This window comes from Anastrepha ludens, chromosome 4, assembly GCF_028408465.1.
Source record: "Anastrepha ludens isolate Willacy chromosome 4, idAnaLude1.1, whole genome shotgun sequence".
In the NCBI taxonomy this organism is placed as follows: Eukaryota; Metazoa; Arthropoda; class Insecta; order Diptera; family Tephritidae; genus Anastrepha; species Anastrepha ludens.
Window position 1 is genome coordinate 87907689 of NC_071500.1, and position 288358 is coordinate 88196046.

Here is a 288358-nt window from a genome sequence, read left to right on the forward strand (position 1 = left end):
CAAACATTTTTGAAAAGTAATAGTAAATAATCATTCTCTCTAATCTACCTAAAATTCACAAGTGAAGCTATATATATATGTGGGAATGGTGTAATCCCTACTCCGCCTCTCGTGTTTCTGGCAACCCTGGTTGACAGCAACGGCGAACGAGTGAGTCGTGTTTCAACTGGCGTAGAAGGCGGTCAATTTCGGGCGAAAAACCAAACATACAATTTATCAATTCCTTAATAAAAACTCACATTGTTAATACTTACATTTAAATAAAAAGTACAATCCTATATTTTGGGGGCTCAACCAGGATAAAGAATGGCATGCCTCCGCGATTTAATTAAAAGTAGCCTGCGCAGTGGCAGTAAGGCCAAAATCACGACGCTGTATAGGTATATTTTTGAAAGCGAAGGCGACAGAAGTAACCGCCAACGACTTAGAGAGTTCTGTGGCTTCGCCTATAACGAAGGCAGCGCGGAATTCGAAGTTAAATCTCAATACGTGGATGCAAATTTGAACGAACGTGACCTGGTCACCATTTGCAACGTTTTAGGAATAGACTACAATGTACAATATTGTAGCTGACGTGAAATTACACATATTTCACAATTTGCAGAAGGGACACTTACTCGTAGCAAGCGATGCAGAAAATCACGACGATGACGACGACGGCGTTGGCAGCGAAGACGAGGCAGCCAACAGCTACGACGGCGCAGAACAACGTGCTTGTTCTACATTGCGGAATAGGAGAAACAACGATTGTTTTTTTTCTATCGACGGCAACGAAGGTAGGAAAGAAGCTCACAAAACTGCTGAACGACGGGAAAGAAGGCGTATTTGTGACGAACGAGAAGCAAGTATAAGCGCAAGTGAAGCTAACGAAAATGAAATGCCAATGCAAATGTCGCGGTTTGCAATAAATTTTCGTGATATTGAAGACTCAGTAAGGCCGTTTGATGGTACTGACAAATTGCCAATAGATGTGTGGGTAAATGAATTCGAAGAAACTGCTACCCTCATGCGTTGGGATGAATTTCAAAAATTTGTGTTCGCAAAGAAGTCGCTGAAAGGTTTAGCAAGAATGTTCATTTTAAGTGAAAGGGGAATCACATCGTGGTGTAAACTGAAAAAAGCATTAATAGATGAATTTCAGGCTGTGGTAAATAGCGCTCATTTGCACAAGCAGTTGACAGAAAGAAAGATGAAAAGAGAGGAGAACGTGCAGGAATATTTTTTTTGTATGAAAGAGTTAGCAGCAAGGGGAAACATTGAAGAAAATGCACAAACCTATATATATATATACTCGTATATATATAATTGGCGCGAATACCCTTTCTGGGTGCCGAGCTCCTCGACCCATTTGTGGCGTGCGTCTTGATGTTGTTCCACAAATGGAGGGACCTACAATTTCAAGCCGACTCCGAGCGGTCAAGCTTTTTCATAGCAGAAATACCCCTGCGATTTGCCATTACCAGCCGAGGTGCGACCACTATTAGAAAAAACTTGTTCTATCATTGTTCTGTTTCATGCACGGAGATTCGAACCAATGCACCAACCCATTCGGCTACAGCGGCCATATTCCTTAAATTTCTTAAATATTATTATAAAGGTATCCACAAGCAAATTTGGAAATTAAAACTTATATAATTTGCAAGGCTCATTGAATTAGCTAAGATCGGTAATTCAATCGGCGGTTTCAATCTGTCAGAATTGTTCGTTATATCTTATCAATTCCTAGTCTCTGGATCAAAACGTCACTATTCTATAAAGAGTTATGCTGATATCTACTAAAACCATATACAAGGTGGAGCAAAATTAATAATCCATTTTTGTTTTTGAAAAACTTTTTTACTAAATTAAAAAAAAAATGATTTTGAGTGATGGAAAAACGGACAACGGTAGGGAGATTAATTTTGCGCCACTCTGCACGATTATGTTCTTCTTGTGCTTCACAGCTTCGCTTATTGCAATGTGGGAACATCGTGGCGGAGTACTACACAAGTGCTTTGCCGCACTCTTTGGTACTTGACTTAGCAATCACCTTGACTTCGACATGTTCATGGGCATTTTTTTTAACTAGAATATTTATTGCGAATAAAATGTCACCACTACAGATGAATACTTATATTAAAAAGAGCAATATATTGTATTTGCTATACCTATATTTATGCCCTTGCTGCCCTTTTTTCATTTCACATTTATTTCCTCTGCTCTTTTACAGCTTCCACGCGCATAATTTTAATAATTTTATGTTTTATTTTGATGCCCTAATGTACATTTGAGTGTAGTACAGAACGCATAGCAGTTTCTATGATATTACTGTAATTATACTGTCGCACAAACCACAGCAACAAATTAAACAACAACAACAAGCTTCACGTCATCAGCAGTAAAACTAACAGCAGCAACTCAAACAAACCGAATGCCCTCGTATATTATCACAACGCATTTTTTCGACATACACGTATATCCAAATATATAAATATATATAAATATATAGATGCACATAATAAATAAATCTGCTTGCAAGCCATAACAAAAACTACAATAAACATCTTCTCGGATAGCCAGGCGGCCTCAAATCAATGGAGGCAATTCCGGGACATACAAATATAGAAAGAAATTGCAAGACCGATGAGCTAGTCAGTAACGGTACTAATCTTCCACTGGTTAAAAACAGAGGCAATGTTTTAATTCCCATGGCAACTTGCAAATTAGGGATAAAAAATAAACTTCTCCAGAAGGCCAATAGGTCATGGAGAGAAGAAAATATAACCAGGCTAATTTGGCCGCAACTATAGGTAATTTAGATACGAAAAAGTCAAGCGAATTGCATAACCTCTCTAGAGAGAATATCTAGAAGGTCGTGACTACCCGTCATTGGCTACTAGGTAGGCACTCTTCTAGGCTAGGAGTGTTTTCTCATGAATACTGCAGAAGTTGCAGAGGCGAGAAAGAGCAAGAAATAGTGGAGCACTTCCTCTGTAATTGTGTAGCCTTAGGTAGGAGTAGAGCAAGGTTATTAGGAAAACACTCGTTTGATTCTCTTACGGAACTACCTGGTGTTCGGTTAAAACCTTTTCTACGCTTCATAAGAGCATCTAAATGGTTCCAATGATGAATAAACACGGATGTTCCCTTGTTAGACGCTGGTACCACAACGGACCTACATGGTCTAAGTGAGTTGGCTATTCTAAATCGACTGCCGCAAAAACCTAATCTAACCTAAGCCTACGTTACTACTATTGAGTAGAAATATTACCAGGCCTATATTTGTCAAGGTGAATATAAGATATTCTAAAAGGACCATGAGCCTGAGTGTATCTCATAGTGGACAACCGCTGTAATCTGAGAGGTACACAGTGACTCAGACGATCTCTTGGGTCATGATATCTCACCGCTAACCAACGGTACTCAAAACAGCTTCATATTCGGTAATGAAGGTTAAGAGCAGCTGGGTGGCCGCATTTTTTTTTTGTTTTTTAATACTCTTCTAGCCTCAGCCACAATCGGACATTCACATAAAATGTGTTTTTTGTTTTGCTTATAGGAAGAACAGCTTCTCCAGTTTTGCGGCAAACTGGTTTCCGGTAATACCGTCGAAGTCAAGTGACTTATACAGCATTTCTGAGAATTTTTTTTATCCATAGCTCCAACCTCGGTCTAAAAATCTACCTAGAAAACTTCTGGCAAAGCAGATTTTTTAGTAATTGAATCACAAAATTGGCGCCTTTTAATCAGGAATACTCGTTTGCCATTTACCTTTGAGCAGATTTATCATCGAGTTTATGAAGGAGAAAAAACTAACCTCTCAAACCTCCTTTGCTCAGTCGAAATATGACAGTATTTTGATTATCAACTTTCAGTTGAGACCCCATTTCCTGCCTTCTGTAGATCCAAACGGTTCATGTGGCTTTACTTACCTGGAGATATATTTTATCTTATTGCAGTTGAGCTTGCAGCTGTTTACAAATCTCTGCCCAGTGCGGTGAAGCCACCAGCCGTCGATTATATCAACTATCGATAGACGCAGGAAATAGGCTATTCCTATAGATGATTGATTATAGATGAATAGGGGTAAGGGGTTATGTGAAGAGGGGGTTGATGTCATGCGGAGTACCTTCACATGCCGCGCTTATGCTAGGTATATCTAGATCATTTCTGATTAAGTAAGAGTTTTACTTACTTTAATATCCAAATCCACGGTAATGCAGCTTTCCCGAGATAGCTGAAGCTCTTGGCCAGCTCTGAGTGATGGTTGAATTCCGAGAACGGCTTGCAGGTGAGTGTCATTAATAGTCTACCTGAAGGCGTACTGTATGGTCCTATGGCTGTTATGTCTACGTCCGGAGCTCGTCAGTCAGTTAATGGATCGAGCTTCTGGCGTGAATATTTAGCCTCGTCAACTACTCAATTAATGTGTTTTGTGTCTTCTTCTGAACGGAACGGGGTCGAACTTTTGGTACGCATAGATTCAGCATCTAATGGCTACGCGAAAAGCCTAGCTCATATATCATTGACAATACTGCTACAACTCTTAATATTACTGAGGTATAATTAAAAAAAAAATATTATAAATATTTCTGGGTTTTCAGTCATGAGACTTTCACAGGTTTTGCTTAAGGTCAACAAATCTTAATTTATCATCTAAATGTTTGGTGTTTTGTTGCTTTTTTATTAAGCTGGTTACCCAAGCTACGCCTAGGACTGATTAACTGATTAAATGTTTCGACAAAATCAAACAATTTAGTTCTTTGCCGAAAAACAGTGTTAAGTCGACCCAAGTTGTTTCATTACAATTATACAGATAGGAGGACGAGGAGGAGCTCGAACCACGCAACAGAGGGTGTAAGTGCTAATTACATATATATACAGTGTAACCTCTCCTCACGGACACCTCTATCTGACGGTCACTAGTCTTAGGCATCGGAATAAATTACCCCATCTTGAGCAGACATCTCTCTTCGGTAGACAAAAATTCATTGCTGGTGAGTGTCCACCCAAGGGAGGTTTCATTGTATACATATATATTTACTGTGATTTAATATTCAAAGAAGTTACTGAAATTAGGTAGCAAAACATTTTTTCTTTTTTTTTTTGGAAAAATTTTAGCATAATTCACTTCTAATTTTAAAGCGTATGCAGTGGGAACACAGCTGCCACATATCACACGAATTCCGCGAAGCCCTCTCTGCGTTTAAATCTGACAGTATTTCTACTTACATGCATACATGCATATACATATATACATATATATGGATGTATATATATTACCATATTTATGTCACAGCACTTGAATTTGTAGGTTAAACGCTGCGTTGCACTTTCGCACTTTTATTCGCACTCGCTTTTACTTTCAACAGCCTTGTTACAGAAAGATATTTTTTGTAGGGTAAATATAGTAAATCTCTGGCGCGTGGCAGGACCTCTTTTTTAAGTGAAAAACTTTCACACCTACAAGCCTTTCAGCTGCTGAAATTACATGTGAATTATATATGTATATGTGTCTATATATATGTATATATGTGTATGTATGTATTTATATGATATATAAAATATATGCATTCCGTTGCTTACAGCCTTTGGACACATGTGGCTCGACTTTTAATCAAAGCGCGTCACTCGATGCTTGTGTTCTATTTTTGTAACACTTAGTAAAGGGATGTAGTGAAATTAAGCCAGCTCACGTAGTATTGTGTGAGTTGGCCTCATAGGATTATGCTAGAAGTATATGGATATTTTTATATATGTTAATGTATGTGTACATACACGGTAAAGTGGTTGGAGATTTATTCATAATTTATTCATACATACATACGTGTGCATGTATATGATTGCTATAGTCTCAAAAGCGTAGTGGCGACGAAAGGGTTGCTTTCTGCATAGAAATCATACGAGAGGTAAAAAAGAATATTAAGGAACAGCACACTAAAATAGGTAAAACAAATTTTCATAACTTAATTATTTTTTTTATATTTTTGGTGTGAGATAACACAGAGTAAAGTTAGGTTAAGAAGAAAATTTTTGTTAGAATATCACAACTATGGAAATGGCGTTCATTCCAGTTATAGTAGAACTGGCCAATCTCCCTCTATGCAGTGATCGTAATTTTAAGAAGTTACGTTGCTGGCTCAAGGCGGACTTGCTTGTCTTCGATAACGGCTAAAAATGAATTGAACAATACTGAAATATATGAAATGAGGCCAAATGGCAGCTTCAAAGCGAAGTTTCAAATAGCTCACTGTTCTATTTTGATTTGGTATAGCTTCACTTGCGGCGGCCACCGTAGCCGTACGGGTTGGTGCGTGACTACCATTCGGAGTTCAGAGAGAACATAAGTTCGAATCTCAGTGAAACAGCAAAATGAAGAACAAGTTTTTCCTAATAGCAGTCGCCCCTAGGCAGACAATGGCACTCCTCCGAGTGTATTTCTGCCATGAAAAAGCTCCTCATAAAAAACCATCAACCGCTTTGAGCCGGCTTAAAACTGTTATTTCCTCCATTTTTGGAACAACATTAAGACGCACACCACAAATAGGAGGAGCAGCTCGACCAAAAACAAAATAGAAGTGTACGCGCCAATTACTTTTCTTTTTTTTTGTTTTTTAGTAAAACAAATGGTGGTGGTACAAAGTATTAAAGAAAATATAAAAAATAGTGTAGTAGTAGTAGTTGAGATCAACTGGAATTAACAAATGAGAAATTATTCAAGTGCATTCACCAAAGTAACAAGGCATTTCATTTCTAATGTGCCAAATGTTGCTTGTTCAAAGGTTGGTTTCCTATATGGGAAGTGTCTGAATAAACTAAAACTACCAGTATTGCAAAAAACAATTTTTAAAATACGCCTTTTTTCCAAGGAATTAACAAATATTTTCATTGTTTTTATATACTCCATCCTTAAAAAAAAACATACAATTGCGTGCACTTCTGTTTGGTCAAACTCCCCCTCCTCCTCCTCTTGATGTTGTTCCACAATCCTTACTATACACAAATATCCATATCCATACATACCTTCACACACATTCATATAATGAAACTGCCTCTACATGCTGTCAAACTCCGCCAACATTATTTAGATATTATTCTCCCCCCATAATTCCCACTGGTTCGTTCAATGCCTGGCGACGCATGCATTCACTCAATCTGTCAGCCAATTCCCGACTCAGTAGTTAGCGCAATTTGTGTCGGAAACGGATGTAAATTGTACAAAACTCAACATGGCTTATGCGGAAGTACACATATGTCACTTTGCAACGCAGGTAACGCCTAAAAGCACACTAACTAGCTGAAACTTAATACCTACAACTGTGCATGCCTGAGAGCGCAATTGAGTACGTGAAGTACATAACAAGCGGAATTGCAATTGTTAATGAATACACATACTCGCGCATACAGGCGCAGCCATAATGAATGACACACCTGTGTGTGTGCACATACTATTCTATGGTAGTAAAGTTTCGCTGCGCTGCTAACGGAATGCAACAAATAGCAAGCAACAGAAGCGCGTGTATAGGCACAGCTCAGTGTGTGCATGCAAGACATTCAATTAAGTAAATGACAAGGAGTTGTTAAAAATATCAATATTTATCCGTTGGCATTATAATGTATCAATTTATGTGTATTAGTACAATAGTTAAAGTTGCGTATAAAGATCGATTCCAGTGGTTGTTTACTGTGCAGGCGCTTATTAATAAAATGAACTAAATTGTATACGATGATAAGTTGTGCTTCCAGCACTTGGATAATATTTTACTTGCCTACAAAATATTGGCTACATTGTATGTCCCTAATGTATGTGTACTAGTTGTGGGTTAGTGTTTGTTTTTCATTTGTCTGGTTACTATCAACAACGCACCGCCTGTTAGTCTCCTCCTAGCTCTGCCTATGTGACGAGGAGCTGATAATTACTATTGATATCTATTGCGAAGTTGCAATATGAGCTGCGTACATAAGCTTATTTATCACTATTACTCAGGGAGGAGTTGACCGCCGCTAACTAGGGAGGTTAAACGTGGCTTACAGGCAATTAACCCCCAGGTCAAGGGGGTATGAAGCTAAAAAATTGTGCACATGCAAGGGGAAGAGGGCATCTAAAAAGCAAGGAGTTGGGATGAAACTGTAGGGTCTCTTTTTCGATGAAAAACTGAATATGAGCGCCACAGGTGGAATGAAAAAAATCCACGGTTTTATACGCCATTTAATACGAAATAAATAATTATATATAAATAATTGGCGGCCAATACTTTGTCATGAGTCGAGAGAAAGCTTTACTCCGTACATATGTTTTAATGGCGTTGCCACATATTTAAAAATAAAAATAATACAAAATTTCAAATAATTAACAATTTATGTGAAATATGAGTGAACAATTAAAATTTATAAAATTTACATAAAAAATTAAATTAAAATTTTTTTAAACGTAGGGTTTCCACATATCCAAAAAATTAAAATAATAAACAGTTAAAGTAAGTTATGATATTATGAGGGAAAAATTAAAATATTTCAGAATAGTTTAAGGAATAAGGTTGCCAAATCTAATAAATTTAATCTAATAAATAATTTACCAAAAGTGATAGAATATGACGCTCATTAACGCCGAATAAATACCATTTGGTAGATCCCGGACTTGAAATTCATTTTGCGAATGAAACATCAAATGATAGAGAATCTGTTTTCCCTAATTTTGTTGGCCACTCGACAGGCAATGACAAACTTTCGATCGTATTTCTACCATGAAAAAACTTCTCACAAAAAAATATTTGGCCTTCAGAGTCGGCTTGAAACTGTAGGTTTCTTTATTTGTGGAACAACAACAACCACACTCACGCCACAAATAGGAGGTATTTAATTACATATTTATTAGAATGGCCCAAAATAATTTTTTTCTTGATGCCGCTGTCGTAAATTTGTTATATTGCCAAACAAAATGGAGCTATTATTTTGTTTAATACTTTTTTTTATATTGTATTTATTTTTAGTATTTCAAAATACGAAAAATGCACTTTTCTGTCAATTTTATACACAATGTTTACTGGTCGATGATATTTGATCTTCTGATTCGATTTCCCTTCACAAACGCGCAAAAAATACCTAAGGCGGTATACAGTATTAAAAAATATATTTCAAACCATTTTTAAAAACTCCACATAATTAAAAATTAGTTTAAAAAAAATAATTAAACTTAAACAAATAAATTTTAATTAAAAAACTAGAATATTTATCTCGTTTTTAACGTAAAATTTTAATTTGATGACTTTCAATGAAACAATTTATTGTCGATGTACAGCAACTTTTTGTTACAACTAAATGCTTTTCATTGAAAATTTTAAATTCTCGCTAACGATTACCTCAAACTTTATTAAGAAATTACGCCTGGATCATTCTTTTATTGCTTTCAAAAATCTCTCGCCGCTGATTCTACTGAAACCTAAGCATTTAACGATATCTTACTTTTTTTTAATTTTTCGTTCAACTTTTTTTGAATTTTGTATACAGTTTGGAACTTCGAGATATATACAATAATATTTGATATGAAATGCCGTATATTTATAGAAAAAGAGGTTGTCTGTAAAGTCGGTTTACTGACGGTAATTTAACGTGATAGGAAAATACTGATTGAATGGTTGCATTTTTCAAAAGAAAATTTTAATTTTATTTGTTTGATAGATATTTTGTATGGATATAGAGAATGAGGTAACATTAACATAACATACTATACTTTAACATAACATAACATAACATAACATAACATAACATAACATAACATAACATAACATAACATAACATAACATAACATAACATACCATAACATAACATAACATAACATAACATAACGTAACATAACATAACATAACATAACATAACATAACATAACATAACATAACATAACATAACATAACATAACATAACATAACATAACATAACATAACATAACATAATATAACATGCTGTTCAAGCAAGGTAACGACGCATGAGCAAGATAACGACGCATTTTTTGGTGCGTGCAGCCGGCTACATAGAATTATAAAACGTTATCACGTCAAAAAATAATAATAATATTAAAACAACAGGTATTATTATCAAACTTGGTTTTATTTTAAATTCTTCAAGTAAATCAAATTAATAATAATCAATAAGAAGGCATATGCAAATACAAATACGTGAATTTATATATGTACATATGCGCATATACATACATATATACGCTCACTTAAGTAGGAGAGAGCAAGATGTCGAAAGTTGCCGTTCGTTTGCTTTGTCGTTCGTTCCGCGCTTTCGCTGGCAGTTCATTCAAGGTAACGGCAATGAGCAAGGTAACGACACATTTTTTCGTGCGTGCAGCCTGTTAAATCGAATTATAAGACGTTATCACGTGAAAACATAAACAAACAAATTTACTAATTGATTAATTAAAGTAAAAAATAAATAAAAATTAGCTAAATCTTCGTAATTCATGCCGCTGCTTATATTATGAACACAAGTGTACATATTCAAATTTACCTACATTCTTACATTAATCTTAAACTAAATTTTATACTTAAACCGCTGCTTAACACGTTTCTTTAATTGAATGTCAATATTAAAGCATACATTTAGGAGGAAATATGGTACACATCAGAGAACTGCACCGGCTCAGTGTAAAACATTCATACGCTTCGTTTGAACAAAAAAACAGGCCTTTGCGTTCAAACGATCGAACTTGTTCAAATAAGTTATTGTCATTGTTTATTTCAGCTCAATCAAATCATGTGCTGCATTTTAGCTCTCCGATGTTATCACCAATCGTCTTCATAGCAGCCGTTTCGGGTATTTGCTCGTTCGGCTGTACATTCATTTTTTTGAGCAAGAATAAAAGGGCTATAGAGCCAAATGAGCCGGTTTGAACACGTATGATCCCGCATGAGTTTTTGCTTGTAACTAACGATAGCAAAGTAAAAGCAAAATTTTAAAGCAAAAACACTATATTTTCATATATGTTTTTTTTCTTAAAACTTATAATAAAACAGGAAAGAAAATAATGTAAATAAGGAAACATTGCTGAAACCCACTAATCCTTTCAAATATCAAACGCAATTTACAGCGTACATTGTACGCCAACGCTCGTTTGCTATTTACAATAATGACAATTACTTCTTTGAACAAGTTTGATCGTTTGACGCAAAGACCGATGCTAATTTCATTCAATGCTGCTTTTTGTTCAATGATTAGATTTGAGCCGAAGATATTAGATCATACGTGTTGACTGAGCTGAACTACGCGTTCGCCTGCATGAGCTGACTGCACTTGACCAAATATTTTGGTTCAATTGACTGAATGTGAGCAAGAAATTTAGCGTATGAACAACTCAAGAAAACAGTGAGCCATGCAGGTCTCTGGTACACATACAAGTATTTTGGCGTTTGCGTAAGTGAGCTTGATGAATTTATTTTTTCGTGTTAACCATAGTGCTAATGCCCATGTCATTTAAAATTGAGCGAAAACTAACAGTTCGTTAAAATTGATGACCTGTCTAGAATTTTAAAATTTCACAAATCATTGGAACAAGTAAGTTGAGTTAAAAATATCAACTTTCAAAACAGTAATCAACCGTTTCTTTATTTTGTGCATAGTGGAGAACAAGCCATCACAAAAAATGTGAAAATACAGTTGAATAATGATGAAGAAAGAAATTACTGGTGACTGTTAAAGAATTTCCATGTATTTGGGACAACCAGCAAAAGGAACACGGTAACAGAAACGCACTTTCCAGCGCTATCAGAGCTCATAAAAGTACTAACACGCTGATAAATGTAGTACAACCTGTTTAAAAGAATATAATTAGTTATTTTATTATGTTTAAAAATACTTTTCTTACCAAAATATGCCAATTGCATCTGAGGTGACGCTCATCAATTTGACGTTTCGGTTCATTTGACAATCAATGTTGCTAGCAACATTTAACGGCAAGCCAAACTCATGTTGCTGACGAAATTTCACGGCTGTCAAGTTAGTACTAGCCTTTTAATTTCCCCTTTAATAAATTGTTTCCCCTTGATATATACCTATTTATGCCTAAGCAATATAATTTGCCTGTTAAAGGAATGTAAAGAGAATTTGTGTGCCTATTTATGTATAATATTACATTTGTAGCAAAGTCGCGTGCCACCAGTTTCTCCTACTTATTATATCTATGTATTTGTACGTATATACATATACGCTCATCCACTACAATGCCACTGCTTTTTCATCGTCTTTAACCCAATCACCATTCTGCAGTTTATGCGCCATTATTCATTTCATTGGCACTTCTTGCACTAGTACCGCCGTAGCTGTCATTCCGCGCATTCCGCTCCACGTCTTTTTCTCTGTTGGTCGTTTTCACTTAGTGCTGATATATATTTCGAGTGAAAGCTTTATGCACTTGACACTAATCTTAATTATAGTTAATTAAATAATTATGTCAAGGACATCAGCAGAAGAGTTTTAAGCTGTTGATGAATACTTGCCATTATTATTCTGCTGAACTTATTTTTGAGTTTCTTGTGCGAATTTTAATAGAGAATTTATTTAGTAGTTTAGTTGCGGTTTGTGTGGTAATTCTCAGAATTCATCCGATGATAATTACGGTGCGCCTAAATTGGTATTTTGTTTTTGTTATAACTACGAAAATGAGCATCGACTTAAGATATGCATTATTTTCTCGGTAGATGGTTGTAGTGATCGATATCTCGTAAAGTATCGATCAAACAATTTAAAGTTTATGTGCGTTGTCCAGGTGACATTTCACACTAAAAAACTATGTTGCTGTTTTTTGTTTGTTACATACAGTTATGAACTACAGGGTGTTAACAATGGAGGACAACAAAGAGAAAATTCGGTACATTTTACAGTTTCTCTTTGATAAAGGGGAAAATGCAAACCAAGTTGCTGAAATTGTGAATGGTGTTAATGGTGCCGATACTGTAACAGATAATTACGCGCAATTTTGGTATCATCGGTTCCGCACACTCATTTTTTATGTTAAAGAAAATGCCGATAATGTTGATAAAATCACAGAAATAATCGAAGTGTACCTGCATGTTAGTAGTCGTAGCATCGCCCAGGAGCTAAAGATCGACCATAAATCCATTTTAATCCAAAAATTTTACACAAAAATAAAGGATTTCGTAATAAAAGTTGAATAGAATACACAATTTTTCTACGACAAATCAGAATTTATTGACCTTAACGCAAAACCTGTTAAAGTCACAGAAGTGGTTTTGCCAAAAGTCCACTAATAGAATGAATTCCGCTGGCCGCTAGCCCCAGCTGCTAGTTGCCTTACTACTGTAATGGAATTCTTTATATTTATATTTCATATAAATTAATATATAAAATTATTAATTCCCAGTTTGTACTGAAAAAAGAGACTCGAACTTGAAGTACCCTGTACAGTGTGTGAAAAACTATGAGTGTAAAAGCCAAAGGCAAAAGTGCAATAGTCAAAACTGAAAGACAGACACCATACAAGTTTGTCTCTTCAGCTGTGCTAAATACAAGTAAAAGTATTTTGATTGTATTTTTTTACAAATGCTTGTACAAATGTATGCGCGTACCCATGAATATTTCAGTAGCAAATAGTTTATATGTATTGGTTATATCTACTCTTATATATAATTCTAGCTTCCTGCACTTGTGGCTCTTTTCACAACGCTGCTTTTTCTTTTTTCTTTTGGATACTGCATTTAAAATTCATTGAATTTTAATTGAAATTTAACGACCGACAAAAAGTGCCATGCCGCTCTTTGAACTTCCTTTACAATTTATTGTGTGGCTGTTTTTTATGGTATTATCATCACTTTAGTGCCCTATTTCTTCATCCTTATTTATATTTTACACAATATAGAGGTCATTAAGGCGTGAATTGCACTTAAATTTCGTGCCATATATTTAAATAAGCGACAGCACAGTGGAGGAATATTGGAGGAGAATTACTTGAGCTTCAAAGAGATTTCAAATAATGTAGCAGAAAAAACTTCCCCCATAAATGTTTTGGGAATGCTGCTGGAGTGACGGTAACTTAGTTTAGAGAGAGTGGGGAAACCGAGGCTTGAGTGAGTGTTACCTGGGTGGATTTGTTTACCTTCGTTTTATTTATTGGAACTTGGTAGCTCATATGATTTGTTAGCGCACTCAGTGTGGTGCGGCTAAACACTTTTGAATGAATTTATTGAGCCCTGCGGCTGGGTAATTCGTAAAGTCAGTCTTATTGGAAAATGCTTCTTGAAGCAATGCTCTCTTGCGCGCAATAATATTGGGGTATGAATGCAGTGTACACTTTAAAATTTAATGGGTCTTGATGTTGTTCCTCAAATAGAGGGGCCCACAGTTTTATGCCGCCTCCGAGCGGTATATGGTTTTTTATGAAAAGTTTTTTCAAGCAGAAATACATTCGGAGGTTTTCCATTGCCTGCCTAGGGGTTATGGCTATTAGAAAATAAACTTGTTCCATCATTTTGCTATCATTTGAAGGTTTTAGAACTTTTTTGGGTACGCAGTTTTATAGTCCATTGAAGTTTAATATAACAAAGTGCAAATTCCAAGTGAGTATAAAATATTGTTAATTTTTGATAATTTTTTTTACGGGGCTAGGCTTTTTCCTCCACAAAAAAAAATTCAGGCGTGTATCATACTTGACTTCGTATGGAAGCAAATGCGTGACAACTCAGCGCAACAAAAATTTAAAAAATCAACAGGATTTATAGTCATTGAATCTTGCAGTTTTTTAATTTCGTTAAAATTTAATGGGCTATAAAATTGGCTCAATAGGCTCAGAAAAATTCGAGTTGAGGAATTGTTAAAATTCTTAAAATTCGGGAAAAAACATATCTAAGAAAATGTTCTAAAATGCACCTCCCTTTATATGTTTTTCAACATTATTTTAATATTAATAGTATAGCACTTTAAAATTTTGTCTGAGTAATATAAAATTTTTCTCAAATTTTCTGCTTCCTCTGAATGGTAAATTCCAATTTTATGATAAATCCACTAAAAGTTCGACAATGCCAATCAAGGGTCACCACTGTTGTTGGAAAAAACTTTTCGATATATATAGGTATGCAACAATCAACCTACGTCCTTATGCACAAGCACACTCGACTAAATTTCTTTGCAATAATTTATCACCTCAGGGCCTTCCTTTACATCCCATGCAAACTTATTTACTATACGCACATTGATAAATATGTATGTATTACAACATGGTCGCATGGTCGCCAACTTTATTATGTGCACATGTGAGAATTTCCTGTTAAATACTAATTTGTATTGTATAATAAGATAATAAGCTTTCTCTCTCATTTCCATACCACACATACACCACCCCTCTTTTTTCCTTTCTGACATCGCTTTATTAGGAAATGTTCCACCTATAAAATCCAATTGAATTATCTAACTGCGCCTGCCCTTCAGGCACCTTTCATGTCTTACTTCTTTTACATTTTCCCACGCCTGGCCATACACACACCCCATCTCTCACACACACTTCACATTTTACCACACATTTATGGCTTAAACGTGGTCGTCGTTAAGATTCATTAAAATAATGAGCTAATGGGTTACACACGACATCCAATCATCATTCGGCTACATACATACATACATATATACATACCCACGAGTACATTACCTATCTCTCATCACCCAAGCATTAAACTCATCAATGACTTTCTTTCATTAGGTTGTCTAATTATGAGTATTGAAAATCATAGAGCGAATGGAGTGAGCGCAGCAAAAAGACAGTTTTCATTGAATGACCTTATATTTACTTCGAAATTGAAGCGACGTTGAATGTAAAACGTTGAAAAGGTGTGTGGTGCTATAGGAGTATGCGTTAAGGGAATTTCTTGCATAAAGCTTAGTATATTAATAGCTACTAAAAGCATTTGTGGTTTATGAAGTAAAAGGGAAGTTTTCATAATGGCGGCAAATGTGTTGCTAATTTGTGTTAATTTCCATTGAGAGCATTTGAGCCATTATTGTGTACAGTTCGTTAGAGAATTGAGAGGTAGTAATTAGCAGAAGTACTTTTTTAATCGCATGCAATAAAAAACGACTCTAAGTGGGAGTAAAGACCAAAGAATTAAAGTAAAGGAGTTATTTTTAATTTCAACTAATGCAAAGGCTGATTATTTTTCTACAACCTATGATTTTTGAAAGTGAGTGCATCCCAGCTGGGCGACACTCACGGCGTATTTCATGGCACACTAGAAAATTATTCCTTGAAAATCTTTGTTGCAAACAAAGATTCATAACATTTGGAGAATGCATAGAAGCGACGTTAATGCATCGGTAAAAAAATTTCAGCGCACAAAAGACTGCTATATATTAACCGGCCAGTCCCCAGTACCAACCAAAGGAGACAATACTGTGAAAATAATTATTTTTTTAATTCAAAATGTGACTCTAGAGTATCACAAATTGTCTGTGATATCACAATGGATCGGCAACGGTCTAAGTGAGTTGGTTCAAAGACCAACTGCCACTTTCACCTGCCTGCCTACTCTAGCGTAACAAAAGCATTAGCTATACCTTCGAGATTCCTTCACCCAACGCCTTATTTTTAATAATAACATATCCATTAATCTTACCTGTCGAGTGTTGCCCAGTTTCTTCGAAAGAGTATAATAATTGAACAAAAAATTTAGATTTTTCCCTTGGCCGGTTCGACTTTGCCTAGGAGCAACGCCTTCTTACTGCTAGGAGTGTCATCTGTATTTCACATTTTTCTGGCAGAAGGACCATACAGATGGTTGTAGACTTCACTAATTTTCGTGTGTCTGCGATATTACCGCGGCCAGCTCTTCATCTTGCTGGCGCCACTGATGCAATGTATAAATATGTGTTTTTCTTCATTTTTTTCTTGTTTTAGCAGCATCAATGCAAGTAATACGCTGACTATTGTGTGGGAGTAAGGATGGAAAGGATAAGTTTTTTGGGGTTGAGGAATGATTTTTTTTTTTTCAATTTGGAAAAGTGCGAGGACCGTGCCTAACGTGGGATTCGAACCCACAATCGCTGGGATGGCAGGCTAGTGCACTTACGCTAGACTACAGAGGCCGCCAAAAATAGTATTTACGAGTTATTAAAACTTTTGACAATAAAAACTATTTGATAACAAAAATTTCTTCAACAAATGTAATGTGAAAAAATTTAGTTTCAGCAGTTTCTAATATATTTATTTAATTTTTGTTTTATTTAAATTGTTTTTTTGTTAAAATTTTGTTTGTAATATTTTTCTATTTACATTTTTTTTATTTACATTTTTATTTTATTTATTTTGTACACTTACAAGGAAGTCAATTTAAAAAATAGGAAATCCTCTCCAATCAGTTCGACTTGGTACTTGTAGAGATAAATTTTCCTTTATTGATACTTGAAAAATGTTTATCTAAAAATTGTAACATTAAAAACCAATCGAGATTATGGTGAGGATTGTATATCCCAAGACAGAGTTCACTAATAGTAAACGTGTTTAAAACGCGTCTTGAAAGCATGCAATAAATAGATATACAGGTAGACTGGTATATACGAGGTGTTTTCAAAAAGCCAGGAAACTTTTTATTTTTCTCGAAAATTATTTCTTTATTCATCATTATCTTTTTTTCTCTACAAAGTAATCCCGCTCAGCTATAATACACGCCCACACTTTTTCAACCCTCAAACCACCACAAAGCGCTTCAGTACGGCCTGAGCTCTTCCACCGATGTGAACTTTTTTGCCAAAATTGTGTATCTGAACAACGCCCACTTAACGCATTCCATCGGTCATTTTGGCTGCCCCCAAGAAGGAGACGTGATATTTTAATACGCTTAGAAACAATTGCCCCACCCGCTAACGCCTACTTTCAACTAAATAAAGAAGTAGGTATGTTTTACTTTATTTTACTACCTGAAATTGAATTTGGAATAGGTCCAGCCAAGGAGCACCAAGAGATTTGGTGGCTCCTAAAATACTCACGCTAAAAAGCCCATTGTACTTAGAGCTCTGGAAAGAGGGTAGATAGTCAAGGAGGGAAAGAGAAAAGTATCAGAGACAGAGATAGGAAAGAATAGAGACAGAGAAAAAGGTAGTTAGTCCAGTGAGAATTTTCCAGATTCTTTGGCAAATCTGTAAATATCCTCCAGTTTTAGAGAACGAATATTCTGCGCTATCTATTTTGTTCTTCTCTTCTATTTTTCTGCAAATAAAAACCACTCAAATGCCTGTAGCTGCCAACAGCTGATTACTACCATTTCAAAAACAAAGTTTTTTCTAACATTTTCATATTTCAGTCCAATAGTAAGTCCTACACCCTTCTATGCCGACTGTATTAGAACCTTCCTACATTAAAAACAATTCCCTTTCTTTCTTGCGCAATTATTATCAAGTTTACGACATTCATCTCAAACACTTTAATATCATAAATGTTTCCATGATCCGTTCTTCTCTCTATTTATTGCGTTGACTTATTAAAACACATCACGTACTCAGATATTATTAATATCATTTACGCTAAATGTTACTTCTTTCCTAAGCAACGATATTTGAATACTCTTGCAAATGAAATTCAGTTATCTCACGTCATTTCAATAAATTATAAACGAAATCATTTATTTCCTCTCATTTGCTGGAAAACAAACTCATGCTCAAGCGCGCACTGAAAATACATAGAATTTCATTTGCATGCAATGCATATGTATATGTAGGGACAGGCAGTAATGGCAGTAAAAAATTGCATATGCACATATGCATATACTGTAAATGTAGCGCAGCATGTAGAATATGTACGAATTGCTGATGCTAAGTAAATTTAACAGTGAGCACTGAAGGAGAGAGTAAGGTAGCATACCGTAGCAGCCAAGCAGCTGTTGGAAGAAGCTGATGAAGCTGATGAGAGAAAAGTTCACATGGAAACTTTTCGTAGTGCGCTGGAGTGAACACGAAAGCGAAAAAAGAAGAAAACACGGCATAGCAACGGATTTTCGATGCATATATAGGGTGATCCAGGTACTCATATTTTCGGATGTTATACGACTATTATTGGGACGCTGGCTGCATACTTTTATTCGTTCAAATCCTTGTTAACAGTGAAGGGAGGCAATTACATAGCTTTTCGATCGAGCTTTATTTTGGATTACATAATCGTTCTCAGAGAAATCAAAGATATTTAGTAGGGAAGCTTCATAGCTCTAAAAGTGTTTTTTTTTTCGTTTATCATTGAGAATCCTTATTTAAATGCTGTAAAAATACACATTATGTTTTTCTATCACTTATACCAGGTGGCGCAAAATTAAGCACTCAATTTTGTTTTTGAATAACTTTTTTACTAAATAAAACAATTATTTTGAGTGATAGAAATCTGTATTGTGACCTTTATGCGTCCCATTGCGTGGCTGTTTGAATACTACAGCAGCCTAGTTCACAAGTGTCAGATATGATGAACGGACAACGTCATTTGAAAAAACTATAAATCTACCTTTTTTCCTAGTTCACTCCTCTCGGGAGCATAGGGCCTCGACAAGACTCAGTCCTGCGTTGGTTTCGTTAATCTATTTCGATTCCTGACAGGGTAGGTGATTAGCGCCACCTTTCCTATGATATTTTTGATTTTTATTCAGTTGCACATTATTTGAAAACATTTAAGTTCATTTTGACCTCATTTTTGGCAATTTTTTCTACATTTTGATAATTTCTAGTACTTTTTGGCCCATCACTTCCTTTTTGATTTTGCCTTCCTTTTTCGGCTTGCCCTAAAACGGCTGACGATTATCTCACCGAAAATAAAATTTACATTTCCGGCCGATTTGGGAAAATATTTTGAAACTTTAAAAGTTACCTGGAATGATCTCAGTCATTATGGCACCTCTTCAGAATGAGTTACCTTACTTGAATTATTCGGAAAATATTACAAAGTTTAGATGTATTGTGTAGACTGCACATTTACTGAGAAGAAGTTTTTGCCACCAAAATGAGGAATAAGGCGCAGGAGTTTGTGCAGGAAAAAAGTTTTTTACAGGAAGTTCGTGTAACTGGCTTCATAGTGAAGAATAGTTATGGTTCTATGCATCCTTCCGCTGAAGTCGCGAGTAGTCCAGAAGCATGGAGCTGTAATAGATCTTAACACATCAAGTCATCCAGTTCACGTACAAGTCTGCTGAAGGTTTTAAGTATACGTAATATTTGCTTGCAAGTTCAAATTAACCCAGCTATTGGAGGCGAAGAAAAGTTGGTCTTCACTCCCTAATTCATGTCTTACAACAATTCCGATTGCACATCGTTTTATACGAAAAATAATCCTTCCTGGCAAGCGGCATATTCATCCAACCGGCGGCTATGTATACAACAGAATTTGTGCATCTGGAAATCGGAAACTCACACAAAATTTTTCGCAAGCCGGTGCTCTCACAAATTGTGGCAGTTTGGTAAGGATTTTACAGCAGTAACACCAGGGATTGGCTACAGAGCCATAATTACCAGTTTTTGCGCTGAAGTTGAAGATAAGAATTTGAACGATTTTTGATTTCAACAGCACAGTTCATCAAGCAGTCGATCTTTTGCACCTTAAGTTCGATAATTACGCTATCAGCTACAAATGGCGCTGCCATTCAGTTCTTCGGAGCTATGATTTAACACCGCTAAATCTATTTTTGTTGAGCACCCGTTAAATATCGATATTTTGGTGATAAATTAGAAAATATTTCATTTAAGGAAAATATCGGATCGCACTTTATTTACGTAGCCCCAGAAGCAGTCAAATGCGCAACTGCGAAGCCAACTGCGGGTGTCATTGTAATGAAATTGTCTAATAAAATCTACTAAAGTCGTACAATTTCTGTTAATTCCATATATGCATGTAAAAAGATATCTCCTTTTGGACCACCCATTATGCTCGCATGCGACAGCTGTTTAGAGTCGATTATGTTTGCTAACAACCGAAAAACAATACTAAAGCAACATATTGAAGGACTTCTTCTTGAAGTTAGGAACAAAGTACGGTAAGAGTGCATATGCATTTAAGTTGCATATTTAGAGAATTTCGTAGCTATTATTTTATAAGTTTTGCATCTTTTGTTGCGAAAAGTGCACATGATAGACAGTTAAGCTATTATAAAAAACACAGTTGGATAGAATAAAAAGCATAATGGCTGAAAAAAAGCGCACACTATGAATCGAGAAACAGGAAATGCGCTACAAACTTACAGTAAATCAGTTGGTTCTTTGTTGTATAGTTCAAAATAGGGTTGCCATGTCTGAAATATTAAAAAAACATGCATTTATCGGCGCTAAACATTGTTTCCCCATTCGAACAGAGAGCAACGCTCAAAGTTCAGGCGCTTATTGGTTAGTTAAAAGTCTCCAATACTTAAAGATTTGATTAGTGCGCACAGTACACCATTTTCATACAAATTGTTGGAAAAAATAAGAGAGTCATCAGAATTTGAATCTTAGTCCCTAAATGATGATAATTAATACTGACTAGCGAATAAATAGATTGCATAAAATTGGGCCAAACGAAAATGAGGTTAGAGTTGATATATTGGAAAGAATAAAGATTTTATTTATGAAGATCACAAAACTGTAGGTCCCGCCATTTGTGGAAAAACTTCTAGACGCACACCTTAAATAGGAGGGAGAGCTCAGTCGAAAAAAACCCACGCACCCCGTTATGGTTATTGATTTTGGCAATTATTTTTTCTAATTCATTTTTAAATAATTTTCAATAAAAACATAGTTTACTCTTTAACATACGCCTTAAGAACCAAAGCATGTAAAATTCGTACCTACAATTGTCAGAAAAATGTTCAACTTTTTCATCAGAAGACTAAGCACTAATGTGGGCTAATGGGGTTGGTGGCCAGAATATAGAATTAGAACCTATCAGCGTGAAAAAGGACTAGCATTGAATGAGCTCTAAAACTGCATACTCAAAAGTTTTCTGAAAACTCTGATTAAAAAGTTGGAAATTTCGATGAAAATTTGATGCATTTTTCCAATTTTGTATGAAGTTTGGAGTTTTGATTCATATGTCAAAATTCATATGTTCTCTTGTCAAAAATTTACCCGCATTTTTATTGAAAATAAATTCAAATTGCATTAAAAAAACTAAATGATAAAATTTGTAATCATAAGAACTATAGGTATTTTATAGGCGGGTGGGTTGTGGGTTGTGACAAGTGCCGGAACTGATGAAAGCAAAGATGGGACAACTTTATAAAATATATATATATACATATATATATATAATTGGCGCGAGTACCCGTTTTTCGGTTGTTTGGCCGAGCTCCTCCTCCTATTTGTGGCGTGCGTCTTGATGTTGTTCCACAAATGGAGGGGCCTATAGTTTCAACCCCTATTAGAAAAAAACTTTTTCTTCATTTGGTGTTGCGCCGAGACTCGAACCTACGTTCTCTCTGAATTCCGAATGGTAGTCGGCTACGGCGGCCACCTTTATAATATGACTCTAGGTATAATTGTTATGGTGCTCAAAATACTCATTCGTTACACCAAATTTGAGCAAATTACCTTTATTTATCATCACCAGTTCCTGGACTTCCAAGTTGGATCAGAGGTCCACAACATATCTTTCTTAGTTTCTAGAATTCAGCGGAAAATAAGTGTTTATGCGCCAACATAAAATTCAAAAAAAAATATACAATTTAAGTCATTTGAAATAATTCTTTACCTACTCTTTGAAAAATTGTGAAAATTCGAATTTTTTACTACGCTTACCTAAAACGCGATGCCACTTGAGTCTTGCAATCCCCAACCCACGAATTTTCATAGTGCAGTTTCCGCTCATTTTCGCATGACCTGAACCTTTAACTATCAAATTTGTCGAAAGCCCTTCATAGATTCATACGAGAAAGAAAATTGTATTCAATGTCAAAGGTAAAATTAAGTTAAGCTTAGACTAACTAGGAATCTTGCAATAATTAAATAAAGAGAAATCTACTTTTTCCACTTTATCACTAAATTTTTTATTTATTATGCATCAATTTTTTGGCAAATCCCTCTAATAAGCGTGCAGCTGCAATAATAAGAAAAATATTAGCAAACATGAGTGCTTCCGCGAATGTGGCAACCCTAAATTCACATCTTACTTTGCAGCAGCTGCATTAACTGTTTATGTTGCCTAGCCTCTTCCAAAGTTATGAGCGGTTTTACGCGCTGCACATCCTAGAGTTGACTACAAATCTTACATACATACATACATATTCTATATATATATATATATTATATATAAGTATTGTACATTGCACTATTTGAGCAGCTGAAAGCTTAAGTGTGCGGATGTGTTTATCTTTGTAAATATTTGTACATCTGCCTGTCAAAATTATTATTTTGCTTAACTCGTATTGCAGTTAAAAAATTGTTACTACGAAAGTGCGCATAAAAATAGAGTGAGCAAGGGAATTCATATAAAACTAAAAATATCTCATAAATTTTCTGGGCTTTACTGAATAAGCTTCTTGGTATATGAAAATAAAGTAAAGTATATGAAAATAAAATAGGAGTAAAGGAGTTCCCTTTAAAAAACATGCGGCATTTACTCATGTGGCAGCTATTTCGAAAAGTAAGTCCTTAGCATTGCGGCCTGAAAAATGTATTGCGTCTCAGGGCAGGGAATATCAGGGTATTTCTCTAAGCCCAACTTCCTCAATGAAATTTAATATTTGTCCTATTTTATTGTCAGATTTACAGTCATACATAAATATAAAAAAGCGAGAAAAAAATGCAAGTGAAATTTTGTACCGTACATAAAGCTCTATCTCTATTATGAGAATATTATTATTTTCAGTCTGATTTTATTTATTCTACTCCACGTCAGGGTCGGCATATTTTCGTGTTTTCTCCTCCAATTTTTATACTCTGACCACGGAAATATGTGGCAATTTTTACTCTCGTCCAGCTTTTATTTTATTTTATCTGTAAACATTGCATTAGATTAGATTTGATGTGAGGTTTTCACTTCTAACTCATTGCCGTTTGCCCTCTACTCATCACAGTACCGCATCCAAACCCAGTTCCCTTAATAAACTTAAGATAGAGCTAGGCTGGGCTGAGCTGGCTGCAATCGGCCGAGATGACTCAACCTTATCTATGCTATAGCGAAGAGAATATGCATTGGAGTCAACGAAGATTGCGTATATTTGTCGAAATATGCAGCTGTCCGAACTTTTTTTAAATTTTAATTGTTACACAAAAATGGAAGTGAATTGTCTATATCACCCAAAAATTTATTTATAATATTGAATATAATTGAATAGCTAATTTGAACCAGGTGGCGCAAAATTAATCACCCGATCGGAAGATTTATAATTTTTGCAAATGGTGTCGTACGCAGTGGTGGAGCGAATAAAGATCAAAATAAAGACATCTATCAATAAAAATCATTGTTTTTTTTTTTGTTTAATAAAAAAGATAATCAAAAGCAAAATTGGATGATTAATTAGTAGTGCTGATTTTTTCTGGTTCTATTCTCATATTCTCGTGAACTAGCCTGCCATACCAGACGTTGTCGGTTCCAAGCCCACGTACAGCACGGTCCTCGTACTTTACCAAACTTACCTACTTTCCCTGTTTCTAAAAAAATCAAAAAATAAAACTCATTCCTCAAACCCACAAACTAATCCTTACTATCCTTACTCTCGCACAATAGTCAGCGCATTATTTGCATTGAGGCTACTAAAACAAGCAAAATCAGTGGCGCCAGCAAGAGGGAGCGGGCGATCGCGGTAATAGCGTAGACACACGAAATTTAGCGAAGTCCTCAACCATCTGTGTGATCCTTCTGCCAGAAAAATGTGAAACACAGATGGTGCTCCTAGCAGTAAAAAGGCGTTGTTTCTAAGCGTGGGCATTCCCACTACTTAGGACTGGTAGCGGCAGGTTAATCACCGGCCCTGACAGAAATCAAAAAAATAGATTAACGAAGCCAACGCAGGACTGAATCTTGTCGAGGCTCTATGCTTCCCGTGTAACGCAGCATATGCTCCCATTACTTATTTGGTCGTTTTGAAAACCGATCGAAGCGTCACTACGAACATACATTAATCAACAGTTACACGGTATTTTTCACTATCATACTAGAGACGTTCGCTGTCAATAATCTGTCAAATCTGTATATTTTTTATATCTGTAATGGTGATCGAACCTAAAATCTACTATTGGTATACGAGTATCCACAAGGATGCTCGAATACGAGGCCGCCATGCTGTGAATATATAATATTGCAATACATGCACATAAATATATACAAAATCTCCAACCACCTCGCTACTATTGCATGAAATGTTATGAAATGCATTTTAATTAACCTTCAAACCAGCCGAGCTGTCACTCATTTTAATGCGTAATTAATTTGGCTTTCCTGTAAGCTTATCACTAAGGCATTCGGTCTCATAATTTTAATTTATCTTAATGCATATTTCGCCTTGAGCGCACAACTGCATGCAACCCGCGATGCTGAGGTGAAGCTTTATTCGGCGCGACCACTTTGACTTTCAGCGCGTCAAGCAGCTCGGCGGGATTGTTATATTTAATAACTTGTGGCAGTAACAGGCCAACGATAATGGCAACAACCACAAGCAGAGCTATATAAAAGTATATATTAATGCAATAGCAGCAGCAGCGAGTGCAGTAGGCAGGAAATTACACAAAAGCACTGCACTAAAGTTACTTATGCAAGAAAAGGTGTGAGAAAGTATGAGTGAACGCTGCACAGTAGTAAGAAACTTTTCTTCATGCCGACTGAAGCCTATTTTTTTTTTAATTTTATCATGCGCACCTTTTGCATAGTTGGCCAACAAATGCTATAGTTCTGAACTCGTTGGCTTGTAAGGAATTTAGAATTATGACTCTTCTCCTTACTTCTGTTCTAGCAAAAGTACCTCCCGCACACAGCATCTCCTTTATGAATAATTTATTGCTCTTGCAAGGCGAAAGAGCTCGCACACCTAAATGGTATGACACTACATCCATGAGATGACAAAAGACCAAAAGAATTGAGTAAATTATTTATTGTAGAAGCCTCCAATTATAGGCTCGAGATCAAACACAACATACCGCATTAGATATGGCAGTGCACTATGGCCCAGTAATAATAATAATAGTACGAGTAATGCACTTCCTAGGACGTTCTGTTTTTGCCATCATCTGAGGAAAGATGGCCTTTTGGCTCACTTATCAAAACCCCACCTTATCGGCGCGATTTTACGCGATTTTCCACGAATGTATCGTTTTTGTGACCCTGTGTTGGCCCTTTCAGGCTTTTCATTTTTCCTGTTTGAATTTGTTTTTTTCGTGGGGCTTTTTTAGATAATAAGGTGGGATGCACAGCCGTTTTCTAGTTTTTTTTTAGATAAAGCGGCATCCTTCTTTTCCATTTTACCCATGCTAAGTTCACCCTATGCTGCATGTCTTCACTGACTTCTCCAGTATTTGTTACAACGGAGCCGAAGTAGTTAAACACGGAGACCTCATTTAATGGGCTGTCATAAAATAAGATCCATTATGCTAAAATATGAACCAGTCGGTGGTGTTCTGGTGTTTTCGTAATATAAAAATATTCGGTGCTACTGGTGCAAGTTTTTGAAGTCAGTCTACAATGTCTAAGCATTCAGCATAGAGCGAAAATCATTCTAAGCATTATAAAAAACACTAATTTTTCGTAGTTAAAAACTTCACATTTCCCATTTCTCGGAATACGTCTATCTTCGTTTTCCTTGTTTGCCTTTTAAAGTGCACACGCAACATGCGCACATTTAGAACATACAAAGTATGCACTTATATGTATGTGTGTTTGTGTGTGGTATTAACTACTAAATGCTATGATTACATATTTACCGTTTAAATGTAGTGGCACTACTTGGAGTATTGTGTAAGGTATAATTTTCACAGAATGCATTTGTTTAAATTTTGTTTTAGTGTGAAGATTATAGTCCATTTAAATTTACAACATGAATACTTGTAATTCCTGGAAATGTGTTGTTCAGTATACGAATACACATACACTTGCATAAATGCATTTCTATTTACATTTTTGTGTTATTATTATTATTATTGTTGTCTTTCTTATACGACAATGGAAAGCATTCAGTTCTTTCATTCAGTTTCTATGTTTCTAAGACTTGCATTGTTATTGGCAGCACTATTTAATGCTTAGTGAATTTATTCTCTGAAATATGAAATCAATAAATACTGAGCAAATTTTATAATGAGGCGAAGGTTCATATAACTATTTTTAGAATTTACAAGACCATCGCTGTAAAATGATTCAACCAATGCAGGTTTAATTCATTAATAATTCATTTCAAAAGTTTGATTGTTTTACTGCAAATACAAAAGTCACTTTTCAAATGGACTACAAATTTTCAATTGAAAAATCTTGAGTGCTTTACTGAATGGTATAAAAGTACTCGGAAGAGAATGTGAATTCAACAGAGGATATCAGATCTTACACTCATACCATTAAGGGGTCACATACGTCCAGAATTTTCAAAAAGTCGATTTTTTGTTTTTTCGATATTTTGAAAGTATAGTATCTTAAGAATATACTGTGAAATTTTCATGCGGAAGCTATCAATATCATAGCTTCTATAGCCCATTAACTAGGTAGAGAGCGGTCCGCGCGCTCCTGTACCTCAAACTTTAAACTCATTTATCTCGAAACTATTCATACAGTTTTTAATATTTTTTGATGCGGTTTTTTTGTTTAATATTCGGAAGTGTTTTCTCGGTAGATTTGATTTTTGATATTTTTATTAAAAAATTTATAAACATAATTAAAGTGTGGCAACTTTTTTTCACTGTACATACTTTAGGTCATGTAATTTTTTATATAATAATTTTTGTAAAGAAAAATTAAAATAAATTTTTTATAAAGTTTAAGTACTAATAAATAATGCATAATTTTTTTTTTATATTTATTTCTATTGTTATCCCTTTTAAAAACACTTTTTTCTATAGCGCATTTTTGGCACTGCTGGACGTATGTAACCCCTTAAATAAAGGGTTTTTCAATAACAGGTGTTACAGGTGAATGGATTGCACTATTAACAATTTTTTATGGCCGAAATCGGATGGTATTGATCTGGACAACGGTTATTTTCAACAAGACGGCGCTTCGTGCCACACAAGCAACAAAACCATTGATCTTTTACAGGAAAAGTTTCCGGACCGTGTTATCTCTCGGAGAGGTGATCACAATTGGCCACCGAGATCTTCTGATTCAACACCTCGTGAATTCTTTCTTTGGGGCCACGTGAAAAAGAAGGTCTACGCCAACAGCCCACTTGCAATTCGGTTATGAAAGGATATTGTCCTGTAAGCGTGGTCGTGGTGGTCATTTGCCTGATGTTATTTTCCACTATTAACGGCATACCTTCCTCTATAATGAAATAATCATCCGATGATTTATATTAAAAAATAGCATTTTTCTTTGAATATCAAAATAACACCTCTTATTGGAAAACCCTTTATTATTAAAAGTCGGAATAGAAGATTTTCATTTATAAAAAAAAATACAGCCAAAGAACAAATCAAGCCGAATAATAAAGCTGGAGTTTCCTGTCGTAACCACCTTTTAGTTGTTTTAACTTCATGAACCGATGCGGAGTCTTATTGAAAGATCCATTGCATATCACGATAGTCCAAGTTTTAGTCTATTGCTGAGACAATCCAGAACTTCAAAAAATTATCTTTAGATTTTCTCTATATATCTTAGAACAACGAAATAAGTGGTAGAGCAGGTTTTAAAGGCCACGGTGTCTGAGGCATTTACTCAGTATGGAAGGCAACAGAAAAAAAATTAAATGTTAAATTCCTGACTTCCTGGAACATAAGATAGAAAAACACCCAGGGAGCATTAACGTTTGAAAGAGAGAAGAAGCTGATATGATGATGTTGTGATTTAAGTGCTACTCATACCTTAAATCACCGCACATTTATTGATTTATTGCTTTACTTTTTTTCAAATTATCAGAATCATTCCTTTTTTTCATCGTATTTTCAGCAAACAAAAAATTTACATTACATTACATGATTGCCTTTGGCATTTCAATTTTATGTCCTGCTCTGAAAGAAACCCACATTAATAATAACTGACACATTTTCGCAATCTGTCAGACTTCACTGAGAAAATTGCCATTCAGCAATACCAAAACATAGGCATGTCAATGGGCACATTTCGATTATTGAACACATTTAGAGTTCAATTTGCTTGTGATAAGTAAAATTACATTAGCACAAAGGAAATCAATAAAATATTCACATAATTTCGATGACGATAACATCGAATATCTAAATGATAATAAAATAGTACAACATCCAACACAAATTTACACAATAAATATACAACGCAATAAAGAACAGCTGATGTTTGCAATTTCCAAGAAGTTGTCACTTTGTGAGCTGACAGCAGCAACAATGAATGGCGAAATGTATAGCCAAGAAGAACAAAGAGAGTCAAGAGGAATCAAACAAATTGACGGGAGATGAAATATGAGAGAAGGAGGTTACGGCGTAGTGTTGTTATAATATTGTTGGGGGATATGAGTATTTGGCATAGAAATGTCCACAAAACATACAAAGGCAAAAGAGAGCATCCATATTGGATTTTGGCGTAAACGGGAGGCTAAGCTAAACGAAAGTGGGCTTACGCCGGATAAGCCCAGCAGGTCGAAGAAACGCTGTGATGCAATTTTATTAAAATCTCCAAGTAGAAAATATGCATCTAACTATACAAATATACCGACTTGCTAACCTATTACAGAAGTTATAAAGAGACTAAAACCATTAGATGCCAATGAGACTCTTTATTATAAATTATTTCTTGATAGTTGATATCGGAGTCAATTGACTGCAATGAGGTAACATCTCATGATTTACTTTTTTCTTCCAATGCCTATCGATACGCTGCATTTTTAAAAAGGGCATAAATTTAGTTTGTAAAATTACTTTTCTTTACAATTCAAAGTAAAAAATGTGTGAAAATAACACAAAATTAAGAATCAATTTACTTTTGGTCGATATGACCACCTTTTGCCTTGACTATGGTCTGAGGCGGTGCAGAAACGAATCGTAAGCTGACCGAATGTGACTTGCAGGTTTTTGGCCCACTCGCGGGCAATGGATTTTTTCAGCGCCTTTTAGTTTGGACTTTGCTCTCTAAAATGGCCCAAAGTGAATAATCCATCGTATTCGCGTCTGGTGAATTTGAGAACCATCGTCTGGATGTTATGAATTTCGGAACGTTGTTTTTTAGCTATTCTTGGTTCACTCGAGCTTTTGTGAGACGATGCCGAGTCGTGTTGAAACGTCCATGGTCTGCCACCGAAATGTTTGTCTACCCACGGCTTCAAAGCAACCTCCAGAATACTTTCCTAGTAATATTTCGGATTTACCTTGACGCCAGGCTCGAGTAAAACGATTGGATTAATTGGCACTTCGTCAGGGACTTATTCGCTTAGTCGTTTTTTCACTTTTTGAACCATTTCACGTGACGTTGTAGTCTTTTGATGACCACCTCCATGACGTTTCGCGATGCTACCAGTATCATTATAACGAGTAATGTTGCGATAAAAAAAAAAACAGCAATTTTTTGTATGGTTCAAAATTCAAAAGTCCAAAAGTATAATAATTCATTTCCCAGAAATGTGTATAATTTAGTGCCAAGCCACTGGGACTATCTAGGTAATAGTTTTCCATGCGTCCTCCATAACTGATTAGTTCTGTGTTACTCCATACCATTACAGTCACTCCCTATGGACATACAACATGTAAAATAATACAAAATATTATTTTTCTAATACCCCCCACTATTCGGCACAATTAAAATTGCAGTGCAAAGCTCAGCACAAAACGCCCACATTGAAAACTAAATTTGTGGTTCAATCGAAATTCAAACAAGTAATTATCGCTAGAATACTATTTGCTTCCCTACAGGGCGCAAAACGCAAACTAGCAGACATGAATGCAAATAACAAATACCAAAGGACCTCATCGATGATTAGGCAAACAAAAACGAAATTGTGGTACAAATTCTAATATGTACTTGTCCAACTCAAGTAGCAAGCACTGACTTGCATGACGTTCGCCTTGCGTTAAAACCACCAAGGCGAATCCCTCATCGATGAGGGGAATTCATGAATGAATGAAGTATGCCAATGTCGAGCGCAAGTAAAAGCACACAAAATTTCCATTCAACTGTCAATGTCAACGTCAATGCTAACGTGTTAAGCTGCAGCTGCTGATGCCATCATCATCAAAGGAGGCGGCGGCGATGCTATTGGCGAGGCCTCTACTGTACACTCCTGACGCCAATAGCTTACAAAGTAGATAAGTAAAATGTAAATAAATAAAATAGGCAAGGCATATAAGAATATCCTTAAATGCATATAAATAAATGAATAAGAGAATGAGCATAGTGATATGCGAAATGCGCACATCCACACACACACACTTAGATACATATAAAAATGGAAATAAAGTTAAATAACGCGCATAATGTGTATGGCTGCTGATGAAGAGGTCCTATTGAGCATTTTCAGAATAGATTGAGACGTTAGAAATGGAAAATGGTGTGCACATACATACATTTTTGTATGACTCGCAGCTTTGCTATTCGATTTGTGGCGAAAGCATTTATAGAGATAAACTGTAGGCTTTCGAATTTATCTATGCAAGCATGCCTACTATTCTTTGGGCCATGATAGACATTCGGTTTTATAGTAACGTAATAAATATGTGGCTGTTTTTCGAGAAACCACATATGGAAGTATGTATGTGTGCATAGTGATGTGTTGCTGATGGGCTTATGATAAGCGAAAATAATCCGAAATTCGCAATGTATCTGAATAGAAAATGCAGGCTTTAACGTTCCTGTGGAGCTATTTCATATACAAGGTGGCGCAAAATTTGTGATCCAAATTTATTTTTATATAACTTTCTACTAATATAAATAAAAAAACTATTTTGAGTTGTGGAAATATTGTGTGGTCCTTTGTTCCCTCGCGGAACCATAGGAAATTATATACACTTAGTCTTGCTATAACTTCTGTGACAAATTGTACAATGCATACGACGAGAAAAAAATTCGCAGAAAAAAGTTCCGTTATTTTTGGTTTTGTTCGTATGCATTGTCTACTCACAAGTTATACTCAGTTTTGTGGCAAATTTAGCTTGTTAACAATGAAGTGGCAAGCTAAGGAACATCACATTCCAGTGACTGCATTGCAAAAGTGTGGTAAAAGTGCAAGTGAGATTTGCGAATTGCTGAGAATCGATCAATCGCAAATCTTACCGCACGATCAATCGTTTTTCCCCCACCATCTATAGTGACAGACCGAAAAAGATGTGGTCGGCCTCAGGGGGTTCCAACCAGTGCAGTAATAAAAGTCGTTCGAGAAAGAATTCGCAGAAATCCAAGACTAATTAGAGATGATCTCCACATGAAAACCTTCTGGCACTCAACTGATCAACTTTTTTTCACCGATAAAAAAATGTCACTGTTGAAGAATTTTTTAATAAATCAACAACAACCACTATGCTAAAACTTCTAAAGATGCAAAAAATATTGTTCCAAGGATTCAGTCTGGTCCAGCCTTCGTAATGGATTGGTGGGAAGTGTCTTGTAAAGGCATTACATCTCTTCATTTCTGGGAAAAAGGGGTTAAAACCGAGACATAGGCGTGGTGAAGCAGTTGAGCAGTGCTCTCTTCAGTGGAGAACGTTGGATCTTCCTGCAAGGTTCCGCTGCAGCCCATAAGACAAAAATCACTCAGCAGTGGCTAAAAAACAATTCCTGGGTTCATAGCCGCAGAAGATTGGCCATCTGGAAGTCCAGATCTGAATCTATTGGACTACAACTTGTGGTTATGGGCTATCGAAGACCTCACGGAAATTCGGTGAGCGTCAAACAATCTTTGGCTCTAGCAGCGACGTCAATATCCATATTGTGACTATTTCCAATGGAAAATTAAAATTGTGTTTTTTTTTTAATATTTTTTACTAAAACTTTGGCTCTAGCAGCGACGTCAATATCCATATCGTGACTATTTCCAATGGAAAATTAAAATTGTGTCTTTTTTTTAATATTTTTTACTAATAATTTTAAACAAAACTAACTTAATTAAAAGAGTATTATAATTTCATATCTATAACGGACTTAACGTGTCATAGAACCTATGGCGGATTTAATTATATTTATAACCAATAAAAAAGTTGCTCAAAGTAAGTATAAAAAATTTGAAAAAAATGCGGCTGTTTTTTTTTATTTAAACTTAGCTTCAAGTCATCTTTCTCCTTGTTGGATACGAACAAATTTTATTTCCCTAATTGGAGAGAATAGCAACGCTCTATGAAGAATCACAAAAATACGCATTACTGCATTGTTCAACTTTATAGCTTTCGCATTTGCAAAAGAAACAAATCAACCACTTTGTACTTTTCGACACAAATTCCACGTTTCATAGTAGAATTGTTTATTTCTTTGTTTGTGGTTTCAAGTACAAAGCAAGTAAGAAAATATAGTAACCCACATTTAAAGAATTTGAATACATCCCAGCAGACTTCCGTCATCGACAAACTTTTCCTATCACTTTGACAAGAGATGCTTACCCGGATTGGTTAATTGTATGTATGCAAATCGGCATTAAGGTAATCAATCTCGAATCATTTAAAAAATACCGAAATTTCGGGGTTTTAAATTGGTAATTCCGGGATTTTTCGGAACAACTTTTTTATAAATTTGTAGCCTACTTTTTGTAATTTTTTATTGATGAATAGAAATAAATAAATGAAACTAAATTTATATAATAATTTATATGTTTAGAGCCTTAAAGATTTTGAATAAATAAAAAGTATTGATTTAAAAAGGCCATTAATACTTTGTAAGCAACAGCATTTAGGGGTTTCTAAAGGGCAATCGTTGAATTAAGCGTTTTTCGGAATAACATTTTTACCTAAATTTTGGTAAGTTTTCATCGATGTATAGAAATACTTAAATCTAAATATAATATACAAATAATACTTTATAGTATTCAACAGCAGCCGCCTTTGCCAAATAGATTGGTGCGTGACTACCATTCGGAACGTAGGTTTGAATCTCGGTGAAACACCAAAATTAAGAAAAACATTTTTCTAATTGCAGTCGCCCCTCGGCAGGCAATGGCAAACCTCCTAGTGTATTTCTGCCATGAAAAACCTCCTCCCAAAAATATTTGTCGTTCGGAGTCGGTTTGAAACTGTAGGCCCCTCCATTTGTGGAACAACATCACGCCACAAATAGGAAGTTGAGCTCGGCCAAACACCCAAAAAGGGTGTACGAGCCAATTATATATGTATACGTATATATATCCAGCGTTTGAATACTTAACGATTCAGAATAAGAGAAGTCTTACGCGCTATACCGGCTGGTACTTTTTTTTTGTCGGGACTAGACACAATTAAGTCCATTGTACTGCACTCGGATTCCCTTTTTAGTTTTCTTTAAATCTACTCGACCTCCGAAGAAATCTGAATAGATATTACGGTGCCGAGGAGCCAAGGTAGTCACTTCTTAACACATCAGTGCCAAAGACCTCAAGATTGATTCGAACGAAAGCGAGGCAGACGCACAGAAAGTGGTCCGCTGTCTCATCCTCCTCTTCACAAGCTGGGCAGAGTACACTGTCTGAGATGCCCATTTTTTACATGTGCTTTGCCGATAGAAAGTGGCCCGCCATCAGTCCAACCAGCCTCCTACAGTCCCCTCTGCTTAGTGACAGGAGGAACTGCGACAGTCGGTCGGGCATGACAGTTAACATGAGATCCGGAGCGCCCGAGCGCCGTTCGCTAATTGTTGAATAACTCGAAAAGTATTTGTCGGTGTCACTTCAAATTTTCAGATAATATTTTTAAGATATTATACTTTAAGAAAATGCAAAAACAAAATTCAATTTTTTTGAAAATTCTGACTACCCCTAACATTTTAAAACTTTAATAAATAAAACTCAATTTATACAAAAATTTATATGTAGGCACTTGAAAACTTAAATATTCTGAAGGGTTGCCCGCCATGCAGGCTAATACTTTATAAGTACCAGGATTTCCAGGTTATCAAAAGATTATAGCAGCTATTTTTAAGCTGACTGAAAAGTAACTTTGCTATGTAAAAATAAATAAATAAAAGAAAATTATATAATAACTAAAATGTCACCATATAGGGACTAAAATTCTCGGGCTTAACAAAGAAATTTTTTTTTGTTCAAAATTAGCTTTATTTATCAAGGTAATTTCCATCAAGAACGTCACAATCATTCCAACGCTGCTCTAACATTTCAATACCACTTTTGTAAAACGATTTATCATTTGCCTCGAAATAGGCCTCTTCATTCAAGCAAAATTTCTTACCGGCGAGCATTTTTATTAGGTATTCGTAGACCAGTAGCCAGTAGTCGCTGGGAGCCAAATCTGGCAAATACGGTGGGTGTGTTTTCCCATAATTTTTTTTTTTTTATTTGTGACATTCTTGTTTTTGGTCAACAGTGAGCAAATGAGGATGCCTCATGAACAATACTTTCTGATAGTCAAATGCTCACGCAATATAAAGCCACCACGTTCTTTTGGTATCTTTACGATGCCAGCTAACTCTCGTGACTTCACTTTTCGATCATTCAAAATGATTTTATGAATTTTGCACAATAACTCACGAACTTATGAATAGAACATCATGAAATTTTAACAGATGTCTTTTTAAGGTTAGTACTAACCGAAAAAGAGGTGAATGCAATAAACTAGTGTTCGGTCCGAATTGTTCTCAGCCCATGTTTTATTCCTTATCCCCAGAATCATCAGCTGTTTGAACTTTTTTAATAATTTCATTAAACCCATTTAATATTTGGATTAGATAAACACAGACACGGACACTTCTTATAATAAAAAAAGGATAATAACGAAAAATTAACTTTCGCCTTAAAATAAACAAGTAAATAACAAAACCCCAAAATTTCAAACCCGAGAGTTCGGGACAAGGCAAATATGCAAGGCGGCACCGGTTAACAAAATTCTGAATCCCGTTCTGGAATATTTACACAAATTAAGTACAATCGTCAGCATTGTTTGAATCACATTCGAATTAGAATTGAATTAGAATACGCATACATATAAAATGAATTGACAACAAACGCAAGCAAAACAAAAACAAACACTGGGAATTCAATTAAATTTAACACTTCAAGGCGCAGCAAACGCGCAATGCTAAGCAGTTTCACGCTTACACACTACTATGTAAATACTCGTACGTATAGCTGAGCTGCTTCCGCTGCTTAGAGACTTTAATGCTTTTCCAGTTTAGCGATTTTACTAATCAAATTTACACTTATTTTGCGTTGATGTAAATTTTCTGCGTAGATGAAATACGTCGCTTGTTTACGTTTTTGCGCCGGATTAGCGTATTTCCAGCGATTTTCCTATAGTCATTTGAGGAACTGTTCTTGATATTGTTATTTATTGTTATGCTTATTGCTTTGCATATTGGAATTGTTGCTACTGCTGTTGCTGCTGTTGTTGATGTCATCACAATTCCATGATTTGTGATCGCAAAAACGAGTAAATTGTAAATAAGAAAAGTTTAACAAAAGAGGATAATTCGCTATACACAAATTTTTAGTTTCCATTTATTTGGAAAACCTCCTCTTCGTACAACTTTTACCCGTTAGTGTCGGTCACAAAATGAAACTGTAACAGAATGTTATGTGGCATAGCAGGATAATAGTGCAACACTTCATCACGGCAAGTAATAATATGCCAATTACACTTTGGCAAAATTCAAATATTTCAATGAAATTCTATTTCACACAAAAAATGCTTTAATATTTAAGAGCATTTAAAAATCACTTGCAGACAATATATTGTATTATATTTTTTCACACTACATTCTGACGCTAATTCCAACGGACTAAACATTTCTTAGAAACTTGTTGTCACTTCAACGTTTAAGCAGCGTTTGGGATCCAGCCTTTGCCGCGACTGATAACAAAATGATTGCGATGCCAATTAGCCAACAGATTAATAAGCGCAAATAAGTTGGTTTTTTATTTTTCTTTTTTTTTTTTATTTTATTTATTTATATATATATTTTTTTTTGTTTTTGTCGAATGTCGCTAATCTGATCTCAATCGATTGAGTGTCATATTTTGCTCACCGTTGTTGTTGCAGTTGTTGTTATAGTTGCTTGCTTGTGGTTGCTCCCATTACTCCCACCGATGAAGGCTGTGGTTGCTATGAGTTATGAATCACAAGCATGCCGCTGAGTGCATAGTATCTACATACAGGGTGACCCGTACAGTGTGTATGTATTTTTTTAATTAAGAAAAATTAGTAAAAATCAGTTTTCTTCCGTATATTATTAGTATATTTGAAAGAGTAAACATTCTCTGATTTCATTTATGTGGCTGCCTTGGCTCACTTCGCAGTAGCGCATCCAGCTAACGCAGTTTTCCAAAATCTTACAGACGGCTTTCGGCTCTATCTTACGAATGGCTGGCTCAATATTTGCCTTAAGTCAAATTATTCGTTGATTGATTCTTCGGATAACTTCGGTTCTTCACGACATCCCAATAAAAAGTCTTATTGCATCAAATCGCAGCTCCAAGCCAGTAGTTAATTCACATCACCGAGACGGCTATTAAAATGATTACGGAATTTTGCGCGCAAAAGATCGATTATGGTATGGGCTATGTGGCATGGCGCTTCATCCTGTTGAAACCAAAGATTGTCTAAATTCATGTCTTCAATTTCTTCAAAAAACCGTGTATCATACCTGTGTAGCGCTCACCGAAATGGCGTTTCCAGCAGCATTTTCAAAGAAAAATGAGCCAATGATGCCACTGCTCCCAAATTCGCACCACACTGTCCCTTTCTGAGAACGCATTGGCTTTTCGACAATCACAAGCGAATTTTTCCGATCTCCATACGCCGTGGTTTTGCTTAATAACATAGCTGCTGGGATGAAAATGGGATTCGTCGCTAAAGATTATTCTGACTTCCATTAAATTTGAGAATAAGTTTGCATTATTTCACAACTTTCTTTCAGCGTAAAGTAATTCATTTCCACAGGGATATGATACTGACCTTCTGTTAAGATTTCCAGCGGGAAAGAGTTAAATAGCATATGACTTAAAACAAAACTCTGTGTAGACCACTCTGTCTGTAGTCAGTGAATTGCATGCAATTGCAGCTAAAAGAATCTGTACGAAAATTTTATCATATAAATTCGCAATAATTACATGAAAATAAATGCAGACGAAACGATGGAAAAATAAATAAAATTGTAGGTATATAGTTTTCTTCATCTACTTAACTTTCACAAAAACGCTGATGCTAACTATAAATATCCAAATACACCAAATCTTACATCACTTTTTTGCTCCCAATCGGGTCAGGGATTAGGGTTAGCCCGAGGTAAGGTATGCCTCTCGTAAAAGACAACAATCTAGGTTTTCCTGTCCCTGAGCAGTGTGGAAGAGGAACTGGTAGTGTCTTTCGAAGGTCTGACCGAAGACTTAATCTCGGTACCACGGACAACAGGAGCCCTCACAGTTCGTTTAACCTGTACTTGGGAGCGAGTCTTCGGGAAGGCTTTCGGGGTGGATGTGGTTAATACCTAAAATGCGGGTAATCTTTCGGCTGCTGTGAAATTGCCTTGCAGTGCCGGAACCCTAGAACGGTAAAGGTTTAGATGGGTCTTGAGCCCTACTAAGGGCAATAGTATGTCCATGCCACACCGGTAATTGGTACCAGGATCTATGAACAATACTAAGAACAATAAAATAATACTTAGCGCAATAAATTAATATAAAAATAAGTCAGATAAATATATCGGCTTCTGATCAATAATATAATTGATCTGTGTGCTTTTGAGCACCGTGGGTCTAGGCCGTTATTTGAAGTCTCCCTACAGTTGAAGTGTTCCCAGAAGCCGAATCAATTTGCTTATATATTCGTAGAACAAATGTTTTACCAGTTGCTATCTTTTTGCAGCACGATTTGACGACCAATTGACAAGGGGTGGAATTTTGATAGGTTTTTCCTAACTGCTATTAAATGCCTTCATATGCCCTACTCCACATGTTCTTATCTGTAACTACAAAGTCTCTAACGGACAGTTGATCTCTGTTAATGAATTTGTTCAATTTGTGTTTATGTGTAGTATTTGATTCGCAGTTTGCGTTTGTTGTTCATATCTTTTATGTGATTCCAAAAGTCTATGGTAATCTGGCAAAAGTCTACGTAAATATGCAAGAGGTCTTGAGGATATTTGCACTAGAAAAGCATTGCATATCTCTCTCTCAAACCTTGCGATGCTTCTATCATATGGAACCCTATTTATTGTTATCATGCTACCAAACAAGGAAGGGAAGCGTAAGAGAGAAAATTCGTTAATTTTACTTTAAGTTCCCTTCATTGGTCTCATCCTAAGCTATCTTACTGTTTTCGTTGAAAGCTTATCAACTTGCAAATTCTCGAAACTAACTTGTCTAACTTTTTTTTGGATTTCCCAGAACTTCTTGAGCAGATACCCTTTAATGTGGCACACAGGATTCTGTGTTCATATTTCCTATTTTACTTTAGTGCTTCTAAAGCTAACTACAAGTTGGCGCAAAATTAATCATTTTATCGGAAGATTTTTAATTTTTACAAATGGCGGACGTCATTCATAATAAGATTTGTAAACTATATATGTAGACAGCAGTAGTATACACGTAGGCAAGGCAAGCAGCAAATAAAGATCAAAATAAAGATTTCCATAACTCAAAATATTTTTTTTCTTTGTTGGAGTTATTGAAAAACAAAACCGGATGATAAATTTTTAATTCGTATTATAATTTTGGCGGCCGCGGTAGCCGAATGGGTTGGTGCGTGACTATCATTCGGAATTCCAAGAGAGAACGTAGGTTCGAAATTCGGTGGAACACCAAAATTAAGAAGAACATTTTTCTAATAGCGGTCACCCCTCGGCAGGCAATGGCAAACCTCCGAGTGTATTTCTGCCATGAAAAAGCTCCTCATAAAAATATCTGCCGTTCGGAGTCGGCTTAAAACTGTAGGTCCTTCCATTTGTGGAACAACATCAAGACGCACACCACAAATAGGAGAAGGAGCTCGGCCAAACACTCAAAAAGGGTGTACGCGCCAATTATATATATATATATTTTAACAACATCTCAAAGTCTTTAAATACTGATTTTTCATTGTCAAGATTTATTTTTAAGTCGTCTATTAATGCTGCCTTTTTATAACTAAAACCTCTCTATTAAATGCTTATTTATAATGATCATTGATCTTTTGCATGCCAGTCTGTATAGCTGAATAACTTTCAATTTTAATTTGAAATAACGGAAATGAAATGTATTAATTGTTTATTATTATTTAATTCTTCAATATTTACTGCATGCTCTTCAGAGATCTTGCAAGTAGCCGTTCGTCAGGCTTCTGCGTATCGATTCGCGGATCACAAGGCAATACTCGTAAGCGTCGGCATCACTGCTTCATAGAGTACGTCAATGTATGAGTAAAAGCAGCGCAGTGCTTGTCGTGTACGTGTGAAAGCAGAAGAGAAAAATGTCGCACACTTGCCTATGAATGGCCGGCCAGCTCTGCCTTCTGATGAAACGAATGCCCACACTTACTAAGGAGTCCTCGATTACTTTGCTCTTGTACCCGATTTTGTTTAATATTGACTTAAATTTGTTCATATTATTCTTGCTTTGATGTTATTCTTTTTGTATAATGTAAGCATTCATAAGTTACTTGCTGTGGTTAGTATGCAGTTAGTCGAATTCATTGATGAACGCAAGCATTGTCTCATCAGCGTTTTGCAAATGTGAAACGTAAAGCTCATTCAAATATTTTGCGTTACTTTAAGAGCAGTGCTATACTTACGAGGTCACAAAAAAACCGTGATCACATTTTCACATCTGGGATGTTGATCACAACTGGCATTTATTAATATGAGTATTCTTACAGGAATACAAAGGCTCATTAGGAAAAAATTTCACAAATTACAAGTAAAAGCAACTGTTGAAAATATATATCGGGTATCGGGTATTTTTTAAGATACAAAAAAAAAGATTTTTCCTTTTGTTTGAACCAATTCTTGAAGTGCTTTGTCCTGCCCAATTGAGACAACTCTGAAACATGCATTTTGAAAGAAACTAGTTTGGCGTCGAAAATTGTTGAAATCCTAACTTTTTTTTGATGTGAGGGAACAAAAAGAAATCACGAATTGCTAAATCAGGTTTGTACAACAGATGACCTTACAATTCGATGTTTTGATCGCCAAAAATCCTTTTCTCAGAGCGCCGATCTGTGAGAGCTTGCATTGTCCTGTTTCATGTTGAATAATGCTTCGTCTCTCTTTGCTCTCTTTACTAATTTCACCAAAACTTTTATGTTGTTCTAATGACATTGCAGCCACATCGTCGATTGTAGTCGATTAATACCGGTAAATCTGGCGACGATTTGCTTCGCGAACGAATAGCTTTTGTTGGACTTGGCTCATATTGGAATACCCAAACAGTCCACTTTTGTGCAGTTTCATAATTTCATAAAACTTGTTGCATAATTTCATCATGCATTGTCTATATATCGAATTTTTTTAAGAGCTTCATAACTTAAAAGAATAATACAAAATAGAAATATTGTTAAAACTATTTTTTTTTTATAATCTGGTAGTGAAACTCATGGCAATTATTTTTTTGAAAATATGTCCAGCATATGTTCGCCGCGGCTATGAGTTGGGCCATGTAACTCATTCAATCAGTTGAATTTTGACTAATTTTTCCAATAAATTTGAGTAATAAATCTAAATACGCCCAACAAGCATAAATGCAACGCAAGCGATGGTCATTCGGCTACAATTCTTGCACAAATTGTATTTTATAGGTGCGTAAACCAAGAACCTTCGAAAAATTTTCCTCGTAGTCGAAGGACTAAGGCCAACAAATTGAAAACAACGACGAATCGATATTACAGTGTTATTGTTGTTGTAGCAACATAAATATTCCCCACACATGTACAAGGAATGCTGCTGGAGTTTCAGTCTTTGGTCGGATATAAATCCGGGGCGACTGCCGGGGTCACGTATCGGCATGTCTTTCAATACTTCACTCTATGAACTTCGCAAACAGGTTTTTTGTTTTTCAAAGTAAATTTCCACAATTCAGAAGTACTGTTCTAGCTTAAACGATTCATGATAACTTACCAAATCTTACTGAAGAGAAATGTCAGCACAGTTTGCCATTCTCAGCTGTTAAACCATATATATCGATATCAATAGAATTCATGCAGCTGAAAAAACACCCGGCATGCTGCTAAAAAAAGATAAAAGTGGCGTTTACATCCTTGGCTGAGTGCTTAGCTGAGCTACTCCTTCTATTTGTGATGTGCGTTTAGGGGCCTACAGTTTTATGCCGCCTCCAAACGGTCGAAGGTTCATTTTATAAGGTTATTTTTTTTGTCAAAAAAACCTAGACAAAAAGGAAATGACGTAAAGTTTTTTATCTCCAATTAAATTAAATAATATTTATTAAATATTATTAAACACGTTTGAGCTAAATAGGTGGAGGATGTGGAGCCAAGAAAGATTTTGTGAGCTTTGTGTAAAATGTTTGTACTTCGCCAGGTGCTTATTTGACAACTGAAACAGCTCGGCAAAAATCTTCTATTTAATTTCTATTTAATTTTCTACAAAGAAATAAAATTAATTAAAAAAAAAAATTATTAAGACAAGAGGCTGAAATCCCGTCCCATAAAGGTTTCAAATGCGCAATATCTGAAGAATATTGTGTACAAATTTCACGTTGGTAAGCAAACCGAGATAGGGTTTCTATATCTGCTCGACTTTAAAGCGTTTTTCTCTAAATTTGCTGAATCAATAATTTTGAAATTTTTCACAGTGAAAACGATTCTCCACACAATTTTCTTATGAGTTTTTTTCTTTCACGATGTGCATGTATGTGTTATATAAATGTATGTGCAAATTGAAGTCCAAAATAAACAGGCGTCATAAAAATGTTTTCGATAGCGCCATCTTTTTAATGAGTTAGTGTGTTGCCAGTTACATCTCTAGCTGACTTCCAGTGAAAGCTTGGTGGTATTCGGTTCAGTGGAGGCGATGTTATTGCATCTAAATAGTCAGTATGTTTGTGTCATCGGTACAAAAATGAGTTTCGAACAAAGAGCTAATATCAAATTTTGTTTTAAAATCGGCGAAACGTTTACCGGAACATTTAAATTAATGATGATGAATGAAGATTGTCTATAATGGACATAAATGACAATGAACATACGGCCACCCAAAATCAGTAATCATCGGAAATTCCATCGAAATTGTTCGTAAATTTATCAAAAATTTACCGAAATCATTGTTGAAATTCATGGAATCGGAGTTGAATATCTCCAAAACATCGATTTATCGCATTTTAACTGATCATTTGGGCTTACGAAAGGTCTGTACACGTTTCATTCCGCACAAGTTAAATAAGAACCAAAAATGGCTTAGAATTCAGCGAGAAGTTCCTTTACAGCATTGTAACTGGCGATGGAACGTGGTGTTTCCGACATGAACCTGAAGCTAAGCATCAAAGTGCCGAATGGAAGACCGCAGACGAGCCACCACCCAAATAATCGTGTTTGAAGAAGTCAAAAATCAGATCGATGCTCATTTGTTTTTACGATTCCAAGGGAAATGTCCACAAGGATTTTATGTCAATGGGCCAAGCAGTCAATGCAATTTTCTATCTTGTCGTTTTGAAACGTTTGTTGGAGCAGCGAAGAAGGAAGCTGGCGCATATTGCATGATAAGGCACCATCTCATCGATCCACTTTTGTGACTGATTTTTTGACTAGAAATCACATTTAACCATAAATCACTCACTGTATTCGCCTGATGTGGCTCCCTGTGACTTCTACCTATTCGGAAAATCGCATTTGGCCACCGTTTTGCATTCGTAGAGGCAATCCAAAAGGCTTGCACCGAAACACTCTTTCGAAAAGCTTTTAGATCTCGCAAAACGGTATATTGAGGCCAGAGGGGACTATTTCAAATAAATAAACTCAAAGTTATCAGAAGAAAGCTCCTGTCGTTTCTATTTTAGGTCAGTCTTGTTATTTTGGACTTCACCTTGTATGTATTATAAAATACTAAAAAAATAAAAAACTTAAAGAAACAGCCTCGTTTTAAAAATACATAAATAAATAAATTTAATTCTATATATTATGATGTTTGTACAGCACAAAACCAGTGTTTTCGAAGCGCCTCCGGCAGTTTACTGTCACTTGCTCTACTTACAGTAGTTTGCTACGAAAAGCTAGGCAGATATTGTTCATCATTTGCGATTTAACTAAATGAACTAAAACTCTCTAAATCGTCAAACAAAAATTGTTAAAACCTGAACCTTCTTTAATAAAGGTAATTAGAATTAATTTGAGATCATTCAATCTTTTCATCTTTCTAGCGTTACAGTTTTTTAAGTGCATACATACATACACACATAAGTATTAAAATGTATATTTGAATTTTGTAAAGCCACCACATTACCTACTTTGCTTTTACTTTACGCTTTTTGTAATTTAAGGCGTTTGTGCAACTTGTGGCTTATGGAAGCCTCACAAGCTACTTGCGCCCCAATGCAGCTAAATTGCAATAATGCACACATCTGCATGTACGCACATACCTACACATGTATTTACAATAACTGATTACCTATAAGTATGCACAGCTCTAACTCAATCGCCAATGTTTAGTTGTAGCAGTTAAATCCTATACGCACAGCAGCACTCGTACAATTGGAACTGCATTAGTCTAGAATAAAATTACTGCGGTATTTGCCATAAGATACTTTTGTAACTTTTACTAATTTTTTTCTCTCTTACATGTTTGTTTTTGTTTGGTTAGTTGTATGAGTTTTCTTGTAAAATTAAAGTAGGGCAATGCAGCGCAATACAACCACAGAACCGCACAACTGCTGACAAGCATACAGACGTACACACGAGCGGGTATATGTGCATTAAAATGTACTTGTATGTATGTACTACTGCGAAAACACTGCAACTGCAATAGACTAATGTACTATAGAAAAACTATCGCGTATCTACAACTATGAAAATGTGAATATGTGTGTACATAATAAGATAAGAAAATTCTGCTCTGCACGAATTTAAAAAGCTCAATATAATTTTTATTGGGTATCGCATAAACGATTTCACATATGCGGTAAGTGATTTAAGAATGCAAGGATACTCTGTTCCTAATGTGAGCTCATAATGGAAGCAAATCTTAAAGCTGTGTTAGCCCAGACTTAGACATAATTTCACTCAACTCAGGCCAATCTATCATACCAGCAACACGAAATTTTATGATTGCCTAATGGCAACTTAACTTAGAAAACATAGAAAGATCTAGGTGGTATGTTTCTTAGTGCAAAGAGAGCCGTGAGAGAATAATGCTGTTATATCTTTTTCCACAACATTTTCAGTAATAGGTATTCCTCCATATATACCACACAAGATAGACTTCCCGTTCAAATGTAAAACATATGGAAAAACAACAAAAATATCAAAGCGAAAATAAAGACAAAGTAAACAAATAAAGGGTGATTTTTTAGCTATTCTCTTTTTAAGCAGTTGGTTTAAATAGCTCACGCACGTTTCGTGTTTTGTTTCACTGTCAAACATCTTCAGTTTGGTCTATAATTTAACCATGAATCGTCTTACAAACGAACAACGCTTGCAAATCATTAAATTTTATTAGAAAAATGCGTGTTCAGTAAAGAAAGTTTAAAGTCGAAAAATTGTGTTCAGCGTCGAAACTCATTTTTTGATCAATGGGTACGTAAGTAAGCAGAATTGTCAATTTTGGAGTAAAGATCAGCCAGAAGAATTGCAAGAGCTACCAATGTATCCAGAAAAGGTCACAGTTTGGTGCGGTTTATGGGCTGGAGGTATCATTGGACCGTTCTTCTTCAAAGATGCTGCGAATCGTAACGTAACTGTGAATGGTGAGCCCTACCGTAAAATGATATCCAACTTTTTTTTGCCCAAAATGCAAGAGCTTGACTTGCATGACATATGGTTTCAGCAAGACGGTGCCACATGCCAAACAGCACGCGTAACAATGGACATTTTATTTCACGATCGGGACCAGTCAATGGGCCACCCAGATCGTGCGATATAACGCCTTTAGATTATTTTTTGTGTGGCTATGTTAAAGCTCGTGTCTATTCAGACAAGCCTGCTTCAATTAACGCATTGGAAGACAACATTAAAGCATTTATATGTGAGATACCGGCCAAAACATTGGAAAGAGTTTGCCAAAATTGGACTACGCGGATGGACCATTTGAAGCGCAGTTGTGGTCAACATTTGCATGAAATAATCTTCAAACATTAAATTATATGGACTGTACTATCGATTTCGAAAATTTCATGCATTTTTCTGAATTTTACGTGTGTTTTTTTGAAAAACTTTCCTATAGCTCTTAAAAAATCACCCTTTATTTATACTAAGATTTTTTTATTTATAAGAAGTGTCGATATCTGTACCTATTTAATCCAAAGCATATGCAAGTACAAGGTGGCGCGAAATTAATCACCCCATTGGGTAATTTATAATTTTTAATTGTATTAGGATATATTTTTTTTTTAATTAAGAAGTGGCTGAATCTATGCTTATTTAATTCGACAGATATGCAAGTACAAAGAGGCGCACAAAAATGTATAATTTTTGCAAATACAACGTCATTTACATACACCGTAGATAAGCAATGGAACGCGTAAAGGTCAAAATGAAGATTTCCATTTCTATTTATTAAAGAAGTTATTCAAAAACAAAATTGTATGATTAATTTTGTGACACCTATTTCAAAGGGGTTTTAAACAGAGGTCATTTATCTTCTTCTTCTTCATTATTGGCGCCATAACCGTTTATGGAATTTTAGCCGAGTTTAACAAAGCCAGTTGGACACACCAAGTGAAGCCAAGTCCTTCTCCGCTCGATCTTTGGAACGTAGAGGAGCCCTTCCGCATCGAATACTTTTAGAGCCAGAGCGTTTGCATCCATTCTGACGACAGACCCAGCCAACGAAGTCACTGGATCTTTATTCGTTGCGCTATGTGTATGTAGTTTTAAATTGCATTGAATAATGTGGCAACTATCTTAACTTTGTAGTGACATTTACGCAGTTTATGGTCTTTAAGGGGACCCGGTGGTCTAGAAATTTCAAAAAATCGATTTTTTGTTTTTTCGATATTTCGAAAGTATAGTATCTTAAGAATATACTGTGAAATTTTCATGCGGAAGCTATCATTATCATAGCTTCTACAGCCCATTAACTAAGTAGAGAGCGGTCCGCGCACTCCAGTACCTCAAATTTTAAACTCCTTTATCTCGGAACGACGTTTTTCGGCCTGGTATTGTCAAAAAAAAAAAAACGGTTCAACCGAATCGTCTGAAATTTTAATATAATATGTTGTTCGCAACATCAATGGCTATCGCCGGTACGCCCGTTATAGAATCATATAATTTCAATTATTTCTTTTTTTTTTTATTAAAAAAAGAGTGTCAAATTCAAAACCGCGCCATTTTGTAATTTTTTTTGTTTTGGTTATTTTAATACGGGGCATAGCTACAGTCATACTGATAAATTTTTTTTATTTAAATTTATTAAAATAAAATTAATTTTTAAAATTATTAAAATAAAAATAAAAATAAAAAATTTCATTTACTTATGTAAAAGAAGTTAATAAAAGGCCTAAAACATTTAAATATAATTTTTTCATTTTTCTTTCTGTAAAAAAAAATTCCTGAAAGTACTCTACATTTTCGAGCTTTAGACCATCGGAACCCCATAAATTGTCAAATTTTGCTGACATTACTCTAAACTGGCGATTTTTTTTATACATTTTAACATTCTCGGTGCCCAAAGTGAAACTTTTTTTTTATTACTGCGCTACTGCTATTTCCTTTGTATCTACTTTACATTCTTTCGAAGTCTACAAGTACAAAATACCTTTTTGTGCCTGGAAAGTCTCATTCGTGGAAAGCTTTGCTCTTATGTTTTCAACTGAAAAACGTGCAGCGGCAAGTCATCACATCGGAGTATTATTAATAAAAAATATATATTTTGGATTATTGGCCTTATTTTCCTTTTAAATTTCTATACGCTTATACATTTTTATTTTCAGACAGAGAAACATTTTATATACACATCAAAACTTTCGCTTCTCAATAAGGCTTAGGAGAGCAGTTTTCAATTTTACCCTTTTTACGTTCCTCGAATAAAAATTTTTTCCCTATTTTCCTTTTTATTTAATTTTATGAACGATATTAAAATCAATGAATTCCCGTTTATGACTAACTTTCCCCTCTAATCTCTACTTTTTTATTAAGGTTCTCTTAAAATTTTTTATCATAACATTAGCGGCCAAGAACGCCACTAACTCTTTTCTTGACATCTCATACTTTTTTATGGCTTTATTTATGTAATTTAAGCCGCATTATCTACATGAACACAGCCCAGTGTTTATTACCACAATAGAAATGGCTGAATAAACTGCTGGCTAACAGAAAAACATAATACCAGTGGCTGCTTCTATGCTCAGACATATGAGCGCTCATACACATCCATACATATTTCAAACAAGCCATTTAAGCCTCTCGAGCACAACACAAATACGCCGTGTATAGGCAAACGAACACTACCAAAGTATGTGCCGCGCCTGTACCTAGGCAATAGTCAATTGTATTAAATAGGTAAAAGTGAGTTTTTCTCTTACTTTCTTCCTTACATTTTCCTCTGCGCAAGTCAAAAGCTATCACCGTCAAAAACCATCACCACGCTTCAGTAAGCGGCTTATTGTATGCGCCATGACGTATACCATATGTAATTGAATCTATTTTTAGGCGCTCTCGCAACTTAACTGCCTGGCACGTACTTAGGTAAAGGAGTATCATTAAATAAAATATTTCACTACCGCCCACAATGGTGACTTAAATCTCTGGAATTTCAAACTATTAATTTCCACAAAGTATGTTGGCAGAAAGTAGGTATGAATGTGCAAAACAACGCCTGCTAAGAAGCTTATAAAAGTGGAAATTCAAAGAGCGAAAGAGTAACAGCCCAGCAGGTGAATAAACATCAATAAATAAAACAAAGAGTTCAATTTTAATTTTTAAATTCAGCCGTAAAAACGATATATAGCATAGTGGAATCGAAATAGAGGATAGGTAAAGGAAAACGGCCGCCGTATCCTAATTGGTAGGCACGCCCAGAGAATGGGTATGCAAACACATGACTTTTGCAGAAGTTGTCTAGCCGAGCAGAAGGAAGAGACGATCCCGCATATTCTGTGTCACTGTCCTGCTCAACCAGACGTATACTCGTCATTTTGGGTGGATAATCCTTTAATAAATTGGAAGATCTCGGCTCTGTCGAAATTAAGGATCTTACAAAACTTTTGAAAAGTACACATTGGTTATTGGAGGGATAAGGATTAGTTCTGCACGCGGCATCACGTTAGGCCATGAGCCACTATTGGTCGTCATCCTCAATCCCAAACACCTTCTTCCTTTTTCCACATGTCTGATTTTTTTCCTTCTGGTTCCCCTCTACCCTTCGTTTTGATGTTGTTCCATAAATGGATGAGCCAACTCCGAACGGCAAATGGTTTTTTGTGAGGGGACTTTTCATGGCAGAAATACACTTGGAGGTTTGCCATTGCCTGCCAAGGGGCGGCCGTTATTAAAGGAAACTGTTTCTATTATTTGATGTTCGGCACGGGAACTCGAACCTGCGCACTCCCGAATGGTAGTAACGTACCAAGCCATTCTTCTACGGCGGCCGAAATATAAAAGCGTTTCCAAATTCCGAGGCTTACTCGCCCATAAGAACCTTTTGAGCATCACTACCCTACACCACATCAAACTTTTTTCGAAACCAATCAGCGCTGGACTGCGTCTAAATGTTTAATATCGACAAAAAAGTAATTCCACAGAAATCTGAAGATCATTATTCAAAATACGGAGCACTTACAAATACTAAGTTAACTAGACCTTTCTAATTTATATAGCTTAGGAGCCTCATTAGTATTCTTGCGACAAGCCGTATATTCATTTTTGAGAGCCTCAGCGTGAAAAATAGTAACCTAGCGAAATTTGCATGCTTGGATTTGAGGAATTAAGTCTTATCGTAGACCACTCGTCTGCTTGCTCATTTTCCGAAACACCACCGAGCCCCAGAACCTTGTACAAATTAATCCTATGCTGTCCACCAGGCTTTTCGTGTTGTTCAGCTTTTTCCGGCATTCCGATTGTCATAAATTACTTATTATAGTATTTGCAGAAAAAGTTGAATTTTACGCATATCAATCTGATTAAACAAATTTTCATTAAATTATCAACATTTGGAAGATTTCTCTCAGCAATATCCTTATTACAATTAGCTATTTCGGCTTAAATTCATGTACTCGTGGCTGCATTGAGAGCCAAAGTTCCTATATTTGCAATGCAATTTTGCCTATTGTATTTCGTGTAAAATCGCGCATAAGTATGTACGAGTATTGTATTATTAGATTAGTTACAAAATGGTAAACAACCAACACCACGATTGCAGCGATGTTAGTGGCATAATAAACAACTGCCATTTTTAGTCATGTGGAATCGAGTAGGGAATCAGAGTCGTCTGCTTGTCAATCTGCTTGTAGTTGCGCAATCGATTTATCGCATGCAAATAAGCAATTATATATTTATGTATGTATGTGTATTCGAGCCAATGTTTCAACTTGCAAACCCAATTATTGGCTTAGAACGAAACATGCACACAGGCATACATAACCGCTCTTATACACACATGTAAATACCTATACATGTATGCATGTATGTGTAGAAATAAAAACTCCTGTAGAGTTGCATTGGAGAAAAGGTACGCTCTCTACTTTTTTGCGCTTGTTGACGTTACAAGTGGGCGAAAATAGTAAAATAATTTTAATGATGTTGAGCCAAAACTAATGCAGTTATACTTCTGCAAACCGCAAACATGAAAACCAGCGTTGAAAGCAAAAATCAATAAAACCAGTCTGTGAAACAAAGTGAACACGCAGTCGTTTCCATTTCTAAAAGTGACTGGAATTATCATTAATCATGACGCTGTTTTATGAAATGGAAATATGAATAAATAAATATAAAAATATGTTCCCCACTTTAGGAAACTAAAAAAGTGACGCTGCTTTTTAAAATCTCATTTCCAATTAAAACGTCTCTGAAAGATACATACAAGTATAGGGTTTTTCAGTAAGAGCGCTTCAACTTTTGAACTTTTTTGAATAAAACACAAACGGTTTGACTTTTTTAACTAATTTTTTTTTTATTATCGAGTTTGAACATATACATTTAAGTATGAAATTCGATTTCTTTTGCATGACCACCGCGTGCACGTTTTACGAAGTCCAATCGTTGGACCCAATTTTCGACCACTCTTTTGCCGAAATTCCAGTAATTTCGCGTTCAATATTGGCTCTGAGCTCACAAATCGTCGCCGGCTTGTTACTGCAGACCAATGACTTCACATAACCCCAAAACGGGACGGTTTGTTAAATGGACCGTAAAATGGCCGCAATGCTCTGAAAGTAGCAGCAACAGAACGATTATTTTCATAAAAAATTTGCACGATTTGCAATCATTGCTCAAGTGTGTAGCGTTCCATGATGAAATGTATACTAATGAAGTTTACAAATGGCAAGCAAAAAATAAAAAATATTGCGTCGTTCGCCCTCCCTATCGGAAAAAAGTTGAAGCGCACCTATTGAACAACCCATTATATCCCCACTTCATGGCACGTAAAATACGAAAATGTTACAAATGGCAGTATGAAAGTTCAAACCGGAGTTCAAGGATGTATATTATCTCCAACGGGTATATTATACCAACGGGTATATTACTAAAGGCGTTTCTGTTACACTCTGACACTTCATATAGTCACATGTGACAAGTCATATATCGGACTAGTAGAATTCGAAACCACGTGCGTCGGAAAAACGGTCGATTTGCATGACATACATTCTGCCAAATAAAGTATCGAGAAATGCTCGTTCGAAAAGCGCGTGTTACACTTACATATGTCTAATTTTTTTTGCTAGAATGTTGTTACAACTGTCGTCTGTAGTGTCGCAGAGTTTGAGGGGATCTGTCAATGTCTTGTTTTTGGCATTTGATTATATCAGTCTACCGCAGGAGTGCTCTGCGTATTTCACTATGGATAAATATATCGAACAAAAAATTTGTCTCAACTTTTGTGTTTTGAACAGGATTTCATGTGCTGAATCGTTGAAAATGTTGCGGAAAGTCTATGGTCTGTTTTGACCAAAATCTCGGCAAATATCATCGAGCAACCACCGTATTCACCGGATTTTCCCAAAACTGAAATTCCCACTCCGAAGACGCCGCTTTGAGTCGATAGAGAGGCCAATAAGGACAATTCGCTGAAGGAGCTGAAGAAGATCTCTTCAAACGCGTTTAAAAGGTGCTTTGATGACTGGACTAATCGTTGGTGTATTTGTATGGCTTCCTCCATTCGAAGGCGACGATATAAGTTTTGACGATTAAACAATTATTTTTTGTTTTATTGAACAATTCCCGGTACTCTTCTGACAGAATATAAAACTCTACTCGCTCACAATGGCCTCGACTTCTAATATACCGTGAGCTACTATGGTACTGTTACTACAGGTTACTACTGTAACATCCTTTTTTGCGCAAAATATCTACACATATATCTATACATCATTTGTCTACATATTTCACGTTGACCACACGCTATTTGAATTGCAATATAATTACGCTGTTGCGGTTACATGCATAATATGACAGAGGCACTACCCTGTAAGAAAATCGAATTGCCTCGAACTGGTGTCTTATGAACTATAAAATCGATTAGTTAAGTTAATAAGACGATCTCATAAAAAGCTGTAATATCTGCTGCTGGCTCTCGTATCCCACTTTCGATTGTTCGAAGCTTTTTCTTCTTCTTCTTGACTGACGCAATAACCGCATAGGCGATTGTGGCCGAGTTTAACCTAGCGCGCCAGCCCTTTCTTTCAATGCAAGCTGGCGTCAGTTGAGCACACCAAGTAAAACTAAGTCCTTCTCCAACTGATCTTTCCAACGCAGTAGAGGCCTTCCTCTTCCACTGCTACCTTCAGCTGGTACCGCATCGAATACTGTCAGAGCCGTATCGTTTGCATCCATTTCGGCGACCTGACCTACCGAACGGGGTCACTGCATCTTTATTCGCTGCCCTATGTCTATGTCGCCATAGACTCATTGTACCATAGTTCTCTATACTCGTCGTCGCCAAAGTTCAAATCTTTACCTTAAACACTCTGAGGGACGCCTCATCGAATATTGTCATCGTACAAACTTCTGCGCCTTACGATAGGACGTGGGTAAAGTATGATATTAGTTTCGTTCGTTGAGATAGAATTTTACTATTCAATTGCCAAAGTAGTGCTTGTTGGCATGAGAGATTCTCCGTATGGATTCCAAGGCTGATGTTGTTATCGATGTTAATTTTAGTTCCTAGATAAACGAAATTTCTTACTACTTCAAAATCGTAAATTTCAACAGCGACATGGGTGCCGATAGACGGCTGCGCTGAATGTTTGATTAATGACAGGAAGTACTTCGCCTTGTACTCTTTCGCCACCAGACCCTTTCGCTTTGCTGGTAAATTTGGCAGATAAGTTCTAATGCACTCAGCCTCATACACTGGTAGGCTTTTACCTGCTGTATAGACAGCACAGTATGGCTAATGAGGTCAGATATGTGGCTCAAATCACGTTTACTGGTAATGCGATGTTTTAGTCTTTTTTTTACATTTTTTTTTCAGTCATTGAGGAAAAAATGTCATCACTTTCTATTTTAAAAACATTCTGTACTTAATAATAGTAATATTAACCACTTTGTTAAAAACGGAGTATAATAAAAATCTTTTGAACTGTATTTATTTAATTCGCTCCCCTTTTTCCTGCAATGAACTGTTATCGCCGGTTATTGGTACACATTTGCATTCACAAATACATACATATAGAGTTGTACATGTTTTATAATTACAACTTGCGGCGTTGGTCGTTGGTATCTGTTGTTGAAACCTGCTCAAAAACACATTTTAATACACATTGAATGCATGTAGCATCCCTGCAGGCAATTCCACTTGTGCCATATTGGTGCTTGAATTCTTATGTAAGCGACCTTTCACTTTTCCATATAAGTAGTTGATGAATTCTTCACAGCTTTTTTATGACAGATAGAATTCAATAGTATAAGTGTAATTCTTTATTTATTTATAAATCTTACATTTCAATAATTTATACAATAATTCGTTTAAATATAAAAGTACATAAAGAAAGAAATAATAAATTTTGAGGCAATATTAATTCAATTATAGGAGGTAAGTAATGATAAGGGCGCTTTGACACGCCTTTATTTTAGGGCTGCATTTACGAAGGATGGAGAAAGAGGGAAAAATGTTTTCCCCTTCTTACCTAAAGGTAGTAAAAAAGTACGTAAAGTAGCTAATTAGTTCTGTAATTAGGGAAAAACTAAGTATATTGGTTATTTAAACTACATTAGAACAAAACAACAAAAAAATTATTGCTTTCTTTTAAAGCAAATATAATATTTATTTAGAATATTTTCGATGTTTACCTAACAACACAAGAGCACGCAGAACTATGTTTTGTTACTGTAAGTAAGTTAGTTCGTAGTTGTGAAACAAATATTAGTTAGATGTGAAACGAGAAAAAGTAAAAACATGGAGTCTCTAACGGAGTATTTTCATTACATTAAAACGGAAATGCTGCTAGTAAAGAAAATAAGCTTTTATGTAGATTTGCGAGTATATTTTTTATTACAAGTTTAGTTGTTTATAGTCGAAAGATTTTTTACCTTAATATACTTGGTCCTAATTAGTAAGTGTTGGGAACATGTATTCATATGGTCTTAAACAAATATTTCATATATTGCTAATATAATTCATAAATTTACGTTAATCAAATGCAATGAGAAAAATTGCGGAAAGTGGCTGGTATGGGTGTTGGAACGCTGCACTGATGCGAGCAGATGTAGTGACGTTGAACTTGCCCAGAAACCAAAAACCTGTAAGCCAGAAGTCTTAAAAATTGCTAACTTCAAATATATAACTACGTCTTATGCCCTTGTAGACGGAAAATGAGATTACTTAATCGTTGATCTACGTACAGGGTACTGTTCTAAACCCGGTAAGGTATCGGCGGAGACAGCCAGTTCAGAAGCCAAGTCGATTTCAGTGGCACTAGCATAGACACATAACGACCGTCACATGCCAAACACTTGAAGTTATTTACACCGTCACCACAGCACGCTCAATGTCATCCATGAAATTGTCCGAAGAGCCCCATATGACAATGGTAGAAACACACGCATTCTTGCCTTCGTTTCTAAAGAGCACAACGGTTGTACCACTTAGCTCTTCAACACACCTCCCGCTGCACTTACGCGCCTATGAACTCTGCCTGTAGCAGAAAGACAGGTTCAAATGACCGATTATAACCAGAATCAGGAAATCATCGATATAAATAATGAAAAACATTATTAATTTGCAAAATAATTTGTTTTTATTACAATACTTACTCGAATGTTTCCAATTAAATAAAGGGTTTTCAACAAATATGAATAAAGCAACGTGTCAAAATGGAAACAGTGTTGCCGACCATATAATTTGCACCAAAAATTTAGTTTTTACTACAATTCAAAAGTTTTTTTGTGAAACATGTACTTTCTTTTATAAAGAAGCAACACGTTTTCAAATAAGGGATCCGAGTTGTCAAAAGGGAGCGAGAAAGCTGCTTACTTACCTAACCTTCTATAATTGTATCATGTGTGGCAATAACAAAGTTATCTGTCACAGCTCAAAAATTAATCAAAAATTAAACTCTGCTATAAGAAATTCTCTATAGCATATAGTAAGGCTGAATACACATATAAAGCAAGTTTGTCTTTTCTAATTTTTACTTCTGCTTCATTTAGCTTCGCTGCGTTTAGGTAGCTTGTTCTGATCTCCTTCACTGCCGGACATCTTCCTAAGAAGTGCTGAATATCTTCTTCCTCGTTTAAATTGCACAGAGTGCATATTTTCTGGGTATCTCCATACGTGGTTGCATTTAGCTTTAGTAAACTTTAGTAAATCTTGTACTTCGTGTGTAGTTCTAAAGAATAAATATGTCTATCTTCTAAATTAGTTTCTAGTGTTATTGCATAATTCGAAATGAACTCGGGTAGTTTGAGGGTTCTTTTAATGAAGTAGCGTTGAAGTTTATTTACTTCATCGAGTAAGGCATACCACCAAACTTGCGCTGCGTAAATTTGTATCGCTCTAGATACCGTTTGGAACAGCTTCCATTTTGATTTTAATTAAATGAATGGCTTCGCTAAAAAATCGTTCCATGTGCAGTTAATAAAAGCTTTTGCTAAAGTATTTCTGACTTCAACTTGCTTGCCGAATGCCATTTTAAGTGTGAGAATGACACCAAGATATTTATATTCTGCCTTAGAATTCAATATGACTCCCGCTAGTTCAGAATTAGTACTAAATTCAGCAGATGGGAACTGATATGCTTTGTATCTCTTTTTTAATAGATTCGTACTAGTTTGGCAAGCAACGAGCGAAAAAATATTAATACGAAATCAAATCATGAAGCAATGCGTTTCAAAATGACATTTTTTTTACAGGGAAAAGCAAATTTTACTCGTTTAAAAATTATTGGAATTAAACATTTCACTTTTATTTGTGTAGTTCGATTTTTATACAAACTTAATTTATCAAATCGTTGAATTCCTCTTCATATTTAAAGTTTCTGCTGAAAAACCAATGAAACTACCCGAATGGCACAACAGATGTTTAAAAATGAGTTCTCAAAGGAAATGCGAATAATAGGCCCGTCAGAATGCGTCCATTATGTCTGTTGCAGCAACGAATTTAACTGACAACTTTAAGTGGTTTTGAGTCGAAAGTGACCATACAGGAATGCCCAAAACCAGGCAACTTTCAACTTTTGCCGTCGAAGTCCAAGTCCAGCGTAAATAACAACTGTTTAAAGAAGAACAATTTTGTATCGATGGTGTTTTTTTATATCAACTTAAATACAAAAAATTAATGTAATTTAAATTAATATAAAACGATAAAACTTTGAAATAGTTGAGAAAAGTCTGGGTTTAACCAAGTGGTCCTGAACAATTAATTCGCATCGCACTCACTGTCTACGGCTCCCATAAATTCAAATACGCATTAACTTTATAATATATTTCACAACTAAATATATAATATATTATACAACGAAAAATAACATAAAATTCGCTTTCATGTCAAGAACATTTTTTTATGTTATACCATATGATCAAAAAGTACCGTGAAGGTGATGTTGACTGTTGTCTGTTGTCGATTGCCAAAGCGTAGTGTCCCATGAGTACCTTCCATCGGGCCAGACAGTCAATAAATAATATTATTTATCCATTTTAAAGCGTTTGAGAGATGCTGTACGTCGCAAACGACCGGAAATGTGGGCAAACAATTCTTGGATTTTGCATGATAATAACGCGCCATCGCACCGAACCCAAATTGTGCTGGATTATTTGACCAAACACCAAGTAAATACCATCGTGCAAGCACCGTATTCACTTAATATGGCCTCATGTGACTCCTTTTTGTTTCTCAAGTTAAAATTACCACTTCGTGGAAGGAGATTGAGGATGCGACGAAGAAGCTGAAGGACTTCCTCGGCCTACCAGGAGTGCATGGAGGACTGGGACGTGGACGTTGACTCATATGTGTTGCTTCAGATGGGTCATATTTTGAAGGAGATAAAATAAATTTGCCTGAAATTGAACTCTGTTTTGTTTTATTTAAACATTCCCGGTACTTTCTGATCATATTGTATATGGCAAAACTCATTTCCATTCAATAAGGAATAAAACATACGAATTAAAACTGTGTAGCTGTGATGCTTTTTGGAGGAAGAGAAAAAATTAGTTATTATTTTTAAAAATATTTTATTTTAATTAATAATTTTTTAAATTTACATTTAATTCCAATACAAATGCAGGTTGATAATCTACTTTTATTAACACTAAACCTACCATGACGGGTCAAATGACCCATTTTAAACTTTTTTTCAGAAGATTTTGGAAATAACATTATTAAGTCGCCGTTTTCTTTCACGACTTTTATTAAAAAATACATCGAATGTATTTTTCAAAATTTACTCCTCTCTTGCTAATTGTTTTACCGAGAAATATATGTATGTGATCTGCTCTAACTACCGTAACGGGTCATTTGACCCATGCACAGATTGTGTCTCTTGATTGAGCCGTTTTTCCTATTACGTGATATATTTCGCTCCACTGAGTTATATTTATTGCAGACTGACGGATGAATAGCCAATTTCGTTCTACTACAAGCGAGCGTTACAGTAAAAATTTCAAGTTATAGTGCTATTTTGTGAATCAAAAATTCTTATTTGATAATTTTACATATAATTCTTATCCCAAAAATGTAAAAACATTCAAGATATTTGAAATCATTGCAAGTTATAAATAACATAGATGAAGAGTGTTCGGAATTCAGTGAGGAGCAACTGTCTGAAAGTAAAGTAGATAACATAGTACAATATAATAATTCATTTCACAGTACAGATGAATGTGAGTCCTTAGGTAAAGAAAGCGAAGGTAAAGAAAGCGAAGACGAGAAAAATACCGTTATCGAGTTCAGAAAGTGAAAAATATGTGGAAGACCGATGTACTGAAATTGGGCCTGATGTTACAATTTGGCAAGAAATAGAACAAAGCTCAACACCTGGACGTTCTCCAATTTATAATATTTTTAGGGAGGTTGTAGGCCCGACAGCGTATGCCAAAGGAAATATAATGATATGATATATAAATATAAAGAAGCCTCTCGAGTATTGGGAGCTCAATGGAATTTTACTCCTGCAAAAGTAAATGTATTTATTGGTCTTCTATGTATATGCACGTGGCTTATATCAGGCAAAAAATTTGAACATTTCATATCTATCACTAAGTGAGGTCTAGCCAGCAACGAAGCCAGCGGTTGCAAATGATAAATTCGCTCTAATCTCAGAAGTATAGTACAAATTCATCAAGCATAGCCAAAATTGTTAGAAGCCTGTGTAACATGTAACTATCGATGAACAGCTCTTCAAAAACAAAGTAGATTTACACAATATATGCCGAACAAACCGAATAAGTTTGGTATCAAATTTTGGCTAGTATCTGATGTCAGCTCTAAATACATCATAAATAGATTTTCATATTTGGAAAAGGAAGAAAAAAGAGGTGCTTCAACTCCGCTTGCGAAACTCGTTGTTCTCAAACTAATGGAACCGTTCACAGGATGCGAAAGAAGCGTCACTACAGATAATTTCTTTACAAGCGCTTCACTCGCTACGAAACTATTAGAAAAGAGAACCACTCTTTTGGAAACGATTCGCGGAAGCATAAGAGAACTGCCCAAATTAGCCAAGTAGAAGAAAGATGGTGCGCCACGCTTCTCAACAAAACTATATAAATCGAGTCATTATTTACTTACCATTTATAAAAGTAAGACAAACAAAAAAGTGCTTTTACTAAGCGCAAAACATAAATCTGTAAGCATTGAAACATATGGCAAGCGTATACCAGAAACGATAAGATTTTACAATAATACTAAGTACGGTGTAGAGATGACGAATCAGATAACCAGAAAATACTCAGGGAAATCAAAATCGCAAAGATGGCCTGTGCAGATTTTCTTCAGTATTCTTGACCTGGCTGGAATCAACTCAAGAGTTTTATATAGAGAAACAATCGGCAAAAACACCTCTAGATAACAATTTTTATTTTAATTAGCTGAAGAACTTGCCGAAAGAAAATTTTCAACAGGAGCAAAAACAAAGCAAAGAATAAACTATTTTTATGTTTTTTAAATTTAATATATAAACTATTTTGAATCATTAATTGAAAACAATTGTTTCATTCATGTACCAAATTGGCCTAATTGATATATTTTTCGCTAGACTTAGTAATATATATAACATTTTAAAGGCGGGTCATTTGACCCACTTTGGTAGGAATAGGAATACATAAAGTATCGGTAGGTTTAGTGTTAAATTCGATAGAACCAAGATATCTGCCAGCTCGACTCAAAGCAGCAATTTACTGCATCAAAAGCCAACAAGTCCACCTATATCAGTGATACGCAAAAACGGAGTTTTTTATTTTATTTTTTTTTATTCTAAGAACAACTGTCGCTGCTTGCCACAAAAGTAGCGAATTGGTCCGCAATTGGAAAAATCGTAGTACTTAGTTGTGTGTCAGAAAGAGACTCTTGAGCACTTTCTCTGCAAATGTCCGGTTCTGGCGGCTAGGCGCTTGAAATTCCTTAGCGTTCCCTTTGGGGATGCCTTGATGAAATTATCCAGCCTAAATCCATTTGCTCTCCTCCATTACATCAACAGCACTGGATGGCTGTAGATGGTTTTCTCTTCCCTAAATTTTTTCGCAGGTCTTGGTCCACATTATGGTATCAAAACAGCACGTAAGTCCTACTTGAACTGTACCTGGGTTACTCTTGCCATCTAACCTACCTACCTACATAGTAGAAGTTTTTCCTGCAGGGGTATATATTTATACACACACACAGCAACACTAAGTATGGTATTGGTATATGTGCAAAACACAGCCACTTTGAGTGCTGTCGGTCAAAATCGGATTAAAGCTCAGCTGCTAAAACCTCAAGCCAAAAGTGAGTTAAAAGAAACTTTAATGGCAATTTATAACAGGAATTTGTTGTTGTAGCAGCATAAACATTCCCCATACTTACATACGTGGAATGCTGCTAGAGTGGTAATCCTTGGCCGGATATAAAAAATCCGGGTCGTTTCGGTAACGTAGAACCGACTGCCGTGGAAACGCTTTGGAAACGGAATTTGTTCGTATTTCTTGGTTTAAGCTCATAAGTAAGTGAACTTAAAAAATTTTAATATTTAGAGTTTCTGAACCAGAGCTCTCGATTTTGTTCGCACATTTCCGAACAGCTCAGGCAAATGGGCAATCAGTACTCGTACACCTGTGCGATGTTCATTACTCCAAAATTTTCGAATACATCGAGTTTTATCGAATAATTTGAGCGATGATTTTTTCGATTATTTTGACTTTTTGTTAAGTTTCAAAAATTATTTATAACTAAAAAAATGCTAACAAATAAAAGACGCATTTTTTGTTTAGCTGCTAAAATTAATCAAAAGGTCGAAAATTTCAATTTTCAATATCAGTTAACGTGCTTCGAGCGAGAATCGAGCGAGTATTAAGCTACTAGCACTATTCGATGGTATATTATTTCAGGTGGCACAATATTAATCATCTCATTTTGCTTTTGATTAACTTTTTTACTAATATAAATAAAAAAATTATTTTGATTGATGGAAATCTCTATTTTGACCTTAACGCGCCCCATTGCTTTCAAATACGATTGATATACGACGTCATTTGCAAAAAATATAAATCTTTCCATATATATACATGTATGTATATATAATGGGCGCGTACACCCATTTTAGGTGTTTGGCCGAGCTCCTCTTCCTATTTGTGGCGTGTGTGTTTTGGGTAGCCGCCGTAGCCGAATGGGTTGGTGCGTGACTACCATTTGGAATTCACAGAGAGAACGTAGGTTTGAATCTCGGAGAAACACCAAAAACTAAGAAAAACATTTTTCTAATAGCGGTCGCTATTATGTGAATTTTGATGATTGTACCAAAGTTCTAAGCTAATAAAAAATAAAAGTACAGAAACACATTTTTGAGGCTATAATTTGCTACATTTTTACAAATTTTCAAATTTTTTCTCTAATGCATGAGATATGTATGGATATGCGTATGGATATTTATCCATTCTCTTATATGCGGATATCGCTGTGGAAGGACCTACAGTTCCGCCAAAACAAAAAAAAATGAAAGAAATTAATTTTAAAAAATATTATTTCCAAAAATTAACATCAGATAATAAAAGAGTTTAAGCTTAAAAAATCTGCGTAAAAATATTTAAAAATTTTACCGAGGCGTGAAAATCATGAGACTTTTGAGGCTACATATTTTTGACTATTTTTGAAAGACTGTGTTTGTCAAAAACTGAAATAACTCAACGAAGTCTGGAGCTATTTAAACTTTGAAGGTATCATTGGAAAGGTATTTGCTCAGCCTTGTTTGAAAAATATTCTAACAATTTTTTTTTTTTTTTTTGGTTTTTGCCAGCGAAATGAAGAATTATATGCGGGTGCTCACTCTGGTTTCAGCAGAATGGAGCTAACTACTACATAAACCGGGCTACAGTCTATTGCGCATCAAGTTATTTTAATCAGTCGTCAGCCACTGAGATTCGGTTTGACAGCGTTAGATGTTTTTAGTAGATGCCATTAAAGATCGGCCGGCGCTGTGATGGTGCAGCAGAATTATAGAAAAAGTTTTTTTCTAATAGCGGTCGTCCCTCGGCAGACAATGGTAAGCCTCCGAGCGTATTTCTGCCATGAAAAACCTCCTCATAAAAACCATTTGCAGTTCGCAGTAAACTGAAAACTGTAGATCCCTCCAATTGTGCAACATCATCAAACGCACGCGCCAATTATTTAGGTTAGGTTAGGTTAGCCTGGTTGTCATTAAGCCACGCATAGACCTTTTAGTCCCTAGCGATACCAGTTGAAGACCGACCCCTATGAATACTGAAAGTAGACATTATGTAGGATGTCAACGCTTTAAGCAGAGCTGGGAGATTCGCTTTTGACCTCCGGACCCTCAAATAGTGGGGCTCCCAGGCATTTTAAACGCCAACTATTTATTTTTGCGGTTGAGAATTGAACGCCTTCACGTTTCATAAGGTTTTGCATATAATATATTATTATTTTGATTTTGTTGATAAAAATTTTACGTCGACTTTTAAGCTTGAACTTTTCTGAACAAATTTTTTGAAAATAATATTTTTTTAAACTAATATTTTTTATAAATACTCGGTGCTTGGAGATACTTTAAATATACTTTTATAATTGTGATTTAAAAACAGTGCGAATATTCTTTGCATAGCTATAAATACATTGTATGTACATTTGTATATAACTGGCGTAACGTCAGTATGATCGCATAGAATTCGTTCTTTGCGGTCTCATTTGACCGGCTTATTTCTTGGAGTGGTCATATGTCTGCCCCGCTGACGTTTTGTCACTCCAACTCATTGCACCATTTCAGTTATTTTCTTTTGGTCTTTGCTCGTAAGTGTAACTGTTTACTACACTTCTGGGCTCTGTTGCTACTGCTGCCTCGCCCATTGGTTGTTTTGTCAGTAACCACAACTAAGTATGTCATCTGCATTTACTTTACATTATTTACCATCCATGTACGTATTCATTCATACTTTTATTTTGCTACATACTTACATACATAACTATTTATACATATCTGCCAAGAGTGTTGTTGGCCATGCGCCGCGTTGACGTGACTGCAGCTTCAACATTAATTTGGTGTGGCTCAGCTGTCGCAAGATGAACTGCTGCTGTATGAAATAAAATATGAGTACATTCCATAATATATTTACTTGCCAATTCATGTGCACTAATACATATACATATATACATACGTATTTGTTAGTTTATGCATTTCCCATGCCTTTTGCCCTTCATGCAAATAACGTGCCGCGCAACAAACCAGCGACGTTCCAAAATTCGAAAAAATGCAAAAGTCCTTATTTTTTGTACTGCGTTGCGCAACACATTTTTCATTCATTCGCACCAGAAGTCACATGCACACATGCATATGTATATACATATATTCCTTCATAGTTTATAAAACGCCTGACAGTCATTGTAATTCTTCTGCTGTGCTCTTTTTCTTCTCTCATTGCAGTGCACTCTTTGCCCCACTTAACTGTGCTTAGCCTATCCGGTTGCAGTAAACTTACCGACGACGGCGTTGAATTGATTGCTGAGAATCTACAAAAGTTACGTGCCCTCGATTTGTCTTGGTGTCCGCGCATCACTGACGCATCGCTGGAGTACATCGCCTGTGATCTGAATCAGCTGGAGGAGCTGACGTTGGATAGGTAAGTTTCAAAAGTTGTATAGAGGAGAGAGAATGAAGGAAAAATTAAAGAAAAATTATTGCTCGACAAAAATGTGACAGTGCAAATTTTAGATATAGCTTTTAATGCTTCATAAACTACATAACAAATTCATAGTAAACTCAGTGGGAATAATTAATTATCAATGGGTGGGACATCAGCTAGTTATTTTTTTTCACATGCCTTAAAAACAACGTTAATTTTCAATAAGTAGAAGAAGTTCGCCTCCAATTAAATAGCTAAGAAAACAACGAGCTTTAATGTACACACATACACATATAATTCGCGATAACACCCGTTTATTGTGTTGGGCCTAGTTCCTCATCCTATTTGTGTTATGCGCCTTGAAGTTTTTCCAGAAATGAAGGAACCTATAGTTTTACGCCCAACGACATATGCTATAGACTGATAGATACTATAGACTGTGGTCCGGCTTATATGCTGTTACTGCTGAAACCAGAACTCACCCGCGAATAATTCTTCATTTCGCTGGCAAAAAATAAAAAAAATGTTAGCGCTTTGTCCTTATAGCGCTTTGGGTCAGCTGTAATTTGGTTGCCATTGTTCTTCTTTGACGAAAAAAACACACACGCTTGGTTAGAATGAATTGGCTCCTCTTCAATCACGTGCGAATTCTCCCAAGACTAAATGCCACAATTTTGCTTATTAATGCATTCATCGAGATGTAAATTTATCTAATTCGAATTTTTTCTCTTTTGGATTTTGCAAATTCGCGTGACCTCTCAGTATGCAATCAGAAAAGCAATGGGGCACGCAAAGGTTAAAATAAATGGCATGTTCATGTAAAAATTATACAGTAACATGCCAGAAACTTAATTTCCGAGTGTTCGTTCTCAAAGAGAAAAATACCAAAAATATACATGAACGCAAAATCAGTAACAATTTACAAGTTTTACGAGCACTGATTAAACTGTTGGCGAGAAAAATAACAAAAATTTAAAATATTTTCAATTGAGCTACCTTGTATTGAATTAAAAAAAATATAAATAACGAGCTTAGCATCACATGACTTTATTTTGCCATTATCGCTGCCCGTTGAAGAACATTCCGTTAGCAATTGTGTTGTTTGTGGTGATCACAGCTCTCTTCATATTTTCCTTGCTTCCGTCTATGCGCGTATGTAATGCCAAATTAGTTAATAACCAAGAAGTACAAGCATAAAACACAAAAAGTACCTTCAATGCTTTCGATTTGTATTTCGGAAACTGCGGCAACGGTGACTGAAGGCTGAGGTTCAGAACTATATATACCTCTATGTCATTGGCCGATTCCTATTTAATATATGTCTTCAAATAAACTTATCGATAATATATTTACTTATATTTCCATTTTAATAAAAAAACATTTTTAAATTTAGAATTTTGACTCAATTTCAAAATTTAAATTTGCTTTTTTTCTCACTTGCAAATTCTTACTAGTAAAATTGTATCCAGTAAAAACTTGTGACATCCCCTCAAAATGAAATTTCATTTTACTCTCTTATTTTCCCCTACTTTGCAAGTTTTTTCATACATGAACACCAAAACTTGATAGTAGGTAACAACTGTGAACCGACCTAAAGATTTGCATCGCTCAAAAAACCTTGGTTTTATTTAGTGAAAAAGTTAGTCACCTATAAATATGTATTAAAAAATATATAAAATTTTCCTTAAACAAAATAAACTCCAACAACCTCCATCTACTTTCTAAATAATTTACCCTATAACGTTTCATAAATCTTATCCTTCCAGGTGCGTACACATCACCGACATCGGTGTCGGCTACATCTCTACAATGCTCTCACTAACCGCACTTTTTCTGCGTTGGTGTTCACAAGTACGTGATTTCGGACTGCAACATTTATGCTCAATGCGTAACCTACAAGTACTCTCACTTGCCGGGTGTCCACTACTCACCTCCTCGGGTTTGTCAAGCCTAATACAACTACGTCATTTGCAGGAGCTCGAACTGACCAATTGTCCGGGAGCATCGCATGAATTGTTCGATTATTTGAAAGAACATTTGCCACGTTGCTTAATTATTGAATAATACGTTTGCAAAGCTACATCAAAGCCGGCGGCGATGCGGTATTTGTTGAGGAGAAAAGCAGAAAATAGACAAACAACTCTGCCACAAATTGAGTGGATGTTAATGAAGAAGACGATAATAATTCTAATGACGCTGTTGCTATTGCCAATGGAAACTAGCAAACCAAAGCTGACGCTAAAATTGAAACTTATGAAGCTATTTATTAAAAACTTTAAAGGCTGCACTGAATACTCTAAATGCAAATACAACATATACAGTTAGAAAATAAAGACAGAAAAAACCAAAATCTTTACACTGAAAAGCTAATTTATTTTGGATGAAAAATTTGTTTGCATTTTTACAAGCGTCTATGAATCATTGAAAACCAGTAGATAAATACTAGAACTTCATCAAAACATAATTTTTTTCTAAAGGAAAAATGCAAAGAATTTTTTTATGCAATAAAAACGCATATGTAGATTTTGTTGTTAATTTTCCTATAACTTCATTTACCACTTTCACACAAATTATAAAAACAAAATAAAAATTGTGGTGAAGTAAGTAACGAACTACATTTAAAGATAAAATATTTATATTATTGCTAAACGATGTCGATGTTCCTCAACTTGAAACAAAAATGTGTAAAAAAATATTCTTAAAACTTGATTCAAAATATTTGCCATTCAGATTTTGAAATTCATAATTTTAACAATTTTAGCAAACGTAATATAATTAGCAAATTAGTTCTAGGTAGTGCTTTTAAAATAATTTAATACAACAAATTACGGATACGAGTAGAAGACAGTTTTAAAACGTAGCTATTTCGTGATTATGGGTAAATTTTAAAGAAAAAGATTTTGCATGTACACATATTTATAGGTTTATTCTGCACGTTACCGGATATTTTTATATTCTTCTTTTCGAGTAATAATAAGTCTGTAACTAAATTTCTGAGAATTTGTCAGATTGTGTTCTTATAGAGAAAGCTATCCAAATAAGTATGAAAATACAGAGCTTGCAAGTTTTCAAAAAAATGAAAAAAATAAAAATTGCGAAGTGTGTCTTCATCTGCACATTTCTTGTATGGAAATTTATTTTTATTTAAAATTTTTCACTAGAGATTTTTTTAAATTAAACTTCATATTTATTTAGTGCATAGGCACATGATGATAGCTGCTATGACTTGCAACATATCTCCTTAAAATGAAATCGCACTTTGCGCTCTCAATTCCCCTTCCTTGCGAAGATTTTGGATACGATACACTGAAACGTGATAGGTTCTCTGATGATATTATGTAACAATTACAAAAAGTAAACAGATACGTAAACACAAATATTGTTACAATATACAGTAACTGGCAAGCTGTCACACGAGCAATGCCGAATGGTCTGTTTTAGATATTATCGACGAACATTGTTCTTAGTTTCATGACACACTATTAGGTGGACATTTTTCGCTATGTACCAATAGGGGGGTCAAGTCGAAATGCTGATATCGCATGCCTTGGAGAGCATTATTGAAATATGCTTTGCAGTTAAACTAAATTTAATTGCCCTATGTTCCAACTAGGAACCACAGGAAAGCAAGTAAGTAAGTTTAAATGCCCAATTTCGCATGCATAATCTCGGATAAAAAAAATTCAATAATTTCATTTGAGTGTATTGAAAACAATTTTTTTTTTGGTAAACAAACTTTCCATTTTGACTTATTTCTGTGTAAGGGTTAATTTCATTTGACTGTATTGAAATTTTTTATTTTTTGTAACCAAATTTTCCATTTTGCCTTATTTCTGACGTTTATGTTGAATTTAGAGCTTTGGTGTATCTAAAGATAAATAGTAACATTTTATGGTAAATATATATTTTAACTCGTTATATCCCTGTGATATGAGTTTTTTCACACAAGAGGCCCATCTATTGAGAAGTTATATATATAACTAGCTTTAACCCACGGCTCCGCTCACGTAGGAGTAGTTTCGAGGGACTTAGGATATGTATATGAAAGAATTACAAACAATAATAAATCATTTTTTATTAATAACCATAATCTTACAATACCCGGCATCCGTTGCTATGCTTCGTTGAATAAAATCAAAACAACCAATCAGAAAAATATCAAGCAAAATTATTTTTATTAATTTTCTATCTCAAGCCGTTTTTTAAAACTTTGCATTTGGGTCATAGTTGAACAGCTTATGCGGATTATGAAGTCTAGAGTGTGCTATAAATAGTGGGAAATAGGAAAAACTAAGATTTTTTAGATTAAATTTAAGCAAATATTCGATTATTAGTGACGAATGAGAAAGGTGGGACGGCCTGGGGTCTGTGGGAAGGGAATTCCATCATAAAAACTTGCCTATAAGCTTCATTGGGTGACAATATGAATGTATAAAAATTTTTACGTCATTTGGTGTTGTCGTTTCGTAGTGATGCGCGGACAACGTACAGACATTCACCTTTATAGTATAGATTGGCACTTACACCCTTTTTGGGTGGTTTGTCAAGCTCCACCTCCTATTTGTGGCGTGCGTCTTGGTGTTGTTCCACAGGAGTTATGGGACTAAAATGTTCTCCGTTATTGTCTAAACAGAACTACTGAACACATCATATATCTAAAACTAGGATCTAAGGATCACATAGTTTCCTATGCCGATTTACCATAAGAACTCGCAAATGGGTAAAAAATTGGACCTAAAATAAAATTCAGACCTACACTTTCAAATCGTCGATATATTCAAGTATGTTTTCTTCCCCCTTTTACATAATTCGTTGTCCGATCACGTCATTTCCTATGACTATTTGCCATAAAACTGTGTAAAATGTCTTTGACTCACCCGAAAAAAATTCAGAAGTTCACTTTCAAGTCGATACGCATATAGATTTTTTTGCCCTTAACCAAAAACCATTGTCGGGTCTCTTTTATTTTATTTTTCTGTTGTACAGAATAATTGAACCAGCAATGCTTTAAACATGCATCATCCCTTCAAAATGGCCACCGCTATTGTCAAATAACGTAAAAGATCAGATTGGTAGCATTACATTACTTAGGGGACCTCTTTTTATGTAATTTGCGTTGGCGTTTTTAGCCAAATAAATATAAACTTTTGCTTAATAAAATACGTATATTTTAATTTGTCTTTTATTTATTTATTCTTTTTTATTGATTTATTAATTTATTCATTCAACTGAACAATAAATTAAAAAATTACTTTAAACTCATTAAGATAATTGTTTAGTAGACTACGTAATATAGCACGTTGAGTATAGTATTTCATATAATGGGTGAGAAATCGCCAGCGCTTTTATTTGCCATTACCAAAAGTTATGTTACCGGTGCAGAATAGACTTACTTACTCTTAGAACTTTGTGCAGCAGAAAACACAAAATTCATCATACACCTACATAATGCAAAAAGTAAATGTTAATTACACAAAAGGTATACTATAAAAAATAAATGTTTGTGTTAAGTAAAGCAGCGCAAGCGTTTTTTATATACTGCTACAGTGTAGCATATCCATGGGCGCGATGTGTATTACCCCATTGCTATACTTTTAAAACAAAATATTAAAGACCGCTTGAAAGTCAATGGATATTGGTGTAAATATTTAATTTATGCTGTAAAGTACTTTTTAGCACATATATAATTTTTAATATTATACCAAACTAGTTTTCTTTTAAATAAATAAAATTATATTATATTTAATATTTAATTTATTTGCTGTGATTTTCATTTTATGTTAAGATATACCGAAAAAATGTGTTAAATAAAATAATGCGCCATACCATTTAGCGCAAAAATGTAGGCAATGAAAAATGTTTGCATGTATGTATTGCCAAAGCGAACCGAAAGATGTATGTATGTGTAACTATTAACACTAACAGATTTATTTTTCTCTGCAAACAAGCCATAATGCAACTTACTTACATGCATATACAAATATTGATTAATTGCTGGTCAAATAACCTAACGAAAATACTACTTGTTGTATGTATGTAATTGCAGTAATTGCAAAAAATATGTCGAAAAATGCAAGATATTGAAATGGCATCTCTAATGCTTTCAGCCATATGAAATTTTCATTTAAATAATCTATTTACCTATATACTCGCATATACATACATACATACATAGGGACATTTTTCAATGATTATGCTAATTAAGTTTAGTTTTAGGTAAACTGTGAACACTTATGTTCCCCAACAAGTCATGAATCCGCCCAATTAGTTTGTATGCATACAATAACATATTTACTTTACACATACATAAATATTTACAAACACACAGTTCAGCATTACTGGACAATGAAATATACTTATACATACATACATATGTGCAGCGAGATCAATTTGAGTGTGAAATCATTTAAGCATTCTTACGTACTTGCGCACTCGTATATGACATTAAATATATACACATACATTCATACATACATACCGAAGTATATTTGCCGAAACTCCTAGTAGTAGTAATGGCACCCTAACCTCACAAAAAGTTTACTTGAAATCTTATATGGCATGGCACAAACATTAAAAACAGCGTTCGGAAAATTTTTAACATTTATTTGAATTAAAGGAATATATAACCTTTGGCTTACACTCAGAATATTTTTGATTCAAAGGCTCGTATACCTTTTGTTTTTAGCTTTCATTTTGACAGATGTGGTTCTCGTATGTATGAGTATATCTCACAAAAACATCTATGCTCTCAGAAGTTCGCAAAATAAGTATGATGGTCACTACTAATTTTTATGCCAACCAGGCACTGCCGTAAGAGCCTGTAGATGACTTCACACTGAAGTCCAAATATCAACCAAATAAAGGAAGCATTTTATCTAAATTCCATCCTTGAGCTCAACTTAATTTTAAAAATATGTAAAATTGGAAAATTTCCATAATTATCTAAGATTCATATTATCATTGGAATAATGTTTGAAACAACAAAAACAAGTAGCAAATGCAAGCTTTGGAAAAGAGGCAAAACCACCGATCTGAGCATAATTTCTTCGGTCACAGCTATAGATAGGAATTTTAAAGCTTCTACATTAACATTTAAATCGTGCAGAAACAGTAATTTGTTGAAGAGGGGATAGAGATCTCCAAATTATCAATAACAATGTTGGTTTTTCTAACTTCATGGAAATAATTGGTCTTGCAACTACAAATGAACAAATGAACCCTATAGAATTTTCATTAGAGCCAAAATAAGTGCTTGGGAGGACTGAGTACAGCAGTTAACAAAACGAAACCAATATTATTTATAGGTTTTTGTAAAAGAATTTCACATTTAACTAAAATTCAAAAGAATTAATGTCGATGCATTCACCTCTGTTGCTGTCCTTAAGATTGTTGAAATCGAGGCACATTGAACAAGTAGAACCGTGGAGTAAACAATAAGAGCAAGTCTTTTTTTGTTGCTTGTATCAAAATCTATAAATAAAAACTTACAGTTTAGAGTAATTTAAATTTAGTAAATCAAATCAATTGCGCTACTGTTACTTCAATGTGACTTGCTAAACATTTAAAGATGGGCACAAAAATATTTCACGGAATTGTGTGCGTTATGCATGCAAATTCATACATTTGATAAGCTTTGAATAAATGCAAGCATCCATCAAATGTGAAATCTCAGAACTTAGTGTGACCTTTCGCGCTTTGATGCTTGCGGCTTTCAGACCAATTTGTCTAAATATGAATAATTTATTCAATATTGAAAACTTTAGCAATACTTTTGGTGTATTATAACCTCTCGTCTTGGAAGATTACTGGTTAGGCGAAAATTACTCAACTAGGCACAAAGCGCTTCAAACTTTTCCTAATTATTTAGAAACTCCTATCAAAACAGCGCTTTGGTGGTACTTGAGGAGTGCCAGACTGGCACTTCAACCATTTCACCTAGAAACTCCTAGTTTACGTGCTCACTTTTTTGTGCTATATTAAATGGCAGTATTCATAACCTTATATGCCAAATTTATTCAAATTCTTAAGGTAATGAGTCCGTACAACTACCAAGCATTTATTGAAACTTGAAATAATGAGATTTCTTCGAAGATTGACAGAAGCTGTTTTAATGCGAATGAGTATTCGAGAGTGGCAAATTTAGAAAATAATAACTAGAATTTTTACTTTATTACTTATTGCAAGTTATTCTGAATATTATCTTAAACAAATGTAAGCGACAACTTCTTAAATAAAAGCAGAATAATTGATCACGTTTTGAGTAACGAATTAGTAGTTCGCTGCACTCAAAGTTGCTTCCGATAAGCTTGTTAATTAGCTTAAACTCTTTAACGCTGTTCTTTCAAAACTTTATGTACGACAATGAAATAAATTGTGTAGTAATCTATTAGAGACGAATTAAAATTTGAAGATTTAAAAAACCCATTTAAGGAGATAAATAAACCAAATTCTGATGGAATAAATTATTTATACAAAATAAAAGAAATTAATTTTATTGTAAAGAACCAATTAAAATGCATTGTTTAGAAAAGAGTTTTCTCATATAAAATTAAAATTTCATTGTAACAAAACATACCCAAATATGCATACCTATTTCAAATACGCAGATAAATATGATTAGGATTTCTTGTAAATTACTTTTGAGTAAACAAATTATGAAGTAGCCGTAGGTGTGATTGGGGGAAAAGTGATAACGGTAATCGAAATTTGCGTTTGAAAAGAGAAAACAGAGAGGAAGGCATAACCTGCCAAAAAGATTACAGTGCAATGAAGAAGTGTAAGAAAAAAAAACTTAAAACTTTTGCATGAAATAGCTTTACAATTTTACCGTAGATCATCGATAAAACAAACCAAAAGTAGTGAAGAAATAAATATACTTATAGAAGAGCGTATGCCGTTGTGAAATGGACAGTCATATACACTTCAAATCTGTAGTTAGAATAAATGAACGCAATTACAGAGATAGATATATTAAAAGTGAAAGCTATAGAGAAAATGTAAGTAGCAGTTTGAGAAAAGGCATTGTGAGAGCAAAGAAGTATCTCTTCTCCGTAAGAGAAAAAATATAAAGCAAACAAAGAAAGAAAATTGGAACGAGTAAGATGTACAAAAAAGAACTGATAAATGAAAAACCAAATAAAGTAGAGAGGCAATGCAAATGAAAGAGGAAGTTAAAGAAAAAGGAAAATTAAGCGGAAAAGAAAAAATAAAAAGCAAAAAGGAAAGAAAAGAGGTAAAGACGGGAAAGCAAGGAAAAAAGGAAAACTAGAAGGAAAAGGAAAAGAAAGAGAAGAGGAAGGGGAAAAGGAAAAGATATAGAAAAAGGAAATGAAAGTGAGAAAGGAAAAGGAGGGAAAAAGAAAAATATAAGGAAAGGAAAGGAAAGGAAAGGAAAGGAAAGGAAAGGAAAGGAAAGGAAAGGAAAGGAAAGGAAAGGAAAGGAAAGGAAAGGAAAGGAAAGGAAAGGAAAGGAAAGGAAAGGTAAGGAAAGGAAAGGAAAGGAAAGGAATAGAAAGAATGGCAAACGGAAAGGGTTACGGAAAATGAGAGGAAAAGGGAAAGAAAAAGGAAAAAAGTAGAAATAAAAATAAAAGGAGAAGGAGAAGGAAAGGGAAAGGAAAGGGAAAAGGAAAAGGAGAAGGAAAAAGATAAATAAAAGGAAAAGAAAATGGAAAAGGAAAGAGAGTAGGAAAGATAAAAGGAAAAGGAAACTGTAAATAAAAATAATAAGAAAACGAAAAAGAAAAAGAAAAGGAAAACGAAAACGAAAACGAAAAAGAAAAAGGATATGAAGAGGAAAAAGAAAAAGTAAAAGAAAAAAGAAAATGAGAAGGAAAAAGTAAAGGAAAAAGAAGAGGAAAAGGAAAAGGAAAAGAAAAATAAAAGGAAAACGAAAGATAAAAATTAAAAAAAAGGAAAACAAACCTATTTAAAAAAAATGAAGGTGTGGAAAGTAAAAAAACATACAAAAGGGGAGGGAGAATGAACAAAAAAGGTTAACCAAAATGAAAAAGAAAAGGCGGAGAACAAAACGCATTACGAAAGGAATAATGAAGAAAGAAAAATAAAGGGAGAATTTAAAACAAAGCTGACTGGAGAAAATGAATGCCAACAGAGACAATTAGAGGAACCATTGGAAATTCCATTGACAGTCAGTTCCACGCTACCGGAACAACCCACATTTATATCCAGCCAAGGACTGTCACTTCAACAGTATTCCACAAAACTGTATGAGGAAAGAAGATAAAGCAAAATTAAAAGAAAACGAAAGTAGAATGGGAAAGAAGGTCTTACAAATTAAGTAAGACAGAATTGTTTCAAAGCAAAAAGAAAGACAGGGAAAACATAAAAAAGAAGTAATGAATATATACGAAGGGAAACAAAAAATGCTCGAGAAAACGCAGATTCAAAAACGTCAACGCAGAAAGCTAGGGAAAGGAAATTGGGCAAAGGAATGTGAAGAATAGCATTGATAGGAAGAGATTAAGTTGTGCAAAGAGCAAAATGCGGGAATAATTTGAAAGATTGAAGAGGAAGGAACACAATGTAAAAAGGAGAAATCAAAATTAGAAGAAATTAAAATATGATATGGAAAAATATAAGTAAGAAACTTAAAAATAAAATATGTTAAAGAAATTATTTAATGTCAAATGTCACAAGCATGAGCATAACAGATGAAATCTGCAGTTAAAAAGAGAACACTGAGTACATGCACACACACGTACATGCATACAACAACATACGCAACATTTTCTCTAAATTCAAACCAAAGTATACCTACAACTCAAGAATTAATTAATATTGATTAAAATTTGAAAATAAACGATTTTTAGATTAACCAAGAATGATTTGTAAAAAAACCAAAAATTATATAAAACCTTTATAGGCCATAAATGGCACACTTTATATAGAACAACTAAATTTCATACTGAATATAATTTTTTTTTTTTGATTATTCAAATTTTGACGTACATACGAAAGGCTAAGGCAAGTGCAAAAATTTTTTAAGCAACATATAATTTTAACTACTAAATACTATTATTTTTAATTATTTTATACTAATTTGTAATTGTGTTTTAAGTTGAAATATTTTAAACTAATTGTAAATTTAGCATTAAAATATTACGTAATTTAACTAAGCAAAAATAGAAAATGAAGTAAATGTTATTAAAAGAGAATAGAGAAAAGTTTCAACAAATTTTAAATTAAAAACAAAAACATAAATACAGTGTACAAGTTAATAAAAACGAAAAGTAGCAACGCCCTTCTGCAAAAAAAAACAAACAAAACAAAAATAATTATATTTCTTTCCATGGCATGCAAGTTCTATTTAGAAAAATCAAAAGCAAAAGGATATTAAGTACTTACACGAATAATTGAATGGATATTCGTTTTTTTAATTTAAGTGATAAATAAAACCAAAAAAAAAAACACTTTAATAAAATATGAAGCTAAAATAAAAAAATATCTGAAGAGAAGTGAAAGCAAAAGCATGCAATGAACACAAATGATATGCAAATTGAAAATAAAATTCAAAATGGAAAATAACTGTAACGGAAAATTAGTTTTATTTCATGACTCGTTTGCGGATAGATTTTCTGAGTGCGGTGATTAAATAAACCCTCTGGTGAAAATGCACCTACAAACCTCTACTGAATTAATCTTTACGCTTTTAAGAGAGTGTTGCAGACCTAAAATGAGAAATACAGAAATGAGTCTATAGCCTCACTAGTACCGATTTACCCTGTCAAAGTTTTAGAACTCCCTCAGTTTTCCTCTGATTTGTTTGAAATTTGGCTTACTCCCTACTCCTGCAACAAACAAATAATAAGCAACAGTTTTAAGATTAACAAAAATTTGAGATTTCTAAGACTGATTGCTCGAAGCTCATAGCAATCATACTGATCCAAGTTCAAAATCATACTTCAAGTAGAAGAAAAGCTTAACGCGTGAGTGTAAATAAATAGACAAGTTTTTTTATTATCGTGCCGCCATATAAGCGTACGTCGAATAGTTATTCCGCTTTGTTTAATACACTTTAAAATATTCAACTTCCATGTCTTCGTGTTCAACTTTAATGTATTATATTTCTGTCCAAGTGGAAGAAGTAAAACTTAACATTTTTTGTGTAATCAAATTTATTTCATACTTCATAAGCTCCTTCGCCATGTTCATCATTTTCATATTCTACATTGTCTTCATCTTCTTTCTCGTCCAGATTCATTAATGGCAGCCTAAAAGAGAAACCATTAGCATATTTAACATGAGTCAGCTGCTGTGAATAGTTTACATCACGTGGAAACATACAACAATTCTGTAAGGCGTTTCTACTTCAGTCTGCTGCGTAGATGCTGCTGCCGCCGCCGACGCCACAGCTGACGTGCTTGCTTGTTGTGTATCCGTTTTGGGAGGTGCAGTCGGTGAACTCTCTTCGAATATTTCACGTGAAACACGAAATTTTAATGGTTTACCTATATCCATGAATAGGTCATGTTTAGCACCATCTTCCAAAGGATATTCCCAGACCCACGCTTGTTCAGCTTCTTCGAAACGCGACGGGTGCTGTAAGGCCGAAGGCGGTATGAGTATATCATCGAAGAAACCAAGTGTTACGTGTACACCCTCTCGACTGCAGCTACGTACTTTTCTCCTGTGAGCACACTGCTAATTTAGCGAAATAAGACTTCGGTGTGTGAGAGGCGCCATCGCCTGGCAATATAATATAATAGAATCCTTCAGTGATACTATGTCTTTGAGTGCAATGCAGAGACCAAGATTTAAGAGTACTTGTAGAAAAATTACTTTATTGGCTAACTTCCGGTTGATTTCGTCTCGTATCGCTTCTACCAATATCAAATGAAATTGATCCGGCGCTATCCTTATGGCGTCTTTTAATTCAGCGAGCACAAACATTTGTTTTTATTTTTTTGTTTATTTTATTGTACAGTAAAATTTTTATATTTTTAATTAATAAATTTAAAGGATCTAGTGTGATTTTTTCTTTTACCTTTCTGTTTTGTTGACGGCGTGTTTTATCAGCTGTTTGGCTGTTATTAATGGTTTTGTTTTGACTATTCCAGGTAAATAAATGCGAGCCGCAAGGAGAAAAAGTTAGTTCACATTCACGGTATACAGAGTGGTTCACAAAAAAATAATTAATGATACTACCATTTATAATCGCAAGATACGCTTATAATACAAGTTTTTAACACTTTACCAAATTTATTATATATTTAGAAGGTAATTAATGATGATTCAAATCCCATTATGCTATGCTAATGAGAACCCCATGTAAATGAATAATTACTTCCTGTCGTATCGTAGTATCGTAGATTTTATTTCACGATTTTTGTAAATTACCGTAGAACCCTGTCAGCTGATTGCTCTCTCACCACACAGTGTTGCCAAACAGTACATTTCGAAATCATTTACAAAATAAACTTAGAAAAATTATAAATTTTATTAAAATAACTTAAAAGGACTGTTGTATACTACTAATTATAGATAAATGAACTATTTGCATTTGTTGGCTTTTTGGCTTTGGTTTATTAAACAATGAAAAATTGTAACTGATAACGCGGATGTGTGAAATATGTATTGTGTAAATATGTAACTAGAAGAACCAGTTGTTCTCTACGGGATGAGTTTTGCTCAGTTTTGTGCTCGTTAGTGTCTGCGGAACTATTGGACTATTTTTGAAGCGGAATTTTATAACGGAAGGTTAAAGCCTGTCAACTACAGTATTTCTGAAATTTTTACTTTAGACCACTGCATTAATGTTGAATGCACCATTAATGATTTCAAGTTTCATCTCACTAATTTTTTGTTTTTTTATCCATGGTGAAAAGATTTTTAGAGGACCGTTATTCGGGTCTGAGCGAATTTGATAGATATGCAAACGTCATTCGTTTTGAATTTCGCAAAATTTAGCTTTAGCTTAGTGAAACACAAAACGAATGACGTAAAATCCAAAGTACCCCTCAAATTTTTTTTTTCACCACACATAAAGAACAAACCTGGTATACATCATCCTCGTTTTTATGTATTTATCTAATAAAAATATATACAATGAGCGCAGAGCAAAATGGCAAATATTCTTTGTTGTCAACTGGGCTACACAAATTTATATGTGTCGGCAAAGCGAATCTATGAAATCACTTTGGGTAGATATATGTATAACTTTGGAAGGTACAGAAGTCTATTTGGGGAAATGAATTTATCCACCACAGTAAATACAAGATATAACGCTGTAGAATATGTCACTTCGCTGGTTTAATTTTTTCCTTTTATCAACAGGTTTTAAACTTTTGAACTTCTCTTCCTTATGTTTGTTTCTTTGCAGCACTGATATTATCGGTTGCAAAAATCGCACGAAATAAAGTAACGACTTTCAGAAGGCGCCCTTCGGTACTCTGTGTACCGTGGCTGTAATGAAGGTTTATAGAATTTTTATAATTAATTTTTTAGTTTAATATATTATTTTAATCTATCATATTGTAAAATTTGTATCTGTTGGGATTTTTACAAAATATATAAGCTATAAAATGAAATTTAAAATTTCACGAATTCAATTATTATGAATTTTTCCACCGAATATTACAATTTCATATATTTTTTTATAATCTACAGTAGGGCGATTTCATCATTTGCAACTATTTTATTAAACAACCATATGAAATACTAATTTCACAATGACACTATTGTGAGTGATATATTTAATGGGTATTTAAGAAGCAGCACCTACACTAACTGGAAACAACTACCTCCAAACAACGGCACGTGTAAAGTTCTTGAACTGTTTCCCAACATTAATTTAATAAAAAGTAAGAGTTTGCTGAAGAAATCTTTAAAATTACAGTTGGCAATGGATGAATTTGAATCGCATCAGTTCAGTGATGCTGATGAGGATGAGGAAATACCATACAAGGTATGTGTAGCCGAGGCAATCTTGTAGCGAATTGGAATACACGAGCGTTTTAATAGGACATCTTTTCTTGCAGAATAACTTAGTAAATACCTTCAAAAATTTAACAGTGAAGCATGACATGTTTAAGGATATTAAAAGAGATAGCGTGCAAAACGACAATTTGGAGAAAATTATAGACGATCCAAGCCCAGATGAGACAATAGATGATGAAGACGACTACGAAGAAGCGAGTGGCGATTCATATGACTACGAAGAGTCTTATACAGGCTATCAAAAGCATAATGCGCAAACCACACAAATATCACTCAACCAGTCCGCTTGTAAAGGTGGCACTACGCAAGCTAAACGTGTAAGCAGCTATCAGCCAAAAGAAAATTTATTCCGCCGCTATTCAGCACGCATAAATGTAGAAAAATACGATCCTACCGTTAATATGAGCTCACAGGCCGCCAATCGACTAGTGACATTCGATAGACGCCAAGATGACCGTGTTCGTATACGTGATAAACAGGATCGTGCTACTGCCGAGCAAGTAATGGATCCACGTACGCGCATGATACTTTTCAAAATGTTAAATAGTGGCTTTATACAAGAAATCAATGGTTGCATATCCACCGGCAAAGAAGCTAATGTATATCATGCTGTCTCAGAGCGCGATGAAGAGTTTGCTATTAAAATCTATAAAACGTCCATATTGACATTTAAAGATCGTGATAAGTATGTATCGGGTGAATTTCGCTTCCGACACGGCTACTGCCGTCATAATCCACGCAAAATGGTGCGTACGTGGGCAGAGAAAGAGATGCGCAACTATCTGCGCATGCATAACGCAGGTGTGCCTGTGCCCGAACCTTTACTGCTACGCTCACATGTGCTTGTGATGCGTTTCTGTGGCAAAAAAGGGTGGCCTTCGCCAAAGTTGAAAGAAGTAGAATTGACCACATCTAAAGCTTGCCAACTGTATCGCGAATGTGTTGTGATTATGTGGCGAATTTATAATAAATGCAAATTGGTGCACGCAGATTTATCAGAATTCAATATTTTATTGCATGATGGGCAGCTTATAATTATTGACGTTAGTCAATCGGTCGAACACGATCATCCGCATGCATTCGATTTCTTGCGTAAAGATTGCGTTAACATATCAGATTTCTTCCGCAAGCGTGCAGTTGCCACAATGACCGTGAAAGAGCTATTCGACTTTATTACAGATCAGTCAATTACTGATGAAAATATGGATGAATGTCTAGAACGCATATCAGAGCGGATCAAAGATCGTGACTTTGATGCGATCACGGCTCAGGAAAAAATCGATGAAGCAGTATGGCAGAACACTTTCATACCGAAACGATTAGATGAGGTGAGTGAAATGACTAAAATTTTCAATAATTTGAGCACTGTAAAGGTACTTAAAAATATATCTTAGGTCCGACATTTTGAGAAAGATGTAGATAAGGCGAAAAAAGGACTAAATAAGGATCTCATATATGGCAAAATAACAGGTCTAAAATCCGATTTAAATGTGCAAGAACAACCGGATGTACTTATTGAGTCTGAAGCAGTTGAAAGCAAAAATGTGAAAAATGCTCAAAACAAAGAAATCGCCGAAGACTGTACTGATTCAAGTGATTGCGAGGACGAAGCTTCCGAAGATGACGGCAGCACAGGCTTCGTCAATTCAGCGCGTCCGCGAGATGAATCTCCTAATAGTAAAAAGTCCCGTAAGAAGGCTGTTAAAGAGGCAAAGGCAGAAAAGCGTAAAGTGAAGGTTAAAAAGCATGTCAAGAAACGTAAAGAAAAGATGGCAACCACACGCAAATGAAAACTAAATTGTAATTGTAAATAGACTTTATTCTTGATTAAGTTTCGTTTTAATATTATACTTAAAACAAATTTCTAAAAGAAATTGGAAAAAGAAACGAATAAATTCGTGGCATTGTTGCAAGTTTAGAGTAAAATGAAGAACAAGAAATGTATATATGCTTAATGTTTTCAAAGAAAGAAGCCCTGCTTTTTATTAAATGGCTACTCCCTACCCCTGCAGCAAACAAATAATGCACAACAATTTTAATATTGACAAAAATTCGACATTTTTAAAATTGATTAGGCCTCTAGACAAACTTGTGTGCTCAAAGCTCCTAGCTATCATACTGATCGAATTTCAAAATAATACTTCAAGTGGAAGAGAAGCTGAACGCGTTAGTATAAACAAATAGACAAGTTGTTTATTATCATGGCTCCATATAAGCGTATGTCAAATAGTTATTCCACTTTGTTTAATATACTTTGAAATATTCAATATTCATGGAAGAAGTAAAACTTAACCTTTGTTTTGTGTAAACAAATTTATTTCATTCTTCATAAGCTCCTTCGCCATCTTCATCATTTTCATATTCTACATTGTCTTCATCTTCGTTCTCGTCACCCTCCTCTGCACATTGATTTTGTTGATCCCACCAAGATAGCACACCAAGTCCAGATTCATTAATGGCAGCCTAAAAGAGAAACCATAAACATATTTAACATGAGTCAGCTGCTGTGAAGAGTTTACATCACGTGGAAACATACAACAATTCTGTAAGGCGTTTTTACTTCAGTCTGCTGCGTAGATGCTGCTGCCGCCGCCGACGCCACAGCTGACGTGCTTGCTTGTTGTGTATCCGTTTTGGGTGGTCCAATCGGTGAACTCTCTTCGAATATTTCACGTGACACACGAAATTTTATTGGTTCACCTATATCCATGAATAAGTCATGTTTAGCACCATCTTCCAAAGGATATTCCCAGACCCACGCTTGTTCAGCTTCTTCGAAACGCGACGGGTGCTGTAAGGCCGAAGGCGGTATGAGTATATCATCGAAGAAACCAAGTGTTACGTGTACACCCTCTCGACTGCAGCTACGTATTTTACCTGTGAGCACACTGCCAATGGCGGGGCGAAAAACAATGTAGCGAAATAAGACTTCGGTGTGTGAGGCGCCATCGCCTGGTAATATAATGGAGTCTTTCAGTGATACTATGTCTTTGAGCGCAATGCAGAGACCAAGATTTAAGAGTACCTGTGAAAAATTAAGTAGGTTTATGTTCGGCACATACAATTTTTTTAAATGATATTCTGCTTACTTTATTGGCTAACTTCCGGTTGATTTCGTCTCGTATCGCTTCTACCAATTTCAAATGAAATTGATCCGGCGCTATCCTTATGGTGTCTTTTAATTCAGCGAGCACAAACATTTGTTTTTATTTATTTTATTTGTACAATATAATTTTTATATTAATTAATAAATTTAAAGGATCTAGTGCGATTTTTTCTTTTACTTTTCTGTTTTGTTGACGGCGTGTTTTATCAGCTGTTTGGCTGTTATTAATGGTTTTGTTTTGACAATTCCAGGTAAATAAATGCGAGGCGATTCGAAAGGAGAAAAAGTTAGTTCACAATGACGGTGTACAGAGTGGCTCACAAAAAAACAATTAAGGGTGCCACCATTTATAATCGCAAGACGAGTTTATAATAACAGTTTTAAACACTTTACCAATTTTTTTTATTTATTTTAAAGGGAATTAATGATGATCTAAGTCCCATTAGGTTTTATTGTTAACTTTGTCATTTCTAAAACGAAAAAATACTTATAATTAGCAATGTAATGGCCAACATTAGTAGTATTTCTATTGATTATTCGAACTAGAAAACTCGTAGACTTTTCTTTCTTACAATTAAGGTGTAAATGAGGTGTGATTGACTGCCCCTCGCTGTTCTATTCTATAGATCTATAATTAGGTTAGGTTAAGGCCGGTGGGCCAATTAGATGTCCTAAATTCAGTAGTTTTCGCGAAGCGTTGTAGGATGAGAAAAAAAACAATTAGCCAAATGAAGTTTTGGGGATAGTTTAATATATATTTGAACTAAAAAAAAAAAATTTGTACAATCTCCAACAATATATTGTAAGCCGAGTTATCAATAGATTCCCAGAGCGCCTTGCCACTGAAGTATCCAACTTCTGTACAAGATACAACTTGCAATTTTCATCTGAAAACAAAAAAAATAAAGATTATTAATTTTGATGTAATTATCTTCGATGTGAACTAAGAAAATTGGGAGAAACACGTAAAATTTGAATTTTTGGGGAAGGTAGAAAAAAAAGTGGTTTTTCAAGGAAAAAAAAACTCTTCAACTGGGTAAAAAAGTCGCTTAAAAAAAGTTTTTGGATGTTTTTTTTAGTTCACATAGAAGAGAAAGCAATACTGAAGATAACGCATTTTGAATGAAATGCATAGCTCGTTTAGTTTTTTTGCAATCGTGTACATAAATTAGGTAAAATCGTGAAAATGAAAAGCCGAGAAACAAACACTTACAGAGACGTACACAGAAACAATACACTACAACAATAAGCGCACGGTTGCTCGACGCCGCACTACGCTCGGCTTTGTAGCTCTGCAAATACTTGGAATTTAACTCTGAAAATTTGTGTCTCATGTTCTAGAATATCTAAGCTATTGATTTCAGGAAAAAAAAAATCGATTTTTTTGACCTTTTAATTGGCCCGCCGGCCTTAACCTGGCTGGCTGAAAGCCTTCACATAGACCTAATGGTCCTTAGTGTTGCCAGATGAAGCTAGCTCTAGCATGCCCCCATCTTCCAGTTCATTGCAAAATCTGCAGCTATCGTTGTTTGTAATTCCTATCTTGTATGCGTGCTCCGCTAGCAAATTGTGGCCTGTCAGCATACCTACGATAGTTCTGCTCTCCTTTCTAGACAGAGCTAGTACGAATCTGGCGTATTTATCTGCATAATTTTAGCGGTTTTGCAAGTGGCTTGATTATTCCACCTCCTGTCTATCCGTATTTTCATGTCCGCAGAAATATCCTTGTATATTGTATTTAAAGGTTTCAGTATGTCGTTTTCTTCTTCAAATTGTAAACAGCGCTTTTGGCAATCTCATCTACAATTTCGCTTCCTGCAATGCCCTTATGTCCGAGTTCCTAATAGATGTGCAACCGTCAGTCTGCGGCTAGTCTCTCTATGGCGTCCCTGCTTTTTAGAACATTTTAGATGAAATTTCATATGAGTTCATTGCTTTTATCGCCGCTTGGCTGTCAACGTATATATTTATTTTGGCGTTGCTTGATGTCTTTGCGAATGCTCTTTTCGCAGTCTTATCTACAGCACAAACTTCTGCTTGAAAGATACTGCAGTGGTCGGGGAGCTTAAGTAGCTGCCAGATGCCTAGCTCTGCGCAATAGATTCCTGTCCCTACTTCGTCTAACAATTTCGAGTAAATTTCAGTAAATATACATATTAAGAGTATTTGGGTTAGGTTTAATTCCTCTTTTCCATCCCTCTTCTATTGTTGTTCAGAATTTCTTCACCTAATTGCATTTCGGAGTCACATAGTCCGTCTGGACTTTGTAACTCATGTCAATAATTAAAAACTAACGAATTAAAATAGGTATAAAATGTGTTCTATTTGACATTGTGGGATATTTCTTATAAGAGCTTGTTATCTGATCGATCCTTAACAACAACAATTCGATTAGGTAGGTTTCCTTGGGTTATAGAGTTCAGTATCATAATGAGTCCACACTGGAACGATCCAAATCAATTATATGGGTGTTGACACAACTGATATAAAATTTCTGTTTAAATAGGAAGAGTAAAAGAAGAGGTAACAAAAAAATGTGTCTCATTGGTCCATAAGAATTGATGTCACATATGCATACGCTGTACTTAGGACCGGTGTACTTACAAGATTAGGACCATGTTAGTATAGGTAGGTAGGTGAAATGGTTGAAGTGCCAGTCTGGCACTGTAAAATGCAAAATGCGTGCAAAATTTTTATCCGAATCCCGATCATTGACTACTAGAAAACATATAATGTTAATAATATTTATATCTTACGTCCATTACATTACTAATCATTTTCGTTAAATCAACTTTTCACTCACATATAACGGTAATTTGTAATTTAATTGATTTAAACTATTGCATTGCTTAACCATTTGTACTAATTTTCTTCACTTCCGTATGCTGTTATTTTACAATATCACTACTGTGAATGGTATTTAAGATGTATGCAAGAATGTACTCCGTTATGAATAGATGCAGAAAAAAGAATAATCAAATTAAACGCTAGTTGATTGTGAGTAGATTTTTTAAATCTGTGAAAATATACATAAATTGTTATTATAAAAGTTATACCAAAACAAATATAATATTTGTTTCATTAAATTACTTTCTACAATCTGTGTCATTTATTAGACTTCAATGAAAGCAATTATAAACAATCTTGCTATTGTTTGTTTTTGTTCTCATGTTTGCTTCCGTCATCATTTTTTGTATCGTGGCACGCATTTCTAGCGTAGTGATAAGCGATTATTTACCTTAAATCAGCCGGCAATACTTTGATGTATTTATCAATAACACATAGTGCCTAACTTAAGTTCTTGATTTATAACCATTATCACATTGTTAAAAAGTGCTTGCGTGGCTTACATACTCATTTTTATTACAAACTAATATTTGTAGACAACAGACGTTCCCACGCACAATGATGCCAAAAACTTACGTTGTTAGTTTACTATGCGCAGTATTAGCATCCGTTTCAAGTTATGAGAAGAGCGGTTCGTGCTACTCCTTTGCGGATGGCTCAGTGTATCCTTCTGAAGGGCCCCGAGGTGATCACAAGCTACAAACTACTAAGGCAGTCAGTAAGTTTTCGTACATCATATTAATAATTTGCTAGTTACCTTTGTATGTTTGTTTTTGCAGTATCTAAACCAGCTCCACCGTTTGAGGGTACTGCCGTAGTCAAAGGCGATTTCATCAAATTATCACTTTCTCAATATAAGGGGAAATACGTAGTTCTTCTTTTTTACCCACTTGACTTGTAGGTGATCAATTTTTTTTTTTCTACCATAGGCTTGTTAAATCCAATTATTGATTTGCAGCACTTTTGTATGTCCAACTGAAATTATTGCTTTTTCGGATCGTATTGAAGAGTTCCGTAAAATCAATGCTGAGGTTGTGGCTGTCAGTGTTGATTCACACTTTACACACTTGGCTTGGATCAATACACCACGAAAGGAGGGAGGCCTTGGATATGTGAAAATTCCATTGCTTTCTGATTTAACGCATAAAATCAGCAGAGACTATGGTGTTTATTTAGAAGATTTGGGTCATACGCTCCGTGGTCTCTTTATCATCGACCATCGTGGCATTTTACGGCAAATAACAATGAATGATTTGCCAGTAGGGCGCTCAGTCGACGAAACAATTCGCTTGGTGCAGGCATTCCAATATACGGATACCCATGGAGAAGTGTGCCCCGCGGGCTGGAAGCCTGGTGCAGACACGGTAATTGTGCTTAAACACTAAGCTTACAAAATAATTATAGAAACAATTATTTTTTCAGATCGTTCCCGATCCAAAAGAAAAGACGAAATATTTCCAAAAAAACAACTAAAATTCATAAGGTCGTGTTTACTCTAACTTCCTCATATATTTGGTATATGTATTCCAAAATTTCTTATTTTTTTACAAATACTGATTGGATATCAAATTAGAAACCATTAAAATTGGATCTAATAAATAAAGCAAAATTGTTTTATAAGAATTTAATATGCGTTATATTCTTTTTGTGCATTTATTACGATAGCCTGTATCTTTAGCCAATTCCGATGCCGCTTCCCCAAAGCTCGATACCTTCATATCGAGGTCTTTATGCAAAATTCTCCTCAAAGAAGTGCGTGAAATGTTCAATTCTTGAGAACGATGGCGAGTTGTGGTTGTTGGATGTTCACGCACATTTTCGGCTACAGCAGCAATGCTTTCGGGTGTACGCACTGTAGGAGCACGTTCACGTGTTGTTTTATCCATTAACGATCCACTTTCACGAAGACGATTAACAAATTGATCCACAAACTGTCTTGTTGGCAAATCTTTTTTTGGAATTTTTGTTGTTGTTTTAACAGCATAGGTAGCCCTGTCTGTGTAGGCATATCATCGGTCGTCTTCGTCTAGCTCATCTAGGAGTAGGCCCAGGAAACATGCTGTTTCGACAGGTTGGGTCCAGAGGGAGAGGGGGGTTAGATGAGTCGGTTTGAGGGGGCATGTGAAGAGGTGGTTAGTGTCGTGCGGGGTACCTTCACATGCCGGACATGTGTTTGGTATGTCGGGGTCGATTCTGGATATGTAGGAGTTTAACCTGCTACAGTATCCAGAACGTAATTGTGCCAGTCTTACACGAGTCTCACGGGGAAGCTGGAGCTCTTCATCTGCAATAGGTGGTGATTGGACTCCGATTCCGGCATTCACAGGACGGGAGTTCATGAAGGTGGTAACGGTCTCCCGGTGAATGTCGTTTATTGACTGTTTAAATACTGTCCGGTCCAGTAGGTTTTTTTTTCAAATTTCTCACTGTTTGAGTAGAAGACTCACCACTTTGGAAATAGGTTTTCAATATTTCCCAATTTTGTTCAAGCGTATAACGTCTCATTTCGTAAATGTCAAACCTTTTAGTAAATTATGATCACATTTGACATGTCATTTGTGTTACCATTCTCCAAAAAATAGGTGGTTCAAAAAGCAAATGCTATATGGCCCACCCTGTACTAATCATTGTCGTTGTAACAACGTAAACACTCCTCATAAATGTTTAGAGACCGCTGCTAGATTGATAGCCCTTTGTCGGCTATACATCGGTTCGTTTCGGTAACGTTTGCTTGAATGTTTTTGCCTAAAACACCAATATCTTGGATATTACCCTTATTTTATTTGGACTATTTTTAAAGCGGAATTTCAAAAGAAAGCTTAAAGTTAAATCCTCTTAACTATAAACATTCTGAAATTTTTACTTTAGACGACTACCCTAATTTTGAAAGCACCATTAATTATTTCAAGTTCCATCTCACTATTTTTTTGTTTTTTTTTATCTATTTTGCCGCTAGACAAAATAAAAATATATACAATGACCGCAGAGCGAAATGGTAAATAATCTTTGTTGTGAAATGGGCTAGAAATTTATATGTGCCAGCAAGGCGAATTCGCCTTGGGTACTCAGACAGATAATATCAAGGCTCTTTATTAAAGGTGATGGCACGAGACCAAGAACACTGTTTTGTTCATTTGCTTGTCACAACAAGTTATTGGCGAAGTAGAAAACATAAAATGGATTTGCCTTGTTTTACTCTGTGCTGGCAGCCACATGGACGTGGTGAAAGAAAAAACAAATCAGCTGATTTACCAACACCCCTTTAATAAATTCGCCTTGGACAATATGTAACGGTGGAAGCTACAGAAGAAGTCTATTTGGGTTAGTGAATTTAGCCACCACAGTAAATACAAGATTTAATGCTGTAAAACATATCACTTCGCTGTTTTAATTTCTTCTTTTTTTTAACTTTTGATCTTCTCTTCCTTTTGTTTGTTTCTTTGCAGCACTGATATTATCGGTTGTAAAAATGACAAGAGCTAAAGTAGCGGCTTTCGGAAGGCGCCACCTTCTGTATTCTGAGTACCGTGGTTATAATGAAGGTTTATAGAATTTTTATAATTAATTTTAGTAAATGTTCGAAATAATAACACAAGAGTTCAAAATTTGTAATGACTTTTTTTTAGTTTAATATATTATTTTAATCTATCAAATTGTAAAATTTGTATCTATTGGAATTTTTACCATATATGAACTTAAAAATGGTTTAAACTCCATTTCACAAATTGAATTATTATGAATTTTTCCACCGAATATTGAAATGTCTAATATTTCTAATATTATAATCTACAGTAGGGCGATTTCATCACTTGCACATATTTTGTTAAACAACCATATGAAATGCTATTTTCACAATGACGCTATTGACATTTTATGAGTATTTAAGAAGTAGCACACGGTTTAAGTGAAAACCATAGATACCTGGAAACAACTACCGCTAAACAACGGCACGAGTAAAGTTCTTGAACTGTTTTCCAACATTAATTTAATAAAAAGTAAGAGTTTGCTGAAGAAAACTTCAAAATTAGAGTTGACAATGGACGAATTTGATTCGCATCAGTTCAGTGATGCTGATGAGGATGAGGAAATACCATATAAGGTATATGTGGTAGAGATAGCTAGTAGCGAATTGGAATGCACGAGCGTTTTAAAAGGATTTCTTTTCTTGCAGAATAACTTAGTAAATATCTTCTAAAATTTAACTGTGTATCACAACATATTTAAGGATATTAAAGGAGATAGCGTACAAAACGACAATTTAGAGAAAATTATAGACGATCCAAGCCCAGATGAAGACGAAAAATTTATTCCGTCGCTATTCAGCACGCATAAATGTAGAAAAATACGATCCTACCGTTAATATGAGCTCACGCCAAGATGACCGTGTTAGTATACGTGATAAACAGGATCGTGCTACTGCCGAGCAAGTAGTGGATCCACGTACGCGCATGATACTTCTCAAAATGTTAAATAATGGCTTTATACAAGAAATCAATGGTTGTATATCCACCGGCAAAGAAGCTAATGTATATCATGCTGTCTCGGAGCACGATGAAGAGTTTGCGATTAAAATCTATAAAACGTCCATATTGACATTTAAAAATCGTGATAAGTATGTATGTATCGGGTGAATTTCGCTTCCGACACGGCTATTGCCGTCATAATCCCCGCAAAATGGTGCGTACTTGGGCAGAGAAATAGATGTGGAACTATCTGCGCATGCATAACGCAGGTGTGCCTGTGCCCGAACATTTACTGCTACGCTCACATGTGCTTGTGATGCGTTTCTGTGGCAAAAAAGGGTGGCTTTCGCCAAAGTTAAAAGAAGTAGAATTGACCACATCGAAAGCTTGCCAACTGTATCGCGAATGTGTTGTGATTATGTGGCGAATTTATAATAAATGCAAATTGGTGCACGCAGATTTACCAAAATGTAGATAAGGTGAAAAAAGGACTAAATAAGGATCTCATCTATGGCAGAATAACAGGTCTAAAATCCGATTTAAATGTGCAAGAAAAACTGGATGTACTTATTGAGTCTGAAGCAGTTGAAAGCAAAAATGTGAAAAATGCGCAAAACAAAGAAACCGCCGAAGACTGTACTGATTCAAGTGATTGCGAGGACGAAGATTCCGAAGATGACGGCAGCACAGGCTTCGTCAATTCAGCGCGTCCGCGAGATGAATCTCCTAATAGTAAAACGGCCCGTAAGAAGGCTGTTAAAGCGGCAAAGGCAGAAAAGCGTAAAGTGAAGGTTAAAAAGCATGTCAAGAAACGTAAATAAAAGATGGCAACCACACGCAAATGAAACTAAGTTGTAATTGTAAATAATCTTTATTCTTGATTAAGTTTCATTTTAATATTATACTTAAAAGAAATTGGAAAAAGAAACGATAAATTCGTGGCATTGTTGCAAGTTATAGAGTAAAATGAAGAACAAGAAATGTATATATGCTTAATGTTTTCAAAGAAAGAAGCCCTGCTTTTTATTAAATGTTTATTATGTTTGTAAAGACAATGGAATATTTTTAAGTATCTTATAAAAATAAACTCGCTTTCGATCTTAAAAATATGTACATTTAAAAGTTTTGTTAAATTTAACTGTAGACCCTCGAACTCCTGATTATAAAAAGTTTGGTTTCTGTGCTCTAAAAATGATTTGTTTTCAATTTAAGTTACTAAAGACAGTATAAATATCTTAAAGCTATTAAAATATATTTTATCACAGCATTAAATTGCCCACTAACGATTTCATATACACCTACAAACATGCTTAAACAGCAACTAATATTAACCATCAAACCATTTTTTCTTTTTTATTAAACCTAACTTCACCACTTAATACTAGAAATCACATTTACATTTAGTAACTAACATTAACACTCAGGTGCCACAACGTCTGCACAAACTCAAATACATTAGGACTCGGTAGAAGAGCATTAGTATTGTAAGTAGCGAGAAAAGGTAGCACATTGATAAGTGTTCAATATCCAGGAACTTAAGCAGCACTCGTGGATCAGCGAAATGACAGTAGATATCACTGCACTCCAAGTTTGGACGATCAAAACCGAAAACTGAAAGTATTAACGCCAGTACTGCGACTCGTATATAACTGAATTTCATGAGAAGATTCATTGCGTATGGTATTTGTGGGGCAAAGTCGAAACCATACACAGCTAAGCCCAGGAGAGGAGCCAGTGTCAGTGGACCAACAGCGCTGCCATTCTGCGGAGAAAGAAAGGTAATATTAGTAGTTGATATAAACGCTTCTTTGATCGAATGTTTTCGTATATTTCCCGCCTCATAATTAATGTAATAGTTGTATGATATATTTATTTATTTAACCAAGCAACTTGAGCTTCCAGGTAGCTTCGTAAAATGTATATTTCTACCGATTTATGGATATAATCTTTTAAAAAGGATCCTCGAACAGAACGAAAAAAGGCCAGGACCAGGTGCCCACTGAAGGCTTTAAAAAAAGGTGTCCAACATAGGGTTAAGATTAAAGATGGATGCGTCGAGCTTTTAATGACCAGGAGGTTGGATTATAATAACAAAAGAAGTTTCGCTTTCATTTGAATACTTCCTAAGCCGGTTGAAAGTGCACACTTATGTGCTTGGTGTGTTTAAAGTGTGTTAAAAAGTGTTTAATAAATTTGTTTTAAAATTACGTGGCGGCAAAATTAACATTTGTTTTTTATTTATCGCAATTTAAATTCATCTTTTTATTTTAATTTATTGTATTTATTTTATATTATTTCATTTTACTTCGAAAAAGTTTGTATTTGACTATCGGGCTAAAACCCCACTGTGGGCATGAAACGCAAATGAGAGAAAAAAGTTTTTTCTAATAACGGTCGCCCACGCGTAACGCAGTGACTGATCTCCAAGTGAATTTCTGCCATGAAAAAAGTGATCAAAAAAGCTTAAAACAAAGAGTTTAATTTTTAAAGGTGGCATAAAACAAGACACAGAGCAAAAATCAGAGGTGAAGCTCGACCAAACCCCGAACTGAACTCAACCTGTCGAAACAATACGATTTTTGGGCCTACCGTTAAATGAGTTAGACGAAGGCGATCAGTGACTACACCGCACTCGCATTGTTTAGTAAACTGCTACAACAACAACAAAACACCCAACAAAGGATATACTAATCTAAAGGATATACTTGACTATTTTTTATTTTCTTTAATTTTTTTTCTATAAAAATATCGTTTATACTACAACAAAAGCCATGTTTATACCAAGTTTTGAACTTTTTTCTCAGGGTGTTTTTTTGCCTGCAGTTTTGTGCATTTCCTCCATATAAAATTTCCAGCATTAATTTTATGCAAGAATGATTGGATGTATTTTTATAATTCGTGCTTTCACATTTTAACACGAAGCACTTCAATTTCATGAGTTTGCTTCATTTAAAAATCACAAATCTTAAAATCGCAATATTAGCAAGTCATTCACTGAATATTTACAAACAAGTGGTTTGTTTTGTTTATTTGCTTTTGTTTATTTATTTGGAATTATACAACCGACAACGTCAGCTGGTTGTCAAAATTGCTAAAAATAAAGTTGCGCTTTTCGGAAGGCGCCACCTTTAGTTTCTGTACACAGTGCGTTTTATGGAAGAAAATACACAAACACCGTCAACAAAAGCAATTATCAGAAATCAACGCTGAAATTGTGACTAGCACTAATAATTATAAGGTTTATCCTTGTTGCGTTTGGATCGAATAATTATAAAATAAAAAAATAAAAATATTTTGAGCCACTTTAAACTGGCACTTAATTACATCAAATTTCAATGGACTGCAAATCTGCATACCTCTCTTATTAAAAGGATTGAAATGTTGATGATAATTTGTTGATTTTTTTTTTAATTTTGTACAAAGTTTCAAAATTCAAGTTAATATGGATTTTTGAATTTTATTGTAGTGTAAAATATATTTTTATAATTTATAATTTATTTATATATATAAGTTCCTAAGTTCCATTAAGAAGCAAAGGGTCATATTTTAAAAAAATAAAATAATAAAACAAAAATAAAAAATATAATAAAAAATAAAAAAATAATACAATAGAAATAAATTAAAAAACTTAAAATTAATTGTCAAAACTTTGCAATCAGCAACGCTGCTTTTATTGTGAACACGTGTGTACGTACTATGTATATATGTATTTTATTTTATTTTACTAACCGTTATACTGAATGTCATTCCAATAGCCAATCCCATGCCTTCTCCAATCAGCGATGTCATTAAACCAACACAGGAAAACAAGCCGAAACGCCACCATTGTGCCGGCAGTCCAGTCATCCAATAAATGATCGTGAGCATTATCATATTCAAAAAGATCTAAAGTTGTTATAATTCATTTAATTTTATTTATATTCCATCTGTCAATATTTCCATTAATTACCTGTAAGGGCAAACGTGAAATACTCAAAGCCATATAATAGGGTGTTAGCTTATACCAGCGGTTGAATGTCTCTTTCCGTACGATTTTTATTTCCATGGGATCTGTACGAACAAAAAATAATACAATAAATAAACAAAAAAAAATAATGTAGTTATTCCATAACCGGAGTAAATGAATTGAAATTTCATTAGAAATATTTATTTTCTTTTACATAAATTAAATTAGAAGGTCTGTGCATGAAGCAAATAATCTGTAACAATCGTTTGTACCATAACAATATTATAATACAATAACAATTGTTACAAATTATCAAGTGTTGGTGTTTATGTAACAAAAAATCTGCAGAGTAGGGGAAAGTGAGAGGACAAAATGACATTTCATTTTGAGGGGAAGCTACAAGTTTTTACTGGATACATTTTTAATTGTAAGAATTTGCAAGTGAGAAAAACGTAAAGTATTTTATTTTTAATTTTTCTTTTTATTTTTTTAAAGCTTAAATAACAGTAGAATTGTTAAGTAAACAAAAAGATATCGCAGCGCTAGCAACGGAGACTTTCAGCTGGATCGCAAAGTGGAAAATAAACACGAATTCAAATTTGCGAATTGGGTCAAAGTTCTAAATTAACAAATTTTTTATTAAAATGGAGAATATAAGTAAATCAGTTTTAGATAAAATTTATAAATTTTATTTTAAGTTACATATATATTAAATAGGAATCGGCCAATGATATAGAGGTACGTACTTCTAAACCACAGCCTTCAGTCATCGCTGCTGCAGATTCCGAAATACAAATCGAAAACATTGAAGGTATCTTTTGTGTTTTAGGCTTGTACTTCTTAGTTATTAAATAATTTGGCATTACATACACACCTAGACGGTAGCAGGAAAATATGAAGAAAGCTGTGATTGCCAATGGAATGTTCTTCATCTGATAGCGATGATGATACGGCAGAAATTCTTATGGATAAAATGAAATCATGTGAATCCGAAGGTCGTTCTTTTGCATTTTATTTGCTTATTTTTTTTTTATTTTAATGCGAGATAGCTCAGCGGAAAAAATTTTTGTGATACTTTTTGTGATTTTTCCCGCCAACAATTTATTCAACTAATCGGAAAACTTTCCTCATGCGACATCACAATGGGAAATCAAGATACTGGAAAACTTTTATATATAATATTATATATGTATATATATATATATATATATATATATATCATCAGTATATACTTTCTGTGATCATTAAAAACTTTCTATTGTCTGCTGCTATTTTTTTCATATTAATTCCACTTCTAAATTATTAAATACACACAATTTTCTCTGTCTTGAAGTGTGATAAGATTTTTAATATTCTAAGAATCAAGCTAGCGAGGTTTCACTGTGCTCGTAATGCTCGAATTTTACTTACAGCTCAATATGGGCACCATGACTTGCGTATATGCGATGATTATAACAACACCAATGCAGAATTTCAAGTGGTCAAACATTCGCGAGCCCTGATTTCCCAGATTTAAGAAAATCAAGCCTAAAAATATTGAAATACAATTTAGTAATTGTTGTTTTAACATTTGCATATAAACATAAAAATGCACAAACTACTGCACTTACCGAAAAACAACGCCGTCAACACATGATGCAAAAACTGTATGAGCAAAATAACTCGGGAGCGCATTGTGCGCACCAACATCATTTTCAAAAGCACACAGAACTGATGGAAACCCGAAGTATTCTCACGTTCGGGATCGAGCAGCTTAGTAAAGTTTTTCAAGTGCTCATAAAATGCTGTCACACCGCCAATAAGCGTACCGTCGGTGGAGAAATTCGTGCCGGCCCAGAGCAAATATTGCAAACGACTACGCTTTGGCTCCTCTACGAAGAAAGTTTTCACCGCTTGATGAAAATCTTTGGAACGCTGCCGCGGAAACGACACCACAGACGTGCCATTTGTTTCATTTAGCTGTTGCTGCATTTGCAGTGGCTGTTGTTGTTGGTGTTGCTGTTGTGGTGCATATATCCATTTGCCATTGTCTGTTAGCTCGCTCAGCAAAGGTATGATTTTCCCTTCATCCGCATCACAAAGCTCAATGACTACAAGCAAGGCAGAACAAGCAATGTGTGAACTCAAGTTTGTATATGCATATGTATGTATGTATGTGTGCTAAGTGAACTCACTGTAATCTGATGGACTATAATACTTGGGACACTCCACGTTTATATGCCGTAAAAATGGTATGACCGCAACTGGTGGACCCTGGTAGACGCATTTTCCGCTCGCTAACACAAAAACACTATCGAAATAATTGAAAATCGTCGCTGACGGCTGATGTATTGTACAAACAATAGTGCGTCCCTGTTTGGCCAATTGACTAAGTAAACGAATGCATTGCGCCGCTGTCACATCATCCAGACCACTGGTGGGTTCGTCAAGAAAAAATATTTTAGGATTCGCTACCAATTCGAGTGCAATTGAGAGACGTTTACGCTCGCCGCCACTCAACTTTTCCGCGTAGATGTTACGTCGATGGTTTAAATGGAGATTCTCAAGTATCTCAGTAATTAGCTCAGTTTTACGGGTAGAATGAGGTAATTTGAGATTACAGCTAAGCGCCATTAGTTCCTCGACAGTGAGTAGTGTTTGATGATTATCGTCTTGGGTGATATAGCAAGAACCTTTGCGCTCGATTCTTATGTGTCCACTGACATCTGAGGTACTAAGGGAAGGAGATGGAGAGACAAATGCTATATTAATTCTGTTATTAGGTTAATTCTGAGAGTAGTCGGGGTGTTTCAAATGTGTTTCTCAATAATATTTCGAGGCAAGTTGCCCATGCGGCATTACACTGGGCCATAAGTTACAGCCTAACCTAACATTTACTAATCTTGAAATTTAAAGTATTTTTATTTTTAATTGAGAGATTTGAGTTATGTTTAAGCATGATAAAGACTGCATTTATTGAAATTAAAGGTTAAAAAAATGTTTTTGTTAAAAATAAAATAACGTACACATATTTTTAGGAAGATCATTACCATTATTTTGGGAATAAATATACCCTATGATCAGAAAGTACCGGGAATGTTTAATTTAAACGAACCGCGCACGTGGGAACGGGTCCATATTTATTTCCTATGTTGGTAGGACTGTAAGGCACACATCTGTCACTTTTTAGCGCCATCGGATCATTAGTGTCTGCCTGGCCGGCTGGAAATGTGGGCAAACAATTCTTGGGCTTTGCATGATATAACGCGCCATCGCATCGAGCCCAAATTGTGCTGGATTATTTGACCGTATTCACCTGATATGGCCCGTGCGACTTCCTTTTGTTCCCTAAGTTGAAGTTATCACTTCGTGGAAGGAGATTTCCGTCGATAGAGGAGATAAAAGCGACGAAGGAGCTGAAGGCCATCTCTTCGTCGGCCTACCAGGGGTACATGGAGGACTGGGTTAAACGTTGGCATATGTGTGGTTCTTCAGACGGGTCATATTTAGAAGGAGATAAAATAAATTTGCCTGAAATTGAACTCTGTTTTGTTTTATTTAAACATTCATGGTACTTTCAGATCATAGGGTATAGTACATACATTTGTATATATGTAAGTAAGTTTGTGCCAAAGCATGCTATCAAAAATAATAATTGTTTTTTAACAGTAGACTAAAGCACCAATAAAAATTAAAAAGCCATCAATCAAAATATATTTTAAAAGAGCCCAAAGCGGAAAGGTAAAATTCATAAAAAACCAAACTAGGAACTTTGTTTTTTTAATTGCTACAGACTCACGACAAAAAAATTTGTGTTTAGGAAATGCTTTTGATCTAAATATATGTATGTTTGTGTGCATTATTTGCGCATATGTACAAACTTTGAACACGCGGTCATTTTTTTATTATATCTTCTTTCATTTTCTGTGATTGATTTCATGATTTGTAGACATAAAGTTTTGTACTTACCGAAAACCCGATAAAGCATTCAGTAAACTACTCTTCCCCGCACCGGAAGGACCCATAATTGCCGACAATTGCCCATTGCGAAAACTGCCGCTCACGCCGCGTAAAATTTGACGGGTGCCAGTGACTTTAACTAAAAAAGAAAAAAGACTCAATATTAGTGGGTACATTAAATACATTTTATTACAGCCTGCAAATACTTAAACGTAGAATGTGCACAAATTGATAGTGGGACCGTTTTTTAATTTGTGTAATAAATAGTTGCCTCATCAAATAGTATTATCTCATTGTTTCTGTATATGTAGAATATTAGCAAATTAATAAACAACAAAGTTTAGAAAAATAAAACGACTTTATCGACAAATTTTTTTAAATTATTATACCCACACTAACGTAGAGGTGTATTGTAACGAATATTTGTGACGGTTTCATAGTGGAATTCCTATAACTTCAATATTGGAAATTGAAAAAATAAAAGTTTCATAGAGGAATCCTATAACTTCAATATTGGAAATTTTTTTATATAGAGTTTTTTAAAGTGAAAAATCTTCGGTTGTTTTTAAAATTTTTAATTTTTTTTTTCAAGTTTTTAGAGTAAAATGTACTTAAATTTTTTTTTTTTTGTTTTTAGTTTCAAATGTTATAGTCTTGTCCAAATTTTTTGGGAGTTTTTTTGTGATGCTTGAAAAACAGCTCCCTCTATATTTTTATTCAAGAGCTGAGACGATGCGTTTGCGGGTTATATTCAAATACGTGCAGCGAACCAGTGAAAGGCGTACATATACATATAGGTACATATGTGTGCACATTAATAAGCAGACCTTTGGTCTGGAGTGGTGTCACCAATTTATATAAAGCTGTCAAAATTATTCAGTTACGTTTTCTAATACTTATACACATCTGTACTTGATTCGGCTAAATGCAATATTATATTAATTTTTTGTTTGTTTATGCACACGGTTTGACATTGACATTGACTTCGTACTCATTCACATACCCAAAAGCATTCACATAGGTATAATAACTACGTTCATAAATATATGTATGTATGTACATATGTTATGTTGAAATAAAACTTTATGAGTGATTCTGTAGAAGAGCTTTTTAAATTTTTAGCCTCATTAGCACGTTTGCGGAAATGCATCTACAGAGTATATGCTGCATATATACTGAGTGCATGAGTATGTATGTTTAATCAAGGTTAGCCATCGTGCCATCCACTATCATGTCAAGCGCGAATATTCGCCTTTGCTGATATGAATTGTAACAGTACTGCATGCAAATAAAATGATTATCATTTATTTCAGTTCAGGAAATGAAATTTCACGACATCCAAAGTCCTCCTAGTTCTAGTTCTACAACCTAGGACCACATATTTTAGTCAAAATATTAATTTCTATAAGAGCAATATAAACCCGTAGACATGGTCCAACGGAAATTCTAGCTTAAAATCAGTTTCTGAAATTTTGTCAATCGAAGCCATGCATGTTAAACCTAGCTTCTGCTCAAATGAGAGCGAACAGAGTTATCCATATGAAACGGAATAATTTAGTAGACAGAAATATACAGGAATATTGGTACTTTAATTAGTTCACCCTGGGTCACTAATTTACATTCTCTGGTTATATGCAAGTACAAGTATTTGCTGAAATATGCATGGGTATTTGAATGTATGTATGTACGTATATAGATATGGATTCATATGGTGGGCACTGCATTATCAAAAATCGCAAAATCTCGTAATATTCTCTAATTAGAGTTATATTGCTTCACTTGTATTTTAATTTATTAAAATCTTGTTACTTACTTTATACAATTTTGGGAGCAAAACATCAATTTAGATCCATATTTTAACATTTTAAAATCACGATCTCCTAATTTTAGACGTAAAACTCTGTTTTAGTGATAAAATGCTTTTCAAGTTGACTATAACAGAGTCAAAATGGAATTTTTAATAAAACACAATTTTAATCATTAAAAAAATTGTAAGTAATCTATGACGATTGTCATACTGTAATAGGAGGAGGAGCTCAGCCAAACTCGGAAAAAGGGTGTACGCGCCAATTATATATATGTATATATGACTATTGTCCATTAAATATAAATAATTTACATACTACAAGAATAGCCCAACTGTTTTAAAATTTAGCTTATATTAATTTAATCAGATCAAGTCGAAAAGCAGCATCTTACATCAGAGGCCTTTGTCTTAAAATAAAATTTATTTTGTGGGCTTTGACGTTTAACTCATATCACTGCAAATTCAAAATTTGTGGTAAGGAGCCTTCTAAATTCTATGCCATATCCGTTTTTTTTTTTACATTGGCTCCAGGCTTCGGGATAGTGCGCTTGAAAATTTCACTTGATGTCGATGAGCGCTCATATAGAAACAACCTTCATTCATATATTTTGAAATGAAAAAACGTTTAATATATATAATTGGCGCGTATACCCTTTTTTAGTGTTTGGGCGAGCTCCTCCTCCTATTTGTAGAGTGCGTCTTGACAATATATACGTAATATATACGATGCAAAAAATAATTTGTAAAAGTTGCACTTTCACTTTCCCAATTAATTATGATCCACTATCAAAACGTTTGCCCATAAAAAGTTGAAAATCCGAGCTTAGTGTTCTTGCTTTGGCTGTAGTATTCTTACTTTTTCCCAAAATCGCTTTGGCATGAAACTGTAGAATCTTGTACTTGTGAAAAATCATTAAGACGCACTTTTTAACCAGGTCTTTCTTCCATATACAAAAAATCGAGCATGTATTTTGATGAAGAGTGGGTATAACAACGGAAAGATGTGTGCAAAAAAAAAACCAAAAAAAAAAGTAACGGTATTTTGTAACCACTTTAAACTTGCACTTTGTGCAATTGGCTATAAAACTGCTTACCCAGAAAAGTTCTAAATTCTGGTGGAAAAGTTGAAAGTTTTTGGGTGTTTGGCCGAGCTCCTCCTCCTATCTGAGGTGTGCGTCTTGATGTTGTTCCACAAATGGAGGGACCTACAGTTTCAAGCCAACTCTGAACGGCAGATATTTTTAAGAGGAGATTTTTCAATGCAGAAATACACTCAGAGGTTTGCCATTGCCTGCCGAGGGGCGACCGCTATCAGAAAAATGATTTTCTTAATTTTGGTGTTTCACCGAGATTCGAACCAACGTTCTCTTTGTGAATTCCGAATGGTAGTCACGCACCAACCCATTCGGCTACGGCGGCCGAAAGTTTCGATAACTTTGCGATATCTGGTTTTTGTTGTATTATTAATTCTAATTTTGCAAAAAAATAGTGGTGCATTTATAAATTTGCAACAGGTTGTATATGAAAAGAAAGGGTTAGAAATAAATAATTCGTATGTACAAAAATATACATAGCATTTTTTAGCATAAATTCAATGACATGGCAAATCGACTATATGGTTACTTGCTTAAAATGCAACTTCTCAAATGACAACAGCAATGAAGTAAATACCAAACTGACATGCCCATATAAACAAAAATTTAAGTAAATTATATTATATTTTGAAAGCTATGTAGCCATCAGGCAATCCGAAAGTAAACAAATTAATTGACTTCTGGTTGGCATCCACTAATGTTATGTGGTAAATGATGGTGTATAAAAGCAATGCCAAAAACAAACAGAACAAAAGAGAGTCTATGAGTTATGAACAATGATTCGTACAATGGACTGGTTAAATTGGTAGGCACAATTGTTTACAAGTCACATAAATATAACTCACAAAAAGTGCGACACGACCGCAATAAGAATGGCCAATATCATTTTTTGTTGTTTGTGTGTTTGTACCAACAATTCTTGTACTACACGTCAGCGAGGAATAACAACGTTGTTGAAGCCGTGAATGAATTTAATAGCCAATGTTGGCGTATACAGAATATAAATATTGCACCTGCAATCCGCAGATAACCACAGCAAATAGATTAAAGGAAAAAAGAGCTGTGTGTTGTGAGAGCCAGTAAAACTCACATGCCATGCGTGCAATGAACTTGACAACGCCCTTTTTTGTTTTTATTTGCAAACGTATTTGCATTGATTGCCGCAAATTTAACAAATAAATACATGCGTACAAATACAAGAGTGGCACCTACATCGCAACAACCAAAAAGACGGCAATTGTTGAGTCACTCACTGATGCTTGTTATGACTGCTGCGCTGGTACGAATATAGTCTGTCAATTGTGTTGCTGTTATCTGCACTCGCTGCTGTCTTTTCTGCTTGTTGAGGTGCATATGACATTTGCACGCACACAAATCGTGTATGTTTACACGACAACGTGACTTTTTACTTAATGGTCGCTAAAAAGCAACAAAAAAGAAGGAATTAATACAAAAAATTCACTGTGAACAAATTTTACCGACACTCATTCGCTCACTCGTTCAGTAGTCCAGTTCAATTTATTTATTATGCAAAGCACACATTGAAAATTATAAGTGAACTGCATTTATACCTATAGAGCCCTACTAAATATAAAAATAAAAAATACAAAAATTTAAACATGAGAATGTACCGCTGGAAGTGTAAAATGACGATGGCAGTGATGATAAATTATGCGCTTTTAACTCAAAGCTGATTAAGCAGCACAAATACAACAGGAAATACCCTAAGACCAGTAGAAGGGTGGTATCCCACTATGATCGCGCATTTTGAAATTTGCGAAACAAGCGTAAAGTGTTGATGCTCTTATTATAAAGGGGGTGGAAGAAATCTGTATGTAAGCATTTGTTTTTGTTTGAAATGGGACAAGAAATAAAGGAAAATTTTGGAAAACTTCTTTGTTTGGCATGCCATAAACTGCCGAAATTATTTTTTCAAAGTAATATTAAGGGGGGAAACCAGTTTAGATTTATAAAAAAATCGACTTTTTTTATTGCATAAATTGTTAGTACAACTACTCAAGAATATGTGTTAAAAATTTTAAAGCGAAATTCGAATTATTCCTGATGCTATGAGCACTTAAGTGACCGCCCGTCGGTTCGGCACCGTAGCACGCGGTAGTTAGAACGGCGTTTTTCTCGAAACGACTTTTTTCAACTGGTGGGCACTCTAGCTCAACAAGTTATCGACCAATCGTTATGAAATTTTTTTGGAGTATTCCTTATTCAATTCTAATTCATATGAACCGAATTCGGGGTTTATATGTATTATCATTAAAAAAAAATGTTTTTAAGCAAAATAGATGAAAAAATATGGTATAAAAAATGACACTGTGTTCAAACGTCTCAAAAATATGCAATTTTCAATATTATTTTATCAAAGTTAGGTTCATATTCTTAGGAAACATGTTGTTAACGAAAAACAAAATTCTTGTTGATTACAGAGAAAAATTGCAAATTCAAGAATGCCCACCAGAAAGATACTCGGATGGCGATCATCCATGGACAAGACGCTCTAACGGAATTATTTCCGACGAAAATGGCTTGAAATAATTTTAAAGTATACTTAAAAATATGAGTAAAATACCCTCCAAGTTTAAACAATTTCTGATTATTCCTTACTTGTTCAAAAAATTCACGAAGAACACCAAAATTTCGGCCTCCTGAACCAGTTTCCTCCCTTAAAGAAAATGAAATTAACCATTCGTTACTTGTTCATTAAGAAAACATACGTGTATATACGTTTGTTTGTATGTATGTAATAAAAAATGCATCCATTTAGAATTTACTTAGCGAATATACAGTTCAAATTTCAATTTAATCTCTCAAGACTTCCTCGAGCAATGAGCCCGGCCGACCTAAAAAATGTAGTCGTGCTTAAAGATTTCAGTACGGTAAATATGTCAAATATAAGCAATTATAAATTTTTTTCACCTTTATTTAGGAATCCGTGAAACAAAAAAAAAATTTTGCTTTTATTTCTTTACAATGACCTTATCTCTTAAATAAAACTTCAAATAACTGACATATTTATGAAGGATTGAATTTACTGGAATTTAATATCACCCATATGATCACAGCGAGCCTGTGTTTTTTCCCCACCCTTCCCTACAAATCGCCCGAGCTTAGGGTAATTTCCTTTGTAAATTATTCCTGAGAGCCTTTATTACTATTTACTTGATAGGCTTAACGTGACGTGACCATTCGACTGGACCATTTCTTGAGATTACACGATGCCAAGATGTCTGTTTTATTCATAAATTGCTTAACCAACTGTGCCACCATCAACTCTGCTCAAAAATAATTTTCCAATAGTGAGTTCCTTTGACCGTAGCATGACGGCTAGAACACACCCCACGGTCACTCTTTGTGGATTAAATCCAGACCTTTAATGAATGCGCTTGAATGAAATTAAGATTTTTTTTTTCAAAATTTTACAGCTTATAATCTAAGAAGCTTTTGCACTTCAAATGATACTTAATTTCTTGAGTTAATTTGACTTTGTTGGATGCAGATCAAGATTTCTATGCTAAATTAATTGTACATTGGGCTAAGAAATCCCATATTCATTTCGAATTGGTGCGCGAACTTCGCTAGAATAAAATATAAACCTTGAATGAAGGTTTTCCGTAAAAATTTCAAATCTAAATTAAATAAAATTATTACTGCAAAATACAAATTGAGAAACTCTTTCGTGCAGTCTTGGAAGATATTTATAAAGCAGAATAAAATAGCCGTTAACATGACTCAGGTCCTTTTCCTACAATTTTCAATCTAAACCCGTTGTGATCTTGTCGAACTTTTTAGTTTCTTTTCTCATGTAAAGGCCAAAATGGTGATATTTTGAAATTATTGTATGGGGAAACCCCCAGGGGAGCTCCAGGGGGTGTGCCACTGGCATGGGTGGACGGCCGTCCAAAGTTAGTGGGGGTCGGTCATACATTTGGACCCGATTGGAGCACTCTAAATGGGTCAAAGTGGGATTTTTCGTTCGACCCAAATTGGGGGACATCAGAATTCGTTTTAGAGGTATGGTTCCTTCGGCAAAGTTTCTTATTTTGACCCCTAGAATACGATTTTCACAGAGCAATGAGCGATTTTTAAATCGACCCGACCTAATATACATAGTATATGTGTGCACGTATGTACACAGGAGTAATTGTTCTACTTCAATAGGAAAATTGAAATGTTCCGAAATATATGCTTGTACATATAACTCTGTAAGTGAATTATGTGTAATCAAGTTAATTTGAAGCCATCAAACGATAGCGATGAACTGTGTGGAAAGATTCTGAAGTGCGATTGCATTAAGTGTTGGGGATGTTCACATTAACCATTGGACCGTACTTTATCATCATCATCAATCATCAACTAGCAATGTGCAGTGACATTTATGCGGTTATTATAAAAATAGACGCTACGTGCTAAGAACAATAATTTTAAATACTTAAGCATAACGAGAAGTCGGATTCCAGCATTCGCTATCACTAAAAGTTCACCGCCTTCACCGCCATAAGTCTTGAAATGAATTTTAGCGCTACTTTCGATTCTAGCTCAAAAAATCTCTAAAAATCTCCAGCCTTCGGCAATTATTTTTTTTTTTTAAGATTTTAGGTATGAACGAAATGAACGGATAATGCAAGGCGGAATCCAAAATAAATAAGACTGACGTCATGAAAATATTTTTGGTGGCGCCATCTTTTTAATTAGTTAGTGCGTTGGAAGTTACATCCGCAGCTGACTTCCAGTGAAAGCTTGGTGACATTCAGTTCATTGGAAGTGAAGTTATTGCGTCTAAAATGTCAGTATGTTTGTGTCATCGGTACAAAAATGAGTTTCGAATAAAGAGCTAATATGAAATTTTGTTTAAAATCGGTAAAACGTTTACCAAAACATTTGAAGTGATGAAAAAAGTGTATGGCGATGATTGTCTATCTCGTGCCAAAGTTAATGAGTGGTTTATACGTTTCAGAGATGGTTGTGAGGACATAAATGACAACAGACATACGGGCCGCCCAAAATTAGTAGCCAACGAAAAATCCATCAAAATTGTTCATAAGTTTATCAAAAATTCACCGAAATGATCGTCGAAATTCATAGAATCGGAGTTAAATGTCTCCAAAACATCGATTTATCGCATTTTAAATGATCATTTGGGATCACGAAAGGTCTGTGCACGTTTCATTCCGCACAAGTTAGCTGCTTAGAATTCAGCATTCGGAAGACCTCATTAAAGAGGCGAGAAAAGACGAGAACTTTTTTTACAACATTGTAACTGGTGATGAAACGTGGCGTTTCCAACATGAACCTGAAACTAAGCGTCAAAGTGCCGAATGGAAGGCCCCAGACGAGCTACCACCCAAAAAATCGCGCTTGGAGAAGTCAAAAACCAAATCGATGCTCATTTGTTTTTACAATTCCACGGGAATTGTCCACAAGGAGTTCGTGCCAACGGACAAAACCGGCCATGCAATATTCTATCTTGGCGGTTTGAAGCCTTTGTTGCATCTCATCCGTCGAATTCGCCCTGAATACCGCTTATTGTATGATAATGAACCATCTCATCGATCCACTCTTTTTACTGATTTTTTGACTACAAATCGCATTTTAACCATCAATCACTTAACGTATTCACCTGATATGGCTCCCAATGAATTCTACCTATTCCGTAAATTTGCATTTGGCAATGAAAGTAAAGGTCAATGACCTGAAACACTCTTTCGAGAAGCTTTTAGATCGGGCGAAACAGTGTGTCGAGGCTAGGAGCCAGGCGAGGGGACTATTTTGAATAAATAAACAAAGCTCCTGTCGCTTCTATTTTAGTTGAGTCTTGTTAATTTTGGACTTCACCTTGTATGTATGCAGTTGCCTTTGACAAGTCACATAGCCAAAATTCCGATTTTAGCATATTTGCCATCGCTAAAAATCCCCACATTTCGCTTAAAACGCAGTAAATGACGAGAAAAAGTTGCCGCAAAAAAGAGGAAATTCAATAAAAATAGATAGTATTTTTATTATTGTTTGTTTAAAATACTCCATTATAGGCAAAACAACTTTTTAATTAAAGGGAAAAAAGTAAAAGAGTGACAAAAGAGCAAAAATATCTATGTATAGGTAGGTATACGAGTATGATCGTTCCATATTTAGAAGAACACAAGGAGTTTGCCCACGATAGGTTTGCAAAATGTATTCCAGCAAATTATATTGTTTAATCTTTTTTTTAAGATTCGTCAATGACACTGGAGAGCAATTCCATGTCAAGTAACCCACGTAGTTTGGCCATTGCGGTAATTTTTTCTGAAAATTGGTTTATTTGTGGGTTTGAGTATAATAAGCAAATTGAAATTTTTTTAGCAGAGCAGAGTTTTGCACCGATTCTTCACAGATTCGTTATGCGTATTTGAGGTATTATTTATTTATTTACGCAATAATGTCTAACAAATTTAGAACAGATATTTAAGATATTAATTCAAAACCGAAATAAAAATTTTGGAATATCTAAGATTAAAAAGTGTAGTAAATTAGATTATCAACATAAAAAACCATTAAATTGCTAAAATAATATACCAGTTAAAATTGAATTTTAATGAAACTAATGATTATGAAACTAAAATAACAGATATTTATGAAGTATTACTTTGACTTGTTACATAGAAAGTAATTTTATACTTGTATTTAAAATACCTGTTTGGCCCCAGAAAGGTCCAAATCTAAAACGGTTGAGAGTTGATTAAAGTCAGATAACGTTTTAAAGAGCATTACAGAGCATAGTCTCAGCTGTTAATGGGAAAAATAAAGAAATAGAAATTATTTTCCAAAAATACAAAAATTTTTTTGTTCACAAAATTTTTAACAAAAACATGAGATTATTTTCCAAAAAACTGTTTTAAAAGGTGCAATTTATTACAAAAAAGTGAAAAAAATCTTAAAAATTTCAAAAATAACCGGAGATATTTCACTTTAAAACACTCTATACCAAAATTTTCAACATCCCACTATGAAAAATAAATTTTTTCCAAAATGAGAAAAAAAATTATTCCCAAAAATGTTTAACAAAATCTTAAAATTATTTCTCAAAAAAGTTTTTGAAATCGTATATTCAAGGCACATTCATTAAAGGTGGTAGCTCTGTACCAACAATGTATGTTTTATTGTCAAAGCAAATTATTGGAAAAGTAGAAAACAAAAAATGAATTCGCCTTCATTAATTCTGGGCTGACAGCCACATGATCACGGCGAAAGGAAAAAAACAAATCAGCTGATTTGCCGATACCACCTTTAACAGTTCCCCTTGGGTATATTTTATATTCAAAAATTTAAAAAAAGTAAAAACAAGATTTGAGGGGAATATTTTATAAAATTTGATTCCCAAAGATTTAAAAACAAAAAACATTAAATTTTTTCCCAAAAAAATGTGTTCCAAAAAGTATATTAATTGGCAAAGGTCGTCAACGGAGATCGAATTCCATTATACGAGTACTCATTTAATTTTCTGGATTCAGTAAATTTGTGATTTCCAAGACGCAACCGCTTGCTACGAAGCAGACGTTGTTTAAGCCGCTTCTCACATGAAGACAGACGCTGTGTAATCAAGGTGGAATGCATATTTGAAGGCTTTTGTTCACCTCGTCAGTAGGAATTATCGGGCGTTTTGGGTTCTTTGAAGGGTTCTTTGACCCATTATTTCTACATGCAGTTTGTTCGGGACTGCTTGTTTGCAAATAAATACTTATTCACTACCCTTTATGTATATCCGAAGGCCGTATCACTAAAAAATTTATTCACAACATTTTGTCTCGTAAAAACTGAATTATTTTAGTAAAATAAAAGGCTTAATAGAAACAAATATCTTCGTAACGCCCTCATCTTAACAATAAAACTATCTAAGTTTTCTTTGGAGATTTTTGGCTGCAAAAAATCCAGAATCACATTTAAAAAAAATCAAGCGAATGGGTTACTACAACCCACAAGTGAGCTTGGCAGGCTGAGAAAGGCTGCAAATAGACTAAACTGATGTTACCAGTCATGTCCGACCGATTGTCGCAGATCCCCAGTCATTAAGCAGAAGGAACTGCAGACAGCTGGTTGGACAGATAACGGGCCACTTTCTGTGGACGAAGCACATGGAAAAGGTAGGCATCTCAGACGGCGGAACACTTCCAGGCTTGAGGTCTTTGGCACTGATGTATTAAGAAGCGAACACCTTGGCTCCTTGACACTTTAAGATCTACTCAGATTTCTTCGGAGATCGGGTAGATTTAAAGAAAATTAAAAGGGAGTCCGAGTGCAGTACAATGGACTTATTTGTATCTGAGTGCTATACTTGCTAGTTGTTCCGACAAAAAAAAACACATCAGGACATTTTGTACCGTTCGAATTTTGGAAATTTCGGAGTTTCAGCGATAAATAACGACTTCGAAAATTAGGAAAACGAATGTTGTTATGCAAATTTAATGTTTTTGCACATTAAAGTACACTCATATTATATCTTCGTTAGAATCAGCAAAATTCCCATTATTATTATTTAAAAAATGTACTTTATCTTTTTAAAAATACATAATTCAATGCAATGTAGTAATTTACATATTTATATACTTATATATATCCGACATTGTGTATTCACAATATTTTTTTAGAGAGAAATAAAATATCTGCCGTTCGGAGTCGGTTTGAAGCTGTAGGGCCCTCCATTTGTGGAACAACATCAAGACGCACACCACAAATAGGAGCAGGAGCTCGGCAAAACACCCAAAAAGGGTGTACGCGCCAATTATATATGTATATATAAATATGACTGCACTACCTTCCAATAAGAAACTAATTTATTCATATAAACATCGTCGCTATGTGCTTATACCAGTATTTTAATTGATTTTTAGCATTGTCAGTAGGTGATTTATAATTGGTGATGCCCACTTATAAAGTTAACACCTACTTGCAATTAAAGAGTAACTACTTCCTAACTAGTACATTTAGTTGACTATACTGCTTGGCATTTATCCCATTCGTTCATAAATAATTATAAGTAGTTACCAAGATTTTTTTTTTATAATAGGAACGCGAATACGAGTAGAATAATATAAACTTCTTTCTGGGTTCAGAAAAACTGAACTTTACATGTAAGTAAATACCTGTACCCTGCGTACGTTTTAAGTAATCGATTTTCTTTCACAATAAACATCCAAAATAGCAAAGGCGATTTTATATAGTCAGAGCCCCAAAAAAATGATGGTTTTCAATCTTTTTTTTTTTTTGCTAGTCAATTGCTTTATTTTACAAAAATAAAATCATAGCATTAATACATCATGTTTTGACTTGACTTTAGCAAAATCAAAAAAAAAAAATAAAAATAATAATTGTATAAGTTTATCGCAGTTTGTGTGGAGCCCGTTTCTCCAGAAGTCCCTTGCGGTGATCATCACAAGCTCTTGGAGATTCATCTAAAATCAGTCGGACAAGAGAAATTAGTTTTATTAATAGATAATCCAGTGCCTGATCGAAAGCTTTTTTCAAAATTAACAATATGGCGGCCTCAGGAAATATTTTTCAGATTTTCGAGAAAAAAACCGGCAATTAATTGTTTAAAAAAAATGGATCATAAACCCGCATGGAGAGAGCTAAACCCCCCTAAAATACATGTGAACTTTGAGAGAGCCCTGTTTTCCACAGAGCGGAGATCTTTCAGCTCTTTGCTGAATTGTCTACATAAAATGGTTTATCTTCGTCTGGATAGAGCAGCACAGCGGCACAAAAGATGCAAATTCCTCTTCATCATCTTAGTCTGGGTGTAACTGCCAGACAGTGCCCAGTTTCCACAGAAATTACTGTGGTAAGTCATATTCTGACTCAACAGAGATTCTGCGCGTTTATCATTGATTATCGGTCACAATTATCGGGTGATACCGCATGCAGGCTAGTCATGCCGTTTTTCGTTCGCTATTCCTTCAAAATTCTCTATAAAGTACCTTAAATGTCTGTAAGAGTATACCTTTATAATGTTCTGTATACCCGTTAGGCAGTTGAGTGCCTCGCTAGGTCATCTGCCCTACAACTCCCCTATTTGTCTCTCTTTAACCTGGAATCCACATAATATTTTGACATACTGATTTAGTTCTCTCGTTAAGTGATGTGCTTCATTTTATGGTTAACATCTTTGATATTTCGATTGCTTTATGAGGGATTTTACGGGCGCTTGGTGGCCAGTAAAAACGTTGATATCTTCTCCAGGTATCGCATTTCACTATACCAGTATCATGACCTTATTTATTGCCCTTCAGTGCTTTGAATGTAATGCTTTGAAATAGCGGTTGGGATATTATCGTAACCATAACTATTGAAAACTCGTTTAAAGTACTCGATCTTATTGCCTTATTGGAAAGAGGTTTATTGTCGCAATTATTGCTTTCAAAGACATGGCTGCCCTCACGAAAACAGATACCAGTCTTTAGACCTTGCTATTTTTTTTTAATTTCATACCTTTCTTAAAGACGTTTCACCACACAAGAGAGACATAGTAGAGAATTGGTCTAACTACCGCAGTATAGAGACAGTGCATTATTCTGGCTTCCAATTGCCAATTTTTTCCAATTAGCCAACTACAAGTGTACAACGCCATAGTTCCCGGATGTTAGTGTTGAACCCAACCAGTGCAGCTAATACTTGTAAAATTTAGCATGTTTTGGAGGCAGAATATGCTCCGAAGCCTTGTGTTAGCCTTCTATCAGCTAACGGCAAACGGTTAGAGGTAAATTCTAAATACAAAAGCTAATTTTCAACAGGAAAATTCAGCAATAGCGACGCATAACTGAAATATATTAGCGAATTACTTTTCGAGATTTAATTAATATTTGTTTGGGTTAAAATTTTGATCTTAAAAAAACTAAAAGTATTAAAAGGGTTACCCTCCAAGCGTGATCCAAATTTATAGCAAGCAAAACCAACAGATGAGCAACACCACTCTGCTTCGACACTTCTTAACTGGATTGTTGATAGAAATTGAAATGTTTTTGTAGGTCCCTGCCACCACCATTAGAAAAATATCAATTTTCTTAATGAAAACTAATGGCAGTTTGCAACCAACCCTGAAGTTTGCGAACTGCTAGTCAAAGCATTGTGCAATTTTTTCTTCAAGCTAACCGCTATGAGCATTGTTAATATTTGGTTGCTATTTTTTCACACTCTAAAAAACTCTATTCTCTCTAATGTTCCAAATAAAGCGTTTATTTCCTTAAAAAGGGCCATGTTTCTGATGAAAATTTGACTAGTAACATTTAATGAAAAAAATTATGCTCAACAATTTCGGGTTTTGAAACGGCTAGTCCCGGAATTTCTGGAACCCCGGTCGGGTTCCCGGTATCACGGGGCACACATCTCTATTACTTATTAATATATTTATTGTGCGGCTTTCTGAGCACAACGACATGTTAGTTGGCTTAGTTCGCAAAATGATGAGCGGTAAAAATTACGTTCATACATACTTACGTGTCTTGTACAGTTGATCTCATGTAATTATAATTATAATTCAGATGCCTGTCAACTGCGAAGCAGGAAAAAAACTTGTATGACAATAAAATGCAATAAAGCATTGTATAAAAAGTTGCTAATACTAAAATTGCAACAACGACAATTAGTATTGGAATTATTAACGTTAGTCAGAAAAATTCTAATCGAAATTGACAATTTAACTTGAAGATAATTTAAAATTTATAATTTTCAGCACACGATTGTAACACTATGTACAATGCACGTGCTTTTCAAACCAGCATTTGCTTTTCCCTTGTCGGGAATAAATTATAAAAAGCATAAAATATAAAATATAATTGCCCACCAATTAATAGTAGATTTATTAATTTAATTATTTCTTATCTAACTATGGTAAGATTATGGTCACATTTACAAATATTTTGATTTTCAAAGTTGTTACTTATTTCAACAGAGTTCCACGTTAATAATAAATAATGAATATCAAATCTTGACAATAGGCGGTTTTATAAATTTTTTTAATACCCGGAAAATCTGACATATCTGACAGTTACTTTGGTATAATGGCAGCCATTACAAATTATAGAAAAATTATTTCCAAAATTAATATTCCCTAAGCGTTTTGTCTACTTTGTTTAATATTACTTTGGGTAAAAAGAAATAAAATAATGGAATCGGTTGGTGTTGTTGTAGCAATTAACTTTGCCCTGTCAGTGTAGTGTAAATCACCGCTCGTCTGCGTCTAGCTCATCTAACATTTGTGAAAAGGTGGATAGTGCCGTGCGGGGTGCCTTCACATGACGGACATATGTTTAGTATGTCGGGGTCAATTCTGGATAAGTAGGAGTTTAACCTACTACAATATCCAATGGAGCTCTTCATCTGCTGTAGGTGATGGTTGGACTCCGATGACGGCATTCGGGGGTCGGGAGCTTAAGAAGGTGTCTCCCGATGAATGTCGTTAATAGTCTGTCTATACACCGAGGCTGAGGCTCAAGCAGGTGTCTGCATGAATGGGACCTGCGGTAAAACCCTAACAGAAACTGCTTGCTGAGCAGTTTATTATGTTCTTTTTCAGGGAGCTTTTAGGCCTCTTCGTGTGGATGTTCAAGTGGGGACATCAAAAGACATTTTATCGGTAGATGGCTGTAGTGATCCATATCTCGTAAAGTTTATGCTAGTTGTCAAGGTGACATTTCACACTAAAAAAAATATTTTACTGTTTTCCCGATTAACGTCATCGCATATCCAGGTTATTAGATTGGAAGGGAACTTTAATTCAACAATCCCCAAATCTGATACATTTGAAGTTAGGCTGTACAGTAAAACCTTGATATTAAGAGCCTTGTTAAACAAAATTTCTGCAGAGTCCCCTGAAAAATCCTCGCTGTTGCAAAATTTTCCATACAAAAATGCTCCATAATTATAACGAAGAAATTTTGAGTACGAGGAATTTCGGAAAATTGTTCGTTCTTTCACTGTTAGCAAAATCGTATACAGAGAACGTAAATTCATTTATTCATTTATGCATTTACGTTCTCTGGCGCCTATATAACAGAGTGTCTACTCAAAAGCCTTTACATGGCGAATTCTGAATATAATTACGTTTAGAAAGCCTTTATATAATGAAGTGTAATGCGTTGAATGCACATTGTCAGCTTTTGTTTTAAATGTTAATAAAATGAAATATCCTGTGAAGAGCAACTCGATTTGCCTACGCGACGAAATTTTCATTATTATTAATAAAAAATTAAAACAGTGTCAATTTTTCTTTATTAGTTCACCTATTTTTTCTATTATCTAATATATTTTTTGAAAAATTCTGCATGTGTCGTTGAGGTTTTGATTTTCTAAAAATATAACGAAACCATAGATGTAATGAAGTATTTGCTTTATCCCTTCAACTTCTTCATTTCGAGATTTCACTGTAAAAATATTAATTATTTCAAATTACAAATTGGTTTTGGCACAATGAAATACGCTAGGCGAGCCTAGGTAGCGGAACGGATCGTCATGCTATGACTTAGGAGGGATTGCCACTGGCTTTAATTAACCAGGCAATATGAGTCTGCCCCCAAACAACACCGAGACCACGCGAGCTATCAATTTCCAATAAATATATACAATCGTAACAAAAGTGTAGTAAAGCAAACACTCCTCCAGTATTATCTCATTTCACGATTTCTTTTCACACGATTTGGCGAGACTATACATTATGAACAATCAGTTCTAAAACAAAGTTAATTTTAGAAATAATTAATATTGTAACTGTATTATAATGCATACACACGAGCACACATAAATATTACACTGTATAATTTTATCGCATTTTTCCACCAACGACTAGCAAACAGCAAAAGTGGCAGAAATCATGCAACAATAAAAAAACCCACTTCCTTAAATAAATAATAAATTTTCTTTGCGTTTTTTTCGTGGGGTACATTACCTAATTGCACGCTAAACTATAAAACGAAAGCAAATATCAACAAACTTCCAAAACAAGAAAATTCACGAGTCGGCCAATCAACCAACCCAGCTGTTCAAGCAAGTCACAGTGGGAAGTATTTATCGCGCATTAGATATAAAAAAAAATTAGTTCTATGATGGAACGGCAGACGGTTTTTCGATATTTCGAAAGTATAGTTCTTAAGAATATACTGTGAAATTTTCATGCGGAAATTCCCAATATTATAGCTTCTACAGCCCATTAACTAGGTAGAGAGCGGTACGCGCGCTCATTTTTGTATAAAAAAGAAGTTAAATAAAAAGCAATGAGGGCACCGTAAAATTCGGTTATCTATCTTCATCTCGGTCATCAATCTCCGTAAGTATTTCTCCGATTTCCTTGAAATTTTGGCACGGTATTTAGGAAGTATTTTGCGTTAAAAGGAAGTAAAAAACCAAAACTCCATATTTTGAAAATAAATCCATAAAATTCGTTTTAAAATTTCTATGCCTCAAGTTTCCCCAACTAACCATCTTTGGTTAAAGTCATCTATTTTCGGAAGCATTTCTCCGATTTCTTTGAAATGTTGGCACAGTATTTAGGAAGCATTGTGCTTTAGAAGAAAGTAAAAAAACAAAATTCCATGTTTTGAAAAAAACACATAAAATTCGTTTAAAGTTTGCCATGCTTCAAGTTTCCCCAACTCACCTTCATGATTTCGACCCATATGCTGTGGAAGACCTTCACAATCGAGAGAGGAATATTTTGTAGTTCAATACTAAAATACAGTCTAAATAAACATAATACTAATAACCAAGGCGTGTAATTATACTACTAATTAATATACTATATAGTTATTAACAATTTTACCACAGTGCAGACGATGGCCATAAGCAATTCTCAATTTCGTTCGCCCCTTCATTTTTACTAGTTTTCTATTAACTACTGCAATATGCAATTTGATGAAAAATAAATACTCACTGAAATGTTTGCGCTCCTTAACGGTGTAGTAAACATCTTGAAATTCGACATCTCTCGATGGCTTCAGACAGGCGGTGTCTTCCATTGCCGCTTCGATGTTTTCTTGTTTGTCTGCAGCTTGTGTGTGGGCAATTATTGGTTGTTGTTGTTGATTTTACTTATTAATTGGAATGCTACTTTTCTAACGCCGCATTTAACTTTTTCGTTTTAATTTTTTATCGCTCAATTTACCTTTTCGGTGGAACGTGTTGCGCGTTCAAAATGTTGCATTAGACAAGCAGTGTAGTGAAGTGTGAAGAAGCATGAACTGTAAAAGTGGAAAAATACGAAAACAAAGTAATTTAAGCTGCAATGCGATTGAATATAACGATTTACTGTCAATGTTAATATGAAGTGTTTTATCGTTGGGAGAATTTTAATATTAATGTTAAATTTATTTATGTACATTTACGCTGATTAGAGGTGATGCACAATTTTTAGTTATGCGCTATATTACGCAAAATCCATGAGTTGAAAGAAGGCAAAGATGAATTTTAATAACGCTTAATGACGCTTCATTTAGCTGGACTACAAAGCGTTTAATTGAATTATATGGACTATTGCGACTTCTTGCTCGAACGATAGTATTTTGTATGAAACATTAGCAATTAAAAGATAATAACAGTTTATAACGTTCAACATGTCAAAACGATTTGAGTTGTAAAACATTATTGCAAAAATCCATATATGTACGTAATCTATGTTCAAAAAGTAACCAGAATTTGTCAATTACGGTGTAATACCACTCAGAAATGAAACAAAATTCGCCACTTCTTTGCTCGCTAAGTTTAGGATCTGCTCGCTGGAGGAAAAATTTGCATGTGAAAGCACAAACAAAGTTACCAAGTTACCGCTAGCGCATTTGGTTATACCTCATTAAACTGGTATAACTCACTATTTTAATGGGTTAGGAATAAATTCATGGCGTTTTTATATTTTCTTTTATTTTACAACGATTTCTATGCTGTTTGACAGAGATGAATACTTACATTCGATAGAACTCTTTCTGCCCTACAAAACTATGTTAATTCTATTTTTGAGTTATTTATTTTTTATATTAGTTTTGAGACTTTGAAATTGAATTCCCAGGAGGCAAAAGTCAACATTTTCGACACCTGCCGGGACATTTGCGTCGTGTATGGAGAAGGTGTCATAGACGAGTCTACAGCACAGAAATAGTTTGTAAAGTTCAAAAATGGCGACTTTGACGTCGATGACACGTCCTGCGGCGGAACGCCTTCTGAATTCGACAAAGAGCGTCTTAAATCATTTTTGAAAGAGAACGGTCGCCAAACCAGTAGTAAATTGGTGAGAATATTAACTGGCATGAAACAATTCTCAATTACCTTTATTCAATGGGATTAACCCAAAATTTGGATGTCTTGGTGCCTCACGGGCTCAACGAGAAAACAAAGAATTGCTTCTCAGCATCTTGTTCGCCATCGAGTAATAAGACCCCGTGTTATACGGTACAGCGCTTTTTGTACCGAATCGTCACGAGAGATGAGAAATGGTGCCTATACATCAATATGAAGCAAAAAAAGGAGTGGGGGCTCCCGAAGATACACCAAGGCCGAGAGTCAAACCGGATCTTCATCCAAAGAAGATCATTATTTCTGTTTGGTGGGATTGAGAGGGCATTGTGCACTGAGAAAAGCTGGAAAAGAATGCCGTGGCCAACAAAGAGCCCTACATTGCCCAGCTATATCGCGAGATTAAGGTTAAGACCTGCTCGAAGACTTGCTCGACTGAGGCGTGAAGACCTCTTCGACTTGGTCAAACCATACTCCTTCATGTCAAAGCCAAGCCCTATAAGCAAATATATACGAAATATACGAGGAGCATACCCAAGTGGAAAAGAAATCTATATGTGACTGCAGCGAGAGCCAAGCTGTCGAGGCCTGTAAATCCAGGCTGAACTATGTCGGTAAACATACTTCTTTGGCCAGGAGCCCGTTCTGCCACTCTCTTCTGCAGCCATCAAAGCCAGTTTAGCAAACGGGTTACTCTAACCCACAAGCGAGCTTGGCAGGCTGCGAGAGGCTGCAGATGGACAAAACTGATGTTACCTGTCGTGTCCGACCGACTGTCGCAGTTCCTTTTGTCACTAAGCTGAGGGGACTGTAGGAGGCTGGTTGGACTGATGACGGACCACTTTCTATGGGCAAAGCACATGGAAAAGGTGGGCATCTCAGACAGTGCACTCTGCCCAGCATGTGGAGAGGAGGTTGAGACGGCGGACCACTTTCTATGCATCTGCCCCGCCTTCACTCGAATCAGGCTTGAGGTATTTGGCACTGATGTATTGAGAAGCGGTCACCTTGGCTCCTTGGCACCACAAGATCTACTCAGATTTCTTCGGAGGTCGGGTAGATTTAAAGAAAATTAAAAAGAAAACCCGAGTGTAGTACAATGGACTTAATTATGTCTGAGTCTGTCCCGACAAAAAAAAACTACCCAAATTATTTTTAATACCAAAATTCAGAATTTGGAAATTTTGATAAAGTTTTTTTTTTAATTTTTACGAGTTTTTTGAATTTCTGAAGTTTTGAGTTATGTGATTTTTGCACTTTATTTATATATAATATAATATATATAAAATACAAAAGTAATAGTTAAAAATGGATAGTTCTTCGCTCTATTATTATTTTGAACACAGATGTAGGCGTATTCTTTCGATTTTTTATTGTAATAAATCATCTTTTATATGTCCAAGCAACTCAGTAGCGCACAAGAAGCGTGTGATTCATGTATGGCTGTCATGTGTGGCACCTCATTAAATATGTGCAAATTTGAATAGACGTGTTTACATATAGTATTCGTAGCCGGTTGCCTTTACGGCTGTATATTTTTCTAGTTGAGGCATCGATAGCGTTGTAGCGGAAAAGTCTGAGGTCAGTATTGGGAAAAATTTAGTTGAGGTAATTTTTTTTTTTCTTACTTTTTTCTGCTTTGTCATTGCCTGTGTAAAAATTTTATACATTTTTGCGTAAGTTTCTTGTTTTCTGTATTTTGAATTTCGCTCAAAACGAGTTTGTTTCTTGTGTTTCCTTAGGAGTAATAATCGAACGATCTTATGAAACTCGCATGTATGCGTTGGCCATTTGATTAGTACCATAAATAGGCATTTAGCAGTTACGTAAGAGCACAATTTTACTTTCTGCATATGTTTAAACTGCCGGTAATTATGCAAAAAGTGGGCTCGCTTATTTTATGGGCTTGTGTTATTTTTGCAAAAGTGGAAAAATTCAATAGTCTTCATGATTTGAGGAAAGCATATTTTCAATTTAAATCAGTGACGTATGCAGGTATTTTGTATTATTTTTTTACATTTCATGTTTTTATTAATTTATGTCTCAATGCTTATGAAAATTACAATATTATTTTTCTTATTTTGTTATCTTACTCAGGTACGAGTTCTCAACTGCCTGCGGGTTCAAAATAACTTATGTATGTTTTTCTGTCTTATTGCGTTTTAGTTGACACTTTGTTTTTTTTTGTAGTAATGCGATGCTTACTAAAACAGCTGCGCTTATTCATAGTATATTACAAAGAACATATGCGCGCGTAAGTCGATACACTACGAGCATGAAATGCTTTTGATTTCTCTTTCAGTTCTTTCTTGCAGTTGGTTTGGTGTAGCAAATAAACAAAATCAAGCTTTAAGCATTTTTATCCAGAAATATTTACGCCTGCGTTTTATTTCGAAATATTGCACACACTACACCTGGCATTACAATATACAAGCCCTGCCGGAAAATTTAGCACGTGGTTAGTAACGAGCTATGAGCTTTCCGAGTTTTGGCAAAAATATGTTGTTGGCGATTCTACAGCCGGAGTCTGGCTTCCTTTATAACAAAGAGCTTAATTAATTATGCAGAATATGTAACGCTCTAAGACTGCCTAAAGATAGTTGTTGTAAAAAATTAAACGTTCTGTATAGATTTTTGGGGAATGATGCTGAAGCGACAGTTCTTGGTCGGATATAAATCTGGATCGTTCCAGTAGCGTATGACCGACTGTCTTGGAATATCTCTGTCTTTTTAGAATCTCTGAATTTATTGAGAGTAAAATCAGTAAGCGGTACAAAAGAAATTTTTTAAATTGTATCTCGAAAATTGTTTTTGAAATATATGTATAACATATATTTATAAGTTTCTTATAAGTTTTAAGCCATTTTTAAGTGTCTTTCAAGAACAAGATCACTAGGTTGCTATTACAAAAATTGTGTACACCACTGATGTCTCCTAAACCGAAAAAGTGAAATCATTGAAAAATGCATTTAATGCACAAATAAATAAAATTCTCATAGAAATCCTCAGAAATTACAATTTTTTAAATATTTAAGAATACGGGCAAATAATGAAAATAGATTTGACGCATGGGCTTTTAAAATATGGTATTTGAACTTAGTTCTTGTTTTTTTTGTATGCCTCACCACCCATATAAAACAAATCGGAACTTGTTGAAAAAATAAAAATTATTATATTTTATAATCTACGCCAAAATATTTCGGTAAAATATTAAGACTCACATGAGTTGGACCGATTTGAAAGTGCCTCAAAAAATCTCATTATTTTAATTTCGTTGATAAAAGTTTTAAACATTTTAATGCAGATCATTCTTAGTTTAAGGAAAAAATATTTTTAAAAACCATTTTCAATAAAAAAAGAATCGATTGTGAGAGGTGTTTTCAAAACGATCCAGCTCCCGTAAGTTCTAATATTTTGCTGGTTTTTGTTAGTTCCATTCAACAAAGAGCAAATTCTGTACATTTTTCTTTCATAAAGGAGAAGACGTAATTCAAATGCAAGAAATTGTGATGGTGTGCCGATACTGTAACAGTTTATTACGTGCAATTTTGGTTTATTTTATGTTAAAGAAAATGTCGATAAAATCAATGAAAAAATGAAATTGACCGGCATATTAGCAGTCGTAGCATCGCTCAAGAGCTAAACATCATAACCATAAATAGTTTTAATCCATTTGTGGAAAAATTTTACGCAAAAATAATGGATTTCTTTTCGCCCAAACAATTAGTTTAGTACATTTTATAATTCCGTTTGAAAGCTCGCACCACCCTAATGTACAAGTTGGCACCAAATTAATCATCAATATTTTGTGGACTAACTTTTTGACTAAATAAAACCAAATCAGCTTGAATGATGGATACCTTTGGAGCTTTACGTATATATATAATTGGCGCGTACACCCTTTTTGGGTGCTTGGAGGGACCTACAGTTTCAAGCCGACTCCGAACGGCAGATATTTTTATGAGAAGGTTTTTCATGGCAGAAATACACTCGGAGGTTTGCCATTGCCTGCCGAGGGGCGATCGCTATTAGAAATATGGTTTTCTTAATGTTGGTGTTTTACCAAGATTCGAACCGACGTTCTCTCTGTGAATTGCGAATGGTAGTCACGCCCCAACCCATTCGGCTACGGCTGCCGCCAAGTTCATAGGGTTAAATATTATGACGTACGACGCCATTAGCAAAAAAATTTAAATCTTCCGATAAGGTGATTAATTTTGCTCCACCCCGTATGTATGTATCTTTGCTATGAATATATAATATTGAATAACACAAATTAATAGTTTTATTATTCAGTAAAATAAGATAAATAAATTAGGTTAAATACTGTATATTGGGGAGTGATGGCATTAAAAATTGAGCCTATTTCGAGATAGGGCGCATTAAATTTCCAAATAGCCATTACTTGTATATTTAAATTCTCAGCTTATTTTGAAAAACTACAAACCAGATTATATTCGTGGTTAATTCCGCTCATAATTTTTGGCCTGAGTAAAGCCTCAATTGCCACGTAGGGTAAATGGTGAAATAGCCACCTATACACCGGCATATCGAAATAATTAAATATGAATATGAAATATCATTTTAAATTGAAAATGACGCACCTTGATTGCGTTGTTTTTTTTATATAATATTATAAAAAAGTGTTCAAGATTGATCTCTAGAAACTGTTTTTTTTGTGATCTCTCTCTATCGATTAGAGTTTACAAAACATGTTGGCAGCGTCACGGAAAATAACACTAAACGTAAATTATTGCCTCTTATGCGCATACATACTCGTACATATGTACGTAAGTGTTAAATACTAATATAAATATTATTACCACGCACGTGCTGAAGCATAAAAAGGTTAATATGTATAAAGAAATCATATGAAATCACGTCAAAAGAAACAAAACTTATTATGAAAAATCAAATAAAAGCAAATGATGGAATAATTAATGTTAGCAAGTAAAGTAAATGACTGTGCGCTATTCTGAAGACCGGCTTGGACAAGAAAATAAATATGTACATACATACATATGTACAATTTGATTTTAGAAAAAAATATTGGCGCTTGATTGATGTTAGCTTTTATTTGTATTTCCTACTGCTGGAAAGATTTCTAGAAGTTTCTCTAATTATTGGAGCACATGTGAAAAGATAAAATGCATATCATGCAAACAACAATATTTACATTTTTACATACATATATATATTCCCACATACATATATACTCGCACATACATACATATGTTAAACAGTTTAGGTTTATTAGAAAAATTCCAAGCCACAATCATGAGACGATTATGAATAAGGAAACTGAGCAGCAAGTACGGAATATTTTGTAAGAAAACGTACTCTTCAATACAGCTACAGCGAATTATTTTTTGCTAAATAATATCCGGCATACTTTTGTTGCAAACAAAAAGATTAGACGGGCAAACTCAGGCATAGGCATCGAGATCAGAAAAAAAATTACTTATAAATTGGTGCGCCAATTTGACTGCGATGTAGAAAAATTGGCTAAAATGGAGCAAATTTTCAATTTTTGACCTACAACTTATGCAGGTTTTTTTACAATCCGGTAGAATTCGACAATACTCTTTTTTATAAGCTCTATTAAACAAAATGATGTCTCACTTGGATTTCGCTGGACACAATTGCATCAAGATTTGATTGAAAGAAGTTTTCATCAAAATTCAAAATTTCAAAATTTTTTTGAAAATCGTTTTATTATATATTTCTTACAATATGCATAAATTAATAATTTTAAATGCCAGACCGAATCCTCAACTGCTAGTTGACTTGCTTCTCTAATGCAATTATTTATAATTATATTTCAAATAAATAAGAAAATAAACAAATTAAAAAAAATATATATTTTTCAAAAAAAAAAAAGAATTTTTTAAATGTCTTAAAAGCGTTTAATTGAAAGCGAAAGATAGAAGGTTTAATTAAGGCATTAATTTGATGGACAAAACTGATGTTACCTGTCATGTCCGACCGACTGTCCCAGTTTTTCCTGTCACTAAGCAGAGCGGACTGTAGGAGGCGGGTTGAACAGATGACGGGTAACTTTCTATGGCAAAGCACATGGAAAAGGTGGGCATCTCAGATAGTGCACTCCGTCCAGCATGTGGAGAGGAGGATGAGACGGCGACCACTTTCTAAGCGTCTGCCCAGTCTTCGTTCGAATCAGGCTTGAAGTCTTTGGCACTGATGTCTTAAAAAGCGACAACTTTGGCTCCTTAACCACAAGATCTAATCAGATTCTCTCGGAGGTCGGGTAGATTTAAAGAAAATTAAGAAGGAACCCGAGTGTAGTTCAATGGACTTAATTGAGTCTGAGTGCTGTACTTGCATGTCTGTCCCGACGAAAAAAAAACAAAAAAAAGTTTGATATCACATGTTTTGATCGGTTAATGGATTCTCCAAATATTGTAAATTTTATGATCTAATAAAAATAATAACTTCATGGCAGAAAAAGTTATTTGAATTTTCGGACTCGGCGAAAGATTTTTTTTACTTTGAAGAAATTGCTTAACACCTTTGCGAAAAAAATTGTCAAAAATCAACGACAATTTTGAGCAACTTGAAAGTAGTATTTAGTTCCACTAATATTGAATGGGCATCAAGATTTGACTTGAAGGGGAAATAATTAATGATGTCTTACAGTTCAGTCGTGTTAAAAGTCATTTTATAAAGTTTTCACGCTCTAATATAGGCGCTACCACGCACCACGATATACCGTTAATTCAATATAGAGCTCATGTGACAAAATATAAGATTAGAGATAAATGAATCCATTATTTTTGTGTAAAATTTTTGCGCAAATGGTTTAAAACTATAATATTTTAAAGCCGATCTTTAGCTCCTAGGCGATGCTACGACTACTAACATGCACCTGCTTCATAGCTGCCCCGCTCTCGCGGGACTAAGATTTAAGCATCTTGGTTTTCACTTCTTTTCTGCGCCTGCTAACATAGCAGGTCTTGATGAACTTCATCAGCAGCATAAAGCGGCTAACACAGCCGCAAATTAGTCACCGTTCATAGTCCACGCCCCACCCCTCTTCTTTTCGTCCTATCGTTTTCCTTCACCTCTTTACCCCCTTGCAATGGTATCACAAGGGATGAACCAAACTTCTTTCGTCCAAGTGAGCCCACTTTCTGGGCAACTATTACAATCTAACCTAACCTAACATGCCGGTCAACTTAGATTGTTTCTGTGCCTGAATGGAGTCGATGTAACCAAAATTGCACGTAATTAGCTGTACAGTATCGGTACCATAAACATCCAAGGCGAAATCTATCATTCTTGATAAACACCATTCACAATTTCAGCGGCCTGGCTTGTATTTTCGCCTTTGTCAAAGAAAAACTGTAAAATGTAACGAATTTTCTCTGTGTTCACCGCCATTGTTAGCTCCTGTAACTAACAACTGAATGGAACAAACAAAAAACAGCAAAAGAATTTTTTTAGTGTGAAATGTCACCTTGACAACAAGCATCAACTTTAAATTGTTTGGTCGATACTTCACGATAATAATGTATTCCTTTTTCCCGAAACTAGTAATCCAACAACCTCTAGCGACTCATTTTTTCTAGCTTCTATATGCAATATTCAACTTCATATATGCAACTATCAATTACTTTGTATTTAAACGAAAATGCATCATAAATCCAGTTTCCGAAATGTCTCGAATACAGCGCCATATTTTCAAACTTTCGCCCAACCAATATAAATGCAATATTAAATAAATCGGAAGTACGACTTTTAAAATTTCATTATGCCAGCGCAGCTAGGCGCTACAAAATAGCCAGTAATATGCCGTTGAAAATGCGTCAACTTGTGAGTGAAAATCCCATTTCAAATATTAGCCGAACAAAATGAACTCTTCTACTTACTTATATAACATAGGTATAAAAGCTTCTTACTGATGAGATATCTGATTTTTAAATAAAAAATTCAAATTTTTGAAAAAAAAAATACTATTTTATCAAAACAATAAAATTTATAATTTTGCAGAGCTATTGTAGGTGTCATTGCACAACTATTGTTCGCTTAAGAGCATTTATTTAGATAGAAGATTATTTAGTTTTAGAATCATAGGCACATTTTTCACATTTATTTATGCATACAGGTATGTATAAATATCATACGAGTACATACATAGATTAGTGACTTGCACGCTTGCATTTGTCCAACTTCCTTCCATTAACCTCCACATGTTTTTGCATAATCATGTATGATATCTGCACATGTATGTATGTATGCATCTTTATTTAATTTTAATTGCTACACAGCAAATTGAGCATTTTAGAGTTAACTGCCAGCTCTCCCCATATGTTAAGTAGATCTTAAGTACATACATACAGATATATTTAACATATGAGGAGAGCTGGCAGTTGACTCTGAAATGCTCAAATACTAATATTTGTATACACATGCATACATGTATGTAGATGTCAGATGCCGCAGTCATTAATTGAACCGTTAAAATATCTAACATTATCTTTTACATCTGTGTAAAGAAGTTAAACTAATTATTGGAAATTACAGCACCCGCAATTACGTACAGGCTGTGTAATCGATATTAAAAAATCTTCAAGGTTATATGCACAATTGCAAAAAACAAAAAATTAAGAAGTACCTATGCATGATTTGCGAATTTTACCATAAATCGTGATGCATGGTAATTAACGTGTGTATGATAAAATTAAATTTGTGATACGTGAACCTTCTAATTGTTTTCCGTGTAAACAAAAAACATGAACAACAACTCACGATCGTGCAAGAATAAAGTTAAAGGCAACAACAGCTTACTTTGCACATTTTTAGGGTTAAGGTTTGAGCTAAATATGCTGACAGTAGCAATTGGAGCACTGTAGAAATCTGGAAAGTGAGTAAGTGAGTTAAATCACTTTTATGTGGTTAGTAATGTCAGTTGAATAGACAAAGTTTAGCGTAGCTTAAATCCAATTAACCTTACCTAACCTAGCCTTCCTCATTTAGGAGTACAAATTTAGAAGTAAGCAGTGGGAAAAGAGAGGATGACTAATGAACTTTTTAAAAGACCGAGTTTTTCAATGAATTCGTGTTTGCCGAAAAAATAGCGCTTATTTGAAGCAACATAACCGACGAAAGCATCGCCAGTCGGTTCGTCCCCCGACAGTCGGTTGTACGTTTCTGGAACGACCCGGATTTACTATATATTCGGCCAAGGACTGTCACTTCAGCAGCACTCCCCCGTTGCTGCTACAACAACAACGAAAGTATCTACTTTTACATTACTGTTTTCCAAGAAAACTTTTTACTGCATCAATGGCAAAATAGCAAATAGTAAATAATCCAATACGCCGTAGTAGCCGAATAGGTTGGTACGTGACTATCATGCGGAAGTACGTAGGTTCGAATCTCCGTGCATAAAACACCAAAATGAAAAAGTTTTTTTCTCATAGCGGTCGTCCCTCGGCAGGCAATGGGAAACCTCCGAGTGTATTTCTGCCATGAAAAGGCTCATCATTAAAAATATCTTGCGTTCGAAGTTGGCTTAAAACTGTAGGTCCCTCCATTTGTGGAACCACTTCAAAACGCACGCCACAAGTAGGAGGAGGAACTCTGTCAAATACCAAAAACGTGTGTAAGCGTCATTTATACTTATATAAAAATATATATGTAAATAATCCAATCACTGTAGTAGTAATCACTTGGTTGTTGCAAGAAATTTCAAGAAAAATTGGGAATCAAATACTAAGTGGCGCAAAATTAATCCCCCTATTGGAAGATTTATAATTTTTGCGATTAATTTTGTGAATGAGTGGATGATTAATTTTGTGCCACCTTGTACATTGTTTATAACAAGTAGAAAATGAGTCGGAGTACGTTAACTATTTACATGAAAACCGTCTCATTTTAAATTACAAAAATCGTTAATTAACAAAATAAATACGAAAATAAATACGCGAGCAATAGCCTTTTTATTTCTTTCTTTTTTTTGTAATTTTTTCTAAGTCGATATATCCATTACGTTGAAATTGGAAAGACACATTGATCACAGTATAAATTCACCAGCACTGCCATAAAAAATCGCATTACGTTTAACAAATATATATACTCGTATATTATTAGGGTTTATAAAAATATATTTATATTTTAATCAATAAATTTTCATATGTTATATTGGCACTTACTTTCTCACAAGCGAAGCTTCAAGTAGTATTCTCGTATCACTTTATATTTTATACTGGATCTCACATAAAATCGTAGCCGGTTTAAATTTCAGCAGTGGAAGTTTGGCGCTTGTTTACTGACGATTTATATGTACTTATTTTAATTTTTATTACTTGTATTTTAAATATTTCTCACTTTTTTATCGGAGCATTGCCAGATGACGCAGCCAATTTTAGTTGTTTTTTCTCCAGCGAAAAAAGCGCAAATTTAAAGAATGAAAAAGCAGACCCACACACTGAGCAGATACCATTTGTTCATCAAATACTTTGAACTTTGCTAAATTTATTTTTGGTCAACTGGTTCTTTGCAAAATTCCTAATATGCGCTCATTTAAACTATTTGCAATTTAATTTGAATTAAGAAATTGAAGTCAATATTTTAGCGCATTTAATTTGCTATTAACTTACTTTCAAGCTTTAAATGGGATTTGTGTGGCCATTAACGACTTTGCTTTGGTCTAAAAATATTTGGTCCTATTTATAATTAGCACCACTTTATGGTTTTTTAATTTAGAATGACATTTAGTACTACTCTGCATACGGCAATTATAATATTTTTTTTATTCTCAAATAACCAGAATTCTAATGATTTGTAATTTCCTTAATTAATCTATCTATATTATTCAATAGCACTTATCGATGAATACATACATAGATATTTTGTTTTCATCTAAAGAATTTTCTTTCACAATTTACTAATGTTTCTTTATTTTATCGCCAGCTTGATACACTGCAATAAAAAATTCATTAAAACCTTGTGTGCACTCTACTTCGTTAAATTGTAAATGCAGCAGTTCATTTGAATTTGAATACTTTGAACAAATTTGCAAATCAAAAATAACACCAAACACTTTACACGTCTCGAATTGTTGTTTCTTTCTATTGTTTTTTTTTTTTTTATTTTGTTCTCCTCGATGGCAGCAAAAAAAGAATTGTAAGAAAAACGAAAGGGTTCGACTATGTCGTATACTCGTATGTTTGATTGAGTGTTCTGTGGCTTGTTTAGAAGCTTGCGCGTCGTGTAATCGCTTCACTGTGAAGCACAAATGCGAATGAATCGAAACGAAGTTGGAGCTCACCACCAAAAGTCGGTGCAGCGCCCCACAATAGTCAACAATAACAAGCAGCATCGTTGAATTTAGCATTGCTGTTGTGGCTGCTACTGTAACTGTTCCGAACAGGAAACCGCCGTGCTTAGTTGCTGCGCGTTGGGAGCAGCAACTCGTACAAACAGCAGCTACAGCAACAATTGCTCTGTTTTCATTTTTATTTTTTTTATTTGTTGTGTTGTTGTTACCTGCTTAAGCGAATGTGCAAAGCAAAATAAACATGAATAATAAAGTAGAAATATATATGTTTATGATGTAGATGTATTTGTATGTGCGTAAGTAAGGGAATATTAATAATGTACATGGGGCGCGCACAAAATCAAAAAATTAAATTTCAAAAACACGACAGCTATGACAAGTAAGGAAATAATTTAAATATTAAAAAAATGTGTGTATAGGGCAAAATTCATCAATTGACGGCGGTTATTTTATGTCGCATATTATTAGCTTTTAATATATTTAACGTTTTTATTTTACTTTAGGGCAACTTTAATATAAATTGTATTACTACTTAAATCTACCGACCTGGATTTATATCCGACCAAAGACTGTCACTCCAGCAAAATTGAGAGTGTTTATGCTGCTGCACAACAACAGGCATTGACAGACCTGCTGATGTATTTTCGCATTAAAAAAACTTCTAGCAAAAAGCGTCTACTGTTCCGAGACAATATAAAAATGTAGGACCCTCAATTAAGACGCACTCAACAATTCGAAGCTTAATATCGGTAAAATACTTAAAGTATAAAGTGCGTGACTACCACTCGGAATTCGGAGAGAATCTCCGTGAAACACCAAAATGAAAAAAAAGTTTTTTCTAATAGCAGTCGCCTCGTGGCAAGCAATCTCAAACCTCCGACTGTATATCTATCATGAAAAAGCTCCTCATAAAACAAATCAATTTCCGTTCGGAGCCGGCTTAAAACTGTAGGTCCCTCCATTTGTAAAACAACATTAATAAATTAATCAAAGTAAATTTAAACTTATAATTAACTAGTTTTAATTGTAATGAGTGAAAGAAAAAGATAAGATTTCTTATAATTTACAGAGGAAGATTATTAGATAATACTAAGAATTTAGTTCAAGAATTCATTTAGAACCAATTTGAAGTGGTTCTTTGTGGGAGAAAAATCCAGGCCAGTATGATTTGAAAGCGAATTAAATTCTCCCAGAGTTCTAGAGATCGAAGCATGGGAAGCATAATTAGCTCTTACCATCGCTAACCAGAAAAAAATCATGATCCCTAAACTTCGCTGAGGAAGATTGAAATAGATTTTCTCGAGTAGCAATGGGGAGTCAATGACCCCATTTATCAAATCGAAAAGGAAAGGAAATGGAACGAATACTCCTTCTAATATCTAGCGATTTTAGTTTAATGAGCAAGCACACACTTTCATGGGATGGAATTGGATCAGTGAAACTAAAGGAACGCAAAGCATAACGCACAAAAGCTTTCTGGATACGTTCAAGCCTACTAATATGACAAGCATATATATATATTATATATATATATAATTGGCGCGTACACCCTTTTTGTGTGTTTGGCCGAAGCTCCTCCTCCTATTTGTGGTGGGCGTCTTGATGTTGCTCCACAAGTTTCAAGCCGATTCCGAACGGCAGATATTTTTATGAGGAGCTTTTTCATGGCAGAAATACACTCGGAGGTTTGCCATTGCCTGCCGAGGGGCGACCGCTATTAGAAAAAACCTTTCCTGCATTTTGGTCTTTCAAGAGAGATTCGAACCAACGTTCTCTCTCTGAAATCCGAATGGTAGTCACGCACCTACCATTCGGCTACAGCGGCCGCCATAATATGTATACATACATATACATTTAGTATATAAAGAATGTCTGCATTCTATGCGTCTATAATTCTCCATATAAAAAAAAAATGTGAATTTATTTTATGTAAAAAATATACGGAAAAAATCAACGGAATTTTTCGTCAATTCAAACTTGCACTTTATTGAACTAAAATTTGATGAGCTATGGAACTACATACTAAAAATCTTTTTAGAAATTCTAATTTAAAACCGTGGAATTGAAATGAAAAGTTTATAGTAGAATTTTTCTGATTTTGCATATAATTTGAAAATCGGGTCTTAAAAACCCAATGCCAAATATAATAGTAGGCCATGAAACTTTTTCATAAATTTTGCACACATTTGTTAAATCCCTAACTCGCTTTTTTGAGTCATAGTAGACGCCCTGCTTTTAGCTGCAATATTTACAAAGTTTTACAACTTTGTTATTCACGCACGTGTAGGAAAGAATTTTGACGTTATTTGAATATTATACGTTGTGCTTATTTCCAGTTATTTCAGATCTAAATTGTTGTAAATGAATTATATATTGTGATAAAGGGTGTAAAACATGACCTCTAACAAACTGGAATATGATTCGGCGTTGGGTGGATCCGTGAGTTTGCCTACACATGTGCAAACATATCGTTATGCCGCCAATGTTGTGCAGGAGATACGCCAGCTTATTGATGAAGTACGTAATCCTGTCAGTCGCAAGTTGGTCTTCCAAACTTTGCCCAAACATATGCGTCGTCGTGCCATGTCGCACCACCCTAAGCGGTTGCCACGCAAATATCGTGCCGCTCATCGCTCTCAAATGTCTAAAGCTGGCAAGCCACAGCAGACGAAACGTCCTTCCCGTAAACATCGTCGCCGTCCAAGCAATCTATTGCGTGATTATTTAAGACGACAACGTCGACAAGTTTGGTTGGAAACACACATTTGGCATGCAAAACGTTTTCACATGGTCGAACGCTGGGGCTACCGCCTGCCGCAAGCAAGCTGTGACAAAACATACAGAGCGTGCTATCGGGCCTCAGCGGAACACTGTTTACTGCAAGATATATCATTTTTTGCATGCATTGAATTGAAAGGAAAAGTGACGGATTTAAGTGCAGGATTTAGTAGGTTAACAAGTCCCAAATGCGGGTTTAGTATCGCTGCAAAAACATATACCACCGGTCGAAGAGAAGGTAGTATCGACTTATTTAGAGACGGCAAATATCCAGAGTATGCACTAGGGCGTGCTTGTTTTATGTGGCGACCACTCGACAGTGATGATACGGCGAATTCCGAAGAAATATCACGTACCCTGTGGGTGTGGATTCATCCAAGCGCATATCCTGCTTTGCTGGAAGAATTAATAAAAGTTTTCCAACTAATTTCGGTAAATAGTATCCAAGTGCATATTAAACCAGACGAACCTTCGGACGATGAGTGCATTGATGTGCAAAAGAAAGATAAATGTAATGCAAATTAAATTGATTTCCTTTTTATTTGTGTATACCTATTTATAATATATATATTTTTTTTCAGCTTCGAAACCTTTAAAACCGAAAGAACAGCGGCGTTTGCAATTCATGACAAAAAGTTTGGCTTTTGAGCGCATCAAGCGATATAGAAATGAAAAATCATGCATAGAACTCAACGATTTGAAAGATGCAATAAACCGTTTCCGTCTCACCGGCCACCTAGCCCAAAGCGTGCTCGTACAGGCTTTCAAACCAAAGCAAATCAACGAAAACACAACAACTACTTGGCTACATAAGTTGTTCGAAGAAAATACTCATTCCAAAAGCACACATGAAAGTCAATCGGAATTTTGGGAGAATTGTAGTGAGTTAAGTTCACCTGGTGAACTACTTTCGAATATGATTCTAGCACTAAATATAGAGGACCCACGGTTGAATCGACCTAAAAAACGAACAAAAGCGTTGCCAGCTCAACCTTTAAATCCTACCGGTCTAGATTTCCTGTTAAATGTAAAAAATAATTTAGGACAAAGTGTTCTATGGAATAGTGAAGTGCGGGACGAACTATGCAAGAGCATGATAGTACCCAGTGAGTACAGTAAGCTGCGGGCCAAGCATGCGGCAGTACCAGGCGCACGTTGTCAATTCGAAGAAGAAATGCAAGCAGTGCCAGTGATACTAATCCAACGGCCTGGTTCACAGCTCGCGCAGTATAAACGTCTGTGTTACGGCTGTGGCTGGGATGTGATTGCGCCGGCTGGTTATGGAATGTCCATTTGGCTATCACTCATCATGTGGGGCGCTAAACCAGGTGGACTAAGAGAGTTCGAAACTGTCGCGCGTGAGATGGGTACAGAAGAATATTTGCCAGACACTGTGGCTGGTGGGTAATCATATAAGTTTATACAAAGTGATATATTTACTAAAACTAGTTTTTACGCTTATTAAAAACGAAAATAGGGCGTGTACTTGCTACCACACGTCATCAAGAGCTGCGCGCCAAATATTTCCGAAAGCCGCCCAATAAACGTCACAACTATCAAAAATTGGCTATAGTGAGTCCATTTCGTGCACCATTTCCCGAATTAGTACGTGATTGGACCACTGATGCCCTACAAAAGTGCAGCGCACCAAGTGCCTTTCATATACTACGTGACCGTGCGTTACTACAGCAGTTGTTGTTACACATACAAGGAAAGTTAAAAGTATATCCCGAAGGAATTCCAGAAAATTGCCTGATACAATTGCAACTACGAATGAAAGCACGGGGTAATTTGGAGGACTTCTCGTTGATTTGCCTGCCAACACGCGGTGATTTTAAACGAAATCTTCGTCAGATTAAAAATGAAAATCACGATCCTGTCTTTACCGAGCCACTAGCAACAGATAAGTCCGAGTGCGTTCGCAAAAATTTAAGACAAATGCATAAAAAGCTATTGAAACGTTTACGAGCACGACGTGTACGCGAAAAACGTAAACGGCAGGTGAGTTTGTTATAAAAAAATGTTATTATTGAAATCAATTTCAATGTATGTTATTTCGCCACAGGAGACAAGCAATACGCGCGTGTATATTAGTCCAGCCAACACAGCCACACGCGTTGCCGAGCAATTTCAGCGCATGTGCAAACTTTGGTTGCCCGAGGGACATAAAGAACTGTACAGCGTGCGCAACCAATGCCAACGTGAAGTATTCGGCTATGCGCCAACGGCTCATTTCAGTTATACCGAGGCAACGGTATGCGCGATAGGCTACGTCACACCGGCGGGCTTAAAGAAATTACTCCAGTTATGTTGTCAGACAAATGTGCGCCAACCGATGTGTCTCATGCGTAGTCCAAAAAGCCGTCATTATAGATTTGCGTGTTTTAAATTAAATTTGAATGTTTAAATGATAGATTTGAAGCTAAGTTTTGTATTTAAGTATTGCATTAATGTCTTTTATTAATTGCATTTTATCAGTTTTCATTTTTTAACTTCATTCACTTCATAATTTGCTACTTGTGTAATAGTAATAATAATATAGTTCAGTCACGCTACACTACACGCTAAGGGTATATGTTTTCTGTTTAACATCTTTAACAGCCGATAAATTCAGCTACATACTTCTGACCATTTCTAATGATATTCAAATAAAATACGTTGCGCCTGATGTAATATAGTGCAAAACTTATTAATATTGTTAAGGATTTTTAGTATGCGTGCTAGTAAAAACACGCGGAACTACTTTTTAAGAATTTGAAGTACCATAGAAGCTAATTTTTATTCTTCGTTATTGATTAAACTACTCGAAAAAAATGAATTTTCGAGTTGCTTGAGTTGCTGCTTGTTGTTTACTTTTTAGTATTAGTTTAATGTTCATGAGTTAGTGGCGTTTTTGTTGCATTAATAAAAATGTGTTTGTGCCTCATACATCATCATTATCATCACAATCATCATGAAAAATCAAAGATTTGCTACTATGATATTAGACAGCATTGCGCTGTGGCATTTCCGCTGACATCCACCCCTGAAGTTTTGCTGTTTCTACTGTCACCAGTCTGCAAATATACATGAAGATACAAGTGATGTACTCAAAATGGACAACAAAAGAAATTAACGAGACATTATTAAACAGTATTTATGAGCAAGAAAAATTCAATGAAAAAAAAAAATGTATATTATAAAACACAAATAAGATGAGTCATTTAATGAACAAAAAACCAAAGCCGTTCACATGAATTAAAGTTACTGTTGTTTCACAATTTCAATTTATGTAAATATGTAAGATTAACAAACCCAATTTAAATGAACCATAAATATACTCATTGAATAAAAAATGCTTCGAATTTCAGTAAATTTATGTATTTTCTTTATTTTAACAAATTATTGTGTAGCTTTAGAAATGTGTTTTGAATGAGAAAAATATTGAAAATGTTAAATCAAATATATTATTACATTGATGTGCAATTTATAAAGTAGTCCTGCATGCCTAAATTAATTCAAAGCCAACAATTTTGGGGAATATTTTAGGTTGCTATAACAACAAAGTTTTTGTTCCGCCAACAAGCGATTCTATCGTACTTGCCCGATATGGACCATTCCTTAAAATATTGTGGGGACCATTTATATGTATGCTTTTACCGTAACTGTACATTTCTACTCTCTTAACTTTCTTCGTCTACATTACCGGAACGACACGACGAATATAACTTCAACAGCAAGCCATCATAAAAATGTTTAGTTGTCAGTTATTTACCTGTCAGTTATTTACCTACTTTTGAAGTGATATTCTAAAATGCAAGCTGAATGCAGCATTACAAATTTTGAGGGCAAAATACTTTTTATGGGGATTGTTTTTCGAAAAGCAATACTCCTGGAATGTCCGTCATTAGCCAGACGTAAAGTCATAACGTGCGAGTAGCAAGCACGAGTTTGCGGGTATGGAGTTGTTGTAACAGTTTACTACGGTAGTATTTCTCATTAAAATAGAACTATGAAGGTTATCCAAAAATGCCAATATATCAGTTAATAAAGCGGTCATGAGACCGCTAGTTGACTTGAAAAGTTGATTTTCCAAATAACTGTACTAGTAGTCGGCCAATTAAGTCGACTTTGACACTCATTTTGTTTATATATTATAATCGGGCAGGTACTGTAATTCATTTGCGTGTGAATTTCATTGCAAAGGCGACAAAACTCCACTGAATTTCGTTGTAAAGGCGCCAATTTTCAATAAAATTCACTGATTTTCAACGCAAATGCGAAAATGCGACAATTTTAATGAAATTCACTCGGTAGTGAATTACAGAGTCTGCCCGCATAATGTAGAAACTTTTCGACAACAAAAACGAAAAAGCTATCATATACATACATACATACATTTCACGAAACCAACTCTTTTTCTCATCCCGAAAGTATGTTAGTCAATTTATTTACAGCTGAAAGCTACACCTTTTTTCATGTATATTTCACATGGGTGCTTAACTTAATCGTTTTTTGTGTTAAATATTTTTATATGTACTCATGGACGACTTTTAATTTTCAAATAATTTCTATTTTGCTCCAGTTTTTTTTTATTAAATACTTTATTGCCAAGCAAAAAATAAAAATAATGCATTTGCGTTCAATTCTTGATTTCATTTATAATCAAAGCGAAAGTTAATGCAATCAACTTGTCAACCAATCTAAAAATAGTTAATGTATGTAGTTGCCTTCATTAAAGAGTGTATTTTCGTTGCAAGTAAAGAACTTAAAAATTGTAAGCAAGTAAAACTGTTTATAGGTGTTTAAACAGATTAAAAAAATTACGTATATTACTTGTAGTAACAGTTAAGTAACATGTTTTTTTCTGTAAATTTTGGCATATGTATTATAGAATGCATCTAATTATTATTTTTTTGTATTTGTTGAATCGACTTCTATATAAACAATGTAACCTTAATTTCTGAATAACTCAGTTTTAATTCAGTTTTGCCAGATTAGCTTTTAGCGCCAAAAATATTTATATGCAAGTGCGCATACGTACGCACTAAACTATGCACACTAAATTTAAGTTCATTTTTTCTTTACTGGTGTATTTTAATGTTATTTTATTTTTGCAATTTAATTTACCCAGGAAGCCAGTACATCCTATTAGCAGAAAAAGAAAAAAAAAATTTAGTAAATCAAATTTATATTGCATGCAAATTGAAATTCCCTTACCCGCACATCGTCCATTTCATCATCGGATGAGGAATGCGATAGCCCATTGTATGTCTTAAATGTAACATTCTTCATGAATGTCTTAAGTAAACTAGCACTTAATTGACCAAATTTGTATGGTACAACAGGATCAAAGTCTCCATGCGCTTGGAAAATCTATAAATGAATACAAGTAATTTTAGTTCAACACAAACCAATGCATATGAATATGCATTCATTCTTCTCTTCTTCTTCGTCACTTACTGGTATATCATCGGCGTTTGTTTTTATGCCCGGGAATTGCTTGTGTAATGGCAACCAGCAGGAAAGCGCCACGATGCCAGCTAGAGGTTGATTATATGTTAACGCTGTGTACAGTGCTAGCGCACCTCCTTGTGAGAAGCCACCAAGCACAATGCGATTCGATGCTATACCCTTATTTACCTCATCATCAATCATTGCTTTTATATTTTGAGCAGCATTTTTAATACCGTCCTCATCCTCGGGACCCGATATATCGAGCGTACGTAAATCAAACCAAGAAGGCATGCGAAAACCAGCATTTAATGACACCGGAATTGTGGGAGCTGTTGGGCAGATGACTTTCATGCTGGGCGGGCGTATCATTGCCAACGCTGAACTCCATCCATGGCTGCATGGAGATGGGGGAAAATTGAATGAATATTTATAGTTCACATTATGCACTTAAATGAAAGCAAAACAAATGATATTACAGAACTTAAGTTATATTAGTAGTACAATGGCTTGGGCTTGTCCAACCCCCCACAAATGTAATCTCAGTTATATTATATAGAATAGCTATTGGCCGTCTATGCATTACTGTAAGAATGGAAATAATTTCAGGAAAAAACAGCTGCGGAAGAAAATAGCTGCGCCTCGGATTTTGAATTACACCGTTGGTCAACTTACGATTTAACTTAATATGCATATGAGCGATAACGTGGGGTACGGTACATTCCGGTAAAGTAGAGCCGGCTGCCAGGGAATATGTGGCTAACTGGGGTCGTTCTCGAACTAGTAGTTGAAAGCGTTTTTGGTTATTAAACGTAGACTGGCACCATTCCGCAACGGGCTAGTCTTGCTCTAGTTCTCATAAAGCATACTTTACTGTAGGCAATATAAGTTTGCTATCCTTTTGTTTTCACACATTCGCAATTGCATCACAAACGTAAATAATTTGATTTCATTACGAACCAGTATTTGGTTTCTGATAAAGGAGGCCAAGCGCAACATACAAAAGGGTACTTAAATACGCTTATGTCGATGGCATATACAGGGTGGATGGAATACCTGCTATAAAGGGTTATTAATTTGCGGATATTAAATGAAAATGTTATTTTAACATTGGCTTTGCTAAATGCAGCTTAAACACAGCTCACCTCTTAAAAAAAGTTATTTTAACGATTCACTAGACAGGGCTAGTTTGCTGGAGCGGCAGCAGGAAAACCCCCTGTCATTTCGGTAACGTAGAACCGGCTGCCATGGGAATAAATAAACTCTTTTAGAACTGTTAACACCTTTTGAAATCAGTAATAAAAGGTATTGAACGCAACCATTATCATCTTCCACATATGCGTTAAAATAGCAAAAACTAACCTCTTCAAACTATTCGCCAAATAATTGATACCCTATTTTAAAAATGATTAAAGTTCTATCAAACTGTGATTACTAAATGATCGGAGTTTGGAATGGTATTGCATAAAGCAGCGAGCCTTTTAAATATATAATTATTAAGGGAAAAAATTGAGTCACAAATTGACCTTTGATTTGGGTATGAATAGAGCTGATAAGAAACCTAATAGTTGTGCTACTTGCCTATATAAAAGCTTTTGTGTTGATTGTTAATATAAAAGTGGAATATGTTCCGTTACTTCCGGTACAAAATACGATGCAAATGAAGATTTGCATCTACCGTATTTGCATTTACAACTACAGGGTGGGCCATATAGCGTTTGCTTTTTGAACCACCTATTTTTTTGAGAATGGTAACACAAATGATATGTCAAATGTGTTCATAATTTACTTAAAGGTTTGACATTTACGAAATGGGACGCTATACGCTTGAACAAAATTGGGAAATATTAAAAACCTATTTCCAAAGTGGTGAGTCTTCTTCTTCTTCCGCGGTTACAGTAAATGGCGAGCGTTACCGTGACATGCTCAACGAGTTTTTGTTTCCAAAAATTGAAGAGGATGACATGGACGACATTTGGTTTCAACAGGACGGTGCAACTTGTCACACTGCCAAAGTTACACTCGAACTTTTGGCTACCGTTTTTGAATTCCGATACAAATTGGCCGCCTCGGAGCTGTGATTTAAGCCCGTTGGACTATTTTTTGTGGGGAGCCGTTAAAGACAAATGCTATGCGAACCATCCAGAGACGATTGATGCTTTAAAACACGAAATCGAAGTTGCCATTCATGAAAAAATTGGGTTGATCGAATGGCCTAATGTAAAGACAGTCGTGGCAGTCATTTGAACGATATTATTTTTCATTCATAAATGACAATGTTCAATCTTCAAAATAAAAAAGAAAATTTCAAAAAATATTGAATATTTTTTTTTTATAGCCGATTCAAAAAGCAAATTTTACATGGCCCACCCTATGCATAATGCAATCCATTACATTACGTTGACCTTTACACAACACATAATAAGGTTGAAAGCATCATTAAGAACACTGAATAAATACAGAACATTTACAAAGAACGTAATCTGTGTATGAACATAACGTCCATATAACTATTAACAAAAATCAAAGGTATGAATTTACACAATTGTTATTAACATACCCGGTATCCCCCAAGCCGTGCATGAAGATGAGCTGCAAAGTCCGAAACAATTAAATATAAACAAACAAAATGTTGGTAATCTTTCACACATGAATGTAGTCTTATAAATATAATTATAAAATTCACTCACCGTTGAAGTTTGTTTGGCTGTTGCCTCAATTATCACTGGTGCAATAGACATGCTGTTGCTCTCCGTTAACCACAATAATAGCCAACTAACTGATAATACAAGTAAAAGTGCTGTTAACAAATATTCTGTTACTAATAAGAATATTTGTTTCCCTGCTCCCTGTCGCTGATTGTACACTTTAGAACTAATTTGCTTACACTGATATTGACACTTTACTCCCACTATGTGTGACGACGGTAAGATTAAGTGTACGAATTGTATAAGATTGTATGCATATGCATTCAGGTACAATTCAATTCAATTAATTTTAATGCAAACATCAATTCATTCCACACAAAACTGTAGCAACAATAGTAGCTTTCGCGTATGTGGATGTGAGCTGCAAAGATCCTTGGGAGCGACGCGTCTACAGCTTGAATATATGGAATTTACAAAATCTTTTGTGTGAGTGCACCTGGCTCTGCCGTTGGACAACTAAACATTTATATGAAGATGGTTTTCCAAAGTTTGCCAGTAGCACTGAAAATCTGCAATAATAAAAGTAGTTTACACATCAGAACATATACATACATATGTCAATTAACTAATAATATTTTTGAAGTGTTATGGAATATTAAAGTGAGACGTATGTAAGTAAAAGCACAGGTTATTGATTTTATTTTGGGGGGCGGTACAAGGCGCTAAGCATGACCGCGGCCAAACGCACGTAATATAACACTGCTACGCGAAACAAAACTTTAATACATTTCCTAATTTTATATTATAATTTGTAATTGAAAACTGGTTGTGCCACAAATTTAAACTTTCGTTTACCAAGTCTCATTAGTTTTCCTTCTACAAATGCCGAAAATTCCTCTTACGACAACAGCAAACCATAGATGACTAGATGTGAAACTCTTTTTCTCGTGAGAGCGCTGAAAAATGTGAATTTTTTATAACATTTTCCAATATTGCCACACCGGTAGAAACATGAATTGGGTATTTTTGAACCAAAGGTCTGGAATTTTTAGTTTCCATACCACCATTGAGGTTAGTATTTAGTGTGCGGTTGCCCAATAGCCTTATATCACTCGTAACCCCCAACATATACTAAAAATAAGCACAATCCGTATGAAATATGTACATAAATAAGCAAAAAATTTAAAAATTTATATGTAAATGAAATTATTTAAAACTGATATACATAAGTAATTTAATAATAATAAAGTTATGAACCCGAAAAACATAAGTAATGATTAAAAACATGACTTATTGCGATTTTTTGATATAACACAGAAAGTGGGTAACAAAACACAGAATTAGTTAAAGCAGATTACCTTTAATTTTTGTAAAATATCTCAAACACAAATTCGGTTCCTTTAGTTACGCTTTTCAACTATAGAATATTTACGTATATACAAATTTACATAACCCAACACACAGTTTTCAATAAAATTACATTATGTACATAAGACTAATTAAAAGTAGAAGTCGAAAGGGATATAACGAGCTTTGGATTCTACAAACTCCCTTCAATTATTACATTTCAATTGAATTAATTTTAAGACAAATAATTATAAACATTTCAACGCGTCATTTCTCCACTAAGAAAAAAGGAACTGTTTTCGTCAACTATTTTTGGCGCGTTTCTTCTGGTAGCCACCCATTTCGCCTATCAGCTGTTCAAAATCCCATAATGTGTGAGTGCTACCAAGTTTTGAAACGTCCTCATGGGCGCGCTCTCTCTCAAAATGAATAAGTTTCACATCTAGTTATCTATGCAGCAAACAGCAATCAGCAGTTAGCAGTAAGCAGTAGTTCGACAACTTCCCAACCATTTCCCAACTACAAAAAGCCACATCTGCGATGTTGCCAGCTGTATGTTACGACTTCTGCAAATATATTTTGACAATGTGCTGACGGCGCGCTCTACAAATATTTATGTAATCTCAAATTTATTACCGAATTAGAGCTGCCAATCAAGCGATTTAAACGGACTAAAAATTTAAATCTTTTGTACTAAATCGTTTACGAATTTCTTTTGAGTTACATTGCGTTGATTATTTTATGAAAATGGGACGTGAAAAGAAAAAGTTGTATTTTGCGCGTGCAGTGGTTGAGAAATTTGAATAAAGCGAAAAAAACACAAAATATTTTATTTTATATATTTTTTTACGATGCTTTGTCGATTCTTTAAGAACTCATTTCTAAAACACCCTTATAAAATAAAACATGGGAAAATATAATAAAAATAAAAATAAAAAATAAATAACCCATAAAAATTATCAAAGCATCGGAAACTACGGAATAAAATAAAATAAAAAGTAAATGAAACGCAAAAATGATGAAAGCAGCAGAAGCTAAGGAATAAAATAAAATAAAATAAAAAAAAAGAAGCACACAAATTATCAAAGTATCAGAAACTACGGAATAGAAGACAATAAAAACTAACTGAAACACAAAAATTATCAAAGTATCAGAAAAAAAAAATATGCAGATTGGGTTAGGCTAGACATGGTTGATCTTGTATATCGTACATAGACCAGAAATTGATCCATAGTGAAAAAAAGCGATGTAAGTGAAAAACAAATTTAAAATTCAAATAAGCATATTAACATCGCACGTTAACAGAATTCAAATTTGAAGTAGTCACAGAGAATGTTAATGAACTGGTCATACGTTTCCCACATATACTTGTAACTGAAAATTGTATAAATATTAAAAAAAAACCGATCAACACAAACCAAAACGAGCTTCACTCTCATAATAAAAGAGAAAAAAAAAAACAGAAAGTGGAAGAAAAAAAAGCTGGCTAAGGCACCTGAGTTATGTTCGTCATGATTAAAAAGCTCCAGAAAACATATTTTGGCATACCTTTCAGTCATTTTTTAACTTTTTGCAATGAAATAGACAAAAAAAGAGCGCCATCGAAACGTTTCATAACAAACCAAGCGGATTTGCTATTTTCAAGTGGGAAAATCGACAGAGAACTTTTAAAAATGATAATACCAACAACAAAATTAAATAATGGCGTTGAAATGCCTATTGTTGGATTTGGTACTTGGCGTGTAAGTTTAAAATACGTAATTAATACAATTTAATATGGATGTTTAAGCCAAATAATAGGTCAAGCGAAATATTATTGCAAATATTGAAAATCCTCGCAGTAGCACTAAACAAATATTAAGAAAATGGCTCTGATGTGCTACGACATGCATACAAACACACATAAATGAAACAGTGCCACGGAGCTTTTGCGTGTGGCATTGAGACTGCAGCTGAAGCTTATAGCCGGTTGCATGAGCAACAGAAAAGCTGCCGCTGTTTTTCAATGTCATTACTATGTTTTTTTTTTGTATTTTCCTTTATTTTTTGTGTTTCTAGATGCCAGCCGACCGTGTGGTGTGTTTGGTGCAGGATGCCATCGATGTGGGTTACCGGCACATAGACTGCGCCGACAGTTATGGCAATCAGAAAGATGTGGGTTGTGCGATTCAAGAGAAAATCAAAGAGGGTGTAGTGGAGAGGTATCCATTCGATTTATTAATTAGATATTTTTTATGATAATTTTTTTTTTTAAATATTTTTTTTTTTTTTTTAATTTTGAATTTGCTTCTATATTTAGAAAAGATCTATTCATCACTGGAAAGTTGTGGAATACAAAACACGATCCTAATTTGGTGCGCAGCGCCTGTGAAAAAGCTTTAAATATGTTAAAGATCACTTATTTTGATAATTATCTCATACATTGGCCCACTGGCTTCGCAGACAGCGAAGAAAATTACCCCAAAGATAAAGATGGCAAAACTATATTTTCCGACATTGATTATGTAGATACATGGTGTGCCACGGAGGCTTTGGTGGAATGTGGCCACTGTCGATCTATTGGTTTGTCAAATTTCAATATTGAACAAATAAAACGTGTACTCGAAGTAGCGCGCATCAAGCCCGCCAACTTGCAGATAGAGTGTCATCCGTATCTAAATCAAAGCAAATTAATCGCTTTCTGTGCCGAAAATAATATTTTGGTATCAGCTTATAGTCCTTTAGGATCGCCGCATTCGCCATATGCGAAGCCGGGTGCACACAAGCTTTTACAACATCCGTTAATTGTTAAATTAGCGGAGAAGTATCAGAAAGGACCTGCACTGGTGCTGCTACGATATCAAATACAACGAGGCAATGCAGTGATAACCATGTCCACGCGCCGTGAGCATATGGCGGATAATCTGAAAGTATGTGATTTTGAACTGAGTGAAACGGAAATTACCGAAATTAACTGTCTGGATTTCAACGGGCGTTATAATCTAATGGAAAAGTAAGTAAGCGATCAATGGGAGAGGATTGTGATAATTATGTATGTACATATTTTACAGCGCAAAAGGACATCCACACCACCCCTTTAAGGATGAGCAAAATTAATATACTTACACTTATTGAGTGAAATTTTATTGAGTTATTGACACATCAAGAGCATGCTCAAATGGAATAGCTAGAAAATTCCATATTTAACAACGGAATTTCTACATATGTATATGTACATATAGCGCGCAATGAGGCAATACCAACTTAAAAAACATATTGCTTTTGTTTGTATAATTCATTTAATTTTTGAGGTATCGAAAATAAAAATAATATTTTTACTCATGAAGCAATAATTAAAGGTGATGTACGTAGCCTAATTTTCACCCTGTGTTAGCCATCTTGAAGCTACTTAATAAATCCGTGTTGTCCTCTTGGAAAAGCTACTTTTTATTTCAGAGCAAATTCTAAAGAAAAAGTACTCAAAAGCATAGAAATTAAAATTTTTGCTGAATATTAGCAGGCAATACTGTTTTGCCTATTCAATTTTGCTTAGACTTTCGCATCTTTCAATTCTATTGAAAGTTCTATGAAAATTACACTGATAAATAGCTACTACATAGCCACATTTAGGTAAGTCTTTTGTTGCAGATTATCAATCTGATTTTTTGTTAATAACTGCTTAAAATTTATATACACAGGTGTGATTAGAGCCCGTTGCTGCGATCCCACAATTGTGATTTTCATTATGTGCCTAGTTCTGCTACCACTGAAATCAATTTGGATTCCGAACTGGCTCTTCACGCTACCCGGTCTAGAACAATATGCTGTACGTATGTAGATGCATGCGCAACACCTACACGAGCAAGTCCTCGCGCTTTACGTCTACATTTACACGTAAGTTGTAGTGATATATTAATGAATTAACAATTTTTAAGATTTTTGGTTTAAAGGTTTTTGATTTCTGCCCGAATCATCGCAATTACTGAAAGTGGATTATATTATCAATATAGAAATTTTTCGATGTATTAGTTTTAGACTATATGAATATATTTTCCTAACTATATTAATATTAGGGACGCCAAGTATATTAAGGTAGACGAATTATAAACAATAAACTAATAAATTTGTAATTTTTTCAATTTTAACTCTTCTAACTCCAATGTTTTTCTTACGTGGAGGAATGATCGACTGAACTTCTGCTTTTGCAATGTCTTTACGGTAACAAATGGACATACATATATTGTCATATATTGTTATGCTCGAAATACGAAATTAAATTTTCTGTTTTATCTCATTCCTGTCGTTAACATATCATGGCAGCCAAATCTATATCAAATTCAATGGTTTAACAAGTTACTCTCTTAATGCATATGAAGGATGCTAAAAGTCAGCATTTATTTCAGGAATAAAAGTTTGTAAAAATAGTTATGAAACGTACATTTACGTTCGTACGGTACTGAAATGAGGAAATTTGCAACACATCGTAATGCAAAGGTTACTAAACATGGCTTTATATGCATAAGAGTGAAATAATTTTCCAAAATATTTTTCTTTACTAGCTACATTTCCATTTTAATGTAATGAAAATACTCCTTTAGAGACTCCATTTTTTTACTTTTGTCTCGTTTCCCATCTAACTAATATTTGTTTTACAACTGCGAACTAACTTAAAACACATACATAAGTAACATCACATATTTCTGCGTGCAATCCGAAGGTGTTATGCGTTGGGGCTCGATATGTATCAGCCCATGGAAACAGCAGAGTTCATTGATACGGTGAATGATTGGTTCGATATTTTCAATACAAAGTTTTCGAATTTTCAAACTGCTGCTGCAAAAAAGCCCTATGGGATGGACTTGGGTCAGCAGGATGAAATTATAAGTAAGATGGACGCCTTGAACGATGAAACACGCGCTTATGGACGAATTTCAATGTTGCCTTTTCAAAGAGGCATACAACTAAGCAACAAGTCCCTCAGGGACTTATATCGTTATGTTCAGGAAAAGTATCGCTTTCAGTACATTCTGACTTATCGATTAAATCAGGATGTACTGGAGCATTTTTTCGGGGCGATGCGTGCCAAAGGCGGTTGTATGACAATCCTAGTCCTATGGAATTTAAATATAGATTACGAAGATATTTATCAGGTGAATGAATGCATATATTACTCATTTCTGAATAACTTAACGCTTTCTATTAACAGCACGAAATACTTCACTATTAGTTGATCGTGGCAATGTTGAGGCCGACGAAACTAACTGGCTCCGTCTCAATGATACTTCTTTAGAAACTTTACAGAGTTTGCTAACAGAAGATGAGATAGTTTCAGACAACTCTCTCTTCGCCAACGATTCATTAAATGAGGACGCTGACTTTGATAGCTTACACGAAGATGCTCTTGAATATATTGCCTGTTACATAATACGCAAATTAAAAAACATTACGTAATACGCATTTAAAAAAAAATCGTTTAACGTCATCGCGTAAACTCACGTTTTCACTTAATCTGAACATTTTTTGTAAAAATGATATCCCACCGTAAAGCTCCCTGCCGTTGAACTGGTTAAACGCTGATTCCAACATTTTAATTTTGTCCAAGAACTCGGTGCTTGGTTTAACTAATCCGCCCTTAGATAAAGTGTCAACCCAAGTAAATGTGGGCTCAATGCATGACCGATTGTTCAAAATTAAAATGTTGGAATCAGCGTTTACCAGTTCAACGGCAGGGAGCTTTACGGTGCGATATCATTTTTACAAAAATTGTTCAGATTAAGTGAAAACGTGAGTTTACGCGATGACGTTAAACGATTTTTTTTAAATGCCGGATGCACTTTCGAATAAAGCATCTTAACCGGTGCAATAAACAAAAGAAGAGAACAATGAGCATTCGATAAGATAATTGTAAGTAAAGTATGCAATGCTTTGGGCGTCTACTTGTGTTTCTGCGTATATATAAATTTATCTTTTTTTTAACACAGATTTTATACTTGTAACTTTGCAGGTAATCTCGTTAAAAAATCAAATGTATGATTAGCGGACGTGACGAAATAAAAGTGGTTTTTCCTCGTTAAGAGTTTCCACTATTCTCAAGTTGTTTTATTTATTACTTCAGTGTAGGTTTACAAATGGCACATATAGATTCCAATCCGATGCATGGTCGAAATACATATATACATATATGACACAAATCCATGGGAATAGTTAAGTTAAAAATATAAATAATTAAGTACCACTTATAAAATAACATAAAATTATTCTATGGCTTACAACGACCTTTTTCAATTTTTTACTACATTTTCAGAAAGGGGATAAACTTATGCCCTTTTTCCCTTGCTTCCAAATTGCATCAATGGATTAAGTAGCATCCGAAATCAGTTGTCAAGCTTTACTTAACCTTGTATAATTGAATCATGATTTTTACTTGCTGCTGTTGACATGAAATAAAAAATATAATTACGTGCTTTTAATGAAACTCTATGGCTCATGTCTTAGATTGTATTTGTATCTAACGCAAAATTGTCGGAACTGGGGCTCAGAAAATCCACACGTTACTGTAGAGAAGCAAATGCATCCACAACGAGTCACTGTTTGGCGCGGTTTTTGGTCTGGCGGCATTATCGGTCCATTTTTTTTTTCGAAAATGAGCGAGGAGCCGCGGTTACAGTAAATGGTGAGCGTTACCTTGACATGCTCAACGAGTTGTTTCCAAAAATTGAAGAGGATGACATGGACGACATTTGGTTCCAACAGGACGGTGCAACTTGTCACACTGCCAAAGTTACACTCGAACTGTTGGCTACCGCTTTTGAAAACCGAATAATCAGCCGAAATTCCGATATCAATTGGCCGCCCGGAGCTGTGATTTAAGCCCGTTGGACTATTTTTTGTGGGGAGCCGTTAAGGACAAATGCTATGCGAACCATCCAGAGACGATTGATGCTTTAAAACACGAAATCGAAGTTTCCATTCATGAAATTGGAGCCCAAACAATGGAAAATGTGCTTAAAAATTTGGTTGATCGAATGGCCTACTGTAAAGCCAGTCGTGGCAGTCATTTGAACGATATTATTTTTCATTTATAAATGACAATGTTCAATCTTCAAAATAAAAAAAAAGTTTGAAAAAATATTGATTAGTTTTTTTTTTATAGTCGATTCAAAAAGCAAATTTTACATGGCCCACCCTATACTATTATATTAATAGGACTATGAATAAGTTCGTGCGGTTTTACAACAGATGGCGTAACTTGATTATTATTCCATCGATCCACATTTCCAAACATTCATTGGAGAGCTACTGTCGTAAGGCACAAACGTCAGTATAAGTTTTTTATTTGAAGCGTAAACAACAATATTTTTACCACACTTGAAAATGTCGAATTTCGTGCCAAATAATGTGTTTTTGCGGGGAATTCTTCTTCATTATTTTAATATGAAGAAAAAAGCAGCCGAAAGTCATCGTATCTTGGTGGAAGTTTATGGTGAGCATGCTCTATCTGAGCGAACGTGCCAGAAGTGGTTTGCACGCTTTAAAAGTGGTGATTTTGGCTTGGAAGACGAAGAACGCGAGGGTGCGCCGCCAAAGTTCATGGATACCGAATTGGAGGAATTGCTCGATCAAGATCCGGCTCAAACGCAAGAAGAGGTTGCAAAAACTTTGGGAGTTGATCAATCAACCATTTCCAAACGTTTAAAAGCCATGGGAATGATCCGAAAGGTAGGCCATTGGGTGCCGTATGAATTGAAGCCAAGAGACGTTGAACGCCGTTTTATGGCATGCGAACAACTGCTTCAACGGCACAAAAGAAAGGGTTTTTTGCATCGAATTGTGACTGGCGATGAAAAGTGGGTCCATTACGACAATCCAAAACGTCGGGCAACGTATGGATACCCTGGCCATGCTTCAACATCGACGTCGGCGCAGAATATTCATGGCCTGAAGGTTATGCTGTGTATCTGGTGGGACCAGCTGGGTGTTGTGTATTATGAGCTACTGAAACCGAATGAAACGATTACGGGGGATGTCTACCGACGACAATTGATGCGTTTGAGCCGAGCACTGCGAGAAAAACGGCCGCAATACGCCGATAGACACGACAAAGTTATTTTGCAACATGACAATGCTCGGCCACATGTTGCACAAGTGGTCAAAACATACTTAGAAACGCTCAAATGGGATGTCCTACCCCACCCGCCGTATAGTCCAGACCTTGCGCCATCCGATTACTATCTCTTCCGATCGATGCAACATGGCCTGGCTGACCAGCACTTCCGTAATTACGATGAAGTCAAAAAATGGATCGATTCGTGGATTGCGGCAAAACCGACCGAATTTTTCACAAAGGGAATCCGTGAATTGCCAGAAAGATGGGAAAAAGTAGTAGTAAGCGATGGACAATATTTTGAATATTAAATTTGTAACCATTTTACGTCAATAAAGTTTAAAATTTCGAAAAAAAACCGCACGAACTTATTCATAGTCCATTATTATATATATATATATATATATTCCCGTGGTTCCTAGGTGGAACAAAGGGCCTCAATAAACAAGTTAAAGTTAAATCTATTAGAAGCTAGGAATTTTATTTGCCGCCAGGAGCGGCCTGCTTGTTGCACTTCTGTTTCTACTAGTCGCCTCCACGTGTTAGATGGTCTGCCATTGACGAGTTGATGGTCTATTATTGACGAGTTGAAATGTTCGAAAAGGATTGAAATGTTTGAAAAGGATTGCTTCAAAATATCGCCCATTTTTTGCAAGACTGACATGATCTAAAAACAAAAAATGTTAGTCAAATATGCAGAGTAGTGTATTGGTTATTTAGAATTATTGTACTTATAAGGTGCGTTTCATAATCATAAGACACCTTTGGTATACAATTTTTGAGCTACCATAAGCTCGTTTTTACGTTCCGGAGTAGCTTTTATTGGGCTTTATTTTAACAGTTATAGACTTAAGACTTCCATCAATTGTTTTGGGTGCGAAAGTTCATTCTATTTTGTAGAACCGTTATCTTTTTCCAAGAAGCTGCACTTTTGCTTGTCTTTTCAGCGTTTCATAATGATAAAACTAGTCGAAAATAAGCTTCTAAAGAGATGGAAGATGCTGATTGTTGTTTTGGATGGTTTTAATTATATTTTTTTTCAATTTAACCTAAAATGCCGAGTGGTTCAATATTAAAATGGAAAAATTATGGCCTACAAGGATTCAGGCTTGTCAATCAAATTAATTGCAAACAAAGCAAGCAGAAGTCATTGTGTTATCCGAATTTTTTTAAAGAGTCCTGAGAATTACAACATTTTGAAGCCCTTTGGAAGAAAATTATCACTATCAAGTCGATAACAGCCATAAGAAAAGCTTCTAACTCCACTAAGTCTTGCGCCAACTTGGCCGCTGTTGTTCACAATAAGGTTTAAAAAGCAACTGTTTGGCCCACATTACAGAGCTGTAATCATTTAAAATTATCAAAAATAAGAAAAGGACCCCTTTTGCCCTTGCAGAAAAACACCTAGACACAACTGGGACACAGTAAGATATTTGGAATATTTTTAATGATGCCCAATTTCATATTATTTTTTAAAAATGTTAAATTTTCGGATGAAAAAAATGGAACCTTGATGGACCCGATGGTTTTTTAAATTATTGGAGAGATTTGCGCCAGAGCCCCTCTTATTTTCAAAGCGCAACTGCGGTGGAGGTTCTGTTATAGTTTGGGGTGCATTTACATCGAAAGCAACTCTTGATATACTGTTTACATCATCGCGAACAAATAGTGGGGACTACAAAAACGTTTTGAAAAACATTATGCTTCCTTTTATTCACGATAATCGGGAAGTGCCTTCGCTTTTCAACAAGACAACGCCCAAATCCACGTAAGCAGGGAATCAAGGCAGTATTTGTCCGATTGTTCCATAGAAACTACAACAACAACGAGCTTAAAGCGGCAATTAAGGCAGAATCTGATGTAAATTTACTTAAAAAGTTGGCAGAATCGATGAAAAAAGGTTATTTTGTGTCGCTAAAGCGAATGGTGTTTCCATAGAATACTAAAATATTCTAGACGACAGGAAAAAAAATTCGAAAAAAGTATACTTTTGTTATACGATCACTTTAGTTAAACAGTGTCTTATCATTTTGAAACGCCTGGAAATACATTTTTGCTAAACATTTTCTTTATGCATTAAGAAAAGTTCTAAATTCTGTAATGAAACAGATAACTTTTGTTACTTTAATCAGTGTGTAAAATTTTTATTTTTCTTTGAAATCTATAAATAATTAAAATACTTTGAAAAATTAGGGGTGTCTTATGATTATGAAACGCACCTTAACTATTACCCTTACAAATATTTATTTATTTATTATTTATTTTTACAAGAGTAACAATTATAAATAACTGGCACACGTAAGTACTAAGCGCTGGCTGCCAGGGCCTTCGGCTTATGATAATATACCCTTACAAATATGATAAATAAATAAAAACTGCAGAAATCAGCACGAGCTCTTCCTTTATACGTAGTGTGTAAAAATACATGGCGATATTTATTTACAGAGTCTCATTAGGTTGGTTTGGTTAGAATGAAGCGGTTGTCCACTATGAGATACACCAGTGCGCGCTCTGATTTCCCTGATTTCCACAGCACTGAAATCTTCCAAATCATTACAGAATTGCTTCTTAAAATGGTAAATGTACGTCTGGATAGAGCAGGACAATGGCACAGTGAGTGCGAGATCGTCTCTTAGTCTTCCTTATCTACACAGCCTGGCTATATGACACCTCTAATTCAACCTTTAATTGGCGCTTACACTCTTTTTGGGTATTTGTCCGAGATCCTCCTCCTATTTGTAGGATGCATCTTGAAGTTGTTCGATTAAAAAAGCTGTTCCATTAAAACAGATGCCTTAAACTAGTTAAAGTTGGAACTTTACGAACTTATTTTTAAATCATGAGCTAACGTTTAACATAAAATAACTTTTTGTATTGGGAGGTTGAATTAGTTTTAAAGGTGACACACAGATGGCGCTATTTATCACTTTATCGCGTTGGCAATACTGAATATATATTCATGACAAAGCCTCATCCCTAGGCTTTGTTTATCAGTATCTGTCATTTCGCTGAAGTATAAACAACGCAGTGTTTTCGTGCTCCGAGTATGTCAACTTTCGTGCCGTCGAAACGCAATTTGCGGGAAGCTTTGCTTTTCTGCTTCAATTTGAAAAAAAATACAGCCCAAGCCCGTGAATTGCTGCAGGAGGCCTACCCAGACCATACTCCGTCGATTTCAACATGTGAGTACTGGTTTCGACGATTCAAAAGTGGTGATTTTCACACCGAAGACAAGGAGCGTCTTGGCCAGCCCAAAAAGTTCGAGGACGCGGAATTGGGGGAATCGGTAAACGAGGACTCGTGCCAAACCCAAGAAGAGCTTGCTGAATCATTGGGCGTTGATAAATCAACCGTTTGCAAGCGTCTAAAAGCGATGGGAATGATCCAAAAGCAAGGACATTGGGTCCCGTACGAGTTGAAGCTGCGCGACGTCGAACGGCGATTTTTTACGTGCGAATTGCTGATCGAGCGACAAAATCGGAAGGGTTTTTTGCATCGGGTGGTGACTGGCGACGAAAAATGGATCCACTACGATAACCCAAAACGCAAAAAATCATGGGGTTTGCCCGGCCACGCATCAACGTCGACGGCCAAGCAAAATATTCACGGCAAGAAAATCATGCTCTGCATTTGGTGGGATCAGGTCGGCGTCGTATATTTTGAGCTGCTCCAACCGGGCGAAACAATCACGGGGGATCGTTACCGACTGCAATTGATGCGTTTAAGCCGGGCATTGAAAGAAAAACGGCCGGAAACGGTAAAAAGGCACGACAAGGTTATTTTGCAACATGACAACGCTCGGCCGCATGTTGCTCAACCTGTCAAAAAATACCTTGGAACGCTTGGCTGGGAAGTGTTACCCCACCCGCCGTATAGTCCAGACATAGCTCCCTCCGATTATCATTTGTTCCGGCATATGAGTCTCGATTTGGCGGACCAGCGGTTCTCCTCGTACGAGGCTACCAAAATATGGGTTGAGTCATGGATAGCCAAGCAGCGGCCAGAATTTTGGAGAAACGGCATCCGGAAATTGCCCGAAAGATGGGCGAAAGTTGTAGCTAGCGATGGCCAATACTTCAAATAAAATATTTTGTACCGTTTTTTCACAATAAAGCCCCAAATCTTCGAAAAAAGCCTTTAAAACTAATTCAACCTCCCAATATATTGTAACTGCAAGGTGGCGCAGAATTGATCTTCTAAATTTGTTTTTGAATAACTTTTTTACAAATAAAAAAATAGTTTTTATCAATGGAAATCTGACGTACGACGATTAATTTCGCGCCACCTTGTATTTACGTTAACTAACACTACACCTGCCATTCCAAATTTTATTTAGAAACGCTTTTAAGAATAATCGAATTAGAAATGTAATGAACATCAAAAATATTATTCATAAAAATTACCGTTTTCAAAATTCGTGTAGAAACATAAGAATGCAGTTTTAAGTTTTTTTACCCTATGCAGTTTTAAGCAAGGCCAATCGCATAATGTACGCGCCCTGTACAAGAACCTGCCTCCGGGATGATCGCATTGGCGAAAGCCAGCTTGCTAGAACTGTGAAATTCAACAATGGCGTTAAAGTGCCCATCATAGGATTATCCACTTCTGGGGCAAGTAAAAATTAGAGAATTATATACACAAACACACGATAAAAATGCAACAAAAATGTATCAAAAAGCTTCGGAAGTCTGCCTTGCAATTTTAACTAACCTTTGATTTTTGTTTTGTTTTTGCTTTGCACAATACTTTATATTGCATATGTATAAGTATGTATAAGTAATTTTCCCCTTATTGTACTGTTAGATGGAGGCCCATATTACAACACGTTGTATAAGCGAAGCTATTGAAAGTGGCATGCGACACATAGACTGTGCGCCGATTTTCTGCAATCAAGAAGAAATAGGAATAGCTATAAAGGAGAAAATCGACAAGGGGCTCATAAAAAGGTACCACATACATATATTGTAAATATACATACGTATTTTTATTTTTTTTAAGCGCTTTTTATTGCCACCCATTTTTTTTTTGCTCATCTTGTATTTAGAGAGCAACTTTTTATATCCAGCAAGCTTTGGAATTCGCGCCATCATCCGAAATTCGTGCGTCAAGCATTAGAAGAAACCTTAAAGCAGTTAAAACTCGACTACCTCGACAATTACGTTATTCAAACTCCAATGGGTTTCAGAGATGGTTTATTAAACTATCCACGCAACTCAAGAGGCGAACTAGTATATTCCGATGTTGATTATATAGATACCTGGGCTGCCATGGAGGCGCTAGTTGATGGTGGTCTCGTACGATCAATTGGTTTAGCCAATTTCAATGCAGAGCAAATCGAACGCATACTAGAAGTGGCACGAATACCGCCAGCCAATTTACAAGTGGAATGCCACCCATATTTGACACAAAACAAGTTAATGGATTTATGTTGCAAGCATAATATAGTTTTTATGGCTTACGGGACAATAGGTCCGTCACAAGAAATGGATAATGTCGTTCGACTGACTAAACATCCGAAAATTCTATGCATGGCCGGAAGGTATGCGAAAAGCCCTCAAGAATTATTGTTACGTTATCAAGTGCAACGTGGCAATATTGTGTTAATAAGAACAACACGTAAAAAGCATATGATACAAAATGTAAATATTGAAAAATTCCGGTTAAGACGGGAAGATGCGGAAAAACTCGATCTAATGAATTGCAATCTTCGCAAAGAAACCCTGTCTTAGTAAGTTGCTATAAAAGATTCGTTATTTAATTATGTATGTAGATATAAAAGTATGCATACACATCTGTGCTTGCAAGCAAAAACCGCATAAGTCGATTGAAGAAAGAATTCAGTTGCTAAAGTATTCACTAACAATGGTCCTAGAAAGTTATAAATAAAAACATATTAATGGAGCATATAGCATTGGCGTCTGTACATGTGTATGTACATACTCGTACTCGCATACATACGTTTGGTTTAAAAAGTGCTTCTTCTCGAAAGCATAATTTTCATCTCAGCGATTATTGCTTGCGACTACAGAATTTCTATTTTTTTGTACAAATATTTGTATGCAACGTCATAACAATCAAACAATCAAAATTTCGATAAAATCAGCTGAAAACTTTCGATTTACTATGCCCATGTAGAGACTCAGTCCAGCTAAAAGATACTGCAGATAGGTATAGTGCGGAGCTTTTTACACAGCATAACAGAAGAGCTGCTGGTGCTTTCTGTATACAGGGTTCTGCACTCGAAGTATAACCAGCTACAGACCGCTCGCACAGCGCATACACTGGCATCACCTGTCTGTTAGTTGGCTAAATGACAGTCCAGAGTATTATTTACAAGCGCGCGGAAGTATTTTGCCGAGAGTAAACGCGAAAAAAGAAAATCACTAATGGATTTCAAACGTAATCGTGTCCGTGAGCTCGAGCACATTAAAGTAAATAAGGTTTTTTTATCGCACCATTACTCGTTACAATGATACTGGTAGCATCGCGAGCCGAGGTGGTCATCAAAAGACCGCAACGTCACGTGAAATGGTTCAAAAAGTGAAGAAACGACTTGAGCGATATCCCCGACGAAGTGCCAATCAAATGGCGAATAAACTGAAAATATTTGACCGTAGTATCCGCCGCAAGCTGAAAAATTATTTCAAAGTAAACCCTTACAAGATCCAAAAGGCGCATGATCTCACACCAAAGCAGCAACAAGTCAGACTTGAGAGAACGAACGAGTAGCTTCGCTTGACCGAAAGCGGTCTATTTCCGAACATTATGTTTTCTGACGAGAAAAGTTTTCAAATAGAGCTATTCGTAAACTTCCAAAACGATAGGGTTTATTTGACCAACCGTTCATACGACAATTTGAGTCATCGATCGGCCACCAGGAGGCAGCAGCCGTCACTGGTAATGGTTTGGGCCACCGTAACCGCAGATGGGCGGTCTCTAATAGTTTTCGTCGAGTCCAGCAAGGTCCGACCTTCACGTGTCTCGAGGCGCTGAAAAAAGTCATTGTCCGCGGTTGGGCCGAAATACCTGCAACTCACATTCGGGCAACTTGCGATTCGTTTCTGGACCGTTTCAAGGATATAGTCAAGGCAAAATGTGGTCATATCGAGCAAAAGTAAATTGATTCTTAATTTTGAGTTATTTTCACACATTTTTTACTTTGAATTGAAAAAAAGTAATTTTCCAAACTAAATTTATGTCCTTTTTAATTGGTTACCCTTCAAGTGCCGGACCCTGTATTGGTTTTGGCGTATATACGAGTCAAATACAATATACACTTGCACATATTTCTAAAAAATGAGGAATACTTTCGTTAGACCTGATTATATTTTTCATACGAATATCATTTAGAAGTTTTAAGGCCAAAAAAAAAATTGCTGGAATTCGCCGAAAAATTCTGAAATTACATACTATATTGTATACTGTTGTATTATATTTAAAAATTGATTTTGATTGAAAATGATCGATTGAATTTTTCAGCAGAACTAAACTTTTTTTAATATTTTTCAGTGGCTCCATGCATCCTTATCACCCGTTCGAGAATGATTGCGTTTAAACCGTTGCAATATCGCATATTGAGTTACGACAGGTACAAAAATAAAAATCAATATATGAGCCAAATGTGATTGAGTGCAATTGAGTGTATACATAAAGCGAAGATATGGCTAAAAAAGAAAAATTACGAAAAAGTCAATCAAAATTATACAGAATAGATCAATTTTTCCTCCTTTCGAAACAGAAAACAAAATTAGCCTGCACAAAAAATTAAACACAATATGCCAATAACCACACCAAATTAATAGTTACATACCTACATTTTAAGAACAATAAGAAATAAATATAAATAAAGAATGCAGAAATTTAATATTTGTACTAAGTTTGTTCGTAAATATTCAGGAGAATATAGCATATTCAATTTTCCGGGATTCGGGTAAGTTGGAGATGATAGAAATATTTTAAATAAACATTCGTTTATTTCTTACCGATTTCGTTAAGCAACAAAGCAATTGAAAATAATTGCACAAAGAATAAATTAGAAGATCCTGTAAGTGGTAAATGCCTTCAACCAACGTCCGGACGCAAAGCTACAGAGCCTGTTGAGAAGCGTTCGAAACTTTTGGAAAAAGTTAAAGATACTGCTGAGAAGTTACTCTGTTCGAAAGATAAAAAACCCGAAACTACTTCGACACCGAAACCGCAATGTGGCAAAATAGAGCCTACAAACAAGCCAGAAAAAGTGAAATGTTTAAGGCCAGTGCCGCGACCAATGCCAGTCACAGAAGTGCCCGAGGACTGCAATGTGCAAAAACAAGAGATTCCCAAAATTAAACTGAGTGATGGTTATGTGATGCCAATGTTTGGTCTAGGCACTTGGGGTGTAAGTATCTGTGGAATGCCTATCCGTAGGGTTATTGGAAAAAGCAAAATGTACATATAAATCCGTTGTTTTGTTTTAATTTTATTTGTCATTTTAGTCGAAACCGCATAAGGTCACCATGGCAGTAATGCACGCCATAAAAGTCGGTTATCGCATGATCGATTGTGCTCATGTCTACGAAAATGAGCAGGCAGTTGGTAAAGCTATAAACGACTGCATTAAGAAATGCATCGTTAAGCGGTGAGATTTACATACATACAATTAAGTTTTTGTGATAAAATCAAATGCAATTTTTATCCCTATGAAAATACTTTTAGTGACGAAATATTTATAACAAGCAAATTGTGGAATACTTATCATCGTCCCGAAATGGTGGTGGAAGGCTGTTGTCGTTCCTTAAAAGATTTAAATCTATCGTATCTTAACCTTTACCTCATACACTGGCCCATGGGCTACAAAGAGGGCAAGGAGTTGATACCATATGACGCCTGTGGGCGAATATTATCCTCACGCGTTGATTATGTTGACACCTGGCAAGCAATGGAGGATTTAGTTCAACGTGGTTTCACACGTTCCATAGGCATATCTAATTTCAATATGAAGCAAATTGAACGAATATTGAAAATTGCCAAAATAAAACCAGTTGTCAATCAAGTCGAATGCCATCCATATTTGAATCAGATGCGTCTTATGGCATATCTGAAGAAGAAAAAAATTGCACTTGTCGCATACAGTCCGTTGGGATCGCCAGCTAGACCATGGGCGAAACCTGATGAGCCATATGTATTAGACGATAATATGGTATGTTTCGAATATCACAATTATAAGCTTATTATTTAAACTATTTTTAATAATATACCTTAATCTTTTTTTTTTTTTTGGTTAGATAAAAAGTATAGCTTTTCAGCAAGGGCGTACAGCGGCGCAAGTTTGTATCCGCTATCAAATACAACGTGGAAATGCCGTAATACCGAAATCAGTGACTCCAAGTCGGATTGAAAGCAATTTCGAAGTTGCGGATTTCGAATTAGGTGACGAAGAGATGAAAATTATTGACAAGTTGGATAAAGGATTTCGCGTAGTACCTTTGTCAAAGTATAATTTATAATTTACCACTATTTAAACATGAATTACTTTATGCTACGTCATGTGATTTTTTCAGACTATCCAGTCATCCATATTATCCATTCCATGATGCTTATTGACAACTACATTTAACGTTCTAGCGCAAAAATCGAAAGTGAAGGAAAGTTCATTTTAACAAATATTATTTGAAACATATGCAAATACGTAAAAAATGTACAAATACAATCAATGGTAGGAATATGTATAATTAGCTACATATATTCTTCTTCTTAATTGGCGCGATAACCGCTTAAGCGATTTTGGCCGAGTTTAACAAAGCGCGCCAGTCGTTTCTTTCTCCTGCTAACCACCCAAGTGAATCCAAGTCCTCCTCCTGATTTTTCCAACGCAAAGGGGGACCTCCTCTTCCTCTTCTGCTACCAGTTGGTACTGCATCGAATACTTTCAGAGGCGTAGAGTTTGCATGCATGCGGACTACGTGACCTAGCCAACGAAGCCGTTAGAACTTTATTCGCTGCACTATGTCTATGTCGTCGTAAAACTCATACACCTCATTGTTCCATCGCCTACGATATTCGCTGTTGTCAACGTGCAAAGGTCCAAAAATCTTTCTCTCAAACTCTCCAAGGGACATCTCATCGGATATTGTCATCATCCAAGCTTCTACGCCACACGATAGGACGGGCATGATGAGAGCCTTAAAAGTATTAGTTTTGTTCGTCGGCAGAGCACTTGTCTACTTAGTCCAAAGTAGCTTTTTCGGCAAGAGAGATTCTCCGTTGGAGCCGACTATTTGTTTAACAACTGGAGGTACTTCGTTTTGCCCTCTTTCAACACCAGACCCATTCGCATTGCTTCTTTATCCAGTTTGGAAAATGCACAACTAACAGCCCGGTTGTTAAGGCCGATGATGCCAATATCGTTGGCATACGTCAGCAGTTGTACGCTCTTATAGAAAATTGTGCCGAAGCGATGAAGTTTTGCAGCTCGCATGATCTTTTCCAGTAGCAAGTTAAAGAAGTCACACGACAGCGAGTCACGCTGTCGGAAACCCCATTTGATATGAAACGGCTCGGAGAGGTCCTTTCCAATTTTGACGGCGCTACTGGTATTGAACATCGTCGTCTTGCATAGCCGTATTTGTTGTGTGGGGGGTACCGAATTTAGATATCGCGGCATACAGGCAACTTTTCGTGCTGTCGAACGCAGCTTTGAAATCGACAAAAAAATGGTGTGTGTCGATTTTCCTTTCATGTGTGTTTTCCAAGACTTTGCGTATTGTAAATATCTGGTCGATTGTAGAATTTCTAAGTCTAAAGCCACACTGTTAAGGTCCAATCCGTTGCTTGATGGTGGGCTTCAGCCTTCCACACAATACGCTCGCTAGAACCTTTTACGCGTTATTTAGAAGACTATCCCCGCGATAATTGGCGCAATTTGCAGGATCACCCTTCTTATGGATTGGTAAGATCACACTTAAATTCCAATCGGCAGACATGCTTTCGTCTGACCATATTTTGCACTGGCAGGTGCATGCCAGTTACCATCCCCTCGCAGCGATATTTGAATAGAAATAGCATTTTGTGGTTCTGTAGCCGCGTTATCGCTATACTCACCTCGTTGTGGGCGGGTAGCGGAACGACAGTCCTGTCGGCAACGATTGGGGTTTCGGGATCTTTACTTTCTCACTGACATGCACATTTGTCGCAGTTTAGTAAGTACGAGAAGTGTTCCCTCCGTGATTAAAGTCGGCTCTGGATGCCAGTCACCAAATTACCATACTTGTTCTTACCCAGGTCTGGACACCCTCTGTATTGAGGTATATATTCACATATATTAGTGTTTCGGAGTTTTGATCGCACTTTCTCGAGTATCTCGATACCAGAGAAATCGAGCTGTCGAGCTGCTACAACAACAACAACACAGCTCCCGAATTCTCGATAAAATCCCGAGTATCGCAAATACCGCGAGCAATTTCGAGTAGTTATCGGCAAATGTGAGCAGTTATTATAGGAGCAAAATTAAGCATTAAGAAATTAACTTAAATTTACTTATTTTCATTTCACATATAACAAGTGTATGATGTAAAACACAACATTAAATAATACAATATAATTAAAAAAGCAAAAATAAAACAAAGCAAAATTATTTGGGATTTAAAATAAATTGCACTAAAATTTGTCAATTTTTGGTTTTGATGTAATATGCTAACATATTGACCAGAGAACGTTAATAACTCCATCCAGTTTTGAACTTGTTGCAATATCGAAAAAATTATCTAATTTAAAGCAGAATATAATTAAAAACTTTAAAGAAAAATGTTTATATTGTTTTTGGCATGTTTAAGGCAATATAAGCTTTATACGCTGAATTTGCTTTTGGTGTGGTTTGACTATTCAAGATGACAATCCACAATGTTCAACAAGGTTAGTTATCTGTACTATCAAAAATGAAAATATTAAAAGTTAATTAATTGTTAATTGTTTTATCTTGGACTGGAATCAATTAAGTTTGAATACAATATAATTGTACCACATCTACTTAACGATTTTTGCATCTATACAAATTGGTATGGCTACCGAAATCAAATAGCCATATAAAATTTTCATTCGTACTGTTACGAATTTACTTACCATAAAATTCAAATAAATCTCTTACAATAACTCTCTCAGTTCGATCACTGGATTGTTGAATAAAACACAAAAATTAATGACAACACGCTTGCTTTACTTTATTTCCAACACTTCAATTCTAAATATACACGTTCTACTTAAGACTGAATCAATCTATCACACTCAACTTTCTTTATACGCTCACAAGTTTGAATTCCACATGCGCATGCACCTCGGCTTATGTACATGTGATTAATAACTATCGTAATTTCTAGATCTGGCAGCTTGTATCTTTTGGCGAATTTTGTTGTAGCAGCAGCTTACTAGCCACTTGTCGTCTTTGTCTAACTCATATAGCGGTAGACCCAAAAAGCGTGCAATGTCCCTCTATCTGCTGTCGCCTTCAAGGCTAATTCATGTTTTTTTTGTTTTAGCCTCTCGTTCGCTACTGTTGCCAGTCCAAGGTGGATTTATTATTGGTGACAGCAACCACATATAAGTAAAACCGTACATGTATTTGTTGTTGCGTTTGGTCCAAGCATCACGTCAAAATCAGTAATCAAATGTAAACATACGAATGTAAACATACCAATACATACAAACAAAGCATATCATTTTGACGTAAGCCATACCTACGGCGAAAAATTCAGCTGGGTGAATGCTGTCACCTATAATAAATCCACCTTGTGCCAGTCGGTTCGCGAAACTTCGCGATTGTAAAAATACATTGACATACGCAGTGATTAGCATAAATCCACGAAATTAATCTACCCGTTCACATATGACAGATTACCTCCAAAATTGACAATCAGATGTTTTGAAAGGTTGTTCTTCATAGAAATTGGTTTGGTGGAATATTTTGGACTTTTCTGTTTGTTTAAATATTATTAACGATATGAAGAAAGGACTAGGAGAAGGAATAGTCAATTAAATTGAGCAGTTGGCTACTAGTAAAAAACAGTTGGGGGAAATCCGTAAACGACGTTTACTGAGGTTTCAATAAATTAAGACCCCAATACCCACTCCAAATTCCATATTACATTTCATAATAAGTAATGAGAGTAATGGACACACGTTTTTTTCTGTTATGTGAATGCATAGTTAATAACACCTAAAAAAAATTATTTTATGCCTACAAATTATGTCACGAAAAAGTGGATAATCTACTTATATGTGAACGTATTATAATAACACTTTCCAAAGAACGTAAATTTAATTAATTTATTTACGTTCTTTGTCATTACCATTCATTGCTCGCTACTTCTTTTGTTATGACAACGAGTAGCTGTTTAAATTTTGAAAAGTGACATTTCCAAAGAAGTTGAATTTGATTTTGACTTCTTTCCTAATTAATTTAATTTCTGTGAAGAATTGAGAGAAAAATATAAAAAATATTTATATATATATATATATATCACATATGTATAAGGTGTCAATATGTTAAATGAAGAACTATTCGCAGAACCTTGTTTGGAGCGTCATTTTACAGGGCATTGTTCTGGTATTACACAGGTGCGATTCAGTCCATGTGGCCAACGTTTGGCCACTAGTTCTTTGGATATTTCGGTGATATTATGGGACTTAAAACAAGCTGCACGTTGCATACGTTTTAGCGCACATTCAGGGGCAGTCCACAGCGTATGCTGGTCACCAAAATCAAATTTAGTGGCGTCTGCAAGCAAAGATCGCACAGTTAAAATATGGGAGCCAAAGATACGTGGTGTTTCTGGCGAATTTTTAGCACATAGCAAAGCAGTGCGCAGTGTGGATTTTGACCCCAGCGGAACTACGGTAATGCATTTATTAGTAATCAATTTAATGCAACTTCAGTTAATGAAATACATATTCGCTACAAATATGTGTAGCTAATTACAGGGTCCGATGACAAAACGGTGAAGCTATGGAAAGTTGCACAACGTAGATTTTTAACTTCTTTTACTGGACACACTAACTGGGTGCGAGCAGCAAAATTTAGCCCAAATGGCCAATTAATTGCATCGTGTGGTGACGATAAAACGCTAAGAATTTTCGACGTCTCTTCGGGCCAATGTATTCGTGTTTTCACAGAAAAAAAGGGCATGATTCGACAGTTGGCATGGCATCCAGACAGCGATTTGGTTGCTGTTGCATTAAGTTGTAATCGTGTGAAAATTTTTAGTATTGGCCAAAGTGAATTGATCCAACTATATCAAGTGCATTCGGCACCAGTAAATGATTTAGCATTTCACCCAAGTGGAAATTTCTTATTGACTGGTGGCGATGATGATACTATACGACTGCTTGATTTACTAGAAGGACGACCAATTTATTCACTTACCGGGCATGCTGACAAAGTTTGTGCCGTTGCATTCTCTCCAGATGGCAGACATTTCGCTTCTGCGGGTGCAGATAAACAGGTACTCAACTAACAAATTCTCGACAATATAATTTATATTAATACATCTTTTCTTTATTATCGCCAGTTGCTAGTTTGGAAATCGAATTTGCATACCTTTGATGCAACTAGCTTCCGCAACCAGCTATCTACTCGTAGCTCTCAAAGTACCCACAGTAATCACAATAATTTTACTGCTCCGCATAATTCAGATGCAGACACACCAGTGGCTGTTGGAAACATCAACAATGACAGTATTTTAATTGATCCGCGCCAATCGGTGGCATATGAAATGCGCAATGAAGATTTCCAGGTGCTTGATAGCCAACACTACAAGAACACAGTCACCGACAACAAATGAAGGAACATCAACAGCAGCACCTCACTCACTTCTACATATTTCAAACAAAAAACAAACCAATGGAAACGGCAATGATAGTAGCGAAGAACATAGAACACCAAGCCAATATTTTTGATTTCCGCTTTTCCCCAACACTAATTATCTTAAGTTTTGCTCTTTGTTATCGATCTGACTGCTTGTAGCAAAGCAAAGAAATAATTAAAACAGTTGGTTAGAATACTCGTAACTTCATTTATTATTTATTTATTCATTTCTTGATTTTTGTTTTGGTCGTTATCTCCATCAATTTATACATTTAACACACACAAGATTTTAAACGTTTGCATTGTATGTTTACAAATAAAATCTGATTCGTAAAATCAAATTTAAATGTGTTTTATTTATAACCTTAGGTATTAAACACAGAACTGTTTCAGTGTGTTTCCAAGCAAACTTCATGTAATGATGAGGTAAAGCTAGAATCGGACGCGATGCAGACGCAGTTGGCGAAGATCGTGTCTACATTGCAAATACTGGAGCAGCGAATTACTTATATAGAAAACGCAATTTTAGACAATGTAATGTAAGGTGTGCATTTTGATATATTTTAAAGATCTTACGTTAACACTTTGTAATATATTGAACGCATATTTTATGCAAAAGTTTATATATATTTGTTTGGCATACATATTTCGATAATTTTCTAATTAAGCAACACTTTAAAATTAGAAATATCTAGCCCATATGGCAATTAATCTCTTATGGGTTTCTCGAATCATCTAAGTCCTTACTAATTTTAATTAGAGAAATTTAAATAGACTTTTGTTATAAACAATTTGTTAACATTATTTTTCAAAATTGACAGTAAATATATTTATTTCATATAGATTTTCCTGTAAATCGACTTTATCCTTTGTAATTATCTTAATTTCATTTTAAATACATTCTCATGTGCAATTTTAATTTTTTTTTTTTGTTTTTGTATATTGAAAATTTGTAATTTATATTAAATGTAACTAGAAATCGTTAATTAAATACGAGCTTCTTTAACGAGAGCGGCTTTTAAAATGTCCTACATGTATTTGGTTTTACTTTGTTCTTTCTATAATTTCAAAAGTTGTATTTTATTTTTAATTACAATTTAATTTACATATTTAGCTATTCTTCCTGAAATTTTATTCCGTAATAACATTGTGGATCGTTTAAAATTTTTCATAAAATAATTGGCCATTGACCGCTGACATTTATTGCGTCTGCCACAATCATTGTATATTTGCCATTAAACTTCCAGTTTTAATTTGGCAATTTTGCGAAACTTACAAAAAAGTTCATTTCATTCTTTTACTCCGACATATTGTGTCGATTTGCCAGTCTTCTTGATGGTTTCCAGTAACTCATCGGATGTCAGATTCGATGTCACCAGCACCGTTTTTGAGTCGAGATCAATGCTAATTTTCTCCACTTTTTCCGCTATGTAAAAAAGAGAACATAAACGGAATACACTTGTGTGGCATGATTTATCACCTTATTATATATTATTTATATATTATATTTTTTTTTTTGCTGTCGAAATTCCTGACTAGACAATAGCACAACGCTGATAAGAAAGTGTTTGTTACTAGCCCGATAATACTATGTAGACGCAGGTATATACAAACATAGGTGGATATGCAAGCGTGTTTGTATTGTTTGCAAATCAATTGACACGCGCATACGCATTATATATGAACATATATACTTAGAATCCCAATTAATGAATTTATACTGTCATAAAGTGGAAGCCCTGCTTTGCAAGCAAAATAACACTTTGGCTAACGAACATAGTGATAGAGAATCTTAAATCAGATACCGGCTCTGCACTTTAAAAAGAAAAAAAAACAGAATAATGAGACTTATTAAATATAGAGGTTGGTGCCATCATCGCATTCCACCCCCAAATCCCACTTACCGCCCAACTTGTTTAAAACGCGCTCAACGGTGTTCGCACATCCTGAACACGTCATTTCCACTCTAAATTCGTGTACCTAAAACGAAATCATTTACATATTTATAAATTAAATTAATATCAATATTTTAGTAATAAAAGTTCCGCTTACTGGCATGTTGCTACTCCGTGCACTATGAGATGATGACGATGAGGTTTGCAAGTATAACTGCGGCAAATTCAACAGTTTGGATACTTTTTCACTGCGTTGCAGGCACAACACAAATAAAAAATAATTGATTATTCTCTACTAGACGTGAATGTAGATTGTAGCACTGAACTAGCGCAAGTTACTAACTCAGAGTCGAAATGTTCTTTTAACAATTCAACTACCAGCAACAACTGAACACTATAAATTTGTGTATGGAGCCGATAAAGCAGCAAAGTTTGCAAATATGGACAAAAAGTCAGCTATTTAACGTTGGCGTTGGCAATCGACTTTTCAATGTTGGCACACGATTGAGAGAATGTTGCTTGTGAATGGGCGTTTGTTGTTTGTCGTTTCTAAGCCCCTCAAACTACCCTTGTGCAGGCCACACACAGGCTATAAATCGTCTGAATAGATCGACGATACAACAGATAGAAAACTGACAAATTGTAATAGGTTGCGTGTGTGTGGCGAAGTTGACGACTTTTGTCATTTCTTTTGAGATGATAGCAGACAAATGGAAACATTAAGCAATGCAGAGCAAAATGTATTCAAGAAGCAAATGAACATCAAACATGACGTCTTCTTACCGCGTTCCGTGTTTGCTCTGCAGTCACCGTCTGTCCAACGAATGTTATGAATTCTTGGCAGTTTGTAACCTGCGTTATTGGCGTGCACAGGGTGACTCATATGATAAAAAAATGCAGTGTTAAAACACTTTTGAGGTCATTATTAATAATTGTATTTGGGGATTATATGTATACGTAAATACGATTAATTTTAAAAATATTCAATGCCTAAAATCTGTTGAATAACATCAAATTCCCGAAAAACTATATTTTCCTATAATGAAAAATAAAATAACATATGCACGAAAGATTTATTCGACAACTGCTCTTAACTCTTATACCTTTACCGCTGTTTCGCTCTAAAAATTTTTATTTTTACCTATATTTGCATGTAAATTATACAATTTGTGCTATTAGCAGATTTTTAATATATGTACATATATATATTTTTATATCAACTTCATGTATGTATATATTTTTATAGTACCAATCCATTTCTCGCAGTTCACTTGCCGTCGTAAGATTTGTGCAGTTCGTAGAATGTATATTTTTAAAACAAATGCATATAAGATATCTTTTAATTACTAATTTTAAATCAATCTACCAATCATATTCAATCAGTCTATAAATTTCATACAAATAATATTACTCATTATCTCGAACTCAGAAATCTAACCTGTTATTGACATATTAGTATTTGTTTATGTTGAAGAGACGTACACCGTGGAACTGCGGTAATTTTGGCAAGGTAACCAGCACAAGCGAAATAAAGTTGGCAATAAAATGATCGGGATCATTCCTTGTATAGATGCAGGTGAGCAGGAATCTACCAAAAATGTAATAGGCAAAGTTGAATAAAATGTTAATATAATTTACATACTCAAGGCACTTACAATAAAATTGGAACAGCCGTGAGGAACTTTCGCGTTGTTGTAAATTGTTCACCATTGTCGATTTGCTCCCAATGCGTTAAACGACGTGCGCAGTCATTTTCAATACTTAACCAGGGTGCACCCTTGATTATGTGCAAAAAATACAAATGAGCCTGAAATGCAAACAAATTAAAAAAAGAAAAACAAATTTTTATTATTGCTAAAATATTTGGTCAAACACTTACGGCGTTATGTAGCAAGTTTGTGAGAGTCCACGCAATTGGAATGCTTATAAATGGAACTGATAACAGAATCAAATGCACTGCCAACACACCCAAGCCATACGCTAACCACATCCCACGCGCACTCAACCAAGTAGCGTTAGGATTTGGCTCACCATGGCCTCCAGCAATTGCCGTCATGTTTACTGATTGATTAACTTTTAAGAATAAAAACAAATAAATATATTCTTCAATTGTATTCTATAAGAGAAAAATTTGTTTTCGATTGCGTTGTTTTACAATTTGACGAATATGTAATCAAGATAACAGCTGATCGTAGGGTTTGCACAAAGCAGCAAAGTGAGTTGTGGTTTCAAAAATAATTATTACTTCAGTCAAAATAATAAAAAGAGAGAAATCTCAGTTGAATTAAATGTTAAAAGAGCCTTGGCGAGTCATCATGAGTCATTGTTTCCATGTTACTCATAGCTGCCGGGGACATAAACCGGATACCATATTCAAGAAATAAATGTCATACAACTATCTGTCAGCGTATAATAAAAAAATGCATTTCAACTATATCTGTGTTTTTATTTTTTATTAACATATTAACTTCGCAAGCTCTTAAAAACTACCCCATATTAGAAAAAAAATATTTTTCATCCAGCCAAAAAAATACATACCTGTGCTACAGCTGCTGCATTTTCTTGTATTAATTTTCTGCATTTTCTTTATCTTTCACTGACTCACAATCTAGATAAGTGCATTTTTGGTCCTTTACATCAGTATGTTATTTTAGATACATTTAAATAAGTAAAATATGGTATAAATTTCATTATCATCGATTTAACAAAATCGAGTTTAGAGAAATCTCTGTTCGGAATTGCTTACGCAGCGGGGCATCAACCCACTTGTATATTGCAAGTGGCATCCAATTATAGGTATATAAAGTGCAACTATAGTTATACACAACGGCGTCAGAGGGTGAAGGAATCTTCAGTGAACACACGCCACTAATGGACGGACACGTTGGCGCAAGTAGCAGTACGCGATTAAGTGCCAGTGGCGGTGTGGAGCATCGGAAGCGCCAACAACATAACAACTATGGCTCAAATGAACAAGTGGATGGGGTAAGAAATCGTAGAGAAAGTAATAAAGACAATTCCTAATGAAGTCTGTGTAATTTTTCTATATTTGAAGGCTATATTAGATGTACCTAATGTAATAGTACGTTCCACAAGGTCGAGATCCGGACCAGCAGATTTACAAACTGGTGGAGGTGGATCCGGAGGTAGCGCAAACAATGCGCCCCATCATCCCACTGCCGAAGAGGCAGAAGAAGAGGGCTTGAAATACGGCGCTCAGCATGTCATTAAATTATTTGTGCCCGTCTCGCTTTGCATGCTAGTTGTGGTGGCCACTATAAATGCCGTGAGCTTCTACTCGACCACAGATGTCTATCTGTAATAATCAAACCACAAAAAATTTATTTTCTTGTATGTGTGTGTAAGAATGTGTATTTTTTTTGTAGTTTGTATACGCCGTTCCACGAGCTATCTCCTGATCCGGGGGTAAAATTTTGGAATGCTTTGGCCAACTCTATGATTCTTATGGTTGTTGTTGTAGTAATGACTATTTTGTTGATTGTTCTATACAAAAAACGATGCTACAAAATAATACATGGCTGGTTGATACTCTCGTCGTTCATGCTACTCTTCATTTTTAGTTATCTATATCTAGAGTAAGTTCATTCAAAGTAATATTTATGTTTATTAAATATTTTTCCGTTATAGAGAGTTACTACGAGCGTATAATATTCCCATGGATTATCCCACAACGATATTGATACTTTGGAATTTCGGAGTCGCTGGAATGATGGCCATACATTGGCAAGGTCCATTGCGTTTACAGCAAGGCTACTTAATTTTTGTTGCTGCCTTGATGGCGCTGGTATTTATTAAATATTTGCCTGAATGGACTGCATGGGCCGTTTTAGCTGCCATATCTGTGTGGGGTGAGTATAAGAACATAAACACTAGAAGTAAGATAATACGAAATACAAAATATCTTGATTTTTTCAGACTTAATTGCTGTTCTCTCCCCGAGAGGGCCTTTGCGTATTCTGGTAGAGACAGCTCAGGAACGCAATGAACAAATATTTCCCGCTTTGATTTACTCATGTAAGTTGTTGCCGCGGTAGTGCAAATATAAGCAAATAAAAATAAAATTGTAATATTTTTATTAGCCACTGTTTTGTACACCGTCATGGGTGTTTCGCATCCTAATGCTGCAAGCGGTGACAAAAGTGTGGAGAGCGTCGAGAACGGCATTCAACATGCAGCCAGTGAGGAGCATGCTTCTTCCTCCGCCGGCCCGGCACGTCGCACAGGTAATACCAATAACATGGTGAATGACGATGCCGCCCAGGCCGCCGAAGGTATGCCACTTGTCACATTTAAAATCCGCGGAAATGGTATTTATTCCAATAATTTTTTCCCCATTTTATTCATTACGCTTTTTGGAAAGTACTTTGCTTGTTTATGGTGGCTTGTGGGCTTTCGAATATCTCATGAATATTTATTCCTACATACCTACATATTATTTTACGAAATTATTATTACATTACGAAAATTCGATTTTATATCTTAGTTTATAATTTTGAACCTTCTACCATATATTATTATAATTTTTTTTATATCATAATTTTTATTTTCGACCTTTATTTACTTAAATTCTATATTCTTTTTAATGAATGAATTTCCTAGTTGTCTATAACTGTAGCGCGAATTTTTTTTTAATTTCATTCTATGCTAAAAAAATTCACCTAAAAAGTGTTTTTAACTTTATTTTAGAAGCCGGCTTCACTCAAGAATGGACAGATGGTCGTAGTGAACGTATTTCACATCGCCAAATTGAAGTACAGGCTAGCAATGGTCAAAATGCCAATCGGTCAACTGAGTATCGCACAACCACTACTTCCGTGAACACCTCCATATCCCCACTCGAGGCACAAGAACGTACGTACGCTAATTTTTTAATGCAAGATTTACGCATTTTAAACAAAACTATTTCTAGGCGGCATCAAACTCGGTCTTGGTGATTTTATTTTTTACTCTGTGTTGGTTGGTAAAGCATCCAGCTATGGCGATTGGATCACTACTATTGCATGCTTTGTGGCCATATTAATTGGACTTTGTTTAACACTTTTGTTGTTGGCCATCTGGCGCAAAGCTTTACCAGCCTTACCTATCTCAATTACATTTGGTTTGATATTTTGTTTTGCCACCAGTGCTGTGGTGAAGCCGTTCATGGAGAGTTTGTCCGCGAAACAGGTGTTCATATGAAGACAATTTCCATAACTTTACCTTAAAATATTCCAATTATTATACTGTATTATAGAGTAGATAAAGCATAGCTGAAAAAAATTATGAATATCTCTTTGAGTTATTACTTTAGCAATTTGCGGCATTTGGTGTGAATAGCAGAGGTTTACATGCACATTTTTTTACCATTACTCAAAATTTATATACGGTTGTAGGTCGGTTGTAAAGCTGGTTTTTAGGTTTCCAGGTTATGTTTAAAATGTTTGGATATACATCAATTATTAAAGATAAAGTAAAGAAGGCTTTAGAACTTTTTTTCTGTTCGAAAATACTTTACATCTATTATAGGTGGGTTTTTATACCATGGCGAAGGAGTATATGTCATTCGAGTTTTTAAACTTCATTGTATATAATCAATTTATTTTAGGCAACGAATTTGATTTTTTATTGTGAGGAAAACTATTTGTACACATCAACAATTGTTTCAACATATTTGGGTACTACTTTTTTGATTCAGCATTTTTGGTTTGCTCATCGGGAAAGCCTTTTGACTTTACAATAATTTTATCTTTTAGACCTATCACCCAACCAGGCTCTAGTCCATAGAATATTTGTTGTGGATCTTTTTGGCTTATCAACATTTCATAATCGGCGTCATCTTCAATGCGGGGCAGTTCATAACCATACTTTTGTGCCAATACTAATCGGTCTTTACTTATCTCTTCCGGATCAGCGAGATAACCCCGATTTTTAGCTGATATATAGTATTCAATTGCATCCTTTGGCGGCAACTGACGCTTTGGGATGGGCACTCCCTTCTCAAACCATTTTTGTGGATTCGCCATGGCCTTTTATCAAGAGAGAGATACACACATCCAATTACAATGAAATTTTCTTGTACGCTTTTAAACAGTGTCTCACCTGCAAGCTTCTGGGGTCATAATAAGCTGTGCGGATGACTCCACCATTCCGCTCAATTGCTGCTATCACCGACTCTTTGGCATGTTGCACTTCAATACAGATTTTTGCTTTAAAACGATCTATGCCTTCATCGGTCAATTGAAAACCATATTCCATGCTGGCGGGCTGCAGTTGCAAAAGCCCTGTGTTGCACAATGTTGTCAGGTCGATGGGCTGACTGCCATCGATACGATTTGTGTCCAACAACACTTGCAGTTGTAATAGGGATATTGGCGGGTATTGACGGCGCATGTGGTGGCCTTTGTAGTATGGCTCGTAGGGAAAGCGCAAATAGAAGGGATTGTTGCCTGTTTCGTAACCTAGACGCATGTAATTTTGACGTTGCCCCGAACCTTTGTTGCCGGCGCCGTGTTTGTCACCCCCGTGTTGAGCGCGTCCACGTTTGGGCTATAGTAATTTTTGTTCAAAAAAAAAAATTACAATATTTATATCCATTTATTCAAAAAATTAAATACATACGCTTTTTTTAGAGTTTGGATTGGGACGAATATTGCTAAGTTGTACACGCGGCAAAGTACGCAACATTTTCAATGCAATGTCGGCTGTTTCGCGTAGATGTGCCATTTTTCCTATTGGATTGCTTAAAATATTGTTTCAAAACTGTGTTTTTGTGGATTTAAATGTTTTTAAAGGAGCTCAAAATATTCCTAATTTGCAAGCCGTACATTACTTGCGGCGAATATCGAAACCAGCTGAGTGACAGATTCGTTTGACACTATTGGCAGCACACTAAAGTGTGGCCAAGTTTTTAATGTTTTGATAATTCTTCTACGTGACATTTCAAATGAAAATAAATAAACATTTCACTCCTTGGTGTTCGGCAAAATAAATAATTTACAGCAATTGCATTTAATATAGTAAATATATCATAATTTTAGTTTCATCTTATTCTGCATTCCTCAGAAATCATACACAATGCCTCCAGCTAAATCAGATCTTGATTTAACTGATAAGGTCTGGGTTGATTCATATGTGAAAAAATGTGATTTCCTCATGAAAGAATTCACAAGTTACGTTTATGGTAAGGAAATTTACGATTTTTCGGATATAGAATTATTAAATTCCACTACCTTTAAAGCTTTACAAAATCACTGTGCGAAAGAACGCAGTAGATGTGAACAATTGGACAAAGACTGCAAGCGCCTACAAAAGGAATTAAAAAACAAATCGAAGGAGAAAAACGAACCACAAGAGATCTGTGACACCGGCAAAGAGTCGATCAGGGATTCGGAATTAAAAACTTCTACAGAGTCTGAGGCAGATCGCACATGTTTTAGTGATTGTTCACCAGCATTTTTGAATATGGCAATGGATAGCGAGCAATTACAAATGGACGCAACTTGCGTTTTGAGCCCAGCACAACATCGTCAAGAATTAGTCTCGGCAACAGAGCAACTAAGTAGTCCGAGTCGTTTATCTTTAGCAGACAATATTTTTCAGCATAACACCTCGCCGACTTGCAAGCAAAAAGCCCGTAACGAAAACATAAGTGCGCTGGGTTTTTTAAAAGCTCGTGGACGTATAGGCAAAGTTTTAGATAGTCATAAACTGCGGGAGCGTAACTGCGCAGCTGGGGAAGAGGATCATGAGAGCGGCATGCGGAAGAATAGAGGGAAGTTGCATGCACGAAGCTCGGATTGGTTAGGAAAGTACACTAAAAACGAAGACAGAGGAGCTGCCTTAAAACGAGCCACTACTGGGATAGACGATATACAGCGCAAACGTTGTCTTTTAACCCTGAACAAAGGGAACGAACGAAAATTGAAACAAGCACGGCTAACGCAAATTGTGGATATGAAATCCAAAAAAGTTCAAAACGTAAGCTATTGAAATAATAATCAGTAATACACAGTAATACAAATAGATGCAAATGTGTATAATGTCATTAATCTTTAAATTTTTTCTCACTAGGTGGAAAGCCTTTCCACTACTCCTGAATATACGGTAGATGCGCAGATGTTGCCACTTTCACCTACAACACCCGTTGTTTTGAATGTCAAAAAAAAGTTAGATTTTCCATCGTTTACTAGCGATACCGGTGATATATTCCACTTCAGCAGTGACGATGATGACGAACCGTGTTCTAAGTCAGTAAACGCTAATACCGTTGTAAAACAAAGTGAGCGAAAATGCGTTGATGGAAAGTTCTTGCAACCACTGCGGGCTGTAACAGAAAGTTCTGCAAGTGTTTTGGCTATAACACCAACGCCACCACCCATCATTTGTTTATACGAATCGGATGATAACGCACAGGGGTCAGAAAATAATACAAGGAATTTAACAACTAACAATGTAAAAAGAGCAAATATAAAAGTCAAACAGGAAAAGTCGACGTCGGAAAAGTTACCAACTGCATTGGCTGCAGCTATGTTAGCTGAATGGACAGAAGAACTAGAAGACAATGAGCGGGATGTAAAATTGGAAGCGGCGTCAATGAAAAAAGCACGTAAAACACTAACATCAGGCTTAAAGCCACGTCGGGCACAACTACCTGTGGAGAAAATTTCAATCAAAGAATGCTTTAATATAGATTGTGATGAGTGCCAAAAAGTAAATAATGTTTTTTTTTTAATTTTCTATTCCATAACGCACCTTTTTCTTGCTGTATTTCTTTAGTATATCGACTTTATGGGCAGCAATATGAGCTTGGCCGAAATCGAGTCACATCTGCGTCGGTGTACGCGCCATCGCACTTCGAATGACTGCATACCGGTGACGCCACCAGATTATTGGAATCCACTAATGCCATCGTTTTCGGAAAACGATCCACGCAACAAAACACTACTAGTGGATCCTTGTCTACAGCAAAAACGTAGTGTCAATAATAAATTGTGAAATAAAATAATTCCATTCGGTGATTTCCTCTTATTCTTTATTATTATTTTCCATTAACAATGACTTAAAAGTGATTTATATACTAAATTTTAATGCATAAGGTGTTTTGAATTGAAGAAGTATTAAATATTGCTATTGAATTCTATAAGTTGCCACGTTTTGCCTGTTCCATTTCAATTGCCGTAAAGAGAGACTTGAAATTGCCGGCGCCGAACCCCTTAAAGGAAAAACAGTATAAAAATAAATATAAATATTTATAAATTAAGGATTTGTTGCCTGAAAAGAGGTAAGGAGATTTCAATATGCATACACTTTTCAAACGTTTAAGTGCACGATCTTTATTTCTCAATAAAACTGTTTGGTATAGGAATTAACAAGAATGATAGATACATGAAACAAGTTTGAACTTTTGGAAATGAAATTTCGTACGAAAAATGTATGTCCAAGTAACTTATATTACTTTGACCAAATGTAAATGCTTTTATTTCTCACTTCCACCTTTATACTTACATTGTGATTATGGCGCTGAATGACTTCGATGAACAGCGTTGGTCTGTCCTGGAGATTCTTTGTGAAGATTTGCAAAAGATAACCATTTTCATCGTAGTCTATTAAAATATTCAATTCCTTCAAAAGCTTCATATCTTCTTTGATCTTTGTACGACTGTTCTTCAAATTCTCTTCCAAAATGTCATAGTATGAATTTGGTATTGTGAGAAATTCTAAGCCACGAGCGCGCAGATTGCGCACCGCTGTTATAATATCGCTGGTATTGAGCGCAATATGCTGTACGCCTGCGCCACCGTAATACTCCACATACTCTTGGATTTGTGACTTTTTCTTGCCCTTTGCGGGCTCATTGATGGGCATCTTTACATTCTCCTCATAGTTAGCCATAACAATCGAACGCAGTGCCGAGTAATCGGTATGTATTTGCGAATCATCGACGGACCAGAAACGATGGAATTGCAAAACGCGCTCGTACCAAGCAGCTACGCTCTCCATTTCCAAGTCGGGTTGATTGCCAACAACATGATCGATGAAGTCGAGTTTTGTGGGTGGTAAGCCCTGAAGCAGATTGTCGGCTGCGGGTGTTATGAAGCCGGGTAGAAATTTTCCATTGTATTTAGTACGATCGACAAAGGTGTGTGTGGTATCGCCGTACTGAAAAAGAAACGAGACGGAGCACAATTTAGATTTTCAAAAGAAACGTTAAAAAACGTTAAATCTTTGCCTGGATCAATGGATTTTTGTGAAAATTTTCATAATTTTTTATAAAAAATATTGGATGGTCCTAAAATAACTTTAGCAAGTTTGAGCCAAATTCAAACACAATTTTTGAATTAAAATATATCCATTTCAATCATTTATCCGATTGAGCAAGAAACCAATCAGTGTTGAACTTCTGATGCCTCAGAGCAAAAAACCATGAAGGAGAGAAAAATAAGGTTATTGTGACCAACTATACTCTGCTAAAGAAATCAAACAAATGAAGGTTGAGGGTGCTCGATGCCAGAATCATCTTGTTGAAGGGAAAAGTTTCGACTGCATTATTCCGAGTAGAACTCATATCGTATCGCGAATGCTCAGCCTCCACGGTATGGATTGGAGGTGTTCGGTTAGCGTAAACGATGTTTAATCTGCTGTGATTTAGGTATCTCATTATATGTTAAGGAAGCAACAAGCTTTGGTGGTGGCTCCATAAGAATACCCACTTCCATGTCATAATGATATGCTCTTTCACCGCTATCTTCTGGCTTTTATTGTGAAGGTATTAAAGTCTGTAAATTACCCCATTGAGTACTGCTGATGCTTACAGCTCACGCAGGGTTTTATCTACGGATTGTCTTGAAAATTGTGCGCAAGGCTTCCCCTAGATACGATTCTTCTTCGCTTGCTTTCTGGCTTAAGAAGAGGAACGAACATACCCATTTGCTTGGTGCTTGCTCCGTCGTGTATGCTGCCCCTATTTCGGGCTAAAGATCCAAAGCAGCGTACTCACAATCGAACGAATCCACCGTCCGGCAACCACTGGGCTACGCAGAATATTGTCAGACTTTTCTCGACATCCTTGTCGAGAAAGATATTGTCAATACTCTCACCAACTCTCACACCATGAATACTGTAATCGTGCCACCTCACATCAATAGCAGCGAAGAGCTTCAGATGCATCGAGAGTCCTCTCGACTCGTCTATGTTATGTATTGATATTGTCAAGACCTACCTATTCAGAGCTTCTCTTCTTAATTGGGGCGATAAGAGGTCTCATCCGAGACTTTGTTTTTGTTTTCATTGCCTAGCCTTCTCACATGAACCCGCTCTCGAATGGATGTTCGGAAGCTACACCGAGGATACTTGGGCGAATCCCGGAAGTTTTGAGCCGCTTGGACCATATGCAGAAAAATCGTCCTCAACTTGGGATGGACATCTCACCAACTCCTCACTCATCAACATTTTTTCTCAGTGAGGGTTTCCTTTTTGGTTCGATTCCCGAATCTAATTGTGGCATCGTTACGGCTATCTCAAGTCGCAACATAAGTTCTTCGTCTGTGATAGGCAGTGGTTGATTACCATAGAGTCCAGTGCATTGCTGAACCTCGCTCTTTAACTGAAGGAGGTTTCTACTCATACCACTGAGATTTTAGCAGAGGATTGCTGGAGTACAATCTACGGCAATAATCCTACAAAAAGAATTGAATATCCATATATTATGCACCTAAACCAGGTTAGGTTAGGTAGTGCTGGCTGATCTCACTTAGACCTCTGGGGTCCATTGTGTTGGCAGTGCTATGTATCTGGAGTCGAGTTTTAACAAGCCTTTCACGAGTTTCAACAAGCTTTTCAACTTTTTTGTCAACAATATCCTTCAGGAATGAAAAATATGTTGATCCTGGTCACGTTGGTCGTAAAAAAGTACCCCTAGCATCGGCCAAAGTGGGATTTTTGGCTGCGTGATGTGGCGGATGGCAGTGTCTCGCCAGTACTTCAACCAATTTGCCGCCTTTCCTAGACAGTTCGTTTTGCAAGTCCTTCGCATAATTTTAGCATTTCGCATATCGGAAGTAAATGAACTTTATTTTGGAGGTGGTATTCGGTCGACACCAAAATAGGCCAAGCGACTATCCCAACTATCGGATGTCATAAATATCCCTGAGAGCTGCTGAAATGTCCCTATTTAGAGAAAAGTAAATACATATTCTGGAACAATAACTAGTAGCTGTTACCTAAGGTATTTCTGCATTTAAATTTTTTCGTTAAATCTCTCCCTTACTCACCGTTTTAATGGTGGCAAAGCGTACGCTACCATATTCATCATTTTCTTCCCAAATTTCATGCACCACCTCAGCGCCACGTTCCTTTGCATATTTGAAAATGGCATCCAAGTCTTTCACTTCGAAGGCAATATCTTTGACACCATCACCGTGCTTCACCAAATGGGCACCATGTTCAGCGTCGTCAGTATTGTAGGCGGACACAAAAACGAAAATTATCCGATTTTGTTTGACGGCGTGTTTGGCTAGGCGACGATGTCCCGTCTCTAGACCCCGATAGCCTACATGAGTGAAACCGAATCGTGTTGCATAGTAACTGGCTGCCTGTTTGGCATTGCCCACATAGAAGGTTAAATGGTCGAAACTAAGGAACTTGCCGAATAACGGCTAAAAAGTTAGGGAAAAAATAAATTAATAAAAATATGGGTATAAAAATAGTTGCATTTATTTGCAAAACATATCGTAAATACTTACTTTTGGTCCTTTGTCGGTATATGAGGTCTAAAAGAAAGAAGAAAAAAACAAAGTAATAAAGCTTCGGCTTTAAAAATAATTTAAATATAATAATAATTTGCTAGTAAAAACCTATAAAATGTAATCAATTTCGATATATATATATAATTGGCGCGTACACCCTTTTTGTGTGTTTGGCTGAAGCTTCTCCTCCTATTTGTGGTGGGCGTCTTGATGTTGTTCCACAAGTTTCAAGCCGATTCCAAGCGGCAGATATTTTTATGAGGAGCTTTTTCATGACAGAAATACACTCGGAGGTTTGCCATTGCCTGCCGAGGGGCGACCGCTATTAAAAAAACGTTTCCTGTATTTTGGTCTTTCACCGAGATTCGAACCAACGTTCTCTCTCTGAAATCCGAATGGTAGTTAGGCACCAACCCATTTGGCTACGGCGGCCAATACCAGAAAAAAACAAACAAAAAAAAGAGGTTGTCTGTAAAGTCGGTTTACTGTCGGTAGTTTAACGTGATAACGTCATAAGAAAATACTGATTGAATGGTTGCATTTTTCAAAAGAAAATTTTAATTGTATTTGTTTGATAGATATTTTGTATGGATATAGAGAATGAGTTAACATTAACATAACATAATATACTTTAACATAACATAACATAACAAAACATAACATAACATAACATAACATAACATAACATAACATAACATAACATAACATAACATAACATAACATAACATAACATAACATAACATAACATAACATAACATAACATAACATAACATAACATAACATAACATAACATAACATAACATAACATAACATAACATAACATAACATAACATAACATAACATAACATAACATAACATAACATAACATAACATAACATAACATAACATAACATAACATAACATAACATAATATAACATAACAAATTACCCCGTATTAAAGCACTTATCAACAGCTTTCATTTGATACCCATATTGTACATACACAACCAAAGGTTACCCGGGTCCACGTTTTGACCTATATCTCGAGACCCTATCTACCAATAGGTATTCAAACTATACGGAAATCATCTTCAATACCTACTTAACAATGTGTGTAAGTTTGGTTTAATTCGGTTCAAAGACACGGCGGGTCCACGTTTTGGCATATATTTCGAGACCCTAGTCATCAATAGGTATGAAAATTACCCCGTATTAAAGCACTTATCAACAGCTTTCATTTGATATCCATATTGTACAAACACATTCTAGGGTCCACGTTTTGGTCTCTATCTCGAGACCCTAGTCACGGAACGGATGGAAATACTCTGAACTAAAGCATTCACCAACAGCTTCCATTTGATACCCATATCGTACATACACATCCGAAGGTTACCCGGGTCCACGTTTTGACCTATATCTCGAGACCATATCTACCAATAGGTACCCAAACTATACGGAAACCATCTTCAATACCTCCTTAACAATGTGTGGAAGTTTGGTTTAATTCGGTGCAAAGACACGGCGGGTCCACGTTTTGGCATATATTTCCAGACCCTAGTCATATATAGGTATGAAAATTACCCCGTATTAAAGCACTTATCAACAGCTTTCATTTGATACCCATATTGTACATACACATCCGAAGGTTACCCGGGTCCACGTTTTGACCTATATCTCGAGACCCTATCTACCAATAGGTATTCAAACTATACGGAAATCATCTTCAATACCTACTTAACAATGTGTGTAAGTTTGGTTTAATTCGGTGCAAAGACACGGCGGGTCCACGTTTTGGCATATATTTCGAGACCCTAGTCATCAATAGGTATGAAAATTACCCCGTATTAAAACACTTATCAACAGCTTTCATTCGATATCCATATTGTACAAACACATTCTAGGGTCCACGTTTTGGTCTCTATCTCGAGACCCTAGTCACGGAACGGATGGAAATACTCTGAACTAAAGCATTCACCAACAGCTTCCATTTGATACCCATATTGTACATACACATCCGAAGGTTACCCGGGTCCACGTTTTGACCTATATCTCGAGACCATATCTACCAATAGGTACCCAAACTATACGGAAACCATCTTCAATACCTCCTTAACAATGTGTGGAAGTTTGGTTTAATTCGGTGCAAAGACACGGCGGGTCCACGTTTTGGCATATATTTCCAGACCCTAGTCATCAATAGGTATGAAAATTACCCCGTATTAAAGCACTTATCAACAGCTTTCATTTGATACCCATATTGTACATACACATCCGAAGGTTACCCGGGTCCACGTTTTGACCTATATCTCGAGCCCTATTTCCAAAATAAAATATAATCCATGTTACTCGTGATTAGCTTTCGAATGGTGAAAGAATTTTTAAAATCGGTCCAGTAGTTTTTGAGCCTATTCATTACAACCAAACAAACAAAGTTTTCCTCTTTATAATATTAGTATAGATATGGTAAATATTACCATACATTTTTTCCTTCATATATAATAAAAAAATAATAATAATAACATTAAAACAACAGGTATTATTAACAAACTTGGTTTTATTTTAAATTCCTCAAGTAAATCAAATTAATAATAATCAATAAGAAGGCATATGCCAATACAAATACGTGAATTTATATATGTACATATGCGCATATACATACATATATACGCTCACTTAAGTAGGAGAGAGCAAGATGTCGAACGTTGCCGTTCGTTTGCTTTGTTTGCTTTGTCGTTCCTTCCGCGCTTTCGCTTGCAGTTCATTCAATGCAATGAGCAAGGTAACTACATATGAGCAAGGTAACACTAATATGAGCAAGGTAACACTAATGAGCAAGGTAACACTAAAGAGCAAGGTAACACTAATGAGCAAGGTAACTACATATGAGCAAGGTAACGACACATTTTTTCGTGCGTGCAGCCTGTTAAATCGAATTATAAGACGTTATCACGTCAAAAATTATTATTGGTATAAACTAGTGCTATAACACCATTGCTCCTTGACTAGACTTAAGGGGACATGTGAATAGATGTTTAGTGTTTTTAGGCCTTTCTGCACATGCAAGAGTTTATTCTGAAGTTCCATGCATTCCACGAACGTTTCTAAGAGAGTTTGTAGATTTCGCGGCAACTCTAGCTCTTAAAGGGTCCCCTTCATACATGTCTGGGAGGCGATTCCACTTTGAGGAGGTGTCTTTTGGGATTATTTCAGCGATAGAAGGGTCTTCGTCGACTAGTTTTGATGCCTATTTCGTAATTAGCCTGTAGATCGGCTGTTATGTGTACTCATGAGTGACTTGAAGAATACCATATATTTAAGAATTAATCACGAATGAATTTGTCTCCAAGCATAATACTTTTCTGCCATGAAAAATCTCCTCATAAAAAATATCTGCAGTTAGGAATCGGCTTAAAACTGTAGGCCCCTTCATTTGTGGAACAAACACAATAAGACGCTCGTCACAAATAGGAGGAGGAGCTCGGCCAAATACCTAACAGAAGTGTACGCGTATAAGAAATATTTTTCTAAAAAAATTATTAGATTCTTACAAAATCTAGGTATTTTTTTCACTAAATAATTAATGAATTAAATTAAATTTTTAAATAAAATCAATTTTGTTAATTGAAATACTCCTCGCACTTTAGTTCGAAGCTGTTAACAGAGAGTTCATTAACATTCTCTCATGTTGTACATGAGTAGAGTTATACCAGAGAATGTTCACATTTTCTTTTATAACTATGTTAAGGCAGATGCAGCTATGGTAATGAATTTGAATGTTAAGGGTTTTAGGGAAAACTTGTCCAAAGAGCGGGACTTTAAAGACAATTTCCCGATTATAATTCTGTCAAAAATACTAAATTATGTACTTAATGTAAATGCCGATGCGGAAAGATTATTTCTCTGTTATAACGAATGTAACATATAAAAAAAAAATAACGAAATAAATTTAGTCAAAAAAGCATAAATTCCATTTGTCTAATAATACCGTATTTAAACGTCCAACATTTGAATTATTGTACTTTAAAATGTTCTCCAAAGTATTTATTACACTGTGCGACAGTGAAAATATACTTTTATAGAGACCTAGTACAACTTGTAGGTATAGTAAAATAAGAAACATGGTATAGGAGAAATTTCCAATACACCCCCAAAATCTCATTTTATGGCCATAAAACCGTTTTTCAGTAGGTTGATGTGAAGAATCACTCCTAACTTCGCCAATTTCCATCCGATTTCGAATTTGTTTTTTTAGTTCGAAAGAACAAAAACAAGCCTTTTTGACAGTGTGTTGACATTTTTTCTGAAATGACAACTGACGAGACTGTAGACGGAAGTATTTGGAATTTTTTTATTTTTTCTCTTTTTTTTCAACTTTGACATAATTTTTACGATATTATCCGATATTGAGGATTTTTTTTAGTACACTGCTGTTATATATTAGTAAATTTAATTTTGCGTCGAATGAGCTATATTTGACTGTAATTGAATTAAAATTAATAGAGTTATGTGGGTTTTAAGATTTTTTCTTTTTTTTTTACTACGAGATTTGGTATGCGTTTCGAAGCATGAAAATGATAACAAGTGTCATTATAAACACATAATACTTATTGGAGTATTGTGCAGTGCACCACTGTACGGTATGGTACGGTGCGGTACAGTGCAGTACACAACGGAACTGGTTACAAACTTAAAAATGCATTGGAAACGGCCCTTTGGAGTTTAGTATGGTACGGTACATTTGTCATTCTCTTCATCAGTTTTGAATACTTCTCTGTAAGAAATTCGATCATCATCATTCATCTTAAGTCGTCATCAACTAAATTCCATTGTTTAAATCGAGAAGCGAGCGTTTCAGATTGTCTTCCCGATAGAAGTAAATCACGAGAAAGATCCTGAAAATCTGAATTTTATACAATGTGTCGTTCTGAAGACTTAGAACCAGACAGAAAGTACTCTTCATTATCAGATTTATTGTTATCAGTTTGATCATCATCAGCAATGAGTTGAACTTCCTTCAGTCCATGACTTGCAGTTGAGTCAATCATATCGTCCAAGACTACGGGGTTCTTAACAGTTGCAACATCAGCATACTTTATGTGCTTTCGAGTTTTATAATGATGACCGTTGACGTCCGTTTTACAAAAATAACAATCATCTGGTTTATGATAAGGCTGATGATGCCACATCATCGGAGAATATTGAGAAATTCGACTTTTCTGGCAACGTTTTGATTTATATCTCTTGAATTTCAATGAAACAAACAATAAAACTTTGACGTTTTAATAAGGTTAAATTATAATAACAAACTTCTTTTGTTAATCAATGTACAGTGTGAACTTTGGTACACTTGGGAGCTTTTTCATATTTCTATTGAAAAAAAGATGTGCTATAATATGTCACATATTTTCGTAAGTTCTAACCAGTTCTGTTGTATGCAGTACAGTGTACTCTTATGTATACATATACACTCCAATAAATATTACGTATCTATAATAACGCATCAAAACACGTCCTTATTCCTATTTAGCGTAAGTTATACCTACATACCAAATTATTAAAAAAAAAAAAAAAAATCTTATAACTCACACAACTCTTTTAATTTTAATTCAATTACAGTTAAATATAGCTCATTCGACGCAAAATTAAATTTACTATAACAGCAGTGTACTAAATCCTCAATATCGGATAATATCGTAAAAATTATGTCAAAGTTGAAAAAAAAGAGAAAAAATAAAAAAATTCCAAATACTTCCGTCTACAGTCTCGTCAGTTGTCATTTCAGAAAAAATGTCAACACACTGTCAAAAAGGCTTGTTTTTGTTCTTTCGAACTAAAAAAACAAATTCGAAATCGGATGGAAATTGGCGAAGTTACGAGTGATTGTTCACATCAACCTACTGAAAAACGGTTTTATGGCCATAAAATGAGATTTTGGGGGTGTATTGGAAATTTCTCCTATACCATATTTCTTAGTTTTACTATACCTACAAGTTGTGCTAGGTCTCCATAAAAGTATATTTAATTTTTTTTTTTTTGTCACACCGTGTTATGAATCATGCGTTTCATCCGAGTTTGATTTCATAAATGCGACATATTCAAAGTTTCTTTTTTATAAATGATTATTTATAGATAAATGTACAAATATTCAACTAAATTAAATGTTAGATTTAAATATTTTATATCCTTTATATATATATTGCTTCATAAATAAATTTTTAGGTACACAATTTTAGCAAGGATGCTAGATACCAGGATTGCTCGTTTTGAGGGGAACTTTGGATTCTACGTCATGCGTTTGGTGTTTTACAATATTTAGCTTTAGCTTAGTGAAACACAAAACGAATGGCGTCGACATATCTGTCAAATTCACTCAGAGCCGAATAACTGTCTGCTAGGTAGACACCTCTAAAAATCTTTGCACTATGCAATTTTAGAGGATGGGTATAAGTAGGGGTTTTTCGGCCGCTGTAGGGGTTAAAAAATAATAATAATGTTCTCATTATGTTAAATAATAAATAATTACTGTGAAGTGGTATAAAATTACTTTTATGCGGTATGGTAGTTTTGAATGTTGCTGAGAGCTTAAATAACACCGCGTTACACACATTCTGTCCTATGAACCAAATATACTTTTTCGGAAAGGGGATAATAAATAAAAATACACGTGTATCGGCGATTTTCATGTACACGTCACAATTTTTTTTTGTATTTTATAACATTAAACGAGCAATTCTTGTATGCATACCTGTATCTCAGGATTAGCTTAACGGATTTGAATGAAATTGGGCACACAGATAGTGTATCACATTTCTAGACTTTTCACCTAGGTGTTGCCACTGACAATGTTTCACAGGGTTGCCACCTGTTCGAAATTAAAAAAAAAAAATTGCATGAGATATGTCGATGTGGGTATAGAGATATAAAACCCCGAATTTTTTTTATTAATTTTATTATATTAAAATTAAAAATTGTTACATTAAAAATTTTAATGCTTTTAAAGAAACTTAGGCCTTTTATTTTTCCGTTTGTAAGCATTTGTGTATCGCGACAAATAGACGAACAGTATTCGCCAAGCATATGCGTAATGTCTTGTCCTTTAAAGCGCTTTTTAATAGCCGCAATGTCCTGATGGAGCCTTTCGCCATGTTCATCGCTACAAGCTCCTAAATCACCAGGGAAACAATCTAAATGATTGTGAAGGAAATGGATCTTTGGCGACATTAATATGCCCATTTCGAAATCATTTCTGCAACAATATTTTTATAATTGTCAGCTCGTTTGTTGCCAAGAAACTGCTCAATAACGGCAAATATTGCGCAAACTTGCAATCGCCTCGCCCTCACGATCCATTTTTTTAACAAAATTTGATACGACACCGAGCTTAATGTGTAGTGATGGCAAAATGATTTGAGATGGATGCACTAATGGTAGATTTTCTATACTTTCTACGCCTACTTTGTAGCATGTTCGCGGCTTCCACTTAAATTCAGTGTAATGCTGATCTCTTCTGCGACCTTCCCATGTACACAAAAAGCACTGGTGGGTTGGAAATCCACGCTTAACACCCATGAGTAATCCGACCACTTTTAGATCGCAGCATATTTTCCAATTATGCTCTTGGTAGTTTATCAGATGTAATATCAATTCCATGCCTTCGTATGTTTCTTTGAGGTTGGTGGCATATGCGATCGGGACAGTTGGATGTTTGTTACCGATATGAAGCAGCACTATTTTAAGGCTGTTGACCGATGCATCGATGAAAAGTCGCCACTCCTCTGAAATATGAGGGTAACCAATTTTTTCAAACATCGAATCAATATCACAACAATAAGCCAGGTTTTTTTCCCGATCTTCGTGCAATTTAAAAAAAATCGTCATATGGAATACTGCTACGTCGATCACGAGCGGCTGTTATTTTAAAATCAGCCGCCACTATATTCCACTGCTTAAAGCGTGATGCAAAGAGTTCGGCTGTTCTCTTTGACAAATTTCCTTCTCGTACAAGGTCATTGAAGTCGGCTTGCGTTACTAAATGCGGCACTGCAGTCCAAGTTCACTGGGTGTTGGTACAAATTCCGATACTTCTGGTTCCCCGCATCTCGCATTCGATGCAAGAAATGTTGATAGCATTGTTGGTGCTACTGTTGGTTCTCCATCCCTTAATTCGGGAACATCATCAAAAATCTTTCCACGAGTCTGCCTGCAGAAATTCAGCGCAATTGGACCACGGAAAAATGGTTAAAAATTGATCCAAAGTTTTTCACACAGGCGGACTACGAGCTCTATATTTTATACATAAAAAAAAATTGTGACGTGTACAGGAAAATCGTCGATACACGTGTATTTTTATTTTTTCTCCCCTTTCCGAAAAAGTATATTTGGTTCATAGGACAGAAAAAAAGTTCGTTTTTGTAACGCAGTGTAATGAAGTGCTTAGCAGCAGATATCTCTTTCCCGAAGAAAAGAAGACACTTCAGTTCGGCGTTTTGTCCTCCTTTAGGGGATATAGAATTAGAATATAGAATTGATAAATAAACAAAAAGATAACGCAGCGCTAGCAATGAAGGCTTTCAGCTATTGGATACATTATAAGTAGACGATGTATTCGGTAATAAGTGTATAAAGTTTGTTTTAAATTAAACTTAAATAAAAAATTATAGCACAAAATAAACATAAAATAATGTTTAAAAACTTAAAAAAATTAAAAAAAAATTACAATAAAAATAAATGATAAAACTCCACTGCTACAGCGACATGACCTTGCAAAAAAAAAAAAATGTAGCAAAATAAAATAAACCATTTCCTCCATTCTTTCACTGGGAATTGTATACTTCGATATTACTTAAAATAACTATTCTTAAGGTTTGCGAAATTCTTATTCAAGGACGAAAGCATTAGCGATATTCCCGGTTGATCGAATCACGAACAATCGAGGAACCTACCATTGTCACTACTCCTTATGCAAAAGTATGTTTTCACAAAATATCACAGTTTTTCAAAGGAAATCACTTTCACATAAACGCAAGAACAATCGGTAAGCACTTTGTCACTGTTTAACTCAGATCTCCTGTAACCGTCATCAACTCTGCAGCAACTACAGCGATCTTCGAAAACGTAGTCGGTTTTTATAGCCGCCGTGAATATTATGGGCTGAGTATTGTAATCCTGAGCCTGCTACCACATTTATATCTGCACTAATACACCAATAGTGGTGAATAGTATTAGTTAGCCAGCAGAGATTTGCTAAAATTTGCATTAGCGAATGGTTGAATGTGTGTATGTGTGTGGCTGATCCACGTGTAAATGCACAAATATGTAGTTGTGTATGTTAGTGAGTCTGTAGAGTACGAAATCTTAATTTAAATATTTCAAACGGGTATTTTGTTTATCTGGTCTTGACGACTGATGGTGGTCAATGTTTCACATTCTCAGTAGTAACTTTGTTTTTGTTTTGAAAAATATCGAAAACAAATGTCTTTTGGAGAGCTAGTATTTGTTTTTGTTTTTCTCGATTACTACTAATATTTTAATTAGCTTAAACTAAAGTTGGTTTGTAAGCCGTTAAAAAATTGTCTCCACCTATTTGTGGTTGCATAATTTTCAAAGCAAAACCCTTATAAATTAAATTTACAAATATTAACTCTATGATGATTGCAGTTTGATAAATAAACAATACATTTATTTATTTCAACATGTTTTTTTGTATTTAAATCTGAAAATTGGGAATTCTCCTTTTCCGTAATATTTATATTACTTAGCAGTTGATGTTCTGCTTTATCGAATTGTTAACCAAATTTATTTTGCATCCGACGTAAAGTCCACAATTCTATAGTGCAGCTACAGTACCATGCCATAGAAATAGAAACACTGAATATATTTAAATTTAGATTTCAATTCAATTTTTAATTAAATTTTTTTTTAGATTTTCTTAAGGTGTCTAAGAATTTCTAAGTTGATCTGATGTAAATTTAATGATATACGAGTAAATATAAAAGGCTCGTGCCCCTTCACATATTCATTTCATGTTTGCATTTCAGACGAACCAGATTTGCATACATTTTGGTCACCGCAAAAGATGTTTTTCTCTTTGATCGCCCGTAATTTTAACTTTTTTATGATTTTTTTTTAATTGAAGCTCTAATTATATAGTTTTAGGTAATAAATAGTTTTTATAAAAATATTTAATGCTTCATGAAAAAAAAAATCTGCAAGTAAATTCTTTTACATCTACATCTACATTTCACTGATACCCAGCCTGCGATAAAATTCCTCACAAAGCAGTCGACAACCTCCAAGGAAATGCCGAACATCTCTTAACGAGATGGCTGAGTCATTGCACCTAAAGGTAATATAGGTTTCTGGCCATTGAGATATTGAGGATAACTGCAGAGCCGATGATCTAGCGATACTCGGCACCAAATTGACCGATGAGTACATATGTAGATAATGATAATCGTAAGCGCAGCGATTGAAGGAAGGCGTAATGATAACACCTGTAGAATTGCCCGACAATTGTGACCGACTCTCAAGGCTAGAATCTCTCCTAAGCCAAAATAAACACAGTCTTAGCATACTGATCTTAGCTATAACGGGGCACTGCCTAATAGGCAGGCACGCTCAGCAAACACATGTCGTCTGTAGAAACTGTCTAGATGAGGAAGAAGAAGATACAATCTGACACCTTCTGTGCCATTGTCCTGCTCTATCCAGACGCATATTGCGACGTAGGTTTACAACTTTAGGTAGACAATTTTTAATAAATTGGAAGATTTCAGTTCTGCCGAAACCATGGATAGTCTAAAATTTTTGAAAAGCATACAGTGGTTTTAGGAAAGATAGGGACAAGTTCCCCACGCAGTATCACAATGGGCTATAAACCTGAGTATTTGCCACAATATAACTGCTTCAACCTAACCTAACCCAAATACTTTTTTGGATGCAATTAAGTGTTCAAAGTTTACTCAACTCACTGTTCATACTGTTAATGAAAAAAAAACTTATTCTTTCTGATTTAAGTGATTTTAGTCGAGTTCCAACGTTTATTCGACTCACTGTTCATAATAATTCACGTTTTCTAAAGTCCAATTGACATTTTCTAAAATGTAATTTACCCTTTCTAAAATCCACTAAACGTTTTCAAAAGCCCAACTGACATTTTCTAAAATCCAATTAACATTTTCTAAAATCCAATTCACGGTTTCTAAAGACCAATTGAAATTTTTTAAAACCCAATTTACGCTTTCTAAAATCCACTAAGCGTTTTCCAAAGCCCAATTAACATTTTTTAAAATACATTTTATGCTTTCTAAAATCCACTAGACGTTTTGTAAAATTCAATTTACGCTTTCCAAAATTCAGTCGATTATTCTAAAATCCAATTTTTTTCCTGTACACTCCTCCATCGTACACAGTTCTGTGCTATTGTTTTTGTAGCGTCCCATGAGACGTCAGCATCGGCAAGTTCGCGCAGCATCGTGTAGCCTCTGTGTGATGGTATTATGTTTCGCTTCCTACAACAATACGGACTTCATGCATGAGCCGAATATTCGTAGTTTAGTGCGCCTGGAGATTTGCGAGCTACCCCATACTGTATGTATGTATTCGGCCGAATGCCGCCCTTGCTTTGTTTAGCCTGAAGTTGACATCTTCATCTGCTCCACCATCTGCCGTGATGATGCAGCCGAGGTAGCAGAAGCTTTCGACGAATTCCACCGGGCATCCGTCAACCAATGTCTGCCTTGCGTTATTGTGGTTAACTGTCATGGCCTTGGTCTTGGCGATGTTGACCTTCAGTCTGACAGTGTGCGCCAGCGCGACTAGTTTGTCCGCCTTCGCTTGCAGGTCAGAGAGCTTGTGAGATTATTCTAAAACTCAATGAACTGTTCTAAAATCCAATTGACGCTCCCTAAAATTCAATTTACTCTTTTTAAGATCCAAATATGAGCCTTTATAAGACCCAATTGGAAATGGTGTAGTAAAACGTGTCCGCTTAATTTTGTCGTCCTGTGTAACATATCCGATCTATTACACCGTATTTATTTTTATGACCGTATACTGCATGTAAGTGGGAATAATATTTTTATTAGGCCAAACTGAAATGTTAAATGCATACCATAATTCAATTACTTGATTAAGCATGAATTGCAGTTTAATAAATATTGTCTTGCATATATTTACTAGAATTATTAATATATTCATTCAAACCTCTTAAAGACAAACACCTTCATTTTATATCACACCTGTTAGGTAGTTATGCGCTACACTTTCTATTTGAGTTAGTTTAGTTTTGAGGTATGGACGTAAATTTGTATGTATGCAATACGTAATTATTTGAAATGGGCGTTGTGTTTATTTCCAAAGTTCCCCTCAAACATTTGTTGACCATACCTAATGAGCAAATTTGGTATCTATCATTCTTGTGAACGCATATGAAATGTTTGTGCAGGATTCGGCTGCCGAATCTCCCAAGTGACGTGACAGCCGAAGTTCTCCTGACAATTTTCTTTTTCACCATATTTAACATTCTCTCCAAAAATAGGAGTTCTCACCTCATCCGCCATACTCTCCATAGAAATAGAGAGAGAGAGATAGAGAGAGAGAGAGAGAGAGAGAGAGAGAGGGGATAGAGTGACAAGAAGTCAGTAAATTAATTCATGGATCGCTTCAAAAGACAAGGTAGTTCTTCCGGTACGGAATTCTTGTTCTACCCGAAAAATGGGAAAAAGTAGTGGCAACCGACAGACTGAACGAGCACCTCGAAACATTCTTTTTTAAAATAACGCCTTGAATTTTCAACGAAAACCGGTGGAAGCAACGCTGTGCAAATGTTAAAAAATAAAAACAATTAAATAATATAAATTCATAATCTCATAAAACATATAGTAGGTTACAATGCATTTCCAGAGTTCAACAGTGGATATTTCGGCGCTTCAAGTGATTAAGCTGCATCACTTCTGAAGTTGATTTACTTTTGTAAGAATGCGGACCAAGGTTTTTACGTACAAATTCTTCACAATGTCGACTGAGTGATTCCCAATTCCTTAGCACTAAGTATATAATCAACTCAAGGATACCAAGTTTGCTCGTTAGGTATGGTGAAAAATAATTTTTGAGGGGAACTTTGGATTCTACGACATTCGTTTTGTGTTTCCCAAAATTTAGCTTTAGCTTAGTGAAAGACAAAACGAATGGCGTCGGCATATCTGTCAAATTCGCTCAGAGTCGAATACCGGTCTGCTAGGCAGTACACCTCTAAAAATATTTTACCAATGGAATTGACTAATTTGGCTCATTTTTACGAACTTAAAATATTGTAGACTTTAATGTAGGCTGTGCACGACTCATTTTAAAAGTTTACGGTAATACACTAATAACAAATATGATTAAAAAAGCATATTTTAAATTATAATCCAATAGAGGTACGTAAGCCCAAATGCTCCTATGCAAATTAAATCAGCTAGTTTTCTGTACACGCAGTTGCCAACAAAGATCGCATGATCAACTCCAACGCGATATCTTAGTCCAACCAATACTGAAAAAAATAAACTCGTTTTAAGCCATTTCTTTATATTTAACACCTGTTTGCGACGCAACTGCCGGCTTGTTGTATGGAAAGCGCAGGCGGGTGGGCTGGAGTGCGAGGTGTCGAGCCCCCAAAAGCAAATTTTTCATTGGCTGCTAACCAGCCGGCAATCCAACGGCTTTTAATATATGAATTTGTTCGAGTGTCCGTGGCCGCTGCGAAGACAACACACATTTGCGCACGCACACTTGCGTAGATCTTATGGAGGTGTTTGAGAATGAAATGCAAAAAGTCGGTTATCACTTATTCTTGTTATTTGAAAAAAAAAAACAACAAATATTATTGTATACAGGTATGAATGTTTATTTTTATATTCTTGTTTTAATTTACATACTTACAATAGGTATGTATTATTAATCGGTGCTTTATGAATAGGAATGCAGGCTTTATTGACAAGTAGTTTTGTTTTTCAGTCATTTAATTTCACCCTCACGAGAAGTAAATACGCGATAAAGTAATTAATTAAATACGCGAAATAACGCGGGAAATGACTTTGACATGAAACTAAAGTTTTAATATGTATTTTCTTGAAGATGATGATTTTCATCATAAACAAATATCCTTTTGACATCTTTGAGGTATTTAGAATTGATTGTTAATTAACTTTCGAACAATCGTTTTCTGTATGCTTAGGATAATTATTGTGTTATAAAATCATACTAGGAAGATAATAATATATTTTCTCAAATGCAGTGCAAGCACTGCGCTTAAATGTAAGAGATGTTTTTTAAAGATGTATACAAGGGGAAGTTCAGAATAAACAAGAGTGGCGTCATAAAAATGTTTTGATGGGGCCATTTTTTTATGAGGTAGTGCGTTGGAAGTTATATCCCTAACTGACCTCCAGTAAAAGCTTGGTAACATTCGGTTCAGTGGAAGCGAAGTTGTTGCATCTAAAGTGTTAGTATGTTTGTGTCATCGGTACAAAAATGTGTTTCGAGCAAAGAGCTAATATCAAATTTCAGAGATAGTTATGAGGACATAAGTGACAATGGACATACGAGCCGCCCAAAATCAGTAATCAATGAAAACTCCATCGAAATTGCTCGTAAATTTATTAAAAATGAACCGAAATTATCTTTGAAATCGGAATCGGAACATGGAATCGGAGTTCAATATCTCCAAAACATCGATTTTTCGCATTTTAACTGATCATTAGGGCTTACGAAAGGTCTGTGCACGTTTCATTCCGCACAAGTTAACTGCGGACCAAAAACTGCTCAGAATTCAACATTCGAAATACCTCAATAAAGAGGCGAGAAAAGGCAAGAACTTCATTTACAACATTGTAACTGGTGATGAATCCTGGTGTTGCCAACGTGAATCTGAAACTAAGTGTAAAAGTGCCGAATGGAAGGCCCCTTGCGAGTCACCACCCAAAAAGTCGTGTTTGGAGAAGTCAAAAATCAAGTCGATGCTCATTTGTTTTTACAATTCCAAGAGAATTGTCCACAAGGAGATCCTGCCGACGGGCCAAGCCGCCAATGGAATTTTCTAGCTTGGCGATTTAAAGCGGTTGTTGCATCGCATTCATCGAATTCGCCCTGAATACCGGGAAGGAGGAAGCTGGCGCTTATTGCATGATAATGCACCATCTCATCGATCTACTCTTGTGACCGATTTTTTGACTAGAGATCGCACTTTAACCATCAATCACTCACCTTATTCACCTGATATGGCTCCCTTTGATATATATCTATTCAGAGAGTTGCATTTGGTCATGAAAGGAAAACGTTTTGCGACCGTAGAGACCATCTAAAAGATTTGTACCAACATCCTGAAGGAAATTCCGGTCAGTGACATAAAACACTCTTTCGAAAAGTTTTAAGATCGCGCAAAACAGTGCATCGAGGCCAGAAGGGACTATTTTGAATAAATAAACTCGAAGTTGTCAGAAAAAAGCTCCTGTCGTTTCTATTTTAGCTCAGTCTTGTTTATTTTGGACTTCACCTTGTAGAATCGTCCAAATAGCCGACAATCCAAATAGAGTTAAGAGCAGTCACGAAAGAGGCTTCATTATATCTATAAAACCTCACGACGAGCGCTGCAAAGCCATGATTGCCGATTACTTCGTTCCCAAATTGAATGGTGGCGGCGATTGGTTCGTCCGTGACTACCATTCGGGAGTGCGTAGACTCGAATCTCAGTGCATGAGACAGCAAAATTATAGAAAACAAGTTTTTTTATTAGCGGTCGCACCTCCGCAATCAATGGCAACCATCTGAGTGTATTTCTGTCACGAAAAAGCTCCTCATAAAAAATATCTGCCGTACGGGGTCGGCTTAAAACAATTTGTGGAACAACATCAAGACGCACGCCACAAATAGGAAGAGGAACTCGGCCAAACACCAAACAGAAGTATACGCACCAATTATTATTATTTTTTAATTGAACGGAATATTACCTGAAGATATGTTTTTCCAGCAAGCTGGCGCCACTCGCCATATAGTGCGTCAAAAAATCGCCTTATAGAAGGAAACATTGGGAGGACCTGTTATTTCTCGAAATGGGCCAGTCAAGGTATTGCCTCGTTTTAACACCTCTTGGTTATTTCCTCTGAGTTTACGTGAAGTCATTGGTTTATGTGAAAAAAAAACGGAAAATTTGATGTTTTGGAAGGTAAAATTGTGCGAACCAATGGCGAGAAAGTGCGCTTTGCTTGAAAAAGTGGTTGAAAATTGGACCTTCCGATTACGACATATACGCGCCAGCCTCGGCGGTTACACGCCGGAAATTATATTCAAGCACTATTTACATACAATTAACTTTATAATTGTTTTTTCCTTGTTCACTCCACTCAGGAGCATAGGGCCTCGACAGGACTCAGCCTTGCGTTGGTTTCGTTAATCTATTTTGCTTTATGGCAGAGTAGGTGATTAGCCTGCCACAACCAGTCCTAAATAGTGGGAATGCCCACCTGTCGTTGTTTAGGAACAACGTCTTCTAACTGTTTAGAGCGCCATCTGTGTTTCACATTTTTCTGCAAGAGGGATCACACAGATGGTTGAGGATTTCCCTAAATTTGGAGTGTCTGTGCTATTATCGCGATTGCCCGCTGCCTCTTGCTGGCGCCACTGTTGCAATGTGTAACTGTGCCTTTTTCTTTTTTTTTTGTACATACTTTAAATAAAGTCAATTTATTTAATTTAAGTTTAAAGTCACGTTTTTCCCCATATAAAGTACATGGCGGATTTCTTTTTTCATCTGGAAGAAAAATCATAACATCGTCAACAAATTTTTTTTTCAAAAATCAGCTGTATTTTGTAGTCACTTGAAACCTGCTCCTTGTTATATTATAATATTATATTAATGTTTCTTGAAAAAAAATCTTGGAGGAAGTCTGTTTTTGTGACGCAACTGCGCATTTCCAATTAGGAAAAGGCCAAAGTTTATTCAAGTCACTGTTTATGCCACTATTGAAAACCCTTCTTTATTTTCTTCTTGCTTAAAGCAGTTCCAGCTGAGTTCCTTGAAGAAAAATAATACCAAGTGAAGACAAGTCCTTTCCCCGAAGTCAAGTCCTTTCCCTTTCTACGCAAGACAAATCTTCCCCTTCTTCCGTCAACACCAGCAGATAAGAACTACGTTGCGCATATGAATTCACTGTAAACTGTATACCCAAGAAAATCCATCAAATTATGGTTAAAAAGTTGAAAGTTTTGATAAGATTTTTAAAAAGTTTGTACAAAGCTTGAAGCTTGGCGTTACATGGTTTTTTTGTACAAGGTGGCGCAAAATAAATCAATCTATTGGAAGATTCATAAATTTTGCAAATAACGTCTTACAGCTGCATTATACCATCAGACAAGTAATGGAGCCCACAAAGGTCAAAATAAAGATTTCTGTCACTCAAAATCAGTTATCTTTTATTTAGTATAAAAAATAAAAAAAAGAAATTATGATTAATTGTACGCCACTTTGCAGTATGAATTAATATATATATTTATAAAAAAGTAGTGGTGTGTTTATAATTTTGCAACGGTGTGCACATCACAAGAAATCGCCAAAGAAAATTAGAGTTTCATCTTCATTAGATCGTAATCAACTTCGTTTCCACATGAACCGGTTTATTCCGTCTATTGGCACAGAATGCCGGTTAAGTATGGAAGATGATGATACGTGACTTGGCAGTCCTAAATTGGTCGTAATTTAGGGTGTCCCAAATTTACTTGGCCAGGATAAAAATGATTTTCTAGGTCGCCTTGTACTTACCTCCTACGATACTCAATATTTCCCCTGCTCTAATATCGGTTCTCTCATGCTGTTACAGTAGTACGAACAACCGTTATATGAACATACATAGTTGCATGAATCAAAATACTGAAAGGCTAAATATTATCCAGCCTATGCATTGAAGATGCGTGTATGTATGTATGTAAGTATGCCTGTTTGTCGAATTGGCTGCGGGCCAAAAGCTAAAACGAGAGATAAGCAATAATAAGAACGGCATTGAAATAGTTATTGAAGTGGGTGAAGTATGCCTTAATATCCACCTTACATATTTGTTAAGTCCACTTACTATACGAGTATAAGTATAGATTCTCCACAACCCAATTATAGGGGCCGTCAAGTTCAGGTTTAATTTTTAGCAGTGTTTCGTTTTGACAGATGTCACAGTTCGATGGCTGCTCTTTTGACAGAAGTTAAGTAGAAATCTATGATTTACTAAAACGAGTTCGATTTCGCTCAATAATTGGATAAAAATAATAAAAATCGCCTACGAAAATAGTAAATCTTTGAAAATAACATTGCTTGATTTGTGAATAATTAATTTTTTTATTTTTTCAGAATGCGGAATAAAAAAACTAAGCGAAAAATGTTTGTCGACTAGCTCTTTCTTGCTCCTTCTATGTCAATGAACCTTTAATAAAGTCTGATTCAAAACATGCACTTTATTTAAATTTAAAAAAGATACTCGATCGCTAAAGAACCTGTACTATTTGACCAACAATGATTGACACCATCCAACTGAGCCAATTTGTCATACTTGGCATGCTTTCATTTTGAACATTATTTTTTTTTATTTCTGTCTTGAGTAGCAGAAGGGCTGCTGACAGCTGTGAAGTTTATTTGTGTGAAATTATTTTTCTTTTACGAGCGGCTTAATTTGTCGACTACTCATTACACGGCTGAAATGTATTTATATTTAATGTTGCATTTGACATTTTCACGGCGTAAAATTTCACGAATGAATGCTATTCATTGCTAATGTCATAAATTTTGACAGAAATTCAAAATTTAAGTTTACGTACAGAAAACTTGTAGAGATTTGCAGCTGCTTAATTAATAATGATCAGCCGAGAAGAGAGAAACTCCAATATAAAAAATCCACTTTAACATAAATAAATATGAATGTATGTCCTCATATCTCTTAAAGGTCGCCTGGCCGGTATCACAATTGGCGCTATTGCTGTGCTACCTTTAGTGCATTAGGTACTCTGTAATAATTGATGTGAGGGTATTGACAGGTAGCTGACCGTCTGAATGATCCCTCTCCATGTTAATTGCATTAAAATACACGCTTCGTACTTTTGAAGCAGGTGGAGTAATACTCAAAATATACTCCACTACATACATACATGAAATAGTTAGGATGCACGCAAACAAACAGTCTTCGCTCTTCTTACTGTGAGTAAGCGCATGAGCGAGAAATTTAACATTCTTAACATACATAAGCTGAATTTTGTTGATGTTTTTATCGACTCTCAAATAGAGGAGCTGAGCTGTACATGAACAGACATACATGCATACACATTATACACATTGCGAAATATTTAACAGGCAGGAACAAATTTTGCGGTCTTTAAAAATTTTTGATTTTAATTGTTTTATTACAATTTCATTCACAAAAATACAAGTAAATATTAAGTTAAGTATTAATTATTCTACATTGGTTTTATTTACACAAACAAAATGAACATGAAAATGAAGTGCGGAATTTGTATAAAAGTATTCCCTTTTCGCTTATCAATATCTTATCTTAATGCAGAGTTTATTAATGAACAAATGTAAGTAGACTGATTTTTTGTAGAATGTGCATAAAAGTAATAAAAAAAATGTCTGTTACAATTTTATTCTGTTACTATTTTCTTTGACGTAAATAGGTTGATTCTAAACTTCTTATCCGAAAATATTATTTTTCCTTGACGAATGCGTTGTGCCCTTCCCCTATATTAGTTTCTTGCATAGAGTCTAGTGATTTCTTCAGCAATAAGATTTATCTACCGTTTGGTTTTATCTCTATACATTGATTTCTTCTTTTACTTCTTCTCTCAATTGCGTTCCATTCTGCCCTATTAAAAATATATTTTTGTAGTTTTTTCTATCCAAATTTATTACATTAAAAATTATAACCAAAGAAATATAATACTGACTTCAAATTTATTAATTTAAATTAATGTTATAAGTTGAATGTTGCCTGATTGCTTTTATAATTATTCTGAACCAATAGCAGTCGAATAACATGTTGAAAAGTTAGTGGAATCAATTGTGGAACTCAAAAAAACAAGTACCAACCGCAGTTGAATACATAAATGTAAAAATTAAAATTCGCATTGTGCCGGAATTTAATTTTTAAGAGAAAATTTGTCGCCTTCATAAATATTTCGCTTCCATGAATATTCTTGTACAGAGACTAACTTGCTCGGCATTAGGGACAACAGTTCTGTACTTTTACAGTTCATGAATTTTGCAGCGATTGCTCTTAAACTAACATAACTACCCTAGTTGACAGCCAAAAAAAGAACCAGATAATGCAGTTTCTATGTAGATATAGTTGCTAAGTCTGAAGGGCACATAATTTTTCCTTTAGTCGTTTGGTCTTTGAGATATTGTCAAATAACAGTTGCGAATTAAAGAAAAGGGGTAGATCATAACAATTCCAAATATCTGGAGAATTTCAATCTGTTAACCCACCAAAGCAAGTGATAACATTAAAGTAACAAATTAGGGATAATTAAAATTGCCTATGCCTATTTTTTGTTTTTTATTAATTTTGCTATATTTATAAAGTTAAAAAAAAATGTTTTTTTTTTTAATTTAATTAAAAATGTTTTTTAATAACAACATTTCTGCTTTATTTAGAAATGTATAAGCAAACGATTCTCCAAATTTTTTACGCATTTCTTACACCGAAATATCTGGTAAAGAATTTACTAAATTAAGTCGAAAAAATCATTTAATATTTTTATACCTTAATAACAACTAGCATCAAACCATTATCTTTTGCCTACCTGCCCATCTGTCTACGTAAATGAATTATTTGCAGCCAGAGTCGAACTTCGGAAAATTATCAAGTCCATTATTGCTCTGTTATGCTACTCATTTTTGTACATATTTCACGCAATGTTCATTGTTGAAAAGCTTCGCTTAAATTTGTTTAGCCCTTAGCTTCTGTTGCAATTCATCCCTTTCAACGAGACACTTCTCCATAGGTGGCGCCGTTTCAAAATAATTCTATACGACAGATCAAGACTCCATCTTTCGCTGCAGACAATTGTAAGTAATGTAGTCAATTTTTTTTAATGTTTTTTCTTACCTAGGTTACGTTACCGGCCGAAATATTCAAACATTTCTGCAATAAGAAGTTTCATAGGCGAATTTGATCGATATCGAAACAAAGCGTCACACATTGAAAGGCAAAACTTATGTATTAAAACCAGAAGCTTACGCAAACTTTGAACAAGGAAAGCGAATATCCTAACGATAAGGTATTAATTTAAGACAACTATCGTGATTATATTACGCAGAATTATTCTAATTGTATTACTGTATGTATATATGTATGTATAATCTAAATCTTATAGCCTAAGCTACCTATCATAAAACATTTTTAAAATAAAAAATTATAACTTTTTTCTATATTATTTATTACAGGTTGTAGGTATGCTTATAAACATATATTTTTTAGATAATATTAAAAACAATATATTCTAAGTAGATTATTCATTTCTATTTGAAGTAGATTAATGCACCATAATTTTTTATTATAAATATTCATCCTTCCATTGTATCTACATATACACATACATATATTATAATATATGCTCAAGCTATCCTAGGCATATGCAATGTTTTTTTATTTCACGACACTCGACACAAACAAAAGTTCGTCTTGGGGTGACCACAACAACAAATATTCATCAAGTGTTCATTCGTGTCCTATAGCCGCTCTTTTCAATAAGCATTCAATGCAAATTATTCTCCCATACTTTAATGTCGTAGTTGGTTAAACTTTTTAGGGGTAGTTTTTCCAATGAATCGACCATTTGCTTGCGCAGGATATGGGGATATTAACCCAACTACTGTTATATGCAGAAAGGTACTCTCCATGACAATCGCCGATTTCTTTTGATTTGCTGATTTCAGTTGTGCTTGAAGCTACGTGGAGTAAAGTTCATTGACGTTATAGCGGCAACGGAGAAGACGACAGCTGAGACGTATACTGTTTGTCAATACGGGGAACACACCTATACATATGTTTACATGTATATTTTCAAGTATGTGCAGTGTTGGGGGTTTCTTTACTCTTTATATTAATTTTTGTTTGTTTGTGCAAAAGCCTTAAGTTTGGCTTATTGTTGTTGGAGTGGTTGTTTTTTTACGCTGAAACTTTTGTTGCAAGATTTTATGTGCATTTGCATAATATTTTCACATTATAACAAATAATAAAATGCCGGACAGTGTGTGTAAAAAATATATGGATTACCGAACGTGTTGGTGAAAGAGTTTTAAATTTGGTGAATTTCGAAATGAAAAGTGGTGTGAAGTTATAACCTTAAACGATTGTCTTACCGAAGCTAAAACTGTGCATAACAGAGACACAGCCGCGAAATGTATAAAAGAGTTAGTGAGCAATATCAAATCATTAATAAAATAATTGAATAAATAATCGGTAAGGCTGACGTAGAATTGCATTATTAATATAACATGCATTGATTTAAATAGAATATGAATTAGAATATGCTTAGAAAGAAATAAACTATGAAGTTTTGGATAAAAACAGGCAAAACATATGCATATACAACATTTTCATATACTTGACATTCCTTTTTTGACGCGCCAATTATATATTATATAACCCCTTTCTTTCTCGTTGGGTGGCTTGGAAAATTATTTTATACTTAGTGCACAGTCATAAGCTAAACACCTGAATAAAAATACCGAAATACTAAAGATAAATGTAATGGAATAGATTTTTTAAAACCGAAAACTTAGCAAAATATTATAACATATGAAACGGAAAGAAAAACTTGAATAAAAAGCCGAATGTAACACATTTTGCTGGAAGGTATAACCAAGAAAACTAAAAATAACCCATTTATTATGACCATAGGAACTAAAAATATTCATTTTTCAAACAATAGTTCTCATTTAATATGTATGTATATAGGGTGAACGATACGAAGTGTTACCTATTCAAAATACCATAACTTTTTTAACTCCCATCGGACGCGTCCCCAGGTTGCGGATAGGGTGTATATACAGGGCAGGAAATAAAATACCACCCGCGAACCCAAAAACAAGCAAACACCTGCTTAGAGATGTAGGGTAGTATTTCTATCACTAAGCTAGGGCAGGCGAGCTAGCAACCTACTTGTCTGAAGACTCATAGACTAACGAATCCTCAAATACATTGTTTCATTTATTTGATAAGAATGTTACACCATGCGGCGAAAATCAGGTTTTTTGTTATCCAGGAAAATTTCCAAATGTAGGGCAGTTCACATTTTTTTTCAAAATTATTTTTCCTGTACTAAAATAGTTTTGTTTATAGTTTCAGGACTTATACATATGTACTTCTATACATACTTACTCATACTTCTATTGAAACGAATAGAAAAAATGTTCATAAATAAATAAATAAAAAAAGTAATAAAGGAAACATCACACAAATGTGAAGCAGACATAACAATCAGCACTCAACAATTGCGAAAAGCACGCTAAATAAAATGCCTTTTTTACTATGTGCACTTGGACTGCCAAACAAAATTAAAATACGCACAATTTCCTCCACAACATGTACAAGGTGCCGTCACCCAATTTTTTTTTTAATAACTTTTTTACAAATGAAAAAAATATATATATACATACGTATATATATTTTGAGTGACGAAATTCTTTATTTTGATTTTTACGCACTCCATTTCTTGTCTGTTTGTCTACTTGAATAACTTTTTTACTAAATAAAAACAAAAATTATTATTTTTGATTGTTGAAAATCTTTATTTTGGCCTTTACGCTCTCCATTTACTGTATCTTTCTTTAGTGCAGCTGTTTAGTTCACAAGTGCCAAATATGATTGCCATACGACACCAAAATCTTCAAAAATCTTCCAAAAGGGTGATTAACTTTGTGCCACCTTGTATAATGCCTGTACACATGTAAATATGTATGTGTATATGTATATTAATAAAAATTCTCCACCGATGATTGACATATGAAGTCATAAATTACCTACATACCAATAAAGTGATTTTCTTCTGCCAAACATTATTCAAACGACAGCAGCACTAAACGCCAAGCTAAATAATTGCACACGAATTGCCACATTGGCATTCAAACTATTTGTGAGCACTTTATTTATTATTGCTGTTGTGTACAACTACCGGCCGAAAGTTAAAGATAAACAAGAAAACGCAACAACAAAAACAAAAACAAAGCCAAAGGAAAACAAAAACATGCAAAAGGTTTCCAATGAATCACGAGCGATCGATCAATAAATTCATGGAAATAAATAAATATATAAATATGCAACCATACGTAACTGTATATTTGCGTGCCCATTGGGAGGCAAACTTTTTTGCGCAAGTGACCTGCTTTCTTGGCAGGCAACTATGTAAACAAAGCTGCTGTCACCTTCTTAAATTGGCAACGGCACTTTCGCCGCACAAAGGATATAAAAATGTACGTATGAGCCTTTACTTTCGTTCATTGGTTGTTTGCATGCGATTATCCGTGCCCTACCCCAATCGAACGACGTTGCCCGTAAGCGGCCACAAATACACTTCGAATCTTCAAGGACTTGCAGGCGATGGTGAAACAAACGCAAATTAAATGGGCTTTACACATACAATTTTCACATTAAAAGTGCTTTCACGTAATCTTTTTTTTTTGCCCTTTTGTAAAATGTGCGATTTAAGTGAAATGCAAATGCGACGCATACCACATTTCTACTATGTTGGCTTGTCATCATGTCATGGGAATCTTTGTGTGCTTTCACAATAACTTTATTGTTCTAGTTATGGCCGATTTGGCATTTTGATGTCTTCACTGGGACTCTTCGTAAATACTGCAAAACATGGCATGCGGGTTATTATCCTGTGCATGATGTCATCTAAAATTTCATAGTTCTCTTTACTGGCTTTACTGTTGTTGGCTTTGTAGAAGTACAGTGCACTCGCGGTAACTCGAATAGCCGCTAAGTCGAACGACGTGCTAACTCGAACACATTTTTTCCCCTATTGACTTCTTTGTAACTCGAACAATAAAAAAGCGCTATAACTCGAACAAAAAAACAAATTTATTTGTACACACATTCTTTTCAAACATGTACATTTTGTACATAGATACATATGTAATAGTATATGTATATAAATTATATGTATACTAGTGTATTGTCCATATGAATATTTCGGCGTTAATATCCCGTTAGTTTTCTGGGAACAACATCTTGCATTGACCAAATTGCTTTAAATTTGTCATTTGTAGTATATCAGTGCACGTGAATAATGGATCGTAAAAGGTTGAAGTGTTTAACATTAAAAGAGAGGGCTGAAGTCCTTAACAAAATTAAACGTGGACGTAGTGTTACTTCTCTAGCGAAGGAATATGGGGTAGCCAAGTCCACCATAAGTCTTATAAAAAAGAAAGATAAGGCAATTTATGGCTTGCACTAACGCTACCGGCAACCATAAGCTTAAACTTCTCGTTATTGACAAAGCAAGAAATCCTTGTGTTTTCAAAAATTTTAACTGTGGAGTACAAAAATTCCAAATCAGCCTGGATGACTTCGGCGATTTTCAAAGACTGGTTTCATAATTCGTTCGTGCCGCAGGTAAAATCCAGATTCATTAAAACAATTTTTTTAACCAAGTTAAATGACTTTAATAATTAGGTAAGAAAAAATTTGAAAGATGGGGACTACCTGAGAAGGCTCTTCTTCTAATTGATAATGCCCCATCACATCCCAACGAAATCGAATTAAAGTCCGAGGATGGTTTAATTTTAACTATGTTTATGCCGCCGAATGTGACACCATTGATCCAGCCAATGGACCAAAATGTAATTCGTATAACGAAACTATGCTACAGAAATTTTCTACTGGCTTCCATTTTCAACAATCGATCGAAAAATCGATATCGATGACTGTTTTTTTAACATAGCACACTCAATTGATAAGTCGAACAAATTCGATAAATCGAACAGCGCCTGTTTTAATTAGTTCGAGTTATCGCGAGTGCACTGTATTACCCATACTTTGATGTATTTACATTCTTACTCACATGCGGAGGAACGCATGTATGTAAGTATAATATACATATATGTGTGAGAAGGGTTTCCCAAAGTGGGTGAAACTTATTTCTCTAGTTACTGTGGAGATCGAACCAAAAGTTTCGAATCCGATATTTTGCAATTATGATTTACACTGGCCAACAGAAATTTCGTATCTAGGTTCCACTTAGGTAGGTAGGTATGTGAAATGGTTGAAGTGCCAGTCTGGCACTCTTCAAGTAGCACCAAATCGACGTTTTGATACCATTATGAGACCTCCAACAGGCAGATATGTATCTACAGCTAGCCAGAGGCTGTCGAAGAAAAGAGCACCCAGTGATCTGAATCGTTTAGCTGCCAACCCCGGACATTTACAGAGAAAGTGCTCAACAGTTTCCTTTTATGAAAGGTCCTTACAGCTTCTGCAATGGAGCTTAAATGGCTTAAACAAAGCTAAATGAAATGAAAATTGAATGGCGAGAAGTCCAAAGGAGCATTTGAAGAAATGGAGCTCCATTTTTTTTTGCGCTTTGCTCAGAAATAATTTGTGCAATTCCCCTTTAACAATTGTCAGGCGGATGCCGATGCCCAGGTAAGAGGTCTCTGAGGCCAATTCAGTCCCCTTCCTGACAAGCTCATCGGCAATTCCATTTCCCTCTATGTTCCTATGTCATGGAGCACAGATTAGAGAAATTTTACCAGCACACCCAAGAGTTTTGATCTCCTCACAGCAGTTTACTAGTTTCGTTCTGCACCATGGCGTCGACAGAGCCTTGATTGCGGCTTGACTATCGGAGAAAATGTTAATATCTCCCTCGCTCCTGTGTTCCCTAAGCATTTTGCATGCCTGCAGGATCGCAAAGACTTCTGCCTGAAAATCACGTCTAGAATTTGGCAATTTTAAGGAAATAAATAAATTGGCTGATTTAGAGAAAACCCCTGCTCCGACTCCCGATTCCATCTTGGAACCGGCAGTGAAGACAGAGGTGCAAGCTTCGGTGCAGATTTTCGCCTCGATCCAATCTTGTCTACTTGGAAATATTGCCCTGGCACGACCCTCAAAGTCTAGTTTGCGGATAGAGAGATCGGTTCGAAGTTCGGAGAAATACGAGGTAAACTGCCCGAATATGCCTATCATGTCCCTTGAAAGATTGCCTCCAGAGGCCAACCTGCTCTATACTATACTTCACAGGTTCCACTTATCGATGTCAGATTTTAATTTTTCAAAGTAATGAAGAAAAAATAGTCATAAGGACTGCCTTTCAAAATTTCGCAAACAAAATATTATAAAATAAATAAATAAATAATTGGCGCGTACATTTCTGTTAGGTATTTGACCGAGCTCTACCTCCTTTTTGTGGTGTGCGTCTTGAGGTTTTCCACAAATGAAGGCAGTTAGAGTTTTTAGTCGCCTTCGTACGTCAGATGGTTTTTTTATGAGGAGCTCTTCCATGGCAGAAATACACTCGGAGCTCTGCCATTAATTGCCGAGGGGCGACCGCTATTAAAGAAAATTGTTCTATCATTTTGCTGCTTCATGCACGGAGATTCGAACCTTCGCGCTCCCGTATGGTAGACACGCACAACCTATTCGGCTACGGCGGCCGATTTTATACTTAAAAAAAACCTCCCAGCTTTCGCAAGAACTCGTTTAAGTTGTCAAACGAATGTATTTCCATGCAATTGTGAGCTTTTTGTATCCAAATTTTAATAAACTGTATACTGTAATACGTCTCAGTGTTTTGATAATTGCTTGCAGAAACCCCAGTAAAGTGAAAAGAGATGAGTATTATATTTGGCCGTTGTAGCCGAATGGGTGACTACGCAACTACTATTCGGAAGTACCCGGGTCCTAATCCCATTGTGGGCACACAACAATAAAATGATAGAAAAGATTTTAGATTTTCTTATACCGGTCACCCTTCGGCAAACAGTGGGTAACCTCCGAGTTTATTTTCGCCATAAAAAAGAAGACTGGCCTGACTGACCAGGTTAGCTTAGAAAAGTTAGCGAAGTGACTACCTTGAAAATACATGTTTTTATCCGGTAATCAATGTGGCTTTTGAGACACCAGCACCTTCTGGAGGCCAAACTGTCATTTTAACAAAAATACAAATATTTTGGAATCCACTAATAATTGAAATGCTCTAATGAAAATAAACTATGCTGAAATTTAAGGCTTTTTAATTCTAAATGTAAACAAAAAAAATTAAATTTCATAATTCATAACTAAAATTTCGACTTTAAAACTCAAGAAATACACATAAAATTAACTATTAAGATAGAATAAAAACACTCTAGAACCATCTAATCAACTAATTATTTATGTGAGAACTAGGAAAATAAATCTTTCTTTGAATTCCACAGAATCTTGCAGGTTGGGAGCAATGGAAAATAGAATTAACAACTTTATATGCTCTTACAACTATACAAATATGGATTCATCCCAGTAGGAAAATCCACCAGCATTGAAATGGCATTCTTCTTGAAAATTCAGAAAAATGATAAGTTTGTTACCCGCTTCGTACCTATTCTTGTAGGCCAACGTGCAGGGCTATGTTATGTTTTAGTTTAAGCGGTTAAGCCAGCCACCCTTTAAGCATTGGAAGCCAATATTCAAGCCACCATTGACGCCATATGGCCAAATTTATTGAAAAAAGTAGTCAAAAATTTCACTGATCGATTGGACCAAAAAAAGAAGCCGAAAATAAACGCTTCGGCTCGTTTTCCTAGTCACTGTACTTTATTTTAGGCTGAAATTAATGAGGTAGCTGTCTGGTTATGCAAAAATGTGACTACCTTTAGAGAAGGTTTAGATACTTTGGCTCATCGTTCTTAGAGATATAAGGTCAGCCAGATAAATGGGTTTGCATTTAAAACAAAATGATTTAACGAAAGTAGTAGACAAACTGCTATTGTGGTATCAAAATGGATTGCTACTTCTACGTACCTACTATTATCACTTTAAGTACTCAAAATCTTCAAAACCACCCAATACATACTTTCAAAATCATCATCTCCGCCCTACTGGCAACGGCGAAACATAATAAGTAAATTCATATTTCGTTTAGTATGAACTACTTTCATTATTTCTTCAGGCCAACATCTGGGTAAACAAATTTTGCCAGAGGAGTAAATACAACACAATAAAGTAGGAGAAATAATAAAATTTAGTGAGGAAGTTAATAAATAGATAGAGGGGAACAATAGATCTTTCATGTCGCACTGCTAAATCCCCTCATAACAATAATAATCGGGCATTTTTTTGCCGTTCAAATTTTCTCTACAGGGTACGCACAACTAAAAGGGCGAATATCAACATGTAGTGTACATACATGCGTATGCATATTTTGGCCATACACTTACACATGTATCCTCTAAGTTGCAGCAACAACCTGTCTGTTGCTGTATACATACATCTGTAAGTAATCAAATGAACTAGCACATGTGAGAATAATATTTCTGACGCTGGGCCTAAAGCATACATACACATACATTTTGATTACTTTTTCGAGAAGCCTATAAATAGGCGACCTAAAGAATTCACTTTATGAGCTGCTGCGTTCTATTATTAACTGGGGAGTAAGAAGCCCCAAACTAACATTGCAGCAGCCTGTGTAGCATTAAAATAAATTATAAGCAAAAGAGAAAGTAAGATGTACAGTCGGGGGGGATAGGAATAAAAATGGTGGTGAGGTAGGCACTGAAGAAAGTGTGTCAAAATTATATGCTAGGAATGATATGAATGTAGGCATATCAATTAGTGGGGCTTCGTTAAAAGCACATAAAGGGAGGACGGACGATTAGTATGGCTGGATGAATACTGAATCATCTAAATACCTAGATGATTGGTGCGTTTAATCAACACGGTGTGTGGCGTGCGACAGTCGTGTGGTGGCTGGAGTAATAAAGTAGCAGAAAATGAGACAATATAAAAGAAATATTCCTACATGCGTACGTATGTAAATGTTTCATGAGCATAAGTAGACTAACATATAACGGCTTGCGGCGTGCATGGATTGGGAACCTAACAAATTAGTGGCTCATGCAGTAACAAATTTGTGCGGAAAAAAAACTTTTTATAATGAAAATGTGAAAAGAAAATATGAAAGTTTAGAACACTTAACTTAAGAATAATAAAATAAATAACAAATAGCAACATCGGTCTTTGGATATGTTATCTTTTATAACAGTACTTTAGTCAACACTATCAAATACAAGGTTCCACAAAATTAATCATCCTAATTTGTTTTTGGGTGACTTTTTTGCTACAAAATTATTTTGAGAGATGGAAATCTTCATTTTGACCTTTACGAGCTTCATTGGGTTATGTTAGGATAAATGGCTACCCTTGCGAGGGCCCCACTTGGACAAATAATCAAAATTCGTTCATTGTGATACCATCCAGGGGGGTGGTAGACAGAAGGAAAAGAACCAAACAGGTGGGAAAAGGAAAAAGAGGCTTTGTGTTAGAGGCTGAGACCAACAATGGCTAATTACAATTGTATAACCACATTAAGCTACTGATGGATTTCACCAGATGTGTGATATTTAAACCCCCAATATCTGGAGGTATAGCAAAAAAGTAAGAGCCCAGATGCCTAAGTCTTGCTCGTCGTGAGCAGGGCAGCTGAGAAAAAGGTGCTGAGATGGCTCGACTTATCTTCCAGACAACTTCTGCAGAAATGACTTGAAGCAATCTCAAGCCCCACCACATGGGGGGAGCTGCGGCTTTATTAGCCTTAGAAGTTCCCTCGAGCGCCTCCGATCTACCTGCGGCCGAAGGATCTCGCGACTTTGCACGTTTGCGCACTAGCCTAGCGCTTGCTCAATTGACGTGAAGTCCATCTTTCCAGCAGTAGACTACAGGTTCCCCGCCTCTAGGGTCCCCTGTCTAGCTTAGCGCTCGCTTAATTGACGCGAGGTCCATCTTTCCAGGAGTATACCACAGGTTCTCAAGGGAACCCCAATCCTCTCGTTTCGTAATGAAACCGTCTCTAGGGTCCCCTGTCTAGCCCAGCGCTCGCTTAGTTGACGCGAGGTTCACATTTCCAGAAGTAGACCACAGGCTCTCTTATTTCATAATAAAACCATTTCCAGGGTGCTCTGTCTAGCCAGTTCATCAGCCCAGCAGTTTCTCTCTTTGCCGATGTGAGCGAGAACCCAAATGAGTTTAGTATCGAAGTATTCGTATGTAGTCGAGAGTAAAGTCAGGCATTTCCCGACTAGTTTCAATATCAATGGGAAAAGTACCGCTCGGACCCAGCGATGGTGTAAAATGATCCAGCACCAAGGGGATGAACTCAAAGTTTTTAAGAATACTGGAGTGCCATTAGCTTAAGTCTAGCTTATGGCCCGAACATCTCAATCTAATTGCGGCGCGTGCAGCGGCAGTTTGCCTTGCGATGTCCATGAGTACCACATTCCGTATAGCTTTAAGCGCTAAAGTAGGAGTAGTCCGAAGCGCTTCCTTGCTTGTCTGCTATTTGTTCTGTCTGTTCAGCTGTCTAGTTCACAAATGTCAAATATGATTAACGTGCGACGTCATTTGCAAAAATTATACATTTTCCGATTGGGTGACTAAATTTGCGCCACCTTGTTTAAATGTTTGTCATTTCAACAGCAAAAAAAAAAAAAAAATTCATAAATAAACAAACTGAGAATGAACTGATAATGTGTAATATATGTATGTATGTACGTATGTTTGTATGTATGTAAGTATATTTTCTGAATTTTTGTGAACACATTTGCAAATATTTATTTGTTAAAAATACTCTGCTGAGTGATAAAACTCATATTCTCTTATTGTGAAATCGTTAATTTAATCATTCAAGACAAGACAAAGACAAACATTAAAGTTAAAAAATTCGCAATTTGTTTACCATTAAGTTTATTCCACCGAATTCGAAAGTATTAAACATACAAATATGATGGGCGGCGCACCGTAGCGAAATGTGTTTGTGCATCATTTGCTCGCAGTAGGCGCTGGGCTCGATCCCTACTGCAGACATTAAACATCAAAGTGATACAAAAGCAAAGCCCGACCACTGCGCACTTTTCTATAATAAAAATGTTTCACCCAAAAACAGTCTATCGCTTGCAGGTGACTTCAAACTCTAGAGTTCTTCATTTGTATGAAAATGCTTACTTTTTTAAGAAAAAGTCACATCGCTCATGTCAACTAGTGGTACCATTGATGGTTCTTCATCAGCCATAATTATTTGCGAATTGTCCTGACCTTCTTTTACGAAACCCAATTTTTTGAAGCAGTTGAGAATCGTTAGCGTTGTTACAGTTCTCCATGCCTTATCAATCAGTAAAATAGTTGTCAGAACCGTGATATTCGTAATTAGCTGCTTGTCGAGAGATTCCAAAATGATCTTAACAATTTCTTTGCTATACAAGTCTTTAAATTATGAATGATCCCTTAGTCCAATGCTTGCCGTTTGGAAGTTGTATTTGGCGGAAAGAAGTAGAGTTCTATGTTGGACAATGTAGGAGGACTGTTGTGGACAGTGCAATTGTTTAAAAATAGTAAAATTTTTCTCTTTTGCCATTTCATGTTTCCATTAGCTGTTAAAAGCCAATTGTTAAAAAGTTCTGTTATCATCCAAGCTTTTTTGTTAGCACAGTAATCAGTAGGAAACGATTTCACTCCTTTAAAATATCGGGGTTTCATTGCTTTTCCTATTACTAAGGGCTTACATTTTTCCGACCCATTCACATTTACTGCAAGTAGAACTGTCAACATCTCTAGTATTGAAAATGTCTGGGATATCATCAGTATTGAAAATGTCTGGGATATCATAGTTTTCAATCAGTGTCTTCAATTTACCATGCCAATCAGAGGAAACAGCATCATTAACAGTTTGTAAGCCACCCCTGACTTGAAGACGCGAACTCTTTCGCCTTTTCCTTTAACAGAGTACCGCTAATAGATATTTTTTGTCCTCTACACTGTCTAAGTCAAATGACGAGGCTTTCTTCCAGACGAGGAAATTCACTTTTAGTTGTTCTTTTCCGTGCTCCAACATGTTGAGCAACAGTAATTTTCTCCTTGTTCTTTATTATGTTTGGGAGATTTAAGATTCCTCATCCTAAATTGCTTTCCAACTTCGATTTTCTTCTCACCTCCTTCTACTTTTTCAATTAATTTCTTCTTTTCAGCAATTGTCAAACATGTATATTTTTTTGGACTAATATTTAATAAACATTTTTGATCTGCATACCAACGTAGCGATTCGTGCGGAAGCGTTGGTCAAAATGTGCTCATGTTTTATGCGTAATACGCAACCACACACAGTAAAGGTATTTTCATGGGAGTCCCAAAATTCAAAGTTCTTACTAACACACCAAGAAACTTTGCAAATTTGAATTGTCGAGTGTTTGACGATATGAGTTCGAATTACCGCGTCGTAGCAATGATTTTTTCGTTCGAATTACCTAAAGTGCCTAAGAGTGCCTAAAAATGTATGGACATAATTCGAAATATATGTAAAGAGATTTTATAGGGGACTCGTGATAACTTTGAATTAATGAGAGGTTCGAAATATCGCAGGTTTGAATTAACGAGAGTCGACTTTACCATCTAAAAGGCCATTCAAAAGTAACCGTGTAGTAAATAGTTCATAGGCGGTACCCTTTTTTATGTCATACTTGACATTTATCAAAAATTTATGTAAAATTTTATAAGATCGAACAGCGCGTTAAAGTTATAAATTTTTTATGAAAATGGTCGATCTTTAAGAAACAATATATCGCAACTTTCGTGATTTTTTTTTGGCGGAAATAATCATTCGAATGAGTCAGCGATTCAAAGATTGTTGAAAAAATGTCAAGAAACTGGTTCTGTCGAGTATAAAAAGGATGATAGACTAAAAAGTGGGCATTCTGTCAAGAATGTTGCTGCTGTATTGAAAACATGTTGCTGAACAACCTGCAACATGTATAGAGTCTTTTCCACTACTTATTTTATGTCCGGGGCTAGCTAGTGCACCACTTCGCTCTTTCGGTTAGCATTTCTTACAACAAATTATTGAAATCTCAGACATCGAGTTAAATAATTTGCTGCTATACTTGGATCCCACAAAATGGATCTAACTTAGAAGCAAAAAAAAAAAAAGACATCATCACACGAGGACAGTGGTAGTAAAACGGTGCTGGTCGCTAATTAGTATTATTTCAGTAGAAATACTCAACCACTTCAACAAGACCAACAATAAATTTGTAGCATTTGAATTCAGAACACACCAGTTCAAACCAATTTGTAATCACAAGATGAGCCTATTTAACTCTGTCGAAGCAATAATGCCGAATTTTTCCATTATTTTTACTAAAAATTCCTCAAATATTCCTTAAATATCTTGGCATCCATCGTAACAGAGTAGTGGATATGTGCGTGACTAACTACCGTTTGCCTGTCCCGGATACAAAACCTTCTGTGGGCACGAGTTATCAGTTTATGGGAAGCTGAATCCTACAGCAGCTATAAAAAAAAAAAAAACATAATTGGCGCGTACACTTCTGTTAGGTGTTTGGCCGAGCTCCTCCTCCTACAGCAGCTATAGCTTTCATAATTAGGCTTATAATTTTAATTGGAAGCTTCAGTTTGTAATAATAAAACTAATAATCAATTATGGAAAATGGGTTTTCTAACCATTTGCCGTTCAGAGTCGGCATAGAAGTGAAGTTCCCTTCATTTGTAAGACAACATCAGTTGATTGCCTCATAAACTTCACCAAACTCCTAATAATACAATATGTATGTACATATGCATATATCTATGTATTCCGAAATTTTTTACAGGTACTAATGTATTGAATTGAAATTGAAAAAAATCCATAATAATCATGATTTTTAGATGTTCTAAAACTGGAGTGCATAAGTTTCATATTGACTTATAATTTTTTGTTTACAAACTGACATTCACCGATTTAATATTCCCTTCTAAAATATTATGTCTAACTGAAATTAGTGAGTCTAACTTTACTCACATTGAAATATTGGAATCGTATTTAATTTCACACGCAGTCACGGTGCTCTCACGCTTACGCGCTGCTCTCTTACCTTTTCGTTTAAGTACACTGTCGATCAAACAATAGCAGAACAGAACTTTTACACATACATACATAGAAACGAATATCAATGCCCCAATCCAAACATATTTACTCATTTATGCCTGCAATACGCACTCACTTTGCTGTTTTCGTGGCGCTTTGGCGCTTGCAACTTTTCGCTGCTGTCAGAATTTATTTGCATATAAAAGCGATTGGACGCGTCGAACGCACTCGCGCAAACACACATCCTCCAGATGTCAATCGTGACCGAAAAAAGCAAAAGTACGAGTAGTACACAGTAAAATAATCATTTAGTCTTCAGTGTTACAGTGGCTGTCAAAAGCGTCACACGGATATGGTTTTCGTTGTATGTCGAATGCGAGTGGGAAGTTTGGAAGACGTTTAAAATTCGTTTTTACGTCGTCGTCGCGCGATTGAAACGTGACTGTTGTATGGCCGAACGTATTTTATGTGTGAGAAATTCGTTTCATTTTTATTTACTGTTACAAATTTGAATAAATGCGGCAAATGCAATAAAATTTTGTTTAAGTGTCATAGGCGCTGTGTTTGATATACATACAAATATGTGTGTGTATGAATGTGTGAATGTTTTGAATTTTGCCGGAGAAGTGCTAATAAATCAGCAACTGATAATAAAAACGTTCTGTCATATATCAAATTTTTAGATTCTTTTGAAAATTCCAATAGAAAGTGAACAAAGTGGAAGTGGGAAAACTGAAAATTGCAAAACTGATTAATTCCGTAATAAAAAATAATAAACAATAAAAATATATCTTTACAGAGTATAAGAAATTTTTATTTTTTAGTTGGAACTCAGTCGCTTCGTAGAAGCGGACTATTTTGAGGAAAAAATTATAGTACAACCAGTCTTAGTTATGTTTCTTTTTTAATTGGGTCAAAGTTTCCAAATTTTGGTCATAGGAAATTTGTAAGTATGTTAGGTGGTTTACGAGAATCGTTTTTATAAAAAGTATCATATTGTTGGCAACTCATGTATTTACGACGGCGACACTCCATTGGATCGTTTCACACAGTCAAAAGATTCTTTCATAGGTACGAATTGTGAATCAGAATCTCTATTTATGGGTCATGAAATGGTGGTTCAAGAATATCCACAAAAAACCTATAAATTTGTCGAAAGAGTACGATTAAGATTAATGCGAAGACATGCTATGGATTAGTCTGACATTTTTACAGTATCGGACAAAACATTTACAACTGCAATGCAGCCTTCAATTTATTTTTTGTCATAATGTCATTCTTCACTCAATTGCAATTCAATTTCACGCTATGGATACTAGAGCATCTGAGTAATATTTTCCAAAAAATCTTTTCAAGATCCTTTCCTTTTTGTAGCTGTATTTAAAAAAAAATTAAATTATCTTGCAACTATGAGCGACAAAACAATTGCAACCTTGTGAGCTTAGCTATATAACGGTAAAAATGCTTGAGCTTGGTTTTGTTTTCTAACTGTTCTGAGTTTAGTTTAATCGTGTCAATTTGTGAACATCAGTTTTGTGCAGAATTTATGGCGATAACACAATTTTTTTTGTAAAGTTGAGTTAAATGAAGTAATGGCTCGAAATAAGTTCGGTGAAGTATTACGCGCGCGTGTTGTAGATGAATATAACAAAGGAATGACCCAGAAAGATATATCCATAAAATATAATATTCATAAGTCATCAATTTCTCGAATTATTGCGAGCTTTATAAAAAACAAAACTATCGCGGTGGTGCATCGAGGAGGCCGACCAAGAAAAACGGATGAAAGAACTGACAAACTGATAGCGAGAGAGGTAAAAAAATATCCATTTAGAAGTGCCCCCAATTGGTAAAGGAGCTTGGGTTACCAATCAGCTCAAAAACTGCCAGTCGTCGCCTGGCTGAAGCTGATTTACGGACGTACCGACCAGCAAAGAACCCCACTATTAGTAAGCGTAACCAACAAAAACGATTGCAGTTCACAAGGGATCACATAGATTGGCCATTAAGCAAGTGGAAAGCTGTTCTTTTCAGCGACGAATCCAAATTTAATTTGGTCGGAAGTGATGGCGTATCCTACGTTCGACGCCCACGTAACAAGCGTCTTCAAAAATCATACTGTGTAAAGACTGTTAAGCATAGTGCTTACATTATGGTCTGGGGATGCTTTTCTGCTGCTGGTTTGGGACCACTCCATCGTATTATGGGCATAATGGATCAGTACGTTTACAGGGACATTATGAAATCGGTAATGCTGCCACATGCTGAGTGGGAAATGCCCTTGAAGTGGGTCTTCCACCAGGATAATGACCCGAAGCATACTGCGAAGGTCCTGAAAGCATGGTTCCAGAGGAATAAAGTGGACATAATGGAGTGGCCCCCACAATCCCCAGATCTTAACCCCATAGAAAACCTATGGGAAATAGTAAAAAAGAAAATTGATCGGACTAATGTGGCAAATACTGACCAATTTTTCCAAAGAGTCCTGGAGGCATGGAGAAATATACCACAAACGATAGTTAACAATTTGATAGCCTCAATTCCGAGACGATGCAGAGCCGTTATTCAGAGCAATGGTTTTGCCACGAAATACTAAGTTTAATAAAAATAGTTTACTCATTTCCTTTAGTTGTAATTGTTTTGTCTTATTAGATACAGGTGTTGGACACATTTGATTTTTAAATTTAAGATATGAACTGTTGAATTTGAATAAATTTGTTTTATTTACGTAAATCAACATCTTTTATTACAAATAAAGTGAAATTAACAGGTTCCAAACAAATAAGGGCTGAGCAATCGAAAGTTTTCATTGCCCACATTTTAGTTGCAAATGTTTCGTCCGATACTGTATGTATCCTTTTTAAGGAAAGCTTACTAAGTAGATTGGGTGCATTAAGGAACTAGGAAAGAGTGCATCTTTAGTGTTTTTAATTACATCTTTTCATATAGAATGTGTGATATATGCTCAAGTCCAACTAAGATTGGGCTTCGTACATACTATCTCCGCAGAACTGGAATTTTTTGGCGGCCGCCGTAGCCGAATGGATTTGTGCGAGACTGCCATTCGGAATTCAGAGAGATCGTAGGTTCGAATCTCGCTGAAACACCAAAATGAAGAAAAAGTTATTTCTAATAGCGGTCGACCCTCGGCAGACAATGGCAAACCTCCTAGTGTATTCCTGCCGTGAAAAAGTCGGTAGCTCAAAGCGAAACTCGTGCATCCACCTAAATATGCGGTGGTGAGTTCACGTTATTTTTAAAGTGGAGTTCGGGGAAGTCCCAAACATTAAACTTTTGTGTCATTTGTTGATAAAGGATAATAAAAAAGTGAAATGGGCAGGCAAAGAGGACAAACCAGTGTTGAAGTGCGAAAATTAGTAATTCATCATTACGAAAACCAAAAATCGCTTCGGGAAATTTCTGAAATTGTAAGTCGTAGCCGGTCGACCGTGCAGTACATCATAAAACGGTGCAAAGAGGATAGAAGTGTTAAAAATAGATTAAAAGCTACAAATAACAAAATTTTCTCTCCAAGTGATGAACAAATATTCTACGGCTAGTCAAAAATGATCCATTTTTAAGTGCACTGAAACTCGCAACAACCGCCGAAAATGTGTTGGGGAAAAAATGTTGCCCACAGACAATTAGAAATATACTCAATAAGGCTGATAACAACGGCAGAAGAGCACGGCCTAAACCCCATATCACCGAACGTAATCGTAAAGCAAGGCTGCGATTTGTCAAGAAACATCAATCAAAAGATTTCTCATTTTGACGGAACGTGCTATTCACTGATGAAAGCAAATTCAACCTTTTTGGTTCAAATGGCAGACCCTATGTATGGAGAAGATCAAATGAAGCTTTACTTGCCAAAAATATGAAGCCTACAGTAAAGCACGATGGTGGGTCAGTAATGGTGTGGGCTTCATTTTCTACATCTGGGCCGGGAGAATTGCATCTTATTGAGGGTATTATGAATCAAGCTAAAAGAAAAATTGCCGCTTTGTAAAGAAACACTTGGTTTGGGGGAAGATTTGCATTTCTTTCAGGGCAATGACTCGAAGCATAAAGTGTGTAATGTGCGATTGAGGTTGCTATATAATAGTGCGCATGTCATAGATATACCAGCCCAGAGTCCAGATTTAAACCCCATTGAGAACTTGTGGAGTTATCTTGATGGGGAAGTTCGCCAGCATAGCATAAGTTCAAAGGATGACATGAAGTGGGTCCTTCAGGAGGAATGGCAAACAATTTAGCCCAAATTTTGTAAAAAACTTTTTAAAAGTATGACAAATAGATTGAACATGGTTATCACAAACAAAGGCATGCATACGAAATATTAATATTTACATTAAGGGGGTAGTATGGTATTTTTTTTTTTCATTTTTTTTTTGTTTTTTTTTTTTAAATTATTCTATAACATCTTAAGATTATTGTGTGAAAGTTTGAAGTGCATTAGAGTAAAATTGACAAAGACACAAAGGATTAAGTATCTACCTCTCCAACCGGATTTCACGCTGCCGAAAATCTTTAAACGCGTTTTTCTCACACTTGCCTTTTTTACGGTCGGTGTCCACTGTAGATTCATATCTACTGCACCGATTCTTTTCAAATTTGGTTTTTTTGTTTCTTTACTTTATTCACGAGGTAATGACGTCGAGTTTTTTTTTTTTTTTAATTTTGTCATATTTTAAAACAACAAAGTTTTCAAGTTTTTTTTATGAAAAATCGGTGTTTTGACTTCAAAGCGCTTTAAAAAATTTAAAAAAAAAAAAAAAAAAAAGTTCGACGTTGTTACCTGCGAAACTTTATTAGCTGATGAAATCAATTTGGCTTTTTGATTTTAGTTGATCCAGTAATGAGTTCTGAGGGACACCGCAATAAAACTTTTTTATGAGACGTCCGCGAAGATTCGCTGCCACCAACTCATTTCTTCATGAAAATCAATGAAAATTTCACACAATATTCTTTAAATATGACTTTATAATGAAGTAATTTTAAAATTTTGAATAAATCAACTGTGTCGACAAAAAAAATTTCGAAAAATATGCTTGTTTTACACCGAATTAACCATACTACCCCCTTAACTTTACTTTTATATAATGTACGATTTTCACTTTGGCATTGAATTACATGAATTTTATTTCTTACCTCACTTAAAATGTAATGTAATTAAAAATTTGAGTTTAATTATTTTGTTTTTGATTAATACCACTGTAGAAATAAAATATGCACTAACTTTTTTGAACCGTTTGTTTCACTTATGAACTGTACGAGTTTCACTTGGGGCTACTGTAGATAATCTTGTGCCTGTCTGAAGTTGTTTTTTTTTCAAAATTAATAATATTTTTCAGATTTACCAAAAAAAAATTGACAAATAATTGTTAAAAAAAAAATCGAAATTTTTGAAAAAAATCCATTGTGTCATTTATTCCTGGGCCATATAATAGTTCTTCAGCCGTCATAGCAGCTTCCAAAATATCGATTTGCTGTTGCCTACGTAGAATTCTACATATTCTTAAGTCAATATTCAATAAGGTTATAAATAATTTGATTCAAAATCTAACTTTTGCAGCAGAAAGTTTTTAAGACATTTTAAGCATTAAAAAACACACATTTTTACTTACGAAAGCTTTTTTCTTCAAGTAGAGTTAATTTTTTTATTTCGACTTATCTGTAATACTCCTCAGTACTAATTTTGTGCTGTGGGAATGAACGGATTTTCTAAAAAAAATTAAAATAAAAATAAAAATAAAAATAAACCACTTCATAGTGCCGACAAAAATAAATACAATATATACTTCCAATAGTTTTTTATTTCGAGTGCCTGAAATATGCGCCTATGTATAAACAAGTGATGCGTGAAAAGAATTTGAAATAATTCAAATGCAAAGTACCGGATATTTTTACCATTTTTAACATCTTTTTTTTCAAATGCTAATTAACATTGCTAAGTGTCAGATTTCAGTGCTGTATGGCTGCAGTGAAACTGATAATGCGGCATGCTTAAACAATAGAGCGAAAAAAGCAACAATAATAATACAATAACATCTCGGCGTGTAGAAAACAACTACATCAACAACAACAAAAAATTAGCGTATGTGCCAACAAAACAAATAATTCTATCGACATTTGTTTTTCCACTTCATTTTATTTTATAGGTTCTTAAAGCGCCTGCTAGTAATACGAGTATTATCGCATGCATTCTATGCATTTGAGTGTCATATTATGTAAACAAATGTGTGATTATGAAGAAAAGCCATAATTTGTTTCAAAGAAAAGCTTTTTAAACATTCAAATAATTGCAGCTCTGCTAAGCGTGTGTGCGTGCGCCAGCAGATAAGTGTATTAACGATAATCGAAACGGAATGAAAAATGCGCTCAACCAAAAGTGATAATGCGCTAGAGCACCAACTATGGCAGCAACAACAACATCAAAATTCGTCTTCATATGGCGCGAGTCAAAGTTTCAATAGTCAAAGCCCTTGTTTCAAGTATCTTTCAGAGAGGATATTGAGTTGCCTTGATGCTAAAAGAGCGACAAGTAACGTAACAACAACAGATACAGTACCAAATAGCGAAACATCACGGCAAGTGCATCATTTACTACAAAGACATTGCATAGCTTTCCCTTCAATACACCAACGCTCTGCGCTCAGTCTCAGCGATTGCCTATGGTTGCGCTCTAGTCAACTGCTTCTGCGCCGCAAATTCAACTCGGCGGGTTATCAGCAAAGTTCAACGGCAACTAGTGAAACGAAAACCACAACAACAAAAGTCATTGTTATCAACATTCACACCACTTCGCGCAGTCATACCCGTCATCCACACACCAACATAAATACCAAACGCTGTCTGACGCGTTCACCTTCCTTAGTCCTACTTAGCCTACTGTTGTTGTGGTTTTCGCATTTAATTGGCAGCTCGTGCGCCGCCCCACAATCCTGTGTACTCTGTGATATTAATGATTTCAATGATCGGGCGTCGAATACACACACCTATGAGGAATATCATTTTGAACATCAAGTGACGCGACAGGAAGCGATCACTGCATTGAAGACGTTCAATGTCAGCAATTATGGTGGTAAGGAGGCAGAAGTGATGTGAAATACTTGGTAAAATGAATTTGATCAGCGTTTGTTTTCCCTCTCGTAGAACCCTCCGGTTGTGCCGTTAGCTGCTCGGAGAAAGTGATGAAATATTGCCTGGGGCCGCAATTTATCAACGATCACTGTTGGTGTGAACTGGGGCATACAGAAGGTGAGTAAAGAAGTGTGTGTGTTATTTATTTTAATTACATGCTGCTACCTGATTAGATACGTACTTAAGTGGGTGCTACGCTGTAATGAATAATGTGCAAGAATTAACGTTAATTAAATTGACAAGATAATAATGAATTTTATTATAGTTGACAGATTTTAATTTATACTCTATGAATTTCTGTGTTTAAACATATTTGAATATAATAATTTCTATAAGATTAATCATGACAGGGAAATATTCTACCTCTTTGTATAATAGCTTAGGCCGCCGGTATGTATTTATTTCCTCGACGATTTTATTCAATTTAATTTTATTCACTTCAATTGGCACCTCACATTTAGTTCACACAATTAGTAGAATGCCTGTCAGTCAATTTGTATTCCATTTGACAGAATTTTTAAATATGTCCAATTTGCAGCGATTACCCAGTAATAGTTGATGCGGGTAGTTAAATACTTGGTTACAAGCAAGTGCTGACATTAGGTCGGCACGATTTGTATGCGGGAAAAATCACAACTGATCTGGAGGGGAAAAATAATTTTAACTAAAGATCTACATACAATCTGGTTTCAGTAATAAAGTCAAATGTTGTTAGCCCAGAATACCTTTCCTCGTTCTCCCAGACGTTGTTTGAGAAGGCAGACGCTGCGTTGTGGAATCAGGGCAGAATGCTTATTTGAAGGCGGCATTTGTTCGCTTTGTCAGGTGGAATTATCGGGCGTTGTGGATTTTTTGAAGAACTTGGTATACCCCAAGGCAAGACCTCTTTCATCTATTAATCCTACCCGCTGGTTGTCCAGGGCTGCTTATTGTAAATAAATACTTAAACACAGCTTTCCTTCAAATCTGAAGACCGTGTCACTATCCGGAATCTGTGATCCGTCCGGTAGCCGGCAGTTCGGCTTCCGCGGAACTCCAGTGTGCGATAGCAATCAATCATCATCAGCATCATAGATATATAATCAATACTAGATTACGAATTAATACTTACATTTGTGATAAAAATACTTTTAAAGGTACTACCTCTTCTATTCAGGTGCCATATTAACTTTCTCACGCGAAATATTTTTCGCAATAGTTTGGGGAAAAGTTAATCCATTATTTTTTTTTGCGTATTTTGCGGTAGATCTTTAGCACCTGGGCGATGCTAGGACTACTAATACGCCGGTCAACTTCGATTATTTCTGTGATTTTATCGATATTTTCAAAATTTTCTTTAACATCAGAAATGCCTGAGCGGAATCGACGAGACCAAAATTGCACATAATTGGCTATTACAGCATCGGCATCATAAGCACCATTCACAACGCATTCACATTTTCGCATGTAGCGAATTTTCTCTTTGTTGACTTCCTTGTTAACACCCTGTAACTCACAATTGAATGTAACAAATAAAAAAGGGTAAACGATTTGGCATACTTACACTTTGACATAAACTTTAAATGGAAATAAAAATATTTTGAAATATTAAAACAAAATTTTTTATTCAATAAAAGTATATACATAAATACAATTAAAATGTGCTACTGCTTCTCTACATTTTGATATTATACATGGTCCGGTACTCGAAGAGTAACCAAATTAAAAGGCCATAAATCTTTTATTCAATTCAAAGTAAAAAATGTGTGAAAATAATACAAAATTAAGAATCAAATAACTTTTCCTCGATATGTACGAGCAGTCATATAACCGATACATCCTAATCTACTTACATTTACTTGCGGCTTATTGACTTTATTTCTACTTGCTGATTATTAATTTTGGTGGCCGCCGTAGCCGAATGGGTTGGTGCGCGACTACCATTCGGAATTTACAGAGAGAACGTCGGTTCGAATCTCGGTGAAAACACCAAATTAAGAAAAACATTTTTCTAATAGCGGACGCCCCTGGGCAGGCTATGGCAAGCCTCCGAGTGTATTTCTGGCATCAAAAAGCTCCTCATAAAAATATCTGCCGTTCGGAGTCGGCTTGAAACTGTAGGTTCCTCCATTTGTGGAACAACATCAAGGCGCACACCACAAATACGAGGAGGAGCTCGGCCAAACACCCAAAGAGGATGTACGCGCCATATATATATATATACATATAAATAATTATTAATTTTACTTGTAATCTTGGACATCAAATTAACTCAAAAGTAGTTTATGTGAGTACTGAAACAAACAAAAAATTTAATTAAATAAATAACAAAATAGTTTTAAAGCAAAATTTGTCAAATAATATTTTAGTTTCCGGAAAAAGAAATTCATTACATTACATTAACATTGTAATGAAATTCATATTACTGCAATTTAGTTTTTTACATCAATCGGTGGCACACTGTGTTGCATTCGTCAACCTATTAATTGATACAACCTCGATGTTCGGTGAATATTATCACACAACGTTATAAAATTTGCAATACAAAAATACATAGGCATGATGTAATACATACATGCATACATATATACAGTATACTCTCTCTTAAGTGGACACCTAAGGGACCGAAAAATTTGTCCGCTTATGGGAAGAGTGGAAAAAAAGTTAATATTCATTTTGTGACAGATCTGTAATTTTTAATCAGTTTTATTTCCAAAAGCACGACAAATATATGCATAAATTTTTGACAAAATAAACAGAAGTTTCATCAAATGCGAGTTGTGTAAAGAATTTTTGCTATGCAAGGTTTAAAAAAGTTAGAAGTTTTTTAGCGTCGCGAGTTTTTCCTTTAATTTCAAGAACCAAGCAATTCCATGTTGTTGTTGTTGTAGTAGCCTGCTAGTGCGGTGTTGTCACTGATCGTCATCGTCTAGTTCATCTAACGGTAGTCCCAGTAATCATGCTGTTTCGACGGGTTGGACCCAGAGAGAGCGTATGAAGCCTTGATTATCTAAATTAAGACAGTCTCCGACGTAAACTGGGACTTACTTCAGAACTAGATTAATAATATTGGAAAATTGAGCAACTGCTGATTGTGTAAGCTCATCCTTCTATCTATTAGAGATATCTGTTTTCAAAAACCCATCATTTCTGAAACAATTTTCACTGGCTGTAGACTCACTTGCATCTACGCTTTGTGTGTGAAATAACATCTAACAAATTTATTGATTTTGATAACTCCAAGGCAGAGTTTTTAGGCTGTCCGCTTATAAAGGAACTAAAATGCCCTTGGTGAGGAAAAAAGTTTTCGCGCCCTGTTATAGGAGCAGGGATGATACATAGATTACCAAGTTTGGCCATGCGAATCAAAATTGTGAAAGTAACTTCGGGTCACATGCCACCGGTTACTCGGTTACACAGTAGAATTTTACCCAAGAATAATAGAAATAAGATTGCGCCCATCAGAGAGTGCCTGACGAATGCGAAAATTTTTAAGTTTGGTATTTGTTTCTTATTTTTAATTAAATGCTACTGATTTGATGTTTTGAAGGTGAAAATTTAATTTTTTGCTCCTTTTAAGGGTATGTTAGAATATTAAATCTTCTTCTTTCAACTCTTCTTAACATTGAAAACCTTTTTACATGTTTTAAGAAGTGTTTGAATTTACTGAATGCGAATTAAAACCATAGTGGTGTAATTTCTTTTCCGTTCCTTAATCCTTAGTGGGGCATAGGGCATTCATAGTTAAAATAATGCATACACAACGATAAGCGCCATCTCATTATTCTTTCCATCATGAATTCTACCCACTCATTTCACATGTCTGCACACCCTCACCTAATCAGTGGTTATTCAGGCGGCAACGAAGTATCATAATATGGGCGGAAACTATTGTTTTTTCGTATATCACTAACACAATTTCGGTTTTTTCGTAAAATGCTGTCATAACCCCGGTTACGTCAGCCATTTAGCTGATAATTTCCAATTCACTGAGAGCCGGTTAACGGTCTGATATTGAAAAAACACCTCTGCGCCCGTGCAAAGTGTTATGAGAGGGAGAGAAAAATCTCAAGGATTTTTGTGATACTAAAAAGTGTCCGCCTATGAGAGGTGCTCGCTTAGGTGTTCGTTAGGAGGGAGTACACTGTATTCATATGCCCTAGTATATATAGCAAAGGAAAATTACGTAAAACCTAGAAAAAACATAGTTTGCCTTACTTACTTGTTTGCAACGCTCTAAAAATTGCATGACATGGCAACAAAAAATGCAAAAATAAAAAAAGGTAAATAAAAAATAAACTCTAAATGCAGTACTATATCAAAACATATGTATGTATGTGTGCATGTTCTATAGTTTCATTAAACATTAAACATAAATTAAATGTATTGGCTGTCAATTGAACGAGTTTACCGATTTGTTATTTTGATTATTCTTTATCGATAGGCAGCTATGTATGTAAGCATTTCTACTTAAATATCTTTTTTTTTATTTTTGTTTTATAACGATAACTCAATGCGTTTGTACGAACACCACTTCCATGGAGCTATAAAATACTTTAGTACTCGTATACAGCGATGCGGAGTCAATGGTACAATAATTCTTTTCTATGAATTCACATCGTTGACTAATATAAACACTTGCATACATACATACACACACATATATAAACTCATAGAAATGGGCACTACATTAGCTACCGGCAGCCGGGTGCGTCTTCATTGCCATTATCGCTCGCATTGCCTATTCAGCACTGTTGGAACGTCAGGCATGCAGCAGCTATTTGGTATGCAAACTACGCGCTGCAGTTGAGTATTATTTTTTATAAACATAAAAATAACAACAACAACAGTCGCAAGAACATTATAATGACGTGCAAATTGTTTTAAAAGCTGTAAGGAAAAGTTGATGAATAAAAAATCGATTAAAACGATTGCAGTCTCGAGACGTAAGCGTCGCCTCTTGGTTATGCTCAAACACGTACTTCTTCTTGAATTGCAACTTTTATTGGAAATCAAGTAACTAAAATATCTATATTTGTATGTGTTTATGACTTTCTGTTACCAACGAATATGAGAATAGAAATAGAATTTTCAAAGGTGTCGCTGCCCACATAAATAATTGTTTGCCGATTTCAGCACTGTCCAAACTACGACTTAGGTGGCATTTTTGTGTAACTAAGGGCAGTAATAGCCCGCAAAAAGAGAACTAGAAATATTCATACTCACATATATGACGAAAAATGTTTGAAAGAATTGGGCACGGAAATCACTGCACGTAGTACTTATATATTACATACATACATACATACCATCTTGATCAAAAAGTTCCCGGAATATATTCAAAAAATTCAAAATGCAAGTTTTTTCTTCAAAAGTTATATTAACGCCTTTAATGTATTCCCCAGCAACAACTTCAACGTATTTATGCCAGCGTTTGATTCAGTTCCCGAAACATTTCTGAAACTCTATTTTCGATATAGCCATCAGAGCCAACAGAAAAAAATTTTCTGGGAGCCACACCCCCACTGGATTCGGGTGGAGGCTGTATCAGTAGAGGGTGCGTCCCCAGGTGGCGTATAGGGGAATGCCTCTCAAATTTGGGTAGAAGGATAGAAATTAAATATCTCTCGTAAACCACACAGGTCGGAGATGTTAAACTTCGTTAAAAAAACTAACTCTCCTCAACGTCTAACGGGTGTATGTACTTAGAGCAAGCGGCTCGATATAGAAATGTGATATGACAGGCAGAACTGGATGCCTTAAGATGTATTCACCAGTGGTTTCCCCTGACGTACTTGGGGTTGAGCAGGATTGGTAGTCCAGCCGTAAAACCAAAATACCCAAGAATTTATTGTCAAGGAAAAAACAAAATAACAGCTGAATTCGATGGTTGTTGGAGGGTACTCGTTTCGTTCTTGATCAAAAATTCAGCATTACTGGACGACGGTGTGTTATCATGGTGCAAAATCCACAAACTGTTTTCCCACTAATCCTTTCTTTTTCTGTAAATTGCTTCACTCATAACGCCCAAATAATAGTCCTTCATAACTGTCTGATCTCTTGGAAAAATTCGTGGTGTACGATACCATTGTAATGCAGAAAAACCCTGAGCATCGCTTTCTTTTTTGACTGACGTGGTTTCTATGGTCTAATGTCAGGATTGCGGGTTGCACTCACAAATCCACGTTTCGTTTCCAGTAGTGATGCGTTTGATGAATGTTGGGTCGGATTCAAGCTGTGAATTCATGTCTTTGGTGATATCAATGCGGCCCTTTTGCATAAAATTCAGGTTCTTTGGGACCAACTTTGCAGCAAGACGGCACAGGTATACAAAGTCATGAAAGGATCCATAATCAAAGTTCAAGTTCTCTGCAAGCTCTCTGATGATTTATTTGCGGTTATTGATCAACTTTTCTTTCACTTTTTTGATGTTTCCAACAATTTTTGTTGGCGATGTCACAAGGTCCGTTATCGTCTCTTCTGAAGCGTTCATGCCACTCGTGAACGACTGTTTACTTTAGAAGTTCATTACTGAAACAGTTTCCCAACATATTTATTGTTATTGTTCGGTTTTGAATCCATTTTTAACGCAAAATTGCAAAATTTAATACGAACTCGTTGCTGCTAATACTAATCCATATTTAAAACTGTAAAACATCGAAAACACGCGCAGAGGTAAATTTACTCAAGACGGTTTAAATTTTACAAATGCCAAACAATGGCGATACAATTTTAGTAGAAATATTACTCATAAATGTGGCAACCTATCTAGAAAAAAAAAAAACAAAAAAAAAATTGAACCCAAATCAGTTGGCTTAGAAAGTCAACTGGCGGTTGTTTCGAGAACTTTTTGATCAAAGTGTATAAGCAAGTGTAATAATAAAATATGAAAGATCTCCGTTTTTACAAAGTTGGTAGCGCCACTTCCGCTCTTTTGTACCTTAAACACATTTCGCAGAAATTCAATCACAAATGTTCTTAAGGTGTCCCGGTGGTCTAGAGCTCGAAAATTTAGGGTATTTTCAGGATTTTTTTTCGATACAAAAAATGGAAAACGATATTTAAATTTTTTAGGTTTTTTATTTATCTCCTTTTACATACAAAAATTGATTTTTTTTTTTCAATTTCAATAATTTAAAAAATGGAGTTGATCCTCCCGAAAAATTGGATTTTGACGGTGTTGTCCATTGTTGTCTGAAACACAAAAACAAAAAGGTATTAATCAGTATGACTGTAGCTATGTCCCGTACTAGAATAAAAAAACAAAACAAAATTTGACAAAATAACGCGGTTTTGAATTTTACTCTCTAAAAATCGGGGTTTTTTCAGTGTTTCGGTTGAATTTTTTTTTGACAACTTCAGTCCGATAAAAGTAGTTTTGAGATAATTGAGTTTAAGGGGTTATATACAGTTAGAATGCTGAAATTAATGTTAAATCTAGTAATTAATCGAAGGAATAAGCAAAATAAATTTTTTTTGACAAAATGGCGAATTCTCAAAAAATAAAATCGATTTTTGACCAAAATTTCGACCTTAAATTGTTTATAAAAAATATATATATCGGTGAGAAAAAATCTTCGATTTATTACTAAAAAATATATTTAAGAAGCTCGTGTTAAAATTTGAGATTAATCTGCTTAGCCATTTTCGAGTAATGTTGGTCACCGACTTTGAAAACACCATTTTGAGAAAAACTCGTTTAAAGTTTGAAAATCACTTTCCAGCACTCTGAAACGCCTTTTCAAATTTGCGTGTAACTTCGAAAATATTCACCGGAACGAAAGGTTCTTCTCTGAGAGGTACCCACAGCTTCTGCAATGGGGGTTAAATGGTAACTCTTTTTCGCGTGTGTGCCGATCGTCCAGTGAGCGGTAAACACAGCTACGAGTTTGGAAATTGAATGGCGAGGAGTCCAAAGGACTTTCTGAGTCCTTCATATATTTTAGTGGGACCAAAGAATTTTCGAAATAGCACACGGAAAAATGGAGCTCCATCTTTTCTGCGCTTGCCTGAGAAATAATTTGTGCAGTTCCCCTTTAACAACTGTCAGGGATTAAATACTTAAAACACTTTTTATAATTCGTTGTTGCGCATCCATAGTGGGCTTTCGAGCCCGAATCCACCGAATACTAGTTTCGTATTCAGCTACGGCGGAAACTGCACCTTTTAATATCAGGTGTTTGATTGTTTCCATAATACCCTATGATCAGAAAGTACCGGAATGTTTAATTTAAATGAACCGCGCACGTGGGAACCGGTCCATATTTTTTTTTATGTTTGTAGGACTGTAAGATACACATCTGTCACTTTTTAGCGCCATCGGATCATTAGTGTCTGCCTGGCCGGACGGAAATGTGGGCAAACAATTCTTGGACTTTGCATGATGATAACGCGTCATCGCACCGAGCCCAAACTGAGCTGGATTATTTGACTAAACACCAAGTAAACACCATCGTGCAAGCACCTTATTCACCTGATATGGCCCCGTGCGACTTCTTGTTGTTTTCCAAGTTAAAGTTACCACTTCGTGGAAAGAGATTTCAGTCGATAGAGGCGATCACAGAGAATGAGACGAAGGAGCTGAAGGCCATCCCTTCGTCGGCCTACCAGGGGTGAATGGAGGACTGGCTCAAACGTTGGCACATGTGCATTGCTTCAGACGGGTCAACTTTGAAGGAGATAAAATAAATTTGCCTGAAATGTAACTCTGTTTTGTTTCATTTAAACATTCCCGGTACCTTTAGATCATAGGGTACTTCCAAAAAAAAAGAACAAAGAACAACACTCTTTAAAGTGTCTTGTAAATATTGTGAATATCGAGTGAAGTTCAAAATCGATGTGCTCTCATTTAGCTGCCAACTTTGCTGTCGATCGTGCCGTCGACTGATCATTCCATTAACCTATCAATTTATACTACGCGTATTAGTACATTCCTAGGTAAATACAAATCTTCATACACATTTACATGCACAGAAATACTTTTATTTTCGTACTGCCTATTAAAAATATCTGCCGTGATGCAGAGTGATTAGACGCTGGCAATTAAGTAAGCTAAGCAACTTCTCACTGTCGATCACTAATCGTGCGCTCCACCCCACCAGCCCATCTAACGCTTGGATGCTCGCGCGTTCATGGCACGTAGCTGAACGCAATGCAGCGCAAAGCAGCTAACCAATGCGCGTACGCATATTTCTCTTTTTTGTCAAGTAATGACTTACGGCTTCCGTTTACAATAACGCCATGGCGCGCATTACTCGCTGCAGGCAGAGCGCAGAGAGAAGAGAGTGAAAACCAGAAACTTACACACAATTTAATTATTCATTGGTGGATGTAAGAATAATTTCGAAAAAGGTTACTGGAGATTTGTATATTCTCATTTTTCATTGAGGGACTGCTAATGATTTATTGAATTGATTGATTATGAATATTTACAAGTTCATCCAGGTAAATTTATTTAGTAGAAATAAAATATTTTTCTTACAAATTAGCGCATAACATTTTTATAATAGTTCTGATCTTCAGAATGTCATTTTATGCTGTCACAATTATATTATTTACAACCTTTAATTTACTTATCTACAACTTTTCAATATCCGTTTGCTCACTTACATTCATATGTTTGTGTGTATGTGCAAATGTTAGTTTTAAAATATTGCCACAAGTTCACATAATTTGTCCGCCATACTAACCTAGTTTTCAAAGAAAGCCGCTGTCGATGGCAATCAAATCAAATTAAATAATTGTTATTACAACAAAACTTTAAAGAGGTTTTTTTTTTTCATTTAAAAAAATGTGAATCGTAAAAATTATAAACTGAAAACTGTCAGCGAGCTTTATGGAAAAAATTACATGATCTCACGCAAAGCATTGCCTTTATCATGATTTCCACCAGGGCTGAATATGTGCGAAAATGATACGAGGGTTGCTTTTTATATTTTTCGCCTTTGCAACACTGCGTGTGATGAGCTGTAACTCGATAATTTTTATCGAAAAGTTTGGTATTTTTAGCATAACCTTAAATACCATATAACGTTTTCACTTACGGAGCTTGCTTGTTCGTTTTCAATGATTTGAAAAATGAATTTCACTCGTAAACTTTTCGTGCGATGGTTTATTACGATATTCGACTTTTGGCGTTGCAGCCCCACATTTCACCACTGTGAAACGCTGATATAACGATTTCTAACGTAGTCGTCGATCCTTGAAGAATACATTTCGTGAAAGCCCGTCTAAAAACGGTTGTTGTGCCAGAAACAATCGATGTTGTGCGTCAATTGATAATACAAGATCTTCTTCTTCTCTTCTTGATTGGCGCAATAACCGCTTACGTGATTTTGGCGGAGTTTAAAAAAGCGCGCCATGGGATTTTTTCTCTAGCTAATCGGCGCCAGTTGGACGCACCAAATGAAACCAAGTCCTTCTCCACCTGATCTTTGCAACACAGAGGAGGTCTTCCTCTGCTACCACCCGTTGGTACAGCATCGAATACTTTAAGAGCCGAAACGTTTGCGTCCATTCGGGCGACATAACCCAGCCAACGAAACCACTAGATCTTTATTCGCTGCGATATGTCTATGTCGTCGTAAAATTCATATACCTCATTGCTTCATCGCCTACGATACTCGCTGTGGTCATGCAAAGGTCCAAAATCTTCCGCTTTCAAACACTCCAAGGGACGCCTCACCGGATGTTGTCATCGTCCAAGCGTCTGCGCCATACGTTAGGACGGTTATGATGAGAGCCTTATAAAGTATTAGTTTTTTTCGTCGAGAGAGGATTTTATTACTCAATTGCCTACTTTTTTGTCTTTTTGTCGGGACAGACTAGCAAGTACAGCACTCAGACACAATGAAGTCCATTGTATTGCACTTGGATTCCCTTTTGAATTTTCCTTAAATCTACTCGGCCTCCGGAATCTGAGTAGATCTTGTGGTGCCAAGGAACCAAGGTGGTCGCTCCTTAACACATCAGTGCCAAAGACCTCAAGCCTGATTCGAGCGGAGGGACAGTGGTCCGCCGTCTTATTCTCCTCTCCACATGCTGGGCAGAGTGCACTGTGTGCCTGAGATGCCTACCTTTTCCATGTGCTTCGCCCATAGAAAGTTACCCGTCATCAGTCCAACCAGCCTCCTACAGTCTCCTCTGCTTAGTGACAGGAGGAACTATCGGACATGACAGGTAACATCAGTTTTGCCCATCTGCAGCCTCTCTCAGCCTGCCAAGCTCATTTGTGGGTTAGAGTAACCTGTTTGCTAACCGTGGCTTTGATGGCTGCAGAGGAGAGTGGCAGAATGGGCTCCGGGCCAAGGAAGGTGGCCTTAGAGCCCATTTTGGCTAAAGAGCCAGAGATGTCATTATCCGCGATACCCACGTGTCCCGGGACCCATGTTAGCATCAGACTATTATATCTACCGACATAGTTCAACCTGGATTTACAGGACTCGACTACCCTTGAAGTGGTTGAGGGGCTGTCTAAGGCCGTGAGTGCAGCTTGGCTGTCACTGCAGACACATATAGATATGCTTGTCTATCTGTTTTCTACAACAAAGTTCATCGCTTCTTGAACAGCACACACCTCCACTTGAAACACAGATGCATGCATTCCAAGAGCAAATTGCAGTTTTGTCCCGCTGGATTCCACGTAGACCCCAGAGCCGGAGCCGAGCTCGGTCCTGGGGCGCCATATGATATATCGCGAGATTGAGACATCCTTGGGTATTAATGGAACCAGCATAGATTTAATATTGCAATAACATTTTGTCGTTAAGAAGATCTGTTCTAGTTGTATACCGCATAATTTGATAATTGCCCGAAAACGGACCTGTGTCAATATAAGAAAATGTTGAATAAATTTAGCCGCGGTGGTTCAAATCACGTTTATGACATCGTAACAGATACGGATTTTAAATCTATTCGTATGGAGGTAAAACAGCAATAGACAATATCGTTGTTCCAAGACGAGCTTAAACAAAACAAAAGTTGTTCGCGGAAGAAGCATCTCAAATCTGGTTAAATCGCAACTGTACCACTAGAGCAATTCAAACTGTCAATTTTGAGTGGTACACAATCATTTGTTTGCCAAAATTTTTCGGAAATGCGAGCTCTCACGTATAGGCTCACCCAAGAGAGTGTTTGAGCATTCAAAAGGTAGAATTAATGGGGTTTTTGACTTAAATCCCTGATTTTGAACCTAATGATTTCTTTTTGTTCCCGAACATCAAAAATAAAATGCGAGACCAACGTTTTTCAACACATTTCAACGCCTGAAAAAGTTGTTGAAGCCTTTAAACAGCCCTTTTTTGAAGGTATCCAGTTTTGAGCGGCAAAAGTGCTTTGAAAATTGCAAGCGAGTATAGTGTATAAGTGTATTGACTTGCAAGTAGAATATTTTGAAGAACAACAAAATAATTTTCAATCTTGTTTTACTGAGTTTTCATAGTTGGTCGCAAAATACAATATAAAAGGCAACCCTCGTATCGCTTATTGTTGCACATATTGTTGCAGTTTTTCCAACTCGAAATTACTAAATTGGAGTCGCTTTGTTTACTTGTCTAACGCACTTAAAGCTCTAACAAGGGCAAATGTACTACACTTATCGTCTAATGGTTTTCCAAAAATTACTGTAATAATTCTATAATTTAATTTCTTAGTTGTTGCTGATTAAAGTCATAGACAGTGATTGCATGTGAATATGGTTGAGAAATGAATTGGAACCATGTCATCTTAATTAGAAAATGCAACAAAATTTACACTAGTTCGATTACAGTGAGCCAAAAAAGTTTTGGCACTATGATCTTTGTGACATTCGAATTTTGTTGTTAATTTTTATTAAATATATAATTTACACTAAAACAAAAGCAACATATTTTAAAATTCCGAAATAAAATTAAAAAAATTATAAGTTATAATTATAAAATATTAAAAAAAACCTAAATTAAACAAAAACAAAAACAATGTTTTTTTAACTTTTTACTCAGAATTTAATACTTTTTTCCTAGCAAACATTTTTATAGCTCATTTATGTTATGCGCTACTACAGATTTTGATGACCGCAAGACGCTCATGTTTATTCGCTTATTTTTTAGAAAGATTTTCGAATGGCGAGCTTGCAAATTGTTGAATGCAAAAAATATCATCAAATTATTTCAGCAAAAAATATTGTCTAAAACTTTTAAAGAAATTTCTAGCGGCTTTTCTGGACAAATCAAGAAATTAGCGCCACTCAGTTTTAAGTTTATAGTAAATGCGCGCAGAAGTTTATTTTTGACTAACACCTGAGCTTTATTTCCATGTAAAATATGTATTTCATTTACATTACTTACTTTTGATTTGAAAATTACCAAAAAAAACTATAGCGTCTTTGCACAGTTTTGGCTGAAAATTTCCAATTCTAAGTCAAAGTAAATTTAATAGTAATTTTATTGTTGTTCATGCATCTTACTCATGCATTTAGCGATTGCATATAAAAGAACTCTACCTTGTAAATGTGCATTCAATCGGAAAAGTTGTTGGTACTCAATACTCGTATTATAGCGGCAATTTAATGTGCACTAATACAATGGCCATACACTTCTTAAACAGTTTTGTTTTTTTTTTTGCTTCTCAGTTCCATTGACTGAGTTCCAAAGCGTGCCTGAGAGCCATTTTGTGGTTTACCGCTTCCTTTTAAATTCACCTCATTGTACGAGTAATCTAAGCGAATCTAAAAGAACGAGGAAAATGTAAATTATTTACATGCTTGCTGGGCGCCAATTTGTTTAACAATGTGCGCGTAATTAAATTTGAAAACAAAGCGAATGAAGTGAAACAATTTTTTACCCAATATTATTTATACACATTTCTACTATATATGCGATTTTGCATACGAGGTGAGGTCAATTAGTTAAATGTATAGAGTTGGGTGTATAGAGGCGACCGCCGTAGCCGTATGGGTTGGCGCGTGACTACCATTCGGAATTCAGAGAGAATGTAGGTTCGAATCGGTGAAAGAACAAAATTAAGAAAAAGTGTTTTTTCTAATAGCGGCAATGGCAAACCTCCGAGTGTATTTCTGCCATGAAAAAGCTCCTCATAGAAAAATATCTGGCGTTCGGAGTCGGTTTAAAACTGTAGGTCCCTCCATTTTTGGAACAACATAAAGACGCACACCATAAATAGCCCGGCCACACCCAAAAAAAGAGTGTACGCGCCAATTATATTGGGTATGAATTAGTAAATTTAAGATAATTTTTCTATTTTAAATCATTCTAAATTTTCCAAAATTCCGCAATTTCAAGTTAAATGTTAAAATTTCTTCTTTTTTTTCCATTCACCATGTTTGTGGCGCCTTTTTTGTTAGCTTTCTTGGCCACCCCTTGTATGTAAGCAAAACTAATTAAATTTTTTATTAGTGCACATTTACTTTTATGTAAATTTGTGCAATGATGTGGAGCGATAGTGCTAAGGAAAAACATCAAGTTGTAGTAGGGAAAACTAAAACTAATCAAAACTTCCTGTAACGCAGAATGCCAGCAAGAAAAAACGAATGCTACATAAATTAAAAATTCAATTACCAATTCGTATATTTTGCTTTTTTTAATTTTTGTTTTGCCATCTTTTGCGGTCTGTGAAATAATTATTCCTCAAAGGTATTAAATGAAGTAAATCAATATTTTTCATTTTTCAACTGGCTCTAGAACAACAAATGTTCAAGAGCGGAAACACTAGTTAGAATTCTTACTAACTGAAAGGAAACTAAGACGATTTATGCATGCAGGAAATCTTAGTGATTGGAATCACTAACATCCGGTGCAATATTTTGACGGTCACTGTAGTCGATTATGCTAATTTATCTTTAGAATTTCTATTGCTGTGGTGGGTTCGATACCACAATTTTTTCTCATATTTTTTTTTTCTAATATTTCCCGCTTATTGACGGTGAAGAAAAATTTTCGGAAACAATATTTCTACATTTTAACAACTTTTCATAAAAGGCAACTTCGGCTTAAGAATGGAATTAAACTTCTTCTATTGAAAAAAAAAAAGAAAATCAAGGCACATTTCACAAGTATGACAAGTATCACCAGTTTTTTTCGGTAGTAGTTCTCTAGTTAAGGTTTCATTTAATTTAAATAGTTTTTGCTACACAACCTGCTTCTGACTCCACCAAATATTCAGAATTGCATTCGAACGATGGATGTTGGGTTTTAACAGCATAAAATATTCACCATAAGTTTTTGGAGAATGCTGCTGAAGTAAAGTGAATAACTCGGCATGAATTAAGACATAAACTTGAATTTTGAAAATTTTGAAATTTTTTTTCTGGACTTTTTTTCAAAAACTTTTGGTGGGCGCAAAAACGCTCACTCAAATCAAACCAGATCTTGTACAGTATTATGGAAATTGTCATGGTGAAAAGATTTTTAGAGGTGTACTACCTAGCAGACCGTTAACTGGCTCTGAGCGAATTTGACAGATATGCTGACGTTATGTGTTTTGTGTTTCACTAACGTAAACGAATGACGTAGAATCCAAAGTTCCCCTCAAAAAAAATTTTTTTCACTATACCTAACCTGGTATCTATCATCCTTGGGAAATTGTTATAGCTAGTTGTTTTTGTTTTTGTAACAGTGTAAAACATTCACCATCAATTTTTGATGGATGCTGCTGAATTTAAAGCGCTTGACCGGATGTACATAAATCCAGGTTGTTGCGATAACGTAGAACCAACTGCCGTGTGAATGTTCCACTGCGGTGTGGATCTTCACGTAACCAGGTTGAAATTCCGCTTTCCTTTTTGCACTTCAGACTGTCATTACTTTGTTACCAACAGCAATAAAAATACAGACGAATTTTTAAAAAGTTTTTTTCAAAGTTAAAAATAGTTTTATGGTACGTTCTTAAGTAGTCTCGTACTCGTAAAAAACTGCAGCAAAAGTCGTGTGTCCGATGACTGCAAAAACTCGCCATTGCTTTATGCATTAGGTAGCAACATTTATGGTTTTCGAATGCATCCAGCCAAATACCAATACTAAAGCATCAAAAAACTAACACAACAACAACAGCAAAGACATTGTATAGCCACTCATTTTGATTTGCTGGAAGCATCGAAATAAAAATTTTAATATGCTCCAGTACAAATATTTTTGGCAAGCTTTATGAGCTCAACTGAAAGCCAGAAAAAGTAAAGAAAAGTAAAGAAAAACATCAGGCAGACACGAGGGTGTATGTAGCATGTAGTATGTATGTCAGTAGTTTTCACATCCATATGCACATAGTGTGTGTGTGTGCACTATTTGTACTATACTTACAATACAATTTCAACACGAAACTTTAGTATTTATTAGCATTTATAGTTTATGAACTCATTTCGCATCACACGAAAATATTTTTACAGCCGCTGGCAAAATATACAAAATTTAAACGAAAACAAATACTCCTAGTAAATAAAAGTGAAACTGCAACTAGTTGTGCAATACGAGTATTCTTGAGGTCAATACTCACGGGTAGATGTTGAGTGGAATAAATAGTTGTAAAATAAATTTTTACTGCGCATTATGGCATGTTAATGAAAATATATTTTTGCCGATATTTTTTTTTCGCTTATGATTTTTTTTGTTTTTTTTAAATATATTTTTTTGAATACATGAATTATAATATTAAGAAATCTATACTGAGTAATAAATAAATATAAATATTATTTCATATTTTTCAGAGGGTCTTCCATTTGTTCCGCACATTTGCTATGTGGGTGAGAAGCATTATAAGGCTACTGTGGGCTCTTGCTATTTCTATGAGCAGGTGAAGGAGTGCTGTTGTGCGCCAGTATTGGTTAAGCAATGTAAGTAAAAGTACATACATACATATATTACAGGGTCTAGCATTCGAAATGTAACCAATTAAAAAGGCCATAAATTTAGTTTGGAAAATTACTTTTATTCAATTCAAAGTAAAAAATGTGTGAAAATAATACAAAATTAAGAATGGATTTATTTTTGCTCGATACGACCACCTTTTGCCTTGACTATGGCCTGAGACGGTTCAGAAACGAATCGCAAGCTAACCTAATATGACTTGCAGGTATTTTGACCCATTCGCGGACAATGACTTTTTTCAGCGCATCGAGACTAGTGATTCTTTTAGTTCGAACCTTACTCTCCGAAATGGCCCAAAAAGAATAATCCATTGGACTGGTAAATTTGAGAGCCAATGTGTGGATGGTATGGAGTTCGTTATGTTGTTTTTTAGGCTTTCTTGGTTCAGTCGAGCTTTGTGAGACGCTGGCGAGTCCTGCTGAAACGTCCATGGTCTGCCACCGAAATGTTTGTCTGCCCACAGCTTCAAAGCAACCTCCAGAATACTTTCCCGATAATATTTCGCATTTACCTTGTCACCAGGCTCAATGAAAACGATTGGAGAGTGCCCATCTACGGTTACAGCGGCCCAAACCATTGCCTGTGGCAGGTGCTGCCTCCTGGTGGCCAATCGATGACTCACATTCTCGTATGAACGGTCGGCCAAATAAACCCTATCGTTTTGGAAGTTTACGAATTGCTCAATTTGAAAAATTTTCTCGTCAGAAAACACAATGTTCGGAAATTGCCCACTTTCGGCCAAGCGAAGCTACTCCTTTGCTCTCTCAAGTCTGTCTTGTTGCTGCTTTCGTAGGAGATGATGCGGCTTTTGGATCTTGTAAGGCTTGACTTTGAGATCATTTTCCAGTATGCGGTGGATGTTACTATCAGATATTTTTAGTTCATTCGCCATTTGTTGCCACTTCGTCGGGGATTTCGCTCAGGTCCCTTCTTCACTTTTTGAACCATTTCACGTGACGTTGCAGTATTTTGATGACCACCTCCATGGCGTTTCGCGATGCTACTGGTAGCATCATTGTAACGAGTAATGGTGCGATAAAGAAAAACTTTATTTATTTTAAGGTGCTCGAGCTCACGAACAATCGCTGGTTGTTATTTTCCAGCCAAATATAATGCAACCATGCTATTACGTTTGAAGTCCATTACGGATTTCCTGGTTTCGCATTTAATTTCGGCAAAATGCCCCGCGGCTTGTAAACAATACTCTGAACTGTCATTTAGTCAACTAACAGACGTCTGATGCCCGTGCATCAGCTGCGCGAACGGTCTGAAGTTGGTTACACTTCGAGTGTCGGAGTGTATCAACAATATTCCGCGCTCCAAGAATGATAGAAAGAAGATTGCGCCCATCAAGAGTGCGTGACGTCACGTTTGCCGAGTTGTGCAGTGTTGCCAACCATTTGCTCTTCACAATAAATTTAATGCTTTTTTATACCCAAAATGCAAAAATTTTTAAGTTTCGTGTTTGTTTCTTTTTTTTAATTTAAAGCTACTGAAACTTTAAGTTAAAAAACAAACTATATTATTAAACAAAAAAAGGTTAAAAAAGGTCACTCTGAGAAGATTTTAGTGCTAATTTGATAATTTGAAAGTGCAAATTTAATCTTTGGCTTCATTTAAGGTTATGCAAGAATATTAAATCTTCTTCTCTCAACTCTTCTTAAGGTTGAAAACCTTCTTATACGTTTTATAAAGCGTTTGAACTTACTGAATGCGAATTAAAACCATAGTGGTGTAATCGTTTCTTCCGGTCATCAATCTTTAGTGAGACATAGGACATTAAGAGTTGTATTCATTGTAAAAATAAGCAACAAAATACCAGAAAATACTAAAGAAACCATACTGACATTTTTACAAAAAGAGTACCTTATCTAGTTACATAACTTGAAATATAGCAAAAAAGTCGTTCCCTTAACAAAAAAGTCTCGCTTAACAAAAAAAACTCATAAATTAAATTGTACATAAGCATCACACATTTATTTAAAAAAAACGCACATTTTAAAGACAATTTGTCACGCATACAAAGTGACGGACGGAGATTCATCTAAAATCAATCAAGAGATTAGTTTTATTAATAGATAATCTTGAGCCTGACGAAGTTTTTCCTTTTTTTTCAAAATTAACAATATGGCGGCCTCAGGAAATATTTTTCAGATTTTCTAATATAGAAAAAAAAACCGACAATTAATTGTTTAAAAAAATCGCATTTTTTGAAAAAAAACCTTCGATCAGGCACGAGTTTTTATGTTTTTCAAAAGCAGTATAATTTTTATTGAAACCCACCAATCGGTTTTTAAGTTACATTGATCACCAGTTCAAAAAACATATTTTTGAGAAAAACGCATTTAAAGTTTTGCTATCTGCTCCGGAACGCCCGAGCGCCCTTTGTTAATTGTTGAATAACTCGAAAAGTATTTGTCAGATTCCCTTCAAATTTTCATACTAAATTTTAAGATATTATACTTTAAGAAAATGTTAAAAAAAATCCAGTTGTGTGGAAATTCTGACTACCTCTAACCCCTTATACTCGTCTAATAGACACGAGTATTCTCCCTAAAAACATTTTTGACACCAAATACTCTATCATATAATTTAAGGAAAAAGGCGGAAAAGTTCTTATTTCAATATCAATTTTTCACTCTTAAAATATTTTTATGAAAAAAAACAAATTGCGTAATTGGAGTAAATTAAATCAGAAAGCAAATTGACTAACTTCGCCCATAAAGAAATTGAAAATTAGTTTTCTTTGTAATAAAAAATCTTTACAACTTGAATTTGCCAATAAAAAATGCTTCTTTGTATCTTTCTTAGAGGAACATCTAAATCATTTTTATATCTTCAAAAACTGCCCATTAACGCCCTCCTTAGTTCGATTTTTCTTTCAAGTTGTAAAAAATTTATGCGCAGGTGTTCATAAAACTGAAGTACCAAACAAATATTAAGTGTAATAAATTGAGTGGGCGCGCAGCATTTAAATTGTAAACAATTAGCATAAAGATGATTTACAAAAGACTCACGCGCTATTTGATTAGAGAAAAGTATGTATGTATGTACGTACATATGTACGTCTATGCAAAAATAAATAACAATAACTCCCGGTAGTGAAATAAAAATAAATAAAAAAAAATTTATTATGAAATATTAGAAAGTAATACCCGCCGCTCTGAAGTGGGTAAATAAACTTAGAAAATTTCAACGAAAAAATGAAAGGGAAATAGTTTGAATAAAATTTTAAAACATTTTTTTAAGCAATTTAGAGGAATTCCTTGAGTTAGGATAAACATAAATACATTTGTAAATCCAAGTAAATGTGTTTGTATGTAAATACTTGCATCTACGTAAAATGTACTTACCCATGCACATAGATTTGTCTGTGCGTTTTTCTAAATTTATGTACGTGCATTTTTCTAGACCATTAAGGTTGGTCGATTTATGACGGTCTCTGTTCGTTTTGCGCCTTAGTCGATGGCTATAGTGAGCATCGAATTGCAAATAATAAAAGAAGTTTGTAATAAAAGAAGCAGTGTCCGCACCTTGTCAGACAATTCTAAGGAATAACATTGTAATGATCTCTATTTGAAGAATTCGGGTGCCCAACCGAAGGTTTCAAAAAAGGTGCCAAATGGAGTTACCCTCCAAATGAAAATTAGAAATTTTATTTTTCTTGGGCTGAACGACAAGGAAAGCCTTTTTCGGATAACACTGATGGGAAGAAATCCTTAACACTAAGCGTACATTATTAAAAATATTTAGTAGCTCTGTCTACGAGTATTTAAAGTCATGAAATGGTATGCGAGGTGTGTTCAAAAAGCATCGCAAATTTTGTGTTTTTTCAAAAATGATTTATTTTTTAATATCTATTTTGTCCCCTTTAAAATAATCCTCATGAGATATTATGCGCTTGTGCCAACGTTTTTTCCAATCTTCGAAGCACTTCAAAAAATCTTTTTTTTTATCTTGTTCAGTTCCTCCTTCGATGCCGACGAGATAAAGGTCAATTGTAGCGTAGCGTCGTCCTTTCAGTTTCGGGAACAAAAAAGTCACATTGGCCAGATCTGGGGAATACGGTGGCTGTGGCATCATTAGTGTGTTGTTTTTGGCCAAAAAGTCGCGCACAAGCAATGATGTGTGAGCAGGGGCGTTATCGTGATGCAAGAGCCAATTTTTGTTCTTCCACCAATCCGGACATTTCTGGCGGATTGGTTCGCGCAAATTGCGCATAACTTGCAGGTAATATTCTTTATTGACCGTTTTACCCTGTGGCAAGAATTTTTGATGCACAACGCTCCTGCAATCGAAGAAAAGTAAGCAAAACTTTTATATTCGATCGAACTTGGCGCGCTTTTTCCGCTCTTGGTTTGTGCGACAGCTTCCATTGAGATGATTGAGCTGTGGTTTCCACGTCATAACCATAAACCCACGATTCGTCACCAGTTATGACCCTCTGGAATGACGATTTGCCAATACCTTTTTCTTCACTTCATCAATTTTTTCGTCTGTTGTTGAAGTGCTCGGGCGTCCGGCACGCTTTTCGTCGTTCACATCTTCTCGGCCTTCTGAGAACATTTGGTCCAAAGTAGCTTCTCCGTATGACACAGTCAATATTCGGAATGCATCCCCGCACTTAATTTCGTTTTTCACACAAAATTTGATACAGGTTCTTTGTCAACAATTAACAGAACATTGAAAATGGCCGAACTCGTCGGTATGAGTGAGAGACATGAGTACCAACATATCGCCACAACAAAATCGAAATTCGAATATATGTAACCTGCGAAAATTCAAAATTTCGTAAATTTCGTAAATTTGTTTTTAAGTAAAAGAACGGCGGTCGCCGTGGCCGAATGGGTTGGTGCGTGACTACCATTCGGAATTCAGAGAGAGAACGTCGGTTCGCCCCTCGGCAGGCAATGGCAAACCTCGAGTGTATTTCTGCCATGAAAAAGCTCCTCATAAAAAATATCTGCCGTTCGGAGTCGGCTTGAACCTGTAGGTCCCTCCATTTGTGGAACAACATCAATAGGAGGGCTCTTAATTGGCTCTTACCCCCTTTTTGGGTGTTTGGCCGAGCTCCTCCTGCTATTTGTGGCGTGCGTCTTGATGTTGTTCTACAAATAGGTATAATATTCTATAAGGGAAACAATTTTACACATACACACAAATTTTTCTTAGTTTTGACTTTAGTAGATTATAGGTATATATGCACAAATCGACCTTCTCTAATGTATGGTTTTACATATGAAAAAATAGCTTGAGTTTTCGAATTAGCCAACAAACAGCATACCGTCCTAATGTAAATGCAAACATACATATAACTTCTACATATATACATATGTATGTATATGTTTGTATCATAGTAAGCACATTTGCTCTCACACTTAGCACCTCGTCAGCCCATTGAGGCAAGCGTCTGGCTATTCACAAATAATTTGCTTTTATTTGTTTTTCCTATTTTTTTTTGTGTTTTTTGTCTTGAGAATAGATCTTAGTTTTCTTTTTGATTTCTCATAAATTTGTTTACATTTATGTGGGGTTGCTTCTGGATTGTATGTAAGTATGTCCGGCGGTATTTGTAATTCATTATTTATTATCTCAATGCTGGGAATGTGGCACAAGCCTTTTACACCACAACGAGGTGCGTAGGAGACGTTGCAAGAATAGCTCACGCTTACATCTGCAACTTTATAAATTGCAGCGTACAAAAGTGCGTAGATTCTGTGTAAATTTATGGGAAGTACGGTAACGTATCGGGCGGCCGCCGTAGCCGAATGGGTTGGTGCGTGACTACCATTCGGAATTCACAGAGAGAACGTCGGTTCGAATCTCGGTGAAACAGCAAAATTAAGAAAAACATTTTTCTAATAGCGGTCGCACCTCGGCAGGCAATGGCAAACCTCCGAGTGTATTTCTGCCATGAAAAAGCTCCTTATAAAAAAAAAATGTGTGCCATTCGGAGTCGGCTTGAAACTGTAGGTTCCTCCATTTGTGGAACAATATCGAGACGCACGCCGCAAATACAGGGCCATCGAGGTAAATCCGGAATATTGAACTTAAAAACAAAACTATTGGATTTTTAATCAAAAATAATTTTATTTGCACTTAACTTTGTATAACACTGTGTGACAAAAAAAATAAAATTAAATATACTTTTATGGAGACCTAGCACAACTTATGGCTATAGAAAAACTAAACAAAATGGTATAGGAGAAATTTCCAATACACCCCCAAAATCTCATTTTATGGCCATAAAACCGTTTTTCAGTAGGTTGATGTGAAGAATCACTCCTAACTTCGCCAATTTCCATCCGATTTCGAATTTGTTTTTTTAGCTCGAAAGAACAAAAACAAGCCTTTTTGACAGTGTGCTGACAATTTTTCTGAAATGACAACTGACGAGACTGTAGACGGAAGTACTTGGAATTTTTTTATTTTTTCTCTATTTTTTCAATTTTGACATAATTTTTACGATATTATCCGATATTGAGGATTTTTTTTAGTACACTACTGTTATAGTAAATTTAATTTTGCGTCGAATGAGCTATATTTGACTGTAATTGAATTAAAATTAAAGAGTTGTGTGAGTTTTAAGATTTTTTTTTTTTTTACTAATTTGGTATGTAGGCATCGAAGCATGAAAATGATAACAAGCATCTTTATAAACACATAATATTTATTGGAGTATTGTGCAGTGCAGCATTGTACGGTATGGTACGGTGCAGTACTCAACGGAACTGGTTCCAAACTTAAAAATGCATTGGAAACGGCCCTTTGGACTTTAGTATGGTACGGTACATTTGTCATTCTCTTCATCAGTTTTGAATACTTCTCTGTAAGAAATTCGGTCATCATCATTCATCTGAAGTCGTCATCAACTAAATTCCATTGTTTAAATCGAGAAGCGAGCGTTTCAGATTGTCTTCCCGATAGAAGTAAATCACGAGAAAGATCCTGAAAATCTGAATTTGATACAATGTGTCGTTCTGAAGACTTAGAACCAGACGGAAAGTACTCTTCATCATGGGTTTATTGTTATCAGTTTGATCATCATCAGCAATGAGTTGAACTTCCTTCAGTTCCTGCAGTTGAGTCAATCATATCGTCCAAGACTACGGGGTTCTTAACAGTTGCAACATCAGCATACTTTATGTGCTTCGAGTTTTATAATGATGACCGTTTACGTCCGTTTTATAAAAATAACAATCATCTGGTTTATGATAAGGCTGATGATGCCACATCATCGGAGAATATTGAGAAATTCGACTTTTCTGGCAACATTTTGATTTATGTCTCTTGAATTTCAATGAAACAAACAATAAAACTTTGACGTTTTAATAAGGTTAAATTATAATAACAAACTTCTTTTGTTAATCAATGTACAGTGTGAACTTTGGTACACTTGGGAGCTTTTCCATATTTCTATTGAAAAAAAATGTGCGATAATATGTCAGATATTTTCGTCAGTTCTAACCAGTTCTGTTGTATGCAGTACAGTGTACTCTTATGTATACATATATACTCCAATAAATATGACGTATCTATAATAACGCATCAAAACACGTCCTTATTCCTATTTAGCGTAAGTTATACCTACATACCAAATTATTAAAAAAAAAAAAAAATCTTATAACTCACACAACTCTATTAATTTTAATTCAATTACAGTCAAATATAGCTCATTTGACGCAAAATTAAATTTACTATAACAGTAGGGTACTAAAAAAAATCCTCCATATCGGATAATATCGTAAAAATTATGTCAAAGTTGAAAAAATAGAGAAAAAATAAAAAATTTCCAAATACTTCCGCCTACAGTCTCGTCAGTTGTCATTTCAGAAAAATTGTCAACACACTGTCAAAAAGGCTTGTTTTTGTTCTTTCGAACTAAAAAAACAAATTCGAAATCGGATGGAAATTGGCGAAGTTAAGAGTGATTCTTCACATCAACCTACTGAAAAACGGCTTTATGGCCATAAAACGAGATTTTGGGGGTGTATTGGAAATTTCTCCTATACTATTTTTCTTAGTTTTACTATACCTACAAGTTGTACTAGGTCTCCATAAAAGTATAAAATCACTGTCGCACAGTGTAATGTGAGTACACATATCATAGTTAAAAATTATTCAATGTATCGTCCATCTCGTGCAATTACCTGCTCCAGCCGGGACCTGAAGCGCCCACATGCGCGGGCTACCTCCTTTTTGTCCATTGTGGTCATCACTCCCTCGATGGTTGTCTTCAGAGCGTCCTTAGTGTTATGAAGCTTCGCGTTAACTTTTGCTTCAACTGTGCCCCACACGTAATAATTAAGAGGATTGCAGTCTGGGCTTGAGGGTGGCCAAAAATCTGGTGACCAGTGGTAGGGTAGGTTGTTCTGGAGCCAAGCCTGAGTCTTCTTTGCCTTGTGAGCAGGTGCGGAGTCCTGCTGAAACACATATTTTCTTCCAGCAGCCACGCGGTCCATCCAGGGTTGCGTTTTTTTGAAGCCAAACCTCCCAATTATCTCTTTAGGGCTTTTTCCAGCGCGAACTGACTCTAGTATCGCAGCTCTTCTGTCCTGCTCTCGACTCATCGTTTCACTAGCACTTACTCCGGCACTCCAATGTCAATCAGGAAACAATACACTAAAAATATGTCCCTTTATCAGCGGTTTTAGACTTAAAGCTACTGCTCCAGAGCTTTCGAAATGTTTTCCGGATTTACCTCGACGGCCCTGCAGGAGGAGGAGCTCGGCCAAACACCCAAAAAGGGTGTACGCGCCAATTATATATATATATATATATATATATGGTAACGAAAATCACATACACACACATATACAAACTTTGGTAGAAAATGATGTTTGAAAGTTGTAAGTCTTAAAGGAATTTTTCGTCTTTAACTCGCATTTCGCTACTCAGCCAAGCGGAACTTAGGGCTAGATAATGGTGTACTCACAACTGCCTCAAATGCCTGACCCCACTTTCGATCGTATCCGAAATCTTTGCTAATAGGCTTATCGCGCCAAATGCTATCTTTCATTTATTTATTTGTAAGATTAATAATTATAAACAACCAATACAGTAAAGTTTAACAAGAGAGCTTGCTACTAAGGCCTTTGGCTCGAGATTTATATAATGAATGTGCCGCTCGAAGCTACAACTTTTACTCCATCTTTCAGGCTGCATACGGATTCCTCTGCCGAAAAATTCGAATTCTTTTGACTTGATCCATTCATTGAGCCACTTTGCGATGCTCTCGTAAGAAGTGAACCGCTCTCTAGTAAGGGCTGGCTGCATTGATCCAAACAGATCGTAATCAGAAGGTGCAATGTTTGGGGAATACGGCGGGTGGGGCAAGATTTTTCAACTCAGCCCCTCTAAATATTTCTGGCGTTGCCATGCAGTAAAATCAGTTTGTCATGTCTACCGTCCCATTCCGGCCGCTTTTCTTTGAGAACTCGATTCAAGCGCATTAGCTGCAGTCGGTAACGATTGCCAGTGGTTCACATGGTTTAAGGAGTTCATAGTAGATAACACTCCTCTGGTCCCACCAGATGCACAACATAATTTTTGAAGCATGTCGATGGACCTGGTTCACTTAGCAGGCTTCAACTTTTTCGACGCTTAGGGTTATCCATTTTTCAACGCCTGTGACGATGCGATGCATAAAATCTTTTCTTTTCTACCGTCTCACGCCACCAAACATCTCTCGATATCCCTCTCCTTCAATTGATGTGACACCCAGTTACCTGCGTTTTGGGTCATTCCCATCGCGTGCAAACATTTACTGACGGTTATTTGCCAACATCCAACTCTTTAGACATACCATCAAGGGTTCGACCTGCGTCTTCATCCAACAATTGTTGTCGTTAAGTATCTTAGAATTTTTTCGGTACCATTTCCCGATCTTTGTAACTCACCTCAAACGAATTTCAACTACTGCGATCGAGACCTCACGTATACAACTTCAAATCACTAGTATACCTATTACTAGAGCGAACAAAAATAAAAGGTTTTTCAATTGTCGCGGGTCGATTTTGGCGCCCTGTGGCAGCCATTTTGTTTTGATGACATCTGTCAAATCTTTTGTTTATTATTCAGTTGTTTATGCCAAATCATCATGGCAAGTTACACGATTGAACAGCACGTTCAAATCATAAAACTTTATTATCAAAATGAGTGTTCATTAACGCAAACATTGCGCGCATTGCGCCCATTTTTCGGTAGACGTGGTGGCCCTTCCAATTTCTTATGGCCCATATTGAACCATATGGACCTAGACGACATGTGGTTCCAGCAGGACGGCGCTACGTGCCACACAGCAAACGCCATTTTATTCCATTTCAACATCTACCCGCCCTTATTGAAAAACCCTATAGTATCAGCAGAGAAAGCTCTTTTGGAAGGACGGAAACTTATTTCCATACCCAACAGTTTAGTTAAGGTTGTGAATTTTAGGAAATCGTGAATACTATTTGAGTTTGCTAATTTCATTTTATTAGAAATTTCCTATAACAGTTAAGTCTAAAGAATGACCGCACTTTGGCTTCTGCTTCGATCAGGGTAGGCCATCAAATTTCAGTTCGGCCAAAAAAAAAGCTAACTTAATCAGAGGATTCGAATCAAATGCAGGTATAACAATGGGCCTTAGGGCCACGTAGTGTCTTCTCTTAGACAATCAACCTGGCTAACCTAACCTAATCTACTAGTTTGACACTTTTCTTTTCAATTGTTCTAAAATATGTATTTACCTGTATCTCCATCCACTGAAGCTAGTGGGCAATTGTTCAGTGCTGCAAGTCAGCTCTATGGTGGAGCTATTAGGAAGATGAAAATGCCGATAGCTACTACTTTTGCATTGCGATAAAAAATTAAATAACTAATGCGAATTAAATAATTACTTTTTTTTGAATTCAATGAAGACTTCATAAGTTTGATATGGCCAAAGTATGTTTTTGTACACATAGACACACATGTAATAAGCTGAAATTAATGTGGTTGAAAATTATATAATTTCTTTTGTCTTTTTATTAATAAAAATACTAGATTTTTAAAAAATCTTTGTTTGCTTATATGATAATTTTGGACCCTTTAAAATCTTCGATGCGTTTACGGCTCGGCTTCGGCTGAAACTGGTCGAAATTTGATTCGCTTCGGTACGTCCTAAAAATCGATGTTCTGTCGTACGCATAACTAACGTTATTCAAGCTATTCAAAAAACATGAAAACTAGTAACAAAAATTGCAATTATATATACATACATATATATATATAATTGGCGCGTAGATCCCTTTTTGGGTGTTTGGCCGAGCTGCTCCTCTTATTTGTGGTGTGCGTCCTTATGTTGTTCCACAAATGGAGGGACCTACAGTTTCAAGCAGACTCCGAACGGCAGATATTTTTATGAGGAGCTTTTTCATGGCAAAAATACACTCGGCGGTTTGCCATTGCCTGCCGAGGGGCGACCGCTATTAGTGTTGTGTTGGTGTTTCACCGAGATTCAAACCTACGTTCTCTCTGTGAATTCCGAATGGTAATCACGCACCAACCCATTCGGCTACGGCGGCCGAAATTTCAATTACTTGCTCAATATTCAATTTGAGTATTTTTAAAAGTTCCTAGTTCAATTTCTGTGCCATAATTTACTGATAAAAATGCCTCTCAATTTATTTTTTTAGTTGATTTCAGCTCTCGCTATCGTCTCAGCTGATTCCGTGTGTTTTGCGTTTGTATGAGCAGATTCTCTGTCTTATATCCAAAGATTGAATAACTATTTTTGTAAATTTTTTAACGCTCTCTTCGACTACGATCGATAGTATGTGCAGATACATGTTTTCTTTATAGTAATTCTGCAGTTCTTCTTAAAAATTTCATCTAAAAGGAAGGAATATGTGAAAACATAGTAACAAATTCAGAGTTTTTTGAAATTAAAAATACAAAACTCTGAAGTTTTTACTATATTTTCACATATTCCTTCCTTTAAAGATGAAATTTAGTTTGAAGGTGAATTTTTTATTTCAGAGTTTTGTAAAAAAATCCAGAGTTTTATATTTTTTACTTCGAAAAAATTCTGAATTTTTTACTTTTCAAAAAAAAAAATACCAAAAAAAACCTACTCACGGAATGGCCGCCTTAGCCCATTCGCTGTAGCACCAGTCTTTAAAAAATTATTATTAGAGCTAAAGTTTCCCATTACTTCTTGCAATATCTTCCTAAGCTGTAATGCCAGAAGTAAATCAATATTCACCACTCGTCGTCGTACGCGCTGCTTAGTCATCTGCATAAATTTCACAGAAGTCTCAAGTCAACAAAATAAATATTTATCTGCTTGTACAGAGGATCATTCATTTTGCATGTCGAAGAAAACAATGCCCATTTGGATTTTTTTTTTAGTTTTTTATTGAGCTTACAGTATCATTTCATTCTTTCAGTTAAATTTTTTTTTTAATAATTCATTTTTTATTCTACTCCTCTCCTTTATGCCGTCCATTGACTCATTGCCATATATGAGTAGGTACAATATGAAGCTATTACGGGACGACCGTACTTGTAATGCTTTCTAAAATATGGATAAAGCAACAACAATATTTATCATATTTATTTATTGTTATGCACGAATGAGTCAAATCATAGTAATTTCCTTTCATAAAAAATTTATGATTACCATAATCCTTGTTTTGTCACCATTTAATTGTTTGAATTGGACTTGGAATGGATTTGAATTGATTGACGATACTGGATTAAAATAGAAACATATATGGCTAGAAAAAAAACATATATATACATATATACAATATATCAATGGAATAGTCATAAAGGTATGGGTGGTTCATACCTCATAATATACCGCCTGAAAAAAAATCAGAAATAAATTTGAGTGAGTTGCTTGGTGTGGTGGCTCAAAAAATCGAAATGTTGTTGTTAATTTCGGAATAAAATTTCCTCATTTTGTACATAGTATGTAAGAATTAAGAATAAGCAAACAATTTTTTTTAAATTGGTATTTAATAAAAAATTACAGATATGGATGATGTATTGGAGTTTGCATATATTTTTTCTTTTTTTAACATCATTTTTCCAAATAACTGGCACAATATCTAGAAAATGTCGCTCATGATTAGGACACAAATAATTGCAGTCTAGTCTAGAATTTTTGTGATGTCGATCATAATTTTTATGCGGTTTCTGAGCAAATAACTGGTACAAAAGCACTTGACAAGCCCCAGCTCCATTAAGGAAGTTTTGCGAAGACTGAAATAAAGGATATTTTGAGTGCGTTACAAGAAAGTAAAAACTAAAACTCCATGTTTTGAAAATAAATCCATAAAATTCGCTTAAGTTTGCTGTGCTTCAAGTTTCCCCAACTAACCTTCTTTGGATCTACCTACAAATAATGGTTTGAGGGTTTAGGATGCAGGTTAAGTTCGGTTTTTGCGGCAGTCGGTTTTAGAATAGCCAACTCACTTAGACCATGTAGGTCCGTTGTGGTACCAGTGTTTAACAAGGGAACCTTGCACCATAAACTGGCACCATAAACACCATTCACAAAGTCAGCAGCCTGGCTTGCATTATAATGTAACAGTGTAACCGCAACAAGAAAAATAGCTTCTTTTCATAGTTTATTTTGTTTATTTTTACTAAAAATTCATTTTCCGAACATGAAACTGAATGTAAAAAAGTCAAATAACACTGTGGAACAAATTCAGGTTAGCAAAAATTAGGTCCATTCTGAGAGTGGCGGGTGAAAATAGAGGCGAAATTAGAAGACCCGTATCGCGCCGTTTTTTATGTTAGTTCGAATTTTTTTTTAATCGGCCTTCGAAGTTCGAAATCGGGGCAAAGTTGTTTATATGGTTTTTTGGCTATAACTCGTCGACTAATTGATATTTTTTCAATATGTAAAAGCCAAACTATTGCTAGAGACCTGTGCAACAATTACAATTTTTGAAAAAATTGATTTCGAAAATTTTTGTGGTACTTATGAAACAATATACTGAAAATCGGCATTGGACTGCAAACTTCGAAGGCCGATTAAAAAAAATTCGAACTAACATAAAAAAACGGCGCGATACGGGTCTTCTAATTTCGCCTCTATTTTCACCCGCCACTCTCAGAATGGACCTAATTTTTGCTAACCTGAATTTGTTCCACAGTGTTATCGCCTTTGTCAAAGAAAAACTGTAAAATTTAACGAATTTTCTCTTTGTTGACAACCATTGTTAACACCTTGTAGTCATAACTGAATGACACAAACAAAAAAAGAGGTTGTCTGTAAAGTCGGTTTACTGTCGATAGTTTAACGTGACAACGTCATAAAAAAATACTGATGTTAGGGTTGCAATTTTCAAAACAAAATTTTAATTTTATTTGTTTGATAGATATTTTGTATGGATATAGAGGAGGAGGTAAATGGAATTGCAATGGATTAGGTCAAGTTACATTTACACAAACGTGAAAAATGACGAAGCATTTATCAAATTCATGAAAGATATGTTCAATTTCGATTGTGCATCAGACGTTAATAAGTCAACAACACTAAGAGGCACCATCATCGATTTGCCTTTTTCAAGACACTTTACACTCGAAACACTCCCTTTCATTTCCTACTTTTTCTATCATCGTCCTATTCTCAACAGAGAAATGGTTCATTACCATGCACACAGGAAGAAGGCATATGCAAATACAAGTATGTGAATTTATATACATATGCGCATATACATACATATACATACATATATATGCTCACTCAAGTAGGACAGAGCCAGATGTCGAACGTTGCCGAACGCGGGGACCGATTGTGCTCTTTGTCGTTCGTTCCGCGCTCTCGCTTGCAGTTCAAGCACATTAGCTTACATTTGCTTGCGTACGGAATACATAGATACGTATATTTGATATATCCATATAATTTGTATGCATCTTTACATGTAGATTTATTCTTTTTGAAAATTGCGCGAAATTGTATATGTATATGCATGTTTATATACATATATTAGTATACAACATATCTTATAAGGTATGTGGTAAATATTACCATACATTTTTTCCTTCATATATAATAAAAAAATTAATAATAATAACATTAAGACAACAGGTATTATTAACAAACTTGGTTTTATTTTAAATTCTTCAAGTAAATCAAATTAATAATAATCAATAAGAAGGCATATGCAAATACAAATACGTGAATTTATATATGTACATATGCGCATATACATACATATATACGCTCACTTAAGTAGGAGAGAGCAAGATGTCGAACGTTACCGTTCGTTTGCTTTGTCGTTCGTTCCGCGCTTTTGCTTGCAGTTCATTCAAGGTAACGACAAATGAGCAAGGTAACGACAAATGAGTAAGGTAACGACACATTTTTTCGTGCGTGCAGCCGGCTAAATCGAATTATAAGACGTTATCACGTCAAAAACAGCAAACGAATTTTTGTAGTGTGAAATGTCACGTAGAAAACGAGCATAAACTTTAAATTGTTTGAACGATATATGTATAAATATATATAATTGGCGCGTACATCCTTTTTGGATGTTTGGCCGAGCACCTCCTTCTATTTGTGGTGGGCGTCTTGATGTTGTTCCACAAATGGAGGGACCTACAGTTTCAAGCCGACTCCGAACGGCAGATATTTATATGAGGAGCTTTTTCATGTCAGAAATACACTCGGAGGTTTGCCATTGCCTGCCGAGGGGCGACCGCTATCAGAGAATTATTTTTCTTAATTTTGGTCTTTCACAGAGATTCGAGCCAACGTTATCTTTGTGAATTCCGTATGGTAATCACGCACCAACCCATTCGGCTACGGCGGCCGCCACCGATACTTTACGAGTTATCGATCACTACATCCATCTACCAAGAATTTTCTCCACTATTTAGTGGATTTATTTTTCCTCAAACTAATATTATTACTATTATAAAATTTTATTTATTAAATATTACAAAATATTATTATTATCACAATATTTTTCTGTATACATAGCAATAATTAAAAAATTTAATAAATTTTTTCAAGTTTTAAAAATATTTAACTTTGATTAGCTTCTTCTTATTTTCTTACAGGGCGCCACATATCTGCAGCTTCTCGACAAATGAACGCTGGTTCCTTACTGTTGCTGACCATTTTATCACTAATTTTCAATGCCACACGCAGCCGTACATGCAAATAAGCTTTAAGATTAAAACAGAAAATTTAAGTTTAATTTGATGCTTTTGAAACATAGCATAAACTTATAATAAAAGCTTAAATACGAGTACTATTTACACGAAATAATTCGAAGCATAAGCATGCATACATACGTACATATTAGTAGGCGTAACGGAAAACAAATGTGTTAAAATAATTTTAAGTGAACTTTGTAGAATCAAAAGTTATTCTGAAAGCTTTTTAAAAATAAGCAAAAAAGTAAAACTATGCCATAGCATGCATATATATATCTATATCTCGTATATATATACATATATATGTATATGTTTTCCTTCAACTCATATGAATTTACGTTCTCTGTCTAGTGGAGCACAGGGCGTCATATGTGAAATATAATTAAATAACCGCCCCCGTCTGATAGGAATATGCGGAGTACATCATTCAATCTCATCGTAATGTACCACAGATAAATTGTTGTCATAAATGGAAGCTGTTGTCATAATTCATAATTTAAAAGTGTTTTTAAATAATTTAAAATTAATGTACGAGTATATGTATGTATAAGTATATAAATGTATTGGTATAAACGACTTAAAAACGAAACGAAATCAAAAATGTATGAATGTGTAGTAGTCTAGAGTTATACTAATTTCCTGTAAATTAAAAAACCAAAAATATTTTTGTATAAATAAAGTGAATGTCCAAAGAACCACACATTTTCTTCTGCGATAACTAATAGAGGATTTTTCATAATATGAGGTGTACGCATGATCTTGTCTATAAGTTTCACATAACTTACATGAAATAAATAAGTTTAGAAGGTAGGTACACTATTATAAAAAAGGTGGATTTGACATTACAAAACAAAATATGGAAATAGAGAAAGCAACAAGCAGTCTCAAAACGCAATATAAATTATATTACCCTTTTGGTCTTAAAGAAAGTACTACTACTCATTCCCATGGCAGCCGGTTCTACGTTACCGGAATGACTCGGGTTTTCTTTCCCGACCAAGGGCTGCCGCCCCAGTATACTAGCCCTGTCTAGTGTACCGTATTTTACCCTAAATCTTTCGTCACAGGAGCAACTCATAGCAGCCAGTTTGCTCCAAATACTTCTCTTCCTGGCTGGCGTCGAACCCAACCCCGGACCTGAAGTATTCTACTGCTGCATTTGCCACAAACGGCACCTCACACTGCCGCCATTAATAACACCTCTACGGTAAGGAGCCCCCAAGAGCAACACAACTCCCTCTCAAACCCACAACCCTCCTGCTCCTACCCCAGTGCGGGGACAAACCAGCAGCTCTTGGTCCCCCGCACAGTCTGCTCCGTGTGTCAGACCGTAGTTCCTCGGAACTTGACAACAGTTCAATGCAATTCTTGCAGTGGCTGGTGCCATTTTCGGAGGTGCTCCGGCCTGCACCCACCCGTGAGTGGACACGCGACTACGTTGCCCCCTGCTGCAGAGCCCTGCACCCGCAACCGCCCCCAGTGGCGCGGCCATCAGACAACATCAGGCCACTACCCATTTTGCGGAACGCACAGCAGGACCAACGCAGACAACATCACGCATCCCTCACCCCCCGAATTACGACGACACTCCCGCGAAGCTTCAAGCTTTTGCAACTAAACTGCAACGGACTCACGAGTAAGATTGACGAGATAGTCGACTTCATGAGTCGGTTCGGAATTAAGATAGCTGCGGTCCAGGAGACAAAACTGCACGCTAGCTCCCCCCTGATTACCAAGGACGGCTACAATGTACACCGAAAGGACCGCGAGCGAGACAACGGTGGTGGCCTAGCGTTCATAGTACACTATTCAGTGCAGTATCGCCTTATTGATGAAGGCATCGACCGCAGGGACAGCACCTTAGAACGTCAAGGTATAGCTGTCCATTCAGGCGATGCCGAGCTCGAAATATGGGTATATTCAATAACGCATTATAATGCGCAACGTACTTTTGCAGTGTTGGCAATGCGTTCAGAAATGCAAATATGGCAGTACAGTAGGTTCTGTTTTTATGCGGCTTTTTTATGCGGTTTTGAAATAGTGCGGTTTTTTTTAAATTACAAAATGCATGTCGACCTATCGGGAATTGTACATATAAACAAGATTCTAAACCAGCTAAGCAAAAACTCATCACAGATTACATCAGAAATGCTAACCCTACAAGTATGGAACCGCCTGCATAACTATCTAGATCAGACGTGTACATTTCCTCAAGTGACGAAAGTGATTTTACGCCAAATCCTAAACGAATGCGCAACATGCGTGTATTGTCTGATTCTATTTCTGACTTAAATTTATTTTTCGATTCTGACGTTTCTTAAATAAAGATATAATTTTCAAAAATACAATATTTTGTTTATGCAATTTTATTTAATTATTTCAGATTCATGCGGTCTATGGAACGTATCTATAGTTATAATATGTGACTAGTGCCCTTTTTTATGCGATTTTATTACATTATTTCAGATTTATGCGGTTTTAGCACTTTTGAAACGTATCCACAGTTTTACTATAGAACTAGTAGCTTTTTTTATGCTGTTTCTTGCGGAACGTATCTACCGCATAAAAACAGAACCTACTGTACTGCAAATGCATCGCGTTCGAAAACGCCATTTTTGTATCAAACGTCACGGATTATTTGCAGGAAAAATTTTAATACTGCCAATCTATCAATTGCAACACTTGTCACATTGGCAGTGCTGCCAGCGCTGCAATTACTGCGCATTTATAATGCGTTTCTGAATATACCCTATATAATATTTACATACCCCCTGTCACCTGCTGCCAGGCAGGATATCTCCCCGATATTGGTGCGCTCATCAGGGGAGAAAACCGATTGGTAGTAGGTGAGTTTAACGCGCATCACGATCTTTGGCATTCAAGCCTGCCAAATGATCGTAGGGGACAGCTATTGGCAGAGCAGATAGTCGATTCGACGTTCAGCACTGTAAACGACGACGCCCCCACCAGGGTAGTGGGCAATTACAGCAGCTCGCCTGACATAACAATTGCTAGCGCAGGTCTGATAAATAGCATAACCTGGCGACCTATGCTATCGCTTGCATCAGACCACTTGCCCATTATCATCTCGATCGAGAGATCTGCCGACTTTGTTTCCGCGGATCACCGGTCATACGTCAACTTTAACAAAGCTGATTGGACCAGATTCGCGGAATTTACTGAGGACATTTTCGCAGCCCTACCCACTCCCACCAATGTGCGCGCAGGCGAACGCGCACCCGCAAGGCGATCACAGCCGCCGCGGCTCGATTCATACCCGCTGGATGGATCCGGGAATTACGTCCCAACTTCCCAGCCGAAGCAGCCGTTATGGCAAACGAGCGTGACCGTCTACGCCAGGCCGATCCTGGGGATCCTCGAATTAAGCATCTCAATTCGGAGATCCGGCAACTGGTCACCCAACATAAGCGGACCAAATGGGTGGAGCATCTGAAGTCCTGTAACTTCACCTCTGGTGTGAGCAAGCTCTGGTCCACCGTAAGGTCCCTGTCGAACCCGACGAAGCACAACGACAAGGTGGATATCACCTTCAACGGTCGTACTTCGTCGGACCCGAAGAGATGCGCGAGCTATTTTAGCCGGCAATTTATACTGCACCCTCCGGTCGACAGATCCAAACGTTGTGCCACCAGACGGTTGCTCAAACTGCCCTACAACAGTGCACCGCTTACTTTCACCAGCGACGAGGTTCAGGGGGTCATCAAACGAATGAAACCATCAAAAGCCATCGGCCCCGACGGACTAAACATGCTAATGCTGAAAAAACTGGGTCCATTGGGAGTAGAATACCTCACTAAGGTCTTCAATCTGTCCATGGCCACTCTCATTATTCCTGATAAGTGGAAATTAGGGAGAGTGGTCCCACTACTGAAGCCTGGGAAACCCGCCAACCAAGGGGAGTCTTATCGTCCGATAACTCCCCTTTCCCCAGTAGTGAAGACACTTGAAGCCCTTCTACTCCCACTCCTCACACAACACCTGACTCCAGCCCCACACCAGCATGGTTTCCGTAGAGTGCACAGCACCACCACGGCGGCACTCACCGTCATAAACACCCAGGTAAACCGCGGTCTAAACCAAAACCGCCCCTGCGAGAGGACTGTCCTAGTAGCGTTGGACTTACAAAAGGCTTTCGATACAGTCAGCCACGCCACGCTACTAGATGACATTTTACAGTCGACACTCCCGCCAGGGCTGAAGAGGTGGACCGCGAACTACCTGAGTGGTCGTCACTCGTCGGTGATATTTCGAAACCAAACCTCCAAACAGAGAAAAATAAAGCAAGGAGTACCGCAGGGTGGTGTCCTTTCACCCTTGCTTTTTAATTTCTATATTTCGAAACTCCCCCAGCCACCAGAGGTAGTCTCACTGGTCTCATACGCCGACGACTGCACGATAATGGCGTCGGGCTATGACATTGATGGCCTATGCTCTAAGGTAAACGACTACCTCGCCCGCCTTTCTCGCTTCCTCACTGCGAAAAACTTAAAACTTTCTCCCACTAAATTCACGGCGACCCTTTTTACAACCTGGACAAAGGAGGTCAAGCTGCAACTTCAGGTGCACGTCGATGATACCCCAATACCGACGGTTAATAACCCCAGAATTTTGGGAGTCACCTTTGACAGCTTGCTCTCCTTCTCAGCGCACACAACCGCTATTGCAACGAGAGTACAGAATCGCAACAAGGTCCTCAAGTCGCTCGCCGGCAGCACTTGGGGCAAAGACAAAGAAATGTTGCTGTCGACTTTCAAAGCAATAGGCCGACCGGTTCTCAACTATGCCGCGCCTGTCTGGTCGCCTGGAACCAGTGATACGCAATGGACGAAGCTACAGACCTGCCAAAATACTGCCATTAGGACCGCGACAGGATGTCTCCTGATGCCCCAATTCAACACCTACACGATGAGGCTAACATGCTCCCTGTTAAGGAGCACAACAAAATGCTCGGCAAGCAGTTTCTGCTAGGGTGTCACCGCAGGCCTCACCCATGCAGACACCTGCTCGAGCCCGATCCACCTCCCAGGCACATCAGGAGACACTTCCTCAACTACGTGGACGAGATCCTGGACAAAACTGACAGACCACTCCAGGATCAGACAGTATGCAGACAGATCATTAACGACATCCATCGGGAGACCCTTACCACCTTCCAAAGCTCCCGACCCCCGAATGCCGTTATCGGAGTCCAACCACCACCCATCGCAGATGAAGAGCTCCAGCTTCCCCAAGAGTCCCGCGTAATCTTGGCACAATTACGTTCTGGATACTGTAGCAGGTTAAACTCCTACCTATTCAGAATCGACCCCGACATACTAAACATATGTCCAGCATGTGAAGGCACCCCGCACGACACTAACCACCTTTTCACATGCCCCAACAAACCCACTCATCTAACACCCCTCTCCCTGTGGACCCAACCCGTCGAAACAGCCCGTTTCCTGGGCCAACCGTTAGATGAGCTAGACGAAGACGACCGGTAATTACACTACACTGACAGGGCGAAGATACTGCTACAACAACAACAACAATAACTCTTCTCCGATTTCTTTAAAATTTTGGCACAGTATTTAGGAAGCAATGTGCTTTAGAAGGAAGTAAAAAACCAAAATTCCATGTTTTGAAAATAAATCCATAAAATTCGTTTTAAAGTTTCTATGCCTCAAGTTCCCCCTACTAACCTACTTTGGTTAAAGTCATCTATCTCCGTAAGTATTTCTCGGATTTCCTTGAAATTTTGGCACATTATTTAGGAAGCAATGTGCTTTAGAAGGAAGTAAAACACCAAAATTAGCTTTTGCGCTTCATTATTCCACCAATATTCATAAATTCAACTAGTAAAAATGCAAATATTTTATTGTATTTATATTAATGAGAATAGATAAAATTTGTAAGACATTATTTGTGAAATTTAATTAATCTATATACTTTTATTAATACACCAAACCAGTATCTCCGACGTTCATTCGCTCTCTGATTTTGGTAGTATAAAGCGCGTGGTCGTATTTAAAATAAACACACATTTTTCAACTTAAAAATATGAAAACAATAAAAATAATAATACCAAACGTAGACGTTAACACTTTTATGCTGATCTTACTAATATTTAAGCCAGTCATGCAGGTTAGGGAACTTTTTTTTTTATGGATAAATAATATTTAAATTTAGTGGTGAGGAGCGTACAAACAATTCAACTACTACTCCAGATATACTTAGCGTACTACAAGTAGTACACCCGTTTTTTGTCGGAGTAGTGCGTTCACAGTGCTTTGCATTTGCTAACCGATTTGTTGTTGTGTTATAGGACACAATGGTCAACTAAGTGCATCGATAACATTTTTTTTTTGTCAAATTCCTAAGTTTCGTAATACATTTTGTTAGTGTGAAGGTATTTGTGAAAACCAAAGAAATTCTTGCACTGGAAAGTTCGCCTGATTTTCTGCGTTAAACAGTAAAATTGTTCGTGGTGTGAAAATTTTTAAAATCTAGCTAAACATGTACAAGCTGGCGGGGATGAATGGTTGATTATATACAAATGAAATGTACGTTCGAAACAAAAAATAACATTTAAAATAACTAAATATATAAAAACTTAACTTTATGTAAGTTTTTTTTTGTTTTTCGAGTTTATCATTAAGTTGTGATTGTATTGGTCACTTGTCTTTTTGATCACAATTAATCGCTTTATCTAGCGTTATTTTATATATTACATGCATAAATTATGGCAACATTCAAATAAACGCGCTGGCTTTACTTTAGTTAATTATATTAAAACAGAATTATTTAAAATCTAATGGTTAAGCTGAAAACGACGATTCTTCAACCGCTCGCGCGCCCCAGAGTCTTTCGGTACAAAATTCTACAACTAATTATTATCAAATAAACAGGAAAATACTATAGCGTAACACGACCTTTCGAAATCACTTTGTTCAGTGTACTCTGGCATGACTGCACATCTTCGTAGTCTCGCGCCCATTCGACTAAATTTCGCTCAGTCTCATGTAAGCGTATTGTTCCCAAACGTAGTCCACCATTTTTCAGCGCCGCAATGCAATGGCACGCTAGTAGCTTAAAGCATTGACGTCGCATTACATTGTGTGCAGCGCTATCCCAGTGGGGTGTTGCTCGTACGATAGGCCATGCCAGGGTAACATAGTCCAATAATGCATCCCAATTCCCAGAGTCATATAACTGTTTGGTGTGCCCATTGAGTAAACGTTTAAACTCGCTAAGATGCAGCGCAGCACGTGAATATGCGCTACTGTCTGTTTTCTTACAAAGACGTGAAGTGGGCAGTGAGCGAAATATTTGCCGTTTGGCGTGTAATAATTCCTCTTCTAGGGGACTGCAAATAATTTATAACAATGAACAAAATATTGTATTTGTAAATTTATATTTGACTCACTCTATATCCGGCATAGGTAGTCGTATACGTAACCGCTCTTCAGTTTTTGGATCACCCGCAACCAACTCGTCAACAATTAGTTCAATAAGTTGTTGTTGCGACATGCCTTGCAACAACACTGGCAAGGGTGTTTCTCCATTAATTTGAGCAATTGGTTTATTGCAAACGCCATCTTCGCTCTCAAGCCGCAATTTCTTCACAAGTGGTGTTCCCGGCGGCCATAATTTTTGTTTTGCTTTGGTTGGCGAAGGCATTATTGGTGGTTCAGGAGCCGGCGGTGTACTGCCCATGGTAAGACGCTTACGCGGTGAACTGCGCAATATCATGCTTGTACTTAGTGGTACCTTCGTTGGTGTACGCTGGAATGGCATACGCAACGGTGTATTACCTGTATCAGGAGAGGCAGCATTATTGAAACGGCGTCGACCACGCTGGCGTATTATCATTTCATCGGGTGAGGGTATTGGAACCAAAATATTATCGTGAGAATGTGGTACATTCGTAGCGTTATCTACAGGATGAGGATTAGCAAATATGGTCGCTGGTGTTGGCTCATTGGGACTGTGGCGATTTGGTGCCCCTGTAGGTGTCGTTGCGCCTCCATTCGTAAAATGTAACGCCTCCAAGCGACTTGGTATTTCTGAGAGTACAAAGCGTATATGCTCTTGTGGGTACTGCTGCTGCGGCGTCGTTGCAGTCGTCATTCTTCTTTGTGACTTTATATTACCCTGTCCAAAAATTCTCTTAGTTTTTGATTGTTGACTGGAAAACTAAATATTTTCACTTTCAAAACCTTCCAAGCGCTTGGCAGACGTTTGAATTTCTCTGATATTTTTATATTATTTTCTATCAAACTGCGGAAAAGCGCTATGAAAGCGGCAACTATTTAAGCAAATAGCCAACCGTCACAGGGTTGCTTTGCGCAAACAAAAAAACGAAGTCTATTGAAAACAAATATTGCGTACAATTATTAAGCATCGTAATCTTGATTTAAATAAGCTTGATTGAATTCTCTTCTCCAATACAAAAAATATTTAAAACGGAGCATATTTTCATGAAAATTAAATTTGATTAATGACACGAGTTTTGTTTCAGAATATGATTATTTCTAATAATCCTCCACAACGCGTATATCATCCATGGCATGAAATAATTAGTCTAACGGAATGTCAATATCTCTGAAGCAACTCTGCAGTATATTGCACTTTACCTATTACACGCATTTTCTTACGAAATTTTCCTCATAGAACGCAACGAAGTCCAAACAAAAACAAATCACAAAAACTCAAAAATCCAAATTTTGGCTCGAATCGTAATGGAAACGCCTCAGAATTCCATATCTAGCAAAGGTAAGTGAGCGCGATTGAATTTAATATTGGTTTTCAGGCATTGATATCAATTTTGGTTCGAAGAATTTCAGGTGACTGGTGTGTCGCGTAGTGGACGCGTACGCAAGAAATCATCCAAACTACTCGACTTTCAGTCACCAGATGAAGTGGAGAAGAAGCTAAAAAGAGCGGCAAAACCGCTGACGCGTAACGGTAATGTTCGTGGCAGAAATATCTTCAATGCTGGGATGCGACCCGCCCGTAGAACTCACTTGAACAGTGGAGGAGAAATAGGAGGTGATATTAGTGATTTAGCTGAAGACGATAATGAATTGCATGACGAAATGACGGATAACGGTACAGATGGCGAGAACTTCGGGGATGTTAATACACCAACAGGTGACTCTGATGAAGATCTTAAGGAGTTAGTAGCAGGAATTGTCGATGGTGAAGTTACTGATAGCGCCGGTAATACGGAGTCAAAAGTGCGCCAAAGTTTATACATGACGGAAAAAGCAAATAAGCGTAGAGTACTGAAAGATGGACGTGTTGTTACGGGGAAGGTGGAGCGCAAAGATAAAGGCAAGACACGTTATACAGCATACAGCATGTGGGCTCGGGAATTACGTAAATCCGGTAAACTAAGCAAGGGTCAAGATTTAGGTAAACAGATAATTTAGAAGAGTTGAAATTAATCTAATAAAAAATTCGTTTATTTTAAGATTTTTCGAATGCCGCCAAGCGTCTTGGTGAATTATGGGCGAATGTTTCGAATAAAGAGAAAGACTCCTGGCGACGGAAAGCTAAAATTCAAGCCACTAAAGCCAAGTCCCGGGAGCGTATAACCACGGCCCCTGAGAACCCTTACATGTCATACTATAAGCCAACTACAAGTCGCACCAAAAAGCTAGCAGAAGAACGGCAACAGTCGCCGCAATCCATTGTGAGCACTGCAATTACGAAAGTAAAGCCACGAGGCAATTCTTTTTCCGTGACAACTAACGTCGGAGAATCGTTAACCACGGGGCTGACACCCAAACGAAGACGAAACAATAGCCACAGTCGGGTCAGTATGACTGGAGCTATAACTGGTAGTAACAGTCTTTCCGCGCATGTGTCCCTTGCTAACAATATCCAAGCAAACAGCAAATTAACACACATCACAGCAGCCACTTCACATACCACAAATTCGCACAACAAAAAGACGGTTTTGCCGAACGTAGAGCCTATCGATACGGCAGCGCATCTTAAATTGCTTGGGGAGAGTCTAACCATTATTGGTGAGCGACTTAAAGAACATGAGGGGCAAATCGCTGTGTCCGGTAGCCTTTCCGTATTGCTGGATAGTCTGCTTTGCTCTCTAGGTCCTCTTCTGTGCCTCACAACACGCATACCCGGTTTGGAACGAAAGTCTCAACTAAGTGAAAATCTAGCAGCGACACTGGACAATATTGCGTACGTCATGCCGGGTCTTTAGTGTGCTAGGTATCAATTAAAAAACTGTATTTTATTTGCTAATATATGTAGTTGATCTTTTCTTAGCTAGTAAGCGATGCCCGTATCAGGCAAGTGTTGTGAAAATGTAAGAGAAGAAATAAAAGTTTATATGTAGGTTTTAACTTACAAATGCATATTTATTGTAAATTGCAAAGCAAAAAAGTTAAGTAAAGGGGAATGTAAAAACAATATATAGCGACACAGGCAAGTCAATAAAATTCCAGTTCTCAATATTTGGATTTTTGTTAACGAGAAATAAGTGGTACCGTTTTTTTTTATTTAATTTTAAGGCCCTTGTAAATAATTTGTTTAAGTCAATAACTGAATTTATTGATCAAATTACTATAAGATTTAAACATATACATACATTTAGAATAACGCGATATTCAACATTGTCTTTTGAGTATAATTTAGTCTAAAATATAAAATTCTAAAACCGATAAAAATTAAAATCATTAACTAATTACGTCCGCCAACGACAAATAAAACACAAATTATTATTAACATAGCAAAATATCTATACCACAGTCTAAGTAGGTAAGTGAACAAAGGATTAATTTTTAATTTGTGGAAATTGAAGCTATACTTTTGTATTAGTGTAACTAATATTACACTGATGTAAATTTCTCTAAGGTAAAGGAACAATTAAATGTCTTGATTTGCCCGTTCAGGAATGTTTGCATCGACAGGATTGCAATAGATTTTTGTCTTTTTTTATTTTGCCTAGTATGTACTTATTCGAGTCCCATACTACAGGTCTCAGGATCCACATGCTATTAAGGTCACTCTGGGTTACAGCAGTCGTTTGGAGAGGGCACTCAATATATATGTCATGATTTTTTTTTATGATTTATAGCTGTTGAGACAGCGCAGCTGCCGAGATATTATCGCCAGCGCCTGCCGTTTTCTTAGCTACACGGCACACTAGCACTGGGGCCACACAAATTTCAATGGGTAATGATTTTTGATCGTTCACAGCAATAGTTTCATTCCAGCATGGCACAGGGTTTTGCGGATTGAATTGTATGCGATTAGCTGTTCCCTTATTCTGAGCTGTAGTAGCAAAACTATCATCTAACAAGAGTGTAGCTGCTTCGGGATTGATCTAAAATTAATGAAGATTTAAGTAGAAAACCACTTGTTACACTATCTTACCAACTTACCATATCCGTTTGGCAGACATGCCGATGAGCAATGAGTGCTGCTTTAGCCGCAGCTAATTGTGTGCGCTCCCATTGTGAATCACGTACTGTCAGTAGGGCCTGATAGGCAAGTGTATGCACATGCATACGTGTCAGTAGGCGTCTACGCGGCAAACCAGTAACGTTTCTGTAGAAATCTTGGGTTAAAATTTGGAATACGGCGCGCATTTGATCCAAAGCGGTAGCAACGCGTGGATTCCAATCGGTAGCAAGTGTGGTGCGCCCATGTGTAAGCACTTGTTGCAAATTTCCCAGCTCCTGCTCGTTCATGCCCAGCGAGTCCACATAAGGCAGAATGTATTGACGCAACAGCTGAAGTAGTTCGATTTCTACATAGCTTGCCATTTCGAAATGCTGCAAGGTGGTGGACGTTTGTGAAGTGATTTGCTCTTGGACTTTTTCCAGTCGGGCTTCGCGTACGCCTGGTGCAAACTTATAGCTATCCATCATTTGTATACCGCTAATAACGAGTAAGCGTGGTTGAAAACTTCTTAAAGCCTGACCAAAGTGCTCAACTGAATTCAAATGTGGATTATTTTGATCGCTATGCAATATATAGCGGTTGGCGCGAGGTGCTTCGAGCGGACCCCAAGTATCACCCAATTTGTACTCCAATATAAGGTGGATATCATCCTCGGGAATTTCGTCACCTGCGATTTGTATTGCTGCTGGTACTAGGCGGCGCAGTCTATGCACGCATAAAAAGATGCATTTGTTTCAAAATTATTTTATTTCACAAATATTGGATACACTTACTTGTGGGAGACACGCGCTCCTAGCAGTACATTGGCCCCTTCCAAATGAAATCTGGTGCTCATTAGTGGAGCATTGCCGCCTAGAAACCATTGTACGCTGTCCCGATGCCGAGACTTAGCGATTTGTACAAGTTCACGAAAGAGTTCAGTGTTGGGCATGATACGCCTATTAGAAAAGCAAAGAGTAAACAAAAAGCTGTTATTTTCACTGGCACATTTCAAATTATTACTTACTCTGCAGCGGCACCATTTTGAAAATAGTAGGCGAACGTTTGCAATAATTCTTGTTTGTCATTCACCTCGTCTACAGTAAATTCCGGACCGATTCCCTTTACCAGCTCCTCAGTGTAGTTCAGAAAATCAGTTGCATGGAGCAACAAATCTGTGCAGGCGCCATAACCTACTGCTACCTTAGGCGCCTCAAGTGGCTTCTTTAAGCTGCTTTCGATCGCCAAAAGCCCAGTGAGTATACTAGTTAATTTGTTTAGCTGTTTCAGGGACAAAAATGCTTGCCAAACAATAGAAATTAACGCCGCAAAAACTGAGCAGGTAGTCAGCAGCGACATATACTTGAGCACCGAGGTCATTATAGTTTTTTTTTTGCTTTTTCACTTAAAGACCTTGAAGCCGCAGTTATATTTTCAAGTCTCTATGAAAGCGAGGGAATGTAGAAATATGTGAACTTTGCTTAATGAAAGAAATTCGTTGTCTTTCGTTGAAAATATAATTTTTTCCGGCTTGTCTGGCTCACTGGTAAACCGTCTCCTCACCTTGCTTATCCTAACTAATCAAGCGCTGCTACTGATGCTGGTGGTTAACTTTGCATGTATTTTCAGCGTTATCTTGTTTTTTGTTGTTGTGTGTATGCATTGAAATTATTTGCTACCTGTCTCTTTGGCACGTAACCTCAGCACAATACACACTAGGCCATCACTAGAATGTTTTCATTTTTTATTCAACGCCTCCAGTTCGAGACTATTAAATATTTATAATGTGAAACTAGAAATTGATACCAAATGACCAAATGCATACAAACACCGGCGGACAAAAACAAAAGCAAAATAATCGGGTTTTTTTATTGGTACCAAATGAGAAACAGAAAAGAAATGAGTAAATAAATGATTGTAAATAAAGCTAGAGATACGAGCCGTTGTATGGCAATATTTGACGGCGTCAAAATACGTTGAATTTTGAATTTTTGTACCGTACAGATCCTTTTTCTTTTATTTCTCCTCCAACGGAGAAGACAATACAATAAAATAAATTCCTCTTCATCGCTCGACATTGTGTGCAGACAAGCAAGTGTATCGTCATCGTTGCTACATTAAATAAAAAAAGAGGTTGTCTGTAAAGTCGGTTTACTGACGATAGTTTAACGTGATAACGTCATAAGAAAATACTGATTGAATGGTTGCATTTTTCAAAAGAAAATTTTAATTTTATTTGTTTGATAGATATTTTGTATGGATATAGAGAATGAGTTAACATTAACATAACATAATATACTTTAACATAACATAACATAACATAACATAACATAACATAACATAACATAACATAACATAACGTAACATAACATAACATAACACAACATAACATAACATAACATAACATAACATAACACAACACAACACAACATAACATAACATAACATAACATAACATAACATAACATAACATAACATAACATAACATAACATAACATAACATAACATAACATAACATAACATAACATAACATAACATAACATAACAAAACATAACATAACATAACATAACATAACATAACATAACATAACATAACATAACATAACATAACATAACATAACATAACATAACATAACATAACATAACATAACATAACATAACATAACATAACATAACATAACATAACATAACATAACATAACATAACATAACATAACATAACATAACATAACATAACATAACATAACATAACATAACATAACATAACATAACATAACATAACATAACATAACATAACATAACATAACATAACATAACATAACATAACATAACATAACATAACATAACATAACATAACATAACATAACATAACAAATTACCCCGTATTAAAGCACTTATCAACAGCTTTCATTTGATACCCATATTGTACATACACAACCAAAGGTTACCCGGGTCCACGTTTTGACCTATATCTCGAGACCCCAGTCACGGAGCGGCATGAAAAATACTCTGTACTAAAGCATTCACCAACAGCTTTCATTTGATACCCATATTGTACATACACGTCCGAAGGTTACCCGGGTCCACGTTTTGACCTATATCTTGAGACCCTATCTACCAATAGGTATTCAAACTATACGGAAATCATCTTCAATACCTACTTAACAATGTGTGTAAGTTTGGTTTAATTCGGTTCAAAGACACGGCGGGTCCACGTTTTGGCATATATTTCGAGACCCTAGTCATCAATAGGTATGAAAATTACCCCGTATTAAAGCACTTATCAACAGCTTTCATTTGATATCCATATTGTACAAACACATTCTAGGGTCCACGTTTTGGTCTCTATCTCGAGACCCTAGTCACGGAGCGGATGGAAATACTCTGAACTAAAGCATTCACCAACAGCTTCCATTTGATACCCATATTGTACATACACATCCGAAGGTTACCCGGGTCCACGTTTTGACCTATATCTCGAGACCCTGTCTACCAATAGGTATCCAAACTATACGGAAACCATCTTCAATACCTCCTTAACAATGTGTGTAAGTTTGGTTTAATTCGGTGCAAAGACACGGCGGGTCCACGTTTTGGCATATATTTCCAGACCCTAGTCACAATAGGTATGAAAATTACCCCGTATTAAAGCACTTATCAACAGCTTTCATTTGATACCCATATTGTACATACACAGCCAAAGGTTACCCGGGTCCACGTTTTGACCTATATCTCGAGACCCCAGTCACGGAGCGGCATGAAAAATACTCTGTACTAAAGCATTCACCAACAGATTCAATTTGATATCCATATTGTACAAACACATTCTAGGGTCCACGTTTTGGTCTCTATCTCGAGACCCTAGTCACAGAGCGGCATGAAAAATACTCTGGACTAAAGCATTCACCAGCAGCTTTCATTTGATACCCATATTGTACATACACATCCGAAGGTTACCCGGGTCCACGTTTTGACCTATATCTCGAGCCCTATTTCCAAAATAAAATATAATCCATGTTACTCGTGGAGGATGTAGCTTTCGAATGGTGAAAGAATTTGCAGTTCATTCAATGCAATGAGCAAGGTAACTACATATGAGCAAGGTAACACTAATGAGCAAGGTAACACTAAAGAGCAAGGTAACGCTAAAGAGCAAGGTAACACTAAAGAGCAAGGTAACACTAATGAGCAAGGTAACGACACATTTTTTCGTGCGTGCAGCCTGTTAAATCGAATTATAAGACGTTATCACGTCAAAAACATTTTAGTACCTATGACGATGCGACCCGTGTGTGAAGACCCTAATTTTGCATAATTTTTTTTTTGCATTTATTTTGTATTTTTGTAGTTCGGGGCTGCCGGCTCTAGAAATTTTGAGGAAAAATAAAATTTGTACGAAAAATATCGTTTTTCAAAAGGGTGTGCCTATGAGCAAGAACTCGCTTGGTACGTCCAGGACCAAAGCGATAAGTAATACATCCTGACACACAACTTAAATTGGGATATCATAGAGCATCTTTTTGGGGCAATGCGCGTGAAAGATGGGCATTTTCACAATCTGGGCACGATACCTTTCAAATATAGGTTGCGGAAGTACTTACTAGTTTGCTTGAAAAATACATAAGTTACCAACAACAGTTCTTTTCGCAATATGTAATTCATCGCAGTCTCCGAACGGCATATGATGTTTATGGCTGAAATACATTTGGAGATTTGCTATTGCCTGCCGAGGAGGGACCGCTATTACAAACAATATTTTCTACCACTTCCAAATGGTAGTCACGCCCCAACTCATTCCATATAATAACAATTAATTTAACTATGTAAGTACAGGTAGTTTGTCAAGTAGTTAGAAATGTAAGAATAGTCATGATTTGGAAGTCAAAACTCCAAACTCACGTGAGTAGTTTCAAAGTTTATTTTTAGTCAAATGAATCCGCTTCTTCGCGATCAGTTTTGAATTTAAAAATTAATTCACATAATTAATTATAGTTCTTGGTTTAATCAACTTAATTTTTTCAGTAGCATATTTGGCAGTTTCCGTTGGTACCATATATTTATTTATAATTCAATAACAAAACATTCTTTTTTGCTACCATTTTTACTAAAAAGGTATTAAATTTTTCCACTTTCTTTGCCCTTCTTAAATGCGACCTTTTTTTGAGTAAGTGTCAGAATTCTAATGTCACAAGCGAGCAAACCTTTAATAATTGAATCATCAGCTTGAGTATCAAATTTCAAATATCAAACCAGATCACTTTGACATTGAAACTACCAAATCCAAAGAAAAAAAAAAAATAAATCAGCTTTTCTATTGCTATAACCTAGTATGCATGCCACTCGGTTTTATGTGTGTATCCCAGCAGGGTGGCCCATTCACAATAGTCTCTTCTTTTTACTTCACAATACTATTAACCAGGTCGCCAATAGTTATGCGCCTGCACTTGAAACATATTAATATGAGCTCAAGTGCGATGAATTTTTGCGAAACTGATTTTTATTTCTAATTTCAATTTGAACTTTTATGTATTGCATGCATTTGTGGTTTGAATTATAACTTATTTTAACATTTAACATTTTGTTTTTTTTTACAAAATTAATTAAATACAGTTTTTAATATTTTTTGATGCGATTATTTTTTAAATATTCGAAAGTGTTCTCTCTATAGATTTGATTTTAGATATTTAAACAAAAATTTATAAACATAAGTAAAGTGTGACATTTATGACGTAAAACGCATATTTTTTTTTAAATGCCGTAAATTCCAAAATTTTTCGAAATTCAAAAAACCGGCTCGACAACTATAACTACAACTTTATTTACAATTTACTAATTTTTACAGATTCATCAACATTTCAAGAAGAAATGATACAAACCGTGGAGCAACTTGTTTCTCATTATACTTTGGGGCACGTGATTTTTTATATACTAATTTTTGTAAAGAAAAATTAAAATAAATTTTTTGATAAAGCTTAAGTACTAATAAACAATGTATACAATTTTTTGATATTTATTTGTATTGTTATCCCTTCTAAAAACAGTTCTTTTTTTAACGCATTTTTGATGCTGCTGGACGTATGTAACCATAGCAGAGTTCAATTATTTATGATTTATTTAAGAGCTGTGACAGACAACATCGTTATTGTCAAAAAAATTCTTATTTATTTCGTTCTTCTTCTTATTCTTAGTCAGTTCATACAGCCTACTGCTTCATCGCCTGCGGTATTTACCTGTAGTATGTTCCAAATGCGTCATTATGAAAAAAAAAATCATGTGACTCCCATCAAAAAATAAATCTCGCTACACTCTGATATCCAAGTTTTACTCAGTAGATTGTTTTACTGCATGAACTTGTACGACTTCTACGACGTTACTAAATATCTTTTTTATGAAAAAAGCTGATACAATTGATTCAACCACTGCGCGAAATGCCGTTAATTTAGGCAATTGTCTACGGTAAGTACGCTGTGCCTCGTTGTGCCTATACGAGTATCGACTGTCGGGAGGTTGCAATTTTTGGAGGAATATTTTCGGTGAAAATATGATAAATTTGCCCTACTCGACCACACAGAATAGAGCGTGAAGCTTTGAAATTCATGAAAATATTTTTTTTTTAATTATGTTTATTTGAAAAGATTTCATACATAAGTTGGCTTAATCTGAATAAACAAGATTAATAAATTTAAACAAAAATTTAAGATACAATGCCCCAAGTTGAGCTCTCAGCATCTGTGACTAATATGTGTTATATACTTTTGTGATAATAATTATTACTATAAAAGTTTGCATATTAATCATTAATAAGCACAATCAAAATAATGAAAAAATTGAAAAAAAAAACATTATGCAAGTAACAAATTTATGGGGTATAAGATAAAAAAAGACGAAACAAATTAAAAAAAAACCTAATATTATATACATAAATTAGGCCTTTTGACCCACAATTTTTGGCATTTCATGTCCTAGTTCCAGAGAGTTTTTTATGTAGTCTTCGTTGCAGTCCAGACATCTTTGTATGTGCTTCCTATCTATTCTGTGAACTTTAGATATTTTATAGAGGTGACTGTTATAATATTAATTTGTGTAATCACTTTGTGGAGTTTTGTATAGTGAGGTGCATGCTCTGAGACATTAGCGTTCAAAAATTCTAAAACCAAATAGTTTTACACTTTTTGGTGTTTCTTTTAGCTGCCAATTTATGTATATTTTTCGACCTGATCGAAGATTTGTTGGAGATTTGAGTTTATGGCAAAGATATTGCTGTCTGCGTGATATATGAGGAGATCGTCAGCATATGAGAAGATATTTTCGAAATTATCTACACGATCCAGAATAAATACATATATTTAAACGTATTGGTGAGTTGACTGCTCCTTGCTGTAAACCGTTTCCATTATGAAGTTTCGAGAGCTTTCAGCTTTTTTCATGAAAATCATTTAAAAGCTATGAGGTCCATGTTTTGCATTGTTCTTGCATTTTGTTTGCCTGGCATTTTCAACTTTTTATGGCATGAACGAAAACTGGGCATGCTATATTTTCCGCCGGCTGTGATTTCTTCCGCAGAGTATTTAACTCCGACGAATTTCCGGTTGAGGGGTCACACCTAAAGATCCAGCGGCTTCGTTGACTCGATCATGTCGTCCGAACGGATACAAACGCTTTGGCCCTGAAAGTACGCGATGCGGTAACAGTTGGTAGTAGCAGAGGAAAAGAAAGGCCTCCTCTGCGTTGCAGAGATCAGGTGGAGGAGTACTTGACTTCTCTTGGTGTGCCCAAGTGGCGGCGGTTAGCACGAGCAAGAAACGGCTGGCGTGCTTTGTTGAACTCGGCCAAAATCGCCTAATCTTCTTCACGGATTTATCTTATAACAGCGACAGTCAAAGAGTTACAACGAATGCGTTTGTGCTGTTAAAATTTCCTACCAGTCAATAGTCGAAGTTGATCTCTATCTAAATTCCATGAAAGGAATTTAACGGAATTTCATCAACTGCTTACTTTAATATGCATTTTCATGTACATATTCGTTCCTTGTTACCCAGCACTCAACTTACAAGTTACTTTAATTTTATACGGAGATTTTGTTCATGCACTGATTGGCCTAATTGGTAACCTTGAGATATTTTTACCGTTGCGTTGAATGGATTTCGCATAAGTTGCTTCATTTTTTAACCGGCCATTTTTCAATATGTATTTTCAATGCTCACTTGCTTATCACGTGCATGATAACGAGAGAGGCCACCCGAGATATGTCCATGCACTTGAAATAGTTTTCAGTTCAAGGGCAACCGGCAATGTAGTAAAGTCACAACTAAAATACCGATAACCGGCATACCTGTGTAGAACCGGTTCCCATTATTTTTTTGTTTTTGCTAATTTGTTTTTATATATTTATATACATACAATTGCATGTGCGCGTGTATATGTTTGCGTATGCTGCGCTAATTCAATTTGCTAATTCACTAACTCTATGCTTTTGTGCTGTATGCAACAGTCACTCACTTTATTTTCAGGATAATTATAAGATCTTACTCATACGCCCCGTTGTTTCCTATGTAATTCCCATTTGTCAAAGGGTGTTCCGCGTTTAGTTGAAAAATGAAATTAATTAGATAGCAATTAGTCGCAGCAACAGCAAGCACACGCAATGTGGGTATAGGAAATGATGCGTCAAATCGTGGCGAGCGCCGGCGTGCGTTGTTTCTGTTCACCTCACCAACCTAAGTGCAAACATATGAACGAGCTTATGTATTTTTTAAGTGTGTCTTGTTTGGCTGTTGAATTCTATCAGCTAGTTAAAACATAAGCGATAAGTGTTATAAAAGAAAAAAAAATTGCACGTCGCATGCCGCAGGCGTTGAGCAGCGGCATCCGTAATCGGTTATTTAAGCCGTTTAAAAGCTTTAAGTGCGTATTTCGTCGTCGCCGCTTAGTCTAAATTCGATATACATTTTATTGATGCTTATTGAGTTAAAATATTTAATGAAATTCTCTTTCTTCCCATAGAGATAGAGGAGGTTTATGAAATAGACATAGCGGCAAAGTTGATAAGTTAGCTGGACCTCGCTTTATCAAAAGTGGCACTTTTTAGAACTTCCGTAAGGCATCTAGGTACGGAGTCCCACATAACTATTTATGCTATAGAGACTAAGAAGAGGTAGAGTCCGTTTAAAACTTCCTGTGCGAAGAACTCGGTCTTCAAAGAATATGTTTCAGGTGTCTTGGGAAGCATCTTTTCGAGGATCTGATATGTATGGAGATGTTGATTGGACTTGCCAAAGTTCGAGATAATTTAAGCACAAATAATAATAGGATTGGAAAAATGTTTGCTAAGCAGCGCAAAATACCTCTATCTTCGCCGAGCGAACTCTTTTAAAGACCATTCTCTGTAATATAGCCTATAAAGTTAGCAGACATACCAATGAGCAAGATGATTTTCTCACAGAAATGACTATATGAGCTACCTAGAGCTGCCATTGGGCCATATAGCGTTTGCTTTTTGAACCACCTATTTTTTTGAGAATGGTAACACAAATGACATGCCAAATGTGTTCATAATTTACTTAAACAAAATTGGGAAATATTGAAAACCTATTTTCAAAGTGGTGAGTCTTCTTCTTCTTCCGCGGTTACAGTAAATGGCGAGCGTTACCGTGACATGCTCAACGAGTTTTTGTGTTCAAAAATTGAAGAGGATGACATGGACGACATTTGGTTGGTTTGGTCAGGATGGTGCAACTTGTCACACTGCCAAAGTTACACACCAACTTTTGGTTACCGTTTTTGAATTCCGATATCAATTGGCCTCCTCGGACGTGTGATTTAAGCCCGTTGGACTATTTTTTGTGGGGTGCCGTTATGGACAAATGCTATGCGAACCATCAAGAGACACGATTGATGCTTTAAAACACGAAATCGAAGTTGCCATTCATGAAATTGGAGCCCAAACAATCGAAAATGTACTTAAAAATTGGGTTGATCGAATGGCTTGCTTTATAGCCAGTCGTGGCAGTCATTTGAACGATACTATTTTTCATTCATAAATGGCAATGTTCAATCTTCAAAATAAAAAAAAAGTTTAAAAAAATATTGATTAGTTTTTTGTTTTATAGCCGATTCAAAAAGCAAATTTTACATAGCCCACCCTATACCTGCAAATTCCAGTACTTGGAAGACATTGACATCGCAATTTATCTGTTTTATATCAGAGCTTGAAACGAACGAGAATAGGATGAGAAGACGAAGCGTAGGGGACCGAACACTCAAAATAGAAGCAGCTATCTCAAATTTCGGCTACAGTACATTTTTTCGATAGTCAAGTTGCGATCAAGGCTCTGACGATGCCATGGCGCAGATCCAAATTGGTCTACTTCTGTAAGGAGCAGATCAAATCTCTTGGGTGTGCAGGTAACATTTCTCTGATCTGGTGGAGGTGGAGGACATAGGAACATATGTAGATGTAAATAAAAGTGCTGATAAGTTTCCCAGGAAGGGCTAGACGGAATTGGCTTCAGAGGTTTACCCTTGGTCATCGGCATGCCCCTGACTGTTGTGAAAAGGGAATTGCACAGTTGGAGCTCCATTTCTTCCTTTAAATTTCTTCATTTCTTCCAAATGAGGTTGGTTCCTTTCCTTAGGGCTCGCCTCTTAATTGAGGCTCGGTTGATAATGCTGGAGTAAACTAATTAACATGCCTGCTTACGCAGAGAAAAACAAATCAACCCTCGATAGGAGGGAGACTGTCTATGAACTGACGGCAAACCACAGACGGTCGAGTCATGTGCTCAGGACGGTATAAGACGGTATAATATTACCGCAACATCTTCTTTGCTGCAGATGCAAAAGAAACCTCGATAGCCTATAACATCCTTACTCCCATGTGAGAGGAACTTGAGAGCATGCCACACATACCAATGGTATGACGGCACAGAGACATTAGAAGACGAGCCTATAGCATGAAGTTGGCTACAAATATGGTGGCCACCGTTTTGGGCCTTCCCAAAGTAATGCAAGGTAGTTCCGGGAAGGGAGTCTCCCAGAAGAGGAGGAGACATTGGTTTAGTGGCTACACCATTCGACGCAATTGACGGCGGTTGCTGTAAGTGCGAACGCATTTTTATCCCTTCTCACCCACCACAAAACAAAAACAATTCCTGCTTACTGATAGAAGAGGTCAACAAAATTAATGGAAATAATAATAATGGAAATGGTTTCAACTCGTCTCCCATTCTGTCCTAATCTTCAGACTTGACTACTTCGGACTATAATTTGCTCCACAATTTGAAGAAATGGCTGGCGCGAAAAAGTTTTTAAACGAGAAGATGATTGCAGAAACAAAGGACTAAAAAAAATCGTTCTTCTCAGAAGCGATCAACAAACTAGAACAACATTGAACGAAGTGTATAAGCTTGAAAGGAGACTATATGAAAAATAAAAAATAAAAATTTACCTCAATCAATTAAGTAGTTTTTATTTTTACACGGACTTTTCAAACAGCCCTCGTACTTGTATATATTATAAAATGCCTGATTTCATAAAGTTTGTCTATTTCTCTTCGCCTTATTCCTCTTCATAGCTGAGTGGGATTTGCGTGACTGCTATTCGGTTGGCCAGGCTTCGACACCACTGTAGTTACAAGACACTAAATTATAGAATTTTTTTTCTAACAGCAGTAGTCACTCGGTAAATAATGACGAATTTTGGAGTGCAATTCGATTGATTGAAAACAAATTCTTATTAAAACACCTGCCGTTTGTGAGCGGCATAACAATCTGCAGGTCTTCCATTTTTAGGACAACATCTAATATATGTAGATGCACCCCATCAACTGAAGGGTAACCTCAGCCAATCAATTAATAGAGGATGTGTATATGAATTTAATTATATATATATATAATTGGCGCGTACACCCTTTTTGGGTGTTTGGCCGAGCTCCTCCTCCTATTTGTGGTGTGCGTCTTGATGTTGTTCCACAAATGGAGAGACCGACAGTTTTAAGCCGACTCCGAACGGCAGATACGAGTATTTTTATGAGGAACTTTTTCATTGCAGAAATACATTCGGGGGTTTGCCACTGCCTGCCGAGGGGCGACCGCTATTAGAAAAATGTTTTTCTTTAATTTTGGTGTTTCACCGAGATTTGAACCTACGTTCTCTCTGTGAATTCCGAATGGTAGTCACGCACCAACCCATTCGGCTACGGCGGCCGATAGCTTATAGCTTAGCTTACATTTTTATTTATAGATTTTGCGCTTTTTTCTTATGCTTTGTATGTGAGTAAAGTTTTATCAATCAGCATTTCCTGATTTTATTTTTCTGGTTTTTTGTTTTGTAACTAGATGTTTATGGGTTTTATTGCTTATTTAATAATATATTTTTTATTTTTAAACTCTTTTGTTTTTATTGAAACTAAATTTTGTTTTGTTTTTTATTTTTAGTAGCATTAATTTACAATTGTGTTTTAACCAATCTTTGGTGCGAGATTCGTTTGTTCGATTATGTTCGATAAGCACTTAAGCTGAAGCATCATCGAATCATTGATATCCGTTGTTTTCAAATCTGTTTGCCAATACTTGAGCACACATATACACTTTTTTCCTTGGCTCACCTAATAATAAAGTGAAATAGTGTACAAATGGCAGCGAACTAGTCCCTCAAGAGATGGTAATGGTTCTCGCTTTATTCCCACAACTTGCTTTTGCCTACTTTTAAACGATGATGTCCAAGAAGTTGCAATTGCCATCGTTTTTTGAACTTTAGAATGCATTCTGAACTTTTCCTTTGGAACATTTTATAAAAATACATTTTCTATCAATCACATTAGCCGTCAGGATAGAAAATTAAAGTGACATCCAGAATATGTCAATTTCACGGACAGTTAGATACTTTTAACTTACGTTATGATCAAAAAGTACCGGAAAGGTGATGTTGACTGTTTTCTTCGATTGCCAAGGCGTGGTGCACCATAAGTACCTTCCATCGGGCCAGAGAGTCAATAAAGAATATTATTTATCCGTTTTGAAGCGTTTGAGCTATGCTGTACGTCGCAAACGGCAGGAAATGTGGCCAAACAATTCTTGGATTTTGCATGATGATAACGCGCCATCGCACCGTGCCCAAATTGTGCTGGATTACTTGACCAAACACCAAGTAAATACCATCGTGCAAGCACCGTATTCACATGATATGGCCCCGCGCGACTTCTTTTACCACTTACCACTTCGTGGAAGGAGATTTCAGCCGATAGAGGAAGTCAAAGAGAACGCGACGAAGGAGCTGGAAAGGCCATCCTTTCGTCGGCTTACCAGAGGTGTATGGAGGACTGGGTTAAACGTTGGCACATGTGTGTTGCTTCAGACGAGTTATATTTTGAAGGAGATAAAATAAATTTGTCTGAAATTCAACTCTGTTTTGTTTTATTTGAACATTCCCGGCACTTTCTGATCAAAGGGTATATCACGTACTATTAGAAGTGGCGCCCTATCGGATGATTTATAATTTTTGCAAATGGCGTCATACATCAATCATATTTGACATTTGTGAACTAGGCAGCTGCTGTATAGAAACAGGCAAACAATGGAGGCCTAAGGTAAGGATCAAAATAATTTTTTTCATTTAGTAAAAAAAGTTATTCAAAAATAAAATTGCATGACTAATTTTGCGCATTGTAGGTAAGTATCTAAATTTAATCATATTTATACAACAAGCCCTTAGAAAAAGATGGAAAAACAAGTTATTTTAGATGCTTTTTATTTTTATTCTATTTATTCCGTCTAAAAAATACGATTTCGGAGGATCTTCAATATAGGTATCTGTTTGAGCGGAGACCTCTTCATTTGACATGAGCCATTTTTAAGTTTCTTAAAATACGTTCACATATAAGTAGATCTACTTTTTCGTACTTAACTTCCAATCCGTAATAAAAAAGCGAGATTTCCCATACAAAATTTTTCTCCCAAAATCTGAGATTATGAAATAGTCCTAGATAATAGACATACTTTTTGACATACAACCCTGTGTTTTCTGTGTTATCGATAATTATTTTTACGAATGTAAAGATAAACGTCAAATTAAAAACTAAGTAATATGAACACCGGCAAAGAAAACAGGTTTGGAGACATAATTCTAATAAAATATTTGTTAGATATTATTAATTAAGCCTTCATATTACTAACCTGGGTTTTCTTCAACACTTCCGCCTACAACAGCAATATTTTCGGCTGTTCTTGAGCGACGTGCACGGGTTTTATTCTTCACATCACTAACTTGTCCCAACAGCTCGACTTTTCCCCAAATTTCTGTATTGCGGTCCGTCAAGGTGCTTCACGATGACTCAAAAATGTTTGTTTAAGCGTGTATCGTTTTGTTAATGGCATAGTTTCTACTTGTCAAATATCGAAAAATAACAGTTTCAAAAGTGACATCTACCGAAATAGCGGGCTGTTCAAAACAACACCTGTTATTGGAAAATCCCTTAGTATCGCTATTTTGAAAAATCGGGTATTGAGGAATCTTTTGAGAATCGAGTACTCACAATTTTAAATATCCATTCTGACCAACTCTCCTTTTTTAATTTAACGGCACGTGCCTACCCTTGCCCTGTGCTAGAAAAATCACAACGCGCGCAATGCAAAACTGAATAAAAACTGTTCCGTTTTGCACTAGTTCGGAATTAGTTACGAAACACGTAGTAAGAAACTAGCTCCGTAGGAGACTGTGTTCATACATATTTTACAGCAGCGTTTTTACCGCCTGCGATTTTTGTTTTACTCTTCCCTTTACTGCGTGAAATTTCGCACATGGCAGACACAGGTCAGTCGGCTGCGTATGCGCTGACATCGCTCGCGTATTCAATACTTTCACGCATACATTTGTATGTTGTCTATTGTATATACCAAATATGTATGTATGTGCGTATGTCTGTTTGGATATATTTTTTGTATATGTATATATTAAATTATGACTTCTTCTTTTTCTCTTGCCAGAATTTAGGAATGATTTAATTTTTGATTGTCACGCTGACGATGCCACAACAATTTGTTCTTGTATTAATGACAGTTTACCAGGTGTTTTACGGTTCAAAAGTGTAAAGTCCATTCATTTTAAACTCAACAAAATTCATCATTTATTTATTCCTGCAATAATTACTTTTCTGTGGTTTATTTTTTAAATACTCCGCAGGTTTTTATTGAGATTTTACGTGCAAATATAAAATTATTTTTATTTGTTATATTTTATGATATGGATTATGGCGAATTTTGTCATTTGATGAAATCAGACTAGGCATATAAATTTAATTGAAGTGGTTTTCAAATTTTTTCTCTCTGTTTGACTGTTCAACCGGACCAAATGGTTGAAGCGATTATGTCGAGACTTTCCTTAACCCACTGAGAGTCATGCTGCACATTTTTGTGCGACATTTAAAACTTCCTTGGGGGTCATGCTCCACGAAAGCGTACGATAGGGGTTGCTTCACAATAAATCTTATCGTGCAAGTGCATATGAAATTTTTTATGTTTTTTGAGTACGATGATTTTTACAATTCCAGTTCCATGTCGTACAAAAACATGGAATTAATGGAATTAAAAATGATTATAAAATCCAAAATAAATAACAAAGTAGATCGGATATCGCATATATACTACAATACTTTCACGCCCCTGTCCAACCAAAAACTTGCTTGGGCTTCGGTAAAGGTTTTCGTCAACTCCGCTTGACACTCAATGTATTAACAAGTTTCCCAAATGGCATTGCGCTTGAAATATATGTATACGTATCGATGACCAAAAATGTTTATAAGCTCGCTTACTATATTACCAAATGGCATGAAGCTGCAATTATAGCTTTGTGAAACCTTCTATACCAGAGAGTGAAAACTTCATAAAAAGGCTTTAAGCTCCACTGGTGCTACGTTGAACCCAATGAGAAGTACTTATAGATTAACTCTACGTGTATGTATGTACAATATAGTATGCACATTAGAGTCCATCGATTTTCAGCGATAAAAACACAGTACCAAGTTTGGAATTACAAAATTTTGTATATTTTAAGGCTTACACCAAAATAATTTGGCAATTTGCGTAAGATTTACGTGAGCTGGACTAATTTGAAAGTACCTGCAAAAATTGCGGCATGGAATCATTGAGGACCTAATATGCCTGTCTTGCTTGGAAGAGGTGGATAGCACTGAACACTTTCTCTGTGAGTGTCCTGCCTTTGCTAGAGCAAGGCTAGTTTTGGGTTCCGATGGCTTGAGAATGAGTAGTATTCGGAGGATATTTACAGATTTGCCAAAGAATCTGGAAAATTCTCACAGGACCTTTATCTCTGTCTCTATTCTTTCCTATCTCTTTCTCTGACACTTTTCTCCTTACCTCCTTGATTATTTATCCTCTACGCGCAGAGCTCTAAATGGGCTTTTTAGCCTGAGTGCTTTAGGAGCCACTAAATCTCTTGGCGCTCCTTGGCTGGACCTATTCAAATTTCAAATTTCACCCACAGAAATTGTGAGTTTGACAAGTAAAATTAGTTTTAAATTTTTTTCCTCAAAAAATTCATGGTGATGATGGTAGGAAAGTTTAAGAAATCTGTATAAAATTGTTTAAAAATATTATCAACAGAATCAAAATAAATATATTTGCACAAAAAGTGGGATGTGAATGGATTAACTTTGCAATATTGGAAAGGGCGAGCAAATACTTTCCAAAGATAACTTATAAATAAAGATAATATATAAATAGGACATAATTTCTCTGATGATATTAATACAATTACTAAACTTTTATGCAAACCTTTGAACTCAATGTCTTCTATTATGAGATGATTTATAAGAATTTTATTTATAAGAAACTCAATAATAGAGTCTATTTCCAAATAGGCCCAGCACATATAAATATTTTATCCGGCATCTTAAAATATCATAAATTTTTTAATTCCTGTGGAAAATCCGCAACTTTTTTATGCGATACCCCAATATATTTATATACAGAGTTACAGGAAATGTGGTCCCAGATACTTAACAGTATTATTATTATAAAGGGTTTTCCAATAACAGGTGTTATTGGTGAATGGATTGCGCTATCACCAGATGATTAATTATTTTTTATGGCCGGAATTGGATGGTATTGATCTGGACAACGTTTATTTTCAACAAGATGGCGCCACGTGCTACACAAGCAACGACAATATTAATCTTTTAAGGGAAAAGTTTCCGGACTGTGTTATCTCTCGAAGAGGCGATCACAATTGGCCTCCCAGATCTTGTGATTTAGCACCTTGTGACTTTTTTTTGGGGCCACGTGAAAGAAAAGGTCTAGGCTAACACCCCAGGGTCGATTCAAGACCTCATAGATGGAATTCGTGAGGTTATCGAGGACATAGGGCAGCCACTTTACAATTCGGTTATGGAAAGTTTCATGAAAAGGATATTGTTCTGCAAGCGTGGTCGTGGTGGTCATTTGCCTGATTTTATTTTCCACTATTAATGGCATACCTTCCTCTTTATAATGAAATAAACATCCGATCATTTATATTAAAAAATAGCATTTTTCTTTCAATATCAAAATAACCCCTCTGTTTGGAAAACCCTATACTTATAACTCATATGTAGGTAGGTAGGTAGGTAGGGTGGTTGTCGTAAGACACACTTAGACCTTCGGCAGGTCCATTGTGATACCACTGGAGCTTATCCTTACTCTACGTGTTCCCTTTCAAACCATCCGGTTGCTTTAATAAACGAGCAGAGCTTCGTTAGTTTTAGATGGGCTATATCCGCTACATCGGTTAGAAATGCTGTATCGAGGGTGCGCAGCCTTCTCCTAGCTAGGCTTTCACACTCACATAAAAGGTGTCTGACTGTTTCCTCTTCTTCTGCATTTAGACAGCTTCTACAGAAATCGAAGTAAGGTAGTCCTAACCTTCTAGCGTGGCTGCCTATTAAATAATGACCTGTTAATACACCTATCATTTTTCTTATAGATTCCCTGTTGAATCTTAGCAAGATCTTCGATCGACCGCTGTTCCAGTTCGGCCATGTCTGTCTGCTTAGTTCGCATGTTGTGAGGTTTTGCCAGATTGTATTTACCTTTTTGATGGTTTCCCTGTCTATAAGTAATTTACAAGTGGCTATAGGCATGGGTATCAGCGCCTTATCCGGATCGAGATCGAGCGTTGTACCGGCTCTTGCAAGTTCATCCGCCTTACAATTTAACTCATATGTAACTGAATAGAAAAACCGAAGACAGCAAAATAATTGTTTTAGTGTGAAATGTCACCTTGACAACGAACATCAAATTAAAATTGTTTAATCGCTACTTTACGAGATATCGATCACTACATCCATCTACCGAGAAAATAATAATCGGCGCTTACATACTTTGTTGGATCTTTGGCTGAGCTCTTCCTCATATTTGTGATGTGCGTCTTGAGGTTTTCCATAAACAGTTTTATGCCGCCTTTGGCCGCGAGATGATTTTTTATGAGGAGCTCTTCCATCGCAGAAATACATTCAGAGGTTTGCGTTTTTTCTGTCAAGGAGCACCCGCTATTTGAAAAAATGACCGGCAATTGCAATTTCGTGTCTGGGGTTTCGATCCTGTGCACTTCCGAACGGTAGTCACGCATCAATCCATTTGACTACGGCGGCATTATTATTTAGATAATTTCTGATTAATTTGGATTTATAAAACGATGTCCGAAACTTAATCTTTTTCGGGATGTTCGATTTTAAGGGGGAACGCTACTGTGGGGGGTCAAAAAATAGTCGATTTTTGGAATTTTTGTTTTGTAAGTAGGAATGATTATTCGAGGATCGGACAAAAGGAAATTTATTACATGTTTATTAAACTATGTTGATGTAATTTTTTATTAAAAAATATTTAAAATTTACAAATTTATGTAAGTAAACGTAACGAGTTAAAAAAAAATGACGTCATCCGGTGTCAGCGATACAGCAATGAATAATCATCTGAAATCAAAAAACCAAAAATTTTATTAATCTACACAATAGTGGCTATCGTTGTACGTAGCCGTTTTTTTTTTTGAGAAAATGGTGGTGATTTGAATTTCGATGTGTGTTTTTCACTTTTTCATTTTTTATTTGTAAGCCCACTTTTTTAAATGTTAGTTTAGGAAACGAATTTTTTTTTATGCAAGGATAAGTCAATTAATAAAAATTATTGTGCTTGATAAAGTTTTTATTCATGATTTTTCACTAAGAGTTTCCTACTTCATATCCTCAAAAAACTTTATTTGGAAACTCTTCTGCAAATTGTATCGAAAACTAAATAATAATGTATACTTGCGGACTGATTTGAAGATGGTTTTCCCAGTAACTTTGTATAACATAATTGGTGCGGATATTCTAGATTTTGTTCCACAAATTTAATTACTCTAGAGGAGGAAGACCTACAATTGCTCCCTCCTAAGGAGCTGGTTCGATTCCTCGGTATACTAAATAATTATAATTAAGTAATTAAGGGCGCACAATAGATCAATCTGGTCGCAATGAATAAGCTCCTTAGTGTAACTTGTACAACCATTACCATTACCATTACCAAAATGCAACAAAGCAGTATTAAGCAAATTGGACCTTTAAACGATGGGATTTCACTTGCTTGTATAGGTGTCCCCAAATTATCATTTAAGTTTCGAATTTATTAGATATTTATATTTTTAAATTAATATTTTTTTCTCTACTTGATAACCTTCAAAGTTATTTACCCAGTAGCCGAAAAAAATAAAGTTCTTTCACTTTATAGGCCCATAAAATCACACCGGGTATTAATTAGTATAAAATTAAAATAAAATAAAAATAAACAAATTCATGTAAATATCTTTAAATATTCACTTAATTGGCTTTCTTATTAAAAATAATTTGAAGTCAGTAAATAAGTATACACTTTTTTATGAACAGAGCCTAGAGTGTGACATCATTTTAATTAGAAATTCAAAAGGCTGTTTAGCAAGTGCATAAATAAATCTGTGTTGTTCATTTGCTTGATTAATCTTTTACATTACTTGAATTGCGATAAAATAGATTTCGTATAGTTCGTTGCATTTCTTATGAAACCGTTTAGCTATGAAAATATTATAGGGATATTATATATAACCCTAACTTAATTAGCACACTGGCTTCTAGGGCCTTCAGTACTTAATGACAATATAATATAAATCCAATATTTTTTCACAAAAGAACTCATCTAAAAATATAAAAGGCAAACGAGTTTTCTAGTGTTTAAATATTAAAGCTATATCAAATTATTGGGTTGGCAACTAAGTAATTGCGAACTGCCGAGTGGCAGATCGAGGGCGAAACTTTCCATCAATAGGCAAATGGGTCCAAAGGAACTTCGGGGAAGTGAACTACTCTTAACTCAGTTCCTCTCGCGCCACGGATACTTTCGGAGATGCCAAGGCGGTATGGCAAGGTAAGCGATAACAAGTGCATATACTGCGAAGCGCCGAGCGGTGACGCTGAACACTCGTTGTGACAGATGGCTCAGGGAAAGAGATGCTCTGAGGATATAGATTGGCCACATCGTGCCGTGCAACATAATCAGAAAAATGCTCGAACGCGAGGACAGCTGGAACGTGATAAAGAAATACATCCAGAACGTACTACGGGGAAAAAAGATAGACCTCGACACAGTGCAACAAAGCGAAGCCGCATAGATAGAGACACAAGAAGACGAGCTACGAACCTATAACATGAAAGTTGGCTACAAATGTGATGGATGCTGTTATGGATCCTCCCAAAGTAATACAGAAAGTAGTCCTGGGGAGGGTGTTTCCCCAGAAGGATAGGAGGGATTGTTTTAGTGGCCACAACACTCGACGCAGTAGACGAACCATACGCATTTTGAACCATACCTCACCCACCAAAAACAAAAAAAAAAGTGTCGGCCTTTGAGCAAACTGCAGATACTAAAATTCATATTTAATGATTTTGAAACACAAGTCCAATTAACTCGTTCTTGATAGAGCATTCGCTGCAAGTCTGTTTGCATATTTCAGTTTCATATTGTTTTTCCGTGGGATATTCTTTTTGAACTTTACAATCATTTGTTTCCCATAGAGGGGTAGGGCTTGATACTCAACAGGAAAAATTAAGGTTAACTTCCGCAAGAAGAGATGGGATCAAAAAAAGGAGGAAGTACACAAGAGCACGTAGAACAGGTCTCGCCATAGAAGAGCACGCCGAATACAAAGAGGCAAAACGCATCTTAAAGACGGTCATCCAGAAGAGCAAGAAAGAAAAATGGGAGGAGCTAAGACGCGATATAAACCAAAACCCCTGGGGACTAGGATATAAAATCGTGCTAAATAAGCTAGGGGCAAGGCAGCGCCCTCCTGAACTTAGCGAAGCCACTATGGAAAACATAGTGAATACACTCTTCCCTACGCACGACCTCAGAGCAGATAGGGAATACATAGAAGAAAACGACTTGCCACCGTCTTTCACGGTAGAGGAATTGAAGGCAGCAGCAGCAACCCTCAAAAATAACAAAGCGCCAGGTCCTGACGGAATCCCATCGGAGGTGCTGAAAGTCATCGCAAACGAACGTCCGCAAGTACTGCTAAACATGTATAATGTCTGCTTATGTGAAGGAATCTTCCCAAAAATCTGGAAGAGGCAAAAGCTAGTTCTCATAAGCAAAGGTAAAGGAGACACGGAAGCCCCATCAGCGTACCGCCCCTTGTGCATGCTCGACACGACAGGGAAACTGTTAGAAAGACTGCTGAAGCCACGAATAGCAGCAGCGATAAGCAAATCGGGTGGCCTCTCAGATAGGCAACACGGTTTTAGGCAACGCAGGTCGACAACCGGAGCAATTGAGGATGTAGTGAAGAGTGTAGAAAAAGCACGGAGCAGAAATCACTTCTCCCGACCGATCGTGCTCTTAGCCACGATTGACGTAAGAAACGCCTTCAACAGCGCAAGATGGGAGGATATGATTGACGCACTTGAGAAGCGTTACAAAATACCTCAATACCTGATGAAGATGATCCGTAGCTACCTCAAAGATCGTGTACTCATTTACGACACAAGTAGAGGACAACGGACAAAAGTGCTAACTTCAGGTGCGGCCCAAGGTTCAATCTTAGGCCCTGATCTCTGGAACGTCAGCTACGACGGCATCTTCAACATCGATATGCCCGACGAATGTTATCTAGTAGGATATGCGGATGATGTTGCAGCAGTAATTACCGCACGCGATTTAGACGCGGCAAGACGGAAACTCTCACAGACGTTGATAAGAATCAAGACATGGCTCGACTCGCACGACCTTAGCTTGGCTCCGGAAAAGACGGAACTAATTCTACTTACGAGGGCGCGCATACCTCTAGAAGTAATAATGCCGGTCTACACGGAGAATATAAGGACTTCAAAAGTGGTGAAATACCTGGGCATCAGACTTGACAACAAGCTGACTTACTGGGCACAAATCCAACACGCTGCTGAAAAATCTGCCAAAATAATCACAAACTTATCACGATTAATGGCTAATATCGGAGGCCCCATCGCAAGCAGGCGGAAGCTGCTCATGGACACAACGATATCCATCTTGCTATACGGCTGTGAAGTATGGGCGGACACACTCAAATCAGAATGTCGTCGGAAGATTCTTGCCAAGGCCCAAAGAACTGCTGCCCTCCGTGTTGCCTCAGCTTACCGCACGGTATCGGAAGCAGCAGTACTTATCATTAGCGGTACGATACCCATAGATCTCCTAGCGAGGGAACGAAAAGAACTATGGGACCTCAAAAAGAGCGAGACAAATGACACAGACGACCACACATGCGACCGCACAAATACCAGAAGGCAACAAGCTCGAGCACGCACACTCCAAATATGGCAAGAGCGCTGGGCGTCAGAGGCGAAAGGAAAATGGACAAAGAGACTGATACCAAACATAGATAAATGGTATGGCAGGAAATTCGGTGAGGTGAACTATTACATCACCCAGATGCTATCTGGACATGGGTACTTTTATAAATACCTCAACAAAATAGGAAAAGCAGAAACTGCTGAATGCATCTACGGAGATGCACCCATTGACGATGCTGATCACACATTTTTCAAATGTGAGAGGTGGACATCAGAGCGCAAAGCAATAGAAGAAAGGCTAGGCCCCTTAAAAGCAGACAACATCATCCAAAAAATGGTCGAAAGTGCAGAAAGCTGGCAATTTATTGACACGTACGTGGAGCGCATCCTACGTGCCAAGAAAATTGACATGGATAGAGATGATCAATATACATACATCCATCCTACCTGAGTAGAAGATGAGCCGATAGCGTGATGCTGGCTCCAAAATTGGCGACCCTGGACGCAGGGGGAGTAGAAAAGGCTTCTTTATGAACAGAACGCCTACTTGGATCTCCTCTGCCTACGATGAAATACTACCGTAGTCCCGGGGCAGAGGAAACATCCGGGAAGGAATGGGGAGGGATTGTTTTAGTGGCTACACCATTCGACGCAGTAGACGACGGTTACTGTAAGTGCGAAGGCATTTTGAACCCTACCTCACCGCCAAAAACAAAAAAAAAAAAAAAACTTCCGCAAGAAGAGATGGGATGGAAATCGAACCCGCTAAGAATTTAATGATAAATATTATTTCTGGCGTCTTTCTACGTCTAGCAAGAGTGGGAAGATTGATGAGCCTTAAATAACTATGGTATGTAAGAGGAAAAAAATCATTGGGAGATCTATCGAAAATCTGTTATTTTTGCTTTGAAAAATGTAACGGTCGAAAATTTTGGAGACACCTTGCTTGGATATGGTAAACATTTTTCAAGCAGCACCCCTGCTTGCTATCCCATACATCGTATAATTTTGTTTTTACTGCTTGATATATGACATTTTTAAGAAAAACTAAAAGGTACTATAAAAAAAACTCTGCACTTATTGCGCTATTAAGCAATAGAGTTTGCCAAACACCTATCAAATGTTTTCCAACCATTTCCGAGTCAAAGTGTGGAGGTAGACTAGGTTAAATGGCTGCCCTAGCTAAAGGTAGACTCAGAAGTTAACGAATTTCTCTC

The 288358-nt window shown here is 35.9% G+C and overlaps 21 protein-coding genes and 2 pseudogenes across 34 annotated transcripts; 13 read left to right on the forward strand and 10 right to left on the reverse strand.

Annotated features, from left to right (window-relative positions):
- Window positions 1-306: 306 nt before the first annotated feature.
- On the forward strand, window positions 307-73928 carry LOC128861905 (F-box/LRR-repeat protein 20-like). Its single transcript, XM_054100283.1, has 4 exons — window positions 307-555; window positions 605-1147; window positions 63932-64191; window positions 65961-73928. The coding sequence occupies exons 1-4, from the start codon at window positions 307-309 to the stop codon at window positions 66256-66258; spliced, it is 1350 nt and encodes a 449-aa protein (XP_053956258.1). The 3' UTR covers window positions 66259-73928.
- A 2244-nt stretch (window positions 73929-76172) lies between these two features.
- On the reverse strand, window positions 76173-77333 carry LOC128860105 (DNA-directed RNA polymerase III subunit RPC8-like; annotated as a pseudogene).
- Window positions 77334-78914: 1581 nt separating this feature from the next.
- On the forward strand, window positions 78915-81013 carry LOC128860106 (serine/threonine-protein kinase RIO1). Its single transcript, XM_054097368.1, has 3 exons — window positions 78915-79120; window positions 79194-80480; window positions 80547-81013. The coding sequence occupies exons 1-3, from the start codon at window positions 79058-79060 to the stop codon at window positions 80940-80942; spliced, it is 1746 nt and encodes a 581-aa protein (XP_053953343.1). The 5' UTR covers window positions 78915-79057; the 3' UTR covers window positions 80943-81013.
- A 314-nt stretch (window positions 81014-81327) lies between these two features.
- On the reverse strand, window positions 81328-82509 carry LOC128860107 (DNA-directed RNA polymerase III subunit RPC8). Of its 2 annotated transcripts, XM_054097370.1 has the most exons (4): window positions 82242-82509; window positions 81689-82177; window positions 81562-81615; window positions 81328-81510 (listed from the first exon to the last, which is right to left on the reverse strand). In XM_054097370.1, exons 1-4 carry the CDS (start codon window positions 82350-82352, stop codon window positions 81472-81474), a joined length of 693 nt encoding a protein of 230 aa, XP_053953345.1. In that variant the 5' UTR covers window positions 82353-82509; the 3' UTR covers window positions 81328-81471. The 2 variants fall into 2 exon arrangements, with proteins under 2 accessions (XP_053953345.1, XP_053953344.1); XM_054097369.1 differs by having other exon boundaries at window positions 81328-81615; window positions 82242-82507.
- Window positions 82510-85171: 2662 nt separating this feature from the next.
- Window positions 85172-86728, forward strand: LOC128860111 (peroxiredoxin-2). Of its 2 annotated transcripts, none has more exons than XM_054097375.1 (5): window positions 85172-85255; window positions 85642-85823; window positions 85885-86002; window positions 86064-86469; window positions 86528-86728. In XM_054097375.1, exons 2-5 carry the CDS (start codon window positions 85664-85666, stop codon window positions 86576-86578), a joined length of 735 nt encoding a protein of 244 aa, XP_053953350.1. In that variant the 5' UTR covers window positions 85172-85255; window positions 85642-85663; the 3' UTR covers window positions 86579-86728. The 2 variants fall into 2 exon arrangements, with proteins under 2 accessions (XP_053953350.1, XP_053953351.1); XM_054097376.1 differs by lacking the exon at window positions 85172-85255 and adding an exon at window positions 85370-85522.
- Window positions 86729-88218: 1490 nt separating this feature from the next.
- On the forward strand, window positions 88219-90465 carry LOC128860112 (serine/threonine-protein kinase RIO1-like; annotated as a pseudogene).
- A 428-nt stretch (window positions 90466-90893) lies between these two features.
- On the reverse strand, window positions 90894-128017 carry LOC128860109 (ATP-binding cassette subfamily G member 4). 3 transcript variants are annotated; one of them, XM_054097372.1, is made up of 10 exons: window positions 127682-128017; window positions 126787-127555; window positions 115260-115566; window positions 97463-97592; window positions 95689-96227; window positions 95125-95604; window positions 94925-95041; window positions 93518-93618; window positions 93298-93453; window positions 90894-91330 (listed from the first exon to the last, which is right to left on the reverse strand). In XM_054097372.1, exons 3-10 carry the CDS (start codon window positions 115342-115344, stop codon window positions 90989-90991), a joined length of 1950 nt encoding a protein of 649 aa, XP_053953347.1. In that variant the 5' UTR covers window positions 115345-115566; window positions 126787-127555; window positions 127682-128017; the 3' UTR covers window positions 90894-90988. The 3 variants fall into 3 exon arrangements, with proteins under 3 accessions (XP_053953347.1, XP_053953349.1, XP_053953348.1); XM_054097374.1 differs by having other exon boundaries at window positions 126787-127011; window positions 127477-128017; XM_054097373.1 differs by having other exon boundaries at window positions 126787-127161; window positions 127234-128017.
- Window positions 128018-130164: 2147 nt separating this feature from the next.
- On the forward strand, window positions 130165-133380 carry LOC128860113 (ribonucleases P/MRP protein subunit POP1). The gene is made up of 4 exons (XM_054097378.1): window positions 130165-131202; window positions 131273-132091; window positions 132169-132692; window positions 132757-133380. The coding sequence occupies exons 1-4, from the start codon at window positions 130308-130310 to the stop codon at window positions 133096-133098; spliced, it is 2580 nt and encodes an 859-aa protein (XP_053953353.1). The 5' UTR covers window positions 130165-130307; the 3' UTR covers window positions 133099-133380.
- LOC128860115 (acyl-protein thioesterase 1) lies at window positions 133115-139683 on the reverse strand. Of its 3 annotated transcripts, none has more exons than XM_054097380.1 (7): window positions 139628-139683; window positions 138815-139341; window positions 138685-138716; window positions 136134-136521; window positions 135891-136046; window positions 135801-135818; window positions 133115-133747 (listed from the first exon to the last, which is right to left on the reverse strand). In XM_054097380.1, exons 2-7 carry the CDS (start codon window positions 138863-138865, stop codon window positions 133667-133669), a joined length of 726 nt encoding a protein of 241 aa, XP_053953355.1. In that variant the 5' UTR covers window positions 138866-139341; window positions 139628-139683; the 3' UTR covers window positions 133115-133666. The 3 variants fall into 3 exon arrangements, with proteins under 3 accessions (XP_053953355.1, XP_053953357.1, XP_053953356.1); XM_054097382.1 differs by lacking the exon at window positions 139628-139683 and adding an exon at window positions 139521-139544; XM_054097381.1 differs by lacking the exon at window positions 139628-139683 and adding an exon at window positions 139458-139481.
- Window positions 139684-140579: 896 nt separating this feature from the next.
- On the forward strand, window positions 140580-144216 carry LOC128860114 (aldo-keto reductase family 1 member B1-like). Its single transcript, XM_054097379.1, has 6 exons — window positions 140580-141861; window positions 142178-142320; window positions 142419-143111; window positions 143170-143728; window positions 143797-143992; window positions 144049-144216. Exons 1-4 carry the CDS (start codon window positions 141622-141624, stop codon window positions 143213-143215), a joined length of 1122 nt encoding a protein of 373 aa, XP_053953354.1. The 5' UTR covers window positions 140580-141621; the 3' UTR covers window positions 143216-143728; window positions 143797-143992; window positions 144049-144216.
- An 8302-nt stretch (window positions 144217-152518) lies between these two features.
- On the forward strand, window positions 152519-156066 carry LOC128862033 (1,5-anhydro-D-fructose reductase-like). Its single transcript, XM_054100436.1, has 4 exons — window positions 152519-152812; window positions 153006-153148; window positions 153247-153930; window positions 155712-156066. The coding sequence occupies exons 1-4, from the start codon at window positions 152690-152692 to the stop codon at window positions 155755-155757; spliced, it is 996 nt and encodes a 331-aa protein (XP_053956411.1). The 5' UTR covers window positions 152519-152689; the 3' UTR covers window positions 155758-156066.
- Window positions 156047-157912, forward strand: LOC128862032 (aldo-keto reductase family 1 member B1-like). Its single transcript, XM_054100435.1, has 6 exons — window positions 156047-156132; window positions 156198-156579; window positions 156677-156819; window positions 156897-157380; window positions 157466-157674; window positions 157742-157912. The coding sequence occupies exons 1-6, from the start codon at window positions 156053-156055 to the stop codon at window positions 157782-157784; spliced, it is 1341 nt and encodes a 446-aa protein (XP_053956410.1). The 5' UTR covers window positions 156047-156052; the 3' UTR covers window positions 157785-157912.
- A 3640-nt stretch (window positions 157913-161552) lies between these two features.
- Window positions 161553-163376, forward strand: LOC128860116 (POC1 centriolar protein homolog). The gene is made up of 3 exons (XM_054097383.1): window positions 161553-162068; window positions 162143-162673; window positions 162740-163376. Exons 1-3 carry the CDS (start codon window positions 161715-161717, stop codon window positions 163010-163012), a joined length of 1158 nt encoding a protein of 385 aa, XP_053953358.1. The 5' UTR covers window positions 161553-161714; the 3' UTR covers window positions 163013-163376.
- A 199-nt stretch (window positions 163377-163575) lies between these two features.
- LOC128860119 (copper transport protein ATOX1) lies at window positions 163576-165571 on the reverse strand. Its single transcript, XM_054097385.1, has 3 exons — window positions 165088-165571; window positions 164940-165015; window positions 163576-164461 (listed from the first exon to the last, which is right to left on the reverse strand). Exons 1-3 carry the CDS (start codon window positions 165091-165093, stop codon window positions 164325-164327), a joined length of 219 nt encoding a protein of 72 aa, XP_053953360.1. The 5' UTR covers window positions 165094-165571; the 3' UTR covers window positions 163576-164324.
- Window positions 165572-166027: 456 nt separating this feature from the next.
- LOC128860117 (ORM1-like protein) lies at window positions 166028-167117 on the reverse strand. The gene is made up of 3 exons (XM_054097384.1): window positions 166810-167117; window positions 166586-166737; window positions 166028-166518 (listed from the first exon to the last, which is right to left on the reverse strand). The coding sequence occupies exons 1-3, from the start codon at window positions 166984-166986 to the stop codon at window positions 166383-166385; spliced, it is 465 nt and encodes a 154-aa protein (XP_053953359.1). The 5' UTR covers window positions 166987-167117; the 3' UTR covers window positions 166028-166382.
- Window positions 167118-167505: 388 nt separating this feature from the next.
- Window positions 167506-170219, forward strand: LOC128860121 (presenilin homolog). 3 transcript variants are annotated; one of them, XM_054097387.1, is made up of 8 exons: window positions 167506-167915; window positions 167986-168248; window positions 168317-168526; window positions 168579-168799; window positions 168867-168965; window positions 169031-169258; window positions 169638-169802; window positions 169861-170219. In XM_054097387.1, the coding sequence occupies exons 1-8, from the start codon at window positions 167802-167804 to the stop codon at window positions 170127-170129; spliced, it is 1569 nt and encodes a 522-aa protein (XP_053953362.1). In that variant the 5' UTR covers window positions 167506-167801; the 3' UTR covers window positions 170130-170219. The 3 variants fall into 3 exon arrangements, with proteins under 3 accessions (XP_053953362.1, XP_053953364.1, XP_053953365.1); XM_054097389.1 differs by having other exon boundaries at window positions 169031-169222; XM_054097390.1 differs by having other exon boundaries at window positions 169031-169174.
- A 365-nt stretch (window positions 170220-170584) lies between these two features.
- On the reverse strand, window positions 170585-171772 carry LOC128860123 (39S ribosomal protein L15, mitochondrial). The gene is made up of 3 exons (XM_054097392.1): window positions 171549-171772; window positions 171030-171476; window positions 170585-170956 (listed from the first exon to the last, which is right to left on the reverse strand). Exons 1-3 carry the CDS (start codon window positions 171651-171653, stop codon window positions 170609-170611), a joined length of 900 nt encoding a protein of 299 aa, XP_053953367.1. The 5' UTR covers window positions 171654-171772; the 3' UTR covers window positions 170585-170608.
- Window positions 171773-171859: 87 nt separating this feature from the next.
- On the forward strand, window positions 171860-173958 carry LOC128860120 (uncharacterized). The gene is made up of 4 exons (XM_054097386.1): window positions 171860-172110; window positions 172168-172907; window positions 173001-173639; window positions 173706-173958. The coding sequence occupies exons 1-4, from the start codon at window positions 172005-172007 to the stop codon at window positions 173922-173924; spliced, it is 1704 nt and encodes a 567-aa protein (XP_053953361.1). The 5' UTR covers window positions 171860-172004; the 3' UTR covers window positions 173925-173958.
- LOC128860122 (4-hydroxyphenylpyruvate dioxygenase) lies at window positions 173940-186780 on the reverse strand. The gene is made up of 5 exons (XM_054097391.1): window positions 186595-186780; window positions 177671-177697; window positions 177200-177583; window positions 174435-175088; window positions 173940-174141 (listed from the first exon to the last, which is right to left on the reverse strand). The coding sequence occupies exons 1-5, from the start codon at window positions 186595-186597 to the stop codon at window positions 174067-174069; spliced, it is 1143 nt and encodes a 380-aa protein (XP_053953366.1). The 5' UTR covers window positions 186598-186780; the 3' UTR covers window positions 173940-174066.
- A 12746-nt stretch (window positions 186781-199526) lies between these two features.
- LOC128860125 (uncharacterized) lies at window positions 199527-253598 on the forward strand. Of its 5 annotated transcripts, XM_054097395.1 has the most exons (6): window positions 212962-213255; window positions 218741-218882; window positions 218947-219869; window positions 219941-220045; window positions 236601-236726; window positions 252784-253598. In XM_054097395.1, the coding sequence occupies exons 3-6, from the start codon at window positions 219161-219163 to the stop codon at window positions 252909-252911; spliced, it is 1068 nt and encodes a 355-aa protein (XP_053953370.1). In that variant the 5' UTR covers window positions 212962-213255; window positions 218741-218882; window positions 218947-219160; the 3' UTR covers window positions 252912-253598. The 5 variants fall into 5 exon arrangements, with proteins under 5 accessions (XP_053953368.1, XP_053953373.1, XP_053953370.1 ...); XM_054097393.1 differs by lacking the exons at window positions 212962-213255; window positions 218741-218882 and adding an exon at window positions 199527-199732; XM_054097398.1 differs by lacking the exons at window positions 212962-213255; window positions 218741-218882 and adding an exon at window positions 199532-199732 and having other exon boundaries at window positions 252805-253598.
- Window positions 253599-258762: 5164 nt separating this feature from the next.
- Window positions 258763-261242, reverse strand: LOC128860128 (uncharacterized). The gene is made up of 2 exons (XM_054097402.1): window positions 260330-261242; window positions 258763-260269 (listed from the first exon to the last, which is right to left on the reverse strand). Exons 1-2 carry the CDS (start codon window positions 261031-261033, stop codon window positions 259819-259821), a joined length of 1155 nt encoding a protein of 384 aa, XP_053953377.1. The 5' UTR covers window positions 261034-261242; the 3' UTR covers window positions 258763-259818.
- A 309-nt stretch (window positions 261243-261551) lies between these two features.
- Window positions 261552-263284, forward strand: LOC128860127 (FACT complex subunit SSRP1). The gene is made up of 3 exons (XM_054097401.1): window positions 261552-261678; window positions 261742-262320; window positions 262380-263284. Exons 1-3 carry the CDS (start codon window positions 261645-261647, stop codon window positions 263132-263134), a joined length of 1368 nt encoding a protein of 455 aa, XP_053953376.1. The 5' UTR covers window positions 261552-261644; the 3' UTR covers window positions 263135-263284.
- Window positions 263267-266205, reverse strand: LOC128860126 (ADP-dependent glucokinase). Of its 2 annotated transcripts, XM_054097400.1 has the most exons (5): window positions 265882-266205; window positions 265346-265760; window positions 265113-265277; window positions 264318-265044; window positions 263267-264259 (listed from the first exon to the last, which is right to left on the reverse strand). In XM_054097400.1, the coding sequence occupies exons 2-5, from the start codon at window positions 265696-265698 to the stop codon at window positions 264005-264007; spliced, it is 1500 nt and encodes a 499-aa protein (XP_053953375.1). In that variant the 5' UTR covers window positions 265699-265760; window positions 265882-266205; the 3' UTR covers window positions 263267-264004. The 2 variants fall into 2 exon arrangements, with proteins under 2 accessions (XP_053953375.1, XP_053953374.1); XM_054097399.1 differs by having other exon boundaries at window positions 265346-266205.
- Between the last annotated feature and the right edge of the window lie 22153 nt (window positions 266206-288358).

Coding starts and splice junctions, on each gene's coding strand:
- LOC128861905 (XM_054100283.1), top strand. CDS start 307: ATGGCATGCCTCCGCGATTTAATTAAAAGTAGCCTGCGCAGTGGCAGT. Junction 556..604: donor TTTTAGGAATAGACTACAAT/GTACAATATTGT, acceptor CACAATTTGCAG/AAGGGACACTTACTCGTAGC. Junction 64,192..65,960: donor GAGGAGCTGACGTTGGATAG/GTAAGTTTCAAA, acceptor TTATCCTTCCAG/GTGCGTACACATCACCGACA.
- LOC128860106 (XM_054097368.1), top strand. CDS start 79,058: ATGGATGAATTTGAATCGCATCAGTTCAGTGATGCTGATGAGGATGAG. Junction 79,121..79,193: donor ATGAGGAAATACCATACAAG/GTATGTGTAGCC, acceptor CTTTTCTTGCAG/AATAACTTAGTAAATACCTT. Junction 80,481..80,546: donor TACCGAAACGATTAGATGAG/GTGAGTGAAATG, acceptor AATATATCTTAG/GTCCGACATTTTGAGAAAGA.
- LOC128860107 (XM_054097369.1), bottom strand. CDS start 82,352: ATGTTTGTGCTCGCTGAATTAAAAGACACCATAAGGATAGCGCCGGAT. Junction 82,178..82,241: donor ACCGGAAGTTAGCCAATAAA/GTAAGCAGAATA, acceptor AATTTTTCACAG/GTACTCTTAAATCTTGGTCT. Junction 81,616..81,688: donor AAACGCCTTACAGAATTGTT/GTATGTTTCCAC, acceptor TTTCTCTTTTAG/GCTGCCATTAATGAATCTGG.
- LOC128860111 (XM_054097375.1), top strand. CDS start 85,664: ATGATGCCAAAAACTTACGTTGTTAGTTTACTATGCGCAGTATTAGCA. Junction 85,824..85,884: donor ACAAACTACTAAGGCAGTCA/GTAAGTTTTCGT, acceptor TTGTTTTTGCAG/TATCTAAACCAGCTCCACCG. Junction 86,470..86,527: donor GGAAGCCTGGTGCAGACACG/GTAATTGTGCTT, acceptor TTATTTTTTCAG/ATCGTTCCCGATCCAAAAGA.
- LOC128860109 (XM_054097372.1), bottom strand. CDS start 115,344: ATGGAAGACACCGCCTGTCTGAAGCCATCGAGAGATGTCGAATTTCAA. Junction 93,619..94,924: donor CATGGTGCCCATATTGAGCT/GTAAGTAAAATT, acceptor TTGTTCGTACAG/ATCCCATGGAAATAAAAATC. Junction 93,454..93,517: donor TTTCACGTTTGCCCTTACAG/GTAATTAATGGA, acceptor TAACAACTTTAG/ATCTTTTTGAATATGATAAT.
- LOC128860113 (XM_054097378.1), top strand. CDS start 130,308: ATGACCTCTAACAAACTGGAATATGATTCGGCGTTGGGTGGATCCGTG. Junction 131,203..131,272: donor TGTGCAAAAGAAAGATAAAT/GTAATGCAAATT, acceptor ATTTTTTTTCAG/CTTCGAAACCTTTAAAACCG. Junction 132,092..132,168: donor TTTGCCAGACACTGTGGCTG/GTGGGTAATCAT, acceptor AAACGAAAATAG/GGCGTGTACTTGCTACCACA.
- LOC128860115 (XM_054097380.1), bottom strand. CDS start 138,865: ATGTCTATTGCACCAGTGATAATTGAGGCAACAGCCAAACAAACTTCA. Junction 138,717..138,814: donor CAGCCAAACAAACTTCAACG/GTGAGTGAATTT, acceptor CGGACTTTGCAG/CTCATCTTCATGCACGGCTT. Junction 136,522..138,684: donor CACGGCTTGGGGGATACCGG/GTATGTTAATAA, acceptor ATCTCCATGCAG/CCATGGATGGAGTTCAGCGT.
- LOC128860114 (XM_054097379.1), top strand. CDS start 141,622: ATGTTCGTCATGATTAAAAAGCTCCAGAAAACATATTTTGGCATACCT. Junction 142,321..142,418: donor AAAGAGGGTGTAGTGGAGAG/GTATCCATTCGA, acceptor TTCTATATTTAG/AAAAGATCTATTCATCACTG. Junction 143,112..143,169: donor CGTTATAATCTAATGGAAAA/GTAAGTAAGCGA, acceptor CATATTTTACAG/CGCAAAAGGACATCCACACC.
- LOC128862033 (XM_054100436.1), top strand. CDS start 152,690: ATGTACGCGCCCTGTACAAGAACCTGCCTCCGGGATGATCGCATTGGC. Junction 152,813..153,005: donor TAGGATTATCCACTTCTGGG/GCAAGTAAAAAT, acceptor TTGTACTGTTAG/ATGGAGGCCCATATTACAAC. Junction 153,149..153,246: donor GACAAGGGGCTCATAAAAAG/GTACCACATACA, acceptor TCTTGTATTTAG/AGAGCAACTTTTTATATCCA.
- LOC128862032 (XM_054100435.1), top strand. CDS start 156,053: ATGCAGAAATTTAATATTTGTACTAAGTTTGTTCGTAAATATTCAGGA. Junction 156,133..156,197: donor TTCAATTTTCCGGGATTCGG/GTAAGTTGGAGA, acceptor GATTTCGTTAAG/CAACAAAGCAATTGAAAATA. Junction 157,675..157,741: donor CGCGTAGTACCTTTGTCAAA/GTATAATTTATA, acceptor TGATTTTTTCAG/ACTATCCAGTCATCCATATT.
- LOC128860116 (XM_054097383.1), top strand. CDS start 161,715: ATGTTAAATGAAGAACTATTCGCAGAACCTTGTTTGGAGCGTCATTTT. Junction 162,069..162,142: donor TTGACCCCAGCGGAACTACG/GTAATGCATTTA, acceptor AAATATGTGTAG/CTAATTACAGGGTCCGATGA. Junction 162,674..162,739: donor CTGCGGGTGCAGATAAACAG/GTACTCAACTAA, acceptor TATTATCGCCAG/TTGCTAGTTTGGAAATCGAA.
- LOC128860119 (XM_054097385.1), bottom strand. Junction 164,462..164,939: donor CGTTTTAAACAAGTTGGGCG/GTAAGTGGGATT, acceptor TTTTTTACATAG/CGGAAAAAGTGGAGAAAATT.
- LOC128860117 (XM_054097384.1), bottom strand. CDS start 166,986: ATGACGGCAATTGCTGGAGGCCATGGTGAGCCAAATCCTAACGCTACT. Junction 166,738..166,809: donor CAAACTTGCTACATAACGCC/GTAAGTGTTTGA, acceptor TTTGCATTTCAG/GCTCATTTGTATTTTTTGCA. Junction 166,519..166,585: donor ACGGCTGTTCCAATTTTATT/GTAAGTGCCTTG, acceptor CATTTTTGGTAG/ATTCCTGCTCACCTGCATCT.
- LOC128860121 (XM_054097387.1), top strand. CDS start 167,802: ATGGACGGACACGTTGGCGCAAGTAGCAGTACGCGATTAAGTGCCAGT. Junction 168,800..168,866: donor AGCTGCCATATCTGTGTGGG/GTGAGTATAAGA, acceptor TGATTTTTTCAG/ACTTAATTGCTGTTCTCTCC. Junction 169,259..169,637: donor ATTTAAAATCCGCGGAAATG/GTATTTATTCCA, acceptor ACTTTATTTTAG/AAGCCGGCTTCACTCAAGAA.
- LOC128860123 (XM_054097392.1), bottom strand. CDS start 171,653: ATGGCACATCTACGCGAAACAGCCGACATTGCATTGAAAATGTTGCGT. Junction 171,477..171,548: donor ATCCAAACTCTAAAAAAAGC/GTATGTATTTAA, acceptor AAATTACTATAG/CCCAAACGTGGACGCGCTCA. Junction 170,957..171,029: donor ATGACCCCAGAAGCTTGCAG/GTGAGACACTGT, acceptor TCTTGATAAAAG/GCCATGGCGAATCCACAAAA.
- LOC128860120 (XM_054097386.1), top strand. CDS start 172,005: ATGCCTCCAGCTAAATCAGATCTTGATTTAACTGATAAGGTCTGGGTT. Junction 172,111..172,167: donor ATTCACAAGTTACGTTTATG/GTAAGGAAATTT, acceptor CTACCTTTAAAG/CTTTACAAAATCACTGTGCG. Junction 172,908..173,000: donor AATCCAAAAAAGTTCAAAAC/GTAAGCTATTGA, acceptor TTTTCTCACTAG/GTGGAAAGCCTTTCCACTAC.
- LOC128860122 (XM_054097391.1), bottom strand. Junction 177,584..177,670: donor ATACCGACAAAGGACCAAAA/GTAAGTATTTAC, acceptor CTAACTTTTTAG/CCGTTATTCGGCAAGTTCCT. Junction 175,089..177,199: donor GCTTTGCCACCATTAAAACG/GTGAGTAAGGGA, acceptor TTTCTTTTTCAG/TACGGCGATACCACACACAC.
- LOC128860125 (XM_054097393.1), top strand. CDS start 219,161: ATGCGCTCAACCAAAAGTGATAATGCGCTAGAGCACCAACTATGGCAG. Junction 220,046..236,600: donor TGAACTGGGGCATACAGAAG/GTGAGTAAAGAA, acceptor CATATTTTTCAG/AGGGTCTTCCATTTGTTCCG. Junction 236,727..252,783: donor GCCAGTATTGGTTAAGCAAT/GTAAGTAAAAGT, acceptor AACTTTGATTAG/CTTCTTCTTATTTTCTTACA.
- LOC128860128 (XM_054097402.1), bottom strand. CDS start 261,033: ATGACGACTGCAACGACGCCGCAGCAGCAGTACCCACAAGAGCATATA. Junction 260,270..260,329: donor CTACCTATGCCGGATATAGA/GTGAGTCAAATA, acceptor AATTATTTGCAG/TCCCCTAGAAGAGGAATTAT.
- LOC128860127 (XM_054097401.1), top strand. CDS start 261,645: ATGGAAACGCCTCAGAATTCCATATCTAGCAAAG. Junction 261,679..261,741: donor GAATTCCATATCTAGCAAAG/GTAAGTGAGCGC, acceptor TTTGGTTCGAAG/AATTTCAGGTGACTGGTGTG. Junction 262,321..262,379: donor AAGCAAGGGTCAAGATTTAG/GTAAACAGATAA, acceptor GTTTATTTTAAG/ATTTTTCGAATGCCGCCAAG.
- LOC128860126 (XM_054097400.1), bottom strand. CDS start 265,698: ATGACCTCGGTGCTCAAGTATATGTCGCTGCTGACTACCTGCTCAGTT. Junction 265,278..265,345: donor CAAAATGGTGCCGCTGCAGA/GTAAGTAATAAT, acceptor CTTTTCTAATAG/GCGTATCATGCCCAACACTG. Junction 265,045..265,112: donor GGAGCGCGTGTCTCCCACAA/GTAAGTGTATCC, acceptor ATGCGTGCATAG/ACTGCGCCGCCTAGTACCAG.